Source organism: Sylvia atricapilla, chromosome 6, assembly GCF_009819655.1.
Source record: "Sylvia atricapilla isolate bSylAtr1 chromosome 6, bSylAtr1.pri, whole genome shotgun sequence".
NCBI classification, from domain to species: domain Eukaryota; kingdom Metazoa; phylum Chordata; class Aves; order Passeriformes; family Sylviidae; genus Sylvia; species Sylvia atricapilla.
Genome location: NC_089145.1, coordinates 3,188,324 through 3,440,058, shown reverse-complemented (window position 1 = coordinate 3,440,058; position 251,735 = coordinate 3,188,324). Strand labels below are relative to the sequence as shown.

Below are 251,735 nucleotides of genomic sequence, written 5' to 3'. Positions count from 1 at the left end.
TTATGTTCCCCTGTGTTCTTTCCCATCCTCTGGAAGGAGTGGCCGAGGACAGGCAGTTATGGAAGTCATCTTCCTCTTCAGCTGTCTTTAGGATGACAAACACTGGTTTAAAATCTGATATTTTCCCTGTCACTTAAGTGCAAAGGACAGGTTTGTACTGCAGTTAAAATGGCAAATGCATTCAAGGAAAAGCTTCCAGAGCCAGTGGGGCTGTCACATGCCACAGACCTGCAGCAGGACAAAGGGGTTAGGGTGGTGCTGTATTTTCCCAATGAGTTAGCTTGGGTTTTCAGCTGGAGAGATGATCAGTCTCTGGGAGGCAAAAGAGAAGCTTGGCACAACTCGCAGAGCAGTCCTGGTGATGGTGGTGGAGTCACAGTCATCAGTGCAGCTCCTGCACACTGTGAGTCCCGCTCCTGTGGTGGACTGAGGCAGCAGGAGTGGGAGTTTTGGGAGGCTTGTGAGTAGTGCTGCTGCCCACCAGAGAGCTGTAACTTCCCTCCAGGCCCACAGTGTGTCCGCAGGTGGTGTCTGGAGCAGTGCAGAGCTCCGGGGACACCAGGGGAAGGCTGCAGCCCCTCCTGCCTCTCCCCACACTGTGACTGAAGTGGCTGACACCACGTCCTGCTGTGCAGGAAGGCTTATTAAGCCATGGGTAAGGTTTGACGGTGATTAATGTTAATTGTTTCTTCCTGCGTTTCACCTGTAGGAAGGAAGTCGCATTTTCTCTCTCAGGAGGGGTGGGGTTGTGCTCTAAGTGGCTTCAGATAATTCTACCTGCCCTTGTCCTGGGGAACAGGACTTGTATTCGTTAGAATGATTAAAGCTTTATGCTGAAGGGCTGAAATAGCCATTTGAATGGATTCTTCTCCTTGGACCCTGAAATGGCAGGTTAGGAGCATCTACACCCTCTTGGCAGGGACGCCTGGAGGCTGGACTCCGTTGTGGTTGTATTTGGGGAGTGAGATTTTCATGGGAATGAAAATTGCCAACTGTTCTGTTGCAAAGAGAGACCATGGCCAGCCACCAGCTTCCCAGAGGAGTCACTGCCTGGCCACAGTCGCTTCTCATCCGTCGGTGGGATCCTTGTCTGATGGCTTCCCTCATCAAAAGAGGCAAGACTTGGAATGCTTGCAGTAGATCAAGCAAGGCAATTTTGGCTCTGGAAAGAAACCCAACCCAAACAGGATTAGAAAAGTTGAGTTTAGGACGTGGCTAGCTACAGTCGCTTGGTAAAACTCCAGTGATTTTTCACCAGCTTTAAAAGATTAATTCCTCATTCTGGAAAATACACGTTTTAAAAAATCCTTTGAAATAAGAACTCAATCTGCTGCTTGTATTTTATTCATGATACACGTGCAGACACACTGCAATGGAAAACTAAGAGAAAACCATAATGCTAGACTTAACAAAAGTGCTGTCAAAATTAGCTTATTGATGGCTCTGTTACAAAGCCGAGTTATGACAAAACGTAGAAAAATGTGAAAATGATGAAATGGGGTTTGTGCAGGGCTCCCTGAGGGTGCCAGCAGAGGGCCCTGCACTAAACGTGCTGGCCCTGGATTAAGCAGAGTGATGAGCAAGCTCCATTTCACTAGAATAATCATAAACTGCCATCTTTGCTCCGAATAATCGCTCGCACTCATCAAGGGGAAGCTAATTTTGCACGGAATGAACTAGTGATTTGGGGGAGAAGTAAAACGGCGGAAATGGGACAGCATAATTGTGTTAGTGACACCGGGAATGTGCTGGAGCAGTCAGATAAACAGCTAATTATGGGTTGTCGAGGCTTTGGATGCTGCCGGCGGCTGGGTACCAGGGTGTCAAGCTGCGGCTGGCCCGTGCCGAGGCTTGCTCCACCTCAAACCTGACTTCTAAGAATTTCTCAGCACGACAGCTTCCAGCAGAGCAGAATTGCTGGGAGGCTGGGACAGCTTTCCTGCACGTAAGCAACGCTGCAGCCTTTGAGGATCAGCTGTCGCCGTCCTGGAGCGTGTGGTGCCCCAAACCCACCTTTGCGCTGCTCCTCCTGCCACCATCACTGCCCGGTGCCCACAGGCATGGTCCGGAACGATTAGAATTCACGGACGCAGTTCAGCAAAGAGACGACACCAGAATAAAGAATTCACGCTGCCTCTGCTGCAAACGGGACTTGGAGAAAACACTCAATGGACTGTCCCAGTGCTGGGTGTGACCGTGACTGAGGCAGCAGCTGGGGCTCACCCCTCTGCTGTCCCTATCCCATTCCATGCCCTTCGGGTTGATGTCCCGGTGTACCTTAAAGCAAGACAGAGAGGAACCTCTGTCTCGGAGCTTCCCTTTGAGTCTGGATGTGTGAGCCCCGTCCCAGGCAGGGAGGGAGTGAAGGGGCGAGCAGAGAAGACCTCTCCTGTGTTTGCCCAGGGGGTGGCCGAGGACGTAGCTGCCGCTTCGCTCCCCTCCTGCGGTACGCTCGAGCCGCTCTATCTCAGAGCCGCTCCGGCACTCGCAGAAATGCTGCCAGCGGTGATCGGCGCTGTCGGCAGGGCTTGGGCTGCTTTGCCAAGGGGAGGTGCTGGCTGGCGCCTGGGATAACGAGGGACATCTTTGGAGATGTCCCGGCCCGGCGGCTCCCAGGTCGGGACATCATCTGCCGACGAACGGTTCCCGCAGCGGGCAGAGAGGGACTTTTAGCCTCGGCGGGTCGCGGCACCGCTGCACCTTCGTTTACACCCAAAGGCAGCGCCGGGCACAACCGCTTCAAAGCCCGAGGGGGTGGTGACGGATCGCACCCGGCCCGGCGGGCACGGCGGCCGGGCACCGAGCCCGCGGCCGCTCCCGGCGCTGGCTCGGCCCCGGCGGAGCGCGGGGGGCGGCGGAGGGGTCCCCGCGGCCCCGGCAGCGCCGCCCCCGCTCCCGCCTCCCCGCGCTCGGAGGGCGGGGAGCGGGGCCGGCGCTGGCGGCGCCCAGAGAGCCCTTTGTGGGTGAAGCTGCGTTCCGCGGCGCTCCCCGCGCCGGAGCCCGAGGGGCCGCGCCGCCGCCGAGCAGCCCCGGTCCCGCGGCGTGCGGGCAGAGCCGCGGGCGGCATGCGGGGCCCCCGCTCCGCCCCCTCCGCCGCCGCCCGCCCGCCGAGCCGCCGCTCCAGAGCCCGGCCGGCGATGGGCAGCGCCGCCTGCTGAGCGCGGCGGGGCCGTGCCAGGCGCGGGGATGCGGCGGGCGGGCGGCCGGAGCGGGGCGCGCCCCGCGGGGCTCCCGGCGGCGCCCGGCCCCGCGGCCCCGCGCAGCGCCCGGCCCGCGGGCGGCGGAACGGGCTCGGCCGCCGCCGTCCTGCTGCTCGCCGTCACCGCGGCCGTCCTGCCGAGCGCCCGCCCGGAGCCGGGTAAGCAGCAGCTTCGGCGGGCGCGGGAGGAGCGCGGGGCCGGCGCCGCCCTGGCCGCGGCTCCGCGGGGCTTGCCCTGCGCCCGGCGGCATCGCCTGCTGCGGGGACAGCGGGAGGGACACGGCCACAGCGGGCAGCGTGCCCCGTGCCCGGCACCGACGGGAGCGGGGGACGGCCGGGCGCTTCTCTTTGTCTGCCGCATCCTTTTTTTTTTTTTTTTTTTTTTTTTTTTTTACTGCTGGCGGAACAGAGGCTGCTCTGTGGGCAGGGGATGCTCGGGTTTTGTGCCTTTCCTCGAGACGGCCGGCGCTGCCATCACCCGCGGGCTGCCTGCCTGGCTCATTTCCTATGGGACGGGATAGCTGGATTAAAGAAAGGGACGGGCAGAGGCTTTTGTTAAACCAGAGGATCAATTCCAGTGATTCTGTGTGCATGTGTGTGTGTGTGATGGGGAGGAGGGGAAGATAAGGAGGGGTTAGGAGAGGGCAAGCTCTGCTGAGATCTGAGCACTACATCTCAAATGCAGCTGAAAGCTCCGACAATTTCTGGGTTATATTGTGCCCATTTCGCTGGACTTTCGGGTCGGGCAGTGTCCTGTGCTCTCCAGACTTCTCGCAGCAGTGGATATACTCGGTGACCTCAATGCAGAAATGGTTACTGTTGCTGGCAGTTATTGTATGTGCCAGATAGAGATGCCAAATATAATTCTGAGGCTATGCTAAAAGAGGGTAAAATGGATATAGGGCTAGATTATTCCTATGGATTTAAGAAAGGACTAGGGAGGTGAGTTTTGAAGCCGTAACGTGTATGTTCCGTAACTGTATACAATCGATGTCAGTTTTACAGCCATAACACAATAAGGTTTGTCATCTGCGGGTTGTAGGTTGGTGGAACAGTGCCTCTTACTGCATTACTTGTGCTGGGCAGGTAAATACCACAGTCTGATTTACCTCTGTAAGACAAACAGACCCATCATCACAGGAATGGCTTATTTTTTTACCTTTGCCTGTCAAGTCAGTCTGGGTGTCACAGGAACTCTCGCACCACGCCTGAGTTGAGATGTGTTCCTTCACTTGGAGGTAGCCAGGCTCTCAGAGCTCAGTTGCCAAAGCTGAGGTATTTCTGACAATGCAACAAGACACCTCTTCGTGCTCCAGGATGAGATTGAAGAGCAGGATGAAAAGTGTTAATATTCTGTTTCTTCCTTTGTGCTCTGCAGGTATTTATGGCACAGCCATGATCTCATTTGGAAATGAAGAAATCCAATAGAGTTAAAATAAACATATTTGTAGGTATCTCATAGCCTTGGAAAAGAGAAAAAGAGGTGAGAAGCCACAACAGCACCGAGCCAAAGTGCATAATCACAGTGTACACAGCCCACAGAGTGGAAAATACTGTCACTGCTAGGCTTTGCCTGGGAATTTTACATTATTGGGTAGTTATGTGGAGATACTAAACATAATTTGTTTTACTTGATAGCTTTGGGCTTTACAGCTGAAATTGCAAATAAAACTTTACTACTCCTGTGCCATGTTGATCACAAGATATGATTGCTGAGGTGCATAAATTGGATGTCAATTAACCTTAAAAGCTCTACCTTCCAGAGGCATAGAGCACATGCAATGCTGCCTCCCACTGAAGTCAGGAGCAAAACGAGGCAGAGCCAAATTTTCAATCAAGAACGTAGTTTGTGTCTAAAAATGTTCATAAGGAGCAGTCTAGGCCTGGATTTCTTTTAAGCAAGTGTGCTTTTACTCATTTTGGTGATTACTGCAGGAATGTGTATGATCAATAGAGCTGATCTACTGCCACGCAGTCCAAGTGGTGGTACAGGATGCAGTAAACACTGGAAACGGCACTTGTCATGCACCATTTTTACTACAGCTTCCTCCACTGGGCAATATTTGCCTCTCTGGGTAAATTATATCTGTACAGATGCACACACTCGTGGATAAATGCTCCAGTCTTCTTTTGGGTTTGTGTGCAGCACCTGGCATCGCAGTGTACAAAGACAAAGCAGGGAACCAGGAGCATTTAGTACTGGTGAGTGCCCTGGGACACTTTCACCATGGACTACAGAGTGATTAGGTTTCAAGCATCAGATAAGAAGTTTTATTTGTAGTTTTACAAGTATTTTATGCTCCTTTAGCTGGGTAGGTGCCATACTGCCCAGTGACATGCAGAGCTAATAATGAATTTCCACAGTATGTCGCCCCCAGGACCACTGCTGGGGTTCAGGTTGAAAACAAAATTTTACACTGTCCACCATCGTCGGGATTACAGAATGGCCAGTGCAAAAATTAAGTCAAATTGAACATATCTGTCAAGAAAGAAAAAAGTAAAGCACCAGGAATCAAAGGAGGGGATGTGAGAGTTTGGGTTGACTCCTACCGTGCTCCAGCCAGGCAAAACTCGCTTGCGACTCACAGTTGTGAACTGTGGGCAAGCATTTCCTCTGGGAGGAGAGACTCCGTTTTGAGAGGCAGCTGTTGAAAGCTGATCTGGTGTTGGTGGAGCATCTCTCAGCCAGTCAATGCCTCTGTCACTATGGTTTGAGTAAAACAGAGGGAAAGGCACATGGCTCACGGTTGTGCTGCTCATAACATTAATCAGCTAATCAGAGGAACTGCAGTGGGGGGCCAGCAGAAATCAAGTTTTCAGATACAATAAAATATACCTTTTACGTTCTGAACCATCCTTTATATTTGCTTGTGTAGCCTGTTTGAATGATAAACTTGTCAGGGAAAGGTCTATTTCTCCCTGTGCTTCCTGAACACCAGCACGGTGAGATCTCACCTTAATTAACAATGATTTCACAAACAATAAGGACACCTCCAGCGCCGTGGCTGCTCCTCACAGCTGGAGCTCTGATTCAACAACTCGGAGAGTGCTCCGTGCCAGCTGCTAAATTGCCAGTGCCACCTCCCACAGCCCCTGGCTCCTGATGGATGGCAGCTCCTGAGCACTGACTCGGTGCCTCTCAGCTCCTGACGCTCCCCAAAAAGCAGCAGAATTGGTGCACCTAGAAGTGCCCAGGATGGTGTTCTCACTGCCAGGGGAGCTGCTGAGCACACGGGGCAGGAGTCCTTCCCTAGAGCCAGCTCTGCATTATGGAAAGGGGTGAGGATGTAGAAAAAGGCACCCTCCTTCTCCTGTGGTTGCTCTCCACAATTACCAGTCCAGCATTTTGGAAGATCGATAGTGTCAGATGGGTCGTGCAGCTCTTTCAATGTTCTGATCACCCCAACAGAGCAAAATGCCTGCAGACATCTCTGGTACCCCGTGAAAGAACAGAGAAAAGTTCCAGTCCTGCCCCGTTTTAGTCAAATCAAAACAGGGATCTACATCAAGGGCTGAAAGAAGGGGCTACCAGGAGCCCGCCAGAAGGTGCTGCTCTGGCAGGATTTGAGGTTTTGATGGCTATCCTTGGCACAGATCCTCCAGCCACGAGTTACCTTCTCCCACTGCCTTCCTGCATCTGAGCTGATGATAAATCATTGTCTGACAGTAAACAACGTGGTTTTAGTATCCACATAAATAGAGAATGCTCAAAATTCGTACATACTGAAACCGTTTGGGCGAAGCTGTTCTCTGTAGATTAAGACAAGCAAGGAGCTCAGAGCAGGTGGAGGGGTATCCATGATTTTCCTGTAGGGAATGCTGACTGGCTGTTTAAGGCCTATGGTAAAAGAACTTGTAAATCTTACTTTCTGACATGTTCACTCACCCAGCAGTGTATTGCATCCTCCTAGTCTTCACTGGGCTGTGTTTTAAAATCTTTCTCACTTGCTTGAGGTCAGACCAGTGAACAAGAGGAAGGGGACTGTGAGTAATTTTCTGTTTATGGTATTTTCTTAGTCATGTGGGAAAGTGGTTTCTGCTGCAGTAAATACTGATAATGTTTGCAGATGGATTTAGGCTTCAATGTCCAAACATGTCAACATGTCATTAAAAAAGAAATGAGCATTTTGATGGTTAGTTACTGTTCTCACTCCCTGCTGCTGAGTCCAGTGGAGGAACTATTGCAATTCCTGAACTGACCAGCAAGGTGGGATAGCACTGAGGGCCTTTGGACAGGGCATTTCTCAGCTCAAGCAGCACACAGAAAAACTCCCAGTGAGGGTAATTAATTAGATGTTAATAGATGTTAATCTAGAATATGCAATTAATGATACACAATATATTGTTATATACTAATATGTAATACCATATAACGTATAAACAATATGAATAATATATTTTAAAAATTATTACTTTCAAGAGGTATATACAGCACATAGAACAAAATGTAACGCACCTATTTCTACTTGATCTGGAGGTTGAATTAGAAGAAATACCTTTCTGCATTCTGGGAGCAGGAGGAAAGAAGGAAAAATGAAAGAACATTCAAAGATGAAAACAATAAAAACCCAGACCTATAGGACAGTGTCCATTTCCATGTTTTCTCCACCGTGCATTGCTGTAGTTAAGAAACTGCCGACAACACCTCGTCTTCATTTTAACACCTGTTAGCAACCTTTTTAGGGAAATGCTCCAGCTGATTCCTCCTGACTTTGAATGGGAAGAATACGTGGGAGAAATTACAGCAAAATCTGTGTAAGACTGTAAACACGTAGCGTAAGTCTGGGCCTCCGATTTTCAGGTATTATCATCAGGTTTGGTGAGTCAGCAGGGGAGCAGCTGTAGCTCTTCTGAAATTTTTCCCAAATTGCTCTGGTGTGTCTGCCTTTTCCTCGTTGTGGCTGGAAAGCCTCTGTGTGGACTGCAGAGGTTCTGGTTGCTCTCTAGGAAAGCCTTTGTGCAGCAGATACCCACTGGGGTGTGCTCTCCTCAGTGCTCCTGCAGATGGGTGGTGATGAAACCTTCCTGGAGGGAGCTGCTATAAATTGCAATCCATCGGTATCCCAGGTAATAAAAAAGCAGCAGAACTACCCTGCACCACGCCGCTGCTTAGTGATGTGATGATCTCACTGCAGTGTCTGCAGCTGAAAAGATGGGAAAAGTCTTTAAACAAATTGGTGCCCTGCGTTTGAGAGGTATGGATTTTGTAAATTAAACCTGGTGTAATCCCTAGCTAGGCTTAACACTGGATTGAGACATAAATGCATGTCATTCACAAGGCTAAGAGACTGATTTTTAACTGTTCTAAGACAAGAAAAAGGCTAGGCATTTAAATGCATGGAAATTAAAATGTCAAAAAAAACCCCCAGATTCCAAAGGAATGGAAAACAAAGATGTATTAGTTTTCTGTGGTATTTCTTAAACAATTAAATAACTGACACCAGCAGAATATTTTGGCAACCAATGTAAAAATGGTAAGAAAAGAGTTGAAATGTGGAAGTTTATCTGAGGAAGCAGTTTCTTACCAGATAATTGTTCTTTGTTTTGAAAATAACGAAAATGATTTAGCTTATGTGATGTTCTTTGTCACTCAAGTTCTGAAAAACTGATTTAAAAGAAACCATTACAGACTTGACGAGTTCTTCCTTTGTGTAGTTTTCCTTTAATCTGACGAGAAGCTTTGGCAGATGAATGTGTCAGTAGTGAAAAATTTGATTTCTATAGGGGTCATGGCTAATCAGGACAGTTTTCTGTCATTGTCATGATGAGAGGCCTTGAAACTGAAATTTTTAGGGGTGGTTTTCAAAAATTCTTAAAACTGATAGTTTTGGGTTTATTTAGCATATTCTGGTCTGGCCTTCCATGATACTCTAACTTCAGAAGTACTTCTGTGATCCTGTGCTCCTGGCTGAATGTTTTTAAGGGCTGCTTTAGGCTTGTAAAGCATTGTTGTAGCTTGTTCAGTATTCCCTGACAGGTTTGCCTGAATTTCCTGGTTCTCACCAGTTCTGAAAGTCTCAAACCCTGATGTGTGGTTTTTTTTGGTTGGTTGGTTGGTTTTTTGCTGAGTGTAGCTGCTGAATTAGATACACGTAGCAGTAGACTTGGAAAAAAACCCTGTCCACTCTTGGCTGTCAGTCCATAACCAGACAAGAGCTCTCATAGTGGATACTACAGGAATGTTTTCAAAGCTACAGCCTCCTGAATTTATCAGTATCTTTCCCTACGCAAGGTTTGGTATCTAAAATGTGTTCCTGTTTAGAAACAAATGTTTGACTTTATTGGACTGTTAGAGCTTGACCTCTAAATTGTTTACAGGTAGTGATCTCTTGCTAAATAAATAAGTGGGAGTGTTGATTAGACATTTTATGAGGTGTTCTCTGTGGCTCTCCTGCTATTAAAAAAAAGCATTATTTTCTATGTGTAATTTCTTTAGGCCATTGAAACACTTATAAAAAGATTATGAACTACTATCACAAAATTTACATGAAATTATTGAGTTGTTTTCAAAAGGAATTTCACCAGAGTGTCGCCTACCAAGAGCTCTTTGTGTTGTCCTGAGTGAAGTAAAACCTTTATGTTTTACTGAGAGTCCATGTGCAAAAGTGTTGTTTCCCAGCTTTTCCCAGCTGGGGTTACTCCTGCACATGGAGCTTTTCCTCCAGTAATCCCATACCCAAAAGAATAAATAAGTGCAAGCTGGGGAAGGGTACTGGTTGGCCATATGAAGGAGTAGAGAACACGGTGAAACTTCTCCTGGTAAAACATTTCCAGGTATTTCGGTCACAAAGGCCCCACTGGTGTCAAATTTGCCTTCTGAATAACGTGAGCCATAAGTTTTCTCTTTGTTTCAGTGACTGATGCACACGGGGCACAGCTGCTTTTGCGCTGTGATTGAGTCATGCCTTTTGCTTTGAGTTCTCACAGGGTTCCATCAAAGGTGTATTTCCCACGTCTTTCATTGTTCTTGTGACTCCCCTTTGGAGTGTTTTCAGTCTGAGGTCTCTCTGAAGCTGCAGCCTCCAAGCTGCTCTGGTGTTCCTGGTTCGTCAGCAGTGGCCATCAGCAGCAGTGTCGGATGCAATATAAGTTTTTGTTGTACTGCTAGTCTTGCCAAATATAAAAGTTAAATTAAGGTTAATTCTTGTTGTGGTTTGAAAACAAACCAAGTGAGAGGTTCTAAGTCAGAAATAAAATTTAATGAGAAGAAAAGGAAAATAAAATAAAATAAAATAAATACAAAAAGAAAAACCACTGACAGAGTCATAATACAACCTGATCAGGGTGATGGAAGCAGTCCAGACAAGGTGATCTTCCTGAAGTAGTGATCTCATGGAAAGGTCTGGGAGCTCCAGTCCTCTGGGAATCCAGTGGGTGAGGACTGCTTCTACTATCCCAAATCCCATCTTATATCCAGGTGAGAATGCTTGGCTCCTCCCCATCTCACAATGGGATGATGAGTCATCCAGGAGGTCCTTGATGGCCCATTAGAGAGAGAGCTCCCGGAGGGAGTTATCTATGAGTCCTGCACAAGGCATTGATGGGCCATTAACTAAAGATGGTGATAGAATACATCCTAAACTTCAAGCCAGGACACTTCTGTCCATTGATCTGATTATTCATCTGTTTCCAAGACTTACTTTTTTTTTATAGAACAAGTCTACTCTGCAGACTTTGGTGTAATTGAGAGAAGCAAGATGAAGGACCCTGCAGCTCAAGTGCTTCTCTTGTGGAAGCTGCTCAGTAGCCACAACCCTCCATCACAGCTGCCCTCACAGACACTCTTACCCTGTAGAATTGCTCTTCAGTCCTTATTTCCAGATGTGTGTCTGATTGCATGTGTTGGGCTTCATTGTTCCTCACCTCCCCACTTGTCATCTGACAACTTTTATCAGATAGTTTTGACTTCCTCCTAACAAAAATGTTGGCTGCAAGGCTGCAAAGCTGTGCAAAAGATATGAGTCTTTTGAAAGCACTGCTGCTCAATTTAAGCATTTAAAGTCTACTGCATAGGCACCGTATCAATTTTATGCTTTATTAATCAAAATGTGAGATATAAAGTCAAATGCCTCGCTGAAATTTAAGAATACTGGATCAAAAATTCAGTCTGATAGAAATATAAAATGAATTTAAAGTGGCTCATTGTCTGTAAAAATTCAGTCCTGGGCATTAATTATTCCATCCTCTTTTTGTTCCATCATCAGTCAAATCCTTTCTCTGCTAATCCAGTCTATCATTGTCATCAATATCAAAATCTCTATTTGACAGTTCCCATTTACCCTGTTTAAATGTCACAATATTTTAGAACAAAGGTAAACGCTGTTCTTTGTTTGCTTTGTCTCCTAGCACTAGCAATAAGGAGACAATCAACAATTGAGGAAAAAAACCTCAACAAATCTTTGTTTCAAACCAGTCAAGGATGCTTCACTCTCCCTCTGACTGCTGGACTCTTCCTTTTGTGATAGTTTTGGCTTCCTCTGTTTTGCAGGGTGGGCCTTGGTGCCCTAGGTAGGAGAAGGGAATGGCATCTTCTTGATATTAATCTCCTTTTTGTCCTCTAAAAGGCCCCAAGTCAGCCGCTGCAATTAATGAAACCCTTGGAATGCTCCAAGGGAAGCACTTCCAATGCTTATCTGAAATTACACTCCATCTGAAAAAACACTCATCCCTGCTGGATGGGCTGCCTGGGCAGCGTGTGTTCTGTTGGAAAACCAACAGCTCCTTGGAAAAAATCAGTGGTGAATTAAGTGTCATAGATAATGGGAGCAGGACTGAGATAATAGAGTGTGGAATATTCAAGGTTTATCAGATAGTTCAGTATGGCAAATATTTTCAGTTTAATGCAGATAATTAAAATCACCCCAAAGAAATGATCTTACAGGAGGAGCGTGTTCTCAGAATGTGGTGCATTTTCAACAATATTAACTTTTAGGCTACAATAATGTAGCATGTTGTGCAGAGCCTGTGTAGGACAGATTTCTGCAGCTATTATTACAACTGTCCAATCAAAGAAATATCTCTGTATAATTTCTACAATTAACTGCTAATTTGATTCTAAAATTGTCTTTCTAGGCAATTATTGCTGAAATCAATGCCATGTACTTATGCACACAGAGCAAAATTCTTAAAATTGTATCCAGCCTAAATTCACTGAATTGATGTTGAATTGCTTAAAGGACTTGGGTGTTTCTGAGGCTTATTAAGTCTAACCAGGGGTATCTTGACTGTGAGATCTGGGCTGGTCAGAGAAGGGATAGGAGGAATCCTGGGGACATCAGTGAGTGGGGGACTGAGTCTCTGAGCAATGAGCTGCATCTGAAGCTCAGAGAAACTGGCTGTTTCTCCAGTAAGTTTGTGGGGATTCAGCTGGGAGAGGTTTTCAGATTTTTTTTAAGGATTTTTCTTGTTTGTTCTGCAATAACAATGAAGGAAAAAAGTGAAACTGGTATGGAGAGCATCAAGGATAGAAGATGACACTGATGCTCTCCTACAGTGCAGGCTTAAACAAACTGAAGTTGCCATTTTAAGGTGCCCAGCAAGTTGTACTGCTCATCTCTTGAGCCCTTCAGTGACTGGGACAATGTAAATAACTAGAGTAAAGATATATCTGGAAGATTAATAACTGCAGTGTGGTATTTGAGTTATCTGTGCCTTCTTAAAATTGGCTTTCCCCCTTAAATAAATGGCAGGTCTTTTCAGGAGATAAAACTGTTAGCCAGACAACAGAGTGTGAAAGTTACCTGCATTAGTTAAACTGGTGTGGTGCTGAGACATCTCTGCCTCTGCTCTGTGTGAGTGTGACATTTTCAGGAATGCCGTGAACTTTATTCGTGGTTCACACCAGTTCAGAGTGGTGCACAGTTGTTGCTTTGATATTTTTGATTTCTCTCTCCACAACGAAGAAAGGAATACAGTGATATGCTTCTAAGTCTTCTCACTATTTTTTGGGGGAGGGTGGGGGGTTTTTTTTGGTGTTGTTTTTAAATCCAAATACATTTTTGTTGAGAGTAAAGACAAGTAGAGTGATTCATCCTCACTCTTGTTTCCTTTGCTTTTGTAGAAATCTAGTTTGGGAGTAATTAACTTGAAAAGTGTGTAGATCTTACCTCACATCATCTACCAATAAACTACCAGCTAAAGAGTAAGTCAAATTGTGTGTGTGAAAGTTGCTGTGAGCAGCACATCTCCTCTTTTCAGTATCTTTGTGTGTATCTGGGTGTTTCAACACATGTTGATAGCAATAACATGGTTTTGCCTCTTAAACACTCGATGTGTGGCTCTCCAAACAAAGATTTATTATTAGTTACAGAGCACTTTCCTCTTTGTACAGACTTTTTAATATGAGAATAATGCCATTGTTTCTCTTCAATGCTAAACATGTGAAAAGTTAAATGAAAATGATAGCAATTACATAATGAAAAGTTATGTCTTTTATTTGTCTCTTTCTGTATGAAGTAAGACTTAGCCTCATCTGAGTAACACTTAAAATTTTTTTGCTGTATCAGTACTTTTCCCAGTCATAATATTGGGATTTGTTCTTGTAAATAACTGAAAGATTGCTATTTTAGCTGATGCCACAGTCTCCTTAGGAAAATGACTTTTATTACTATTAACACTGCACCTTTGATAATTTTCATGTCTAAAAGGGGAACAGAATCTCCATTTGGATCACAGATAGACTTTTTATTTAATACAAGTGGATTCCTATGACTGAGGTGGCAATATGATTTGGGAAACTTAGAATAAATGGAGTTTTATGCAAGAATTCATTTTTGATTCCTAAAATGTATACTGACAGTGTTGATAGCCTGGCATTTAGATGAGGTTTCTGGGGCATATTTTTGTCAGTGGGGTGCAGTAGGGATTGTTTTTAAATGCTTGCCAACCTGTACATATCCCGTTGTGTGCTAAAAATCGTTCTCAGGAGTATTTTTAGGCTCACTGGGCAAGCTGTCTTTGCTGGAGAAAACATGTATTCAAGTATTCAAGAGGGGACAGCTAGTGAAGTCACTTAAGGAGATGTCTCCTGTGGGTGCCCCGGCACTTGCAAGGAGTTTGTGCTCCTGTTTCGTATTCTCTCAGCTGGGAAACCAGGGGAAATTCTTCATCTCCTCGAGGAAACAGAGGGATCACATTCCACAGTCCACCCTGAGCCTGTATCCACCAGGCAGTGGCTGTGGTGTAGGGAGGGATCTTTTGGTTCATCTGGAGTTTTTCAGCTCTTCTGTGGGGTTTCCCACATGTCGGGAATTGTGCTGTGTTCACCAGGCTTTTAGTTTTGTGGGGCTTCTGGAGAGCAGGTGTTTCCTGTGTTGACTCCAAGCTTGCTGTTCCTCAAGTATAGCGTGGGCATATGTTTGTCTTGGGTTGCAGTACAAGATGTATTCTATTGCCATCTGTTGAAACCACCTGGGGAGGTGTTTTCTGTATCTCTTCCATGACCCATCCCTCATAATTCCAGAGGGGATCCTCTGTTAATGGGCCAGCTGTTAAAACCAGGTGGGGCAGTGTTCCTTATCTCTTCTATGACCCATCCTCCCTCCCGGGGATATCTGCTGTTAATGGGCCGTGCAGGCTCACTGCATGGCTGATACAATGACATCATCCCATTGGGAGATGCTCCACCCAGGGGGAGGAGCCAAGCATTCCTACCTGGATAAAACCTGAGATCCAGAACATCAGGGCAGCCTGTTTGCACTGGATTCCCAGAGGGAGACTGGACCCATCTCACCACCACTGGACCTTCAGAGGAAAACTACATCCTTCTACAGGATCATTCAACAGAACCACATCTGTCACTGCAGGAGGACTTGATTGGACTGACACCAACACCCTGACCAACAAGGTGTCAAGCTGTGTTCTGACTCTGTCAGGGTTTTTCTTTTTTGTGCCTTTATTTTTTGTACTACTACATTTTTAATATTTCTAGTAATGAACTGTTATTCTTATTCCTATATCTTTGCCTGAAAGCCCCTTAATTTCAAAATTATAATAATTCAGAGGGAGGGGGGTTACATTCTCCATTCCAAGGGAAGCTCCGGCTTTTCTCTGGCAGACACCTGTCTTTCCAAACTAAGATGGTGTCAAACACTTCTGGTCCTTCCTGGGGTGTGCAGGTGTCTGAAAGGCTTTAGTTAAACTCTGCCTGGGCCTCGCTGCACGGCTCCTGCTGGCAGAGCTGTACAGAGATGACATTATGCACATTTATTCATACCATCAGCTCTAGAGAATTAATGTACCCTAACGAGCGTCTGCGCTCGCCACGCCGACAGCAGTATTTACATTCAGTGAACTCAGGCTCTCACAATCCACGCTATTGCACATTTTGCTTCCAAAATGTCATGGATTGCAGGAGCATCACCAATGCACAGTCAGTAATAGGCTCACAGATCTCGCTGTATTAAACCCCGTTTCTTTACATATTTCTTGGGAAACAGTGCTCATGAGGTAGTTCCTGTCTCTAAATCCAGAGGAGAGAGAGAGCCCCAATCCGTTTTACTGTGACGTATTTCCTTAGCTGTGGTTGCTTTTGCTGAGTTAATCTCAGCCTAAAACGTAAATTTTCAGCTTCACTTTATGTTACCTTGGATTGACTCAGAGCAGACAATCTGTGTGATCCCAGTGCTATATCCCTGCTCCAAGTTTACAATGTTTGCCATTCCAGTGTGACTGCACTCTTTTGGGAGGATTTGCAGCAAACAGGCAATATAGATCTGAGAGTATTTCTCCTCAGGAGTGAATGTATCACTCCTCAGTGCCACCTGCCAGCCCTGATGCTCTCTGAAGGCAGCAGGCCACCAACCTGTCACCAGTGTGGTGATATCAAACACCTCCATAACACCCCGAGAGGCTGCTCCTTTCCTGGCATCACAGGTCTCCATTTTGTCTTTGTGTTCGTTCTTTGACTCAGGCAGAAACGCGTTGTGCATTTCTAAAGTGATGTTTTTTATCTAATTGTTTTTAATGGTTGTTTCTTTCAGGCCAGCTGATTCATACACTTTCCCGAGCATTTAATTTGGTTTCTACATTAATTCCATATCAAGGAGTAATTAGAATAGACAAAGAAAGAATAAGTAGGACTGAAGTTATGAAACAAAACTGCCATGTGAATTTATTGCCTGTGGTTCTCTGAGACCCAGTCATCTGCTACAACTTCTTTTAATAGCTCCTTCTGACTTTAATGTGATCAAAACAAATGTAGCATTTTGTTCTTGAGTTACATTTGGATTCTGCTGCTTAGTGGTTGGCACAGAACCCACAGAAAGGGTGGGAGCACTGACCCTGAAGCCTGGAATACACAAAGCAGGAGGGATGTAGTGCAGAGCCTGCCTGGAGCCCTGAGGTACACAGTTCTCTTTCCTCAGGCAGCTCCTTGCCTGATGGTGCTGGCAGAAGTCTTTTACAGAAACGATTCTGACTTTGGGATTTTGCAAATGCATTGATTTTTGATGCAATTTGATAGTGCAAGAAACACGAGGTAATGTTTTGAAATATTTTGGTTGCTTTCTTAGGGAAACAAAATTAAGCCATGGATTTTACCTTTCTCTTCCCAGTCCATTTGAAAGATTGACAAAGTACAACCTTTCTCAGTAACCTTTTAATCCTTTGGCCAGTTTCCATCAAGTTTGTCAGAGATAGAGTTGTCTGCTGTCTCAGGTTCTTCCTGCTTTCATAAAATTCCCTGCCTTCAGAGATGGAGAGGAGCTGATAACAAATGCCGGGCTGTTATCTGCCATTTCCTGATGCTCCCAACCAGCGCAGGCATGTGATGGAGCAGCTGTCTCAGGTGGCACACAGGGAGCCTGGGAATGGGGGTAGGGCTCAGAGCTCTGGGGTGCAGTGTGGGGGTGCTGGCATGGGGAGGGACAGGCAGGAAAAGGGGAAGGGCATAGACGAGTGGGTTCCTCTGCTAGGGGTGACTTGGCCATCAATTCTTGTTTTACTGTGGCAGAGGGGCACTGGCCCCTGTCCTGACCCTGGGAAACAAATTAATTTGGCCATGATGCTGGGTGGGGAGGTGTAGGAGAAGGGAATACAGGTGACCTCGCCCCTGATAAGTAACTGCTCTGTTAATTACCCAATTCTGCCTCACCCCTGATGAGTCACAGTCATATCCAATAAAGAGAAGTGTAATAAAAGGAGTGAGTGAGCTCGGGAGAGGATAGGATCATGGAGGAGGAACCTTGAGGAAGAAGGAATGAGAGGGTCATGGAGAATCAGCATCCTGGGGAGAGAGAATCACTGCTGAGAGGTCAGTCTGGAGCTGCAGTCACAGTCTGGCTGGGTCAAAGCCTGCAGTCAGAGGCTGCAAACTGATCCCTGCAGTCAGAGTTCAGCAGGGAATAACCAGCAGTCAGAGGCTGCAAGGGAAACCTCCAGCAGGAGCTTGCTGCAGGCAGAGTCAGGGGATGGCTGGAGTCAGGATGGCTGAGCTGTAAAGAGGAATAAACCAGGGCCCTTTTCATGCTGTGATGAACAAGGGGTCTGTGTCTGGGCTCATTTCTGCCCTCTGAAAAGAGGGCTGCTGTAACAGGGAGGGAGGAGCCACTTCTGGTTATAGGGAAATAGAGGGATGACAAGCATCTCCCAGGAACCAACCACCAAAAGTGCAGCTGGAAAGACTGGAGATTACTGGCACGGTTGTTGTTTCATTCCTCCAACACACAGTACCAAGAAATACAAATTATCTCTTAAAAGGTCTGACCTATTTCTCCAGGCTTTTCTCATTTGAAACAAAACTCTTGTCAGCACTTGGTCTTGTTTACACAAACACATGCACACATGCAATAGTCCTCTTTTATGTAATGAGCGTTATCCTGCTGAGTGCTCCCTTGCAGCTCTGGGCCCTGCATTTATCACTGTGGCAGTTATTTAAACTTTTCAGCAGTTTTCCACAGTGCAGTTGTCAAAAAACACCCCCCCCCCCCCAAACCAAACAATCACCCTTAACTCCCTCTGTACACATTTCAAAGATACAAAATTAGATTTTGTCTCCCAAGCTATCTTGCATTTAAGTTACCAAGTGGCAAACACTCAACAACTTTCTCAAAATAAGCTTTTTCATTTTTTTCCCCTCTGAGAGATTATTCAAAAACTGTTAACTAACTGGTTGCAAGTTTTTGGGTAATCCCATGAAGAGGTGATGCAAATCATTGGTGCTCAGCCATTTCTTTGGAGAGAGAGGAAAAAAAAGAGGACATGCTGCACTGGGGAGTTTTCAGATCAGTGATTTACATTATCACAAAGTGTGATTTAAGCTTTTATGGTAAAACAAGATGAAATTAACATAAACTTTGATGCAAAAATAGCAATATGTTCCACTTGGAGCTTTCAGAAACTGTTTAGAAGTAAACAGCAAGTCGGGGTCTTGGAAGCTTCTCTCTCCCTGCTCATCCTAGTTGCTGCCTCCTGGAATGAAGCTAAAACCTGCTCATCACTCTTTGGTAGCTGGCTCAGGGCTTGTGAAGGTGCTCCCATGGTTACGGGAGTGAAAAGGGAGGCTCCCACTAGGAAGTCATCCCTATTTTGAGTTTGCTGAACTCTGCCTGTGATTCTCTGGATGTGACATCCCAATGCAGCAACCTGGATGGTTCCTCCCCGTGTCCTGACATTTGGTGTTTTAGCTATTGGAGCGCCACTCCTCATTAGTGGCTGTAATATTGCAACTCAGATTTACATCAAGGCTTTCGTGAGCCACAAGCTGAGGTTTTACAATATCCTATTTTTTTTTCCATTTTTGCCCTTTTTCTCAAAGGGAAAAAACCCCAACATTCTACGTACCCTGGGGTTTCTGAAGGCTCAGTATTTTTCAGTGAGTCAGTGGTACCGGAGCTCTGGCTGCTGAGAGGTACAGAGGCGTTTTTAGGTGCCTGCCGTTGCAGATGGGAGCCTGCAAGATCACTGGAGGAATTTAGGCACAGGAATTGCACGGTCTCTTCAAGGTGCTGGTGGCTTCTCAAGTGAGTAGGTGTTAGCTGGCAGCTCCTGCAAAGTCTTACAAGGCACTTACATGCCTCATTTGTAAATCTGCCCCTGAGGCACTTGTGATGAATTGTTCCAAGCTCTGTATTAGTTTCGTGTTTGTTTTGTCATCCGTGCAGGCACTGCCTGCTCTGGTTTGTTTGCAAGGTTACGTATTGCAGGTCGTTCTTTGAGGAGCTTTCACTCAGCTCAAAGTCTCTTTACTTTGTGTTAGTCATAAAGCACCAGCCCTTCGTGTTGCTAACACTTAAAGAATTAAAAATAGCTGGCACACACCAGCGTTAATGTTGCAGTAGTCCAGCAGAGTTGATGCAAGGTTGCTTGGGCTATTCAGTGCTGCCTGTGAGCAAAGACTGCTGCCTACTTCTGCCTCTGACTTACGGTTCTCAGGAGGCACAAATGCACTTTTAAAAGCGAGAGAGTCTTTGCCCTGTGTGTGTGTGTTCACATGGCAAGGGATGCTTTGGTAGCTATACTAGACTGGAATATTAAGTAAATGTATTTGTATGTGAATGTATGGCTTGTATGCAGATGCATGTGCTTTTCTGAATCCCTACTTTCCCCTCAATGTTTCTGTAAGGCCAGCATCTGTTTATGTGAAGGTGATATCTTTAGAGTTGCTGTCTTCATGAATATTTGATCTGATTTAGGGTGCCCAGCTCTGTGATTTATGTTAATGAATTAACAATCACTGCAATTTCAGAATATATGAAAGAAATGGAAACTAGCTCTCTCCCTATATTTATTTCCTCCAATTTGTATTCACTCCTGATTTGCATTTGACTCGAGAGCCACCCACACTGCTTCACACAGGTTGGTGTAGCTGGGGAGGGCTCTGCAGCAGAGCAGTCTCCTCCTCACTCAGTGTGTGGGTGCACGTCTGCCTTCCCCTGCAGTGAGGAGCAGGGCTGCCTGCCCAGCTCGGCCAGGGGATGCCACAAGGGTTTCACCTCTGCCAGACACCAAGCTGGGATAGCACACTGAACAGTCTGCAGGGCTTCCTTCATGTTTTTTGCATGCTTAACCTCACACTCCTTCTTTGCCTTTGCAGACTTTGTCTTCCTTCCAAAAGTCGCCTTTAGCTCCTCTACACACAACTGCACCAGGCACCTGCCCAGTGAGAACTGGGCAGAATGCTGGAAACAATCCCACCAGAGAGCCTTTTCACAGAATTGTCACAAAAACTGGGAAGAATTGAGCAAGCCTTCCAGCCTCTGCTCCCTGCTGCACACATTGCAGACACCCAGAGCTGGTGGAATGAGCTGCAGCACTGCAGGTGCTGCAGCATTTCACACCAAAAGTGCCATGCACGCTCTGCACGTGTGCTTTGACCTGTGCATGGCCACAGGAGGGATGTGCACATTTTCAGGGTGGTTCCCTGTGCCTCCTGCCGCAGAGTGCTCTCCTTGGTGCTCAGCAGTGGAATTAATGTGGCAGGAACATGGGAGTGGTGACATGTTTGCTACAGGAGATGGATGGACACTACTGTTTATCCTGCCTGCCCAGCTCTCTGGATGTCTCCATCACTGCCATCCTTGGCCTTTGCTTCATGAGGGAGAGCATATTAAAATGCTTTAGCCTGAAAAAAGATTAATGGAGTTTTTTGCAATCCTGGATTGCCATTCGTGGAAGTGAACAAGGTGGTGAGTAGAGGCTCACTACTGGCTCTTTTCATTTATTTGTATTTCTTTGCTGCATATCTCTGTAAACCTGGGCTGCTTACCAGTAACTGCTGTACAAACACCAGGCTCAAACCTTTCCCCAGCAGCTCACAATGCTTCTGGGTCCTGTTCAGCCCACTGCTGATGGGCAAAGCCCTTTGTGTTGCTTTGAGCTTAATCTGGAGTGGTTTTCCTCTTCCATTCAATTTCCCAAATTACTCTGTGGGTGTTCTGTCCCTTACAGGCAACACAGTTCCTAGATCTGGCACTCAGGAATGAAATGTGAACATCTTCTGGCACCACAAAACTGGATTTTGCTCCCTTTCCCCAGACTTGCATTCTTTGCTGTTGAAAGCATTTGCAAGTGAGAAAGTGTCAGTCTTTCACTTTTCCTAGCTGAAAGTACAGCAAATTTACTTCAGGGAGGTACATGGGGCATTTTTTAATTAATCTCTCCCGTAAATGTTGACGTTGCATTACATGGTTGGCATAATGGGTGCTAAACTCAGTGGCTCAGGCTTGTTTTCCAATTATCATTTTGCAAACATAAAGGAGAGGGAGTACAGTGAGGTTCTCCAAAATTGCCTTCTGTTATGCCAAGGTGATATTTTTCAATCAAACCTCTTCCATAAACCTTCTTCCATTACCTTCTTTGCTGGCATTTCTAATTCTTGGGAAACGACTGAATTCTACATGGTTATTGCAAAACATGACATGAAGGTAGGCTGCTATTTCTCAGGAAGCATCCTCAAATCTGCTGGATTAGGCCTGGCAGGGTTTTCAAATTGTATGAACACAGTTTAAATCTTGAGAGTGAACAAGGTACACTGAGCAGAGTCTGTCAGTCAGCAGTGAAATGGAGACAGCATTTTACTACTTAGAGCACTGAAAGTAATTCAGTGAAATTAACAGAAAAAACCAATTATATCAAATTGCTATGGCAGATATTTGGACTGAAAGTGCAGTGTAATAAACTCATATTCATATCAAAATGGAAAATCATGTGTAGAGTAGGGGTAATCACTAATTTTCTTGCATTTTTATTGAGCTCATTTCTCAATGAATGCAGTGATTTTGTGGCTGCGTTGATCCTCCTCACCTGCAGAGCTCTCACTGTGTTATTAACGTCCTTTATGAACAGTATTACACTAATGCCTCAAGGTGTACATTGGCAGTGTTCCTATTATTAATGGTTTATTGCATCAGGAAGTCTGGTGTCGATTCACACCTGGTAATTTTTTGTCATAACACAGGATGCCTGTTTTTGTACTCTCTTCTTTGAACCTCTCAGTTCATTTCTCCTCTAAAGAGGCTCAGTGAGTGGAGGGAGAATGTGGAGAATGTGGAGGCACCTGAAGCATCTTCCATGCAACTTCTCTTCAGCTAAGATGTGCTCATTATGGAGAGTTTCTGCATTGCAAGCAGAATTCATTTGCTATGAATTTATTAAAAATGGCTGAATATTGCTGATCAGCATAGGAGAAGCCTCCAAGTGACTGTTTTAGTTGAATTGCTGTTGACAGCGCTCCAGTTTGGTCCTAGCACTCCAATGGTGCCTCAGGATTTACTAACCCTTACCTTTACATATTTAGCAGGATTCCCTGTTACAGCAATTAAACAAGAGAACTATTACTGAGCCATGTATATTGACAATCAAGTGATGAGGTAACTGGATTTCAAGTGGCAAGTGTAACCAGTACAATTTACAATTTACAGCTCGCACTAAACCTCACCAATTACAGCCAAGGTAAGGAGTTTTGAATAGTTGCTTGGATAAATCATCTCTATTTTCTTGCTTGGGCAGTCTTACCAGACAGCATTTCACTTAATGACCTGCCCCTTTATGGTCATATACTTGGAAAGAATCTTACCTTAATGAGCAATGCTCAGACCTGGGGACCATTTGGTGGTGAGGGGAAGCTGTTGTTGCTCTTGGTTTTTATTAGTGTATAACCAGAGTAAATGCACTGACACAGCAGTGATGCTGCAAGGAGGGCACAGAAGGCTGGAAACAGGGAAACTCTGCTTTTGAATATTTACAGAATAGTCTTTAATTTCACAGTCTCTTTGCTTACTTACTTTTTAAGCCCTTGAAAGTTTTTATCTATTTCAGTAAATAATGGATCAAAAAGTAGGAATGAGCAAGGCCTGTTATCAGTGAGAGCACTGTCTCAGCTGTAGGATTTGGAGGATGATTTTCCTGTGGAGAACAAATACAGAAAGGGAAAGGTCTCTTGGGATTAGGCAGCTGCCACGGGCTTGGTTCTTTGGAATGCAAAGAATGAGCACAAGCGGGTTTCTTCACGAAGCTAAGGCAAAATGTTTCAAATCAAAATTGAGTTTACCCTTTTGCTGAGTGTCTACTTTGAGAAATCTAGGGCCTGATTTAGAATATGTGTTGAGATGAGGGAGTTTTGACAATGCTGCCAAATTCTAACAGGTCTTTAGAATGAGTGAATTGTCATCTTTCAGAGGCTTGTAATGAGTAGATTTGGCTGGATAATCATAGGGACAGTAAATGACACATTTCTGTTTTTCATACTCCTGCTCAGAAGAATTTGTATGCCTGTATTTCTCAAAGAAAGAGCTGCAGGAATTTCTGAGGACAGAATAGCACATTCCATCCTGAATTTTCTTTCCTAAAAAATCCCCAACCCCATAATCTATTTTATTGAAAACCCACATCCCTTTATCTCCAGGTCTGATTTTAAGGATCGTCTCTGTATAAAACCTCCTCTTGAATAATCCAGTTTAGAAAACAGAAAGAAGTGAAAATAGGGCATTGTGGCAAGAACTCAGCAGGCTCAGCTACAGGAGTCCCTGGCAGGGATGACTCTGGTGCAGCTCTGCCTGTCACACCCAGAGTGCCACCATCAAAGCTGCACATGAGATCTGGGAACTCAACTCCATCAGCACTGGGGGAATTTCTTACCTTCCCTCCTTTTATGTCTTCAGTGGGTTGTGATTCGTGATGCTTTGTTAAAAGGGTGTTTGTGGCATTCTCTCTCCTTTCAGAGGGAAATGCTCATTCCCCTCTGAACGAGCTGCTAAGACAGGTACCTGGCAGGGTGCAGAGTGGCAGAAGTACTTCCGTCTTGGAATGGTAATAAATATTTACAGCTATTTCTCCAGAGCTCCTTAGTATTGATAAAATGAGCAGGTCTAATTAAGGAATGTTTGTTGAGGCTGTGATGACTCAGTTGCTAGTGCAGTAAACAGAGGAACAGAGACATTTTCCTTCCCAGCTTGGAAGGTGCTCCTCCTGTGGCTTTGTGGAATGAGTGACTGGTGTTGGCACCATTTGGGCTGCTCCTCACCTATGGAACTCCTGTTGCATCAAAAGCTTGCATCAGCCTTTATTATTTTTTTTAATTATTTTTTTGAATGTCCATTAATATACAGCCACAGTTAAGTGGCAATTACTTTTGTGACTATTCTAGCTCATAGTGAACAATTCTCCAGCGGCAGTTTGCTGTGCTCAGATTAGATCCTTTTGGTTCATTATTGAAAGAAAAATGTGAATATCACCTGCAGTGCTTGCAGGGGCAGCACTGATGCTGGTCAAGGCATCTGTCCAACTACAGAACGTGCTGTGCAGTCCCAGCCCCTCTTTGTCTGAATTTTGGAGTGAGTGGTAGCTGAACACAACTCTTGACCTGGATTTCTGGGATAACAAACCCCATGAGAATAGGCCTATAGAATTTTAGATGGGTGTAATTGGTGAGCTTTATAGAAATGAGACTTCCTTTAAAAATCTCTATAGCTCAGCAGAGAGCACTCTATGAGTTCCTACAGGTTCATTCAAGAGTTCCACAGAAACTGGTTGAATTTTGTAATATTTTACTGTAAAAATGTAGTTTATAACCTCTGCTTACTCATTGTGCCATTCTCATTGGCAGAAAAACCTCTTATACCCTGAGGGTGGTCATATATATACAACAATATATATCTCTGTGCTGCAACATTGCAGAGGCCAGGGTGATGATTTACAAGACCTTTGCAGGAAGGAGAAGTTTTATCATGCGAACGGGGGTGGTCTCAGCCATGAACACCCTGCATGGTGCCAGGACCTCAGCCACAGCAGTGTGGCTTCTGCTGCCTTGCTTGGAAGAAAGCAATAACGAAGAAACAGCTTCAAAATGGCTCAGGAAAACAGTAGATAGCAGAAGGCAGAGGTAGGTGAAGTAGTTAGCACTTTGGTAACACAAGCTTTTGTCTAAGATGGTGTCCCCTACAGAAGATCGCATCTGCCAGCAAGGAAGAATTGAACTAGCTGTTCAGAAATGTGGACCAGCTACTCATTTTTCCTTGCCCTGCCAGGAACTTCCCCCCGTGTGACAATGCTGTGCCTTCTCCAGCTGATGCTGTGGCCACCACAGATGCTGCTCTGCAGCAGAACCAAGTCCACCTTTTTGTGAAAACCTGAGATCACCAAATACATTTTTCCCCCAAAGCAAGGGGAGAGGCACTAAAGATTTTCCGGGAAGATATGAGTCAAATACACAAAGCAAGGTTTCCACTACATGGATACACCTGGGGGAAACAGCCTTTGAAGGTGTGACCAGATTGTGCAGAATTTTTTATAAACAGCATTATAAATGACAAATTGAGTTTAGATGTCTCAGTTGTAGCTGTGAGAAATCAGGAGCCTTTGGCACAAAAAACCTGAAGCACTAAATTGTTCCATTAAAGTCTATGGACATCCTAAATTAAGCAGGTCAGCTCATTTCAGACTTAAATTTATAACAACACATCTGAAAGCCTTTGCAGAATTGGAGGTCACCCACAAAACAAAATGACACAGAGTGTGTAAAAATCACAGAATCAGTACAGGAGCTAAGCTTGAAAACCAGGGTACCACGGTATTTTGAATGTGGAGCAGGTTGGAAGTGCCAGAGGGAAACAGAGATCTGAAACTGGGAATATCTGGTTTTATTATTATTATTGGCTCAGCTTTTGTCTGTGATTAGACCAAAGAAAGGCAGGGTTTTATACTACAGCTCCAAACATAATCAGTGTTTGCGTTCAAATTCATCCCTTCAACCCCCCTCCTAATGGTTTAGTTCAACTCACCTTTCATCCTATGCAGTTCCGTGAAGGTAAAATTTGGCCTTGCAGCTTCATTTTCACCATCCACACACATATAGGAATTATTCCACAGGGTTTCCAATTTACACTGGAAGTATCCCTGTGTGATTTGGCTAAGACCATTAGAAAGAAAGGTAGTGAAAAATTGTCTGAAATGAGCTGACCTGCTTAGCTCTGAAACGTTATGTTTATAAGCTCTGACAATGGAACAGTTAAATAAGACACAGTTTATTGTGTCAATCATTAATGAACTCTTTCCTAATGATTTCAGCATGGGTCACTGTGTAGAGTGATCCAGTAGCACACAAAAACTAGCATCAGCAAAACTGAGCTGGGAGGGATGTAGATGTTACTGCTGCCTTGCAGCAAAAGGCTTTGCAGCAAATTGGCTCTGCTCAGCACAGGCAGTTTGTGATGCTGCTCACAGGATTCTGCCCACATCTCCTTCCAGCCCGTTCTGAAAGGGCTCCAAAGGTTCAGTTTAGGGTACAGTGCAGAAATGTGGCAGGTTTTATTGGCAGGTATACACCTGTGTTTAGAGATTTTTTTTTGTTGTCATATTGAGATTTCCTGAAGCCACTATTTCCAGTGGCAGCAGCGAGCTGACTGACTCTGTCCTGAGCTGACAGACTCTGGGTGCTGTCCTCCACACAGCAGTGATCTGCTTAATCAAAATCTAATCTTTACTGGTACAGCACACTTGGCCTGATTGAAGGTCTGCATTTTCATTGTCCTTTTTCTTGGCTTCCATATCTCTTTCTGTCCCGATGTTGTCCTTCGGACGTCAAGTGGTATCAAAAGGGTTTTGCACCCTGCAGGGGCAGTGAAGGAACCTCCCTCTAGTATCTTGCTTCCTGGCTTGACTTTCCTCAAGAGGCAAATGCTTTTTGACAAGATAAAATACGTCAGCTGTAATTCTTAAATCAACTGAAACATTGAATCAGTTGGTATTCAGGAGCAAAATTACACGAATGGGCAGAAGAACTCCAGCAGATGACAGAGAAAACATGAGATAATGTTGAATGCCATCACAGGCAATCCTGCAGCCTAATCAGGATGTCCTTTTCATGCTGCACCAAGAACTTCTCCAGTTAGACTTATTTTGAAAAGGCCTCATAATCCAACCATAATTCATAGGTTTCCTTATCCACCTCATAAAAAGGTGGATAAGGCAACCTAACACCTAAGATTCCCCGGGGTTTTGGTTGGGCACATCTGAAGGGTTGCAATTTCACATTAGAGATAAAATGCAGCTCTTTGCCAGTGAGAGGTGATGGTGTTTTTCCTGGCCAGGACTGATTGCCCTGCAGCCAGGCACAGTGTGGATGTCTTGTCGTAGCCTTGTCATTCTCTATCTCTTGCAAACACATTCCTCTGCTGCCACAGCCCCACTGTGAGTTAGACCTGGCTGTAGGAGTCAATCTGCTGGCTGTGTAAATATCCTTTGGACTCCTAGGCTGAGACCATCACCATAACTCTCCCCTCTCCCATTTTTTTCCCCCTCAATCTGTCAATAGCTACTGTGCTGCTTCAGTTTCAGTTAGAGCTGGCTGAGTCACACCTGTCACTTGTTATTTACTTGTTCCAAACCCGAGTGTTCTCAGATGAACTGGGAGCAGCAGGAGAACTCCACTGGCAGGGCTGTGGGAAGAAGCATCGAAACTTTCAGTACACTCAACAAAATGTTCCCTGAAAAGACTGGTCTGACTTGTTAACTGTTTCATGCAGCCCAAAATTACATTTCCCCCAGGTGATTTGCAGTTATTTCTCAGTATTTGCTGGCTGAAGTGTGAGCGTGGGGACGAGGGGCAATCACTTTATAGTTCTGTAGAAGCTGAGAAATCATTGGCTGTACATGTCTGTGTTGGCCTAGCAGTGGAAAATCCTTTTTCACCACCGTTGCCTTTGGGTTGGTATCTTCTGGGAGAAAATCAGTACAGAACCTCAAATCTCCTTTCCCAGGGTATGGGAAAGTGGTGATTGTTCCTCACTTTGTTTTTGTGAGATGTCCTATAGACACTGTAGTCTGATTCAGTCTCCGTTACTCTGAGAGCTTTGTAGAGGATGTAGCAGTTACTCCTCACTGGCAAAGGAAATCCTAATTTAATAATTCAATAATACTCATAACATGCCTTCCCATTAGTAGATGCATTCACACACTGATGTCAACTATTTTTAGATTTTAGTATAAGTAAAAGAAATTGCAAGGAAATCTGATGCATTTAAATGGGGAATGGAAAAATATGGCACATAAATTACAGTGTTGTTGTGGAAGAGCAAGGAACTCCTAAGGAATTCTGTGCTACAAATGCTTTATGTGAAGCTCTAAAAATCCAAAGCTGGAAATTGAACAGGAAAAATGGATAAAACTTGGACCTGCAAGGTGAAGGGGAACTGTGTTTAGTAATCCCACAAAACCAGACTAAAAGAACAGGGTGTTATAATCTTAGCTTAGGTTATTGCTTCTATTTAAATACCTGTTGTACCACGGAATAGTTTATCTGTTAAGTTTCCTGGCCTTATTTTGTGTTTTATTTTATCCATGCATGCACTTGTTTTCAGTGTGGTCTAGCTGAGTGTGTCCCAGTCGTTGGAGACACTCAGTGCATCCATTCAAAGCACTTTCTGAGTCCTAAGCTTTGTCTAGGCAGGAAAAAACCATTGCTGTGTCCTGTATACTGCTTTTTTTGGGAGGGATTAGCTTTACTAAAAATCCTTTGCCATCAGAAGAACCATCTCCTACACTTGCTGTTCTCATACCTCACGAGCTGACAGGAGCAGTGCATCTTCTGGAGGTTAACTCAGAAGTTATCTGGAAACAACATCTGACTGGGATAGGCAGAGCCTGTTAAATCAGCCCTGTAGACACTCCACAGCATGAAAAAGATACAGATAGTATGTGTGGAGAAAAAGATATAAAATAAATTTGAATGTAATAGAGAGGGAGCCAACAGAACTGCTGTAAGATCTGGGCTTTGAAGAAAACCACAAAGCTGCAGATACATTTCTGTTGGGACAGCGTGACAAATTCTGAATTCTCTGGGCAAAAACCTCAGAGCTTCTCATGCTGCCAGCATATGATGAGAAAGATGCATTATTATTGTTATTATTGTTATATCTGAGAGGGTATTACCTAATGCTGCTTCTGCACTTGTTGCCTGTAATAGTAATATTGATAATGTAGAGAGGTTAGAAGAATGAATCAGTGTTTGGTAGCAGAAAAAGCAATTTATTTATTGCTCCTAACTCCTGAGCCCTCTCCCAGCTTACTTTCATCCTACAAGATGCATTTTCCGTGCTGTGACTAACGGGCTTCTCCATCCTACTGTGGATACATGCCAGTGCACCACAGAATGCAGATTTCTGACTGGGTGGTGATTATGTTCTAGCCTGGGGACAGAAACGGAGCTCTAAGTCCTTTGGGGAAGACTGACAAAATGTAACCAATATCTAATCTTTGCATTACACAGCTGCTGATGGAGCTCTAGTGACACATCTACCAACTCACTTGCTGTTGCCTGTTAGGCAACTTCCCACTCACCAGCTACCCTAGGTGTTAATCTGTGCTCCTGGGAAGCAGTAAAGTCTCTGTTAGCACAACTTTTTTGCCTTTAATGCCTTCTACTGCTGTAGATTTTTTTTTTCCTGCACAGATTAGATAAATACAAATTTGATGTGCTTATTACCATGGTATTGTTTCATCCTGTACGTGCAGTTGGTATTTTTCAGACAATATTTTCTCACAGGGAGGCCTTATGAGTAGAAGGGCAGCCAAAACCAGCTCAGTGGTGCCATAAAACTTCCATTAATCCATAGACTAGAATTCACTGGCTTTGCTTCCTAACTTACCACTTTGAAATAACGCCTTGTAAGTGTTGTGGCAGAATGGTTGAAAGTACAGGTGAATCATGGTTCCTTCTCTGTCTGAACAGGAGAATCCTGCTGCACAACTGATCTTAGAGTTGGTGGAGTCCAGACTCATTTCTTTTCACTGCCATCTGCAAGGCTGGCTTGTGCTGAAAGGGCTGAAAATTCAAATTCAAATTCTCTTCCCCCAGAATGGCTTACTCTATAAAAATATTTCCTTAGCCATGGGAAGAAGACATGAAGATCTGCATCTTCTTGACAGGGATGTTGACTCCATCTCTTGGTAGTAGCAACTCTCATTCAGTAAAAATTACATTACAGCAAGCCCCCTAAATAGCCATTTCAGAGTTGCTTTGAAAATGAAATCTAAAAAGAGTTTGTTTCTTATTCAATATTTATTTGTTTAAGGCCATAAAATAAATCATTGCAATGCTGGTTGGATCTTGCATGCTGCAAAATGAATCCTTTTGTGTCTTCCAATACTAAATTATTACTCTTTCATCCAGAGCATGGAATATTGTTGCCTCAGTCGCAGCATCAAGGGTTCCACTAAAAACTGATTTTTACAATTTCTGTGTGTTGCAGTTTCTATACCCTTTGGTTAAAAACCAGTGAGGTTCATTATAGGAGAACCACTTCAAAGACCAAATTTACATTTTTTGACAATAGAAACGTTCTGAGCACAGACCTAGGCTGTTAATCCCATCAGGACAGACCTCCTATAACCTCCTGCAAATTTTAGATGCTTTGGGCAGATCCTTTTTTGGCTGATGGGAGCTTTGACTGTTTGCAGTGGATTTATAACAGCAGCTCTAAAGCTGTGTGTGGTGAGAGTGAATTTCCTATAAGATATGTTTACTTTTTGCCTTATTCATTCCTGTGAGCTGTTTTCCAGGGAACTGCATGGAAGTGTTTGCTATACTAACTGATCATCTGGGTCACTCTGGTAAACAGAAACCTTCTGGAATAAACAGATCACAATCTCAGTTTTGTGCTGCTCAATTTTTATGCATCCGTGTTTCTACAGTAACTTTGCAAACAAATTATTTTACAGATTTAGGATGTTCTTTTCTTGCTTCTTTCTCATTTGGTGTCTCTCCCTATCACAGCCCTGGCTGGAGAGGTCTCTAACCCAGCAGAGGCCTCTCCTGATAACCCCCCACTCCTCTTCCTTAGGTACAGCTTTGCCATGAGGCTGTATGCCCCTTTATTCAGCCCTGTATTCACTAATTTAATTGAAGTTCTGTAAATATTAAAATAATTCAAATGAGACCACTGCCTCTCACATGGTCACTCTTTAGACCTGCTGCAAGTGAGGCACAAAACCATGAAGAGATTAAGTACTGTCCAGGGGCTTACACAGGGAATTATTGTTCAAAGCTGAGCCGTGGAGTCCAAAATCCAAAAAATTTCAGATGAGCAGGAATCTCTTACAAAATTCCCTTGGGTGCTGAGTATACATAATACACAAAAAGAAAATATCTTTGATCTCTTGATTTAACTCCTCCACGTTTATTAAAGCCTGTTTGTAGTGTGTAAAAAAGATATCAAAGTTTTGATTTATGAGTCTCAGATTGGTAGGAGCTGATGTAACAGGGCAAGGTTTTATATTTGCAGAGGCTGTTGCAGTACTGAAGCCTTCTGTGACTTTGATGCAGGAAAATGAATTGCTAAGGCATTTAAAAAACACTTTTTGAAGTGGAATATAATTGCAGCACGTGCACTTTTTGCTGGTAACATGCAGGTGAATATCTGCTTGCTCTGACTATCAAAATGCAAGCCAAGCTGCTGCCCTGTAAATCTTCATCTCACAGCCTGAGAGGAAAATCTGTGAGTCTCTTCACATTCTGATTGAGCTTGTATTTCTCTAACGAGTATTTTAATAGTTTTATTTCATTTTTTTAATGTCTGTGCATTTTGTGAAGATGTCTACTTCCCTCTGAGAAAGGCTAGGAATTTTTTTAAGACTTTCTCATGTGCTCTGTCACCTGCTTTTTAGAGGTGCTTCCAACTCAGTCCTTTCAGTTAATAGTAAATCTATCATCCAGTGTCAGGGAGCACTCTAGTTCTTTTTAATCTTGCCAGTTTAAGTCTAAATCTTTCTTTTTATTTCTCTGTTGTCCACCCAGTGAGGTTGGTTTTAGGGCTTTACTGTCACAGTGCATGCAGGAAGCGTTGCTTCAGCTTGTGCTGGGAAATGATTTGGATAAAATGTGTGGATGCATAATTTCATCACCAGTTCTTTTCTCACACTTTCCCTGCCTGCACACACCACCCACGTGCTCCCCATCTCCTTCTGGCCTGCCTGTCCCACCTGCTTTCCCCCTGCCCTGGCTCAGGAAAGCTCCCTTTGCCTGGACACAGCCTCCTTCCCCGGGAATAGAACAGGGACCACAACCTCACTGGCCATGCCATTGGTGCTGCTCAAGTACTACAGTCAGGACTGGCTCCAAAGGAATCCCTCTTTGCTCTTTTTAAAGCATTTAAATAAATTCCAAAGAGAAATCACAAATCCTTCTCTTAAAACTAATACTTTCCAAGCAAGGCTATCACAAGTAAGGGCATCATTGAAGTGCTAGATAATTGCAACAGAACACGATGCCCTTGCTACCATGAAGAGTGTGTACTTCTTTCAGTGGTTATGGAACAATATTGAAGCGGACAGGTCTTTTCTTGGCATGCTTTGACCATCAGTGGGTTTACACTGATTTATGACAGATGAAATCTGGCCAGTTTTCCCTAGTGGGAGTGACTAATATGGCAGCTTTGACCCTGCTTTGATCCTACCTCTCCTGCTCCCAGTGTGTGGAGCAGAGGTAGCACTACATTTAATTCAAAGGTTCCAAATATGCTCTTGGCTTGCATTGTGCTTGTTGACCTCATAAACACTTTGGGGTGATACTGAAAGGAAAGAGTTGCTTGGACATGTGGAAGTCTTTTGAAGAGAGGGATACCAGTCATGACTCCTGGTTTAGGGCTGAGAGGTGTGAGAAATGAAGCACACACATCAAGTCAGACTCCTCTAGGAAAGCACTGATTTCTGTGACTGTGGGCAAGCCAGAAATATGGCTATTCAGAGGCACATCAAAACCCACTCTGGAAATTAATAGCGTTTCCTAAAAATATGCCATTTGTCTCACTTTCTTCTGCAAAGAAATCATCTCTTAACCATGAATGTTTCTGCTAAATGAGAGATTTGTTGCATTCAACAGGAACAAAGGAAAATACAAACACTAATGATTTTTAATCACTTGACTTAGCTATTTTTAACCCCTTGCAATCAATAGCTGACTTTTCCCTAATTCAGCAGAAATGTTTACACCTTCCCATGTAGCACCAACTTCACTGGAAATAGCTGTGGAGCCTATTGCTCTCCATATTTACAATTTAAAGGCTTTTTTTTCAAAGAATGCAAATTGTAAGGTCATTTTTAATAAGACTTTGGTGTTTTCACAGACCAAGACCAAGCGTGAAAAATCTTTTCTTTGCTGTCTTTACAGATCTGGATAAGTGTGAGTTGGTATATCCCTTCCCTGTGCCTTTGGCTTGTTAGGGGTTAGGGTTTGCACATGTTCTGCTGATGCATTCGTCCAAAAAATGTATGCAAAACCTCCAATCAGGATGAAAGGATAGAGGGAAAAAGATCATCTTGCAGACTCTTCTTCTGTGTGGTGATCTTTGTGCTTTTTAAAGTTCCCTTGGTCGTGGCACTGCTTCAAGTGGGATGGTGTAGGGTTATAAGCAGGACAATGTTTATAGATGAGATGTTTTATTGGGAACAACTTGCAGAGCTGACAGAATTCCTGTTTTAGATGCACAAGCCTTTCTGCATCTTTTAGATCTGAGAGAAGAGCAGCAGCTTGCAAAACTAAATGCACGAATGCAGGTGCTCAGAGTATAGTTAGGGAGGTACAAATTTGAACATCTTTGAGGACCTTACGAGAGAGAGAAAGAGATGGATTGCTCTTTAAGACATGAAAAATGTCCTTTCAGTTTCCTGATATCATATACTTACAGATAATTCAGTACATTTCTATTTACATTTTCCTGTCTTGTTTTTCTTTAAAAGACAGTATAGAAAATGAATATTTAGTATCTACTTTGGGCTCTGACATCCCAAGAGCAAGAGGCTTGGAAAAATCAGGTTCTTGGGATTCCAATTTTATATCCAAAAGCAGTGAGGAGCGGATGAATTTTTGCGTTAATTTTCTTGTACCTCAGATTCTTGATGTGAAAACTCTTTTTTTTTTTTTTTCATTTCCTTCAGGGAATGCATGAGACAATTTTGTTAGGGAGAGCATCCTCAGTGATAAACAGGAAATAGGAACTCATGACTGAAACGTGGTGCACACAGCAAATATGGCAAATGTATGGTGTAAAGGGGATGATTAAAAAAAATCGTGAACTGACATCTTAATTCCTGATTGCTATCCAGTTCCTCTGCTGAATGAAGCAAGGATTTGGAGGAAAGGGTCTGCAATCAAAGGCTGTTGTAAGAGGAACATTTTCTAATTTTGGAACACTTGACTTTCCAATTTGAGTACCATTTATAACATCCGGTTTCAGTTTTTGATTAAATGGAATATTCAGCTCTGTTGTGCAAAATCTTTGTCATGTCAGTAGAAATACCAGAAAGGGAGAAGATGGCATTGAGCTGCTCAGACCCAGGGCTCTGAGTGAAGACAGCCTTTGGTGTTGCATGTGTTGTCCCCTGACTTGCTGTGAGACCCTGGAGAAGTCACCCTGCCAGCTGTGCCAGCTGCACCACCAAATCACAGAACTTTGTAATGGTACTTTCTATTCTGAAATATCACTTTATGAAAGGATCGGCTTGGTCTTGTATGCAGAGGAACACGTTACTGGATTAACCTCTGCTTCACTGTGCACACAACATGGTTGTTGAATTCACGATTCCATGATTTTCATTGTGAATTATCATTACGGGACGTGTAAAAAATGAAGGAACATGTATGTATGAATCACAGAACCATTTCTATTAGGATATTGAAGTTTCATTCATTTTTTAAACTTACCTTAAATGTCACAGGTTTTGTTTTTTATGAGGATAACAGTATATTTTTGTATTTTTGCTGTATTTATCAGGTTTTTTTTTTTTTTTTTTTTTTTTTTTTTTTTTTTTTTTAATGTTGAGACTAGATCTATTGCTTCTGTGTTCCACAGCTGGCATTACAAGTTTAGTGTTTGACTGGAGAGGTTGCTTTGCCACCGACTGGTTTCCTCTCCTTTGGGTTTCCTATATATTAAAATCATTGCCAGATAACATCAGATGTATCATTGTGAGAAGCTATTCAGACTTACTAATACTCCTTATTTTCATTCATTTAATTTTAATCAATGTACCCATTCTCTATGTTTATAATTGCCTTGAAGCCACCAGATGAGATTTAAACCCCTATTTTTATCAATGAGGAGAAGGCTGTTGTTAAGCAATCTGTTGTGTTTCAGTCTTGGGTTTTCCACAAAAAAACCCAGCCTTTGTGTGGCCTCTGATTTAATGGCAGGCCATTAAATAAGTGGTAATGGAGGAAAAATCTCTAAAGTTCATCTTGTTTTGACCTAATTGGCAGTCCATTTATTAGGTTATGATCAAGTCATACTTCCCTAATTAATTACTCACTTGAGTTGCTCACTCCCCATCAGTCTCCCTCCATGCTGATCTCACTGCCTGTTGTAGGTGGAGCACCCACTCGAAAGCCCCCACTTGTTTGGCATTCCCTTGCCTTTTCAGGATTTGTGTTGGAGGAACAAATGGGGGGAGCTGAAGCGAAATGTGCTCCGGGAATATCGTGTCCTGGATGTCACAGTGCAAAGTGTCACCCCGGAGAGCACGAGTTCATGGTTACAGGGAGCGCTGGTGAGCTTGGGGTCACACTGGGGCTGTCTGGGGCCAGGAGGGATGGCAGAAAAAAGGTGCCAGAATGCAAACACATCTCGGGACAGGCCAGCGAGAAGGGATTCACCCTGACTGAAACAAAGGCCATACTGTAAACAGGGAGTCACTCAGCTCTTCCTCAAAAGGCCTTCACCCCGCTGCTCTGGGCACGTGTAGGAGCGTGGGTTGGAGGATGTGAGCGAGTGAAGGAGTTTTGTTTTACAGGCTGCCCTGCAGCTCCCTGTGCAGCTGTGGCAGGTCTGTCAGCGTTTGTCACCCCTGGGGCTGTGTCCTGGAAAAAGCCCTCTTGGGAGTGAGATATTAATTTTGAAGAATTAAGGACTTTAGTTAAACTGGATATTGCTGATGTAGACTTCCCTTTGCTAACTAGATAATGTTGAGGTAAACTTCCCTTTTTTTTAACAGAAGCCGGATTTAAGGAACTGATAAATCAGGAGGCTTGTCAACTTAATCAATAAACTCCAAGAACACAATGTGATCATAAATCAGATAGTCTTGAGAAAACACGATCCAGGTGTCACCAACACTAAAAGGTAAAAAAGTCAAAGTGAGGAAGACCCATCTTACTTCATCATTTTGAGACCCCACCCCATAAGAAGGACCACCGACACATTTCAAAGAACAAACTACGCATGCTTAATTGCTTTTTGGCTAATTACCATACGAAGCGGGGAATGGGACGGACCAGAGTTATGAATATGCATTTGTGTTTTGGGTATTCAATACTCCTGTCCATAAAAAGACCCTGCGATCATCTGTAAATTGTGGTGTGTATTTGGGAGCTATCCCGCACGCTGCCCGGTGTCGTGATAAACACACACTTTGTAACTTCAAACTGTTAGAGACTCTTTGTCCGTCATAGTTGGATATCCGTATTATACCAATATCCATATTTTTTTAATAAATCAGGAGTGGGTCAGGTTTGGGATTATTCCAAAGGTTTGGCAGGGGTTCTGCTGTGGGTGTGAGTCACTGTTCCAGCGTGGGTAAGTATTTTTAGCACTTACTCCTTATCTTTTCTCATTCGACGATAAGGAAATGCACCTCGGTAGCACCAGCTGTCCCTTCTGCCTTCAGCAGAGATGTTGTGGAGACATTGGATCCTGGGAATGGGACCTGTCTGGTCTCTGCCTTTGGGAGAGGAGGGCAGTGACCACTCCTCAGCCCCACAGCTCTTCAGTTTCTCTGTCCTGCTCAGAAAAAGCTCTGAGATCTTTCCCGCCTGTCTCCAGCCATTCTGAGATGCAGCTGCTGAAGGACCAAGCTGTAGTTCCTCCAGAATTCCTGGCAGCCAGGCTGGAGGAAAGAGCTAGAGTGCCTGAAAAGAGCTGCTGTGGCCCATGTGTGGTTCTTTTGAAGGAAGGAGAATCAGGGCAAACTCCAGGATCCGAGAGGTTTTAAGAATTTTCTTCCTCTCCTCTCCAGATGGAGACCTGCTCTGTTGTTGTGTAGTCCAGGAATAAAAGGGTTATAAAAATAACCCTGGGTTATCCTGAAGTCAAATCACCATTCCACTCCACCTTACTTCTGAAGTTTTTACGTATTGCTGTTACTGCAAATTAAAAAGGCAAAGAAATAATAAAAAGACTGAGCCATATTTTTTTATATATTCAGCTCAATCAAGCATTAAACAGACCATCCCTGCAGCACAAGGTGTGTTTAATGCCATGACTGAGACCTTCAGGCTGTCTCCCTGAAATGCAGCAATTCCTGCTGCAAAGTGACATTTGAGCACTTCTGGGGTCATTGGTCTAAGCACAGGAAATATTTGAATTTCCCATTTTTGTTTGAATTAGTACAGTGAAAACTCTTCCTGGCATTGTAAAAAAACCCAAAAAAACCAAAAAAAACCAACCAAACACATGTGCCCTGCTGCAGAGTTCCTCTAGAGGCAAAAGACAAAGGGGGCTGCTCTTGTAATGCTGACAGTTCAGATTGGTATAACCCCTTCACCTCAGGGTTTTGTGGGTTAGTTTGGCCTTAAGTTGCTGAGAAAAATGTAAACCCTGGCCAAGATGCATTTGTGCATGAGAGAAGAATGTTCTTCGGCTTTGTGTGTGCATCACAGTCACTCCCTGTGTCCAAAATGAAATTACTTCTCTCCAGAAAGCAGTTTTCTGAAGTATTTCCTACATTCTTGTATTTTGCCAATACAACTGGCAGACGATTTTTTTTCCAAATTGCTTTTAATTTGCTAAGGAATCACAAAACTGTATTAATGATGGTGGAACAACAATCTTACTGCTGCCTCATGAATTGGTGTGCTTTATGCCAGGTAAAATAAAAAGAAAGAACCAAGTTTTAACAATTTTCTTTTTAATTTTTTCATAGGCTTTACTTATTTTCCTGATTTTTTTTTTTTTTTTCAGAAATTAGAGGTGTTTTTCTCAGGACCTATCAATGTGCAGTTGTCTCTGTATCCACAGTAAAATGTGCAAGAAATGTGTGAATGACATTTGCTTTTGAATAAGTTACAAAAAGTTGTACAGCCGTTTAGGAGAAAATATAGCATTGTAATCAGTATAACTTTGCTCTTTGACTGATACAATCAGCACCCAGCTTTTGATGAGCAAATAAGGAATGGGAGGTGATAAATAGAAATGTACTTTACCTTCTCAATCCCTAGAGGTTTGACCTGTGAATTTTCTTTGTCTTGAATCAGAGCAAAATTTGGCTTCTGACTCTCAGAGTTCCCTTTGCTGTCATTTTGGTGTGCTTGTGCTGTGGCACTCTGCTGTGGGGTCCTCTGTGGAGGCATGTGTGCGAGCAGAAATGAGTCATTTAATGCAGATTTTTATTGTCCTGTGGCTACTTAGGCAGTTTGAAAAAAATAAAATAATGCTTATTAACTAATTGGAAAAGTGTGGTTTTTTCCCGTGCCCTGGGACTGTGGATTACAAAGAAAATCCCTCACACAGAAAAACTTTTTAATAATCACCTGCTATACCTATTAGTGGGCTTCATGGAGGCAAGAAGGTGAGTTGCCCCCTGAGGTGGATTCACCTCCAGCTTATCCACTCCCATAATTAGCTGCTTTGTTGTAAATGTTTGCCAGGGAATTGCTGAGGCCAGGGCTGTAACTCAGGAAAGGCAGGAGCTGTGGCTGCTCTTCCGAGGTGACAGCAGCACTGCTCAGAGCTGCTGGGAATGCCTGGAAAGAAACTCCTCCCTGGGTCACAGTCTCCCCTTCTCTCCCCCCCACCCCAGAAAGAAATGACCTGGTTTTAGTAAAGGCTGAATTTTCTGCTGGGTTATAGACATCAGGTTGTGTGGACCAGACCTGAAGTAAAGGTGAGATTTTATTGGTGTGACCTGATTTTCCTCACTTTTTTCACCCCAGGCTTTTGGCTGATTTACTCCTGCTGAGGGTGTGGGACCCATAGGTTTTGCCCAATCTGACAGCTCACTGAAGGGCTCCTGCAGCTGCTTTAGGAACATATGTAGCATTTCAGGCTGGAAAAATGTCTGTCCTAGAGGAGAAATTTGTTTTGCAGCATGAACGAGCAGGGAAAGAAATGGTCATTGCAGGGTGAGGCAGATGCTGTGGCGAGGCTGGGCTGCACAGCCAGGGACAGGGGAAAAGAACTCCAAATCCCTTCTCTCCAGAGCCACAGGAATTGTCCAGCTGTGACTTCACTCATGACACAGCATTGGTTTTAATGGCAATCAAGACATCTGCACTGGAGAGCAGACAGAAGAGAGCACAGCACAGAAAACAAGCATGAACTCTCTCCGAGCTGGCAGAATTAACAGAGCTGATTGCTGCAGGGATGCAGTGGTGTGTAAAGCTGTGCTTGGGCTCCTCTGGGGCTTCCAGGGGAACATTCCAGACGACTGCATGTGCATGCAGGGCTCTCTTCTTGTCATTTAAAGAAGACAAAAAAAAAAAAAATCCCCATGTGGTTCTGGGTAAAATAATTATCATATGAAGTTAGGGGGGGAAAAAAAAAAGTTTGGATAGGTAGGGCAGGGAAATTGTCCCCTTCCTTTGCTGAATGGGTCAGCAAGCTTGGCCATGGCCACTGAAACCAGCTCAGGACTTGGGCTCCAAATTCAAACTCAGGATCCAGGATGATGCAAGGTCATACGGGGTCAGAAGAGTGAAAGAAAGCCTGTCCTGTTGTGCTCCAGCTGTGACTCTTTTTCTCTTGAGTGACATCCTGAGAGGCATTTCTTTGTCTTGCTGGCATTTGAGGAATTTAGGAAAAGGCGTATTTTATGCCCTCTCTCTTAGTGCTGTGATATTTTAATGAGCAGCCCCTGCGGATCGGTGCTGTGACATTAGTTCTGGGTGAATACTTCGTAACATCTTGCCCCTGTGTGTGTGGAAAAGGTTGTTCTTGGTCTCATTGGAAATGCAGCAAATTTGTTACATTAATGACAGAAGAAAATATTTGTTTTCTCTCAGCCTTTTTTTTTTTTTTTTTTTGAAGAATGATCTGCTTTTATTTCTGGGGTACAAACCCATCTGTTTTCATGGTTTGTGGTTTTTTAATAAATTGTGTCTGGAATGAGCATCCCAGTCAGAGAGTTTAGATACAGAAATAAGTGTTTGCCCTTCTGTGAAGGAAGGAGAGAAGGGTGAAGGGAAGGTGTTTTTAAGATTTACTTTACTTCTCATTATCCTGCTCTGCTTTTGTCAGTAATAAATTCAATTAATACCTCTAATTCAAGCCTGTTTTGCCTGTGATGATATTTTGTGTGTGGTCTCCCCCAGAGCTTATCTCAACCCTTTTTAATAGTTTCTCTCCCCTGTCCAGCTGTGGAGTAGTAGGAAGGCTTTAGTGGGTGCCTGGCCACATTCCGTGGTTGTTCCACAGCAGGAAGTTTTTCACCTCTCTGGGTGACATTCACACATTAAGATTACTTATTCTCTAAGCAGGTCTAAAAAAAGGAATGTTTCATTTGAAAATGAAAATCTGAAATACTCTTATTTCCAGGAATATTTCCTTGTAAGATTTTTTTTTAATCAAAATGCTTTAATGGCTTAGATAATTTACCTGCCTTTTATTTAATTTTAAATAGTTTCATTAAAAATTCTTTCCTATTCTCTTCATCTGGATTGGAATAATTCTCTGGTTTTTTTTTTTTTTTTTTTTTTTTTTTTTTTTTTTTTCCCTGCCCTTATTTTAATTCTAGTACCATTTAGACCAGCATATGCTTGGAAATCAAGTGTATTTATTTCCAAATACTGGCACTTGGTGTTAAATTTCACCTTTCTTAAAAATACTCAGTCATCTAAGCAAAGTAGCAAAGTACCCAAGACTCTTTTTTTTTTTTTTTTTTTTTTTTGGGTACAAAACTCGATAAAATCACCTTGAAAAGAAGAGGCCAATACATAAATTTTCATGCCTAAAATTTATTTTTAATTTTTGAGAGGGCAGAGCACAGAGGGCAGATGTCCAGACTCTGCATGAAAATGTTGATTGCCATGTGCCTGGCAGCTTGTAAATGCCAAGTGCTTATTAGATGTTTATGAAATTATTTTCAGGCACTTCAGCTGATGAGTAGCTTGCAAACTGAGCCTCTCTTTTGAGAAATATATATATATATACACATGTATGTGTGTGTGTGTGTGTGCATGTGCATAAAACCCAGGAAGAACATCCAAAGCTCCCAGAACTGTGACAAATCTCTGAGCATCCTTCATGTTGTGTTAAAGTGTTTATGTATTTCAGAAGCTGAAGACCGAGTACCACATAAATCTTTAATGCAGAGAATTTTAAATTACTGTTTAGTGAACTCATTGTAGAGGCATGGTGAGAAGAAGCCCAACGGGAATGCAATATTGTTAATTCCAGCTGCCTCTCCTTATATTTTAATTTTCTTAGAAATACTGTGTCTCTGCTCAGTAACAAATTTTAGGCCAAATTAGCTAATTTTAGGCCAAATAGCTGAAATGCATGCATTTGGGGAGGCTCTTAATCTGGGGTCAGGAATCACAAATTTACCTATCTTTTAAATCATTCTTGAAATTTTGGGTCACTGGGTAATGAGCAGGTATACAGCTCAGGAAAACAGGTTCCCTCTGTTTTGGTGACTATGGCTGGAATTTCGTCTGCCAAGTTTATAAATGTTGCTATGAATAAATAAAACTGCTGAAGGGGCAGGCTTTGGGCAGTTTCCCTCTGACACATCACACAACACCATCGCTGTTTCCCAGCTTGGTCCCTACACGTCTTGGGAACATGGAAGGAAGGGAGGGAGGCTGGTTGGGCACAGAATTCAGTGATGTTTCTGTATAACCTCCTCCTTCCCACGGAGAGAATAAATATCTCTCTGGAAAATATTGCACAGACCTACACATCCTTCCTGAGGGAATGTGTCCATGAGTCAGGAATTGTGGGTGAACATGGAGATGGGATTTGCCCCAGCAGGGAGATGATTTGCAGCAAGAGTGGGTTTAGTAGAAGTCTCCAAATCACCTCTCCAAACTTGTGCCTTGGTGAGGTTTGTGGTTCAGAACAGATTCCCTTGGATGCCTGGCGGGCAAAGCTGGGTCTGAAAGCCTTCTAGAGAGAGCAGAGAAGGTAAAAAGGGAAAAGCAGTGGCCACAGGAAAGTAATGTTTGGGTGCTCAGTTAAAGAAGATACTTAACATTTTGGATAGAAACTTCTTGATGGTGCTTAGACTCACCTGGATGTTGATGAGGCTGCATTGCAGTTTACCGAAGCAACTCTTTCTATATTATTCAATATATAATAAAAAGAAAATCAAAAGAAGCATTATTATCTACCTAAAAATGCATTTTTTTTTTTTTTTTTTTAAGGAGTGGCTTGTCTGCAGAGAAGCCTGCTTGTTAAATTGTGAGGTAGTTTGTAGCCAAGCAGCAGGTCATTGATCACTGAACACAGATTACTCCTCTGCCTGTTTTTCTAAGGGAATGGTGTTATCTTAAGGATTATTTTTGTTTTGGTTTTTTGGTGGGTTTTTTTTTGCAGTATATCTTGTAAGCAGAGAGAAACATTATTCTCAATATCGGTGCAAACCTTACCCCAAGATTTATTTGTCTGCTTAGGGAGACCACATTTTTCTGAAGAAACTGTGGGCCAGCAAGGACTAATTTTGTAGTTAAATCACTGGTGTCTCTTCCTCCAAACCCCTCAGTGAACAGGGCTTAGCTCAGGTCACCTCAGAGGCTGAATCAGTGCAGAACGCCTGAACTCTTACAGAAGACTAAATATACCAATCTATTTTTAACCTTGGAGCCCTTTGCCACACTGAGGGGAACCACTGGAAGAAATTTTTTGCCTCCTAAATGCTGTTTTCACTTAGCTGGCTGTGGGACTTCTTGGATAACTGGAAAGCAATACCTCGAGGCACATTGCGTGGTACCAAGTGCTGTGTGACAGTGTGACTAATGTGCATCCACAATTAAATAAAGTTCCTGAAGATTTATTTTTTTCATATGATAGTGCCAAGAGATTTCAAAGACTTTGAGGCTGACAGTTACAGTAATTGCACTGCATCCATTCTGGTGCTCCTGGTGAATTAGATTTCCTGAATTTGCCTTAGCAGAGGTGCAGTCTCCCATTTTAACCTCTTGTCTGTAATTTACTCAATTTTGATCTGCTGAGTATCAGATTTAAATTGGGGGTTGGTTCTTTTTTCTGACTAGATTACTTGCAGGAATATAGTACAGTACATGTATTTCATATGAGAGATGAGAATCACCTGAGAATGAAGGTGATTAACAGAATAGCTTACAAAAAAAAAAGGAGGGGGGGAAGCTACAGACAGGAATTGAAATGAAAATTAATTTATTTCTCATTGGAATTCAGAATGTAAGACTTGCCTGTAGGATTATCCATTTCCTTTGCTTTTACACCTGCTCTGGCTGGGTGTGCTGCTGGGTGATTTCCCAGAAATCTCATTTGTACTTTCCTTTTCTCATTAGCCTTGAGTCCCTGGGAAAGCTGAGGACAAAAACTAAGGAGGAAAAAAAAAAAAAGAAAAAGGGTAAAAAAAAATAAAATAGAAATAATTGATGATTTCTGGCATATTTTTATGGGGTTTTAAAAAGAATACCCAAAATTTTCCAGATCTCTCTGAATCTGAGTGCTGAAGCAGCAGGTGTGATTCATCCCTGCCCTGCTGCTCTTGCAGCTGTTTGCAGCTGTGAAATGCAAGATCAAAATGCTGCCAGATCAACAGATGAGCCTTTATTCTTAGAAGGGATAGGTTTTAAAAACAGGAGCCAAGATATTTTAGCACTTCCAGTCCCTTCCTTGGATGAGATGGCATTAAGTGACTGCAGTTAAGATGAGCTTTACTAAAACTCAAGTGGTTCAGTAAGTTCAGGGCAATGGGGATGTCCTGGGTTGTAGTTTAGGATGTATTCTATCACCATCCTCAGTTAATGGCCCATCAATGCCTTGTGCATGACTCAGAGATAACTCCCTCCGGGAGTTATCTCCCTTTAATGGGCCATTAAGGCTCTCTTCCATGACTCATCATCCCATTGTGAGATGCTCCGCCCACGGGGAGGAGCCAAGCATTCTCACCTGGATATAAGCTGGGATTTGGGACAGTAGAAGCAGCCCTCACCCACTGGATTCCCAGAGGACTGGAGCTACCAGACCTTTCTATGGGATCACTACTTCAGGAAGAGCACCTCACCTGGACTGCTTCCATCAAACTGCTCAGGTTGTATTATGACTCTGTCAGTGGTTTTTCTTTTTGTATTTATTTTATTTTATTCTATTTTATTTTCCTTTTCTTCTCATTAAATTTTATTTCTGACTTAGAGCCTCTCACTTGGTTTGTTTTCAAAGCCACAACATAGGATTAGATTTACCGTGTTTGCAGTAGGTTGGAATGTATTTATGTAAATAACTAAAAAAAAATATTGACTGAGAAGAAAGCTGGCTGTATTTCCGTTTAAAGAGTTCTCTCCTAAACAAATGGAACTGGTATTTGTGCAAATGCTGCTGTGCAGGGCCTGACTGAGAAGATGGGAGAATTGTGCTTTCACGGTAGAACACAGCAAGTCACACACAAGGAGACAGAGTTTAATCCCACCCTGCCTCACCCTCTGGTGTGGGCTCCCTTTCTAATCCACTGGTGTAGCATTGTTTCTTTGTGAAAGGGGGTAAAGGCGTGGTATTAATTTTTTAGCTTCTAGCTAAATTTTTCACTGCCAACGAACTGTCTTATTTCACAAGAGTGCAGCCTCACTGTGGTCCTGCAAACTGAGGTCCTGTGATTGATGCTATTAACTCATGTAATATGCTGCCTTCTGTTGTCAGAATGTGTTTTGGTTATTGTCAGCATTTTCATGTTTCTAGGCAGAGTTTTAAATAACTGATGCAGTGAAAGAAGCTTTTGGTCGAGAAATAGAGTGCCCCATGGTTTGCAGGAAGGGGATGTGACTGAAACATATGACTTTGAAATCACAGTTTCTGAGATGATGAATCTTTGTGGAAAATTGTTATTTAGTTTTTTAACTGGAATTCTGGGAACGTTCCTTGTACTCTTTTAAGCATCACCTGCTAATGAAAAAGCAGTAGCCAGTGAAGAATGAAATTAATTGTTAGTCTTTTCTAAAGATTCAGATAGCTTTTGGTAAAACCATGAGAAAGAAATTATTGGGAGTGCCAATAAGACAAATCTCTGGACTATGACCAGAATTCACAATCTCATTTCTGGCCTCGCCTGCAAATAAAGCATTTGTCTCCAGCTTAAGGTAATTCAGAACAGCGCCTGTCTGTGAGCCCAGACATCGAGGGTCTGGTGTGTCCCCTCTCCTTGTGGGCCAGAGGAGCCTCCAGTAGGGTGAGAGGCTGCTGGAAGAGGTGATGGTCACCACATTACAGAGGTGCAAAGGGGCATTTTGGGCTTTCCTTCTGCTGCTCTGGTCACAGAAAATTATGAAACCAGAAGCTGTCTTTGATTTTTTGGCTTTTTTTCTCCGCACCCCTCAGCTGCTTTGCTCTTCTCTTTCAAGGCAACCCCTTTGGCACCGTGCAAACAAGACTTTCTCTGTGCCTAACTTTGCCCCAAGGAACTCTAATTCTTTATAAACTCATGATCCCTGCTCCTGCCTGGGACCCTTGGAGAGTTACAGGAGGACAGGAAAGCAGACAGAGCTGCAATAGGCATGGTGTGAGACCTGCTGGGGAGCTCATGTTCCTCTTGGGGCTTGCAGGGAAGGAGATGACCCTGCAGGAAAAGGGGGCAAAGAAGCATCCTTCATTGAGAGAATTTTAAAAAATCATGAGGTAGATGGACCTGAGGCAAAAAAAAAAAAAAAAAAAAAAAAAAAAAAAAAAAAAAATTGAAAAATAACTGAGGTACTTTTTTTTTCTGCTTGTGAAATTGTCACGAGCATCTTCTGAACTTTTCCTGTTCTGCATCCACACTGTAACTCTGTACAGTACTCACAGCTTTAGTTCATGGTTCATCCATGAAGTCATCAGCTTTCTGTGGTGATGATGTCCTGACTGATGACAGAAAGGCAGCAACCTTTGGATGAAAATTTCTTTTCATGAGCGTGGTGTGTCACCTCTGTGTTGCACTCCCAGTTCCCGAGATGTTTTCCTGACATCCAGGGCAGTAAATCTCGACAGTGAGGAAGAGCATGTGTTGAAAGAGTACCTGAAGTGGCATAAATCTGACTTAAAAATTTGCTGATGTGCTGCCCAGTTTGTGCAATATGTCACATGGTCAGGAAGGTTATGGGAAGAAGCTTTCCCTTTCTGCATCTGATCTTCCTGGAGCAAAGCCTTGGATGGTCAGGGATGCTTTTTTTTTGTAGTGTCAGGTACTTGGATCTTAGTGCTGATCCTTTCACACCTGAGAAACTCTAAAGTGAGTAAAATGAGTGATAAATGACAGCATGACCTGAAAGTTTTAGCACCTTCCTCCTTCTTGCCTTTTCGTGTCATATATCTTTATTTAATTTTTAAGAAATATCCCCTAGTCATTAGTTTCCCCTGGTTATCCCTATCTCATTTGAATTAGCTCATTTAAATAACAATACCAGCATAGAGCAGATTAATGGAAAACCTTCTCAAATACTGTATAGTGCATGTGTTTGACGGTGTAGCAGTAAAGCTCCTAAAATCCTGGTTAGGCTGAGGGCTTTCAAATCCAGATATTCAGCTATACTGACATGAATGCAAAATGTTTCCACAGTGTGTGTACAAAGGAAAAGCCTGTCTGAGTATGGTATCATCTTTTTCTTTTTGTTAGAAGTGACTACGCATGTCTCTAAAGATTAACTGAGTGGCTGGAAAGAAATTAGGGTCTGTTTTTGTTTGAGGCTGTTCTTAGAAATAGCTGCCAGAAATTTTTGGGGAATGGAATCTTATGAAACTTTAGCAAAAAGAACAGCAATCAAGTCACAGAAATAGCGTGGCAGTACCCAAAGTGGGTCACAGACATGGGCTTTTTGGGGGTTTTGTTCAGAGTCAAGCTAGAAGTTAGAAAGATGGGGTTCAGCTGGGGATCCAGAGGGGAAGATTTTCAGTTTCTGTCCTACCAGACCCACGTTTGCCATTCTGTGAGGTGCAATGTGATGGAGCATGTGGGTTCCATGAGCAAGCACAGCAGAAGGCAGCCAAGAAAATCATGTTAGTGTGGAGGAAGAAATGCATCTTATTTGGCTTTCTTTTGAACTTTTCAGAGGGAATCTTTTACTTACTATTTATTCAAGAGCCCCAAATCTTTCTCCTGTACCTTGGAGATTTAAACGGGGAGATCCACCAATTTGTGCAGTGCTTTTCACCATCTGGAAATGGCATCATCTTTTCTTTCTATAATGCTGTTCCTTCCAGGCAGTGTCTTGTTTCTGAGAAACCAGCTGGTTCACATGGTAAATGTTCACCACTTACAATTAAAAGTGACCTTCAGCTATTAGCAGAATACTGTTGGCCCTGTAGCAGTGATCCTGCTTTTTAAAATGAATTTTTTTATGGCTCCTGTCATTTCACAGGGAAGGTGTTGTCTAATGATTTGACAGAAAATGCTAATGCCTTTATCTTCGGGAGAAGAATCAACATTTTCACCCACATCACTGATTCGTAGTGACATTTTTTGTGCTTAGGCAGCCAATGCAAGCACAAAAGCTACCACCTTTGGGTGCATCTACCTGCTTTATCCCTGTGTTTGGGTCTTCCTGAGCTTGGGGTTTGCTGCTTTGATACCTGGAAATGAAATTCCCAGATGATTCAGACAGATCCATCACTTTTGCAGGGAAATAGGTGAGGAGCAGGTGCAGGCGCCTTATCCTGGAGGTGATTTGAGGGTTCATTGCTCCCAGGGGTGCCTGGAGCTGGGTTGGGAGCTAAAGTAACTCTCCAGCATTTTAGGAACCCCACAGTTTGCCAATTGTTCCTATTGATTTTTTGGATTAGAAGCAATTGTCATATATTTGCACCTGTATGATGTTACTTCTGGCTTTTAATCATGGGACTGGGAAAGTGAGATTTGACTGGCAGTTTTTTAACCTTTTGCCACCAGTGACTGGGCTCCCCCTTGCTGCTTTTAGCCTCTTGTCCTCTCTCTGTGAGTGCGGCTGATTTTTTTTTTTTTTTGTGTTATGGACAGTGCAGATAAATATTTGCATTGACTTCCAAGAGGGGAGAAGGGGAAATGTTATAAACTTGAGCTACTGACACTTTATGCAGCAAAGACCCTGAAAACGAAGTCTAATGGCTGTGCACAGTGAAAGTCATAGGAAATGGAAATACCTTTTAAACAGCTTCATGATAGTTTCTAGCCTGAGCCAAGTCTTCATTTATTGTAGAGCAGACAAGGAGCTTAAGAATTAATTACTGGTTGATATGCATGGTTCATTAATAGGTAATGGATATTGCACTTCATGTTGAATACCCACAGCAGGTCATAGCAAAGTTGCAGGTTGATTTGTTGTTCAGAAGAATTTAATTGCTGCCTGTCATCATGACTTGACCTCAGGATGTTCTCTGACTGCTTCCTGGAAGCTGAAAATTTGCTCCACAGGAAAGTGGTTTTCCCTTTTTGAGACTGAGCCTTTGCTACATCTGTAAAAGGTAGAAAATCATTGGGCAATATTGAACTAAAAAAAAAGAAAAAAAAATCAGATGTTTTTTAAAAGAGATTGCCTTTAAATTGATAATTTCCAAAGAGCCTATATGTAAGAAAGAACAAGGTGTTGTGTGTAGGACTCTTTCCCTAGATTCTGTCCTTTTAAGTGGGGACAGAGGAAAATCCCAAAGCACTATAAAGCAGCTTTCTATGCTGTCACTTACCTTCAGTGCTGTCAATCCTGCTCCAGAATATAGTTTTCCTAATCTAAGAAAAAGCATGCAATTTATGTGGACTCTTTCCCAGCAGCATCTTATGTTTATAGTCCCATTCATGGTCTTAAGGAGGATTCCCCTCCAAAGAAGAATGTCCTAAAATTTCAGCTCAGTATTTGTCTGTTGGCTCATTCATATATTCAGTATTTAACTTCTCTGCATTTGGGGGCTGTGCATAGACTGCACTGTTTTGAGTTCAGAAATTACATGGTATATCAGGTTGGAGAAACACTGGTTATTTGGGCAAATCTTGAAGAGAAAATAGAATTTGGATTTGCTTATTTTGTTGCATTAAAAAAATAAAATTCATTTGTTCTTTCACACCCTCTCTTCAGTATGATCTGAAAGCTTTCTAATCTAAAAATTAATATTTTTTTTTAAGAGCAGAGACTTCTGTACTCTGAAAGCATTATCAGAGGGGCAATATTGAACACGTGAGCAGACAGAGAAAGCAGGATACTTCTGAGTATGACCTACATTTCTTCCCTGGTCTTCACCTCTTCATCCTTCACCACAGGCAGTGGAAAGAGTATGAAAGCAGTGAAAGACTTTGTGGAAACCTCGGTTCTTGTATTGATCCTGTGCACTTGGCACCTCTGAGATTGCATCTCTCCTCAGGGAGGATTAACTTCTGTCCTGGTTATCTTGCTGGAACAGATGCCAAATGGGATCTGCCTTCTTGGGCACAGGGGGGTCCAAGGCACAGCCTCCCTGTCTGTCCTTCATGTCTTGGCCTGAACTAATCACTGAAAAGCACACAGAGCTTGTCCTCTCCCAGCCTTGTGTGTGTGTGTGTTACCTCCACAAATGGAACCCCCAAAGCTCTGAAATAAGCTGAAGTTAACAAGTATGAGGCTGCCAACACTTGAGCTCAATCAGCAGCAGCAGTGGCTGAAGATGCCAGTGCTGCCAAGCTGATTTGTTTCCTCCTCTCGCTGAGGTGTGGCCCCTCTGCACCCCAGGCAGGTGAGGAGCACACCTGCATGGTCCTTGTTGGTGTCCTGGTTCAGCCTCCTGCTGCAGCTCCAGTTTGGGGCTCCCTTCTGGAGGGGCATGTGTTGGCTGAGCTACACGTGGTCCAGAGGGTCTCCTCTGCTCCTGGGCTGTGGCCTCAAATGTCCCTTGAAGATGTGCTGGGTTGGTGAGCAGAAAGGTTTTTGGCTCAAGGGAACAATCACAATTGCTCAACAAGCATGTCAGAATAGATTGTATTATGTAATTTGGCCCACAGTTCGACCTTTTGAAAGCACTATCGTTTCTTTAGGAAAGTTCTGCAAACAATACTTTTGAGGTTTTTTTTCCTTTGGAGAATAATCTAAATGGCTTTTTGCAGGAGCTCTCTGTGGTCTCCTCTTGTGTTGATTTTGCTGGAGAGTTTTAACACTGAAAGCTTTATTCAAGGAGTAGCTAGTTAAGGAAATACATATTTCTTGCATATACTAATACAGTTATTATTTTTATTATTATATATAACAAGATATTAATAATAGAATTATAAGTATAATAGAATTAATATAATACTATAATATATAAATATAAAATATTATATATTTTTATTAATTATTATTATTGACTGCTTAGTTACTGACAGTAGCAAAATTGCTACATGCTTCCTGTATTTTGCTTCCTAACTCCAAAGTCTAAGAAGATCAGATTGCAACCCAATTCTTCTCATGCTTTTTGAGAATTTGATGTCAGACTTACGGTCTCTCCTAGCTCTGGAAATTTAAAATAAGTAAATAACTTTAACCAGCCCTGTAAAATGTCATATGCTTCAAAATCATGTCATTTAAAAATAGTTTCGTTTTCTTTTTTTCCTCCCCACAACATCAAGAACTCAGAATTTTCATTTAAAGAATGAAAAATCAACTACCAATGCAGTGTGTTTTAGTAAAGATTTTTTGGAGTATTTCTTTTGTTTGCTCCATAAAAAGCCTCTCAAAAATATTGTGAAACTCAAGGTAAAAGCAGGAGAACTGGCAGCTTTGCTATCGTATGTTCCCAAATGACCTTGAATCTTTTTGCTACGTTGTTCATTAAACCATTTATGCCGATGCTAGCAGTGTCTACAGCAACCTTCCTGAATAACAATTCCTTTGCAAAGGTTTGAGCAAATGTCTATTACAAATAAATAGAGAAGCAGCATGCTAAAGCAGGCTGTCAGGCTCACAAAGGTATTGATCCTGAAAGTGTTGCTGAAAAAGCACCAAAAATTAATTTAAACAAATAAAACACATCAAATAATAACAAATACAAATATATACATATATAGATATGCCATGATTTCTGTGAAAAACCAGATCAGCTCATTCAGAAATGGTAACGGGGAGTTCAGCGAGCTCAAGGGCAGAGCCCCTGAGCAGGTCCTGGTTTCTGGGACAAAACAGGGGGAAAGTGCTTTTCACGGCATTTTAATTGATTATTATCATTTATTTTAATGAAGAGGTTGTCCCTGATGCAAGGCTCTGCTGCTGGAGCATCGGGACCCAAAGGGAGCTAACTCTGTGAGGGCAAGGAAAGTTCATCAGCATCCCAAACAGAAGATTGCTGCTTTGGTTTTCACCATGACAAACACAGTGCAATTGAAATGACCAAATATCATGTCCAAAAGTCTTTCTTTTATTTATTATAAAGTCCAACTTTTGTTTGTGAGAAGAATCCTTGTGCGGTGTTGTACCTCTTCCACAGAGATTTTCCTTTACAGTAATACTGTTTCATTTCAACTGAATTCTCATGGTATCGGGACAAAATATTTTTTCCTGGTTGTCAAAAATAAATTAGCAATAGCTTTACAGTTAAAATTTTCTAAGATCACGGAGAGAAAGGTTTTTTTTTTTTTTTTTTGATGTAATGGAGCTTTTTATTGTGTGGCTCTTATAGACATTGACAGATAAATAGAGGCTAGGATGTGAAAAAACCTCAGGTGTTGGTAAAATAATCCGAGTTTAATCCATCAGGACAGAATTTTGGATTTGGAAGGTCAAAACCTAATATGGGAAAATTACAGCTGAAACAAATGGGAGAAAGTGTCTGTGAAACACTTAACTTTTCCTACAATCTGCCCGAAAAAATGGATATTAATGAGCTACCTGTGAAAAACAGGATTTGGTTTTCTGATTTCTTACCTTCCCCCTTTTGCAGTTGTTCTCTGGCTCTCCACCATCCATTTCTGCTGTAGTAGCTATGGGTTTGGCAGCTGCCAAAACCACCTGTGTTCTCCCTTCCAGTATGATCCTGGGATCCCTCCAGGCAGATCCCTTGGAGGATGAGCACAAAGCACACTGTGCAGAAAAAGCAGGCATGGCTTGGCCTGTGTGAGCCAGGGCTCAGGACAGGGGTCTTGGTAGGCTGGCTTGTGTCAGGGCTAGAAAACACTGACATGTTATTGTTTATGCTTAATTAAGCTGCAAATGCCTGTGGAACCATGCCAAAAGGGAGCTGTATGGGATACATAGGTTGTGATGTAATGAGCTTATCAATGTATATTGGGATAACATATTACGAAGGCATAGTTTTTTTCTATTCTGCACAGTGAGCAAATTTTTGATATGCTACACAGGATATTTTATAAATGCTTTGCTGAGCATTTGTATTTTCATGGTAGTGCATTTCACATCCTTTGGCTCATGAAATCTGTATTTTTGTGCCATTTCTCCAAGTGTAACTCTTAGTGAATAATGAAAAAAAATGATTAGCATTAGGAAAACTCTGAAGTGGTGCCATCATCATACAGCACAGGCTTAATGCTCTTCAGTGGAAGTAAATTGAAGAACACTGATTATGTTGTGTATTTTTTCACTGGTGAAACAGAGATTACTGTTTAATTTCTGTTAATTTTGCTATCCTATTCCCTACCAGTCATATCGGACTGTGCTCACTCAATCTCTTGTGGGAAAACAATAATAAGCGGAAGCATCATACTTTTCAGAAGAAAAATAAATGCATTTTTTGATATGCTGGTGGCATTCTTTTAAAGAGGGATGCAAGCCTTAGGATAGCCCTATTTAGTACAGGAGAGAGTGGGTAAAGTGCTAAAGGCTCTCTCGACAATACTTGTAAGTGGGTCGTTGTAGAATTCCTCCTGATGTCCAGTCTGACCCTCTCTTGGCGCAGCTTGAGGCTGTGTTCTCTCATCCTGTTTGCTGGCTGACTGGAGAAGAGGCTGATCCCACCTGGCCTCCCCCTCCTGTCAGGCAGTTCTTAGAGAGTGATAAGGTCACCCCTCGCCTCCTTCTCTCCAGGCTAAACCCTCCCAGTTTCCTCAGCTGCTCCTCAAAGGACTCTTCAGACCCTCCCAGCTCCGTTTCCCTCCTCTGGACTCGCTCCAGCCCCTCCATGTCCTTCCTGAACTGAGGACCCGAACCGGACACAACAGCACTCGAGGTGTGGCCCCACCAGTGCCCAGGACAGGGGGGACAGGTCCCTGCCCTGACTCCTGCTGGCCACGCTCTTGCTGATCCACACAGGTGCCATTGGCATTCTTGGGCACCTGGGCATACCCTGGCTCATGTTCAGCTGCTGTTGACCAGCACCCCCAGGGCCTTTTCCCTGGCCACTTTTCAGCCCGTACCACTCCATGGGCTTGTTGTGACTCAATTGCAGGTCCTGGCACTTCACCTTTTTGAACCTCATCCTGTTGGCCTTGTCTCCTCCCTCAGCATGTCCAGATCCCTCTGCAGGGGCCTCCTACCCTCCAGCAGTTCAAAACTCCAGCCAACTTAACGTTGACTGTGAACTTCTCAAGGGATACCCTTGATCCCCTCTCCCAGATGATCAATAAAGATAATAAATAGGGTTGGCCCTAACACTGATCCCTAATGCCTGTCCCCAGATGGATGTGGTACCATCCCCACCACTCTCTGGGCCCAGCCATCCAGCCAGCTCTTAACCAGCTCCTGTCCAAGGCTAGGCTGTCAGCTTTTCCAGGAGAAACTTTGGGAGACGTTATCAAAGCCTTTTGCTGAAGTGTTTGTTTGCAAGCAATTGTATTTCTCACAATCTGATTTTTTATAAGGTATCTTTGGAGTTACTCCCCCTTAGGGCTGATTGATTTAGACCTGTATAAAATCCAGATTGCTTATGTAATATAATGTTTGGATTTCTGCTGTGCTTTACGTGGTTACAGTTACCCTTATAAGTATTAGTGTATTCCTAAAATTTAGCCTTTACACTACTTAACAGCAGTTGGAGTATTTTTTTTTTGTTTTTGTATCAAAAAAGAATAATTAAAGCAACTTGATTGGAAAATTGAAATACTGTCTTCAATATGCTGAAGGTTTTGAAAGATCCATGTTTGACATATTATGGGAAGATGTCTTTGTCAGTCACACAATAAAATTTCTAAACATCCGCTTTATCATGGTATTCACTTTTAAATGTTATTAATCCAGGTGATCTGTAAGTATCAGCCAAAGTTGAGACAACAACAAAATTTCTGTTTTTGAAAGATGCCTTTGAGTTGATATTTGTTATTGGCTCAGAAGTGGCAGAAGGACATTGTTAGAGGCGTGTCTAGAGTAGGGTGATGAAGGTGATGAAAGACCCCTGAGGCATCATGTGGAAGAAAGTGACTGAGGTCACTTGGCTGCTCAGCTTGGAGAAGGTGAGGGGTGCCCTCATGGCAAGCCTACACCTTCCTCAAGGGGACCCTCACTTTATTAAATGGGAGAGGTGAGGGTCCTTTAGGTGTGCACAAAAGTGCTCGGAAATGTAAACAACATGGTTTTCTCCAAAACTGGACTGATTTTTTAACTTCTTGCTCTGGCATATTGGAAATGTTTCTCATTATTTGCTAATGGAAAGGTCCCTCCTCAGTGATGGCTGGATTTTAGGAGTGGTTGGAGGTGGTGGTTCATCGATAGGCTGAAATATGAAAGAATGACAGGTAATCTAGAGGCAAGAGGAGCAGCTACTGGTGTGTGCAGTACACAGTGCATGCTGGGGGAGTTCTCATTCTGGCTTTCCTGTTGATTTGAATTGGTCGTCTCCTCCTTTCATCAAGTGTGGTTCAGCTGTTGATAGATGTAGAAGTGAAATGTTTTCCTGCCTGCCCTTTTTTTCCATGATGCAGTCTTGGTTTGCACAGTTTTTGACAGGGAGCTGTAGTGGTCGATGCCATCCTAACAATTCTCAAGCAAAGAGCATGTCTTCAGTTTAACTCCATGTCTTGTGTCTGTCTGGTTACTACCAGGATGTTGCATTTATGGCAGTTTAAAACAGACATTATAGTCAATATCTTTCCCTAGGCACAGAATAAAAGAAAGTCTGCTGCAGTGGAATGCCAGCATCATACATAGCTTGCAGAATATTATATTATTTTCTTAAAGCTTCAGTAACTCGGGAGCTTACTTCATTAATGACCATAACAGAGAAATTGGCAGTTGTAGGGAACGGAGGAACGAAAACTGAAGGACTGGAATTAAGCACTGGCCAGAGGATAGTTTTTATTTGGTGTTTTATCTTCTTTGCAATATTTGAACTTTTCTTCACTTCTTGTCAATATGCAGTGACATCAATGCTTTTTCCAGATTTATGTTGTCTCTTCTGCTTGTAATCATTCTCATTAAACCAATGTGTGAAGAAATGTATGAAGAGTGGTGCAGTCCTGTGAGAGGATTGATGTGACATGTTTTGCTGTTTTAGAAAAGAAGAAACATGGCTTGCTTAATTCCCCTTCGGACTCATGCTAGACTAGTTCTAGGACTAAATGCTAAAGAAATCCTGCACAAAGGGCTTTGCAGTCACTTTTCAGTTCTGATGTGAAACAAGATAGAGATGTAACAGGTTGGGTAACGATGACTTCACAGCAAGATATTTAAGCTGCAGGTTGCCTAAAACTTGTGTTTGCAAAGCACATCAGCTAGTTCTCTATTTCAAGCACATGTTTTGAATCCATTCTAGCTGAGCAAAATTCATCTCATCTTCGTTCGCTCCCTCTGTTAAAAATCGGCCAGACTCACAAGGAAGAAAAGCCACCAAAACAGTCTAGAACACAACGGGCCTTCCAACACACGGGTGGAGGACGTAGAGTATCAGAAACCAGGCCACACCAGTCTCCAGTCCCCTGGTGACACATCAGCAGCCATGGCCCAAATACAAAAGTGTCCCTTCAGTGTTGCAAACATCTCCTGGTGGGGTCAATTCCCTGGTGGACTCTGCAGCCTCCTGTCCAGCTTGCTGACCTTCTGGAGCAGCTCCATATGAAGGGATTGTGCTCCCTGTTCCCCTGCTTTTCTCACATTGCCAGAGGTAGCACTGTGTCTGCCTCCCTTTGCTTTTCTCCAGATCACTTGTGTGCAAGTTATTGTGTGTCGGGAAAGGTCTGGGGACATCTTTGGTTGCTAGCAGGGCAGATCTCTGTTCTGTTGCCCGTCCTGGAGCTGCTTGCCTAAACGAAATTGCTTCTGGAGACTATATTCATTCTTGCATCTCAGTGAAAGAGATAATAATGACTGTTTTCCCACCATGACTTAATAAAACCTCTAAATACAGGAATAAAATGGAAAATGTCTCATTGATTTGGGGTTTCTTTTTTGGTTTCTTGGTCTGTTCTTTTTTTTTTTTTTTTTTTTTTTTTTTTTTTTTTTTTTTTGTGGGGGTGGGGAGTATGTATTTATTTAATTTTTTTTTTTTCGAGAGAAAATGCTGAATGTAATTCCAGCACATTCCTGTGGGATGGACGTGGTAGCCTGAAGGAGCTGGTCTAATCACCTACTGTGGCCTGTGCATATGGATGATGAGTGGTGTAGAAACTTAGGAGGAAGGAAAACTGTAGGAAGAAAGAAACATAGCTTTGCATAGGTGCAACATGATCCATTTTCCTCCTTGTGCTCTAAGGTCTCCCACCCCTAGCTCCTGTCCATGTGGGCTGGTCCCAGTTGGTGCTGATGACCCTTGGGGTTCATGGGTGGCTGGAGCCAATGTCCAGACCCATTTTATGTGGTCTCAAGATCTGCTCTGCTTGCTCTTCCACACCACTATGAGTTATTCATGGGGCTCTGGAGGAGGTTGGCATACCCTGGTCTGATCCAGCTGTGCTGCAGCTGGAGGGCAGGATTTAGCTGCATGTTTTTCCGCGGCTTGCTATGCAAGGGGACATAGATAGCCATAGTACCAAGTGCCAGGACTAAGTTTTGATCTATTGTCTTGAAGTGAGGCAAGGGAAAAAAATCACCCCACCACCTTAAATTTACTCTTGAGTGAATCTTAATCTTTAAATTAGTACAAATGCGACCATTCCCATTCTATGATTTTAGAATAACTGTAATCATTTCAAGGAAACAAAGCCTAGGAACATTATGGTGTTGAATGCCGAGTAAACTGTTTGAAATGATGTGTTGTACATCTGCACATGTCAAAAAAGAGTTTAATGTCCTGATTTGTTTTGGATCTTGCCCCCCTCTCCTCTTGTTCCTCCCTGTTTTATTTTATTCCTTTATGCCTGTAATTGCAGGCATTATTAGAGCTGGCAGGAGGAGCACCTCCAGATGCATCCTACAGGAACGCAGCCAGTGCTGACTCTATTCCCATGTCAGACTGCATGCCAAGGCAAGTGAAGCTTGCTTGTCAAAACCCATACTCTTTCTGCACTGCTTCTAAACCCATCTTCTCACACGATATTTTGACACAGGGTGACTCGTGATAACCAGGATTTGTCCCAGGCTTAAGAATGTGTCTTTTGGTATGTTGAGACATGCCTGGTAAAAGTTGGATTTTGGACTAGCATGGTCTAGGCAGCTTTCCTCATTCTTCTGTCAGATGAAACGAGTTGAAGGCTTTAAAATCTGTTGTGTTGAACCTTTCACTGGGTTTTCACGTTTGGGATTTTTTTTTGGTAAACTTTCTCTGAATTTTATGCACTCAAAAACCAACAAAAAAAATCACTTGTATTACCAAACTAAATGCATTTTGCCTTGTGATTTGTAGCAACAAGATAACAACTCTTCATTTTTGGGAAGAATATACTCATTTTACTTATTATTTTACAGGTATCAGGCAACAGCATATCAATGATGCTCCTTCTACAGGATCCTTTCCTAACTGGAGATCTATACTGTCACCAACACGGCCTTCCACAGAAACTAAGGCCTCCCTCAGTAGCTGATATTTCTCTGGGACAGACTTTGGAGAACGCAGACTTGCTTCAGATGATAAAAACGACGCTGACTGGCGCACGCAGCAGGACTTTGGATCAGCTGCATCTGTCACCCTCCCTCTATCAAGGCAGTGGAAACAGTGCACCCCAGGAGCCCGCCGAGGTCTCAGCCGAGTCGCCACTCAGGCCGTCGTCTCAAGATGCAGATGACACAGCTGCTCTAACAGGTTTGCCTCAGCTTGGTATGTTTGCCACACCGTCCTCCACACCACCAGTGACACATTCGAGTACAGCTGTGCCATCCCAGCCAGTGCCATTAGAAACACCCTCCATTTCAAAAAGAAAGCACATCCAGGATCAGACATGCTTGCTGCTGTTCCATCACCATCATTCTCCTCATTGGTAATTCAGTCACCTCATGCCATTAATTTTCTAAACGAGCTGTACTGCCCATCCAAGTGCCTTTGTCTGCAGATCCTGAAGGTTTCTTCAGCACAGATTCAGCTAGCTCACAGGTTAGTGAAAGCAGGAATAGTGCTCTAAGCATGGTGCATTCCAGTGTGGTGAATCAACCAACTTGTTGAAGGGGTCCCACTTGTTTAGGGGGGCCATGCTTTTCATTGGATCAGCAACAGTGCATTTCACAGGGTTAGTGGGAAAAGGGTTTCCTTTGGAAAGGACCTCTTTGCCATTTGTATACTCTGACCCTCCTCGGTCAAAAATGCATCAGTCTCCCCTGACAGGAACTTCCAAAAGTTTGTCATGGTTCCTTAATGAGAGTATGGATAATGTCTCTTCTACTGAAGCCATTTAGGGCAGCACTGACTGACAGAATGAGTGGTATCACTCTTCTGTCATCATCAGTTTTTCAGGATAAAGCAGAGGTTCCTACATCAGTCTTCCATGCCGTGGGTACTCCACAGGCAATGCTGCCAATGAGTCACCCTCAGTCTTTCACAGCACTGACTAACTGCACTACAGGCTCCAACCCTGCACCTTTCATGTCATCAGCCCCCAAGAGGTGGCTGAGGTCTCCAGCTCCACACAGAGCACGCCCTCCCTTTCACTGCCAATATCCATCACTTATTCCACATGCAAAGCACGCTCGCAGTGCAGTGCTGCCAGTATGAGGATTCAGAAGCAAAACAGATTTTCTCTTTAGAAATGCAACACACTCCTCTCCAACAAGCCCAAGGTCTCCCTTGCTAACTGAGACAAACGAGGTGTTTACTGGGGCAGCATGCACAGCCAGTCCCAGGGCAGCAGCAGCCAACCATGACAGGCTGCAAATCCCTCCCACTGCTGTCTCAGAATCAGACTTTTGCAGAAGCCTGATGGATGGAACCTAGCAGGCAAACAGCATGAGACTCCCAGTTGCTTCTGCCCTGCTCTCCCAAATCCTGGTGGCTTTCCTGTGGCAAGGACAGCTCAACAGCCTTGCACAAGAGGAGTGACAGCAAAGACGTCCGTGAACTTCAATAATGTTATGCATTATGGAACTCAGCTTTCCAGAGTTTCTCCAGATATCCAGACCTGTACACTCCTCCTAGGATCAAGGGTACTAGACACTGTTTTGAAGATGGCCATGGTGACTCTTGATCTAGCTGCAGTGCCATTAATTATTTCCACTTTCAAAACCTGTGCCTGCTACCACAAATACTTCTGCCACTACTGTTTTTGTGACTGCACATCTTCCACTTGGCGATTCGGAGAGTTCAGATGTAACTGTAAATGAAAACAGAAGGATGAGAGTACCCACTCTTGTGACTCCACACACAGAATATTCATCTCCAAGAGCTTTAAATCATTTAACCTCTGGTCAGACTTTGCATTCAGTTGATAAAAAGCCACTCGCCTCTGTCATGCCTCCAGTGTGGGGTACGCTGCCATCACTTGTTTCCATGACAGCAGTGATGGACAGCCACAGTTCTGGCTCTTCCAGGATTTTGAATGCAGACTCTGAAAGCAATTTAGATCCTGTCAGCCTTCCTGAAGTTGTAGCTTCGGCTTTTGCGTGGACCAATAAAGCAGTGCTGTCTGCAGCTGGTATTAGTATTCCTTCGGTAAAAGCTTCAATCCAAACAGAATAAGGGAAGTTGCTCCAAGTACTTTTCCATTGGGAGATGAGTACCACGCACCATACTTGGTAGTGTCACGTCTGCAAAACAAAATTAATACCCATGAGCTGCCACTCTTCTCCACCCCTTTAGCAAGCTATACATATACATCCTATAGTCAAAACATTTCAACTTACCTTTTGCTGAAAAGAATAACTTTTCCAGAATTTGATGGATTTGCATTTGCACTGAAAACAATCCTGTTCAGTATTCATCCATTGCTACTACACTGACAATGCATGACTCTCTGCAAAAAAAAGCATGGAAACACGGCTGAAAACTTTGCTGATTTCTTCTGTGTTGGAGATGTTCCTATCAGTATACACGAGGAAGCACCTCTTCATTTATATGTGCCTCCTGTTAATGTTGCAAGTGTTCTCCCTCTAGAATCTAGCTCTCCAGAATCCCAAACAAGTGATGCTGGAAAGATTACTGACCAAAACATTAGGCACAGCACCAGTGTTGGCTTTTCAGCTCACTAACAGCTTGACTACTTCAGCCCCAAACAAAAGCAGTGTCACCACCCTCAGCATGCTGCCAGCCCAGTCCCCCTTCTCTGTAACCAAGCTTTCTGGCTCAAATCTCTTGAATAGTTTTATCTCAGAGGATACTGGTTCTGGCAGGTTTCCAGAACTTGCGGACAATCAGTTGGAGTGCCCTAGTTATTTGGTTATGGCTGATAAATATCCAGCCACATTCAGTGAGGAGGAGTGGGACACAAGTGCTACAAGTCATAGGCTAGCTCCCGGTAACATACCTAATAAAGCTACCGAGGGGAGCCCATTGCAAACCCCTACCACCAGTGGTCTGCAGTCAAGTCATCATAACTTCTGTCCATGCATCACCAACACAGATAGAGTCTCCTTTTTTGTCAACAACCAACTTTACCCATTCTGTTCTTACAGTGTTATCTGGAGTATCTTCTGGTGCAATACCTACAGTAGAAACTTCAGAAGCAAAACCACTAACAAGAAAACCATCTCCAGCTTCACCAGTGCCAGCTTCTTCCTTCTTTTCTCTAGGCACTGAACACACACCTTTGCCATCTGTGATGGCTCTAAGCACACCGATACTGACACTAACAAACAATAACACTGCCACAAAACTGACATCGGACCTAAGCCCGGTAGGAACACAGGCAGATTTTCCTTTTGCAACGGGAAACATGACTGCCTCACCTCTGGACATGCCAGCTCTGCTCACAACCCCCAAGAGCAGCACGGCCACAGCTTCCGCACTCGCACCCACAGCCCATGTACCAAGGCAGATAGAGACAACAGTAACTGGCACCCAGAAGCTCCCGAGCTCAGACATCACCCAAACGCCAACCCCATACCCACTGACAATGACAGCAGCTTTGACATCTATTACAGCATCAGCGAAAACAACTAGGCTGCCCCCTCCTGCCGTGGAACCCACCCCTGCTCCTCCCGACACCACGGCAGCAGCCGCTTTCGCTAACATGACGGCAGCTCCCTCCCTGGATTGCCGGCTCTCTGCCAACATGATGGTGAAAACAGGTACGTGCAGCCACGGGCTTTGCCAAAGGGCTCTCCTGTGCCCGCCAGGGGCAGCTAGTGAGGGGTGAGAGGCACACCCCAGTGTCAGGGAGCGTGGGGCAGCAGCGATGGGTGTGCTGCGCAGACCAGCCAGGTGGATACGAGCAGGGCTGTTGGATGGAAATGGCATTGTCCTTACTCGTGGCTTGGGTTTCAACACGAGAGTGTCAAATGAGGTGGTGAGATCAGGCGCTGTGGTGTTCAGGAGCCACTGCAGGACCATCTGTGTGGAGAGACAGCTCTATAAGCCAGGATGGCTTGGTGCCTGCTTTGCAGTAAGGAGTCTGTTGCTGAAGAGGACAGTGCAGTAACCTGCTTTGGTCCTCAGCCCTGTTTATGCACAAAAACCGAATCCTGTTCTAATATGAACACCTAACTCTATCATAACAGGTCCATTTGAAAATTATTTTTAGCATTTAGAGCTGCACACTTCAAAATGGGAGGATTTTGAGGTTTTTTCTATGTGAACAGTGCTACTTCTGGCTCTGGCTGTTTTTTCACAGACAGCTTCTCCTTAGCTGTAAGAGCTCTAACTAAAGGGGCCTGGAGAGGTATCTTGGCCAGGCTTCTCATGGACTCCTTGTGGCAGCACAGTGCCAGAAGCTGTGTGTGTTTTGGATACCTTAGCAAGAATAGGAAAGACTACAGACTACTACTACAGAAAAGACTTTGTCACCTTTCGTGATACAGGCTACAGTGAAATAAGCAGCTTTTGGACCTAATGTGTGCTTGTTAGCTGCTAAATATCCCTATCAGTAGTGTGAAGAGTACAACAGCTATTTCTAAAGATAGAAGTAGCTTGTGTACAGTTGAAAGCACTCAGGCACAGCTCTAAAACTTTCTGCAAATTATAAGAGAAAAAGAAGTAGATAGTGATAGGTTTATTAAAGAAAGCAATGCAGATGCTTCCTTAATAGAAAATAATTGTAACAGTGGAGCAGCAGATTTCTTTTATGTAACTATGGCCATGAAGATGTGAAGCCTGCCTGTGCAGCTCTGGCTCAGTCCCCTGGGAATGCTGTGCCAGTCTGTCCTCAGGCAGTGAGAGGCCTCCATGGAGAGGCAGCATGGCAAAGACTTCTTGTTGCTGCTAAAGAAATTGCATTTGTTAGACCTTGCTCTGGAAACATGAAAACAATGGGCTATTGCCATGGGATGAACAGGGAGCTCAGGAGCTGCCGAGCCCCTGCAGTTCTTTTCTTTGGAGCTGCTGCTAATCCAAGCTGCTCTGATGATCCCTGCACAGCCAGTCCAATGTAAAACAATTAAGGAAAGCGAATAGGAGCACGGTGATATCTCAAACCACCCTGTGGCTTTTGTTGCTCCACAGTTCTGTTCCTGAACACAAGAAGGATGATGATCAGCAATGCCTTCAGGGAGAGTGTGAGAAGAGGCCTCAACCAAGTGCTGAGACAAGCTTTCAACCAGAACGTCAGTGCTCAGGTAAGCTTGGCTTTCCATGCACGACTTCACCAAAACAGCTCTCCCACCGAAGAACCACCACTGGCTGCAGCTCCAGTGGTGTCTCTGGATGCAGGAAACCTCTTGGAGGAGAGCACTGAGATTTTCCTATGCAGGGCAGGCAGAGGCGGCACCCGCTCTGGTCTCTAAAAATATAAGGAATACTCCAAAGGTTTTAGAGGCTGATTTGATGAAGAAGAAGAGAGAAATGCAAACTTCTTTTTCGTGTGCTCTGGGAAATGACTACTGACAGCAGTTTCCTCTTCCCCCTGCAGCTCATGAGTGACTTCTGCTCAGGGGCAGCCGTGTGCTGCTGTGCTCAGCCTGGAACAATGGCAAGAGCACGGCTGGTAAATGGGATGTCACTGCTGTCAGTCCTCTCCCTGCTTTGAAAACCCAGTACCTGACAGGTGCAATTTCCCAGGGACAAGACACCGAGCAGGGAGGAAGCATGTTTTATTGGAAAAAAAAAAAAAAAGAAAAAAAGTGAGGTGATGTGTTCATCACTTTGCAGCTAAATTGCACGAACCTCTGCGCTGCTGTGTGTGAGAGCAGGCTCGGGTGGGCTGCCAGGGCTCTTCTCCTTGGAACACAGCTTCCTGTGCGCTGAGACTGGGGTTTGTGTGGGTCCAAAGCTGTTAGGAGTCACACTCACCAAGCATCTCCGAAGGAAAAATGTAATTTTTCTCAAAACAGAGGTCATCAAATCGACTTCAGTCCTCATGCTTTATTGCTGCAAGTGTGGAGGGTGTCATACTTGGTTTGGGAATTGTGCTTTATTTATTGCTCCTTGGCAGCAGCAATAAAAACTGCCAGGTTTGGTCCTCTACCTTTTTGCAAACTTAAGAGGAGTTGCCTTCTTCTAAGAGAAGAAACAAGCTAAAATTTAGTGAGGAGGACCAGTTCCAGGGATAAAACTTTTTGGAAAATACAGCTTTTTAAGGTAAAGCTCAGCTCATGTTTTGAGTCACAGTGTGTCCATTCCTGTGGTTTGTTATTTCCACTCATATGGGTCCACTCATAAAATTAACCATCTGGGACAGTACAGGAGAACGGGAGATAAGAGACAGCCCAAGCAAAGATTGGAAACTTTGGTCTTTGAAAAGTCTGTCTGCAAACCTGCAATGACAGAAACCTGCATAAAGTCAAGTATGAGCTTCAGGCATGGAGTAGGGGCTGGAAGCTCCCTGTGTTATTCCATGCGTATGTAAAATGTCCCAGTATCTGTGCATGAATGAAGGCCCATGTAATAAATGATCAGTCCAATTTCATCAATATGCCATTTTATTGGAAAATATTGCGAAATAGGAATTTTTGGAAAAAGCCACAATCAATGGACAGCATGGAGCTGGGTGAACCTCAGATCCGGCAGTGTGCCACATCCCTCCCATTGACACAGCCTGCCTTTGCAGGGCCAACTTTTATACAGTTCTTCTTGCCAGAGGAGAGATTGCCTCATTTCATTGTCCATTCCATTGGTGTTTCACATTCATATTTCTTTTCTCTTTGTTTGCTGGTCTGATGACTGGTTTTCTGGGCAGGGCTGAGGTTTCTGATTGCATTTATGGGAACCTGGCATTCGCATGCCCACCCAGGCTGATGTAGATAATATTCTGATCAGGTGTTGATTACTGGGTCGTTGACAATCTCATCTCCAGAGAGGACTTATCTCCTGGTGGGGACATCTTCCTTTGTGTTGCAGATGGGTGGCTCCCCTATTCCTGGAAGCGGCTTGTAGTTTAACCATCACTTTTATTTTTGTGGAAGTAGAATAATTTGATACAATATATTTCTATGAAACACGAATTAATTCCCCAATAAAAGCTCAACCTAACCTGGAGGTTTGCAGCTGTGGTAGCAGTTCTGCAGTCCTTCAATGAGGAGCCCACGCTGCATGAGCTTGATTTATTAAAAAAATATGGATATTGGTCTAATACCGATATCCAACTATGACGGACAAAGACTCTCTAACAGTTTGAAGTTACAAAGTGTGTGTTTATCACGACGCCGGGCAGCGTGGGGGATAGCTCCCAAATATACACCACAATTTACAGATGATCGCAGGGTCTTTTTATGGACAGGAGTATTGAATACCCAAAACACAAATGCATATTCATAACTCTGGTCCATCCCATTCCTCACTTCGTATGGTAATTAGCCAAAAAGCAATTAAGCATGCGTAGTTTGTTCTTTGAAATGGGTCGGTGGTCCTTCTTATGGGGTGGGGTCTCAAAATGATGAAGTAAGATGGGTCTTCCTCACTTTGACTTTTTAACCTTTTAGTGTTGGTGACACCTGGATCCTGTTTTCTCAAGATTATCTGATTTATGATCACATTGTATTCTTGGAGTCTATTGATTAAGTTGACAAGCCTCCTGATTTATCAGTTCCTTAAATCCAGCTTCTGTTAACAAAGGGAAGTTTACCTCAACAACATCCAGTTAGCAAAGGGAAGTCTACCTCAGCAATATCTAGTTTAACTAAAGTCCTTAATTCTTCAAAATTAATTTCTCAAGCTGAGCCTAGAACTCTCTGAGCAGTTCTGCTCATGGCGTGCCTGATGTGTCACTGCCCAATCCCACAGGGTTTACAGCATAAAAACCCTGCAAGGGACGCACATTCAGGGTGAGGAACCCCGTCAGCGGCTGAACTGCGAGCAAAATAATAAAACCCCACGCTTCCCCTGTGTGTTTTAGGTGGAAATCCTGGAGCAGTCGAGTAACCTGACGGTGGGTTACTACGTGACGAGGGGCAGGCTGGTGTTCACGCCGGCTGCCGTCGCCGAGAAGCTGCTGGCCTACGGCGTTGGCAACGCCACGGCGGACATGAGGCAGCACGTGCCCCATCTGCAGGCGGTGCTGGCCCTGGCCCTGCCCTGGCAGCCCCTGCCCGCCTACCACTTCCAGCTGAAGACGGGTGAGCGACGGCTGGCCTGCCTGGGGTGGCCCTTCCCCTTCCCCTTCTCCTTCCTCTTCCCCTTTTCCCTTCCCCTTTTCCCTTCCCCTTTTCCCTTCCCCTTTTCCCTTCCCCTTTTCCCTTCCCCTTTTCCCTTCCCCTTCCTCTTCCCCTTTCCCCTTTCCCCTTTCCCCTTTCCCCTTTCCCCTTTCCCCTTTCCCCTTTCCCCTTTCCCCTTTCCCCTTCCCTTTCCCCTTTCCCCTTTCCCCTTTCCCCTTTCCCCTTTCCCCTTCCCCTTCCCTTTCTCTTCCCGTTCCCCTTCCCTTTCCCTTCCCCTTCCCCTTCCCCTTCCCCTTCTCCCTTTCCCCCTTCCCCTTCCACTTCCCCTTCCCCTTCCCTTTCCCCTTCCCTTTCCCCTTCCCCTTCCCCTTCCCTTTCCCCTTCCCTTTCCCCTTCCCTTTCCCCTTCCCTTTCCCCTTCCCTTTCCCCTTCCCTTTCCCCTTCCCTTTCCCCTTCCCTTTCCCCTTCCCCTTCCCCTTCCCTCTGCTGCCAGGGCCGTGGGTGCTGCTGTGAGGGTGGTGCCTTAGGTTTTTAGCTCTTATATTTTTCATGTATTTGTGACCCTGCAACACTTTAGTGCGTAACTCCAAACTCCATATAGAGCGTCAGCTGCTGTTCTCCCATTTTGGTCAGACACAATTCCCCTCCAGGCCTGGGAATCAAGGACACCTCACTGCCTCAGGCCCCAAGAAATATCAACAAAATTGGGCTGGGGGATAGCAGACTTGGAGTAAATGACTTCATTACCTGAAGCTGTAATTGGAAGATTAACTCCTGATATGCAAATGGACCAAACTTACAAAAGTGTAAGAACCCCTGACCCATCGACCATTTTTTGGGGTGTAGCCCTTGGATGGGCTTTGTCTGCCTGAAATGTACCTGAAGGCCCTTCAATAAATGGAACTGCTTTTTATTCTCTTAATTTTGTCTGCCCTCTGTTTTTAGGTAATCCCAAAAAGGCATCAAGGGGAGGTGGCAGCAAGCATCAGTGCAGAGTAATTGCAGGCCACTATGAGTTAGGAGAGGATAGAGTGCCCTGAAACAACATATTAAATGATAAGAAACATTTTTCTGCATGTGTGCTTACAATGTTTGTATACACATTCTTATGGCAGTTAAAATTCAGTACATTTTTCCTAGAGTGAAAGTAAAACAGAATGAGAATCAGTGTTATGATTGAGCATATTTTGCAGGACCAAATGACCTGCAAGATTTAAGATCATAACTTGTCTTTTTAGAATGGCTTCACTTACTGCATGGCTCTGAGCAAGTCTGTGCACAGTGAACAAGCCCTACCATCTTATATATCATTGCAGAAGCAATCTCCATTTGTTTGTGGAGAGCACCAGCTCTAATAATGCAATTTAATTCTTACATTTTGTCTTAATTAAGGCTAATTTAGTGCAGTTCCTGAAGCGGCATTATTTTCACCTGCTTAATGTGTAAATTGATTGTTTTGTTCTTGGTGCTGCAACTGAGAATACTTTGTCCACGTGCTAATGCCTTCCTTTTTCCAGAGCTGCAGTTTGTGGGTCAAACAGACAACATTCAGTCGTGTAAATTTGTTCAGACCATGGAACAGCGGCTCCAGAGAGCATTTCAGGATGCTGAAAGAAAGGTCCTAAACACCAGCAACAACTTAACTGTTCAGGTACAGTGTTGGATGCTTGGCCAGGGCCTGTTGCCAAACCCTCCTGGTTATTCTTTGCCATGTATATGTTTTTATTCCAACACAGTGCTTTTGCTAGCCACCATGGAAGGAAGTTTATGTTTTCATCTGAAATAAGATTGTTTTATGCATTGCAGGAAAACTTATAAATGCATGATTTATAGAAGGCTGTTGCTTTTCATGAATTGGAGTTTTTCTGTTTGCAGTTCAGTCATATAAATGAAATTCTGAGTATAAAAACAGTCTTCCAAATTTATGTTTTTTACTGAGCATGCTATTCTGACACATTAGCTGCTTTCAGTGAAGCTGTTCAGGTATAAAGATGGTGCTAGGCACGGTTGTTTTTAAGATCTGAAATAATGGAATAGATTTCTTTCTCTTGGTATGCATTTCAGTTTCATGCTCACAGGTACAAATTCACCACAAAGGGCCTGATTTTTACATACCTTTATATGAACAGTGGGCCAACATTCTTTTGCTCTATGCCATACTTCAGGACTAAAGAAATGATCTTCTGGGCGATGTTAAAATAGGTTTCTGATTTATGATAAAACTCTGTGTATGGATTGTGCTCCTCAGAAGGACAAAATCTGCCGTCAGCACTCTGCTGAGTTACTTTGCTGCTGTTTTTTGTGAGCTTGTGTTCAAACTGGAGGAGCTCAGGCAGCAAAGCACGGGGCAAGAGAGGGACTACCACAGTAGGTAAAGTTGATTGTCAAGCTTTCCAATAGCTGGCCCTGTGGCATTGAGGGGAACTTCATGGTGCCTAATTTGCTTGTGGTGGAATTGGCAGATCTCACAAAGCACCTAAGCAATTTTGGAAAGGGCCCTAGAAGAAGGTAGTGGCTGCTCTTGTAGGCATTGCCAATTTAATGAGAAATAGGATGGAGGTCCTGGAGGCAACATATAAGCTGGGAAGTTAGAGGCTCAAGGGCGTGATCTTCATGATAAATTTTTCCAGTATCATGCAAAAGACTAAATCTGTGCAACAAAACACTGCATGAGGGCTTTAGATTAATTGAAAACTGGGGAACAGTTCTGGAGCAGACAGAGCCAGTCCAGAAAAGGCATTGCTGCCCTCGGAGAGTAGAGGGAAGGTGGGTAAAAGGCATGAAGTGTCTTCCATGCAAGGAGAAATGAAATTGGCCATGGCTCTCCAGCCATGAGTGCACTAGTGAATCAGAAGAGGTCACTTGGGGTTTCCCATAACAGAACTGCTCAAATTTAAATAAGAAAAAAGAAGTATCCTTTCCTAAACTGTGTGATAAAGATGTCCAGATATAACTGGAGAAAAAAACTCAGAAATTACAAAAAACTTTTGGCCAAAGATACAACATAAAAAGTTATCAACGCTTTTTAAACCCAGGCATATGATTTAGGGCTCTGACATAGCTGTGGGATAATCCAACACTGTTGAAAGCCATTTATTCCTCATCCTGTGCTAATTCTCCAGCCTTCTGCTCCAGCCATTTGTAAGTGGACATTGGCTAGGCAGACTTTTGGTCTGACCTTGGGCTCTTCTCATGTTTTTTTTTTTTTTTTTAATACCGTGGTTTTTCTTTTAACTTGGTGGTCCAAACCATAAAAATGAAGTATTTAAATGACATTCATGGATGCTGTTGGGCCTACCTATCAATAGCCAAACAACCCCATCCCTTTTCCCCTTGGGGATAAGTTTTCCAAGAAAACACGTGAGGTTTGTTCCTGGTGTTTGAGAATCTCATCCAGTACTTGCTGAATAGAATTGGTCCTCAAAATGTAGTAACCAAATTTGGGCTCAGGAAGAGACTGGCACTGAGCTAGAGTGGGGAGGAGAGCAGGCATTCACTGATGTTAGGAACAGAAAGACATGATATCCCTTAATTTCATAAGGAGAATGTGTAGGTCTAGAAAACAACAGTAGGAAGGCAGTAAAGAGAGCAAGATAAACAGGACAATTAACCTGTATCAAACACTGGATGATTTTTTCTGATAAGCATCCTCTCCCTCATGCGACATTTCTGGCAAAAACAGGGAAAAGCATTTTCAGTCCTGACTACACCTTTTCTGCCTGCTACTGTCCTCCAGGAACCCTGCAAGTGCTAAAGCAAGGATTAAAGTATCACACTTTAGTAAGTGAAAGTAAAGTAAAGTTGAATGAGATGGAGCTAATCCATTCTTCAGGGCAACATTTCCCCAGTTTCTTTGCACTGCCTTGGTGGGATTTCTTTTGTTTTCTTGGTTTGGTTTGGTTTTAGTTGGTTTTTTTAGGGAGGTGGTTTCTGTTGGTTTGTGGTTTATTGATTTTTTTTTTTTTTTTAATGAGCTGAACAACAGCAACACATTTTTTGCCTTTGTTTCAGATTTTGAACACCTCCAATGTCTCCCAAGCTGTCACTCTGTTTTACGTAGTGAAAAATCAAAGCACAACTCTAAATGGCACTATTTCCAGCAACCTTCTCAATCAGCTGTCAGCTGAGCTGGTGGGTTTCTACCTCACCTACCCACCTCTCACCATTGCTGAATGTAAGTATGTGCTTCCCAGCATCAAGATTAACCAGCACCAGAATTTGGCTTTGTTGTCAAGCTCAGGGATTGTAGGTAGTTTTTCTGGCTACTTTTTAAACTGTATCTTGTTAAAAAAAAAAAAAAAAAAAAAAAAAAAAAAAAAAAAAAAAAAAAAAAAAGAAGGAGGGGGGATGGAAATTAGATGATTATTTTTTTTCCTGGGTTCAGTGTTTATTTTGGCTGCTAGCAACACTGGCAAAAAACTAAGGAATAACATATATACTCTGTCATTAATGAAAAAAAAATTCATGTGCCAGGTTTCAAACAAAATGAAATTGTAATTTTGTGAAAAGCAAAGCACAGAAGTTCCCAAAGTCTTCATTTCAGGAACACTTAGCACAGCACTGAATGAACTTTAGCTTCAGCACAGTCCTTTGCTTCACTGGGATCATCAGCCCCAGTGGTTGCTCCAGGAGCTGGGCTGGGATCAGGCTGTTTGTTTGGGTAGTGGGCTGAGCTCCATCTGTGCTTCTGTTTTAAAAAGTTGTGGGTGTATTTGCTGAACTGCATCCTCAGTTTACACGTGGTCTGAGCACTTTGGCATCAATAGCTTTCTTTGCATTCCAGTTGCTGTGGAGGCTCTGAGGTACAGAGAGCTGGAGACAATTGTGTGGGCAGCCTGTGTGGTATATGTGCTCACTGACTCTGCGTGCTAATTTCTTTAAAATGATTAAAGGGCCAAGACACTTGATTATGGGATTTCTGTTTAATCTGCTTGTTATTGTGATGTGTGAAATTAAGCTCACTGCAGACTGGGGTTCTGTGTTTGCTGGAAGTGACAAGAGGCAGGGACATGCTGGGTACCTCAGTGCAGAAACAGACTGCTGGAAAGTGAGCACTGAGGGAAACACGAATCACCCTTTTTTTGTCAGTCCATTTTGTTAGCAAGCAGCCCAACAGCAGAGAAATTACATGGTGCAATCCTTCCTCAGTGACTTGCACGGTGAGCTTTCTGTGGGGTAAGTGGCTTCTCTGCTGTGAGGCAGTCAGGAATCACTGCTAGCTTAGGTGACTGTGCAAATTCTTGGGTAAGGAGGTTTCTGTGTTGTTCTTGAGGTGTTACCTATCAAATGATGGTATTTGGAAACAGATAGGTGATGCTGCCCTGTAAGTTCTTGCGTGGTGTTGGTGCACTTTTGAATCAGATTTTCCATCTCAGGGTAAGAGACACATATCAGGGTGAGCTTGTGTTTTCATAAAGTCTTTCCACAGGAAGGGGAGGCAGAGAGAGAGGCTGTTGATAAAAGGTGTGGTCATGGACCCATTCCTCATCAGACAGGCTCCTTCTTGAAGGCTGGTGGATGCCCTGTGTTCAGGGCATGTCTTCATGGGCCATCCAGGAGCACAAGGAGAAAGCTGGAGGAAGTTTTGATGCTGTCTCTGTTCAGTTCAAGTGTTCAGCCTCCAAAATAGGCGTATTGCATAGGAAGAGGATTGTGGTGCTCCTCACAAAGGCAGTACAGGCATATGCTTGGTATATGCAGGAGCTGTGCAAGCCATTTGTCACACAGCAAGTCTTGTGTGGTACTGCAGTTCTCTGCTGATCCCCACACATGATGAACACACCTGATAAAGTCTTTAGCTAGTGTTTCTTTACCAACTAATGGCTTATATTTCATTTTGGAGCTCTTGGTTTTATTCCCAGTGCAGCAGCTGTACTGCAAACTCATGAACTTAATGCACGCACAGTGTTTATGGCTCCAGACTGACAGCGTGTCTGGAAAATGTTTCCTTTGAAGAGTGTTTGATGCTTATTCATGTGGCAGTGTAGTTGTCTCAGTTTATCAAGCAAATATTGAGGTTGTTCTGCGAGCATGTTATTTCTCAGTAGGCTCCAGTGGCTCCTCCAGAGCCTTTGCAGTCTGTCGTGGAAATGCACAGCTCAGGGCACGCTGTGAAATCCTCCTCAAAAGCAGCTACTGTGCATAATCAAATCCTTCACAATGTTTACTATTCTGAGCCACTTTGGGCTTTAAAAATCAAGGTGACTCCGTAGCAGCCTATCAACGCGCAGAGCATGGATATTTCTGAATTAAGTTCCCAGCATTAATCTATTGAACAAACGCTGGGCTGTGTAATGAATTGGTAGCACATTGAGTTTTACAGCCTAGTGCACTTTGGAGATGGAGGAGCTAACAAAAGGCATCACAACAGCAAATATCAGTTTCTCACAGATGCAGACACATGTAGTAATGCCATAGACAGTGCACAGTGAGTGAGCAGTACACTCCAAGGTGGGCTCACAGCTTTCTTAGTCTCATTTGCAATCCACGTGGAGTCTGATCCTGGTATATTTTCATATTACTTTAGTCTAAAACTATGGTCTGGGCTATATAAGGATTAGTCACAGAATCATCATGGTTTCTCATCTGGTTTTCTGCAGGGGAGAAAGCACCAGAGATTAATACGACACCTATTACCTATCCTTCTTGGTTCTGGGCATTCCTGGGCTTCCTCCCAGACTCTGTCCCAGCCAGGATTTTGGCAACAGGAGATATATGTTCTATTTGGTGTGGCAGTGCTTCTCCTGTTTCCACTTAGTGTTCTTTTTCAGACAGAAGAGAAATTGTAACCCTGAAAATTATGCTCTAGATCTCTTCTTGGGCCATAGTTCAATTTTATTTATTGCTTTCAGGGTAGCCAGTTTTGGGATGCATACTGTGTAGGATGTTGGAATATTATGACATAATTTTAATCTTCTATTTTTAAAGCTTTGGAGTATCCAAACCTTGATGTCTCGGAATCAACTAGAGACTACTGGGTGATAACAGGTACTTTCTAATGTCCTTCCTTCCTCTGGGCACTCCAGGTAATAATTTTTTAGTACTCATTTATATGAACACAGTATTTTACCACAGAAATAAGTGGCTGCTCACTGAACCTGCCTTCACCTGGGCAAATATACTTACAGTCACTCTGGGACATAAGGGATTGATCACCTTGAACAGTGACATCTCCAGCAACCAACACCCACCTCAGAATTTATAGCCCTTTGGTTGGAACAATTCTGAGAGCAGCATTATCTTCCAAGAGGTTTGAGATGCAAATAGGCTTTTTTTTTTTTTTTTTTTTTTTTAAATACCCTGGGACATGGATTTGAATCTGAAATCAAAAGAGACATGTAGACATAACCCAGGAGCAAAGGTGAAGGTATTACACCAAGGAACTTTGTTGTGATTTGCTGACTATATGGGTGCAGGGATTTTTGCATCTTTCACTTGAAGGTCTCAGGCTTCAAAATACTTCTTTTATCAAATAATTTCACAGGTGCCACATTCTCATGCACAATCGTTTTGACTTCAGAAATGATAACTAGGCAAGAAAGAGACCCTGTACCTCAGACACCTTTAATGTGATACCAAAGCCCTTCTAGTTGTTGTGTCTGTACCTGGAATTGTTTAATGCTCAGCAGAGCAAGAGCAAAGGGCCGTGACATGAAATAGACTTGGTATCAGCTCCATCTTTTCATAAACTTGAAATAAAACATAAGATTATGCAGAGATTATGATCCTCTGAAGGGAGTGGTACATCTCCTCCCAGTATGGACACTGTGAACCTGGTACTCCATTTCTTGCCCCTGTGCACTTGCTGTGATGGATTATTGTTGATATTACAATGGAAACTCTTGTTTCAAAAAGATCCTGGTGGTCCCAGGAGACTTTTTTGAAATAATATGGAAAATCCATACATATGTATGAATTGAATCAGCATGTCATATCACTTTTTTTTTTGACTGTGGACCCCAGTGTCTTTTAGATCTTGCAATCCTTTATACTTCAGATGCCTTCATTTATAGTTCAGAAATACTTATTTGGGCTTCAGTGCTCTCAAACAGGATATTTTGCTTGAGACTGTACAAAATCCAAACTTCAGAGTTCAAATCCTTAGGATAGGAACAGGTTGACAGGAACATCTGGCAATAGGCATAAACCCAGCAGCTCTCAAATAGGTTTGAACCTAATTTTTACATCGAAGATCGTAGAGTAGATGCTCCCCTGAGCCATTTTGGTAAACTGAAGGCCTAGAAATGGTATTTTGAGATTTTTGCTCTCTGAAACATCATTGATATTATCTGAGATGAGCAGTGTAGGGATTGAAACAGAAGTGTGTTAAATCCCCACAGGGAATTATGGAGAGGGGATAACAATGTCCAGGTATTTTTCTTTCAAGTTAGTCTGCACCTGCCTGTCCCAAACTATCCCACAGACCACGTGTTACTTTACCTGTCCGTGCAGGAAGTGCTGACATGTGTTTTTTGTCCATTCCCACAGTCATCCAAGGGGTGGATATTGCTTTGCTGGGGCTGAACAACCAGAGCTTTGCCAGACTGATGGAGCAGCGCTTGGCCCCGCTGTTCATGATGTCCCACCAGCAGGGGAGGCGATTCAGACGTGCCACCACCGTGGGCAGCTACACTGTGCAGGTGCTCAATGGACCTGTGTTAAAAGAAGTGCTTTGCCTGTTTGTGTCCTGCTTCGGTTCCTGTAAAAGACCTGTCTAACTAGATTTCTAGGCTGAAATTTCCTGTGCTTCTTGTGGATATCAAAGCAGCGAGGGCAGAACGCCTGGCATTGCTAACCGTGCCTTTTTCTGCAGCCAGCCGTGTTGGCATGCCTGTCATCCTCCAGAAATCATCATTAGTTAATCAGTGTTCATAAATATTTTCTCTCTGGTTGCTATGAGGGTTGGTACAAAGCACATATTTTAGCGTATTCAGCATATGGAAGAGTTCCAAGTTTTTTCTCCATGATGAAAGTTTCCTAGGTAACTCAAAGCTAGAACTTCTTCTTTTTTTTCTTTTTTGTTGGAAAAAATAATGTAAGAAGCAGCCTTTATTTATACAGGGTTAGTCATCAAATCATGTGGCTCCACATCATGTTATGAAGTGGAGACTTCAGACCTGAGTAATTTATTAATCATTTATCTCTTATTTACAACATTTCACATTCAGTATTTTGAACTGGTGATATTTTGTTTTCTCACCAATTGAGCCAACTGATGCTATGGGCAGTTAAAAGATTTCTTCTTCAATCTTCAAAAATTAGTTATTTAAAAAAATTAAATGATGTTTTTCACAAATTGTTTGTTTTAAGGTATAAGCCCAAGGTATTACATCTCCCATCTGCCCACACAATTCTTCGTATTGTTCCGCTGAAAAAATTTAAAAGAAGGAACACATTTTACTTGCCAAAAGCGTGAACTTTTGTAAAAGTTTAGTCCATAACAGAATGGAGAGGAATCACAAAACTCCTTTTTCTTCTCATCATTTGAAATGTTTGACACTTTCTCCACTCTCAGGAAAGGTAGAGGTACAATGGAAAAAATTCTGCCAGTGTTCTGCAGAATAAAATGGGAAAAGCATGATCCTTTTGTTAAAAACCTGGGACAAAAAAGTAATGAGTATAGAAAGGAAATGTGAGGCTGTTTTTTATCTGCAATGTACCAGTAGAATTTTCAGTATTAGAACAAATTATAAGAATTCCCCCTCTACGGAGGACTGTAATGTCAAAAAATTTGATCTTTTTCTCTTTACTGCATGCTTTTCTTAGTGTGGGCTTTTACCTTACAATTATGTTAAAATGTTTTTTTAAGAAAAATTTTAGTCAATTCTCTGACTGACTGATTTAATAGCCTGGGCTCTGAAGGGGAGAAGCTCTGATCCTATGAAAATATTTGCATGGTGCTTATGCTTGTAGGAGGTCTTGAACGAGTTCCTGTGGGCACGGCCTCCAAATAGCTCCTGGCAAGTTTTGCAGTGGCATAACATGAACACGGATTATTTCTCTTTCTCTCCTTATTTATTTATTTATTCATTTATTTCCCTTAAAGATGGTAAAAATTCAACGTATTCCAGGACCCAAGGAGCCAGCTGAACTGACATATTACACCTTATACAACGGGAAGCCTTTGCTGGGCACTGCAGCTGCCAAAATTTTGAGTACGGTTGACTCCCAGAGGATGGCCTTGACGTTGGGCTATGTCATCCAAGTTCAAGCTGATCGTAAGAGTCCTTTGAAAAATTCCATACTTAATTGTTGTTTTATTCCATGAACTGAGCACTGTGGAAAGTCAGAATTAATTCTGATGCTGACAAAACCATGACACCACAGAGTAATGATGACTGGGACAAAGTCGCCATTCATATAATTTGGTTAAAAAAAGTAAGATGTGGTGGCTATTAAGATGTCCTTTATTTTAGACTTGATCAAAATAGTGTAGATTCTTTCCATCTCAGAGAGATTATAATATTTTTAATAATAGTTTTCACCAAGAAAACGACATGGTTGTTAAAGATATTGTCTAGACACAAACCAGAGAAGTTCAGTTGAAAAGAGCTACTTGTGCATATGGGCAGCTTTCAGATTCAAGATAGGATAATATCATTCAGAACAACGTGGCCAAAAACAATGCATTCTTGAAAAGTAAAGTGTTTTTAAATTTCTCTTTTAAGACCTTCATCAGTTACGGAGTGATTGTGGACACAGGTTTCTTTAAATGGGTTTTTTTTTTAGATTTTTCTATACACTTGGCCCATAGTCATAAACCTGTGGAGAAGCTTGGAGTGTTTTTTCACACAGTTAACAGCTCAGTGTACAAATCCATGCTTTTTGCTAACTGGATTTGTCCACTTCGCTGAAGTATTTCTTTAGAAGGAATCAAAATTATGTAGTGGACTTCTGCACTGGATCTCCTTACTGCTGAAACAGCACATAAAATGGGCATCCCTGGTGCAATTATATCTGCCTGGAGGAGTGGTGATACTGAAATAATTACATGAAATGGTGACAGGAAAAAAAGAGACCACTGTAATGAGTAATTTATATGTCATCCATAAACATAGGATTGAGTAAGAAGACTGAAATACGATACTATTTCCAGAGAATGAACCACGTACTGTATCTGATGCTTGATTTGATCACGGCCTGCAACTGATGCTCAGTTGAACCTGGGCATCTCCATTCCATAAATTCCAGCATTTAAATTCTAAGTAATTTTATTTTCCATGAGAATATTTCTTTAATGTATTTTTTAAGTAAAGAAGATATAGATATAGCAGTTTCCTAGCTCTTTGTGCAGTGATGTGATTTATATTTATGCAAGTATTTAGGCAATTTTGGAATCTACTGCTCATCATCTGACTTTGTATTTCCATGGTCTGATAAGGCAGCCTTATTCATCTGTTGATTTTCATACCAGCCATGTATGCATAGATCACTGTGAAAAGAGAATATACAGAAATTGAAATTGTGACCTGAGGTAACTGAGATTCTGAAGGTAAAGTACTTGAAATGCAGGAGGTAATTCCATCTTTATACTTTATTATGGGAAAAATCCCAGTTTCTTTCCTTTTGAACACAGTTATTCGTAGTCTGTCTTTGTTTTGCCACAGAAGATACTTTGTGTGGATTTCATTTTTGCTCATTATAATTTCTGTTCTAGCAGAATGAAAAGTTCTGTCCCAAAATACTGTAAGAAAAGACTCATACCCTCGGGAGCTCATAGCTGGGTTAGGTGAGACAGAGGAATAACAACACAAAAAATGGATGTTCCTGTGTTATGAGCCAGAGACTGAGTTACAACAGAATGAAAGGCTTGCTTCAAATTCCACTGAAGTCTTAGTGAGTTGAATGAAACATGGGTTGACTTTAGGTCACACTGGAGTCTGGTAACTGAATTAAAGATGTAAATTAGGACTCCTAAATGTCTGTCCTATTAGCCATAAGGTCATAATTTCCTCTCCATCCCTTAGGAGAAATAAATGTAATTTTTCAACCCTTGTTTGCTGCTTCCACAGCAGCAGTCTATAATGAAAGTTTTCGTTTTTTGTTAAAATTCAGATTCTGTTTCCTTCCCCACAGCCCTTTTATCCCCAAAGTAAATGTCAAAGTCAATAATTAAGAATTCTGTGAGTCTGTTGAAAAGTGAACCCTGAAAGTCTCCAACGTGGCCTTTTTGCAGTCTTGTGCTCAAGCTCTGAGCCAAATGGTGCTGTTGCTACATCACCCAGAAACTTCATTGGTTTTGCAAAAAATTGCAGATCTACCAAAAAAATCCAGGCTGAGGCTCCAGCCAGGCTTTCAGCTGGAGAACCGAAAAGTTCCTAATAACTGCTGCAGAACGAGCTGGTTTGCATTGGAAGTCTTATCCTGAGAGATGCTAAGTGCCTCTGACAGCTCATAAGCTCAATGACATTTGAAAGCGCTGGTCCCCCAGGAAATGGGGACGGCTGCTTTGTGCTGGTGTTCTCACAATGGCCTGCCCACACCAGCAACCAGTGCCACAGCAAAATAAACAGGGATATCATGGGAAAGTCCACCAAGTATTTCGCTGCAGCAAAGCTCAGCATTATAAGGAGGTTGTCTGACTGTTTTTCCAGAAAGAAACGGAATGAAATGAGAGAACTGGGAATGTGCCACAGGAGGACGTCCCATGTGTCAACAAGTTGAAGATTCATACTAAGAGAGATTATTCTGATGAAATGGAGTCTAAAATGTTTTTGCATCACTGCATTTCCAAAATGTACCCTTTTCCTGGTGCCATCATTAATATAGCTGCAAGTAGCTCTTCCCAGCCTCATTATTTCCACTCCTTCAGAAATTATGAATTTTTTTTGACCTTAACTATGATGAATTATTTCTAGAGCACAAGAGAAGAATCTTCCTGTTGCCTTATTGATATTGATAATAACTATTCTAGCTAGTTTCATTGTTTTTTAAAAAACTCTGCCAGTTTGCTCCTGCTGAGCCAGTTGGTCTTTGACACCATGTATGGACTTTGGACATGTATGGACCATGTTCTTTTCACACAGGTGCTTTGCTACTTTGCTCTAAGCTGAGTTTGTGTTTGAAAAATAGTTAAGGATGCATTCCTTGCACCTTTTATTTGTTTGTTTGTTGTGTAAATGAGCCGTTGAAGTGATATCTTATATGGCATCTATCTTGACTTTGGAGTGGATGTCTGCTTTTACATATAACCAAGGTAACATGAAACTAAGAGAAAAGAGCTCAGGGATTTGTGAATTCAACAGTGTTGCTGATCCCCCCCTTTTTTTTTCCTGGTAAAGCAATACATTTGTATTCCCTTGTTAGAAAGCTGAGTTACTTACAGTGCTCTTATACTAATTTCTACACAGAGGCAACTGAAGGCTGGAAGCAACAGGAACCTTGCCCAGTGAAGCTTAAAAGTGTTGGTTTGCCTTTTTCTGCAGCTGTGGTGAAGAACCCCCCAAACAACCTGTGGATCATTGCAGCTGTGCTGGCTCCCATCGCCGTGGTCACCGTCATCATCATCATCATCACCGCTGTGCTCTGCAGGAAGAACAAGAACGACTTCAAACCAGACACCATGATGAACCTGCCTCAGAGAGCCAAGGTCAGTGACCCAGCTCTAGACCCAAAAGTCCATTTGCCTGCTGAGGCTGTGACTCTTGGGTAGATGCAGTCTAGAGGATGTTTGGAGTTGGAAGGGTTGTTACTCATAGCTTGGATCTGCACATCTCCTCTAGGACCTCAAACCCAATGGCCTGAGCTGCTCCTGCCTACTAAAGGTGGGGATGTCTGAAGTTTGGCAACAGTTCAGACCTGGCCCTAACCAAAGTTCTCCTCCCAAACTGCTAATCCAGAATAGTCATTCTTTGAATTTTTTTTTTTCTGCTACTGCTATTTTTCTTTTATATGTTTTAGACTTTCTAATTTATTTATGTACATTGCTGGTTGGGTTCAAAGAATTACGTTTTTTCTTAAAGTCACTAATCCATATCAATTACAAGATTTTTTTTTTTCCCTCAATCAAATGCACTTTCAGTTTGATCCTCTGACAGGAAAATGTCACAGAATACTGTTTTATCTCCATAGTGAAAAAGTCTGCCATCTCAATGCTGCTATTCAATGCCTCTTGATCAAGTCCACCCAAAGATAGGAGTTTTTAGCCTATGGAGCCTGTGTGTAAGTCAGACTGTTCCTTTGCCCAAAATTTTAGTTGGCTTTGTTCTTCTCCACTGGCATAGGATTGAGATGATGAATTTTTTCTTTGGTTTCTTAATGCTACAGACAGCAGGATTATTGAGATTTCAGCTCGGTTGCTTCTGCTGAAAAATGTAGATTGGAAGAGGAGCTGAAGGAAAGCATGATGCATTTGACAGCTCTTTTCTCCTTATCTTAGGTTTGATGCAGATGGGTGCAGCTGGTGCCAGTTGGAAACCAGACATTTGTATCAAAAATGATGCAGAAAAGACATTTCCATTTCGGTTCCAGTGTGCTTGTCTATTTATCCACTATTATCCATCCAGTGTTAAGACTAGATCTGCTAAAGTGAAACACATTATCACAAACACAGACAAGAATTAATATCACTGCAGTGCTATTTGATGGTCCATTGAAGCCCCTAAAATGCAAATTATGCTTTATTAGGGGTTGTTGCAAATGCTGTGCACCATTTGATTATTTTTTATGTATAATCTTGGTCCAAGCTAAAGAAGAAAAATAAGACAAGACTTGTACATTGTTTTGAACTGCCCATCAATATGAGATGCTTACCAGCTGAAGAAAGATGCTGCGTAAAAAAACCCCAAAACAACCTACTGCTGGTTGAAACTGCAGCACAGAAAATACCTGAAAGTATTTTCATATTTTATTCCACTGTTTTCATTCCGAAAAGAAAGACAAAACTGGATTTTTACTCTTCCCGAGAAACCAGATTTAATCAGGCTATAAGATACACGCTCAGGTTAAAGCCTGTTCAGTCAGGTTACATTTGCATCAGCTGTCAATACATCAGATAGGAGCTGGACCTAAAACTGCTGGAACAGAACAATTGGTGCTGAGCTCACAGCAAGCAGAGTCCTTTCAGGAGCTTTTCCTGCAAGGTTGTTCTCCTTGCAGCTGGAGTGCGCAAGGTTCCCTTCCAGAGTGCATTTCCCCTTTCCGCTTTATTTCGAGACTCCATCAAATTTAATTTAATTCATTATCTGAAAAACGATGCATTTCCAAATGAAAGCTAAATTGCTTTCCATTTAGTTTTACGATGATGGCTCCATCAGGAAGGTTCTGCCAGGTCTAGTTTGGGGTTTACGCTGGTGTTTGGACTGTGGAAGATAAATCCTGCAGTGGAACCAGGAATGGACTGGTTTGGTCATTCCTGATTTCAGCATCTTTCATTAAGATAAGACTAAGAAACGTATTTTGAGAAGATAATTAAAGATGGTCATTTTGAAGAGTTTTATTTTTAATCCCAGTGTTAGAGACAGTGGTAAATTGCTTGAACCGCAATTGCCGTATTTCCTGCAGTTTGGGAGTACAAAGGAGCACGTATCCATGTCACATTTAAAATGAGTCTGCCGTACCTCATGGCTGAGGAAAGTGCCCGAGACTGCTGATTAATGCTGACTCTGCTGGAAGCGGAGTCACAGCGGGGTGATTTGTAGTTTAAGCAGCCGTTTTAGGACTTTGCCTCCGTGCGTCTGAGATTTGCTGGCGACCCACCGGAGCGATTTTTTGTGACACCTTTTGGACACGCAGCCACCTGCGCAGGGAGGAGAGGCGATACGTGCCAGGATCTCAGGTGTGTTTGCTGGCGCTCCAGAAGCCCCCAGGGCAGAGCTGCTCCGTGCTGCAGTCCTGCGGGAGGCTGCGGCTGCCGCCGGAGCGCAGCTCCGCATCCCGGGCACAGGGAATGGCACATCGGGCATCCACCGTCCGTGGATGCGGCAGAGCAGCAGGGCTGCTGTCTGAGCCCGGTCACTAAAGCGTCACTTTTGTGTCGTGGCGGACCGAAGGGTGAAGGGATGGAGCGTGCAAAATGACCTCTCGCACGCGGCGCAGTTTATAGGATCTCTCTTGGGAATCGTGGTGTTGTTCTGAAATGCCTCAGCAGTTAGGGACGTCTGAATGCAAGTGGCAGGGAAAAGGAAAATTGAAAAAGACCTTTTGTTCCCCAAATTTTTTTCTCTAGTTGTAAAATGAAATTGGTGAAATTGGTGAATTTCAAATAGGTGAAATTCTGATGGGATTTTATTTTAGTGTTATTTCAGCGCCTTTTTTTTTTTTTTTTTTTTTTTTTTTTTAAGCAACTGTTTTTGCTTTGAGGTTTTGGATGGATGCTAACTTTTGCCTGCCTTACTTTCTAATTTGCAGCATGCTTCTTTAAAGTCTAGAATCTCGTTTATCCCCTCACCGTTTTGTTTTTATTTTTTAGACCATGAAACAGTAAGTTTGCAGGTAAAGAGAGATAAGATCTGTAGTCTACAACCCACAAGCAAAAGCAAGTGCTGCAGGCCATGGGGGAAACAAACCTTATCAGTTTGATAAAGGGCACGCAGAACACAAGTCAGTTAAACTGTACCTGGGCATACAAATAGAGGGTAGGGCCTGATCTATCTCTCTTTTTCCCCTTCCCTTCCCTTCCCTTCCCTTCCCTTCCCTTCCCTTCCCTTCCCTTCCCTTCCCTTCCCTTCCCTTCCCTTCCCTTCCCTTCCCTTCCCTTCCCTTCCCTTCCCTTCCCTTCCCTTCCCTTCCCTTCCCTTCCCTTCCCTTCCCTTCCCTTCCCTTCCCTTCCCTTCCCTTCCCTTCCCTTCCCTTCCCTTCCCTTCCCTTCCCTTCCCTTCCCTTCCCTTCCCTTCCCTTCCCTTCCCTTCCCTTCCCTTCCCTTCCCTTCCCTTCCCTTCCCTTCCCTTCCCTTCCCTTCCCCCTCTCTTTAGTGTCTTTCCCATGGTCATTACAAGGAAAAAGAGTCCCAGAAAGAGCTCTCTGTGTTCAGTCTGCCCTTTGCCAGGCAGTGTAATCTTGAGGTGTCTCTCTGTCCATTTACCATTTCGAAAGCAATATTAAGAATGTCAGTCCTTCAGTATTTTGGATGTATTGGCATCTACGTTTGTGGTGCTTCAGCAGTGCCTGGTCGTGGATTAGCCTTGCCAGTTCCCTCCAGGGGCAGCAGAGCCATCTGCTCCTGTGGGCTTTTACAGAGCAAGAATCCAAGAGCAAATTTTATTTAATGCAATATGTCTGCTGATGAGGATGACTTTCTCAGCTCTCCTTTTATTGCAGTTTGTTACTGGACATGGTGGTAAGTAGAACTCTGATTAAAATAATCCTTCATTTTCTTCCTGTGGCAGATCTGAGCTGGGACACTGCAGAATTCTTTAGTAATTCTCATGTCCTGCTGTTTCTGGTTTGGTTTGTTTTTTGTTTGGAGAGGGTTTTTTTTTTTTTCTTTTTCTTTTTTTAATAAGAGATGAAGTTGAAACTTTTTTTACTCTTTTAAAGGCACGGAGAGAGAAATAACTGATTTAATCACCTCTTCTCTTGTTACCTCTTTTCAGAATATCTAGGGGTGTCTTAACTGACACTTAATATTTATAATGAGGTTGAAAAACATTATTTTAATTAACAATATTATTGTGTAGGATGTTGTGCAGTGTTTTTTCCTAGCTGTCCTTCACACAGCTTCTGCTTCCCTTCCTTCATTTGCTGCCTCTGTAGGTCATTTGGTGGCTGTTTTGTGATACCCTGCTTGCCATGGAGGGGTGAATTAGCATTTCTCTGACATATTGCAAGTTCCATCGGGGTGATTTGTGGAGTTGTCTGCTCCCCCTTATCAGCAGTAGCCTGCTCCTTAAGGCACTGAAGCTTTTTATCAGAGGAATGCTGGAGTATGGAAACACATTAGGAACCATTAGCCTCAGTCTGAACAGGAGTTTGGGAACACCATGCAGGTCCACATAAAGAAAAAGCATTTGTTATGTTTGAAAAAGTGAAAAACAGCCCCATTCTTTTCAGACTGTGATCACCTGTGAAATGTATCTGAATTTAGAGCTGCAGCCCAGATTTAGTAAGGGACACGACAAGTGAAAATGCTTTTCAGAGCTCATCCTTTTTCTGTGTCAACAGCAATTTTTTTTCTCTTGCTGATTTTCTTTTGGAACTAAAATATTTGGTGATGACATGGCAGGAACCTGGAGAGACTAATCAGTCATGGACTAATTCCAAAGTGTTTCCCAAACTATGTGTGAGGTTTAAACTCACCACTTTCTCAACTTGAAGTGTTTTACGGTCCTTTTTTAGCATTTTCTCAATAGTCTTTGTACTTCAGGAAGAGCAACCTTCCACTTTTTGGTAAGGTAATTTTATTTAGTGTAGCAAGAACACATTTTTCAGAGGTCGTCAGGAATTTCTTTGATTTATTTTTCTTTTTTTTTTTTTCCAATAGATAATACAGGTTGATTTTTTGTTTTGTTTTGGTTTGTTTTCCCCTTCCTTTCTCTTTTCCTTCCAATTGAAAATGTAGTTTGGAAAGTCAAGTTTTGTCTGAATGTTTAATTTTTCCATGGAGAGAATCTACCTTTCTTGGCTGCTTTGCCCAGAAGGCATGTGTTAGTTCTGCTGGGCAAGAACTGCCTTGCAGCAAGGCTTTGGTGAAATGCCACTTTCCAAGAGAAACAAGGGAAGTCAGCAATATCCTTCCCAGTAGGCAATTGGCAAGCCAGGGGAAATATAATTTCACTGAAAAAGATTCTTTTCTGGAAAGTGTTGCCCATGAAACTTTCTGATGTGTGCCTTTTTTACTTTGGCTTGACTGGGAATAAATTATTCCCACCCTCTTTAGAAACACAAGGGTTTTGTCAGAGAAAGTTTTCTTTTTTTTTTTTTTTTTTTTTTTTTTTTTTTTTTTTTTTTTTTTTTTTTGTGTATGGGTTTTTTTTTGGTTTTTTTTTACTCCTAATTTTTTCTTTCACATCCTTGTTCTCCCACTGTCTGTCAAAGTAATTTCTGGGGGTGTTACAGCATGGTAAGAAAGGTTAGCCAAGATCAATTTTGTACTAATCATGTTTAAAATGTATAGAATAGAGATCTTGTCAGAAAATTGATTTCCTGTTGGGCATTCACATGGTAATCTATGTATTTTTACCTGTCACTTATGTAATTAAAAAAAGTTAAGAAGTAGTGAAAAATTTACATTGAATTTGAAAATTTATATTACATCTAATACACGCTGGAAATTTCTGTTATTTCTCCTGTTTTTTTGCAGCCAGTACAAGGCTTTGACTATGCCAAGCAACACTTGGGTCAGCAGGGAGCAGAGGATGAGGTTCTACCTGTGACTCAGGAGACTGTCATCCTTCCACTTCCAGTCAGAGATGCTCCTGCCTCCCAGGAGAGAGAAACGACCCAGGATGGGAGCACCATCAAAACTGCCCAATCCAACGAAACAAGGAAAAGGTATGGGCTGGCAGCTGGTGCCTTTCCACAGAGGGCTTTAATAGGATGTGTGCTGCTGGGTGCTGTAAAGTTTGGCACCCAGCCTCTGTGAGTGGCAGATGGCTCCTCTCCAGGATGGATCCTTGGCATAGCACTGGCCTGTGCTGGATGTGTAAGGTTGCTGCAAAATATGGGATAAACCCAAGTGAAGTCTTCCTGAGGAGGTGAAGTGGCTTTTATGAGCATGTTGGTGCTGCATGAGAGATGAGCCCAAATGAAATGTGAGACCTGTAGCATGAACACTGGTACTTCCTCTCGGAACCAAAAGACAGTCCCTCAGTAAATTGCTGTCGCTCCACTGGCAGGCTCTGTCACTCCAGAATTGCACCCAATGCCTTCACTAGCAGATGGGGAAATCCTGAACACCCACTGAATTATGGAAGACCTCTAGATCCAAAGCATATACAGCAGGACAAAACTTCTGAAGTGTAAGAATGGACTAGATAATGTCAGTCTCTAGGGTAGAGTGTCCCACGTTTGCACTCTCTTCATAATGAAGTGTCTAGGCTTGTAGGGTCACGGATTCAAGATCTCCAGGAAGCTACATGGCTCCTCTTCTTTGCTGCAGGGTCCAACACCCCCCTAACTCAACTTTATCTACCTTATTTTAAAGCCTTCCACTGGTGGGATGATCACAACCTCCTCCAGCAATCTGTTCTCTCCTGCCTTTCCTGTTAGGAAGTTTTACCTCATGTCTGCCCTCAACCATCAACAGAGCAGCTGAATATTTCTTGTCTCAGTCCTTGCAGGCAAGGAAGGCAGATTATTCCCTTATCCCAGGTGTTTTGCTTGCTTTGAGGCCAGTTTTTCCTTGACCCGCTCTCCTTGGTATTAAGTGATAGTGGAGCTGAGGCCAGATACTGAAGGGAAGAGAGGAAAATGAACCTGTCAGGTAAACAGCCTGAATAGAGGGAACTCTTGTGTAGCTCACAGGCCTTACATGGGCCTGGCCTCTTGAAGGGATTTGATAACATACAAGAAAAACAGACAAGTTCTAGAGAAAACCAAGCCCTTTTAGCTGAGTCACCTCATCTTATCCAGTATTTCCCCCTTTGGAATAATGGGAAAGCTTGGGATACTCAGCACAGTGTTGCTGCACACTGTGACAGGGACATGCTGGAAGGGGAAGGTGTCAGCCAGCATGGTGCAGACCCACACTGCTGCTCTTCTGGATGGGTAGACATCCCCAGTGGTCACCAGCTGAAGTTTTCCCTTCAGAAAAACAGACAAAAGGATCCTGAGCTGGTGCCTGGTTTGTCATACTCCTTTGGCTGTGCAGTAAATCACCAGGAATGTGGAAAGAGCTGTCTGCAGGGCATGCCAGTAGAGAAAAGCAAGCCAGCTGCAATTGGATGTAAACTGTTAGTCTGCCATTTAATGCCACAGAGGTGCTGCTTATGCTGCAAATCACTGAAATGTGAGGGTGAGGTGCTACAGCCCACGTGAACCAAACAGCACCTGTCCCTTTCAAAGTCTTTCACCCTTTGAAGAAATGACAAATGGAAGATGACCGTGATGCCAGCAGTGGTTGCTGGTGCTGGGCAGGTTGAGTCTTTGCAGGAATTGTTCTTTAAATTGGTTTGAAGCCTCTCCAAAGCCATGTGTAAATACACATAAGAAACCAGCTCTGGTAATTAATCCTCTAACCAAAGTGATTAACCACTTCACTCAGCGCTTTGAGTGAGCACAGAAATCCCCCACTTAATCTGCACCATTTTAAACAAATGCTGAAAAGCAAACTTGATCCAAGAAAGTTATTCTCATTGTAAAATGTGCTGAACCTTGGTGCCCTTCTAAGCAAATAACTAAGAGTTAGTTTTCCCTCCTTCAGGGTGATTACTTGAGTGAGTGAGAACATGTACAATTTCAGTATTTTTCATTCCCAGGAGCTGTGTCTGGAAATGGAATTGAATGGTTGCTGAAGATGAAGAAATATTTCTTGACTTTTATGTGTTTGCTCTTTCATTCAGGCTACTTTACAGCCTGGAAAGGTCAATCCAAACCAGACAGCTATGAAGTGGCTGGTAACTGATCATACTATCTTCTCTGCTATCACCACTGAAAGAAACGTCTCAGTTAATAATATGAGGGCCACTTAAAAAAGAATGAATATTTGGATTAATGTCACCACAGAAATCATTGTGCAAGCTATCCATGCTCACTTCTTTTATGTGTTCCCAAGCTGAGCAGATTTTCTTCAGGTATCAGTCTGTCCATGGGAGGATTTTTTTTACTGGGCTGGGAATATTCATTTAGCAGCAGCAGACAGGTTTATAGGGAGGAATCCTGCTTCTCAAGAGTGCTTATTTTCAATAGAATTTCACAAGGAAACCCTCAGGCTGGACTGAACTGGGTTGCATGCTGAGTTCTCCTAGAGCGCTGTAGCTGGAAAGAGCCTGTCTCAAATTATACATATTACACCTAGGCTATCTTCAAAAGGGAATTCCCGAGAATTGCTTTCCTCATATTTGTCTCTTGCTGTTCTGACCACAGTAAATGCTTTCTACTTAAAACAGGCAGGCTGGCCAGACCTGGAGGTAAATGAATATTTCAAGCTGATGGTCGAGTATTGGCAATGATTTTCAGGATGGTTTTGACAGTTGTTTTGTTTTACTACCATTTTCTGGTTCTAAAATCACTGTGAGAGCGATAGAACTTGATTTGATTATTTTTCTCTGCAAGTGGAAGCCTCTGTGACCAGGCCCATTTTTTTTTTCTCTAATGTAACCTCTTTACATCACCCTGTCACTGCCCATGACAACTCAGTGGTAGATTGCAAATAGGTTTTTGAATAATCACACAGGTCTTGTGGAGAGTTTTCATTGCCTTTGTGCAAGTTGCCCATGTGAAAAAAGCGTGACTGTGTCTGGATGTGGACTAGCACCACGTGTACTATGTTCTACTGTGTTTCCTGCTTTTCCCAACTTGTGCATTAGGATTTGAGTAACTTGTCCACCCCAAAGAGCAGAGAAGCTGTGGTGGGATCTTGCTCCCAGTGCAGCCCCGAGCACTCTGCTCATTTCTGTTCCTGCTCCTTGCTGGGACCGAATGCACAGTGGTTCAGCCCTGCCCTCCCTCCTCACCCCGGGCAGGGACCAGTTTCAGGACAAGGATGTGCAATGGCTGATTGAAACAAGCATTTTCTTAGGGGTTTCAGCCAATGAGGGCACTGGTTAAACTGGGGTATATGCCCAAAGGAGAATTGTCTTATCACTTTGTGTGTGCATATGTGCAAAATGAGTGAGTGTATTTTGCATTGTGGCTGACAACAGTTGACTGTAAATGCAGGCTGAATACTAAAGGAATTGGTTTAGCCATGCATCCTGAAACAAAGGTCTACTTTAGTTTTTCTGGGTTGATGACACTGAATTGACAATGGGACCTTTTATCCTCAGTGGTGGCACTTTTATCATTGTGGGGCTTATGCATGAGGAGCAGTTGCATTCCAAGCCACCAAGATGCCCATCGGCCCTGAATTAATTGAGGAAAACCTGCTCACCTCCCATCACTCTGCTCCTACCTTCACTGTGTTGCTGTGTGCTGTTTCTATTCTGCCTCCTTTTGGTACCAAACCGAGCTTGTGAACTCAGTGATGCGAACCGTGCAAACGAAATAACCTTGAAATGAGGTTTAGGAGGAAGAACTCACGTCCTGCCTTGTTGCTATGGTTACTTGCAGCCAGTCCCCGAGTCAGAACGGCTCCATCCTCAGCAATGGGTCGGGAAAGCCCAGCTCGGGCCGGAGCTCCCTGCAGAAAGTGATGGCACCGCAGAAAGCAGCCAAGGACGAGGGCAGGAAAAGGAACGGTGAGAAGTGTTCGCTGTGCTCGCTCCCACTGCCGTGCCCACACAGCACCAGGGACCTTGGAACCCAGTTCTTCTACCCTCAGCATTCCCTGGGCATTTTGGGTGGCTCATCTGTGGGGTTTTCTCCTTGCCCTTTACTGCGTCGACTGTTTCTCCAGATCCCATGAAACGTCGTGGTGTTTGTTCTGGGGGCCTTTGCAAGTTTTCTTGCTCTTTTGATTCCCCCCTTTTGAATTTTTTCCTGGAATACCAGTAAAATCCTGAAGATGTGATGCTTCTTAGTAGGGTTTACAGCTTTTTTTTGTTGTGTAGATCCCCAAGATATTAATTTCCTCTGCTGTTGCTGCTGCCCAGATCTGATGAAGATGAATTAATTAGATAAAAATTAATTTGAGATAGTGTGAAACATTCAGTGCTTTGTCTTTCCTCACACATCCTCGGCACACCTGTTTGTCATTAACACTTACTTTCAGCTTTTCCTGATGCACCTGGGATGTCATGCTGGATGTTTCTTACAAGACCTTGGTTGATGATGGGGGTGACCTTGTGACTTGAAATGTATCAGGAACAGCTGATGAGAGAAGTACCCAATCTCCTTTCTTCCTTGCTTTTCTTCTCTCTGCTTATTTTTCCTGAGTTATAGCTTTGCTCCCATAGCTATGTTTTCCTTTTGAATAGAAAACTGGCTAACAGGTTCTAAGTTTCAAGGGGGTTAATTATTTTTTCACTGTATCAAATGTAGCTCATTTTACAAGACAACAATGTTTATGTTTTCCACAGTTAAGAGCTGTAATTTTTGATCTCTTTTCTTTTTTTACCTACTCAGGAAATCCAATATTCAAACCATTTCCAAGTGCTGTTTACACGGGTAGACAAAATAATTTAGTGAAGGTATTTTTTGTTTTGTTAGGTTTTACATCTTCAAAAAAAAACTTGGTAAGAACTCAGTTTTCTTTGGTTTTTTTTTAAAGAATTGACTAGCACTTAACATCCTTACTTCTGATCCAGTGCATTTCTAGAACATACACGTGCTACCTAAATAAACCTCTCAATGTAGCAGAAGGAAATAGCGACCCAATAGTGATCCTTTATTTTAAATCTAATTTCATTGGAATCTAGGAGGAACCTGTGCATGAGACACCTCATCTGCAGAGGCCTCCTGGAGGAACTATCTTCACTGGACTGCTGTGGTCCTAAAAAGGGTCACCTGATCATCTGGCACAGATATGAAAAGAAATAAATACCTTGTTCCCTGGTAAAGAGATGAGAAACTTTTAGCTGTAGGCATATTTTTAAGGTATGTTTAGGAGAGTTTCCTCAAACAACCCTTTCAGAACAGCTTCTGAGAAGGAGGATGTGGTCATGGCAGATGAAATGACCTCCCCTTGTCAGAATTAATGGAGTTTGGAGTTGTGTGATCACGAATGTCTATTGAAATTAAAATTAAAAGCCAAACCCTCAAGGCACTCATGACTTCTCATCACAGAGCCTGCGCTTTGTTCCCCCGTGCTGTGATTATGAACACCATTGTCGCCTCTGACTCTTTGTTCTTTCTGCAGGGTTTTACCTTTACCCAGAGTGTTTAGCAGCCACAGAAGGTGGTGTCTGTTTTTCCTTCCCGTTTCAGAAGGAAGCTGCTTTTCTCCCAGCTGTTTTCCTGAGCCTGCTCCAGCTCCCCAGCCTGGCTGTTGGCTGGTGGCTCTTGCACGCACATCGGCAAAAGCAGCAGCAGATTTTCTTCTCTGAGAAGCAGCATCTTCAAACTGGAATGAATCCCTTGATGATCACATGTTGGATTTGGGGACTCCAAGTCAGAGTGGCTCATTAGTTGCCATAGTTACAGACCAATTTTAGATTCTATTTCTTGCTGACATTTAGTTACAGGGAGAAATGACAGCACTGGATGTTGCCTCAGTACTTAAATTCTATATGGCTTGTATCAAACTTGACTCCACATGGAGTGTGTCAGGGCTGTGAGTGAACAATGTGAAACCAGCACAGACTGACAGCCTTGGCTTCAGGACCTGATGCTTTGGAGGACAAAGAGAACTCTTCAGCTGAGCATTATTTCTACAGAAAACAAAAAATATCGACTTGAATCAAAGAGTGATTGGCTTTTGTAAGATAATGGCAGGTTTTTTCTGGAAGAACATTTATTATTATATTAATAGAAACTTTTCTTTCTAAAAGCTGATGAGTTCTACATTAATTTACTTTAGGCACTCAAAAAAAAACCCAAACATTTTTTTCAAAGTTATGCATGTTAGAGGACTGTAATATGGATGAATCAGCCAACAGAGGTACTGGCAGTTTCTGAGATGGATTTATAAGAGAATGTGGCAGAAAAAACCAGGATATTAGCAGTTCTGCCTGTCATTTATCAGGCCAAACATCATCCAGGGAGAAAATTGGCTGAACCCACTCAGACCTGGAGAACTAAACCAGCTCACAGTGCAACATTTCCTTTCACTCCTCACTAAATGAAGCCAATGAAATTCATGTAGCTTGTATTTCAACCTTTAAGTGCTTGATCTTGCAACCTTCCCATTAACGTCTTTGGAAGAGTGTGAGTACTTGTTTCTTTTTTTAGAGAAAACCAAAAGTTTTGATTTGCTATCAATTTTTTAACGAAGCATATGACTCCCCAACTTTTGGGCTCAGAGCTTGTGTAGTTGAACTCAAGTTTAAACTTAGACCTCATCACCACAGGTGGAGATGTACAAGCAGCATTCTCAAAGAGTCAAACTTCTTTGTGTCAGGAAACTTCCCCAGCTGGATCAATTTCTCATTTGCCAGTCATTCGGACATTTGGTCTTTGAAAACAGGTGCAACTTTTCAGAAGTCATTCAGTTAAGGGCCTCACTCCTTTTAAAAATGCCTGTCTCTAAGACTACTATTTCCTTTTTCCAGGCAAGAGCTGTCTACAGGAGCAAAGTAGCAGGGGAAAAAAAACTTGTCTGCATTATTGGTTTAGCTAAAATCAAAGGGATTTTTTGATGTAACTCAGCCACGCTATGATATATTGCCTCCTTTATTCTACAGAAGCTTGGGCCACTAGTTTTCACTCTATCTGATGTGGCAGCTCAGCATCAGGGCCTGTTTTTCAGAATTTCTGAGCAGTTGTCTATGGTGACTCAAAAGAGAAGGTGAAATATGGCAAGTGCAACGTTGTCTGGTGGCAGTGATGTAGCACCTTGGACACAGAGTTGGCTGGGGGAGCCGGTGGATCCCAGCAAACATCCAGCACCCTTCTTCTGCCTTTTTTGTGCTGGGTGAAGTACAAGTCAGAATGGAAAGGGCTGCTTCCAGAGAGGGTCATGGCCAACTGGGACAGATCTCTGGAGGTAAGATCCAGTCAGAAAGGAGCCCTGACAACTGCATTGGAGCACCAGTGCAGATTTGGAGGGAGATGATTCCCCTTCATGGTGCCTATATCTTTAAAAGGCTAAGAAATCAGAATGCTGGCAAGAATTTGTGGTTTAGAGAAAAGAGCCTACTCTTTTCATCATCCATTCCTTCATCCTGAAGAAGTATTTTCATTTGCCCCCAAAAGAATGTTAATTAGGGATTTCATCTGACTTCTCCTCAGCAAACTCCTAGTCTTTTTGGAGTAATTTACTTCATTTAACCACAGGGGGGTAAAAATCCCAAAGAATAAACAAAATCCACCTGTTAGGCTGAAATCTTGTGCGTTGGCACCAGTTGGTATTGAACCTCCCAGAAGCTTTACATATTGATTCCCCTTTCTCCCAAGATTTCAGCTTATGTGACACAGAATAATTCTTCCCCTTACTGTTTCCATTTCTTCCATTGCCCCTCTTTTTGTTGTTTATTTGCTTTAAATAGTGAGAGCACTGTGACCCTGCTAGCATCCTGCTGGTGATTGTGAGCCCTTTTTTTTCCCTTCAGGCTTACTCAATATAATTTCTCTTTTCTTTGGCCCTTTTTGGTTGCTGTTCTCATGGCAAGAAAACACTGGATGCTGTGTTTCTAAGGTGCCTGTTCCAGCAGATCTCTAAGGGTCTGGGATCTGCAAGTGGTCACACAATTAAATATTTCTTCATTCACATTTGCCTTCCCCTCTGGATGACTTTTGCTCTGCCACTAATTGAGTCTGACAGGAGTTTTCATCCAAGCAGTAGTGTAAGGAGCGAGTAGGTGTTCATGCCATCATATCCAGTGGCAGTCTGGATGGCTGAGATTTTTCACTAATATGTCAGCACTGAAGAAGACGAATGTACTGTTTTATTGTGCAAACAGAAAACTATTTCTGCAAAGCTTTTTAGAATTCTTGAGGCACCACTGCCTTGAAGAAGCTTCCATTGTAGGCTCTCATGTCTTCTCTGTCTTTTGTGTGTCCATCATCCTTGTCAGTTAAATAATTTTCTTTTAATTAGTGAATGTACCTACTTATTACAGAAGTGTCAGCCAAGAAAAGGGGCTGGTGGATTCACTGGAAACATTATGAAATATGTGGTCTCTTTTTGAAAGGCTTTGGTGTTTAGAAAGATGAGGCAGATGTGGTTGGAGAAGAAGACATAACCACAGAGAGAGAGATCCTTGCTCCTGCTTATAAGGAAACCTTCACAGAAAGGGAACTAAATTAGCAGATAGGGAACAAGTACTCACACTGTGTACACAGTTTCATTGGAAACTTGCAAATGCCACTTTGGAGATCTCAAATGACCTATCCAGGTGGGACCTCAAATGATCCTGCTTCAGGATCCCAGGCAAACCCAGGACTGCAACAGCTCAGGCACATCACCAAGCATTTAGCAGACTTGGCACCTAAGGAAATACTGTCCAGAAGGAATCGTGAGCTGCCTCCATTAGTCTGTAAGCTGTCTGCTTCTGAAAATACAATATTTGTGCAGTTTGTGAGAGGTTTAGCATCACACTGAGCTGGGTGTGATTGTGGAAGGGTGTGTTTGCACACGAGTGTGATTTCTGTTACACTGCAATACCTTACAGAGAGGTACTCCTGGACAGGTTCAGATACTAATGTTGGGAAACTTGTATTTTACTTATAGGGCTAGAAACTCCTTCAGAAACAGATGGGTTTTTTATTGCTTGAAGCTTAAGTTTGTATCTTTCTGGAGATACTCATCTGACCAATGGATCGACTTGGATGGTACTGAAAAAAATCTTATTTTTTTTTCTCTATATAGAGATTTTCTCTAAAATGAAAATGAGTTCCCCATTATTAAATCATGTTCAGGAGTCAGGGTTTCTGTTTGAATTACTGATACCTAGGATTTTTTTCCTAAAAAGCTATTTTAGCAAGATGACATTGCTTGCTCTTTGTCCAACTGCAGGTATGTTCTGCAGGTATGGTTACAATGTTTGCCTTCCCTTCATGTAAAATAACTCTTCAAAAATACTTCATTGAGTGACGTAAGAAAAGGCAGAGCGTGTCCATCTGCTTGCAGGGGCTTCCCAAGTTTTGGCTTTATGTGTTTTTCTCTATTGATATTCTTTTTCTGAGGGCTTCCAACATCATTCAAATGGTTGCTTATGAGCAGGACAGCACAAATCTTTGTTTCAGGTGTTTGGCTGGAAGGTTACCTGATTTGCAGGCAATTTAAATGTCCTTAATTTTACTTATTTTTTTAGGTGCAAGTATTTCAGTCTTTTTTTCTTCATTCCAGTGTATTTTGATGAGGGAGTGGAGAGGAAAGACGAGATAGAGCAAAAGAGAGAGGAGATAAGGAATCTTTTGTGGCCCCCCTTGAAATCTTTAGCTGACAAAAGTATCACTTTTTTTTTATTATTATTTTTTCCTCTAAGTTATTAACTAGATAAAACCAAAATACTTCACCTGTCTAATTGTCTTTTAACCGTTCAGAGCTGCAGTCTCACATCCCCTTTTGCAGGGGACCAGCTTGTCACGAGTGGGTAGCACCATCTGCTGGCATTGCCGGCTGGAGCAGCGCAGAGCCGGGTGGAAACGGGAGAACAGCATCCCTGGGGCAGATCTCGTGTACTGAGGGCTGCAGTGGTGTGGAGACAGAGCTTCAGGGGTGCTCCTGCTCCTCAACGACCCTGTGCCATGCTGCTCTTCACTGCACCTGGCACTCGCCTGGAATAAATGACTGCTCTGGGCACATCTTCATGTGCTGCAGTCACAGAGAGATCAGGAGGGGTGATTGGATCTCAGTGGATCATGTGGCATGAGATATCTAGCACGAGATATTTCAGAGATGGGAAATTGCTGTTAAGTTGTGATTAAGTTGGGTTTTGCCCTTTTCTGCCACTGAGCTTTTGTGTCTCACTGTGCTCACACAGACAGTGCAGGCACGAGTAGAACCACTCCACTGTGGAGCTGGAATGCATCTTTTTGAAAACAGGAATTTAGAACATCACTTTTGAACCGTGTTGCTAACTATAATAAGTAAAGGTTGATTATTTTGAATGACTACAAAGAACGTGTGGGCAGTCTCCTGAAGTTTCTTGTGCTGGCCAGTTGCTTACCCAGCTGAAGTGCTGGGATGGGTGGACTGGGAAGGGATGCACAGCCACAGCAGAAACAAGCACTTCTCCAATGCTTCTCTGAATTTCCTTTGGTTTGTTTTTCAAGGTTTGCAGGTGGTTGTGGTTAAGTCATGTCATAAATTGTTGCTGTAAATTCTCTTGAGAGGAGATAGATAGGAGGAAATGATGGAATTTCCAGTGCTTGCTATGGTTCACTGCCAATGCAGATTATAGCAGTGTGCTGGTGGCTGCATATCACAGCTCTCTTTATCACCTGCCAGTGAAAAAGGGGCAATGGGGAAAAAAACCTTGCTTTTAGATTATAAATGAACAAATGCTAAGGTAAGGTGGAAGAAAATTCTGATTTCTAGTCCCATCTGGCTTTCATTTCCATGCTGGTAGTGCTGCAGTAGATGCAGGAGTTGTGTTCACCTTTGAGAGGGCTGATATTCAGGATGTTCTGTGGTGTTAGTGCTCTCCATCAGAATTAGCTGTCATCTGTGGTTTCTGATTCTTTTCACCCTTAATTTTTCTTCCCTTTAATGAGTTCTAGAGGAATTCTGTTTCATTAGCAAAAACTCTTGGTGTCTGCTCCTGAAACAAGGTCTGAGGGGACACACCATGCCTCTGCAGGCAGCTGAGCTCTCTGTGGCTACTGGATTTCAAAATCCCCTCAGGGAAGAGCATCCATACTTCACCTTGATAGTCACTGTGATGTGGGTGCCTTCCTGCTCTCGTGTGGCCAGTACCAGGCGAGGATCCCCTCGTTCTCTGGTGCTGCTGCTGTGGTGTCCTGGTGGCCCCTGGCAGCCTGGGTCACTGTCACCAAGCTGGGCTAGTGAGCTGCTCCTTCTGCTGAGCACACACGTCTGGAGTGTTTGAACAATCCACAACAACCAGGGGCATTCAAGACCCTCTAAAGCCTCTGTAGTGTTTGGACAGCTCTGTGGAGCTGCAGGGACAGTATTTAATGACACAGGGATTTAACCCATCTGTTGCTCAAAAGCTCAAGTGGTGCCAACTCCAGTCACACTGAGCACAGACAGAGATAATGAGCTTACTCAATGGGTTCATATTTTATATCACTGCTGTCAAATATTTTCTTACCAAAATCATTGGCTGTCTAAACTGCTGAGTTTATACAAGTCCATTGTAATTTGTGCCGTGATTAAATATTAAACCAGAGTGTATTTTCAGAGGAAATAAATTTAGAGCAGACCACTTTGTTCTTTAGCAGAGGATCTCTGTTCCTGTCAGTTAGGAGATGGAGCAAGCATTCTTCCCTTTAATAGCATAATTATTCAAAAATGTTTGCAAGGATCTCTTTGTAGAATTTGTGCTCATGCTTTAGTGTCATTCTTTCACTTCAAAATGTGGGTAAGAGTTTTTAGATTCAACAGCTGACATAGTAAGGCAGGTTTGCAAAGAAAATTCGGAGGAGAATGGGCCCCATCGCACATGGAAGAGTTATCCATTTATATAGAAATCTAAAACTAAAGATGCTTTGCCATGCCATTTAATTTTAAAGATTTATGGAAGCCTTTTCCTGGCTCTTAAGAAATTTTAAGTTTAACTTCACAGGGACTCAAGGTACTGCTTACAAAGCAAAAAGTTAACCTTTAACCATCAGTTTCTTAAGCAATTTTAACACACAGCAGAAAGTGCTTTTATTTTATTAAATGGCATTTTTAGCACAAATAAGTTTTGAAAGAGAAACCTACTTATTTTAGCAAATTTTGAGTCTGCCCTTGCTCTTGCAGCGTAAGACAGAAAAAAGCTGCACTTTTGGGTTTGATCAGGTGTAGCTCCTGATGCCTTGGCACGTGGGCACCTCTGTCTGTGTGTGTGTTTCCATGTGAAACCTAGGAAAACATTTACTGTAACTTTCCCTGTCATTTTCATACAATTTCCTGTGTCATTCTTCTCCTTTTTTCCATCTCATTAGCGGAGATCAACCTTCTTTGGGGAAGTGACAGATAACCCTTAGAATACACAGTGTTTCCTGTCATTTGATGGGATGTTTTTCCCAGCGTAAAGGTCTCCCAGGCCTGCACCTCGAGTGCACGTCATTAATCCAAAGAGTGTGCTTGCTGAATTTCCCCTTGAGCATGCAGCAGAAATGTCTGTCTCTTTGTGCTGAGTGAGTTTGATGTGCCCTAGTGGCTGTGAGTGATGAAGAGGAAGGAGGGATTCTCTTTGATAACATCGCCAAGTCTGCCGTCGACCCCTTCGACACCTCCTCCGGCTCGGTGCAGCTCATCGCCATCAAACCCGTGCCCCTCCCTGCTGTCCATGCTGCTTCAGAGAGGAGCCAGGAGTCTGCCATCATCAATGGGGAGGTAAGGACTGCCTAGTAAGTGTCTCCAGGTGTTTCCTTGGCTACAGCCACAAGTGGAATGCTCTTAAGCCTCTTAGAGTTGAGGGCTGCTGGGAGCATCTCACCTTTACGCTGCATACGTTCCATTAGCACTGTGGGCTCAGAGATCTGAGAATTTAAGATCTGCTCTTTCACAAGGCACCTGTGAATGCCTGCAGCCTTGGAAGAGGCAATTTTCTATACTCCTACCTTCCCAGTGTCCCTCTCTTCTATTTAAAAAAGTGAGTCATGAAAGCAGAAAGCAGAATAAGATCTTTTCCTACATGAATTCTGTGGCTGGGCATGCAAATATGTATAGATCATCTGGGTGCCAAGCTGAGCTTTCTGTACTGAGCAATATATCTCAGTCAGAATGAGAAGGGGTGTGGTGGGACCATGGCCTTGCTCTGCACTCCAGCCTGTGCACAGAGGGTGCAGTTGTTCTGAAGAAAAAAATGTGGGGTGGCACAAGTATCTGCTCCAGATGATGGCCAAAAAACATAATTGACTGCAATATTTATGCTCATGTTTTGATGTAGATTTAATCAAGACCACTCCATTTACAAAGGATTGAGGCTTTTAAGAAGTTGTTGAACATGATGGGAACAAGCCACAGAGGTGCCTTGTTCACAAACTCATACTGCAACAGTCGTTTAAACAGCTAAAAAGAGTTTAAAAGCAGCAGGGAGAGCTGCTGCCAGGGACAGTGTAGAAGGCAGTGTCATCAGAGGTCCCATGTGGGCCTGGATTATTGCAGCCTGTTGTGCTCCATTTCATACTTGTATTTTCAGTCCTGGTGTGTCATGCAGCTTCCAAACTCAGAGAAAGGCTTATTTAGCTTTCATCATGTCTTTTCTGTAAGGCAGCAGGATGACCCTGCTGGTGCTGTGTGCACCCTTACACACACACTTCCTGTAGTTTAAGAAGACTGTAGAATTTGACTCTGGAAGCACAAAGCTCAAGTAAATTCCTGATTTCCCAGTAACTTGCAGTTTGAAGCAGGAGGGAAATTTTCTCAGTACTTGGGAGAAACCATGGCACTAAGCTATACCAGGATAGACCAATCATCCCTTTTTTCAAGGTTCCTCTCTGACAGGAGACCATAAGAGATTTGTTAGAAAGCATATAAACAAAAGAAGCATTTGATGACGTTTCACTGGGGTTCCTCCCCAGCCATCAGTGGTGACTTTTTGTGCAGTCAGGGGTGATGTCTCTGCACCCCAGCAGAGTTTTCAGAGGCGAGCTGTGCCCGCGGTGCCCCGAAGCACACGCGGCGTTGGGTCACGGCAGTTGGCCGACACCAGCCGTGTTTTTCCTCAGTGGGTGTCTCTGAGTCACTGTTGTAATGGTACACGGGTTTTTTTAGGCTAAAATTATTTAACCATCTGCCAAGCCATAAAAATGCAGCGACTCTGTTCACTTGCAGTTCCTCGCTGCTTGCAGATGGCACGGTGTGGTACAGAGGGATGACACACGCGGCGCATCAAACACGCGCTGACAGGATCCTTTGGAGGTAGCCAGCCCACCAGCAGCCCTGAAACATCTTCTTGCCTTTTAGGTGAACAAGGCTTTGAAGCAGAAGTCTGATATAGAGCACTACCGCAACAAGCTGCGCCTGAAAGCCAAGAGGAAAGGGTACTATGATTTCCCACAGGTTGATAATAGCAAGGCGCTGACAGACAGAAAAAGAATGTATGAGAAAAACCAGAAAGAACTTGACCACATTTTGGATCCAGATGCAGATGTCTCATCTCCATTTGCTGAGCCAAAGAACAGGTGAGAGTTTTTATTTGCAGTTCTTCATCTGGGAGGAGACTTGCTGTCCTGGGAGTCAGAGGGGCCATTTTAATGAGCCAGGTGTTTGTTGTATGGTCACTGGTCCCTTCTGCTTTATGAAGAAAATTAATATAGCCCATGGAAATCATGTCCTCTGGTAAAGCTGCAGTGGGGTTAAAAACAAACAAACAAAGGGAAAGAAAAAAAAAAAAAGGAAAGGGACAAGTTCTTCTCAAAGGTAAACAGAAAAAGTGGTAGTAATGTTACTGGTGATACTCAGAACAGACTTTAGGCAGGAAGTTAGCATCTGAATTGGCTCTTTCTCAAAGTACAGTGGTGTTACTATCTTGTCATTATTTTAATCTGAATATAACTATTGCAGTGGGCATGAGCTAGCAGAACCAGTGCATTGTCCATGTAAGTCCTGCAGCGATAGTATCTGTAAGGTGTTGTGTGTGCCTGTTATCAGTGATCTTCCTGTGCCTTTAACAGAGAAATTCATAATGTGCTCATCTGTCACGTGAAGCTGGCATGTTGTATAACATTACCGATGTTTGATTAACACTTCACTGTCTCCTGAGGATGACATACCAGTAGCATTCAAAATCCCATTTTAGAAATGAGGGGGGAGTGCAGGTGCTGATTGTGCCTGAGCCACTGCCGTGGGTGGGTGCTCTGTTGCTGGCGCTCTCTGAAACACAAACTGGCACATTGGAAAGAGGAGATCACACCCAGGAATGGCACAGTGTGTAGATTCCTCTTCCTTGGAAGTTCTGAGGGTGTGAAGAATGATAAGAGAGCATGTTTGCCATTACACCTTGCACAGGAGGGCTCTGGTTCTTACTGTAATCAGGGACTGACATCAGTTGATCCATGAGAGAAAAAGGGATACTGAAGCACCTTTCCTCTGGAAATGGCCCTCACACCTGGAGGTGCAATCCCATCTCCTGGAAAGCTCAGACCAAGTCCTTGCTATGAGCCTAAACTGGCTGCAATCAAAGCATGTCAAGTGACACAGGCATTGCACACAGTGCCACTGCAGCAATTGCCCTCGGGGCACAGGGATGAAAAAGGCTGTAATGGGAATTACAAAGCAAAAGCTGAGATCAGAGAAATTTCTGTAGGTCTAGAGTTCAGTGGCTGAGGGATGCTACACTGGTCAATGAAGAGAAAAGATGCTGGCTCAAACATGTGTTATGTTCTTGCTGAATGTCCTGGGGCACCATTTCCTTGTACACTTTTCCAATTTATTTCCAATTTATTTATTTTATTATTTATTTTCCAATTTTTTTCCTCAACAAGGGTTTCCAGGGCTGCATTGGGAACCCTTGTTGAGGAATGCATTTAGTCCAGGGAGCTGGAAAATTCCCTCAACACACTGGTGTGGCTGTGGCTGATTGAGGCATTAATTGGGACGTTCATTGTGTGTCACAGGGCTCACAGGTGATGTTTAAAACATTAAACTGAAGCTTTACCACAATCACACTTTGTGGCTTTTTGTTAAATGATGCTTGTTTGTCCACGTGCCAGTGTGTGGGAAGATCCCATGCATTTTTTCCTGCATGTTTTCCAGTGTATTGTGTAAATCTGTCACAGTCTATTTGAGACAGTGGTCCCTGGCATGAGAGAAACTGCTGGGAGGCAGGTGAACTCCTGTGGAGGAACGATTCCAATGTGTGGCTGCAGCATAAAAGGCTGGCTGCTGGACTTGTTAAATATATTATCTGTATCCCTACATGAAGGGAGAGAACCGCCTCTGATGCGCTTTCTGTGAAGACACAGAACACTTAATGAACTTTACAGATGCTGCAGGTGTTTACAAACAAATCAGTTCTGAATTCTGTGCTAAAATTTCCATACTAACACCTGGAACTGAATCTGGTATGCTGCAACACACGTGACAATTATTGTCCTTATTTTTCAAACAAAAATAAGATGGCTAAAATGTTACACTGCTGGAGGAAAACCTTGAAAAACACTACAAGGTAATGTGGGATTTGGTTATTGACAAATGAATCAATACAATTGCATTTCTGTAATGAAAAGCAATCTGAGCAAGCATATAATTGAAAAAAAATCTTTTCCTGCTTTGAATCACTGTTACAGCAATTAAAACTTGAAAAATTGAATTTTTTAAATGACATCACTAAAAACTAAGTCAAAGATTTCAAAGTTTCTAGGGAAGAAGTCTGTTCTACTCTTTTCTAAATCACTAACCTAAGTCTCTAACTTAAGTCACATTTTTATAACACTTCCAAAGCATATCAGAAAATAGGGATGCAGTTGATTACTCAAGTCTACCTTCATATTTTTGATTAATTTTAAATTGTATTTTAAAGTGATTTACAAAGCGTTGCTGATAAATGATTTGATTTTTTTTTTCCAGAACAAAGAGCTTTGTGTTCTAGGTACCTTTCAGTCATCAGTGCTATAATCTTGTGGTTTAACACATTCCAAGTGTGCTCCCAGAAGACACTTCCTAACCCATTTGAATGGCAGTTGTTCCTATTCATACCTCCTTTCTCATTAGTAAAACTCTGTTAAATGAGGTAATTGGCAATCTCAAGGTAATTTTTAAGAGCCTACTGATGATATGCACTATTCTTGGATTTTCTTTAATAGTTTGTAATCAGGTCAAGAATCTGCATGTTTTACAGACCTGTATATTTGAATCCCTTAGAAAATACACCACAATTGCTTCAACTAAGTATTTATAGACCTATTGTAAAACATAGGAAATTTTAGAGACCTTACATGTGAGAAGATGAAGACTGTCAGATCTGATTACCCTGTGCACAACTCTGTTTTCTGGTAATATCAATGGTAGAGTCAGAGAAAGACTACATAGGAAGGAAAAATTTATTCAATATTATTTTTGTAAGGGAAACTTCTTCCAAAAGCTCTGCTTGTCTTCTGCTTTGGCAGTGCATTTGGGACTTCCAAACACGCGCATGGTGATTTGGTGATCAAAGGTCACACAGAAGTTTTTGAAAGTTGCCTTAAAACTAAGTACATGCCTGAGTGATTTATTTAATCAGAAGCATGAAACTGGCATTTTTTCCCCTTCCTTTTATCCTGTCTGATCATGTAAATGTCCTACTTTCTAGATTTCTGCAAACCAGTTGCTGCTGGTCTGATCTGTCACGGCAAAAAGTGCTGTTAACAAGATCTGGAATAACTGAAGAATTATTTATCAGTGAATTAATTTGGACTTTCTTGTCTGTTTATTTCATTGATGGTTCTTGAGATGTTAAACCATGAAGTGACTTGAAAGTGCGACTTCAGACATAGCAGTGCAATTTGTCTTTTTTCACTATGAGCATTGGCAGGTCCCCTGTGTGAAATAAACAGCACGGAGATGTGTTAGGTGACCTGATCTAATTTTAATATTCTGAATGGAGTAATTGCACAAGGCAGAAAAATAGCATGGCTAGGCAAAGATAACTTTGTATCAGGCTCTAGTAGTGTAATTACTGTGTTAATAAATGAAGCTGGCATGCCATTATTTCATCTGTTACTGATCTACTTCAGGAGCAGTGCCTCTCTGGATTGTGCAACAAAATGAGTAATGGCCAGATACAGTGTGAGAACAACTCATAAATTCTCCTGGTGTAGAAGTAGCCTTCTTAAAAGATGCAGCTTGATGAAGCATAAAGTTCCTGTACCACCATTTGGCAAACCCTCTGCAGATATGTACAGATATGCTCTGCATTTCTGTACATGCATACAGAGGGATGCTGCATTTGTTTTTGTGTAACCAGCAACAAGGGCAGAAATGGTTTTGCTGGAGACATTACCGGGTATTTTGGATATTCGGTTTTATTCTGCCTTTCTCTTGCATTTGCTTCCCCTTGGTTTGGGCACTCAGCAGGGGAAACTCAGTGCCCAGGGATGAGCAGCACTTTGTCCCAGTGAAGCAGCTGAATGCCAGGAAGCACAGCTCTCTAAGAAAGCTGTGGCCAATTACCAAACTGACTATTTAAAACCAGCATCTTGCAAGAAGTTTCCTCCCACTGCTGTGTCTCTTCCTGTTCCCTTTGCTGGGGGTTTGTTTCAGTGGAATGTTTTTCTGCTTCTCTCTCCTTGCTCAGGATCAGCAACCAAAATCTCCGCTCCCCATCTGTGTATGTGGGAGATCCTGTTATTTTTTTAAGTGGTCTTTCTTTCTTTCTTTCTTTCTTTCTTTCTTTCTTCTTTCTTTCTTTCTTTCTTTCTTTCTTCTTTCTTTCTTTCTTTCTTTCTTTCTTTCTTTCTTTCTTTCTTTCTTTCTTTCTTTCTTCTTTCTTTCTTTCTTTCTTTCTTTCTTTCTTTCTTTCTTTCTTTCTTTCTTTCTTTCTTTCTTTCTTTCTTTCTTTCTTTCTTTCTTTCTTTCTTTCTTTCTTTCTTTCTTTCTTTCTTTCTTTCTTTCTTTCTTTCTTTCTTTCTTTCTTTCTTTCTTTCTTTCTTTCTTTCTTTCTTTCTTTCTTTCTTTCTTCTTTCTTTCTTTCTTTCTTTCTTTCTTTCTTTCTTTCTTTCTTTCTTTCTTTCTTTCTTTCTTTCTTTCTTTCTTTCTTTCTTTCTTTCTTTCTTTCTTTCTTTCTTTCTTTCTTTCTTTCTTTCTTTCTTTCTTTCTTTCTTTCTTTCTTTCTTTCTTTCTTTCTTTCTTTCTTTCTTTCTTTCTTTCTTCCTTCCTTCCTTCCTTCCTTCCTTCCTTCCTTCCTTCCTTCCTTCCTTCCTTCCTTCCTTCCTTCCTTCCTTCCTTCCTTTCTTTCTTTCTTTCTTTCTTTCTTTCTTCCTTTCTTCCTTCCTTCCTTCCTTCCTTCCTTCCTTCCTTCCTTCCTTCCTTCCTTCCTTCCTTCCTTCCTTCCTTCCTTCCTTCCTTCCTTCCTTCCTTCCTTCCTTCCTTCCTTCCTTCCTTCCTTCCTTCCTTCCTTCCTTCCTTCCTTCCTTCCTTCCTTCCTTCCTTCCTTCCTTCCTTCCTTCCTTCCTTCCTTCCTTCCTTCCTTCCTTCCTTCCTTCCTTCCTTCCTTCCATCCATCCATCCATCCATCCATCCATCCATCCATCCATCCATCCATCCATCCATCCATCATACCAGCTGAAGTTAAAAGGGTCCTGATATCTTTTTGATACATATTTCATCTGATAAGCTCCCACATACAATGTCCATGCCCTTTACGTGACTTTTATTTCCCTTAAACTGTAAAAAAACAATTAATCATCCCTTAATAAGATTACTGGTTTCTAGCACTTCATATATGTAGAAAGAATACCCTGTAACAAAGTGGCATTTTTATGAACATCATGATTTTAGAACAAAGGTGAGTATTCACAACTACTGCCTGTCATTAATTCCTGTTTTCATTTTACTGTTTTCTCGTTTCATGTTGTCTAGGCAGCCATTGAAGAACTCAGTGTACAGAAGCAGGCAGTCCCTGAACAGTCCCAGCCCAGGGGAAACTGAGATGGATCTTCTGGTGACTCGGGAAAGGCCTAGACGTGGCATCAGGAACAGTGGATATGATGTGAGTTCATTGGCAGTGAAATCTGCTTGGCAAAGTCTTAACCTGCTCCTAAAGCCAGGGAAAACTATTGATAAGCCACAAGACAGATTGCCATGAGATATTTAGTGTTACAGGAGTTTGTGTGCACTCAGCAGCCTGAAAAAAGCTCTTTCATGTACTTTACCACTCTACATCATTTTACAGTCTGAAATGCAAACAAAATGTTTGCCCAAACCCCATTATTTGCCAAAGTATTAAATCTTGAATAATTCTTCTTCATTGCAATTAAAATTCTCTGTTTGTTTGGAGGAACAGCCTGGAGCTGCTCTCTTGGTTCAGAAGAATGAACAGCCAACTTCTGGGATTTTCACCTAAGTCCCAATGTCAGTGTTTTGTGGAAGTCCCCTAGGGACAGGTGCTGCCCTCTTGCTCCCATCATAACTGGGAGGCTTTTGTGTAGGTAAATGTCAAACCCAGCCAGAGGAGATGCTGCTTTATGGTCCAAGGAGCTCATGCAGCCAGCACAAGGCAGAGGAGTTTTCTTGTGCAGGCTGAACAAACACTGGGTGAAAGTTGACACTGTGTGAACCCAGAAAGAGGATTAAAAATAGCCCCCATGCCAGGGCAGTGTTGAGTTTTTCAGTCATTTGTCACTTGCACAAGCTACTGTAGGTCAGCCAGCCCTGAAGATCAGTCCCTAGAGAGGCTCTAATCCATTCTGGAAAATAAGGAAGTCCACCTGTGGTTGCCCATCCTCAAAACATTGTAGGTGAAAAACACTTTTTTGGGGAGTGGGGTGGGGAGTAGTGTTTCATTTTCAACCCTCTGTCTGCCAGAACTGTGTTTTCAGCAAAGTGAAAAAAAGTACCAAAGTTGGGGGGATGTGTTCAGGAAAGTTTAAACCTTTTACAAAATTCTGCAGGGATGTTGTAGTTGTCAGATTTCTGAAATGATTCCCTGCATTTGGACACTTCCCATCAGACTGCAGGAGTCATGTGGGGCTGTCTGAGTGGGCTGACTGCTGCACTGCTTTCTGAGGAATTAGGATGTCAACACCATGCTAATAAAAGCTAGTTTTTCACAAGGGATGTTTCCCTGGAAATCAATGTTGCAAACAGTCTGGGAGCAGGCACGGCAGCGCATTTTGGAAATGTATTTCACTATATTGTGCACGCTATATATGAAATATATTTGAAAGAAAATTTGTTAAAACCCTTGAAAGTAGATTAATGAGCTTATTCAGATTCTGAAGTGTCCTCAGAGTAATTATAAACTCTGAGATGTGTGCACACCACAGAAAAAATTGCTTTTGCCTTGCCTTTGGTGCTGCAGTTGGGCGACCTGTCCCTGGCACAGTGCTTTACTGATAAGTTACATAAAATCCCTCTGCCCGATGCACTGCAGATTCACTGCAGTGCACCTCTCCCAGCTCTGAATGCATTTGAAAGCACAGAAATGCTGCTGGGAAAATGGGCCAGGATATTGAAATGCAGCTGAGGCTGAGCCTGCAGAAGCGTGGGTTGGTCCCCTGCTCCTGCTTGGGGCTCCTCGGAGCTGTGTCTGACAGGATACCCACGGGCGGGCACTGGTGCCTGCATCCATGGAATTCATGGATCTCACCAACTAACCACCTCTGGAAATGGGTGAGAAAGGGCTGGTCTGAGTGACCAAGGCTGACTATTGGGCCCTTTCTGTCTCATACAGCAACACCTGGTACCCATTCTTGACATCCGATTTGTCGTATTAAATGTTCCAGCCTTCTCAGACTGTTGCTAACCTCTTCCTCCCAGCATGTTATTTAGCAGCAAGTCCTGCCAAGGAACAGTGAAATTTTGCATTTTATAAGCAGTGCCAAATAATTTAAATTATGAATCAAATAGTTTGTATTGCCTTCATGTCATGAGACTTTTTTTACAGCATAAAAAAATTGTGGGGGGAATTGGAGCTGTTACCAGTACACCCAGGTTATGTGTTGAGGTTTTTCTTCCCAAGAATAATAATGCTTTTATTTTTAAAGAAGAGAGCTTGAGATCTCCCAGAGTCTTTGTGAAAACTCCTTAAGAATTCTTCACTCGTGCACAACCACAAGGTTTCCTTTCAATAATGAACTTCTAAATGGTTTTCTAAAAGACTTCATTCATACTTTTCTAAAAATACTTCATTCTCTATACTTAATTTTTGTGATATTTCTCTGAATCATGGTTCTTTTTCTCAGAGCTAAAAACTAGTAAAGATATGAGGATAAAGATACAATATTTTACATTTTTACATATGGAATATGTACCTTTTAATATTATTTTGGAGTGTACATTCTACTATTTGATGTTCTCAGTATATTATTTGCCTTTGTAGTGTCTTTTATAAATGAATTATTATTTAACAGTACCTTGCTTTCCGTTTGAAAGAATCCCAACAGGTTTCACTATCATCACCTTCAACTAGGAATTAGATTAAGGAGACTTCCTTAACACATTTATTATTTTCAACAAGTTCATGAACAACTGTGTGTAGAATAAACGCCATAACGAAAGACTCTGGAACCTCAATGCTCTAATGAGATTCATACAGAGCGGAAAATATTTAGGCTGTTTTTTGGTATAAAAGGAAGAAAATGACCTTATTATACATGTCTAAGAGATCAGTATACAAAAGAATTCATGGGCATGACATTGTCGATACAGCTAAATTAATGCAATCCATCACAAACCTTATAGATTAACGTTCACATAAAGAATTTTACTGATACAGTTGCAGCAGCAGAATTATTCAAAAGGTACAGAAGGTCTGTCTCTCACTGCAGGGTTTTGTTTGCTTTCTTCATGTATGTCTAGTTCCTTCTATTATACAGTAACTGTGTATGATTTTATATAATGGTTGCATTAATGTATAGTGGCCTCTATGATAGCTACATGTTTCAGTTGATAGGATTGCAAATGGCATACCTCAGAAAGTGACTGGATGAATTGAAATAGATTTTAAAAAATGAGGAACAGAAATGATTATTACTCTCGTCCAAAATCTTCATGTCAGCTTTTGTATTGATAAATCAAAGCTCCCTTGGCTGCTAGTATGCATCTTTTATACACGTGATATATTTTAAACATTCCGTGGAGGTCTAATGGCTTCACCAGTGAGTTGTAGTAGAAAACCTGATTTATTTCAGCATTGGGTACTAATAGGTCTGTGTGGGATTCCACTCACATTTTTGCAGGCATGAGCAAATAGAAGAACCATGGTTATTAATCATCCAGTCAGGACATTATGATTTCAGAGGCTCTTTGGCTGCACTTACACAAACTATCATTGCATTTTATAGTCAGGCTAATAAAACATGTCTAACTTTTATATATTGTAGCAACACAAACAATAATGGAATCAAAATGCAGCAAGGAAATTAAGGGAAAGTGTATAGCTGAAGATGTCCTACAAAGTTCTTCCATTTAAGATAATTTGGTGCAGTTGCATTCTCCCTTTCCCAATCTGATGTGTGTACCACTTGGGAATTTGAGTTTGTGGTTTTGAATTTAGATAATATACTTCATAACCATGACTATATAAATTATGGTTAAATTCTAATGTGCAAATCATTAATTTTTATTACAGTTTTTCTCATGTTTTACTGCTATATTTCCATTAAATACAAAATATAGCTATACTTAAAACAGAGAAAGCAAATTAATATTTTACTTAGGTTTATTATCAGTTTTCACTAGCAACATACATCTTTTCTGAGTGGCTAACTACAGAAGAAGGAAACTAGTTTGATATTTCCCCCTGAAAAGGAAGAAATATGTATTATGATTGTCCTATAGCTTGTAAAAGCTTGGGAGCACAGTCACTTATCTATTCAGGTGTGGAAAAGCACTATTAGAGGGGAAAAAATATGCCACACTAGGAGCTAGAGAACACTGAAGTGATCAGGATAGCGCTGGAATTTTTAACAAGAACATCCTGTTGTATTCTTTTATTTATGGCTATTTTAAACGCTAGCTCAGTTTCTAACCACATGCTATATATAGAAGGAGGCACATATCCTATTGCTCATCCCAGTTATCCTGGCATAGTCCATGCATTTTACAGGTATTTAAAGCATTATAAGGAATCAGTTGCTGGTTTAAAACATATGTTTTTAAAACTCCAGAGTGTAAAACTTATCTCACAAAGTACAGATGAAGGGTGGTATTCCACTTTCAACTTCTTGCAATGTGATGATTGTTTTCTGTCATGGAGTATTAGCCAAAAAAAAGCAGGGAGGTGATTTCTGTTCGTACTTATCTGTACAGAAGGAATCAACCTAGGATGTAACCCTTCAAGCTAAGCTGCCCAGGCACTATGTGCTCATTGGGGAATGTGCTTCATTCCCTGTTCCCAGGTTAACTTTGTATAAATACCTCTAACTCGCGTTTGGGAACTGGGTAAGACCCCTGAGCTGGGCCAGGGTGTTCTTTGCAAGGGGCAGGACTGAAAATGTGGTGTCATTGTTAGGAAGTTCAGAGAAACTCCTAAGCTTTCATTGTTCAGAGATCTTAATGTGAGAGCGTGAACAAAGCAATTTCAATCTCTCTAGCTCTGTAGCTCACAGGGGTCCTTCCCAGTGATGGCACTATTTAGGGAACCATTCTCTTTCTGGCACAGTTGTACTGCCATTGATACCACAACTAAGACAAGAATTTAAACATGAATTCTAATTGTTTTTAAGTGAGTCGTTGACAGTTTAATCTGCCACAGAGTGTCCCTGCTACTTTTCCCAGCAAACAGTGCAGAATATAAAAGGCTGTTTATTATACTCCCCTGCAACATGTAATTTCTTTCCAATATTTGTCACACATCTACGTCGTCACAATTCCCGATTTGTCAGTCTGTGTTTGAGAGCGCTGAAGCGGCACAAATGCTGCCTTGTAAAAAAATGCTGTCTTGTAAAACCTTTGACACGCACGCTTTTCCTCCGCCCACCAGACCGAGCCTGAAATTATAGAGGAAACCAACGTTGACCGTGTCAACGAGCCGCGGAACTACGGCAGGGCCCGGCAGCCCAAGGGCCACTCGGAGACGTCGACGCTGAGCTCGCAGCCGTCCATCGACGAGGTGCGGCAGCAGATGCACATGCTGCTGGAGGAGGCCTTCAGCCTGGCCTCTGCTGGCCACGGGGGCCAGCCCCGGCAGGACGCCTACGGCTCGGCCCCACACCTGCCCTACTCCGAGGTGGTGACCAGCGCCCCGGGCACCATGACGCGGCCGCGGGCGGGCGTGCAGTGGGTGCCCACCTACAGGCCAGAGATGTACCAGTACAGCTTGCCCAGGCCCGTAAGTGGAGCTTCTCTTTGCTACGCTGTAATGTCAGAAAGGGGTTTCTCTTCTGAGACACTTTTTTTTTTTTTTTTTTTTTTTTTTTAAGTCTGTAGCGTTTTGTCTTTTTTTTTTGCCAGGGTTGGGATTAAATGCGCGAGACGGTGTTTCTTGTTTGGACCCAGATGTTTATTAATTCTTATCTGTATTACAGTCTAACAAACTGTGAGTTCTATGGCACTTCTAGCCAGCAAAGCAAAAATGGCCTCTCTCTCTCTCTACAAGGCCTTTTAAGGGTGTACTGTCCAATTAAGAAATGACACCTTAATTACTTTTAACCCAATAATCAACCACCCATGGCCCACAAGGTGAACTTTTCTATCCAATTACAAAATACCACCCAAACCCATGAAGAAGGTGAAAAAGAAGGACTGGCCTCCACTCTAAAACCTCCAACTTGCAATGTATATTAATGTATTCTGAAACCTTAAACTGTAAGTTTTCCACCATGTGATATTACACACTTCTATTCAAACTACACACCCATAATCACAGGTCTGTATGTGTGTATATATATATATATATATGTACATATGTTCATATGTGCTTGCCTATATACAAACCTGGATTATTTTTGCAGTTGGGAGGATGAGTGAGCCTCACACTGTGAAAGACTCAGTATCTGTTTTAGCAGCAAGGTTGTCCTGTCTAAGTTGTACTAAGAATTAAAACAATAGGCTGCAGGCTGTTCAATAGCTCCCAAACATGTTTGCACATCTCCTTCTACTCAGTGAATGCCTATTAGGAATCAACGTGGATTTATGGAATTTATATTTTCGGTGACATCTGGGTAGGGAACACCAACACTTCTGCATCACTGGAGAGGTTTATCCCCAAGTGCAACCTGAAATGTGGGCTGTTATTGGTAGTCTTGCACTTACAGCTATTGGCTTGGGTCTCTAGAGAAGAAATCTAGAGAAGATTTAATTCCACAGGTCTCCTAGCTGACCTCATAACTCATTTTCTCCTTCATTTTCTAGTCTCAAGCAGCAGCTAACATGTCCTCACCTCACAGAAGTTATACATGAGTTAGGAACTTAAACCCGAGGGTGGAAATTGTTAAGGGAATTTTGTAGGTGCCTAGGCAGCAGTGACACTAGCACTGTGCACACCCTCACGTGTGAAACTGCCCCTGAATTCCCACATATGGTAATGTGAAACTCAACAATATATTTTCTTGTATGTCAGATACAAATCTAAACCAGAGGTGATTGCTTTCAGATAAGGAATAGCCTATCTAACAATACCAGTGTGATAATTTTTTCATTCCAAGGCTTTTTTTTGGTCAGAAAACTTTTTTTTTAAAGAATGTATTTCAAATTGGGTCTCTAACTCTGGCTAGAATAAGAGGATAATGCCAAAAAATATCCTCAGTTCAAAATAACCATTACCACGACTTCCTTCCATGACTATAAAAAATACATTAAAAGATGCTGCTTCTGAACTATTCCGAAAGCCACTGCCACTGCCTGCAAAGCTTCAGGTTGGTGATATTTAAATCATGCTAAAGGTTTTTTCTGGCACTTTGAAATTGATCTGATGAAATTCGTACTGCATATAATCATATAATATGGTTAGAATTCGATTAAAAGCTTAAGAGACAGCTAATGGGGAGTCAAATTACCTCAACACTTCAAAGAATCTTTCTAAAACGAAATGAAAAATATTATAAGGTGAGAGGTTTTTAAAAAAATACAATAGCCACTCTTTTTATGAGTGATGATTCATTGATAAATGAATGATTCACTGTTGTCTTTCTAAGACTTATTGCTCTCCTAAATCATTGGCATATTTGGGACCTCTTGCTTATCTTTCCAGTATTCTGAGGACAGACTTAAATCCCCTGAAGATAGCTGATTGCCACAAATTAGGATAGGCACAGGCTTCTGGGCTCTGGATAAAGGCTGGTAATTCACAGTTTTCTGCATATCAGTTTCAGGAATATGCACTGTGCTCCAACCACCCCATTTTCTGGTTTGTTCTCATGGGGATGAAGGGCTGGAACTGAAAATATCCCCAGCTTTGGGGATGAGAGGTACCTGTGCACTGAGATGTTTTTACGTCTGTGAACCATGAACTAGCCATTTTTGCCCTTTCTTAAAATTCAGTTCTTAGTGGCAATTAAAAGTCAACATCAACAATACTGTTACAATTCAAACACTGAGCATTTTGAAAATGAAAATTTAATCTTTGAAAATTCAAGAGCGTTTTGTCTGCTTAGATGGAACAAGTGCAGAAGGATCCAGAGCCACTCTTTAGTTCTGTGTTTCTTCAAGGGTCCTCCAAACTGTGGATCTTTAATTTTTTTTGTAGTCAACTTCTTGGCTACCACCAAACATTTGTGTATCTCTCCAGAGTGTGCATGCATCCTTTTGTTCCTTTTCCATTTTCTTCTCCCTTTTGAGGCTTTCTGTGTGTTTTTTATTTGTTTGGTTGGGTTTTTTCTATACATGCTGCCATTAATACCAAAATTATCTGTAGCTCTTGTGAGGGAATGCCTGTTTGCCAGCCTGCCCGTTGGATGACGTGTGAAAAGAGGATTCCTCCACACAAAGCTCCTGCCTTCTGCTGGCAGAGGAAAGCCAGTGAAATGCAAACTCTCCCTGTTGTTCTGGAGCTTCCAAAAGCATGCTGAGTAACACTTGGCTGAGTCCTTGGCACCCATCTGGTGTGCTGTGACTGGAGGATGGAGTTAAAGGGTTGAATGTGTGATGCCAGCCCGATCACCAGCTCCATGCCTTGGTTGATCATGTTGCAACTTAGGAAATTTGCTCAGCTGGGTCAAGTGAGAGCTGAGGCTAGAGAAGAAAACCTTCTTCATCACAAGGCTGGACCAGTTTCCACATCTTCTCTTCAGTGCTCTGGAAAGAGGAGTGAGAGTAACAGAGCTCTGGGTCCCAATGTGAGACCCAGCACCACTAACAGGCACTGATGGCCAGCACTTACAGCCTGAGTGACTGGTAAAGTATCCCCGTCCTCAGAGCTCCCCTTCATTTAACAGAGGTAAAGTGGGAGTGTTTTACCAAAATTCAGCCACTTTCAGTAACAGCTGCTTACTATAAAACAGAGCAACTATAAAGGCAAAGTCAAATCAATAAATTTGCATTATTCCTGGATTGCAATTTAATAATCAAATAAGTTAATAATTCTACTAGTTAACAAGGACACTGACCTTTTAATTCCTATGGTGAGGTGTTAGGAGATGGCTATTTCTGTAATTAGAAGACAACACAGAATACTTTCACCCAAGACCAATCTGTAAGTGGAAGGTGGTAAAATATTTAAGTACTGCAACTAGGAATTCTGTAGCCTTAAAACTAAATGCAAAGGTTCTACTTTGGCCTGTAGTTGCTGTGTACTGGCCTATGAACATAGGCTGAGAGACTTGGGTTTGTTCAACTTGGACAAGAGATGGCTTCAGGGAGACCTTAGAGCACCTTCCACTACCTAAAGGAGCTACAAGAGAGCTGGTGAGGGGCTTTTTTGCACGGGCATGTAGTGATAGGACAAGTGGGAATGACTTTACACTGACAGAGGGCAGGGTTGGGTGAGGTGAGATACAGGCAAGGAATTCTGTGTTGTGAGGGTAGTGAGGCACTGGAGCAGGCTGCCCAAAAAGTTGTGCATGGTCCAGCTGTGGAAGTGTTCATGGCTGGGCTGGATGGGGCTCTGAGCAGCCTGGCCTAGTGGAAGGAATCCCTGCCTGTTGCAAGGGTCATGGGCTTAGATAATCTTTAAGGTCCCTTCCAAACCATGCTGGGATTTTTCTTTTCTGCATCCTGATGGGTGGTACCTTGGCTGTTGTGGGTTGTAGGGGACAATGGTGCAGGTGTCTGCTGGTGGCTGGACTTTGTCCTCCAGGGGATTTATTGTCCTCGGCCCAATGGCTGCTAAACTGCACTTCATCCTTTTGAACATTATTTATTGGTTTACTTTTTAAATTGTCAGTGTTCTAGCTGCAGCAGACTCCTTCATTGGCATTTCTCACTGGAAGGGTGGCACAGAGTCTGCACTCTGGTACCTGTGCAGTCTGTCCTGGATCTCAAGTGTGATTACTTCTGCCAGTGATTGTTATAGCCTTTGTACTATAGACGTTCTCATTTTTCAAAACATGGAGTTTGCAACCCATGCAGAATGTTTTGCTTCTTAAGACTTTTGTCTTTTGTTCTTTTTGGGCTTTTGATTTGTTTGTTAGTTTCTGTTTTGTTGTGGTGTTTTTTTTTTTTTTTTTTTTTTTTTTTTTTTTTTTTTTTTTTTTTTTTTTTTTTTTTGCTAATAACCAAGGGATTTGAAAAGGATAAATGCATTTTGAAGAGTAAAATCAGGCAAATCTGTGAAATTAGCTGGGTTGTGTTTTTGGTTTGTTGTTTTCCTCTCTGACTCATTTCACAATGGTGAAGTGACTTTAATTCTACAATCATGCTGGTTGGCCAAGAGCATAAAGGCTCATAAAAATCTTTAATGGGCCTCTGTGGTAAAACTTTGATTTCATTTAGGTTTTGAACACTTGTTTTTCCATATATATATTGCTTGCAGGAAAAAACTAATTCCCCAACCTGTTGGAGAAACTCTAGAAATTTCACTGGAGTTCCCTCCCACAACCCCGTTGGTGTGTGTGGCAGCTCAGGGCATTGAGGGCTGAGTCCTGTCCCCTCTGGACAGACTCCAGAGTTCCTCAGAGTGGTGTAGCAGATCTTTTTACAGGATTTTTCACTTTAACAGGATTTTTTTCTGCCCAGCCATTAGCAAAATATTGCCACTCACTCAAAATTGTTCATCTCCCATGTAAGCAGCATAATAAAGGCTTAGATTTTCTATTTTACTTTTCCCCCCGAAATTTCCAGTGCAAGTCGCAGCATATTTGTGAACTGTGATCCCTTAAAATACCTAATCCTTCTTTTGATGTCCATGTTCCAAAGCACAACAGAGAAGAGAAAACCCAGATCTACCTCTGAGTCTCTGCCTACCCTGCTAAACAGTGTCTGGAGTCACTTTCCACTCTGAAACATTCTCTTGTGTGCTGTTCCTTTAAAATAGGGGGAATAAAAAGGATTTCATACTTGGCACAAATGCATGCTGAGAGCAAGATGTGGGATGAAAGGCTTGTGCAGCCAGAAGGGAGTGTTCAGTCAGCCTGTGAGGGCACTGCCAGCTTTTGAGATGCAGGAGAGGCATTGCAGACCATTTCACATCCAGCACTACCAGGAGAAATAAAACTGAGGTTTTCTTTGATGCAAATAGCATTTGTTTTTTTCCCTACAGTTCTTTCATTAAAAATCAGTATTTCCAACCCCTGGCTAAGATATGTACCAGTGTCTTTTAAGATTTTTTTTTTCCCCACTTAAATATAGACATACTTTAAATATCATGATGGCATGGTAAAAGTAAATATTAGGAGACTTTGTAGGTGGCATGAAAGAAAAAATTATTTTCAGAGACATGCCTTTGAGGGTTTCTAACCTGCTTTAAAAGAGGTAGCAGTGAGAGGACAGAGAAAGAAGCTGGGTCTGTATTGCTTTTCCCTTGGAGACACATCAAAAATCAGTTTAATAAAGTTACCTTTCCTTTTTGTTGACCTAGTTTTGCAGGTGTTTGAGAATGAAGGTATTTGGAATACAGTCTAAATGTGTAATTTTAGAGGATGATTACTTAAAGGCAGTGTTTTCTGAAATATAATGTAAGATTTATATTTCCCAGTTCCAACCTAAATGTAGGTGGTAAGTCTGAAATAATCATGTAAATCCTGTAGGCTCTTTCTCTGGGCAGGAGATAGAGTGTGACTCATCCCATGTGTTTTAATGTGTTTTTAACTTTCACTGCTGTTTGTGGAGGAGCTTTTCTGGCTAAACCAGATTCTTCTTGTTTAGAGGGTCAAAGTCCCATCATTGCATTCCACTTTTTTTTTTTTTTTTTTTTTTTTTTTTTTTTTTTTTTTTGGTCAAAATGTCATTGTCTTGAGAGTGGTCAGCATTTCCAAAAATTTTGATTTTTTATTGCTCTGATTTTATCTTTAATCCTGTACATTGCTCTGAAGCATCGTCATGAAAACCACAACTGAAAAAAAAAAAATCCCAACCAAACAATAAACCAAAACCCCACAGGAAAATTAAACCCTCACCCATGACGTGTTAAAGAAAAGTTTAGTGATGCATCTAGTTGAGATATCATTCCTGTGTCTCTAAGTGATTTGGAAAAATTATGGCCTCTAATCTATGGCAGTAAAAAAGATTTAGGAGGAAAATTTTGTCCTTCATGTCATTTCTTGGGTGCTGTGGCTTTCATGCACGTAATTACTCCTCTTTCACATGTATTAATGATGAAATTCAGACTTATTGTGGGCAAGTTGTCTAATTTTGTGACTTTATGAGTCGGGCCTGGTGTTCCTCTGCCTTTTCAGAACTGTTTGAGGCCTTTGTTGCTGTGTTGGGAAGTTACAAAACTTGTGAGTTTTGTGGAAAATCTTCTTTTCATCTCTTGAAGGCTGAAAGGAAGAGGTTGAAATATGCATTGCTCACAGGGAGCTTCACCGTAGTACACACCGCTCTGAGGAGTCTTTCTGGATCTTTGAAATACTTTTTTCCTGAAGAAAGTGAAAATACTCAGGTCTTTTTCCCATGATCCAAAGCAGATGTTGAGTCCCCCATAATCACAACAGATCTGCTTTGTCAGCAAGTTACAAATGTCACAGAGACAGTGTTTCATATATTTTATTTTAATTAGACTTCTTCTTGTCTCTGAGCTCATTTTCAGGTTTTTCAGGTTTCCACATTCAAAAGTCACTAAAGCACTGTAAATTCTCAAACAAATGCAATTATTGTTGATGCCACAAAAAGTTAGCTTCCTGTTAGCTGGCACACAGAGCAAGTATTTAATTTCTGATTTTGTTTTGCTTTTCAATTTGACTGAGATCTACTGGTGTTTCACAAAATATTTATTTTCCTCTGTTACAGGCTTACAGATTTTCTCAGCTTCCTGAGATGGTAATGGGTTCTCCTCCCCCTCCTGTCCCTCCCAGAACGGGTCCTGTGGCTGTTGCCTCTCTCAGGAGGTATTTATCTGTTATTTTACTTTAGGCATGGTCTCTAAAACCCACAGTCAATAAGAACTGGGGCAAACCCTGAAGGGGCACTTACAAGGCACTTGAAAAGATACACCCACAAAATTAGAAACGTTTTGGTTTTATTTCATTTTAACACAAAACAAAATAACAATGAATTTTCGGTTAGCTAGTCTGTGTCTATAATATAAAAAAAAAAATTAGGAAATGCAGGCTCTTGTTTCTCTGAAGGCATCCTTTGCCTCAGTTCTCATAATGGTGTGCTGGATTGATGCAGATAATTCACACAATCATTCTCCTGCTTTCCTGTGTCGTAAGGAGTTGTGACGTTTCCAAAGACATCAGCACTCCCTGAGTGCAGTTAATGTTATTTACCACAGTGATCTCCTACTGTATGGTGCCATGTCAGGAACACTGCTGTGACTGTCTGTAGGCTGTGTTGGTGAATTATGGTAAAGCTCTGGTGAATTATGGTAAAGCTCTGGTTTTGGTGTTGTATTCACAGGCATTTGTTCGAAGCAGCAAGCGAAGCCTCTGCACGATAGCAATAACATGCTTTGATAAAATGGCAACCAGGCTAAAAGGCTTGTTTGCAAACTTCTCCAAACTTCTCCTGTTGTCCAGTTGTTTTTGAGACCTCTGTCATGCCAGAGCAGACTTGGACAGCTTGCTCCTCACTGGCTTTGTCCTGCTGTAGGTGACAGGCCTCTATGTGGCAACAAATCTCATCTGTGGGTCAGAGTGACACAAATGTCTATTTTTTTTTTTCTTTCTTAACGCACAGGTCTACATCAGATATTGGCAGCAAAGTGAGAATACCTGAGTCCAGTGGAGCAGATCAGGCCCAGCATCATGATCAGACACCTTTTGCACCAGGTTCGAGAGCTCCCATGTCTGTTGGTCCACTCGATCAATCAGCTTTTCACTCAGGTGAAAAAATAATGCAGATTCAACTTGGAGCTTTGAGAGCCTTATAAACTACTTTGGATATAAATGAGTGTATAGAGTATAGCAAATAAGGACGATTATTTGGAGGAAGACTGTATTAGGTGGGGTTTTTCCTGGTGGAGCTAAGGAGCCTTCCAGAGGGTGGACTGTCCCTTTATAAGTGTATCACCAGCTGCATCATAAAACACTCATCCTGCAGAAGCACCAGGAAATGGCCTTTTCTGAGGGTAGGACCCAGCAGTAATGTCCCAGATGTTTTGTGCTCAAGTATGGCATTATGCTGGTGTGCTAATCAGGATCCTGAATTGATAGAACCCAGTGAAACTGTTCATCTCGTATTGCAAAATGCAGTAGAATTTTTAGGCAGTGTTTAGAGGGTGTTGGTGGCAAAATAAGTTGCAGTATTGGGACTGCTGTGTGACTTGTTTGTCTTGCACTTTGTACCAACCAAGCAAAGTGGGAGAGACAGGTAATGGGGGAGAAATGAGGGGAGAAATGAGTTAGATCCTTCCAATACTTTGTCAATCAAGGTTATTGATCCAAGTGCCTGAAAACTTTTTTAAGGCACCCTGTTTCCTCCTGAGAAACTTTACGCCTACTCTTGTCACAACAGTGGGCTACAGAGGAAGGCAAATGGAAGTATGTGGCCTCTTCCCTTCAAAACACAAGGCAGTGGTGCTATTGCACAGTCAAAGGTAATCTGTCAGCTCTTCACCCCTCCCGTACTGGAGAAAACAGTTTCTGCCAACTGTTGGGTCCAAACAAGTTGGGTCTAAATGTCCAGGTTTTAAATGCCTAGTCAGTTCAGGGTCCTTTTGATATGAGTTGTATTTATAAAATTATTGATTTAATCATGAGATTAAGTTGTCTTTGACATCATCTACTGAGAATCATAATGTGGCTAAGCAAATGTGTTGTCAGTTAATTAAATGCAGTAGGTTTGAAGGATCCATTCAACTCTCACTTCTTGTCATATCTTCTGCAAATGGTGCAGGACCTGAAAGGAGCAGATGCTCACCCTCCCATTTCAAAACACATTTCAAGCTATAAAAGATGCCACACTGCCTAGACCTCTTCTTCATGTGTGCAGTAATGTGATCCGTGGGATACACTTTTTTATTGGACCCAGCGATGGGGAGATTTTATTGCTGTGTGTTGCTGAAGAGTGGCTGCAGTTCAGAAGAGACAAAATGACCTTCCTGTACATTGTGGAGTTCGCCAGAATAATTCTGGGAGTAGTTGAACGAAACTTTCATATATGAGAGGTGCTACAAAAGGCTATAACACAAGTAAAGACAAGGACAGTTGTGAGAAATGTGCATTCTGATATGAAAATAAGTTTTTATAGCCTCAATGCATGAAGAAACATTGCTGCAGGTACTGATTTGGAATGTTAATGCCCAATATCACTCTCATCCAGGCCAGCATCAGCTCTAAGAAAAGGATGTTGCAATAATAATTTAGGATAAGGAATTACATCAGCCAATTGAATATTGAATAATTGAGTAGTTGCTTCTTTGGCTGTGGTTAAATTAAAAGAGTATTTTGCTGTAGAAGGTGTGTGCCATGTACAGGAGCAGTACTTTCTTCTCTGTACATGTATGAAGAATGCTCATTTTTAGCTTTCCTAACTCATTTAAAATAGCAATCCTTGTGCTGTTTATGACCTGGAAGGACAAGTGATTGACCACACCTCTTCCCTTAGCCCACCCTCTTCCAAACCATGGGGCTGGAGGAATTGGGATAGAGGTGGCGTGTTTCTGCTCTGGAAAAAAATGTGCTACAAACCATATTTTACTCCTCTTCTCATGCCCTGATTGCATCCATAGCAATTCTGGCCTGGACTGCATGGGAGGTCATTGAGAAAGTGTAAATATCTGGGCTTATGGAGACTGCTTTGGGGATGGATGTCACTGGTGGAGTCTTTCTGTCTCTGTGCATGTGCCCATGCAACGTCCCAGCATCTCTCAGAGCAGGCAGCATAACCCCCTTGTAGATTGTTCAAGAGCAAAAAATGTGCCAGGGCTGTAAATGAGATTCTGGGGGATGGGTATTTGAAGCAGCCAGTAATTGATGCTAATTCAATTATACTCCATATGAATTTCAGGGAAAGGCCCATGTCTTTGTGATTTTGTCAGCATAGTGGTATCATAGCTACTGAGAGCAGTTAGTAGCAATATTCAAATAATGTGCAGTTGGAAGGGGGAGAAATTTTACTTTCTCTGCATTGATTCTAGTACAGAGAATCTGCCCAGCTGTGTAATGTTAATGTGCTTCCATTCCTCAGTGAAAACGTTGGAGTTGTACTTTGTGGTGTTTTTAAAGGATTTAGTGTCCTTCTGCTTTTCATGTAAATGATGTTAGTTTTGCTATATTCTGTGAATCTGAAAAGCAAAATACATGTCCATGTAGCGTAACTGAATAAACTAAAAACCTAATAACTGATAAAGATTATATGCAGCTGTCCCATCCAGGATTTAGGGAGGAGGATTTCATGCCCTCAGTGTGATGTTGGTGATTCACTGCTGGAGTCTGTCTTTGCCTGCAAATAGACACTAGAGGAAGGAAGACTTAACTGGGCAAGAAAGCTGTTTGTATTCTATTTTTAACTAGGCAGATACATGGAGCTATGATAGCAAATCTCAAGGGAAATATGCACATTAGGATGCTGGTCTTCCAGACAGCCCAGTTGTAGCCTGTGGATAATCTCTGTACAAAATTTTTCTCTGCATCTCTGTGGACCACAGGAATAAACCTTCCCTGAGAGCAGAGGTGACCATATCCAGAGATTTGGCTGAGATTTATGCCAGCGTGGCTGGCTCCTTCCACACAAATTGGAGTGTGATAGTGGGATTTTAATCCAAGAGGCTTCCTGGGTATTCTCATGCATGCATCTTAATCAAAAGGTGATAAACCAGATTTGGAATCAACAAATATTTATTGAAGTTGTAGCTGTGTAATTTATGGCAGCCATAGACTGGAAAGGAAACTGAGCAGGTAGAACCTTGGTATTTTTTGCAGAAGCATTGAAGTTTTATGATGGAATTGTTGAGAGTACAGCCTGTTAAACATATTGGTCACTTGTTTTTGTAGATTTTTGCCTAGAGATATTAAGAAGGACTGGGTAAACTGAAAAGAAAGGTGCACTGCACTGAAACCCATGGTAACAACAGCTGAACGCTGAATACAAGGAAGCAAACTTAAGGGGAAAAAAGCCTTTTCTCTAATGAGTCAAAGTTTTGGCAAATATCATTTGTTATAAGGATCAAGTTCTAGGGACTCTTTCCCTGAAGGCTGTATTGTGGTTATGAGGACAGCTGCAGATCTTGCCTTCTCCAGTATTTCCCAGCATTATGAAGATTCTCTAGTCAGAGGGTGGAATGAAAAAGCCTAACCCAAAGCCCCAAGCGAAAAGCTCCAACAAACAAACATGAAGTCCACATTTCATCAGCACTATCTTCTGATTTACATCTGAAAATCTCAGCCATTAATGATATCTACTCTATTTTTTTTTTTTTTTTTGACAGGAAACACGGTACCAGCAGTGTTTGCCATTCCAGCAAACCGACCTGGCTTCACGGGCTATTTTATCCCAACTCCTCCCACTGCCTACAGGAACCAAGCCTGGATGCCCTATGCTGGAGAGAATGAGTTGCCAGGGCAGTGGGCAGACTCTGTAAGCATCCTTGCTTTTTTAACCACCTAGGTTTGCTGTGTTTTGCACAAGAGGGGTTTTCAGCAATTCTTCACTGGTCTACAAAGAAGCTGAAAAAGGATATTTTTTCCTTGAATGGGAATAATCTCTAGTAGTGAAAAGCCGTAAGAGATGGCATAGAGACTTCAGCAGTTCATAACATGAACTGTAAGCAAGATCTTTAGAGGGTGGAATCATTCACTAGGTTAGGGGCTGGCACCTGTTTAAAGTGGGTTTAATGTTATTTTTCTTTCCCAAGAAAGGTTAAATTTTTGGATAGATATGTGTCAGAAGAAGGTGATGCTGCATCTCAGGGCAGCTTTGAGCTGTTTGAAAGCTGGGGAAGCATCTTACACTCCTGGAGGCTTCTCTCAAGACAGCCTGGCTCCCAAATCTTAGCTCCCAGCACTGCTGCAATCCTGCTGTGCAGTGTTTCAAATCCTCCCAAAGGCTGGAGTGACAGATCATAAATTAAATAATTAATTGCACAATCCCAGACTGGAACAGATGTAATTTTTAGCCCAAAGTAAACCTACATTTGAAAGAACTGAAGTTGAAACATCCTGAAATGAATTGCAGTAGTTTATCATGTTTGAAACAATTTCTCAAATATAGGGCTTTTTTTTTTGCACTAGGGGAAAAAAAGATCAGTTCTTCTGCTTCAGCTCACATCTGGTATTTATGCAGAACCACTCTGGTTAAAAAACCTGGGAGATAGATTCAATTTCCTTGTGCAAATTGTCAACAGAACATTTTAATGAATTGCAGTCGAAATCTAAGTTGGCTTTGAGCAGTTAAGCAAGAGACAACGTTCCAGGGGGCAGCTTTTTGTTGTTTCTTCTTCATTACTGCTCCCAATGCCTGTGAGGAAAAGAATTAGGTATGACTTTGAGATACAAGTCTGAATTTGAAGGCTGAAGTGTCAGAAAAAAAGCTGTTCATTTGTAAGCTGAGCACACCTGCTGACATGCCCCTGACACCTGAAGATTTGTGATGCTCTGGTATAAATTTTCTTCTCAGAGCTGCCTTTTAAAGCATGAAAAGCTTTATTTTCCTTTGTTGTTGTTTTGGTGTTTGGTTTTCTGTTTATTCATTTGTTTTATGTGTGTTTTTAACCCTTCTGACATCTTAAATCCAGGAGGCCTATTGTACATTAGCAATGATTTAAAACATTTTCTCTAAGAAGGAAAAAAAAAGCCACAAAACAAATAAGGAAATTTTATTTTTCCTCCATTCATCCTCCCTTTCGTATCCCTACTCTTGGCTGCAGTCCTGTGGAAAAAGAGTCAGGTATCATTTGTCAAAAGTGGAGACTGAAACAAACGGGCCAAAACTGCAAACCAAATCTCCAGCCCCCAGCTCCTTCCTCTGGAAGGAGAAGAGTATAACTTTGTTGTGGATTTCCTTGTCTTCAGGGAAAGAGAAATGGAGAGGGATGTAAGAATCTATCTGAAAAATAACCATGGCAATATAGAATTCAAAGGAAACAAATGTCTCTTCTGACTTCACTTACCTATGGCAGAGCTTTAACAACTCCTTGTTACTCAGATTTTGAGCCCTCTGGTGGCCTTGCAACAGAGGTAAAAATGCAGAAACTACTGCAGTTTCTACAATGAACTTGCAAATCTGTCAAGAAAATGTCTTTAATTGAAAATCATTACTAGGGGAGCTGATAATAGCACTAGCAACATAGCACAGTCAGAAAGCCTGGATAAAAATGAGTAGCATAAAGATCCGAAGTAATACTCAGGGTTTGAATTTCTGGACATGTCCTGGTTTCTGAACCTCTAGATTATAGCTTGATCACACTTCCAAGATTTTCTTACAAGTTTTGAGAACAGAGAGTTAATATCGTCTATAAGATTCTTTATTTTTCACACATTTCTGTTAGCCTAGACTGTAAATAAGACAGTAGAGGAAACAGGAGATTTGACAACAAGGAATTATTTTATAAGCTCAATTACTGTACTATATTATTCTCTGAGACAAATGGTAAGTACTGAAACACTAAGTTCTGTGGGACAAGGCAACTGTATCCACAAAGCACTTATTTTTCCAACTGCTGGATGCTGCTTAGTGAAAACAATACCTTGGTGGTCTCTGGTGGCATGTTCACGTGTTCTAGTAAAATCACCTTTTGAAGAGCCTGTTGTGAACTAAACAGAGGTGCCTACATCTAATGATCACTTTCATATCATACCTGCTTCCTGCATTTGTCTCATCACACTGTAGTGAACGTTTGACATTCTCTTCAGCACTTGATGGATACCCAAGGCTGTGTAGAGGATGTACAAATCCTAAGGGTCAGACATAAAGCCTTCAAAATTAAGGCCTGTATATTCCTGTTTTATGGACTTTTGGAAATCATAAATACTATTTTTTATTTGATGCATTAAAATCTTCTAAGTGCCAAAAAGACTGCTATCATGGTTCATTGATTTGAGAAAGAAATTTAATCTCTCACTGTGACTGAAGGGCCTATGTTACTGTTTCAGTTTTAGCTGTGAAGTTACAAAACCTATGAATCCCTCACGTAATTCTGTTAAACATGACCAGAAATCCTGACACTTCTGAGCAATCAGGTATCCCTTTGAGTCTTGAGTTTCCAAGCTGGTGCCCCTGAGCTTATCCCTGTTGTCTGGATCTGGTCAGGTTCTGTTAGGAGCAGTGACACCAGACACTTGGCTGGTTTGGATTACACAGTGGCTGCAAATCAGAAAACTCTGCTTTTCTGTCCTGGGCTTTTTGGTGTACTAAAATCACGCTTTTTGTTTAAAAATAAAGTGTTGGCTAAGCAGAGAACACACTTCCAGAAAAACCTTCTCCCTTGGATTTTGGAGGTGATGATAGATGAGGACAGGCAGATGTTTTTGCTGCTACAGCTGGGACATCAATGGCACATGCTGGGATAAGTGAGCAGAAGCTGGTAATTCTGAGGTTTGAATTTTTCTCTGAATTCCCTTCATCTGGTCCTCTCTGTCACATCTGGCAGTGCCCCGGGCAGGTTTATGGTCCCTGGCAGGCTGCGCCGCGGGTCAGTTGCTGTTGTGGTTTGAAAACAAACTGAGTGAGAAGCTCCAAGTCAGAAATACAATTTAATGAGAAGAAAAGGAAAAAAAAATAATATAAATGCAATAATACAAAAAGACCACTGACAGAGTCAGAATACAACGTGAGCAGGGTGATAGAAGCAGTCCAGGTGAGGTGGTCTTCCTGAAGCAGGGATCCCATAGAAAGGTCTGGGAGCTCTGGTCCTCTGGGAATCCAGTGGGTGAGGGCTGCCTGTACTGTCCCAAATCCCAGCTTATATCCAGGTGAGAATGCTTGGCTCCTCCCCGTGGGCGGAGCGTCTCGCAATGGGATGATGAGTCATCCAGGAGGTCCTTGATGGCCCATTAAAGAGAGATAGCTCCCGGAGGGAGTTATCTGTGAGTCATGCACAAGGCATTGATGGGCCATTAACTGAAGGCACCCCAGAGGGAGGGGGGTTTGGGAAGAGCCCTGCTCCAACAACTGGATTCATCAGTTCATGAAGATGGTGATAGGATACATCCTGTACTACAACCCAGGGACTCTGAATTCCCTCCATCTGGCCCTCTCTGTCACATCTGGCAGTGCCCCGGGCAGGTTTGCAGTCCCTGGCAGGCGGCACCGTGTGTCCATCGCCCCGTATAACTGTGTGCAATTCCCGTTCCCTGCAGGTCCCGCTTCCCGGCTACATCGAGGCTTACCCGCGGCCCCGCTACCAGCACAGCTCGCCGTCGCGGCTGCCGCGGCAGTACAGCCAGCAGGGCAGCCTGCACCCCAGCCTGGAGCAGGCCCCGCTGGCCTCCGCCGCCGCCTCCCAGCAGAGCCTGGCCGACAACGACCCCGCCGACGTGCCGCTGACCAACATCTCCACCGCTGCCCTCGTCAAGGCGATAAGGGAAGAAGTGGCTAAGCTGGCAAAGAAGCAAACAGATATGTTTGAGTTCCAAGTCTAATATATCTGCTGTGCATGGTGTTTGTGTATTGGGTAGCCAAGAAAGTGATCCTTTAATTTTCAGCTACGAGCTTTCTGTGAATTGTGCCAAAGCCATGGCATCCTAATCTGTCTGAAAAGTCAACGCTATGAAATGACTTAAAGCAGAGCAACGGGACTCTGAAGACATGAAATTCTGCTTTCCAGCTAAGGAAAAGCTGCCAGGAAACTGTTTCATACTGATGAAATCAACCATATGCAATTGTTTGTCACTTTGCTCTTGTATTATGACCCATCATCACTAAAGATGCTGCTGAACGTGTCTGCGCCACAAGAAGTTTCATTTGCAGGCCCAGAGGTGGAGCTGCTGAAAGTAACTTCTGCACGCCAAAACTTTGATTCGAGAAGAAAAAAAACTGCAGAACAGGGTTTGCTGGTGGCCACGGCTGGCGTGGCAGAGGCCATGTTAATTGTTTGCTGTGGGACATTGTGTAAGGGGTACTGATTTCAGCAATGCAGAGTCGTTTCAGCCTTTTCATCCCAGAGACTGTACTCAAACCAAAAGAATTCGACGTGAGTAAGTAATACAAATAAAAGCCCTGTAAATAGCTCAGTGTCTTCATCCTATTAACAGTACAAAGAAGTGAAAGAGGATAGGACTGTGAAGAAGGTGAATGACATTTTGATATTTGGTGGCTACCTTGTCCCTCGGTGCCACTGATGAGTTGTGGAGGAGTTTTTTGTTCAGCCTGAGAGAATACAGTGCATGAAGAGTCAGCAAAGGATATTGGTGCTAAAATCTTCCAAGAGAAATGAAGAAAGGTTATTTGCGTTTGCTCTATAATTGGTCTTTTCACTCTGAATGCATGTGAAGCTGGTAAACCTGACACCTTTAAATCCTTCCAACCTGGAAAAACGAATACACTTGCTTGGACAAGGAAACCTCTGTTCAACACAGTGCTTTTTTTCTCTTTCTTTAACAATGCTATCTACTAAAGTGATGCCAGAAAGTGCTACCTGAAGCTGCAGTTGATTTTGATTACGCTGGCACGGTGAATGCGCACCCAGGAAGTTCTGAATGTAGAGGACCTAATTACTATATTAACATGTAAATAAGTTAACAGTTACACGGATTAACAAAAATACTAATGTTCTGTGAAAAAGAGAACATTGCCAGAAATGATGTCGACTTTATATTGTGCAAGATAAAGGTCACTGATTGTTACACAGCGTTGTGGTAGGAGTCCAATCCCAACAGAAAATCAAACCACTTGGATGGGACAGTAGTTAATATTTTGCAGTTGTACAAACTAGCTGGAGATCTTGAACAATTGTTTTCAGTTCCTTCAGCAATTAGCTCCAGGAACTGAAGTTGTTGCGAAATTTGTTGTGTTGGGTGTGTTTGATGTCAGCTGGAGTTAAAGGTAATGTCCTTCATTTCAGTAGGTTATTTGGTTATCCTCAATTACTGTTTTGTCTGATCATTTAATTTCCCTGAGTTTCTTTGGTCTTAACTGATGTGGGAAAGGGAACTTGGTTTAGCTTTTTGGCCATCACTAAATTGAGAGAAGGAGAGAGAAGACTAGAATAGGGGATAGAAGAAGAAATTGATGAAGCACAAACTTTTAAAACAGAGCTATTTTTTCCCCCAGTAATTATATTATAAACCCTGACTGAGACTGTGATGCGTAATTATCCTAGACCATACAGGCACCTTCTGCTCCAATACCTTGAATATTGCAGAAGCATTTGGAATGCTAGTTAATATTTCAATAAATGTGAAATTTAATTTTTATTATTTAAAATCAGATATAAATAAAATGTATTTTTGTAATTTCTATGTATATATGTGCTGTATATTTATATAAGTGACTAGTCTGCTATAGTCAGAAAACTTCCATAAATGAAGTGGAAAAAGAAAAAAAAGGAAGAAAGAAAAAAAAAAAAACCCTGGTAATTTTACTGATCAATATAAAGATGCTACATCTGGAGTACACAAATATACAATTGGATGACTTAGATACTAAACAACCAAAGAAACTCAATGTTTCATATAAATACAAGTCTAGTAAAGGCTGGCTGCTGTCTCAGTTACCTGTCAGCAGATAATACTGATATTATCAGTGTAACACAGCCAAATTGGGTTGAATTAATACCTGGCTAAGAGCATCACACTTTAAAATAACAACTCAAAAATACAGGGCCAAACTCAGTGTGCCACTGAAAGACTGATTTTGGTTGGCTTCAGTGGAAATTTCACTCACTGAGAGCAAGTCTGAGTTTCTCTATTGGGCTTTGTCTATAAAAGCAAATTTCACTAGACCCCTTGAACAGAATTCTGTTTATTTTTCAGTCATTTGGATCACTGTAATGTAAGTGCAGACATAATGGAAGAGCAGCTGGCTTTTATTTAGCCTAAGCTGGTTCACAGCTGGCTTGACCTAACCTGGGAAGAGAAAGCTACACCAGGTCATGTCAGCCACATTTTGCATCTGCTTTATTATCTCAGTTTTTGAATGATCCCTCTATGTAGCCCAGTAAAATTTTGCAAGTAAACGGGCCCTTCTAAGCAATGGGGGTGAAATGTGCCGTGTAATAAATTTCTCTAGCTTAGAGTCCAGTTTTGCAGAGTTATACTGAGGCTGAAGTTATGGAAGCAGCCACGATCCTGTGGATGAGCATGCTGAAGCCATAGAGGTGCAAAGGGTAACGTGACAACGTATTCCCAAAAAAGTCACAGGAAGCAAGGCATTCCGGTTTTAAACGGCATCTTTTGAACACTTCACACTGTTTGTAAGTCTGTTCCCATTCTTAAATTTTAGCAATTTAATACTTCTACTGAAAAATGTGTGAGGGTAAAGTCTCATGTATCTTACATGATGAATCTTGTATCTTGCCATACTGGAAACAAAGAGTTTTGGAAAATACAAACATGTCCAGGGTTTGGATGTCTGTAGAAAATGGAAAACCCCCAAACAAAAGCATTTAAATAGCCTTCTAGAAAGAAAAACCATTTCAGGAAAGTTAAACAAAGTACTCTTCATACTTCTGAGGAAGACCTTTTAGAGTTTCAAAATTAATTTTGTTTAGTATTATTATGGATGATGTGCAGTCTATTGAATATTTCCTGAACCATCACTCTGAAACCATTTGTGGTGCACTTTATTCAGAAAACCATCTTACATTCTTCATTCATGATGCCTTTTTATCCTGTTTGTAATATGTTTCTGTATTTTTATTTTTTTTAAGTATAAAGTAAGATTATATCAAGACAGTTAGGACATTCCTGGGAAAGAAAAATCATGCTGTACTATTTATACTGTCTGAGCACAAAGGAATGATAAAGTGAAAATATAGTGTACAAATAATTTGTAATATAATAAACATTTTGTATGGCTACGATTGCAATATAGTTTTTCAATACTGATTTCAAAGAAGAAAGTATTTGTGTTTGAAGTTATAACCTCATCCAGATATATCCGTGCCATTTTTACTGAGAAAAAAGTAGTAATATAGCTTTTTCTACTCAATACCCTAGTTTTCTTTAAATATATTTTAAATGTTTAGGGGAAAGTACTGTTTATTGTGCACACAAAATGTTGTTTTTCTGACTAAAATCTGTCTTCACATTTGTAAATCATCAGTAGAAACAGTTGCAAATGAAACAACACAAAATTCCTTCTTGGTACTGAACCACTTTCAGCTGGAAAAAAGCTACATGTGACATTTATTAGCATCAGTAGAAGAGTAACTTTAAAAGGATAAAAGGGAACTTGTTGGCAGTCATTTCTTGACATATTATCTGTATTGGAGAAAAGCTCCAGCACTCAGCCTGGAAATATGAGTAATATTTGTATGTCATAATATTATGGGTAGAACTTGATAGAAGTGCATGCAAAACCTATATATAGAAATGAGGATATTATCTTAAGCAGTGATAATTTCTTTTTCAGACTCTCTTTGAAAGATGAGACACATAAGAAGTGTAAGATAAAAATGAGAGGCAGGTAGAAAATGCAACACTGGGTTGAGTGACAGAATTATTTTAAGGGCTGATACATACCAAGCTGACCACAGTTTCCATTACATTTCAAGATGTCTGACTGTTAAAGAATTAATCACATTTTCCTGTATGCTTTTTTAGCCCTGCATTGCCAATATAAGAGCTCACTGCCAGCTGCTAGAAGTCTGAGGGAGTTTGAAAGCAGCAAGTTTCAGAGCTGGCAGAAGTCACTCCATTTTGCTGCCCCTGCTCATGCTGTGCACATCCCAGCAGCCCCAAACACTGTGTCCAACCAGTTGTTGTCCTGGTCTTGCCTTTCTTATCCATTAATAAATCCCAGTGGATTCCCAGCCCTCACTGACACGAAATGACAGAGGGAGAGGGATCTTGCATGTTATTCCTACCTACTAGAAAATGCTTGTGTTTGGCAGCTTTGCCTTCATGGGTTAATTTTTAACTCCAGGAATAAGCTTCCTTTTTTGTTTATCAGAATAATTCAAAGTTGTGGTTTTTTTTTTTTTTTTTTTCCTTTCATTTTTAAGGATAAGAGTACTCCTTGAGAATGCCTTTTTAAAAAACTTTTGCCTTTCTCTCAGAAATCAGTAGTGCAAACCTCAGCTTGTGGAAGTGAGATTTATATATAGGTCAGTAAAGAAATTGCATCCTGACTTGCTCTTTAAAAATCCTTCAAGATGGACAAGTCATAAAGGCAAAGTTGGTCAATACTGCAGAATCTCTACTGAGAGTAACTGCGTTGCACAAGGTGGTTTGGGTCCTGATTTTAAAAATAGTTGAAATGCCCCCAAATCACATAATATCTCATGCTTTTAAATCACCTTAAGACCATATTCTTAGGAGTATTGTATCATATTCATGTATATATATGTGTGTGTGTGTGTGTGTAAAAAAACTGTTTTTCAAAACTGATTCTATTTGTCCCTCAATTTGTCCCCATTCATTTCAGGTCCCTTAAGGGGTACAGAGGCAGTAATGAAGAGATAAATCTCAGAGTTGTTGTGTTATAAAGCTCATGAAAGATGAGAAATGGGCATTAAATAGTTAGGTAGTCAAATATATAATAGATGTCTTGAAAATAATTACAAGTATCATGAAGAGGTGTTTCAGGGATTTGAGGGCTTTTTTCTTTTTCTTTTTTTTTTTTTTTTTTGCATTTGTTAAAAATAATTCTTGTTTTAAGAAGTCTGACTTCATGAGTTTTCCACATTCAATTCATACCCAAGGAGTAAGTTGTTACTATATTGCATTCTGTAAATAATTTTGCAACTTTATAAACATACGTTTATCTACTGAGCAATAATGGCTGTAAAAGGACTGTAAATCCCAAAGAAAGGTCATTCCACTGAATACAATGTTTAGAGAGCAGGTGAATTTCTCTTCCCAAGTATTCCTTCTTCACTGGAGCCCAGAAGATTTCTGTGCTGTGTAAACCAATCTAAACACCATAACAAACACAGTGGCATCAGTTAAGGTCTTGTGTATCTGGCAAGGAGATCTGGATGTAAGTAAACTAGAAGTTTATTCTTTATCCCTGTCTTTATCTGATACTCTCCACGCTGCAGTGAGGAAAAAAACCCAAACACTTTATCCCACACCAATCAAGTTTTAGTACTTCTTTCTATGACAAAGAGACTGGGAAGGCTTTTTCATTTCATCCTAGTGTTGACTTCTGCAAGCTGTATTCAACATCATGCTTGATAGGAAAAAAATGGGAGTGAAGCCAAGAATTTTGGAAAATATGATAGAACTCATCTTGCCAAGGCTTACAGTTTGTTACAGCACTTAGAAGCCAACAGAAACAGCTCAGGCCCAACAAAAGAGTCAATTCTGGGCAGTTCTTTGCATCTCATCAGAAAGCATGTCTGTCCAACACAGATATACCTAGGCTTTTTATTTTCATTTCCTGCCATCACTGTGCATTCTGAATTTGACTTTTACATGGTGTACACAAAGAAGTGCACTCTTTTCCTTGCTGACAGGCTGCTGGTGTGGCAGAAGCAACAACCAACATGAGACAGAATTTTCAAATAGCCATGGCATTGCATGGCTTCAGCCCATGTTGTGCTTTGTGTGTTCTCCTATTAGTGTCAAGGCAAAACAAGCTGTAAGTTGTTGGATGATCCCTTTTTTTGACTTAGAGATGGGCAACTGAGAGGCTCTTTAAAAACTTTTATTCCATTTTCAGTCTCATGTGAAGGGTGAGACAGTACAGATGTTAAAATTCACACCATCACAATCAGAAGCCAAACTGTTCCCTAATTACGATACATTATAAGCATTTCTGGGCCTATCAGCTTCTGCCACACAATGCTGCTAATGCTCTAAAACCAATCATCTAAAATTACCCCTCGTGGGGTCCTACTACAATGCATCTTTCATATTTCTCCAAAGTATCTAGTCTTATTTGCAAATCCATCATTTGAAACTTGTTTCCAGTTCCATTTCTCTCTCAGCCGTGTCTGTCCTATTCCATGGCCTTTCTAAGTCAGCATTTCTTATCTCAAAGTTTGCATACAGATGCACAGGACCATGTGAGCCTTCTGCCAGGCTTTGAGAATTCTCTGCAAATCCATTTCCCACATTAGGTAACATTTTCCACTGAAATTACTGGCAAAACACCTGTGCTCTTCAAGAACAGTAACCCCTCAGTAAATTAGCCATCACAAGTGTCTTAAAACTGTGCCAGGAGAGGGGGGATGCTCTCTGGTTATGGGTGGCTGGAAGTTGGGAGACAGAAGGTCGATTTGCTTTTCTTCAGGATTTTGGGTTGGTCCAAAATGTGTCTGTGCCTCAGTGTCCCATCTGTGGGGCAGGGTGAAGGGACTGCCTCTCCTCACTCCCCTGCTGAAACACCAACCCTGGACTGCAGTGCACGCTTCAGTAAGAAGCACTATTCATTGCTTCATGGAACTTAGGGAATTGTTCAGGGCTATAAATTGCCTGTTCCTATGGTAGCATTTTAATAGATGTGAATTTACAAGGAAAAAAAACCCAACATCTCTTGATAATATTTTGGTATGTTCTAGGAAGCCTTTCCAGTAACAGCCTCTAGACTCTTTTTCAGAGATTTACAGAATTTATATCAGTAAACCGCCTCACTTCCCAGGCAACAGATCTCACTTTCCAAGGAAATGAACTTTTGTTACGTCTTTGAATTATGGAAAGGACTAGCTCTGCATGATTACAAATATCCATGTTATCTTTGGTGTCCACAGCTTGATTCAACTGAATTGTAATGGCTGTGTCTGTGAAACTTGCTCAAAATTTATGAGTGTTTCAGCTGTAAATGGGAAAATTAATTTTCTGAAGCCGCAAAATTGAGAGCAAATTTAAAGCCTAGTCTAGGGATTAAACTGAGAGAATAATAATAATAAAAAAAAATTAAAATTTTACACTATGCAATCAGAAGGAAAATCTCCAAGATCTGTTATGTAAAACTACATGCTGATGGTAGAATTTTACATATGGCTGAAAAGGAGGATTTAAAATGTTCTGGATCATTACCAAATTACTATGTTTTTACCCTGAGCCATAGGGTGATTCTAGAAATAAAGCTTATGAGTACATAGAATAGTTCCTTTCATGTTAGCGGCTATAGCTTAGCTGAAGTTGTACACGTGTTTTCCTTGGCAATTTTGCACATGAAATAAAATATGTCCTAAAATCTGTGTTGCTACTTATTGGTTTTTCCTGCCGTGTCCTCCTCTTTAGATCCAGTTTTTGTGGTTTTTTAATATAATTTACTCAGGCCTAAGTTTTGTGCTGTCAGTCTGAGGTAAAAGGAAGAGGAAAATGCAGCTTTTGACATGGTTGCTTCTGTGTAATTCATGATGCAAGAAATTTGGAATAAAAAGTTCCTTTACTACTACTTTGTAGTTTCAGAGGAAAAAAGAGGCAGGGAAGGATTTTCCAAAAATAGTGCATAAATGAACTTCCTTCTGTAATTATCACTACTAAGGTTCTAGACAGATGGCCTAGTAAAGATATATATATATATTTAAATGCATGTATGTATTCATATATTTGATACACATACTGTGACTGTGGGTACTTAAACTGCCTCAAGGAGTTGTTCTGGCTTTCCTCAACATACACCTAAATCTGAGCCTATTTCACAAATGTATGTTTTTAGTGTGTAACAGAACTCAACTGGCTCAGGTTATTGATAATAATATGTTTCCTTGGAAAAGACAAACGCAACACTTACAGAATTGCTTCCTGACTGGCAACTGCTTGATTCAATATCTAGATGTCAGCGACCTTAAAAAACTCTACCTGCCAAACCAACAAAAGAGGACGAGTTTCCCAGAGTTAAGTGCTGCTCAATTTCCCTGCTTTATGCTGAGATATCAGCTCTGAATTTTCAAGGCAGGTGAGAATCTAAGATGCAGCATACACTGCTGAAAACAGAAAAAAATCATTTCATGACGGCTTACTGCTTTTGGATTTCCTTTCTAATCTGTCCCTGAACTAATTAAGGCAGCTTGACTTGAAGATTAATTTAAATTCTAATGATCCATTGTAATAAGGCTGAATATCTATTTGGAGAATTTTAATGTGGCAAACTCAAACACAGCAGTCTGAAATTTAATGGACCCAACTGTTTGGTGTAAAATAATTTACAGTTGAAATGCATTGTGGTTTTTGAATAACTTTGCATCTCATTTTTCCCATCATAGTGCAGCCAAGGCCATTTGAGGTTTCAGAAGTGAGACCTGAGGGCTCTCTTTGAGGAGCACCTGGGTGTCCCTGCAGGTGCAGACGTGGCTGTTTCATTGCTCAGCCCTCAGGCTGGCTGTGAAGGTGTGACACTCTGCTTTTTGAGAGGCTTGCTTTGTTTAGGATTGGAAATGGGAGCAACCTATTGATGTTTTGATGCTCATTCTGCCTATGAATCAAATTTGCAGCCTAAAATTTCTTTCTTGAATGCAATGGGGATAGATTTGTTGAATCACAAGGCAGCAAATTTGCAGCCTAAAATTTCTTTCTTGAATGCAATGGGGATAGATTTGTTGAATCACAAGGCAGCTACATGAAAGAGATCTGAACTGTGCCAGCATCTAAATGTCAGGTTTAGGCTCCCATGGGCAATCTAGGAGAACAGAAACAATTTAAAAAAATGAATGACACATTCTTTGTGAATAGAAGAAAATGCAGTAAGAATGCTGTTCAACTTTGTCTAATACATGGCTCAATTTTTACAAAAGAAACGATAAACAGATCAGCTTTGAGATGAAACCATGAGCCCTCAGAAGAGAGCAAATTACTGGGTTTAACAAGGCTGAGTGGAAACAGAGCAGAAAAGTAAAGGTAAGTAAAATGTTTAGGGGCAAATGAAAATCACCGTATGTGCCATTGTGTATCAATAGCCTGGTTTTTTCCTAGACGAAGGATTTTAACCTGATGGAGGAGTGCTGTGGGTGACACTGGCCAAGGGTAACCATTCTGCTAAATGCCATGATTCAAATGATTTTTTCAGGAGACGTGTGTCCCCAGGCAACTCCAACTGAGATTAATGGAGATTACAAATTAACTGACGTTATTCTTTGTGTTATCACCCAGTAATTAAACCCCAAGTGTTGTTTCAACATAAAGGCCATACGGAAAACAGAACAGATGGAAAATATTTAAACTCTGTGCCACGGAAAGCAGCTCTGTTTAAGCCAAGAAAACCTGAGTGAATATTGGCTGATGAGAGCAAGATGTAAAGGGAAAGACTTGGTAAAAGCTGAGATGTAATTGTTAGGAAGCAGCAATTCCATGTAATGGAAACCTTCATAGTGCATTGCAATAACCTTGGAAAATTTAGGATGGTTTGGGAATGAAATTGATCTGGAGATTGGGAAAATGAAGACAGTACCTAACTTGATTTCAAAGCTCTCACTTTGGCACAAAGCCTTTGAAGGCCTCTGTGCATTGGCTCTATTTGCCCAATCCAAATTTGTTTTCCGGTGTTTAGTTTGGGCACTAACACAATTCTCATTTTCACAGCAACCAGCAATTTCAGTTTAACCACTCATATTTTCACAACAATTAACCATTTCTGCTTAAACCTCAAAACCCTTTGAGAGACTTTTTTATCCTCTTTCTGCAGAGGGAGCAGTGAGACACTGCAGCCCAGATTTCCAGAGTGTTCTGGTGTTCATTTGTAATCACATGAAAATGTGATTGCTATAGTTTGATGATTGACAAATGGGAGTTATAAACTAGAAATTTTTTTTCAATATAAACTCTGTGTACAGTAGATCAAAGTCTGTCTGGAAAGACTGAGGCAGTATAAGGATGAATGCAGCAATAAGCAGTAAGAGGGAACAAAATTTTGATATCGTATTGTGTTAAAACATTTCACAGCTGAGCAATTTGAAGACAGTTTAGAAAAACAGAGATTAAAAAATTACTCTTAAAAATAAAGCTGTTTGCCAAAATATTGCAGCTTCAGGGTCGGTAACTTTGTTATTTCATGCTGCCACCTACTGCTCTGGAAATGGAATAGGAAAAAGTAATTGGTATTTTTTTATCAGTCTGATGAGCCTATCTACTACTTTGTGGTGTTTAATTAATGTGTGACATTATTTTTGAATAGTAAACGTTGTCCAGATCTTCAATCTGCCATCCCTGCCCCTGTCCATTTTTATTTGTGAAAGGACGTGCCTTCCAAACATAAGGATGTTGTCACTTCAAAAGCTGCCACGGGCTTTAGCCCAAGCACTGCTATTCCTAAAATTATAGTAAAATGTCAGCTGACAGTCCCTGTCATGTGACTGCTCTGCTAAAAACCAACTCAAGCCACAACTTCCGTAATTTTGTGGTACACTAATGGAATACACTGTGACTGTAACAAAAACTTTTATGCTAACATGAAAGTAGTTTTTTTAAGCTGGTTTAGAGGCTTAGGGCGCCTCTGGCCATACCTGTTTACTCAAAATTGCACTTAATGTGTTTAGAACTAAACCAAAACAAAACCCAACCATATTTTATGTTGCCATTTCTGTGTTCCCCAGCTACAGATATGGACTGCTGGGAATCCTGACAAAAACAGTGTTAATTTCTTAGTGTTTTTGAAGAAAATATTATATACTTCCTGCATAAAGTAAATGGAGGGGAAAAAAAAAAAGTTAAAATACACAGTAGTGTCATCAGTAACCAGTGCCAGAAAAATAATACTCAAAAGAAGTCAACAATATGCTACATTTTTAGTTTGTCAGAAGAACAGCACGTAGTGAGTAGAAACCCAATACTGAAGACCCATTAAAACACTCCACAGTGATAGTGGCAAAATATCCAGCTGAAAGAATCCTCAATATGTTGGTGGACATTACTTCAGGTTCTGCATTGCTTTCATGCTTTGTATCTTCTTTTCTTCCAGTGCCCTCAGAATTTTATCTAAACAGGAATGAAACATAATCTGCCATTAATGATGTAACTACTAATTTACAATACGTTTAAGCAAATCCAAAAATGTATTAAGCAAACGAATAATATTTACAATGCCTTGGCCAGCAAGTATCTGAAAACTAGAGCTCCTCAAACTAGTAAGTATTAAAAATGGAAATAGGTGTGTATTGCTACAGTGAAGGGAAAAATATATGCAAACTATCAATCGGAATTTCTTTCGAGATCTTCCTTTGAGCGCAAATATCTGATGGACGTTTTTCCTGTGTTCTTGTAGCCTTTACACTCCCGAACGTTTCCTGGCTGGCAGCCTGTGGCCTTGCAGGAAACTTTGAGCATTAAATCCTTACAGCCTCACCACTGGAACTCTCATCATCACCTGCTGAACTTTTTTTTTTTTCCCCGCATTTTTTTCGTGGCCAGCAGGTTGCAAAATTCAAATGTCAAGCTCACTTATCGTTTAACTGGAGGGTTTTTGTGCGCTTGGTTGTTTCTTTTGGTGTGGGTTGCTTGTTTGGTTGGGGGTTTTTTGGGTGGGGAGGGGGAGGCGCGTGTGTTTTGGTTTGGGAATTCTTTTCTTTTACGTCTCCAACTACCGGTGGCCTTTATTTTTTAGATGTACAACCGCAGGGTTTCATTACTGCTCGATACATTTTGCACGTACAAACTCCCTCCCGCTTGACCGGTGCCCGCCTGCTTGGTTTTTCTATTGTCACTTAATGACTTTGGGGGGGATTTGTTCCTTTGCGCCACGCCAGCGAGCCTGCTCTGCCCCGGGCCGGTGCGCGGTGCCCGACACGGCTCCGCTCCCGCACGCACCTGCGCTGCCCCCGCCGCGTCCCCGGGCTGGCTCGGCGGCGCTGCGGGGCGGCGACGCCCCAAACCCGCCCCACTCGCCCCCCGCCTCGGGGGTCCCCGCCTCGGGGGGCAGCGGCTGCGGGCGGGGCGGCGGCGGGGCCGTGAGCCCGCTCCGCCCGGCCCGGCCCGCCGGGACGCGCACGCACACTGCCTGGCGTCGAAGCCGTCGCCGATGAGCGCCGCCAGCTCCAGCTCCTTAAGGCGGATGCCCAGCTCGCACATCTCCTCCTGCAGCTGCAGCTGGGCCAGCTCCGGGGGCCGCCGCGCCACCTCCCCGGCCCGCGGCGCTCCGGGCGGGCAGCAGAGGCGCGGCGGCTCCGGCACCACGGCAGCGGGCAGCGCGGCGTAGCGGGGCGGCCCGGCCGCGGCCGGCAGCGGCTGCCACGGCCAGCACAGCGCGGCCAGCGGGGCCCAGGCGCCGCCGGCCGCCCGCGGCACCGGCTCGGCGCCGTGGAAGTGCGGGAAGTACAGCGGCGGCCACGACGGGCGTTGCACGGTCATGGCGTAACCTCAGCGCGGCCGCTGCCGGCCGTTGTCCCCGGGAGCGCCCGGCGAGACCGGCGGTTGTCCCCGAGGCTCCCCGGGACCGCCCCGCCGTTGTCCCCGAGGCGTCCCGGACAGTCCCCGCCGTTGTCCCCGCCGTTGTCACCGCCGTTGTCCCCGGGACAGCCCCCGCGGTTGTCCCCGAGGCTCCCCGGGACCGCCCCGCCGTTGTCCCCGAGGCGTCTCGGACAGTCCTCGCCGTTGTCCCCGCCGTTGTCCCCGCCGTTGTCCCCGCCGTTGTCCCCGCCGTTGTCACCGCCGTTGTCCCCGGGACAGCCCCCGCGGTTGTCCCCGAGGCTCCCCGGGACCGCCGTTGTCCCCGAGGCTCCCCGGGACAGTTCCCGCCGTTGTCCCCGAGGCGTCTCGGACAGTCCCCGCCGTTGTCCCCGCCGTTGTCCCCGGGACAGCCCCGCGGTTGGTTGTCCCCGCGGTTGTCCCCATGGCTGTCCCCGCCGTTGTCCCCGAGGCTGCGAGAGCCGCCCGGGCTGGGCTCGGCACGTTCCTCTCCGGCCGGAGGCTGCCCCGTTCCCTTCCCTTTGTTGTTCCTTCTCTCCCCAGCGTGTTCCCAGTTTTCCTGTGCAAGGGCAGGTCTTCCACCCCGCGGTTTTATTTCTGGCCCGGGAACGCGGGGTTTGAAAGGGAGCACCAAACTCTGGAAGTAGCGTTGGTTAAAAGAAGCCAGGAAGGCGCTGTCCTAAAAGTCTTAACTTTTAGAGGTTTGTCTTCAAGGCTATATGTGAAAATAAGCCAGATACCGACGATGGAAGGATGTTGGTGAGGAAATGAGGGGAGAAAAATCATCTTCAGCTTATGGATAGCTGGTGCTCTGCGTATCTGGTGTTCAGGATTATGAGGTTGTGGGGGTTTTGGTGGGTGGGGATAGGTGTTCCCCTACTCCCCAGAATTTTCCATTTTGTTCGTTTTTATTTGAGGATGAGACCTATCGTTGATACTGGTTGGTGACTATAGCTTTACTTCTTTCCATTAAATATGACACCCCTCCTCCAGCCCTAGGCAGCGAGCAAGGGCATTACTGATTGCTTCTGTGCACCTCGGAGCAGGCCAAAAATATCCTCTCAGGCTTCCAGCAGGAGGACTTTTGGGATGGATTTAAGCTGATTTGAGGTATTCTGGACAACCCTAGCAAGAGAGGTGCTGTAGCAGTGATAAAGTATTGATTGACTGCAGGGGCTGTGGAGGTTAGTCAGGATCAGTAAATTCACTTAAAACGAGGTGAAAATCCCCCTGCACTAACTAATGCAGCCTTGAGCAGACTTCAACAGCACACAGCCTCTAAGGGATTGCTGTATACTCTGGAGTAAATTCAATTTTCAAGCCTTCCCCTGAATAAAACAAAAAGATTTTCTAGAAGCAGAACTTTTGTGTACTTTTAAGTGCAGTGCTCTGATAAGTGCAGTGCTCTGAGCTGTGAGCCAATGCTGATGTGAATGTTTTGAAACTTGTCACATCTACAGATGCTAGCTGTCACCAGAGTGACAGTCAGTGCCCTGAAAGTGGTGGGGACAGAAAAACAGTGGCAGGAGCCACTCAGTATTTTATTTTAATGTGCAGTGTTAAGGAAGCATGCTCTGAGTTAATGCATGTTGTGTTACATGCAGTGTTGCTTACATAATTAAAATCCCAGTACCTGTGTAATCCCAGTACAGGTTGCATATTTTGTAAATGGAACACACATTTGAAATAAACACTGATCAGATGAGAAGTCTGATCACAAGATTCTCTCTGGGCAGCCTGTTCCAGCCCTCGGTCACCTGCACAGTGAAGAAGATTTTCCTCCCATTTGGGGGCAGGGTCACCTCCCTGACTTGCTGGCAATGTTTGGGGGTAGAGGGAAGGAAAATGCACCACAGGATACCATCTTGGCTTCCAGGACACACTGCTGGCTCATGGACAGTTTTTGGTCCACCAAGAGCCCCAGGCCCTTCTCCACAATGCTGCTTTCCAGCAGGCTGGCCCCCAGCCTGTGCTGGTGCATGGGGCTGTTCCTCCCCAGCTGCAGATCTTTGCTGAATTTCAGACAATCCTTTTCTGCCCGTCAAGACTGTCATGCCACGAGAGGTGAGGAAAATGGCTTTTAGCAAAGATACAAGTGCCTCATTTGTAGTGTCACACCTGGCTCACACACCTGCCTTCACCTTTGGCATTGAAAATTTGTCACCAAAACTGGGAGCATTTAATCCTGGGTTCTGCCTATAGACAGGCTGACCATAAACGGTACAAAGAGCAGAGTTTGGGGACAGAAGCAGTCTGTGTGTGTATTTTTGGCCAGCAGTTGCAGCGAGGCGAATTAGCTACACAGATGCGAACCGGCAGAGGGAGGCAGACACACACCTGTTGGTGCGTCCCCCTTGGTCACATTTTGCACCTTCATCTCTTTGTGTTCAAGTGCTGATATTTGAAGTGCTTTGTTGGATCTAGTTTTTCCAAACAACGGGGCGGGACTGCTGGGAGATGTTCCTCGGGCTTTTATTGCAACATCAGCCTCCTTACAGGGTGAGACAATCGAGAGATGGCAACAGCTCGCGTCTTGCTGACAGCAGCCAAAGTTCTCTTTGTTACAAGACCTTTAAAAAGTTTTCTAACCAACAGCAAATGTTTAAGAGCTTACAGACATCTGCATAAACGATCATTAAAACTCCATGTGTACCTTATATCTGACAATAGGTGCTTGCTTTATTTTTCTTGCTATTCAGAAGCTTTTTATACTCTTCTATAAACAAGGCACAGAGCCTCATTATTAAACTTTTCTATTCTCTTGCTTGACATATTTTTCTGCTTGCTAAGGCACAGAAACACAGTTTTATGAGTGCATGTCCTTGTTCCTGTATCTTTCTATCTCTAGGCCTGAGAGTTTTCTGTGTTTTCTGTTTCCCACAGTGCTTGTGAGAGTGTTTGTTTCGGAGAAGCAAATCTTTTACTTATCTAACCAGCAAAGTCTGTAGTGACAGTATTCCCTCCACTACTCCAAATACAAACATAACAGCTCTTTGGAAGTCTTTTATAAGGATAGTGAATTGAAATTAGTCTGAGGGCAGCTGAGATATTCTCGTATTATTGGCAGTAGTAGTTAGACTGCAGTGTTAATGGCAATAACTGCTGATAGCCAGAACTGTGTGTGTGTGTGTGTGTGTGTGTGAATTCATGTTTTCACACAGGTTGCTCCAAGAATCTGTAAAAGGCACAAAAGTTACAGCTCTTCCCCTTTTATGATAAATTTTGATGTCAGTTAAAACCCTCTAGATTTTCATCACTGATGTATCATGAAAGGTTATAGCAAAAAGTTGGATTTAACATCTAATGTGTTGCTTAAAATGTGTACTAATAAATCACATTGTTGCACAGAATTGTGCTAGTGTTCAAACATGAATATTCTGCCATCTTTCCTTTTTAGTTTAGCTTTTTTTTTAGTTGAGTTGTCTTTTTCCCTGCCCTTTATAGTCGATTTAATTGTATTGGAGTTCCTGGTTGGTCCAATCATATATTTTATACCAACTTCCTACTCTCAGCTCCCAAAATCCCTGTCATTTTTTGCCTGTCATTCAGATTCTCCATCCAAAAATTGCTGTATTTTCTCCTTTCCAGGGGAAAAGCTTCTAAAAATCTCTCCAGGAGCTGCTGTGCTGTACTCCCAAAGCCTGTCTGCAGGCAGTGAGCTGTGACCCTGCTGCTCCCCTCATTCCTTTCTGCTGCTTGTGCTTCTTGTCTCTCACATTTGTGACATTTTTGTGGTGCTGTTTCTTGATGAGAAGTGGAAGAGCCGCACCCTGTGTGTGATTGATTGTCCTGCCTCTTCATTTATCCCTTGTTTCTGTTTGAAAAGGTGTTGGTGCTGCTCCACCCGGTCCTGACTTAGACATGTGACCTCTACCGCGGTGCATAACAGCAGATTGTCATTAATTATGTCTTTAATTATTAATTATTTTTTACAAACAGAAATTTCGTTTGCTGTTAATAACATTGTTATTTTTTCTGAGATTGTCCTGGTTTCAGTTCATAACCTGCAGGATTTCTCATTGGAATTGAATCCAGAAGGATGCCACTCCCTTCCCTGATGTGTGTCTGGCCTGCCACATGTGTCACATCACAGTAATGCAAACCAAATACGAAGTGGGCTATTTATAAAGTCTCAGAGCACTTTGCCACCAAACTTAACAGAGGGCAACTAATTAACAATTATACAATTTGAAAGAAGTGCTAATTAAAAAAATTTTTTGGGAGATAAATTTTCAATTGAAATGCAAAATTAACCAGAGACTTAGTGCCTGAAATAGAAATTTGGACTGATTAACAGAAATGCAAAAAAAAAAAAAAAAAAAAAAAGCCTTAGCTGTGTAAGAAATGAATTTTAAATTTTCTCTTCAGGTAAGTCTGTGCCATGTTTAGGACTTGAAGAAGTTGTGATATTTTGGCTAGAAATAAAATATATACAATAAAATATAATAAAATATAAATCAAACTATTTTTGAAATGAATGAAATGTAAGAAATTCCCTTTTTTTGACACAGTCTGTCATTTGTTAAGAAAGTTATGCTGTTTAAAATGTTATGCCAGTTGTAACCTGTCTGTTAAGGAAGTTATGCTGTTTGTACCAAAATTTGTACCCTCAAAACCTTATTCCAAGTTGTATACCCCCTCTAAAACCCCGGGTTCCCTTCCCCTTCCGTCGGGCTAGGCTGTCACCGTTCCCCGCCGGCTCCTCGAACTGCCGGCCCCGCCTAATAGGAAAATCCAAGGACTTCCATGGTGCATCGCTCCAAACCGAAGTGCAGTTGCCGGCAAGCGGACCCAAAAGCCGGGACCCAGCACAAAATCCAGATAAAAAGGGAAACACTACAACAACGAGAAGACCCTCAGCTACCTAAGGACTGAATTCTGCTTCTGCCGCCTCGCCACGACCACAAAGAGACTGGGAAGAAGTGACCCCCCTAGACCACACGAGCCCAGTTGGGTTGCCGGGAATTCCCGCGAGATCGGAGCCTCCCGACTCTGCTGTGGCGAGAACAGAAGGTCCGACTGACACCTGATCCTCAGCGGCGACAGGAGCGAGGGCGGCGACAGGAGCAGCGGCGGCGCAGGCGACCCCTCGAGTTCCCCCTTTAAAGAGCTGACTAATAAAGGCTTTTCAAAGGAGCAGGTCTCCTGGCCCGTTTTTAACAATTTGGGGGCTCGTCCGGGATCTAAGCCACGCCCAGAAGAGGACCAGGACGGGAAGGCGCTGCCCGACCTCGGACCTCCTGGACAGCTGGACATCCCGGAGCAGAGGACTTCGCTCGCCAGCCTCGCGGGACGCCACTGAGGGAGCATCGGTAAGAATAACCGGTGGCGGGAGTGGAGACGAGCGGATGTGGAGTGAATGAGTGGGGGCCGGCAGCTCGGACCCCCCAAGCGAGTTTGGACTGCTGAGTACCCCCGCGAGGGGGCCGGCCGGGAAAAGCAGGAAGCGAGTGAACTGAGAGTGACTGAGGCGTCTCCAGGGGCATAGGCGCCCCCCTCTGGACGTGCGGAGGAATTTAGAGAGTAAGTGGCACGTCAAAGAAGTAAGTGAGGCACGCACCACACTGGCTGAGGCTATAACCCGGGTGTCACAGGAGACTAGCGCTGGCTGGGGTAGCGGCTGGAACCCTAAGGGCGGGTTGCCCAGGCTACTTTCGGGGCTTGTGAGTTGGCACTGGCTGGGGTAACTACCGGGGTGTAAGGAGAGAAAGGGAGCACTGGCTGAGGCTACGGCCCAGAGCGTCTGAGCACCGGCTGGGGTAGCAAAGATAGGCTGCTTTCGGGGTGCTTTGGAGACTGGCTGGGGTAGCTGTCGGGGTGCTGGGATAAAGAGTACTGGCTGAGGCTACGGCCCAGAGCGTCTGAGTACTGGCTGGGGTAGCAAAGAGGCTGCTTTCGGGGTGCTTTGGAGACTGGCTGGGGTAGCTGTCGGGGTGCTGAGATAAAAGTCTGCATTGGTCGGGGGTATCTTGGGTACGCTTTCCGGGTTCGAGAGGTAGAACTGGTCGGGGGTGCCCAGGGAAGAGGTACGCTGTCCGGGTGCAGGGGAGTAAAGGAGTGCTGGCCAAGGGGTAGTGGCTGAGGCCCTAAGGGCGGGTCACCAGGCTACCTGTGGGGCATTCCGAGCACTGGCAGGGGTAGTGCCCAAACCCTGAGAGGGTCCCTGGGGCTACTTACGAGTGCTCAAAGAGTGAGTGAGAGTTAAAATTTGGGCTGCACGCCTTTAAACTTGTGTAGGTATAGGGGCACCTTAAAGAAGTTTAATTAAAACAAAGACAAGTAATTTTGCTTTGGGTTGCCCTGAAGTAAAGTTTCTGTCAGAATAAGAACAGCGTAGTTTTATTTGAGACCCACTGAAAATGGGGGCATACATAAGTAGAGTGGAGCCAGTTGAAGAGAGAGAGAAAAAGATAAAACAAATTCCATCGGACAGTCCACTAGGACAAATGTTAGAGCTATGGGAGTTTGATGAAGCCACTAAAAGCTTGGACAGGATCAAGATGATCCATTATTGCATAGAGGCTTGGCCTAAGCTAGATTTACCTGAAAGATGGCCATGGTGTGGAACTAGAGACCCCTGGATGTGTTCACAATTAACTCAATACTTGAAATCTCGAGGAGATTCAAGTACTGAACAAATACTCTATGCTATCTGTTGGCAGAAACAAGTAGTCAAAAATGAAACAGCAAAAATATGTAAGTTACAGCAAGGGAAACAAAAGAATGAAAAGCAGGAGAACCAAGAAGAAGCTAGCCATAATTGGGACCCCTTAGAACATTTGCCTCCTCCTCCAGTTTATCCCGAAGTGCTACAAACTATCCCTACTAATCCTCCAACCTCATTTGAAAATCATATCCCACCTTCTCAAACTGTAATCCCTGTTCTTTCCCCAACTTGCCCCTCTCCAGCTTATAACCCCTCTTACCCTCTGCTGTTTCCTAACACTGGTCTAACCTCCTCTCCTTCACCATCCACAATCCCTGCACCCCCTCACAGCTGGGAGCTAGGTCTGGCAACTAACAATGCGTCCTGCCAGGCAATAAAAACCCCAGAAGGACCTTATAGTAACACCAGGTCAAAAACCAAACTCTTTCCCCTAAAGGAGGTCCCATTGGGTGGGGCAGTTGGAGGAATAGGGTTGTCAATACACCTTTAACAGCGTCAGAAGTCAGAAGTTTTAAGAAAGAGCTGGGGAATCTAGTTGAAAACCCAGTGAGAATTGCCAACCAGATTGACCAGTTTTTGGGCCCAAATATTTATACATGGGGAGAACTAAACTCCATCTTAAATATACTCTTCAATCCAGACGAGGTTCGGCTGGTTAGGGCAGCAGGGATGCGCATCTGGGAAAGAGAAAACCGAATGGGCCCTCCCGGTGACCAGAAGTTGCCAATAGCTGACCCAGGGTGGGACCCAAACAGAGGAGAAGGGAGGAGAAATATGGAAGATTATAGAAACCTAATGATAAGAGGTATTAAAGAATCAGTTTCTCGGAGTAGCAACACCAAATTAGCTTTTAACAGGACGCAAGAGAAAGATGAAACCCCAGCAGCCTGGCTGAGCAGGCTCAGATGGAATTTCCAGCAATATTCTAATTTGGATCCAGATAGCCCAGAGGGACAGATATTATTAAAGTTACAGTTTGTCACAAAATCCTGGCCAGATATCAAAAGAAAACTTGAAAAGATGAAAGACTGGCAAGACCGAGAAATAAATGAATTATTAAGGGAAGCCCTAAGAGTATACCTTAGGAGAGAAGAAGAAAAAACAAAGGCAAAAACCAGGATTATGGTAGCCGTGGCCAGGGAAAGTGTAAAGGATCTCAGAAAGGATACTAAGAGTGAAAGAAACACAAAATGTTTACCAGGAAAGGTAAGAGAAAGGAGCCCACCACCTTGGGATACTCTTCAGAGACCAGGAGAGACCCGAGCCTGTTTTTATTGTGGAGAAATAGGACACTTTAAGAAACATTGCAAAAAAATGTCATTTGATAAGACTGTCATGAGAGAACAAGAGGCATTAGAAAAATTATTGAGGAAGGAGGTCAAGGAGGATTGGGGGTGTCATGGGCTCTATGCATTAGGGGACCCCATGAAACATCAAGAAGGGCCCATAGTAAATTTTGAAATTGAAGTAGGTCCCCAACATGAAGAGTTTGAGTTTTTAGTGAATACTGGTGCAGATAAATCATGTATTAACCGACTTCCAGTTGAAATTGCGATTAGAAGAAAGACATGTGAAGTCCTAGGAGCAGAAGGGGAGCCTTTCAAGGCTTCAGTTATAAAAAATGTAGAAATTAAAGAAAATTCCAAAAGATGTGTCACTAATTCGATATATCTACCCAAAGTAGACAGTAACCTGCTGGAAAAGGACCTGCAAGTTCAGTTAGGAGTAAGGATTCTTCCTAGAGAAGGAAGAATGGTGCCACAAATCATGAGGCTGACTGTTAGAGACTTAGGGGAAGTCAGGCCAGAGGTCTGGGCTGAGGAGAGAAAATATGGATATTTAGATATCCCACCTATAGAAATAAAAATACAAGAAAAGACACCTCCTATAAGGATCAGGCAATATCCTATTTCTCTAGAAGGGAAAAAAGGACTAACCCAAATTATAACCCATCTACTCACAGAAGAAATATTAAAACCTTGTATGTCACCCCACAACACTCCTATTCTGGCTGTAAAAAAGGCAGTGCAAAACCTAAGAGAAGTGAACAAAAAGACAATTACCAGGCACCCGGTGGTACAAAACCCCTACCCGCTCCTGAGCAGGATTCCTGGAGACCAGTCCTGGTTTACTGTAATAGATCTAAGGGATGCTTTTTGGACCTGTCCTTTGGCAGGGGGGGGCCGAGATTGGTTTGCTTTTGAGTGGGAGTGCCCTGAAAGTAAGAGAGGGCAGCACCTGAGATGGACTCGTCTTCCTCGGGGGTCCACTGAAGGCCCAAACCTCTTCGGGCAAGCCCTAGAAGAGTTACTGAAACAGTTTATCCCTAAAAACGGTGTGCAGATCCTGCAGTATGTAGATGACCTCCTAATGTCGGGGAAAAAGCAGGATAAAATGAAGGGAACCAGTATTAATCTACTGAATTTTCTGGGGGAAAAAGGCCTCAAAGTGTCAAAGAACAGACTGCAGTTTATACAATCGTGGGTCACCTGCTTCAGACACCTCATTGGGGAAGGGTGTAAGAAATTAAGCCCTGAGAGAATCTCAGGTATGCTCTCAGTCCCAGCTCCAACCACAAAAAAAAATACAAGAAAATTATTAGGACTACTTGGTTATTGCAAGCTATGGATAGAAAAATATTCCCAAAGTGTTAAATTTCTCTATGAGAAGTTAGTCCAACCTGAACCTGTAAAATGGACAGATAAGGATGAAGAACAATTGAAAGACCTAAAGACAAAATTGTCTTCAGCCCCTGTCCTGAGTCTCCCAGACCTTAAGAAAAAGTTTGACCTATTCATTAACTCTGAAGGGGGATTAGCTTATGGAGTATTAACCCAAGAATGGGGAGGACACAAAAAGCCTGTCGCATATCTTTCCAAACCTTTGGATCCAGTTGCAAGAGGGTGGCCGGCTTGCCTCCAGGCTGTAGCAGCCACAGCTGTTCTTGTAAAGGAAGCACAAAAGCTGACACTGCAGGGAAAAATCATTGCACACACACCCCATGATCTCAGGACAGTGTTGAGCCAAAGGGCTCAACAATGGCTGACTGACTCTAGAATTTTAAAATATGAAGTGATTTTAACCGGCACCAGTGATTTGGAGCTAATCACATCAAAAAGTCTAAATCCTGCCCAGATCCTCTCAGGGGAACCCACACCAAACTTAGAGCACAATTGCCTGGAAATCATAGATTTACAAACAAAAGTAAGGGAAGATCTTGAAGATACACCTCTACCATGTGGGAGGGTGCTATTTATTGATGGATCATCTAGGATGACAGAGGAAAAGAGAATATCAGGCTATGCAATAGTCGAAGGTACAGAAAGGGACAATTTAAAAGTTATAGAAAAAGAAAAACTGTCCCCCCATTGGTCTGCCCAGTGTTGTGAAATCTATGCCCTCAAGAGGGGATTAGGTTTATTAGAACAAGATCAAGGTACAATCTACACAGACTCGAGATATGCATTTGGAATAGTACACACATTTGAAAAAATCTGGGAAGAAAAAGGCAACCTAAATTCAAAGGGGAAAAATCTGATACATAAAGAATTAATTAAATTGGTGTTAGAATCTCTTGTGAAGCCCCAAGAAATAGCAATTGTACATGTCAAAAGACATCAAAAAAAGGACACATTTGAAGGAAAGGGCAACCAAGTAGCTGATCAAGCAGCCAAACTAGCAGCTCAAAGGCTGGGAGAACCAATAAAAATTCTTACTTTAAATGATGTACCAGCTAACAAAGTTAGTGAACCCATATATGATGAAAATGAATTAAAAGAAATAAAAAAGTTAGGTTTACACCAAGGGAAGCAGGGGGAATGGCTGACCCCAGATAGAAGAACATTCCTAAATAAAGCAATAGCTCGAAAAATGCTGGCAAAAATCCACAACTTAACTCACTGGGGCACCCAAGAGTTGTGTAATGATTTTCTGAAAGAACGCCTATGTGTTGGAATCTATAACCTGACTAGAGCAGTTACTGAAGGATGCCTAATTTGTCAAAAAGTAACAAACTTCACAGAAATGCCTCCAGTACAAGGACATAAGCATCTTTTGGTTATAGTTGATCACTTAACGCATTGGGTAGAAGCCTTCCCTACAAAAAGGGAAACAGCACAAGTAGTAATAAAGATACTACTAGAACACATCATTCCCCGATATAGACTAATAAATAACATCGTTTCAGACAGAGGCCCCCACTTTGTAGCACAAGTCCTGCATGATGTTGTTAAAGCCTTAGAAATGAAATGGCAGTTACATACACCCTGGCATCCTCAAAGCTCAAGAAGAATTGAAAGAATAAATAAAACCTTCAAAGATGTATTAACTAAATTAATAACAAAAACTGGAATGAATTGGCTAAAATGTTTGCCCCTAGCACTCTTGAAAATCTGAGTTCGACCAAGGGGCTTCACCATACACAACTATCCCGAATAAAAAGACCATTGCCACTTCCCAGTGACTCTGATACCCCAGCAAAGACTCCCTCCAAATAGACCACCATTAGAGACCCAGACACACTTAAAAAAGACAACCAAAGCCCAATTAGAAACAAAAAAAAAAAACAAAAACAAAAAAACCCGTTGTTCAAAATCTTTCCAAGTTGTTATCAAAAGCTGTCATTTAAAAATGTTCTCTGTAAGTTGTTCTAAAATACCATGAAGTGTTAAGCTGTTTTAAAAAAGTTGTGATAATATCATTACAGATCTCTCATAGGGCACACCACAGAAGGGCTAATCAAAAACTGAAAAAGAAGTGGGAATACACTGAAAAGAACTCCTTAAGGCCAGCTAAATACCTTCCCCAACCCAAGAGGCAAGACCAGGTGAGATCGAGACAATGGTTCATACTGGACTCTTGAGAGGACTAAAACATAGTCCTATTGAGCAAACACATCGAAAGAGCATGCTCTAAGAGCTATTGTCCCACTTCCCCAACCCAAGAGGCAAGACCAGGTGAGATCGAGACAATGGTTCATACTGGACTCTTGGGAGAACTACACACCATCCCATCTATGACGGGGAGAACCTGCAGTCCCTTATAAGAGTTCACACTCATGTAAATCCCACGTGTTTTGATATAAAGCAGTATTAGATTGCATGAAATGCTGCAAATTTAAGCAGCGCCTAACTGGAAAGTGCCCTATAAGAGAATAGTTTTACTTTAGTTAGAACCTCAAACTGAAGAACTAAATAAAAGATATTCCCATGAATCAAAAACTGCCAATTGATGCGGGCAAAGGCCCGATCAAAGAAATAGAGGGGGGACTGAAATGAATGAAATGTAAGAAATTCCCTTTTTTTGACACAGTCTGTCATTTGTTAAGAAAGTTATGCTGTTTAAAATGTTATGCCAGTTGTAACCTGTCTGTTAAGGAAGTTATGCTGTTTGTACCAAAATTTGTACCCTCAAAACCTTATTCCAAGTTGTATACCCCCTCTAAAACCCCGGGTTCCCTTCCCCTTCCGTCGGGCTAGGCTGTCACCGTTCCCCGCCGGCTCCTCGAACTGCCGGCCCCGCCTAATAGGAAAATCCAAGGACTTCCATGGTGCATCGCTCCAAACCGAAGTGCAGTTGCCGGCAAGCGGACCCAAAAGCCGGGACCCAGCACAAAATCCAGATAAAAAGGGAAACACTACAACAACGAGAAGACCCTCAGCTACCTAAGGACTGAATTCTGCTTCTGCCGCCTCGCCACGACCACAAAGAGACTGGGAAGAAGTGACCCCCCTAGACCACACGAGCCCAGTTGGGTTGCCGGGAATTCCCGCGAGATCGGAGCCTCCCGACTCTGCTGTGGCGAGAACAGAAGGTCCGACTGACACCTGATCCTCAGCGGCGACAGGAGCGAGGGCGGCGACAGGAGCAGCGGCGGCGCAGGCGACCCCTCGAGTTCCCCCTTTAAAGAGCTGACTAATAAAGGCTTTTCAAAGGAGCAGGTCTCCTGGCCCGTTTTTAACAATTTTTCTGTAGTGTTGTTTTCGTCTTACAGTGTTTATGGTTGTGTTCAATCACAAAAATTGGAGATTTTGGCAGAGGAGCCATGACTGCCTCTCTCTGATGATTTCTGTGCCACTGAGTTCATAGTGCCTGCCTCGTTTGAAGAGCACAACAGGAGGTAAGAAACAAGAAGTTTTCTGAGGGACAGGAGTTGCTTGAAGGCATTTGAGTCTGGTAACTGGGGAGCTTTTTTATGTTTTGAGGTTTTTCTTCTCTTTGCCCTTCTGTTCTGTTCTATGCAGTGTTGGGAATGGGAATCTGGTGGCTTCAGGAGTGGTTTAGAAGTTACATTTTTACCAGACGAAGTGGAGCAGGGTAAATGGAATAAAAGCAGCATTAAAAACTGATCTACCTGCAGGTTTTCTAAAAATTTCTCTTGAAATTCCTTGGGTTTATGCATTTTATCTTCTGCATGAATACGTGTAGGGTGATGGAGAAGAAATGAGATTATTTTGATAGAGCAATTTCGGCATATTAATTGAACAGGTAAATACTTTGATTAGCTGTGCTTGTACCTGAGTTAACAATGAGTGCTTTTTCTATAAGCATGAATCTTGTGAATGCCTGATGGTTCTCTCCAAATTTATGTCTAGAATGACCTCCTTTCTGAAATGTAATTTTTCATAGCCTGTCTCTTTTCAGGAGACTACATTGTTTTAGGTGTGTACTTGGCAATTTAAAGGAAATAATGAGACCTCCTGTGAAATGAGAAAGCTGAATTCCACTGAGCTTTAGACAAGAGATCTGCATTCAGTGCTACTGAAATGAGTCATCACAGCAGGTGAGGTTGCTCAAAAAAGGCACAGCTCACCACATAAAAAATTAAAGAGATCCCAATCCATGCCAGCTTTGAAATAATAGAACTCATGAATAGTCCTGAAGGCAGACTGACATCTTGCTCCTGGCTGCTGTTATGCCACACTCCCAACACCTTCTGAAATTCCTATTGTAGAACCATTTAGTCTTGGCTCAATGAGCACTACTAGTGTTGACAATAATAAAGTTTACTTGGCAGTATTCAAATGGGTTGCATTTTTTTTTCCCTGTTTTGAACTGAGAGGTGTTATGAGAGAATCCACATGTCAGCCAGTATTTTTCTTTGTGTGTTGGGAATTGACACTGTCACAGATATGTGCTTTTCAGATGATGGTGTGATCTATAGGTCTCAAAATGTATTTGGGAGGCTTTATGCATCTAAATTAAAATGGATTTCACTGTGAATATGTAATTGTAATTTAATTCAAAGAGGCATTAACAAAAAAGCCTTTTCAGGGGTCTGTGAGATTTGTTCCTTAATACTTTACACTATAATTTGGCACTAAGCATTGTGCTAAAAGCTCACCACATATTTGAGGGTCAGCATTGTGTAAGTTTTTTTCAGAACTGTGTATTATTGGCATGTAAAACGAGGGTTTTTTTCCACACTTTGCAGTAGTTTCTGTAAAAGGACAGTTTATTCCTGGTTATCCTCAGGATTAGAAATGCTGCAGTTTGGAGATGTAGATGGTTTCTAATTATGGGATCAGAGGAATGTGAGTGGTCTCTGATTCACTGGTGAGTCTCTTCAGAGCTGCAGCCTGTCCCATCAAGGAATGTGAAATCCTATCAGCAAGTGCAATCTTTGCTACTACATAACTAAGGATACTGAGGACTGCCTCGTGCAAACATAAAAGCACTGTGATTGCAGTTGAAACTGTATTATAATGGTACAAGGGGTTTCATTAAGAGTCATTTTTATCACACCGTATAGCAGAATCAGAGCAGAAATGTCATTCCAGTATTTCAGAACAGAGGCCTCTTACTGGTGTCATGCATTGATGAAGAGAAATCATGAGAAAGTAACATTTTCTTTGAGGCCTATTAAGGCTGCTTTATAAAAGTGTCCAAACAAGATGTTGGTTCAGAAATTGGAATAGCAACTGGGTCTGTTGACTGATTGTTTAACCTTCCTCTGTTATTAGCTTAATTTTGCTTAAATAATTTTTTCCCTGAAGCACTAGTATTTCTTGGGCTTTTTACTATTCAGGCCAGTGTGTTACTGTAAATTTTCTGCTGCCTCTTGTAAAATTGTTTTCCTATCCCTGCAATTAACTCATTTGGACAACAATTCAATGTCCTGATCCAATGAAAGATGAGCTTTCAATTAATCCTGAGCCACCTCATGCAGTTCTCTTACTTTCAGTACTAAAGTATGGCAAAATGTGAACTGCTCATCTCATTTAGTCACATTTGGGGATAGAGGGAGGGAGAATACAGTGAATATTGCTACACACTCACAAAAATATTAAAGGAGGCAGTTGTCAATGAAAATTACCTGGAGGGAGAAGTAAGAGCAGGGAGGACACAAGGAGGACCTTGTGAATAGGTGTCCTGCCATGAGCATAAGGTGACCCTCCAGAGTGCTGCTTTCTCAAAACCAGCTATTATGGGTGTGTGATATATTTTGTGGAATTAATTTGTGTTTTATGGTGAAATGTGATATAAAATCATTCACGTGTAAGAAATAAAGATGTTCGGGAACCGTGCAGCCTCTGCTGGGAACAGGGGAAGCAGCAGATTTGCAATAGAAGAAGAGTGGCTCCACCAGGAGATGGGTCTCCTCCGAAGATGGAATTACCAACGACCCAGTGGACAACACTTGATGGAAATCTGTCCTAGGTTGTGGTATAGGATGTATTCTATCACATCTTCATTCATGGCCCATCAATGCCTTGTGCATGACTCATAGATAACTCCCCTCCGGGAGCTCTCTCTCTTAATGGGCCATCAAGGACCTCCTGGATGACTCATCATCCCATTGTGAGATGCTCCGCCCATCGGGAGGAGCCAAGTATTCTCACCTGGATATAAGCTGAGATTTGGGACAGTACAAACAGCACCTTCACCCACTGGATTCCAGAGGACCAGAGCTACCGGACCTTTCTATGAGATCACTGCTTCACGAAGACCACCTCACCTGGACTGCTTCTATCCCCTGCTCAGATTGTATTCTCACGTCTTTCAGTGGTCTTTTTGTATTATTGCATTTATTTTATTTATCCTTTTCCCCTTCTCATTAAATTGTATTTCTGAGTTTCTCACTCGGTTTGCTTTCAAACCACAACCCCAAAATCTTATCTACATGGCCTGGGTGTGCATCCCAATACCCAGATTCTCGAAAATGTAATCAGAGTCCAGCCGTGCCTGGAAAAACTGTTCATCAGACCAGCAGATGGGAAGAAATAAAATATGAATATGGAACAGCGACCAGGTGGACAAAGGGTGGAGGCAACCTTCCTTCTAGCTGAAAAAACTGTATAAAACCGACCCTGCAAGACTGACTTCATGACCAGGGGGGATTTGGTGCGATAGAGGGGACCGGGAGGGTCGTCGAGTACCAACCTCAGGCTTGGTGCTGACCTTTGCCTGTGGCTTTCTCAGACTTCATTTGGCAATTTTTCAATAACATTCTTTAGTGGTAAAATTAGCTGATCATTTATTACTATGGGTAATCTGATATATTCTAAAAGAAAATGGAAATGCCAAGAGTTTTCTTAAGACTTAAGGCAAGGTCCTGGAGAGGGAGCAGCAGGTGCTGCTTGCGGATGCCCTGTCCCACCTTGCTGGGGATGGTGGAAAATCGAGCTCCTCCCTGAGCTGGGCTGAGAAGTAGGAAGGCTGGCCGATTGAAAAAGTGGATGAAATGCCAGGCAGCTGCAGCAGGCAGCTTGGCACTGGGTGGGTTTTGTGCCTCGCTGGTTGCTTGAAATGTCCTGCTGGACACCCAGGGGACATTTTCCCTCCTTGGCTCTTGATAAAGTTCAAAAGATGACTATTGAGGTGCAAGCTAAACCAAGCTAAAAAGGCTGTGGCTAAGTGTCACTTTAAGGCACTGGCTAAGAAGGCTTTTTCCTTTGCAGCTCACATGAAAGTTGGCTAAAAATCATCTTTATCCCGATGATCGAGAAATAAGCTGCAGCACTGGAAGGCTGGCTGGATTCTCACACCCCTGGAGCTGTGCCAATGATCACACCTCCTTTGGTTCCAGTCCCCTATGCTGTGGGTGATGTTAGTTAAGGTTGTCATCAAAGCTGGACGTTTACAATTAATTGCTGTGCACTAATTGGTTAATGGATGGCATCCTCTCATTGTTTGCTAAAATATAGGACTTACATTTATCAAATACCTTGCACTCAGAGCATGTGCATTCAGCTTTGAACAGATGTGTGATCCTTTTGGGTAAAAAACCATCTCTTGTATTGAGCGCATCCATCCCACTGACCTAATTTGTGGAGTAAAGCAGCAAACCACATCCACCCAAACCAGAGGAAATACATCACAAATGAAACAGGATGCACCTGGGAGAGGGTGTGATGAAAGCGAATGTGTGGGTTTAGCAGATTGGGTATTTCTAATTATCCCGGAGTGGTTCATTTTCATGGGTGGGTGTATATCCACATAGGTAAATGTGGAGTGCTTTGGTGGTGGTGGTGGCTTTTTGTTGTTATTGCCGCAGATGTCTCTCTTGATTATTGCACGGCACTGAACTGAAATGTGATTTACTGTTCGTGGACAACAGGGAAGTGCCTGGTTCCAGCCCTCCCCAAAGACTGCAGTCCTGCTCTGTGCAGGAATGTATTGAGGTAAGAATATCCACAAATGTCACCCACGCCTGTGTCACTGCCACGAAAAAGAATAATGGAATGATGCTCCCAGGAAGGACAAATTGAGAAACACCCCGTTTGGTTTGCCTGCTGAAGATTGTGACAGAAAAAAGTGAGGGCTCAGACAAAGCTTGAATAATATAGCTGAAAGAAAACCTCTTACCTAAAGCTGAGAGAAAACATCTCTGGTACAATAATGAAATTACTCAAGTGCCATTTTAGATCATTTTCCCCAATTCATATTCTGAGCTGAAATAATAAAGTAAAGTAGGGGTGGCCAATGGGGATTATCCTTTTATATTTCTGACTTTTGCTAATACTGAAATAAGTTTTTGAAGGAGAAAGTGTAATTAGAGTTTGAACAAAGTGCAATTTGACTGAGGCTGTGTACAGGAAGGGAAAGCTTTTCAGGAGGCAGCTGCTGAGGTGCTGAAGATGAAGGCAAGGCTAAAGTTGTCTTTTTTTCAGTAGAGGGACAGGTCAAAGATGTAATGTGCTTGAAATTCCAGCTGCCCTGATGGGTGGCAGAAATTCTGACATGCTGGAAAGGATGTCAGAGAGAAAGGGGGAGAAGTCACAGCGGAGGTTCACTTGTTACAGAAGAGTTTGGCAAGCAAATGTGGAAAGTAATTAATTAGTATATGTTGCTGAAGAAGTGGGCTGAAAATAAGATTAAACCGGACAAGAATTCTGGGGACTTTCTCCTTGTTGGCAGAGCCTGGTGCTTCAGCCAGCTGCTGAGATAAAGGTTCACAGGAAGGATCAGGAACCTTGGAAATGGGAGGGATAATTGAGTGGGGAAACAGGGCAATGGAAAGGGTCCAGTTTTACCATGCCAATTGAAAAGGGGGTGGTGTACAAGCAAGCATGTACAGAATTAGCAGGCTCTTAAAAATGCATCTTACTGAGAGGCAAATGCATTTTACACCCAGCTCCCTCAATAATGGTCCAGTGGGTGTGGTGAGAGCAAAGATTTATTTTTCTAGAGGTGGAACAAGGGATTCTCCTGAGTGAATCCTCTTCAGGTGCAACATGAGTACAGTGCTGGAGTGGAGGATCTTATCTGCCACGTGACATCAGTGTTTAGTGCAGCAGAATTTTCTTTTCAGAAATACACTTCTGGGGAATCAGTTAGAAATGAAGCCTGATGGAAACCCTAAAAAAACCTTTTAGGTTTCTGCTGAGTGTTTTTATAGTGTATTTTAATACAAACCCTTTAGGAATCTGTGATACATCTCCAAAAGGATAGCTACTTCAGAAGAGCTCTGCTAGAAATAATTCTTTTATTATGTTTTGTATTACTTTTCAGGTTCTTTTCGTTTTCTTTATGAAAAGCTATTTTTCTCTCATTGTCAGAGTGTTTCTGAGGGAAATATGTATCTGATATCAACAGATTCCATGTAGGGTTGTTTCAGGGATGTTTGTAGTTTCTGAAGGCATAACTTCCATTATAGGGAAAATGAAAGCTCTCCTTTTTTAATGAACCACACAGTATAAGAACAAAGAGGCCCTTGATAACTTTGCAACAAAGAAGAGGAGGAGAGTCTTTTTCCAAGTCTGTAAGCAGAGATTTTTGTGAGTGTAAGAGCCCAGAAATGCAAATGGAAGAAGATTCTGGATTTTTTTTTAGGGAAATTACCTTGAAGATGAAGGCAAATGGGTGTCCATTTTCCCAGCTGGCTTTGAAAATGTCAGTCGTGGGGTTTTCCTTGCAAATCTAACCTTTAAGCTGCTGCATCCTGTTGCTCTGCATTCCCCAGGAAATGGTAGAACGCCTCTCTCCAAACAGAAACTGATTTGTTGGAAGCTGTATTTCTGCACAGCTGCTCAGACCTTACTCCACTTGTGTGCCTGATTGTGTAGAGGGAACACATTATAAAATGACGACTATGGGTTTGGTGATAGGAAAAGATAGATAATTGCTGATAAATAATTGGGTTAAATTGCTGATCATGACATTAACACTGGTTTACTGAATTGCCCTGCTTTGCTGGGAGAAACTTCTTGCTATCACCACATTATGTGGGAGTCCAAGTCATTTGGCTTTAAGCAGCAATCCACCCCTGGAATAAGAATAAGAGAATAAGGACACTGCAGTCATAACATTCCTGTTTTGTCAGCCTTGCCTGGATCTCATATCATTTTACCCTCTCTGAACAGCAGTAATATGGATCAGCACATGTTCGTTGCTGTTGTGGATTTTGATGACATGGGGTCTGGTGTCTGGGCTTTAAAAAATGGATGGTCAATTAATTTATGGCTGTTTAACAGCACTGCAGTTTGCAGAGATGGGGAAAGCATTTTGCCTCTAATTGGCAAAACAGAATTTTTTCTGCTTTTCTCTGGTGCTGCACAGCAGCTACCACACATAAATCTTCTCTTTCATTTTGTTGTTTCTTCAGTGCAAGGTTTGATCTGCACAGGTCACTCTGTGCACCCTGCTCTGAGCAGGCAGGAGGACCAAGTGGCCTCATCCCACCTAAATTATCCCACTAAATAGTTCTGTGAGCATTTTCTATGATAAGAACAACTTTCTGTCCCATTTCTGGTGATGACAACTGTGCAAACAAGTGTGCAACATTGGTGGTCCTTTGCTGCTTTGTTTGTTAGTAAATTGAACTTTGAAACCAATTTGGATAGCCTAAATATTATATTGCATTTGAAGTGAGTGGGGATATTTTTATTGGCAGCAAAAAGGTTGGGTCAGACTGTGCAAACTATTGTAAACACTGAATTTTTATGTAATTGCACTTAAAAAAAGATGTCCTTTACTAAAATTACCTTTTTCTAAGGGGGAAAATCCTGGTCTGAAAATAGTATAAACCCTACATTTCATGTGAAACTTTTAATAATATCAGCTGTAAAGCTACATAGATGGTTTAAGTAATTTATGCTGATTGATTAGAAATCAGTATGTTTTTCACCATTTCAGATTTTGCTTTATATTTAATTTATGAAGTTAAAGTAGATATACATCTGGATATAGACACTTTCATTTTATATTATTTTAAGACCTCTATCTATTTTTTTATTTCAGTGCTGTACAAAATATCAAGGTAAAATAAGCCTGATTTAGAAACCCTTGTAGTATTATTTGTACCTTGTCCTTAGAAAGATAATTCCTGTAATATCTTGTCAAATCTCTCATGTAGTATCTAAAATTTACTTTTGAATTATTTGATTATGTGATTCCTAAATGATACCAGAAGTGTGATACAAAGCAGGACACAAGAAATGCTAAACTAAGAATGCCATTATTCAAGGTTTCATTCACATTAAGATGTATCTAAGTAAATATTATTTCTTTGACTTTCATAATTCTGTGTTCTATGCTCATTTAATATTTATATGATTTTTGTCAGTGTATATGAGCTTCATGTTATACTACATTCAGTTAACTTTTGCCTGAATGGTTCTGCAAAATTTAATAAATATATGCTGCAGTCACAGTTTATCCTGATTTGTAATTATTCATCTGAACTTTCTTTATCATTTTAGGCTAACGTACCCAAAGCTCCTTGCTATAAAGCCTTTCTTTTAAAGTGACTATGAAAATCGGTTGGGTAATTGCAAATATTGAAGTACACACAATTGCACACAGTGTCTGCCTGTACAATTAATGCAGTATTTGGAATTTGCAGCTGTTATGAAGATCAAAGCAAACACGCTGGATATTTTTGTGGTTGTAATGAGATACACTACAGGGAAATGTATTTTAAGGTTACTGCTTCTCATAGGAAAGAACACAGCACTTGTAATGAACTCTTTCCAGGGAAAAAGGGAATCTGCAGAGTTAATGTGGTGTTTCCTTTCTGGGAATACCCAGTCCACAGCGAGTCAGGGACGTGTTTGAAAACATCCAAGGAAAGCTGAGGAGGCAATGGAAGCTGTGTGATTTAAAGGGATGAGGAGGGCAGAAGGCCCTGTCTGTTCCTCCAGGCAGGGGCTTGATGAGAGAGACCTGACCAGGATAAGAAAAGTCACCTTGGTTGTTAAGGTGGCTTGGCTTGGATCGCCTACTGTTCGTATCCAAGACTCTGAGCCCGGGGCTGGCCTTCCGATGGCTAGAATTCGAGACGGATCAGGAATTCTCCAGGAACCAAGGTACCACAAATGGGAATCCTGGCTGACCTGAGAGTGCCAAATGTCTCCTGCAAATGAGAATATAAGGAATCTGGGGGGGGAGTTCAGTCTCCCAGGGAAAGGGGCCACCGTTCGTATCAAAGAGCCCGTGCCCGGGACGAGCCTCCCGCCGGCCAGAATTCAAGCAAAGCTGCCAAAAGCCAGGCCCCGGCCCCTGGGCTTGGCAGGCCCGCAAGGGCTGGGGCCGCTTGGCTGGCCTTCTCTGCCTTGCAGAATGGTTTCCTGGCTTGGGCCGCTTGGCTGGGGGATGCGGGGTGGCCTCGGGGGAAGCTGTGGCCACGGGCGCAGCCCCTGCCTCTGGCAGGAGCTGGCTCCAGGCTCTGGAAGCCAGCGGCCTGCGGCTGGACAACGCTGCCCGTGTCCTCCCCTAGGAACACACGCCTACAGCCCGCCCGAGTGGATCGGCTTTGGCTACTACCACGGCGATTCGGCCACCGTCTGTCCCTGGGCGTGCTGCTGTACGGCATGGTGTGCGGGTGCCTCCCCTTTGGGGAGGACCGTGACATCGTGCTGGGGCAGCTCTGCTTCAGGCAGCAGGTCTCCCAGGTTGGTATGCGGCCTCCAGAAGGCAGGCTCGGGCAGAAGGCGGTGTGCGCAGCCCGGCGCGGCCCTGACGCGCCTCCGCGGGGCCTGCCCTCAAGGGCTGGCCGCAGGAGGCGGGCAGTGCCCACGGGGTCGGGGCGGCACGCGGTGGCTGAAGGAGGTGGCCGTGTCCGCCGTGCCGCTCTCCCGCACAGGGCAGAGCGGGTCGGGAGGCCGGCGCGGCTCTGAGCGCACGCGGCGCGGCCCGGGCCCTGCCGGCGCCGGGAGCCGCTGGGCAGGGCCTTCTGCGAGTGACCGGCGCTTTCTGCCTTCTCTCCCGTCCAGAGTGCCGACATCTGATCTGCTGGTGCCTGTCCAAACACCCCGCGGACAGGCCGCAGCTGGAGGAGATCTCGCTCCACCCTTGGGTGCGCGGCAGCCGGTTCTGAGGCCTCGCCGGAGCCTCTGCAGCGCCCAGCTCCCCAGTCCCACGCAGGACTCAAAAAGGGAAACCACCAGAAACCAAAACAATAAAACCACCACCGACCCATTCCGGGCTGTCAGGTCTGGTCCTTGTCAGCAAGCTCAGCTAAAGAAACCTCTTGGCAAAAGGGGTAGTCAGAGCGCTCCCTTCAGTGTTCTTCGGGAGCGACCACTTGCCCCTCACGGCTTGCCCGAAAATGGAGGCTCCTCCCTCACTCTGGCGGTCCATCCTGAGGGGACACTGAGCTCGGCTGGGAGCGGAAATGGTCCCAAGTGGCCTGGAACCCCTGTGGGAGCCATGGCAGTGCTGGGGAAGGAGGGAGGAAGGGGCCGTTGCTGGTGACCGAGACTTGGCTCCCGCTCTGTGCCAGGGGCTTTCTGCCTGCTGGCCTGGGGGATCACCCTCTCTGAGTTCAGCCCCACACCCACTCCTTCCCACAGCTCCTTCCGGACAGCATCCGCCGTGGTGGACACGTCCCCCGCTGCCATCCCTTGGCCAGGGGCCTCGTGGCTCATGCCAGACCCTTTCTTCCTCCCCAGGGAGCCTCCTCCTAGGCAAAGGGCTGATCCCCACAGCCCAGCACTCTCCAGCTCAGCCCTCTCGAGCCAGGCCGCCCTCTGAGCCCCACGTGCCCTGAGCCAAGCGGGCATTGGCGGCCGCCTTGGCCGCGGCCGCCGCAAATAAACTGAACTCCTCTGGCAAGAGGAAAAGGACCGGCAAAACCTGCGCTCGGGGCATAAGGAGAGTAGACTTCCGGCTGCTCGGGGAACTGGGAAGCAAGCTCCACAGGGAAAATGCTTTTGAAAGTGCTGGCCTCCATCAGTGCTGGTCACTTTCGAAACATCCCTCCTGAGGGCACCGGAGCAGGTGATTGCCAAATGGCGGAAGCCAAAGAGGTGAGGCAGAAGGCTGCCTGGCCTGAACGGGCATCTCTCTGGGAACGAGGACGGAAAGGAAGCCCTGGGCCCAGTGGAATCCAGGTCAGGAGAAAGATAACGCCAATGCTTCTTGCCACTGAAGGGAGAAATTTGGTGTGGTGAAAGCTCAGCTGGAGATGAAGGTGGCCAAAATGTGGGGTACAATGAAACCCGTGTTTTAAAATACATGAAAGGAAAAACAAGGTTGTAAAAATAACGTTGTCCCCTACCAGGATGTGGATGGTCACCTCAGCAACAGGGACAGAGACACGGTACAGGCGTTTCATGCAGCCTTTGCCTCTGTCTTCGACACTCAGCCCTCCCTTCCCAGTGGAAAACATTGCACTGCACCAAGGGATGCAGCAAAGCTTTTGAAGAGGGCGAGCCCTGCTCAGCAGCGACCAAACCACGCCAGTCTGACTGACGGCGTTCCCATCCAACCCCAACACGCACCAGCTTTTGGGAAGCAAGGGACCCTATCGCAGTCAAAACCAGAGCAGTGGGAGCACCGTGAGCGGTGCTTGGAAAAACCCTGATTTATTGAGAACAGAGGCAGCGCAGAAGTCAGGGAGCTGCTAACAAAAATCTCTTCCAGCCCTGGACAGGCGTTCCAGGGGAGCTCCCAGAGACAGAGGAACTTCAAGTCCCTTTGACTCTGGAGCATCTTCTCAGGCACAGAGCAGTGGGCGTTTGCAGTCGGTAACGCTGCGGCGTCCTGGCAGCTGCGCACTTGACACCGCTGGCAGCGGCGCTGCTCCTGACGGGTCACCACTCGCTCCTTGAAAGGAAGGATTCATTGCAACAGGGCAAGCTCCGGTTCCACTTCCAGCCTTTTCCTGGCCACGGCCATATTCAGGGATGAGCCAGCTCTGCTGATCCCTGAGGCGGGCGAGGCAGTGACGGCACAAAGGGGCCGCGCGCTGAGCGCCAGGCAGGGCTGTGATGTCCCCGGCCGTGCTGGCCACAGCACTGTGACATCACCGCGCCGGCCCTACAAAGCCGGGCCGTCACCCGCAGCTGCCAGTGCAGTCGCGATGGCGGTGCGTGCCGGAGCCATGAGCGACGGCGGTGTCCTGCTGGCTGCACTTGTCCTGCTGCTGGCCGCTGTGGCTGTCGGGTGGGCCCTTGGCCGCCGGCAAGCACAGAGGGCAGCAGGCACGGACTCCGAAGAGGAGGCCGCCCACGGTCCCCCAGAGGCTCACGGAGGAACCGGGAGCCCCTGCGGCTCCCAGGTCCTGCAGGCCTCGGGCGGCCCCTGGCAAGCGGCCACGCGCTCCCGCGAGCCCCTGCACAGCCCCTGCGGCTGCCGCCCCTGCGTGGCAGTGGCCCAGGAGGTGCAGGAACTGCTGCTGCTGCTCTGGGCTCGCGACGGGACGTGTGCGCCGCTCTACTCCGGGATGTGGCAGGCGTTGTGCAAAGAGCTGGGGAGCTGCTGAAGCGAGGCCACCTGCCTTGCTGCGGCTCCTCCAGCTCCTCCACAGGCCTCCATCCCTCCAAGGCTGCTCCCAGCAAGATTCTCCAACCCTGGGAGAGCCTCGACCCCTGCGAGGATGGCACAGCAGCGCACACCCGCCATCCATGCAGGGAGCTCAGGCTGTCAGAGACCCTCATCCTACCACGAGCCTCTGCTATCTCTGACAGCCTCCATCCCTCGCAGAGGCTCAGGGAGACCTGTCGGCCTGCAGAAGGTGCAGAGCCCACGGACAGGTCTCCCGGCTCCCTTGGACTCACGGACGTCGTTGGCGTGGGCACAACCCTGACCCTTGACGTGGCCAGGGAAGGCCCCGGAGTCCAAACGGGAGCCAGCCCGAGCCGGGGAGGCTCCTCAGGAGCAGCTGGCGGAGCAGCAAGCGTCCCGGGCCAGAGGGGTCATCCCACAGCTCCCAGGACGCCGTGCCGGCTGTGCCAGCTGGCAACAGCCCGAGCCTGGTGGAGACGATCCTCGAGACGCGAGGAGGTGCCTCCATCTCCAGGAAGCTGCTCCACCACGGCCCTCGACTACCTCGAGGGCGTCCCTAAGGGCAGGTGAGATCTCCTCAGGAGCTGTCTGAGGCTCCTGAGGGCCATCCCCAGGCCAGGCCAGGGCCCCTGAGAGCGGCCTAGTTCCTGGCCGTTTCCAGTGCCTCCGTGGCACGGCTGCAAAGTCCCCTCTCTGTTTTGCAGCTGCTCCTGGGACCCCCCCGTGCCAAGCCTCGGGCTGTAGCCCCGGCCGTCCTCAAGAGCTGAGTGCAGCCCAGGACGCCGGGGACAGCGACGGTGCCGCCCTGCCCCGCGGCGCCGCGGCTCCTGCAGCCGCCTGTGCGCGCTGCCCTGGCCCAGCACCGCCGCTGGCCGGCCCCGGGGCGGCGGGGCGGGGGCCGCTGCCCGCGCGCAGCAGGAAGCAGGTCAGAGCAAGGCGGCCCACGCCGGCCCAGCCCGATGGCCGGCGGGTTCCTTCACTCGAGGGGGGTTCCTGGGCGCAAGGCTGATGCCTCGCTCTTGGCCGCAGGGCAAAGGAGGAGGCAGGAGCTGTACCAGCTGGGCCCGCAGCTGGGGAGCGGCGGCTTCGGCACGTTTTCGGCGTCCGCCTCCGGACGGGAGGCCGTAAGTGGCCGGGAGGGGCGTCTGGCACTGTGAGGAGGGGCGGGGGCTGGAGCTCAGCCCCGCTGTCTCGATGCCTTTGCAGGTGGCCATCAAACGCGTGGCCAGGGAGAGCGTCCTGCAGTGGGTCGAGCTGGTGAGTGAGCGGGGCCAGTGGGGCAGAGCGGGTGTGGCGCCGAGCATCCCCCGGGCGTGAGGAATCCCCATCACCAGGGAGGCTGCCCAGGAGAGCGCGGGGGCATCCCAGACAGAGGGCAGCGTGGCCACAGGGCAGCATCAGGCCTGCTGGAGGCATTGTCTCCTCCTCACAGCCCGACGGCACCTGTGTTCCCATGGAGATCGTGCTGATGGAGAAGGTGGCTCTGGCTGCTACAACATCATCCAGCTCCTGGACTGGTTTGAGCTGCCTGACAGCTTCATGCTGGTGATGGAGCGTCCGGAGCAGTCGCGGGATCTCCTGCAGTTCCTGCTGGAGCAGGGGTTCCTGTGCGAGGAGATGGCGCGCTGGCTTTCTGCCAGGTGCTGGAGGCCGTGCGGCACTGCACCGCCTGCGGCGTCCTGCACCGGGACATCAAGCCGGAGAACCTCCTCGTGGACCGGAGAGCGGCGACCTGAAGCTCATCGACTTCGGTTGCGGCACCTTCCTCCAGGAGCAGGCTTTCACGCACTTTGCCGGTGGCCGCAGCCCGGGCCCTGCTCCCGGCCCGGGCAATGCGGGGCCCCGTTCCCTCCTGGGCCGCGGGGTGCGGCCTTCGGCCTGCTGCCCTGTGGCACGGCGGCAGCCGCCGTGGCCCAGGAGCCGGCTGCGGCCCTGCCCCAGAGGGGGGCTGCCAAAAAGCCAGGCCCCGGCCCTGGGCTGGCAGGCCCGCAAGGGCTGGGGCCGCTTGGCTGGCCTTCTCCACCTTGCAGATGGTTTCCTGGCTTGGGCCGCTTGGCTGGGGGATGCGGGGTGGCCTCGCGGGGAAGCTGTGGCCACGGGCGCAGCCCCTGCCTCTGGCAGGAGCCTGGCTCCAGGCTCTGGAAGCCAGCGGCCTGCGGCTGGACAACGCTGCCCGTGTCCTCCCCTAGGAACACACGCCTACAGCCCGCCCGAGTGGATCGGCTTTGGCTACTACCACGGCGATTCGGCCACCGTCTGGTCCTGGGCGTGCTGCTGTACGGCATGGTGTGCGGGTGCCTCCCCTTTGGGGAGGACCGTGACATCGTGCTGGGGCAGCTCTGCTTCAGGCAGCAGGTCTCCCCAGGTTGGTATGCGGCCTCCAGAAGCAGGCTCGGGCAGAAGGCGGTGTGCGCAGCCCGGCGCGGCCCTGACGCGCCTCCGCGGGGCCTGCCCTCAAGGCTGGCCGCAGGAGGCGGGCAGTGCCCACGGGGTCGGGGCGGCACGCGTGGCTGAAGGAGGCGGCCGTGTCCGGCCGTGCCGCTCTCCCGCACAGGGCAGAGCGGGTCGGGAGGCCGCGCGGCTCTGCCCGGCGCCGGGAGCCGCTGGGCAGCGGGCACTTCTGCGAGTGACCGGCGCTTTCTGCCTTCTCTCCCCGTCCAGAGTGCCGACATCTGATCTGCTGGTGCCTGTCCAAGCACCCCGCGGACAGGCCGCAGCTGGAGGAGATCTCGCTCCACCCTTGGGTGCGCGGCAGCCGGTTCTGGGCCTCGCCGAGCCTCTGCAGCGCCCAGCTCCCCAGTCCCACGCAGGACTCAAAAAGGGAAACCACCAGAAACCAAAACAATAAAACCACCACCGACCCATTCCGGGCTGTCAGGTCTGGTCCTTGTCAGCAAGCTCAGCTAAAGAAACCTCTTGGCAAAAGGGGTAGTCAGAGCGCTCCCTTCAGTGTTCTTCGGGGAGCGACCACTTGCCCCTCGCGCTTGCCCGAAAATGGAGGCTCCTCCCTCACCGGCGGTCCATCCTGAGGGGACACTTGAGCTCGGCTGGGAGCGGAAATGGTCCCAAGTGGCCTGGAACCCCTGTGGGAGCCATGGCAGCGCTGGGGAGGGAGGGAGGAAGGGGCTGTTGCTGGTGACCTAGACTTGGCTCCCGCTCTGTGCCAGGGCTTTCTGCCTGCTGGCCTGGGGGATCACCCTCTCTGAGTTCAGCCCCACACCCACCTTCCCACAGCTCCTTCCGGACAGCATCCGCCGTGGTGGACACGTCCCCCGCTGCCATCCCTTGGCCAGGGGCCTCGTGGCTCATGCCAGACCCTTTCTTCCTCCCCAGGGAGCCTCCTCCTAGGCAAGAGGGCTGCTCCCCACAGCCCAGCACTCTCCAGCTCAGCCCCTCTCGAGCCAGGCCGCCCTCTGAGCCCCACTGCCCTGAGCCAAGCGGCATTGGTGGCCGCTTGGCCGCGGCCGCCGCAAATAAACTGAACTCCTCTGGCAAGAGGAAAAGGACCGGCAAAACCTGCGCTCGGGGCATAGGAGAGTAGACTTCCGGCTGCTCGGGCTGGGAACAAGCTCCACAGGGAAAATGCTTTTGAAAGTGCTGGCCTCCATCAGTGCTGGTCACTTTCGAAACATCACCTCCTGAGGGCACCGGAGCAGGTGATTGCCAATGGCGGAAGCCAAAGAGGTGAGGCAGAAGGCTGCCTGGCCTGAACGGGCATCTTCTCTGGGAACGAGGACGGAAAAGGAAGCCCTGGGCCCAGTGGAATCCAGGTCAGGAGAAAGATAACGCCAATGCTTTGCCACTGAAGGGAAATTTGGTGTGGTGAAAGCTCAGCTGGAGATGAAGGTGGCCAAAAATGTGGGGTACAATGAAACCCGTGTTTTAAAATACTGAAGGAAAACAAGGTTGTAAAAATACGTTGTCCCCTACCAGGATGTGGATGGTCACCTCAGCAACAGGGACAGAGACACGGTACAGGCGTTTCATGCAGCCTTTGCCTCTGTCTCGACACTCAGCCCTCCCTTCCCAGTGGAAAACATTGCACTGCACCAAGGATGCAGCAAAGCTTTTGAAGGGCGAGCCCTGCTCAGCAGCGACCAAACCACGCCAGTCTGGCTGACGGCGTTCCCATCCACCCCAACACGCGCCAGCTTTTGGGAAGCAAGGGACCCTATCGCAGTCAAAACCGAGCAGTGGAGCACCGTGAGCGGTGCTTGGAAAAACCCTGATTTATTGAGAACAGAGGCAGCGCAGAAGTCAGGGAGCTGCTAACAAAAATCTCTTTCCAGCCTGGACAGGCGTTCCAGGGGAGCTCCCCAGAGACAGAGGAACTTCAAGTCCCTTTGACTCTGGAGCATCTTCTCAGGCACAGAGCAGTGGGCGTTTGCAGTCGGTAACGCTGCGGCATCCTGGCAGCTGCGCACTTGACACCGCTGGCAGCGGCGCTGCTCCTGACGGTCACCACTCGCTCCTTGAAAGGAGGGTTCATTGCAACAGGCAAGCTCCGGTTCCACTTCCAGCCTTTTCCTGGCCACGGCCATATTCAGGGATGAGCCAGCTCTGCTGATCCCTGAGGCGGCGAGGCAGTGACGGCACAAAGGGCCGCGCGCTGAGCGCCAGGCAGGGCTGTGATGTCCCCCGGCCGTGCTGGCCACAGCACTGTGACATCACCGCGCCGGCCCTACGAAAGCCGGGCTGTCACCCGCAGCTGCCAGTGCAGTCGCGATGGCGGTGCGTGCCGGAGCCATGAGCGACGGCGGTGTCCTGCTGCTGCACTGTCCTGCTGCTGGCCGCTGTTGCTGTCGGGTGGGCCCTTGGCCGCCGGCAAGCACAGAGGCGGCAGCAGGCACGGATCCGAAGAGGAGCCCGCCCCACGTCTGGCCCAGAGGCTCACGGAGGAACCCGGGAGCCCTGCGGCTCCCAGGTCCTGCAGGCCTCGGGCGGCCCCTGGCAAGCGGCCACGCGCTCTCCGCGAGCCCCCTGCACAGCCCCTGCGGCTGCCGCCCCTGCGTGGCAGTGGCCCCAGGAGGTGCAGGAACTGCTGCTGCTGCTCTGGGCTCGCGACGGGACGTGCGCCGCTCTACTCCGGGATGTGGCAGGCTTGTGCAAAGAGCTGGAGGAGCTGCTGAAGCGAGGCCACCTGCCTTGCTGCGGTCCTCCGCTCCTCCACAGGCCTCCATCCCCCAAGAGGCTGCTCCCAGCAAGATTCTCCACCCTGGAGAGCCTCGACCCCTGCAATATGGCACAGCAGCGCACACCCGCCATCCATGCAGGGAGCTCAGGCTGTCAGAGACCCTTCATCCTACCACGAGCCTCTGCTATCTCTGACAGCCTCCATCCCTCGCAGAGGCTCAGGGAGACCTGTCGGCCTGCAGAAGGTGCAGAGCCCACGGACAGGTCTCCCGCTCCCTTGGACTCACGGACGTCGTTGGCGTGGGCACAACCCTGACCCTTGACGTGGCCAGGGAAGGCCCCGAGTCCAAACGGGAGCCCAGCCCGAGCCGGGGGAGGCTCCTCAGGAGCAGCTGGCGGAGCAGCAAGCGTCCCGGGCCAGCAGGGTCATCCCACAGCTCCCAGGACGCTGTGCCGGCTGTCGCCAGCTGGCAACAGCCCGAGCCTGGTGGTGGAGACGATCCTCGAGACGCCGAGGAGGTGCCTCCATCTCCAGGAAGCTGCTCCACCACGGCCCTCGACTACCTCGAGGGCGTCCCTAAGGGCAGGTGAGATCTCCTCAGGAGCTGTCTGAGGCTCCTGAGGGCCATCCCCAGGCCAGGCCAGGGCCCCTGAGAGCGGCCTAGTTCCTGGCCGTTTCCAGTGCCTCCGGTGGCCACGGCTGCAAAGTCCCCTCTCTGTTTTGCAGCTGCTCCTGGGACCCCCCCGTGCCAAGCCTCGGCTGTAGCCCCGGCCGTCCTCAAGAGCTGAGTGCAGCCCAGGACGCCGGGGACAGCGACGGTGCCCCGCCCTGCCCGCGGCACCGCGGCTCCTGCAGCCGCCTGTGCGCTGCCCTGGCCAGCACCGCCGCTGGCCGCCCCGGGGCGGCGGGGCGGGGCCGCTGCCCGGCGCGCAGCAGGAAGCAGGTCAGAGCAAGGCGGCCCACGCCGGCCCAGCCCGATGGGCCGGCGGGTTCCTTCACTCGAGGGGGGTTCCTGGGCGCAAGGCTGATGCCTCGCTCTTGGCCGCAGGGCAAAAGGAGGAGCTGCAGGAGCTGTACCAGCTGGCCCGCAGCTGGGGCGGCGGCTTCGCACCGTTTTCTCCGGGCGTCCGCCTCTCGGACGGGAGGCCGGTAAGTGGCCGGGAGGGGCGGTCTGGCACTGTGAGGAGGGGCGGGGGCTGGAGCTCAGCCCCGCTGTCTCGATGCCTTTGCAGGTGGCCATCAAACGCGTGGCCAGGGAGAGCGTCCTGCATGGGTCGAGCTGGTGAGTGAGCGGGGCCAGTGGGGCAGAGCGAGGTGTGGCGCCCGAGCATCCCCCGGGCGTGAGGAATCCCCATCACCAGGGAGGCTGCCCAGGAGAGCGCGGGGCATCCCAGACAGAGGGCAGCGTGGCCACAGGGCAGCATCAGGCCTGCTGGAGGCATTGTCTCCTCCTCACAGCCCGACGGCACCTGTGTTCCCATGGAGATCGTGCTGATGGAGAAGGTGGGCTCTGGCTGCTACAACCATCCAGCTCCTGGACTGGTTTGAGCTGCCTGACAGCTTCATGCTGGTGATGGAGCGTCCGGAGCAGTCGCGGATCTCCTGCAGTTTCCTGCTGGAGCAGGGGTTCCTGTGCGAGGAGATGGCGCGCTGGCTTTTCTGCCAGGTGCTGGAGGCCGTGCGGCACGCACCGCCTGCGGCGTCCTGCACCGGGACATCAAGCCGGAGAACCTCCTCGTGGACCCGGAGAGCGGCGACCTGAAGCTCATCGACTTCGGTTGCGGCACCTTCCTCCGGAGCAGGCTTTCACGCACTTTGCCGGTGAGCCGCAGCCCGGGCCCTGCTCCCGGCCCCGGGCAATGCGGGGCCCCGTTCCCTCCTGGGCCGCGGGGTGCGGCCTTCGGCCTGCTGCCCTGTGGCACGGCGGCAGCCGCCGTGGCCCAGGAGCCGGCTGCGGCCCTGCCCCCAGAGGGGGGGCTGCCAAAAAGCCAGGCCCGGCCCCTGGGCTTGGCAGGCCCGCAAGGGCTGGGGCCGCTGGCTGGCCTTCTCCACCTTGCAGAATGGTTTCCTGGCTTGGGCCGCTTGGCTGGGGGATGCGGGTGGCCTCGCGGGGAAGCTATGGCCACGGGCGCAGCCCCTGCCTCTGGCAGAGCCTGGCTCCAGGCTCTGGAAGCCAGCGGCCTGCGGCTGGACAACGCTGCCCGTGTCCTCCCCTAGGAACACACGCCTACAGCCCGCCCGAGTGGATCGGCTTTGGCTACTACCACGGCGATTCGGCCACCGTCTGGTCCCTGGGCGTGCTGCTGTACGGCATGGTGTGCGGGTGCCTCCCCTTTGGGGAGGACCGTGACATCGTGCTGGGGGCAGCTCTGCTTCAGGCAGCAGGTCTCCCCAGGTTGGTATGCGGCTCCAGAAGGCAGGCTCGGGCAGAAGGCGGTGTGCGCAGCCCGGCGCGGCCCTGACGCGCCTCCGCGGGGCCTGCCCTCAAGGGCTGGCCGCAGGAGGCGGGCAGTGCCCACGGGGTCGGGCGGCACGCGTGGCTGAAGGAGGCGGCCGTGTCCGGCCGTGCCGCTCTCCCGCACAGGGCAGAGCGGGTCGGGAGGCCGGCGCGGCTCTGAGCGCACGCGGCGCGGCCCGGGCCCTGCCGGCGCCGGGAGCCGCTGGGCAGGGGCCTTCTGCGAGTGACCGGCGCTTTCTGCTTCTCTCCCCGTCCAGAGTGCCGACATCTGATCTGCTGGTGCCTGTCCACACCCCGCGGACAGGCCGCAGCTGGAGGAGATCTCGCTCCACCCTTGGGTGCGCGGCAGCCGGTTCTGAGGCCTCGCCGGAGCCTCTGCAGCGCCCAGCTCCCCAGTCCCACGCAGGACTCAAAAGGGAAACCACCAGAAACCAAAACAATAAAACCACCACCGACCATTCCGGGCTGTCAGGTCTGGTCCTTGTCAGCAAGCTCAGCTAAAGAAACCTCTTGGCAAAAGGGTAGTCAGAGCGCTCCCTTCAGTGTTCTTCGGGGAGCGACCACTTGCCCCTCGCGGCTTGCCCGAAAATGGAGGCTCCTCCCTCACTCTGGCGGTCCATCCTGAGGGGACACTTGAGCTCGGCTGGGAGCGGAAATGGTCCCAAGTGGCCTGGAACCCCTGTGGGAGCCATGGCAGCGCTGGGGAGGGAGGGAGGAAGGGGCTGTTGCTGGTGACCGAGACTTGGCTCCCGCTCTGTGCCAGGGGCTTTCTGCCTGCTGGCCTGGGGGATCACCCTCTCTGATTTCAGCCCCACACCCACTCCTTCCCACAGCTCCTTCCGGACAGCATCCGCCGTGGTGGACACGTCCCCGCTGCCATCCTTTGGCCAGGGCCTCGTGGCTCATGCCAGACCCTTTCTTCCTCCCCAGGGAGCCTCCTCCTAGGCAAGAGGGCTGCTCCCCACAGCCCAGCACTCTCCAGCTCAGCCCCTCTCGAGCCAGGCCGCCCTCTGAGCCCCACGTGCCCTGAGCCAAGCGGGCATTGGCGGCCGCCTTGGCCGCGGCCGCCGCAAATAAACTGATCCTCTGGCAAGAGGAAAGGACCGGCAAACCTGCGCTCGGGGCATAAGGAGAGTAGACTTCCGGCTGCTCGGGGAACTGGGAAGCAAGCTCCACAGGGAAAATGCTTTTGAAAGTGCTGGCCTCCATCAGTGCTGGTCACTTTCGAAACATCACCTCCTGAGGGCACCGGAGCAGGTGATTGCCAATGGCGGAAGCCAAAGAGGTGAGGCAGAAGGCTGCCTGGCCTGAACGGGCATCTTCTCTGGGAACGAGGACGGAAAAGGAAGCCCTGGGCCCAGTGGAATCCAGGTCAGGAGAAAGATAACGCCAATGCTTCTTGCCACTGAAGGGAGAAATTTGGTGTGGTGAAAGCTCAGCTGGAGATGAAGGTGGCCAAAAATGTGGGGTACAATGAACCCGTGTTTTAAATACATGAAAGGAAAACAAGGTTGTAAAAATAACGTTGTCCCCTACCAGGATGTGGATGGTCACCTCAGCAACAGGGACAGAGACACGGTACAGGCGTTTCATGCAGCCTTTGCCTCTGTCTTCGACACTCAGCCCTCCCTTCCCAGTGGAAAACATTGCACTGCACCAAGGGATGCAGCAAAGCTTTTGAAGAGGGCGAGCCCTGCTCAGCAGCGACCAAACCACGCCAGTCTGGCTGACGGCGTTCCCATCCAACCCAACACGCACCAGCTTTTGGGAAGCAAGGGACCCTATCGCAGTCAAAACCAGAGCAGTGGGAGCACCGTGAGCGGTGCTTGGAAAACCCTGATTTATTGAGAACAGAGGCAGCGCAGAAGTCAGGGAGCTGCTAACAAAATCTCTTCCAGCCCTGGACAGGCGTTCCGGGGAGCTCCCCAGAGACGAGGAACTTCAAGTCCCTTTGACTCTGGAGCATCTTCTCAGGCACAGAGCAGTGGGCGTTTGCAGTCGGTAACGCTGCGGCGTCCTGGCAGCTGCGCACTTGACACCGCTGGCAGCGGCGCTGCTCCTGACGGGTCACCACTCGCTCCTTGAAAGGAAGGGTTCATTGCACAGGGCAAGCTCCGGTTCCACTCCAGCCTTTTCCTGGCCACGGCCATATTCAGGGATGAGCCAGCTCTGCTGATCCCTGAGGCGGGCGAGGCAGTGACGGCACAAAGGGCCGCGCGCTGAGCGCCAGGCAGGGCTGTGATGTCCCCCGGCCGTGCTGGCCACAGCACTGTGACATCACGCGCCGGCCCTACGAAAGCCGGGCTGTCACCCGCAGCTGCCAGTGCAGTCGCGATGGCGGTGCGTGCCGAGCCATGAGCGACGGCGGTGTCCTGCTGGCTGCACTTGTCCTGCTGCTGGCCGCTGTGGCTGTCGGGTGGGCCCTTGGCCGCCGGCAAGCACAGAGGCGGCAGCAGGCACGGATTCCGAAGAGGAGCCCGCGCCCACGGGTCCGGCCCAGAGGCTCACGGAGGAAGCCGGGAGCCCCTGCGGCTCCCAGGTCCTGCAGGCCTCGGGCGGCCCCTGGCAAGCGGCCACGCGCTCCCGCAGCCCCCTGCACAGACCCGCGGCTGCCGCCCCTGCGTGGCAGTGGCCCAGGAGGTGCAGGAACTGCTGCTGCTGCTCTTGGGCTCGCGACGGGACGTGTGCGCCGCTCTACTCCGGGATGTGGCAGGCGTTGTGCAAAGAGCTGGAGGAGCTGCTGAAGCGAGGCCACCTGCCTTGCTGCGGCTCCTCCAGCTCCTCCACAGGCCTCCATCCCTCCAAGAGGCTGCTCCCAGCAAGATTCTCCAACCCTGGGAGAGCCTCGACCCCTGCAAGGATGGCACAGCAGCGCACACCCGCCATCCATGCAGGGAGCTCAGGCTGTCAGAGACCCTTCATCCTACCACGAGCCTCTGCTATCTCTGACAGCCTCCATCCCTCGCAGAGGCTCAGGGAGACCTGTCTCCTGCAGAAGGTGCAGAGCCCACGGACAGGTCTCCGGCTCCCTTGGACTCACGGACGTCGTTGGCGTGGGCACAACCCTGACCCTTGACGTGGCCAGGGAAGGCCCGGAGTCCAAACGGGAGCCCAGCCCGAGCCGGGGGAGGCTCCTCAGGAGCAGCTGGCGGAGCAGCAAGCGTCCCAGGGCCAGCAGGGGTCATCCCACAGCTCCCAGGACGCTGTGCCGGCTGCGCCAGCTGGCAACAGCCCGAGCCTGGTGGTGGAGACGATCCTCGAGACGCCGAGGAGGTGCCTCCATCTCCAGGAAGCTGCTCCACCACGGCCCTCGACTACCTCGAGGGCGTCCCTAAGGGCAGGTGAGATCTCCTCAGGAGCTGTCTGAGGCTCCTGAGGGCCATCCCCAGGCCAGGCCAGGGCCCTGAGAGCGGCCTAGTTCCTGGCCGTTTCCAGTGCCTCCGGTGGCACGGCTGCAAAGTCCCCTCTCTGTTTTGCAGCTGCTCCTGGGACCCCCCCGTGCCAAGCCTCGGGCTGTAGCCCCGGCCGTCCTCAAGAGCTGAGTGCAGCCCAGGACGCCGGGGACAGCGACGGTGGCCGCCCTGCCCCGCGGCGCCGCGGCTCCTGCAGCCGCCTGTGCGCGCTGCCCTGGCCCAGCACCGCCGCTGGCCGGCCCCGGGGCGGCGGGGCGGGGGCCGCTGCCCGGCGCGCAGCAGGAAGCAGGTCAGAGCAAGGCGGCCCACGCCGGCCCAGCCCGATGGGCCGGCGGGTTCCTTCACTCGAGGGGGGTTCCTGGGCGCAAGGCTGATGCCTCGCTCTGGCCGCAGGGCAAAAGGAGGAGCTGCAGGAGCTGTACCAGCTGGGCCCGCAGCTGGGGAGCGGCGGCTTCGGCACCGTTTTCTCGGGCGTCCGCCTCTCGACGGGAGGCCGGTAAGTGGCCGGGAGGGGCGGTCTGGCACTGTGAGGAGGGGCGGGGGCTGGAGCTCAGCCCCGCTGTCTCGATGCCTTTGCAGTGGCCATCAAACGCGTGGCCAGGGAGAGCGTCCTGCAGTGGGTCGAGCTGGTGAGTGAGCGGGGCCAGTGGGGCAGAGCGAGGTGTGGCGCCCGAGCATCCCCGGGCGTGAGGAATCCCCATCACCAGGGAGGCTGCCCAGGAGAGCGCGGGGGCATCCCAGACAGAGGGCAGCGTGGCCACAGGGCAGCATCAGGCCTGCTGGAGGCATTGTCTCCTCCTCACAGCCCGACGGCACCTGTGTTCCCGGAGATCGTGCTGATGGAGAAGGTGGGCTCTGGCTGCTACAACATCATCCAGCTCCTGGACTGGTTGAGCTGCCTGACAGCTTCATGCTGGTGATGGAGCGTCCGGAGCAGTCGCGGGATCTCCTGCAGTTCCTGCTGGAGCAGGGGTTCCTGTGCGAGGAGATGGCGCGCTGGCTTTTCTGCCAGGTGCTGGAGGCCGTGCGGCACTGCACCGCCTGCGGCGTCCTGCACCGGGACATCAAGCCGGAGAACCTCCTCGTGGACCCGGAGAGCGGCGACCTGAAGCTCATCGACTTCGGTTGCGGCACCTTCCTCCAGGAGCAGGCTTTCACTCACTTTGCCGGTGAGCCGCAGCCCGGGCCCTGCTCCCGGCCCCGGGCAATGCGGGGCCCCGTTCCCTCCTGGGCCGCGGGGTGCGGCCTTCGGCCTGCTGCCCTGTGGCACGGCGGCAGCCGCCGTGGCCCAGGAGCCGGCTGGCGGCCCTGCCCCCAGAGGGGGGGCTGCCAAAAAGCCAGGCCCCGGCCCCTGGGCTTGGCAGGCCCGCAAGGGCTGGGGCCGCTTGGCTGGCCTTCTCCACCTTGCAGAATGGTTTCCTGGCTTGGGCCGCTTGGCTGGGGGATGCAGGGTGGCCTCGCGGGGAAGCTATGGCCACGGGCGCAGCCCCTGCCTCTGGCAGGAGCCTGGCTCCAGGCTCTGGAAGCCAGCGGCCTGCGGCTGGACAACGCTGCCTGTCCTCCCCTAGGAACACACGCCTACAGCCCGCCCGAGTGGATCGGCTTTGGCTACTACCACGGCGATTCGGCCACCGTCTGGTCCCTGGGCGTGCTGCTGTACGGCATGGTGTGCGGGTGCCTCCCCTTTGGGGAGGACCGTGACATCGTGCTGGGGCAGCTCTGCTTCAGGCAGCAGGTCTCCCCAGGTTGGTATGCGGCCTCCAGAAGGCAGGCTCGGGCAGAAGGCGGTGTGGCAGCCCGGCGCGGCCCTGACGCGCCTCCGCGGGGCCTGCCCTCAAGGGCTGGCCGCAGGAGGCGGGCAGTGCCCACGGGTCGGGCGGCACGCGTGGCTGAAGGAGGCGGCCGTGTCCGGCCGTGCCGCTCTCCCGCACAGGGCAGAGCGGGTCGGGAGGCCGGCGCGGCTCTGAGCGCACGCGGCGCGGCCCGGGCCCTGCCGGCGCCGGGAGCCGCTGGGCAGGGGCCTTCTGCGAGTGACCGGCGCTTTCTGCCTTCTCTCCCCGTCCAGATGCCGACATCTGATCTGCTGGTGCCTGTCCAAGCACCCCCGCGGACGGCCGCAGCTGGAGGAGATCTCGCTCCACCCTTGGGTGCGCGGCAGCCGGTTCTGAGGCCTCGCCGGCCTCTGCAGCGCCCAGCTCCCCAGTCCCACGCAGGACTCAAAAAGGGAAACCACCAGAAACCAAAACAATAAAACCACCACCGACCCATTCCGGGCTGTCAGGTCTGGTCCTTGTCAGCAAGCTCAGCTAAAGAAACCTCTTGGCAAAAGGGGTAGTCAGAGCGCTCCCTTCAGTGTTCTTCGGGGAGCGACACTTGCCCCTCGCGGCTTGCCCGAAAATGGAGGCTCCTCCCTCACCTGGCGGTCCAATCCTGAGGGACACTGAGCTCGGCTGGGAGCGGAAATGGTCCCAAGTGGCCTGGAACCCTGTGGGAGCCATGGCAGCGCTGGGGAGGGAGGGAGGAAGGGGCTGTTGCTGGTGACCGAGACTTGGCTCCGCTCTGTGCCAGGGGCTTTCTGCCTGCTGGCCTGGGGGATCACCCTCTCTGAGTTCAGCCCCACACCCACTCCTTCCCACAGCTCCTTCCGGACAGCATCCGCCGTGGTGGACACGTCCCCCGCTGCCATCCCTTGGCCAGGGCCTCGTGGCTCATGCCAGACCCTTTCTTCCTCCCCAGGGAGCCTCCTCCTAGGCAAGAGGGCTGCTCCCCACAGCCCAGCACTCTCCAGCTCAGCCCCTCTCGAGCCAGGCCGCCCTCTGAGCCCCACGTGCCCTGAGCCAAGCGGGCATTGGCGGCCGCCTTGGCCGCGGCCGCCGCAAATACTGAGCTCCTCTGGCAAGAGGAAAAGGACCCAAAACCTGCGCTCGGGGCATAAGGAGAGTAGACTTCCGGCTGCTCGGGGAACTGGGAAGCAAGCTCCACAGGGAAATGCTTTTGAAAGTGCTGGCCTCCATCAGTGCTGGTCACTTTCGAAACATCACCTCCTGAGGGCACCGGAGCAGGTGATTGCCAAATGGCGGAAGCCAAAGAGGTGAGGCAGAAGGCTGCCTGGCCTGAACGGGCATCTTCTCTGGGAACGAGGACGGAAAAGGAAGCCCTGGGCCCAGTGGAATCCAGGTCAGGAGAAAGATAACGCCAATGCTTCTTGCCACTGAAGGGAGAAATTTGGTGTGGTGAAAGCTCAGCTGGAGATGAAGGTGGCCAAAAATGTGGGGTACAATGAAACCCGTGTTTTAAAATACATGAAAGGAAAACAAGGTTGTAAAAATAACGTTGTCCCCTACCAGGATGTGGATGGTCACCTCAGCAACAGGGACAGAGACACGGTACAGGCGTTTCATGCAGCCTTTGCCTCTGTCTTCGACACTCAGCCCTCCCTTCCCAGTGGAAAACATTGCACTGCACCAAGGGATGCAGCAAAGCTTTGAAGAGGGCGAGCCCTGCTCAGCAGCGACCAAACCACGCCAGTCTGGCTGACGGCGTTCCCATCCAACCCCAACACGCACCAGCTTTGGGAAGCAAGGGACCCTATCGCAGTCAAAACCAGAGCAGTGGAGCACCGTGAGCGGTGCTTGGAAAAACCCTGATTTATGAGACAGAGGCAGCGCAGAAGTCAGGGAGCTGCTAACAAAAATCTCTTCCAGCCCTGGACAGGCGTTCCAGGGGAGCTCCCAGAGACAGAGGAACTTCAAGTCCCTTTGACTCTGGAGCATCTTCTCAGGCACAGAGCAGTGGGCGTTTGCAGTCGGTAACGCTGCGGCGTCCTGGCAGCTGCGCACTTGACACCGCTGGCAGCGGCGCTGCTCCTGACGGGTCACCACTCGCTCCTTGAAAGGAAGGGTTCATTGCAACAGGGCAAGCTCCGGTTCCACTTCCAGCCTTTTCCTGGCCACGGCCATATTCAGGGATGAGCCAGCTCTGCTGATCCCTGAGGCGGGCGAGGCAGTGACGGCACAAGGGGCCGCGCGCTGAGCGCCAGGCAGGGCTGTGATGTCCCCCGGCCGTGCTGGCCACAGCACTGTGACATCACCGCGCCGGCCCTACGAAAGCCGGGCTGTCACCCGCAGCTGCCAGTGCAGTCGCGATGGCGGTGCGTGCCGGAGCCATGAGCGACGGCGGTGTCCTGCTGGCTGCACTTGTCCTGCTGCTGGCCGCTGTGGCTGTCGGGTGGGCCCTTGGCCGCCGGCAAGCACAGAGCGGGCAGCAGGCACGGATCCGAAGAGGAGCCCGCGCCCACGGTCCGGCCCAGAGGCTCACGGAGGAAGCCGGGAGCCCCTGCGGCTCCCAGGTCCTGCAGGCCTCGGGCGGCCCTGGCAAGCGGCCACGCGCTCCCGCAAGCCCCCTGCACAGACCCTGCGGCTGCCGCCCCTGCGTGGCAGTGGCCCAGGAGGTGCAGGAACTGCTGCTGCTCTGGGCTCGCGACGGGACGTGTGCGCCGCTCTACTCCGGGATGTGGCAGGCGTTGTGCAAAGAGCTGGAGGAGCTGCTGAAGCGAGGCCACCTGCCTTGCTGCGGCTCCTCCAGCTCCTCCACAGGCCTCCATCCCTCCAAGAGGCTGCTCCCAGCAAGATTCTCCATCCCTGGGAGAGCCTCGACCCCTGCAAGTGGCACAGCAGCGCACACCGCCATCCATGCAGGGCTCAGGCTGTCAGAGACCCTTCATCCTACCACGAGCCTCTGCTATCTCTGACAGCCTCCATCCCTCGCAGAGGCTCAGGGAGACCTGTCGGCCTGCAGAAGGTGCAGAGCCCACGGACAGGTCTCCCGGCTCCCTTGGACTCACGGACGTCGTTGGCGTGGGCACAACCCTGACCTTGACGTGGCCAGGGAAGGCCCCGGAGTCCAAACGGGAGCCCAGCCCGAGCCGGGGGAGGCTCCTCAGGAGCAGCTGGCGGAGCAGCAGCGTCCCGGGCCAGCAGGGGTCATCCCACAGCTCCCAGGACGCTGGGCTGCGCCAGCTGGCACCAGCCCGAGCCTGGTGGTGGAGACGATCCTCGAGACGCCGAGGAGGTGCCTCCATCTCCAGGAAGCTGCTCCACCACGGCCCTCGACTACCTCGAGGGCGTCCCTAAGGGCAGGTGAGATCTCCTCAGGAGCTGTCTGAGGCTCCTGAGGGCCATCCCCAGGCCAGGCAGGGCCCCTGAGAGCGGCCTAGTTCCTGGCCGTTTCCAGTGCCTCCGTGGCCACGGCTGCAAAGTCCCCTCTCTGTTTTGCAGCTGCTCCTGGGACCCCCCGTGCCAAGCCTCGGGCTGTAGCCCCGGCCGTCCTCAAGAGCTGAGTGCAGCCCAGGACGCCGGGGACAGCGACGGTGCCGCCCCCCCGCGGCGCCGCGGCTCCTGCAGCCTTGTGCGCGCTGCCCTGGCCCAGCACCGCCGCTGGCCGGCCCCGGGCGGCGGGGCGGGGGCCGCTGCCCGCGCGCAGCAGGAAGCAGGTCAGAGCAAGGCGGCCCACGCCGGCCCAGCCCGATGGGCCGGCGGGTTCCTTCACTCGAGGGGGGTTCCTGGGCGCAAGGCTGATGCCTCGCTCTTGGCCGCAGGGCAAAAGGAGGAGCTGCAGGAGCTGTACCAGCTGGGCCCGCAGCTGGGGAGCGGCGGCTTCGGCACCGTTTTCTCGGCGTCCGCCTCTCAGACGGGAGGCCGGTAAGTGGCCGGGAGGGGCGGTCTGGCACTGTGAGGAGGGGCGGGGGCTGGAGCTCAGCCCCGCTGTCTCGATGCCTTTGCAGGTGGCCATCAAACGTGGCCAGGGAGAGCGTCCTGCAGTGGGTCGAGCTGGTGAGTGAGCGGGGCCAGTGGGGCAGAGCGAGGTGTGGCGCCCGAGCATCCCCCGGGCGTGAGGAATCCCCATCACCAGGGAGGCTGCCCAGGAGAGCGCGGGGGCATCCCAGACAGAGGGCAGCGTGGCCACAGGGCAGCATCAGGCCTGCTGGAGGCATTGTCTCCTCCTCACACAGCCGACGGCACCTGTGTTCCCATGGAGATCGTGCTGATGGAGAAGGGGCTCTGGCTGCTACAACATCATCCAGCTCCTGGACTGGTTTGAGCTGCCTGACAGCTTCATGCTGGTGATGGAGCGTCCGGAGCAGTCGCGGGATCTCCTGCAGTTCCTGCTGGAGCAGGGGTTCCTGTGCGAGGAGATGGCGCGCTGGCTTTTCTGCCAGGTGCTGGAGGCCGTGCGGCACTGCAACGCCTGCGGCGTCCTGCACCGGGACATCAAGCCGGAGAACCTCCTCGTGGACCCGGAGAGCGGCGACCTGAAGCTCATCGACTTCGGTTGCGGCACCTTCCTCCAGGAGCAGGCTTTCACGCACTTTGCCGGTGAGCCGCAGCCCGGGCCCTGCTCCCGGCCCCGGGCAATGCGGGGCCCCGTTCCCTCCTGGCCGCGGGGTGCGGCCTTCGGCCTGCTGCCTGTGGCACGGCGGCAGCCGCCGTGGCCCAGGAGCCGGCTGGCCGGCCCTGCCCCCAGAGGGGGGGCTGCCAAAAAGCCAGGCCCCGGCCCCTGGGCTTGGCAGGCCCGCAAGGGCTGGGGCCGCTTGGCTGGCCTTCTCCGCCTTGCAGAATGGTTTCCTGGCTTGGGGCCGCTTGGCTGGGGGATGCGGGGTGGCCTCGCGGGGAAGCTGCGGCCACGGGCAGCCCCTTGCCTCTGGCTGGCGCCAGGCTCTGGAAGCCAGCGGCCTGCGGCTGGACAACGCTGCCCGTGTCTCCCCTAGGAACACACGCCTACAGCCCGCCCGAGTGGATCGGCTTTGGCTACTACCACGGCGATTCGGCCACCGTCTGGTCCTGGGCGTGCTGCTGTACGCATGGTGTGCGGGTGCCTCCCCTTTGGGGAGGACCGTGACATCGTGCTGGGGCAGCTCTGCTTCAGGCAGCAGGTCTCCCCAGGTTGGTATGCGGCCTCCAGAAGGCAGGCTCGGGCAGAAGGCGGTGTGCGCAGCCCGGCGCGGCCCTGAGGCGCCTCCGCGGGGCCTGCCCTCAAGGGCTGGCCGCAGGAGGCGGCCGTGCCCACGGGTCGGGGCGGCACGCGTGGCTGAAGGAGGCGGCCGTGTCCGACCGTGCCGCTCTCCCGCACAGGGCAGAGCGGGTCGGGAGGCCGGCGCGGCTCTGAGCGCACGCGGCGCGGCCCGGGCCTGCCGGCGCCGGGAGCCTGGGCAGGGCCTTCTGTGAGTGACCGGCGCTTTCTGCCTTCTCTCCCGTCCAGAGTGCCGACATCTGATCTGCTGGTGCCTCTCCAAGCACCCCGCGGACAGGCCGCAGCTGGAGGAGATCTCGCTCCACCTTGGGTGGCGGCAGCCGGTTCTGAGGCCTCGCCGGAGCCTCTGCAGCGCCCAGCTCCCCAGTCCCACGCAGGATCAAAAAGGGAAACCACCAGAAACAAAACAATAAAACCACCACCGACCCATTCCGGGCTGTCAGGTCTGGTCCTTGTCAGCAAGCTCAGCTAAAGAAACCTCTTGGCAAAAGGGGTAGTCAGAGCGCTCCCTTCAGTGTTCTTCAGGGGAGCGACCACTTGCCCCTCGCGGCTTGCCGAAAATGGAGGCTCCTCCCTCACCCTGGCGGTCCATCATGAGGGACACTGGAGCTCGGCTGGGAGCGGAAATGGTCCCAAGTGGCCTGGAACCCCTGTGGGAGCCATGGCAGCGCTGGGGAGGGAGGGAGGAAGGGGCTGTTGTGGTGACCTGAGACTTGGCTCCCGCTCTGTGCCAGGGGCTTTCTGCCTGCTGGCCTGGGGGATCACCCTCTCTGAGTTCAGCCACCACCCACTCCTTCCACAGCTCCTTCCGGACAGCATCCGCCGTGGTGGACACGTCCCCGCTGCCATCCTGGCCAGGGGCCTCGTGGCTCATGCAGACCCTTTCTTCCTCCCCAGGGAGCCTCCTCCTAGGCAAGAGGGCTGCTCCCCACAGCCAGCACTCTCCAGCTCAGCCCTCTCGAGCCAGGCCGCCCTCTGAGCCCCACGTGCCCTGAGCCAAGCGGGCATTGGCGGCCGCCTTGGCCGCGGCCACCGCAAATAAACTGAGCTCCTCTGGCAAGAGGAAAAGGACCGGCAAAACCTGCGCTCGGGGCATAAGGAGAGTAGACTTCCGGCTGCTCGGGGAACTGGGAAGCAAGCTCCCAGGGAAAATGCTTTTGAAAGTGCTAGCCTCCTCAGTGCTGGTCACTTTCGAACATCACCTCCTGAGGCACCGGAGCAGGTGATTTCCAAATGGCGGAAGCCGAAGAGGTGAGGCAGAGGCTGCCTGGCCTGAACGGGCATCTCTCTGGGAACGAGGACGGAAAAGGAAGCCCTGGGCCCAGTGGAATCCAGGTCAGGAGAAAGATAACGCCAATGCTTCTTGCCACTGAAGGGAGAAATTTGGTGTGGGAAAGCTCAGCTGGAGATGAAGGTGGCCAAAATGTGGGGCACAATGAAACCCTGTTTTAAAATACATGAAAGGAAAACAAGGTTGTAAAATAACGTTGTCCCCTACCAGGATGGATGGTCACCTCAGCAACAGGGACAGAGACACGGTACAGGCGTTCATGCAGCCTTTGCCTCTGTCTTCGACACTCAGCCCTCCCTTCCCAGTGGAAAACATTGCACGCACCAAGGGATGCAGCAAAGCTTTTGAAGAGGGCGAGCCCTGCTCAGCAGCGACCAAACCACGCCAGTCTGACTGACGGCGTTCCCATCCAACCCCAACACGCGCCAGCTTTTGGGGAGCAAGGGACCCTATCCCAGTCAAAACCAGAGCAGTGGGAGCACCGTGAGCGGTGCTTGTAAAAACCTGATTTATTGAGAACAGAGGCAGCGCAGAAGTCAGGGAGCTGCTAACAAAAATCTCTTCCAGCCCTGGACAGGCGTTCCAGGGGAGCTCCCCAGAGACAGAGGAACTTCAAGTCCCTTTGACTCTGGAGCATCTTCTCAGGCACAGAGCAGTGGGCGTTTGCAGTCGGTAACGCTGCGGCGTCCTGGCAGCTGCGCACTTGACACCGCTGGCAGCGGCGCTGCTCCTGACGGGTCACCACTCGCTCCTTGAAAGGAAGGATCATTGCAACAGGGCAAGCTCCGGTTCCACTTCCAGCCTTTTCCTGGCCACGGCCATATTCAGGGATGAGCCAGCTCTGCTGATCCGAGGCGGCGAGGCAGTGACGGCACAAAGGGGCCGCGCGCTGAGCGCCAGGCAGGGCTGTGATGTCCCCGGCCGTGCTGGCCACAGCACTGTGACATCACCGCGCGGCCCTACGAAAGCCGGGCCGTCACCCGCAGCTGCCAGTGCAGTCGCGATGGCGGTGCGTGCCGGAGCCATGAGCGACGGCGGTGTCCTGCTGGCTGCACTTGTCCTGCTGCTGGCCGCTGTGGCTGTCGGGTGGGCCCTTGGCCGCCAGCAAGCACAGAGGCGGCAGCAGGCACGGACTCCGAAGAGGAGGCGGCGCACAGGTCTGGCCCAGAGGCTCACGGAGGAACCTGGGAGCCCCTGCGGCTCCCAGGTCCTGCAGGCCTCGGGCGGCCCCTGGCAAGCGGCCACGCGCTCCCGCGAGCCCCCTGCACAGCCCCTGCGGCTGCCGCCCCTGCGTGGCAGTGGCCCAGGAGGTGCAGGAACTGCTGCTGCTGCTCTGGGCTCGCGACGGGACGTTGCGCCGCTCTACTCCGGGATGTGGCAGGCGTTGTGCAAAGAGCTGGAGGAGCTGCTGAAGCGAGGCCACCTGCCTTGCTGCGGCTCCTCCAACTCCTCCACAGGCCTCCATCCCTCCAAGAGGCTGCTCCCAGCAAGATTCTCCAACCCTGGGAGAGCCTCGACCCCAAGGATGGCACAGCAGCGCACACCGCCATCCATGCAGGGAGCTCAGGCTGTCAGAGACCCTCCATCCTACCACGAGCCTCTGCTATCTCTGACAGCCTCCATCCCTCGCAGAGGCTCAGGGAGACCTGTCGGCCTGCAGAAGGTGCAAGCCCAGGACAGGTCTCCCGGCTCCCTTGGACTCACGGACGTCGTTGGCGTGGGCAAACCCTGACCCTTGACGTGGCCAGGGAAGGCCCCGGAGTCCAAACGGGAGCCCAGCCCGAGCCGGGGGAGGCTCCTCAGGAGCAAGCTGGCGGAGCAAGCAAGCGTCCCGGGGCCAGCAGGGGTCATCCCACAGCTCCCAGGACGCTGTGCCGGCTGGGCCAGCTGGCAACAGCCCGAGCCTGGTGGTGGAGACGATCCTCGAGACGCCGAGGAGGTGCCTCCATCTCCAGGAAGCTGCTCCACCACGGCCCTCGACTACCTCGAGGGCGTCCCTAAGGGCAGGTGAGATCTCCCTCAGGAGCTGTCTGAGGCTCCTGAGGGCCATCCCCAGGCCAGGCCAGGGCCCCTGAGAGCGGCCTAGTTCCTGGCCATTTCCAGTGCCTCCGGTGCCACGGCTGCAAAGTCCCCTCTCTGTTTTGCAGCTGCTCCTGGGACCCCCCCGTGCCAAGCCTCGGGCTGTAGCCCCGGCCGTCCTCAAGAGCTGAGTGCAGCCCAGGACGCCGGGGACAGCGACGGTGCCGCCCTGCCCCCCCCCCCCCCGCGGGTGCCGCGGCTCCTGCAGCCGCCTGTGCGCGCTGCCCTGGCCCAGCACCGCCGCTGGCCGGCCCCGGGGCGGCGGGGCGGGGGCCGCTGCCCGGCGCGCAGCAGGAAGCAGGTCAGAGCAAGGCGGCCCACGCCGGCCCAGCCCGATGGGCCGGCGGGTTCCTTCACTCGAGGGGGGTTCCTGGGCGCAAGGCTTATGCCTCGCTCTTGGCCGCAGGGCGAAGGAGGAGCTGCAGGAGCTGTACCAGCTGGGCCCGCAGCTGGGGAAGTGGCGGCTTCGGCACCGTTTTCTCGGGCGTCCGCCTCTGGACGGGAGGCCGGTAAGTGGCCGGGAGGGGCGGTCTGGCACTGTGAGGAGGGCGGGGGCTGGAGCTCAGCCCCGCTGTCTCGATGCCTTTGCAGGTGGCCATCAAACGCGGTGGCCAGGGAGAGCGTCCTGCAGTGGCGAGCTGGTACGTGAGCGGGGCCAGTGGGGCAGAGCGGGGTTGTGGCGCCCGAGCATCCCCCGGGCGTGAGGAATCCCCATCACCAGGGAGGGCTGCCCAGGAGAGCGCGGGGGCATCCCAGACAGAGGGCAGCGTGGCCACAGGGCAGCATCAGGCCTGCTGGAGGCATTGTCTCCTCACGCCCGACGGCACCTGTGTTCCCATGGAGATCGTGCTGATGGAGAAGGTGGGCTCTGGCTGCTACAACATCATCCAGCTCCTGGACTGGTTTGAGCTGCCTGACAGCTTCATGCTGGTGATGGAGCTGTCCGGAGCAGTCGCGGGATCTCCTGCAGTTCCTGCTGGAGCAGGGGTTCCTGTGCGAGGAGATGGCGCGCTGGCTTTTCTGCCAGGTGCTGGAGGCCGTGCGGCACTGCACCGCCTGCGGCGTCCTGCACCGGGACATCAAGCCGGAGAACCTCCTCGTGGACCCGGAGAGCGGCGACCTGAAGCTCATCGACTTCGGTTGCGGCCCTTCCTCCAGGAGCAGGCTTTCACGCACTTTGCCGGTGAAGCCACAGCCCGGGGCCCTGCTCCCGGCCCCGGGCAATGCGGGGCCCCGTTCCCTCCTGGGCCGCGGGGTGCGGCCTTCGGCCTGTTGCCCTGTGGCACGGCGGCAGCCGCCGTGGCCCAGGAGCCGGCTGGCGGCCCTGCCCCCAGAGGGGGGGCTGCCAAAAAGCCAGGCCCGGCCCCTGGGCTTGGCAGGCCCGCAAGGGCTGGGGCCGCTTGGCTGGCCTTCTCCGCCTTGCAGAATGGTTTCCTGGCTTGGGCCGCTTGGCTGGGGGACGCGGGGTTGGCCTCGCGGGGAAGCTGCGGCCACGGGCGCCTAGCCCCTGCCTCTGGCTGGCGCCAGGCTCTGGAAGCCAGCGGCCTGCGGCTGGACAACGCTGCCCGTGTCCTCCCCTAGGAACACACGCCTACAGCCCGCCCGAGTGGATCGGCTTTGGCTACTACCACGGCGATTCGGCCACCGTCTGGTCCACTGGGCGTGCTGCTGTACGGCATGGTGTGCGGGTGCCTCCCCTTTGGGGAGGACCGGTGACATCGTGCTGGGGCAGCTCTGCTTCAGGCAGCAGGTCTCCCCAGGTTGGTATGCGGCTCCAGAAGGCAGGCTCGGGCAGAAGGCGGTGTGCGCAGCCCGGCGCGGCCCTGAGGCGCCTCCGCGGGGCCTGCCCTCAAGGGCTGGCCGCAGGAGGCGGGCAGTGCCACGGGGTCGGGGCGGCACGCGTGGCTGAAGGAGGCGGCCGTGTCCGGCCGTGCCGCTCTCCCGCACAGGGCAGAGCGGGTCGGGAGGCCGGCGCGGCTCTGAGCGCACGCGGCGCGGCCCGGGCCCTGCCGGCGCCGGGAGCCGCTGGGCAGGGGCCTTCTGCGAGTGACCGGCGCTTTCTGCCTTCTCTCCCCGTCCAGAGTGCCGACATCTGATCTGCTGGTGGCCCTGTCCAAGCACCCCGCGGACAGGCCGCAGCTGGAGGATGATCTCGCTCCACCCTTGGGTGCGCGGCAGCCGGTTCTGAGCCTCGCCGGAGCCTCTGCAGCGCCCAGCTCCCCAGTCCCACGCAGGACTCAAAAAGGGAAACCACCAGAAACCAAAACAATTAAAACCACCACCGACCCATTCCGGGCTGTCAGGTCTGGTCCTTGTCAGCAAGCTCAGCTAAAGAAACCTCTTGGCAAAAAGGGGTAGTCAGCGCGCTCCCTTCAGTGTTCTTCGGGGAGCGACCACTTGCCCCACGGCTTGCCCGAAAATGGAGGCTCCTCCCTCCCCTGGCGGTCCATCCTGAGGGGACACTGGAGCTCGGCTGGGAGCGGAAATGGTCCCAAAGTGGCCTGGAACCCCTGTGGGAGCCCATGGCAGCGCTGGGGAGGGAGGGAGGAAGGGGCCGTTGCTGGTGACCTGAGACTTGGCTCCCGCTCTGTGCCAGGGGCTTTCTGCCTGCTGGCCTGGGGATCACCCTCTCTGAGTTCAGCCCCACACCCACTCCTTCCCACAGCTCCTTCCGGACAGCATCCGCCGTGGTGGACACGTCCCCCGCTGCCATCCCTTGGCCAGGGGCCTCGTGGCTCATGCCAGACCCTTTCTTCCTCCCCAGGGAGCCTCCTCCTAGGCAAGAGGGCTGCTCCCCACAGCCCAGCACTCTCCAGCTCAGCCCCTCTCGAGCCAGGCCGCCCTCTGAGCCCCACGTGCCTGAGCCAAGCGGGCATTGGCGGCCGTCTTGGCCGCGGCCGCCGCAAATAAACTGAGCTCCTCTGGCAAGAGGAAAAGGACCGGCAAAACCTGCGCTCGGGGGCATAAGGAGAGTAGACTCCGGCTGCTCGGGGAACTGGGAAGCAAGCTCCACAGGGAAAAATGCTTTTGAAAGTGCTGGCCTCCATCACTGCTGGTCACTTTCGAAACATCACCTCCTGAGGGCACCGGAGCAGGTGATTGCCAAATGGCGGAAGCCAAAGAGGTGAGGCAGAAGGCTGCCTGGCCTGAACGGGCATCTTCTCTGGGAACGAGGACAGAAAAGGAAGCCCTGGGCCCAGTGGAATCCAGGTCAGGAGAAGATAACGCCAATGCTTCTTGCCACTGAAGGGAGAAATTTGGTGTGGTGAAAGCTCAGCTGGAGATGAAGGTGGCCAAAAATGTGGGGTACAATGAAACCCGTGTTTTAAAATACATGAAAGGAAAACAAGGTTGTAAAAATAACGTTGTCCCCTACCAGGATGCGGATGGTCACCTCAGCAACAGGGACAGAGACACGGTACAGGCGTTTCATGCAGCCTTTGCCTCTGTCTTCGACACTCAGCCCTCCCTTCCCAGTGGAAAACATTGCACTGCACCAAGGGATGCAGCATAGGTTTTGAAGAGGGCCGACTTGCTCTGGGAGTGTCAAATGTCTCCTTAAAATGACATCTGTTTACCGGGGGGGGCGGGGGGTGGGGGGTGAGTTTTTTTTTCCCAGGGAAAATGGCAACCATTCGTATCCAAGACACCGTGGCCATGACTGGCCTTGCGTTGGCTAGAATTCAAGGCGGATCAGGATTTCTCACAGACCTAAAGTACTACAAATGGGAATCCTGGCTGCCCTGGGAGTTCCAAATATCTCCTGCAAAATGACATTAGGAACCTGAGCGGGGTGTTCAGTTTTCCACGGAAAAGGCCACTGTTTTTTTCGAAGACCCTGTGCCCAGAACCGGCCCTCAAACCGCTAGAATTTGCGACAGATCAGGATTTTTCCCAGACCCAAGGTACCACAAATGGGAGTCCTGACTGGCCTGGAAGTGCCAATGTCTCTAGCAAAATGACATCAGGAAGCTGGCGGGGCTGAGTTTAGTTTCCCAGGGAAAAGGGCCACCCTTCGTATCCACGGCCCCGTGCCCAGGATCAGCCTTCCACCAGCTGGAATTCGGAACGATTCATTCATCAAGATTCTATATATGTCCCAGATCCTAGCTTGCACAAATGGGAATCCTGGTTGCCCTGGGCAGTGCCAAATGTCTCCTGCAAATGACATCAGGAACCTGCAGAGGTGATTTCAGTTTCCCACGGAATGGTCCACCATTCGTATCCAAGACCCTGGGCCTATGACTAGTCTCCTGCCAGCACAAATTCAAGATGGCCCTCCAATACCCTGCCTGCCAGCCCCACCCTGTGCCCCGAGGGCCACCGCCGAGGTACTGGAGGCCCTTGAGTTGGTGGTGGCTGAGCCACCACCGCCCGTCGGCACAGGCAGGGACCCCCTGGTGCCACCAGCGCCGGCGCCACTTCACAGGTGCAAATGGTACTGTCTGTCCTCCAGTGACAGCGACGACGACGATGGTGACAGCGATAGCGACAGCAGCAGCAGTAAGCGCCCCCAGTGCTGGCTGTGCCCCCACAGGGTCCCTGCGACCTCCCCGCCCGTGGAGTTCTCCCTGCACAGCAAGTTCGAGCAGATGACGATCCTGTACGACAACTGGAGCTTTGGGGTAGACGCCGAGGATGCGCAGTTTCCTGCGGCTCACCTACGAGAGTCTGCTGCAGCCGAGAGTCTGCTTGTCCTGGGTTGTAGTTCAGGATGTATTCTATCACCATCCTCAGTTAATGGCCCATCAATGCCTTGTGCATGACTCATAGATAACTCCCTCCGGGAGTTATCTCCCTTTAATGGGCCATTAAGGCTCTCTTCCATGACTCATCATCCCATTGTGAGATGCTCAGCCCATGGGGAAGAGCCAAGCATTCTCACCTGGATATAAGCTGGGATTTGGGACAGTAGAAGCAGCCCTCACCCACTGGATTCCCAGAGGACCGGAGCTACCAGACCTTTCTACAAGATTTCTGTTTCAGGAAGACCACCTTGTCTGGACTGTTTCCATCACCCTGATCAGGTTGTATTCTGACTCTGTCACTGGTTTTTCTTTTTGTATTATTTTATTCTATTTTATTCTATTTTATTTTCCTTTTCTTCTCATTAAATTTTATTTCTGACTTAGAGCCTCTTACTTGGTTTGTTTTCAAACCACAACACTGCTGCAGCTCACTGGCTGAATGACACCCGCTGGGTGCACCACACCGATATCCTTGGGGACAGTCTGGGGACATTGGGGACAGTCTGGGGACACGGGGACACTGGGACGGGTGTGGGGATTGGGGACACTGGGATGGGTGTGGGGATACGGGGATTGGGGCACAGGCCTGCGCACTGGCTGAAGGACACCCACTGGTGCACCACACCGATATCCTTGGGGACAGTCATGGGACATGGGGACACTGGGACGGGTGTGGGGATATGGGGATTGGGGACATGGGGCCGTGCACTGGCTGAACGACATGCACTGGGTGCACCACACCGATATTCTTGGGGACACTGGGGACAGTCTGGGTACAGTCTGGGGACACGGGGACATTGGGATGGACATTGGGGACTGGGGACACAGGGCTGTGCACTGGTTGAATGACACCCACTGGGTGCACCCCACCGATATCCTTGGGGACAGTCTGGGGACAGTCTGGGGACAGTCTGGGGACACTGGGACACTGGGACGGGTGTGGGGACACGGGGACGGGGGGACGGACATTGGGGATTGGGGACATGGGGCTGTGCATTGGTTGCATGAGACCCTCTGGGTGCACCACACCGATATCCTTGGGGACAGTCTAGGGACGCTGTGGGGACATGGGGCTGGGCACTGGGACATGGGGACAGGTGTTGGGGACACAGGGAGTGAACCAGGAACACAGGGAGGGCGTTGGGGACACAGGAGCAGATCCTGGAGACACAGGGAGGGCGTTGGGGACACAGGGATGGGCATTGGGGAAACAGGGAGTGGACCGGGGACACAGGGCACTGGGGACACAGGGATGAGTGTTGAGGACACAGGGATGGGTGCTGGGGACACAGGAGTGGATCCTGGTGATACAGGGATGGGTACTGGGGACACAGGAGCGAATCCTGGGGACACAGGGAGGGTGTTGGGGACACAGGGATGGGGGATCCTGGTGACACAGGGAGGACATTGTGGGCACAGGGATGGGTGTTGGGGACACAGGAGCGGATCCTGGTGACACAGGCAGGGCGTTGGGGCCAGGCCACAGATTTATCAGGGTCACATCACCAGGCAGTGCCAAGGCAAGGCCACCCCCATCCCCTGTCCATTCCTCAGTCCCTCTGTCCGTGCGTTCTGGCCTTGACCTGCGGCCACACTGACCAGGACAAGCAGTCCGCGGCGCCTGGAGCCCCGCGAGCACCGCACGGGCAGCGCCTGCAGTGAGGACTATTACCCCATCAGCCAGCAGGAGAAGGAGTGTTACCTGCAGCCCTGCCCGGTGCCCCACCCCGACCCCGACGGCCCTGACACGCAGGTGAGCGTCCAGAGGTGACCCCCTCCGTGTCCTGGCTGTCCGCACCACGGTGTCCCCAGGGTCCCAACCGCGTGCTGTCGGAGCGACACTCGGAGCAGCGGCGGCTGCTCAGCGCCATCGGCTTGGCCACGCTGCCCGACAGCGACCTGCTGAAGCTCAACCAGCTCAAGGTGGGCCGGGACACAGCGGCCGGGCTGGTCGGGGTCCCGCTGTAGTCACAGCGTTGTCACCCTGCTGTCCCCAGTGTCGCCTGTGCTGTGGCCGTGTGGTGTGCAGCGGATTTGTGTTCTCTGTGTCCTCGTGCCCTTTGTCCCCACCCTCGATGGCCCCTCCCACCCTGATGGCCCTGCTCTCATGTCCCCCATGGTGTCCCCACCCCCAGTGATGTGTCCCCATGTCCCCCATCCTGTCCCCACCCCAGTGATGTGTCTCTATGCCCCCCCATTGTGTCCTCACCCCCCATGACCCATGTCCCCTGGTGCTGTTCCCACCCCTGGTGACACATCCCTGTGTCCCCCCTTGCTGTCCCCACCCCAGTAACATGTCCCACCATGTCCCCCTGTCCTGTCCCCACCCTGGTGACATGTCCCTGGTCCTGTGCCCACCACGGTGACACGTCCCCCCTGCTGTCCCCATCTGGGTGATCTGTCCCTCCTGCTGTCCCCACCCTGGTGACATGTCCCCTGTCCCGTCCCCACTCTGGTGACGTGTCCCCAGTCCTGTCTTCACCCCAGTGACATGTCCCCGTGTCCCCAGCTCCGGAACAAATGCCTGCGGTTCAGGCACAGCTGCATCCACGAGTGGGGCCTGTTCGCCATGGAGCCCATCGCAGCCAACGAGATGGTCATCAAGCACGTGGGGCAGAACATCCGCCAGGTGCGTGTCCCCCTGGTGTCCCCAGAGCCCTTCAGTGTCCCCACGTACCCTTGGGGACAGCCCCACAGCCGCCATGGGGACCCCAGAGTGCCCCTCAGGCCACTCCTGGCTGCCCCCCCGGGGTCCCCTCCCAGCCCACCCTGGTGACCCCCAGGGCCTCTTTGCACCCCTGGGCTCTGGCCACTGTCATTGGTGGCCCCTCAGTGGCCTCACAGTGACCACCAGGGTTGAATTTTGGCCACTGGGGCTGGTGGCTGGCCACCTGTGCTGAGTTTGGCTTCCACACCAGACTTATGGCCACCGTAGCTGACTTTTGGCCTCCCCAGTTGCCCTTTGACCTCCAGAGTTGTCCTTTGGCCAGCACGATTAAGACAAGGGGCCTCAGCCCTGCCAGGTGGGCCCCGGGAGTGGCTCAGTGGCCATGGTGACCCTGGACTGGCTATAGTGACCCTGTGTGACAGAGGGTCACGTGTGGCTGCTGTTAGGAGCATGAAAGGATGAGGCAGGCCAGCAGAAGGTCAAGCAGGAAAGCTTCTACTTTATTTTTCTGACTCCATATTATATACAAATTTACAGACAGGCCAAGATTGGCTACACAGGTAGCCACCTCTTTGACCTTGTTGGTGAACATCACCATCAATCATCATTCTCCTCCTAGAGAGGAAGAATGTAAACAATTCTAATAATATACATAGTTTACTTGAAGCTGCGTGAGAACAAAATGCAAACAGTGAAAAGCAGGCAAACTTGATGCAACATCTCACCCTTTTGCCATTAAAAAAAGAAAAAAGGAAAAAAGAAAATGAACAATGTTCAATTTCTTGATGTGGAAGGGCCATCAGAGTGATTATCAACATCGGAGTCATCACTCAGTGGTTCCTCCACTCGTTGTCCTTCATTTTGGTCACGGTCTCCTGCTTTCAACATGACAGGGTTATTAGAACCCTGCAGCACCTTATGGTGCTTGATAGCATACAAAACCTTTGCTAATTGTTTGCGGGGTTTCACCCTGCATTCCCCGTTTTTGTTTTGAAGAACCCAGGCCCCAGAGGCACAACACAGGGTCTTCATCAAATGAAACAAAGCAACATTGCTGACTCCCTTCAAAATTGAATGACACAACTGTTGTGCTATGTTGGACACAGAAACGAAATCCGTGACTAAATTGAAAGGTTCCTGGGAAACTTTGGAAATGCCATGACGGCAGCCCTCAATACAACCAATTGGGCTGTCCCATCCTCATGACCTTCCAAAACTTGACCCTCAGATCCATCCTTCCAAGCAACAACGGCCCGTCATGTCCTTCCTGTCTGTGAAGACAGCAGGTCCTTGCACTGACTTCTGACCAGTTTTGTGCTGCAAAAATTTTGAAGAATTTTTGCCACTTGCAATAGCTCATGGCTGGGCAGATGACAAGCAACCTGCCCTAAAAATTTTTCAGAGCATTTGGCAGAGAAACACTGCTTGCAAAGCTCCAGTCAAATTTCTCCCATACTACTGAGAGTATAAAATTTGCAAAATCTGCATCCATCAATTTGCAAGCACTGTCTCCTGCATTTAATTATCAATTGAGCAATGAGCTCAAACAATGCAATTGCCGTCTTTTGCGGCTGATGGGGCAGAAAGACCCAGTCCAAAACGTGCAAGGGATCGGACTATTCAACATTCCATTGGCCACTGATACCTGTAGGGTACAAATGAATCACAAGAAAACAATCTTTCAGATTCACAATGAGGATCAACCAATCTGTGGGAAGCACGGTGGGCAACGGCACATCAGCCTGCACTATCTTCATGCCTTCCACCACAGCATTAACTTTTCAGAGGTCTTGTAACAACCGCCATGTCCCAGACTTCTTTCTGAGACAGGAAACAGAGACATTCCAGGGACTGGTAGAAAGTTCCAGATGATCCTGGACCAACTGCTCCTGAACCAAGTCACGAAGGGCAACGAAGTCGTCTAGAAGAAAGGGTCCATTCCAGATGCCAAGCAGCAAGGGAGAAATGTGCAATGTCCACTCCAAAGACAGACAGAGTAAAAGTCATTTCAGGACAGTCTCTGGCCAGAACAACAGTCCAGTGAACATCAGGCAGCCCAGTAGCTTCAGAGCAGCCTCCCTCTCGCCACCGGCACTCTGTCCTGTGAACAGAAGACTCAAAAAACACAAGTTGAGCAATTCTGGTCCCTTCAGGGACAGTGACAGGGGCGGGTGGGTGTGGAAACTCTGCTTGCTCAGCAGACCTCCATTGGCTCTGGGGATTGGGAAGACACTTGTGTCTGAGCACGCTTCCTTTTCGTGCTGCACTGCCCATTTCCTGAGCCTGATAGAGGCTAGCCATTCACATGAACTGTGGCCTTACAATCATTGGCTGTGTGATTTGGCCTTCCACACCATCCACAGAGAAACAAAGGAGTGGTCCCCTTTCGAAATCATTTCCCTTTTTTCCCTTTTGTGTTGCCGGCCTGAGCCTTTGCCTGTTTCGGCTTCCCACCCTTCCAGGGTGGCCACAGGGTGGTAGCCACAGCAGCCACCCTAGCACCTGTGGTGTCCAGCTTTGCACAGGCCTCGGCCATTTGCAAGAGTGAGGGATCGCCTGGAAGGGCCTCAATGATCCTCCTACACTCTGCATTGCAATTTCTCCTTGCCAGATGCTTGAGCAACATTATTCTGGTATTGAAATCATCCACCTGTCGCTCAACAGAAGCTGTCAGCCTCCCTGTGAATTGCAGAAAGGGTTCGTCAGTCCCCTGAAGAATCGTGGCAAATTACTGTTTTGGTGCAGGCATCTCCATTGTCTGTACCAATGCTGCCATGCCAACTTTCTGGCACTGCTCCAGTACCAAGGGCTCACAGGTGATCTGCCTATTAACATCAGCAAACTCACCTATACCCAGCAGCACGTCTGGCCCAACCCCATACCTAGGGTCGTCTTGATGAGCCAGCAAATTCTGTGCCGCAGTCTTTTCAGCCAATTGAGACCACTTGGACTCAAACAGGTCATATTCGACCGGCTGAAAGAGAACCTTGGCCAAGCACCGAATGTCATAAGGAGGTAACACGTCTGTGTCTATCAGCTGGAGTACCTGCATCATCTCTGGAGACCCCAGACCGTATTTACCAATCCTATCTCAGAGATCAACCAATGCCTGCCAAGACAAATGGGCATGCTTCCTGCGACCAGCTTCCCGAAGCACAGGGAAAGCTCGCAGACTGCCCGTCGAGGCATCATCCTCTGAATTCTGTCCCCTAGACTCCATGGCGACAGAGGCAAGTGCCTGTCTCGCAGCACCTGCAGAGCTGGGCAATTCATCCCTGCCCTTCAGGGGCCGCCGTGCCGAACCACGGCTACCCACGGCATCAGCCTTGGATCGGACATCCTCCCAAAAACGTGTGCGGTCCCGCGGCCGGACCGTCACCTGACACGGTGGCAGCGTCCAATGGCCACCCGAAGGCGATCCGTCATCCCGGGACCCCTTGCCATGGGTGAACACCGGTCTGTCGCCAGCTGCGCCGTCCCCCCTAAAAGTAAAAACTGCGGAGCCGCTCTGGCTCAGCGCGGGGGGGGGAACGCAGCGCTTTGCGGGGCTTGCCGCGCGGCACCGCTTCCAAGGACACGGGCCACTGGGGGGGAGAAGCCACGGGGGAAGGAGGGGGGCTCGAGGGGCGTGAAAGACTCGCTGGAGAGCCAGGCTGTACAGCCCGAAGGTCACCCGAGCGCCACCTCCTCCAAGCATCTCTCGGCGGAGCCGCAGCTGCGGGAGGGGGTGTGGGTACCGCTCCCAGCACGGTCCCCCCGGCCGCCCGAACTCCAATGGTGGGCGGCCCTCCCGCCCGCTGCGGGGCAGGCCTCACTCTCCGGGGCCGGCCTCTCACTCTCCGGGGCCGGCCTCTCACTCTCCGGGGCGGGCCCCTCACTCTCCGGGGCCGGCCTCTCACTCTCCGGGGCCGCCCTCTCACTCTCCGGGGCCGCCCTCTCACTCTCCGGGGCTGGCCTCTCACTCTCCGGGGCGGGTCTCTCACTCTCCGGGACGGACCTCTCACTCTCCGGGGCGGGCCTCTCACTCTCCGGGGCCGGCCTTTCACTCTCCGGGGCCGGCCTCTCACTCTCCGGGGCCGGCCTCTCACTCTCCGGGGCGGGCCTCTCACTCTCCGGGGCTGGCCTCTCACTCTCCGGAGCCGGTCTCTCACTCTCCGGGGCTGGCCTCTCACTCTCCCGAGCCGGTCTCTCACTCTCCGGGGCCTTGTCCCCCGGAAAGACTTGGCTGGCCGCCTGGAGCCGTGTGGGGACTGCGGGTCCCCGCCGCGCGGGTCCGGGGCCGCTTCGCTCGGCCCCTGGGGACGGCAGGAACCCACGGCGTCCTCCTCCACGAAATATCTCGTGGCAATCCCACAATGAGGGCAGTCCGCTGTGACCGCCCCCCCTCCCCGGTCCAAACGCGCTCTTGGCGCTTGCCGCGCCGGGAATGCACGGGGAGGGGAAGGGATCTTCCGCTGCCGCCTCCGCGGCCCGGGGGTCTGCGGCGCTGGTAGCGCTGGTCCCGCTGGGCTTCCGCAAGCCCTAAAATCCCCCGCACTCCATCGCCCGCGGGGTGCGGGTACGGGCGGGGTCCGGTCCGCGGGCCCCGCGCCCTCCTCAGCTGCTGCCCTGAGGGAGGACAGGCTTTCCTCACTCCTGCGCCTATGTGGGACAGGAATCGGTGTTCCCGCCGGCACCGGGATGGGGGCTAAATCCCCTCCGCTCCAGCGGCGCGTCCGTGGTGCAGGGACAGGAGAAAAGGCACCACCATCTCCCCTGGGGCCTAGCCCAGGAGACAGCATCTGGCTGGAGCCGTCCTCTGAAGCGCCAGAACTGGGAGGCTGCGTACAGAGCAGCACCTTTTTCCAGCCTTTTCCAGGTTGTTAACAACCGCAAAAAATCCACCCCAGCATCCTCCTTGAACACGTGCAGTAGGCGGGACCCTAAGATGCGGGTGGATTTTCTCCAGTGTGGAGAAAGCAGCCTGAACGGTGGAGAGAAAACCATGGCTTCTAGCATAATAGAAAAACTCTTGGGAGTCCTCTCTAGATACAGAGGATCCCTCCTTCTCTAGGACCTCAAACCAGAGGTCCATCACGAGGACATCTTCTGAGGAAGAGGTAGAGGTCATCATCTCTTACCACTTGTTACCTCAGATACACAGAAGGCTGAATTCTTGTCCAGCAGAGGGGTCACCACTTGTGACGGAGGGTCACATGTGTGGCTGCTGTTTGGAGCATGAAAGGACGAGGCAGGTCAGCAGGAGGTCAAGCAGGAAAGCTTCTACTTTATTTTTCTGACTCCATATATACAAATTTACAGACAGGCCAAGATTGGCTACACAGGTAGCCACCTCTTTGACCTCGTCGGTGAACATCACCATCAATCATCATTCTCCTCCTAGAGAGGAAGAATGTAAACAATTCTAATAATATACATAGTTTACTTGAAGCTGAATGAGAACAAAATGCAAACAGTGAAAAGCAGGCAAACTTGAGGCAACACCTGGGGGAGTGAGTTCAGTGTCCCAGCGAAAAGGGCCACTGTTCTTATCCAAGACACTGTGCCCAGGACCGGCCTTGCGCCAGCTAGAATTCAAGACAGATCAGGATTTCTCCCAGACCCAAGGTACCACAAATGGGAATCCTGGCTGGCCTGGGAGTGCCAAATGTCTCCTGCAAAATGACATCAGAACCTGTGGGCGGGAGTTCAGCTTCACAGTGCTTTTTAAATCAGCATTATGATTGGACTAGCCTTGGAATATGCAAAATTTGGTTCAGATTTGGAGCAATGTACTGAGCTTTCTTCTTCTAAGATGCTCCTGAAGATGTAGAGATGTGCAGGGCTCTTTTTTTTCACATGCTTTTGAGCTGTTTGATGTGTCTTGACACAATTGTGCTACAGTTCCCCTTTGGCATGGCAATCTTTTACTTCTGTTGTGCCCAGGAATGGGACACTTAGGAATGGCTTGGAACCTGCAGGTTTTATCAAGATTAGGTTCTGTGTTCTTATTGCTTCATACACATGCAGCTACTTTATAGTGCCTGTGCTGACTCCCAGGTTGTTGCTAGATGCATTTTAAGCAGTTATCCTTTTATTCTTCTGAGTATTTTTAAGTGAGAGGCTGATTGTCTTTTTTTTTTCTTTTTTTTTTTTTTTTTTTTTAATAACTGTAATTAGGATCAAATGAGGCAACTGAGTTCAGCAGCATCAATAATAGAGGAAACCCAATACTGCTCGGTTTTGATGTGACATAATCATGTTTCACTTGAAAATCAGTTGTTTAAAATGTATTAAAAATTTAAGAGCAGAGCCAAGGCCCATCCCTCTCACAATGCAGTTACCTTGGCTTCTTGCCTTGCTAGAACTGGGATTTATAGTCATTTCAGAGTACACCAAGTTACTAAATCAGAACTTAACCCAGGAGGGATTTACAAGAATCAAAAGCAAAGGGTGGGAAGGCGTCAGCTACCAGCTCCCATCTGAAAAACACAATCTGTAAAACTGCAGAAAAAGATGAGAAGTCAGAAAGAGACAAAATTCCTGCCCTGTGCTACATATTTCACTCTACTGCAGCCTTTGCACACACAGCCTTTGCTGTTGTTTCAGCTCAATGGGAATAGCGCATGGGAGAATAGAGAATGCAGCCATTGTCATCCTCCTTTCCTGCCAGCACTGGCCCCTTCTTCCTGAGGAGAACTGAGGTCCAATTGACATCCTGAGGAGCATTTTATCCACTGCCTTGTGAGCTACAGATGCCTTTTGTGAGTGCTCCTGGGCTGTGGCCTCCAAGGGTCACAGGGTCCCTGTGTGTCTGGTAGTGGCTCTGCCTGTGGCGCTGGGGATGAGCCACAGCCTGCATTGGTCTGGCTTCCCTCCCAAGCAATATTTCTAGACTCACTGGGGCCTGAGGACACTCTGTGTGAGCATCACCTTGGATTAAAGGAGGATGCATGAGATGGTTCTGGCTTCTTTTTCCCTGCCAAGGTCAGGATTAATACACAGGAGTTCATGTTCGGACTTGGATGTTTATTATTTCTTTTCTGTTTACAGACTCATGAGCTCTAACTAGCAAGTTAGAGAAATGAGGTAAAATGGAGAGCTTCTCTATCTCTACCAGGTCTTTCCAATGTGTCTAGTTATGAAATACCACCTAAATTATTTTTACTTTAAACCCAGTAACTAACTACTTGAAGTCTGCAATGCAGCCTCCATCAACCAATTACAGAAAACCACCCAAACCCAGAAGAAGGGGAAGAAGAAGGACCCAGACAATGCCCAAAGTCTTCCATCTTAACTCACATATATTACTATACACTAAAATCTTAAATCTTAGTTTTTCACCCTGTGAGATCATACAATTCTATTCAAACTACACACCCACAACCCCAGTGCTATCACTTAATCTCAGGAGCCTGTTCCAAGGCCTCAAGTCAAATGTGACGCCTGCTTGAGGGTTGGCACCTTTTAGCACAGAAAGCCTGAAATTTTCAGCCTCCAAGGTTCCAACAGATTTTTATTTTTATTTCCCAGTTAATTTTCAGGAGAGGGCTGCTGGGGTGTTGCTGGGATGGGAGACCATTTTTCCATTTCCAGCCTGCTCTGCAGCTGGCTTGGGCTCAGTGCAGTGAGGTTTATGAGCAGTGCTGGAACACATGGAATTATGCACCTTCCTTAATTTCTGTTCCAATTTTCCATTGTCCTGGTTTAGGGCAAATTTTGTGAGGAAACCTCTGAATGGGGTCCCTCTAGAAAGCAAATTCAAGCAGTCCCTCCCCCAACCAATTTGGGAACAAATTTCCTTAGAAAAAAAGTAGAAAAAGACTGTTTATTCAACAAGCAAAGTGTTCACAAGCAGAAAAAACTCGACATCCAGCATACACAGAACAAGGCAACTGGGGATACAAGCATCCCAAAGTCACCAAAGGACAATGTTGTACGACGGCAGTGTCCTGTGTGTTTTGGAACAAGCATCTCTGCACAGCCCAGCAGACAAACTGGTTCCCAACTGGGAGGGCCAGTGCCCCTGTCACGACCCAGTTTTCTGTGTAGATGCACCCCAAGTGGTGGAATTGCTTGTTCTAATGTTTAACTTTTCTCTGTTTTTGAGAAGGTTTTTTTCCCTGCTCGTTTTTTAGTCTGTGTTTCCTTGAATTGTTTCTAGATTACGGTCCCATACTGTAAGAGATTTCCCCAAGTTTGTGTGTTAATTTGTGAGCTGTCTCCTACTGAGAGTGTTTCCTGCAGAGTCAGAACTCTTTTTTTTAAGTACAAGAGAGACTGAAAACTTTAAATGAAGCCTTGATAAAAGGAGAGCCATAAAATAAGTATTATTTTTAGAAAGAAGAATTATTTCCCATCTCCTGCATTCAGAATGCTCAATGCCTCCTTTACAAAACACAGGGAGTTTGCAATCTCTAGCACTGGGTATCAACTGCAGGTCCCGAAAGATCAATAATGAACAGACATTTATAGTCAAATTTGACAGTTTCGTTTTAGAAGGAACTTTTTGTGTGTAGAGAATGAATCTCTGCTGTTCAATTTAATATTTATTGTCTGGCTGCCTGTCTCCCTTTGCTTTAGTGAGGCCAAGAGCAGTGAGGTTTACTGATATTCATGTCTTTTCCTCTGCTTCCTGGTGCTTAAAAAATAACTAAATAATAAACTAAATAAGGAAGGTGGGGCACTGGGATGTGTTGCAGACATGTTGCTTGTTACTGCCAGGTTTATTTTCAGTAGCCTCAACACAAATGACATCATATTCCACAAGATCAAGGAAGCCACAGCTAATAATAATAATAATAATAATAATAATAATAATAATAATAATAATAATAACAACAATAATAATATGAGGGAGAAATCACTCCACACATTTCCTTCTCTATGTGCTAATTTGGCTGTTCACATTGGCAATTCTTGTAGTCTCTGTGCAGTGTCTGGCACACCTTGACTTTGATATCTCAGTATTTATTATTGATAACTACAATACCATGTTCAAGAATGTGTAACATGGAACAAACAAAATCAATTTTTAACTCCTCTTTACGGATCCTGTTTTGTTTCCTCTCTGATCTGCAAACATTTCTAGGCACAGAATATTATGTGTTATTAAAAATTCCAGGGAACAGAGTCACTCTAGATTTATCTAAAAATAAGTGAATTCTGAGGAAAAGAAGGACATTTTTGAACCATAAATTGAGTTAAGAAAAAACTTTTATGATACTTATGATATAGCTCTAGTTGCACAATTGTTAGGACTTTATCAAAATGAACAATTTATGTGGATTCCTTCTGTTCAGTGGAGATAATAAATTAATAATTTTTTCAGCAGGTCTCTGCTGAATTAAAACATGAAACAGCAATTTTGTTTGGTGACAAAATTAGTTACTTAAACTGGTCCTTAACATGTTTCCATGACTTCAGCTGCTCCAAGCCATTGCTAGAAAAGTGCTCTTCATGTTAAAATCCCAAGAGATTAATGGTTCTCCTGGGTGGGTACTGTGCTCATGCATATTAAGAGCTACATTTGAATATTTTTGCATACTCTAAAGGATGTGTGACAAGTGTTGCCCTGTGTATAAATGACCCAGCGGAACAATGGTTGTCTGTGAAGACTTTCCATTTTAGAATCCAGCATCTTTACTGTTACTACGGTGAATGATGCTGTAGAAATGCTTAAAAATAGAGTCAAGTGCTAAAAATTGTTTTCTTTCCTGTTGTCTCCATGAAATGTGAGTCACCCTTGCTGTCCTGTGATTGCAGACACTGAGGCCCCAATCATCAGTAATTATTGCCCCTCTTCTAGCAGGTGCCACCCAGGAAATCCAGGGATGATGGGGTTTATACTCTTTGGTCACCTAGATTTTTCTTGCTTATATCTCAAGCACACTGAGGGAGCTGTACCAAAAAGTGGGATGAAATGCCTTGTTCTTTGATTTGCTTTACTGGGGGCAGGATTTGAACCTTTTAAGGGAGTCATTTTAAGTTATTTATATAAACTCTGGTTTTGTTCAGCTTCTGCCATCAACTCCTCTCTGGACTCCTCCATTTGTAATTCATACTTGTGTCTGATAACATTAAATACAGGAAGTATTAAGAGATATTTCCAAAGCAGAGGACAGTCAAACAATTAACAGAGAGTTGGTGATAGGAGCAATGCAGAAAGTGGAATAGTCACCCCAGGTATCTTTAATAAGATCAGAGAATCTTCTCATCCTTTTAGGCTGATATTTATAGACTTTGCCTCTTGACTTAGGACACAGGTTACTCTGGGGTTTTTCTTCCTTTTTTCAGTTCATCTGAATTTTTTTTTTTCCAGGAGAGAATAAAATTCAAGTAAAACATGACTTTGTACTTGGCCTTTTCACTACAGAAGATTGCCAGGTTTGGTGGATTCTTGGTATTCTCACTGGGAGATAAGCCTGGGTCATACAGAGAGGTTTTTTTTTGAGTGAGCTTTTGAACCTGCTGGACAAGAAGGTCCATGAAACTTTAGAAATTATAGAATGGCTAGGGTCAGGACAATACCTTCAAAACCTTTTTTTTTATTGTCCTACTCACATTCACTTTGATGTTTGCAATTAGTTTTTATAGGGGAGCATAAAAGTGGCTTGAACAAAAGGCCAAATCCAAAAATGCATTGCATGGAAAAGAGAATTAGTTTTTTATTGAATATTGATTCAGAAATATTTTTTGTGATTACTCAGTTTTTAATTTTTTTTTTTCTGTCAAGATGGTAAGATAAGAAGAGGTGTAGGTGTAGGAAACCTCTTCCCCTGCTGTATGAATACTGCTCACCTTTTTGTCTCTTTGCATTGGAGAAAAGGTTTTTATATGTCCCAGATTTTGTATTTATGTCTTCTTTTTATTCTTTTTTCTAAAATTTACTTGGACCATAATCATATGTAGCAGGCTGGTTTATGGATAGTGCTAAATCCTGTACAAACATTCATGAGAGAGCCAGTTCTTTCCTAAAACCCCCTTTGTTCATGTGATTATCACTTGTGTGACAATTATTACTTTACTACACGTCCTCTGCCAGAAGTTATTTTTTTCTGTTGTGTTAGAGCTCACTGCTCTGCACCAGAATAATTTTGTGTATTACACATAATTTATTCCTACCCCAGCACATTATTAATAATTAGCATAATCTGCATCACAGTAATGCCAAGAATTATCAGTTGTAGGCCAGAAAGCTGTTGTGCTCAGTGCTGTTGAAACACATCACGACAGCAGTCCCAGGCAAGACAAGGTTTTCATGGAAAATCTTCATGGCTGAATAGATAATAGGTAGGATTGGAAGCCAGTAATTTGTGTTTTCTAGTTCTGCTTCTGCCAGTGATTCACTGTGTGGTCGGTGCCATCAGAGCTACTGCAGATGTCTGGGTGTGCCTGTTTTCCTTGACATAAAATGGGATTAATTCCCTGCCACATTTGGATGGAGGAGAAGAGCAGATAATGCATTCTAGGTGTAAGAGAGCTTTGCTGTGAGCTTGTGTGAAGGGAGAACGATACAGAAATTCAGGCTAGGGGTTCAAGTGAGGGGCCAATACTCATCCATCAGGACCCTGGGGTTATTTTCTGTAGAGCTGCTGCCCAGCCAGTCAGTCCCTTCCCTGGAGGGATTCACGGGGTGGGTCCAGCCCACATTCTGGGCTTTACATCTGCTTTTTTTGGACTTCATGAGGTTTCTGATGGTTTTACCTCCAGCTTGTTGAGCTTCCCCTGAATGCTTGCCTTGCCTTCAAACTCCCTCTTTGGTGTCACCTGCAAGTTTGTCCACTCTGCTGATGAGCTGTGGGTGTGAAAGCCCAGCTCCTCTCCCAGCCTGGGCAAGGCTCTTTTCCAGCAGTCACACAAACGTGCTACTCCAAACCCTCAGAAATTATGCACACTGATAAAAACCCTCTGCACATTTGTCCACATTCCTCATGGGCAGTGTTTTTATTCCAGCATTTCGGAGCTGGCAGGTCTAATTGAAGGATGGGAGACAGCCCATGCTCACAGGTTTGGATTGGAGCTGGGCTGCAGCATTTGTGTTTGGGCATCCAGTCTGTTTAAAGCTGACAGAACTCTGAGAGCTCAGGTGACAGCAGAACCTGTGACAGCAGGTAACAGGAACTTGAGGGGTACAAAGCAGCCCCACAGGACAAATTTAATGTGAGAAATGCAGCTACCAGCCATAGCACTGGGGGATGCCCGTGGTGTGCATGGCCACAGGCTGGTGCAGTTTGTGTCTGCAAGAGGGGAAGGGTGATTTTAGAGAGGGGATGGGACAGCTTCCTTCAGCTTGCTGAAAGCCTGTCTACACCAGTCCAAAGGTGATTTATCCAGGGTTGTAGAGTGAGAAGCATCAGAACTCTCAGTGGTAGCACTTTGCTTTAAGTGTTAGCCATGCTAAAATGAAGTAAAACTTGATTATACCAACAAAAGCAAAGGAAATGCACAATCATATATAACAGGCCTGATCTTCCCTCCCTCCTTTGTGCTCAAATGTGATTTTTTTTTTTAAATATGTTTGAGGGGAAGAAGGGAAAGACAGACATTGTGAAGGCTCCTGTCTGCACACAATGGGGAGATTTAGAAATCAGGTTGCTGCCTTAACTCTGCCAGTTTAAGCCAAAGCCACAGGGATATTATTTTTGACACTGCACAGTGGATTATAACTTCAGCTCCCATTACCTCTAATGGGATCTTTGCTTGCAGTCTGCCACTGCTACAGCAATGAAAATTTGTCCCTTAATGCTATTTTGCTATTCCAGGTTTTTGTGTTTAATTATATTATATAATAATTTGTCGCAGCATCTACATGATTCCTTTAGGAGTGCACTCAAAATGCTTATGAATTTTTATAAACACAAGCTGTGTATCACTTTGGGTCTCTCACTGCTTTTGTGAACTATTCTGCCTTAATACAGCAACATTTTTTCTCCCTTGCTGGGTGAGCACCATCTTTTACAGTGTGGCCATTTTGAAAAGCACAAGGATACTGATGCTGAGAAGCCCAAACCTCTTGCTATTGCATTTATGACTTGTAAGAAAAAACTCAGTTGTTACAGCTGCCTCCCACTTGAGTCAAATGCAGGAAAAAAAAAAAAAAAAGGCAAGATATACAAGGTAGATTTATCTTTAGTGTTGAAATGCATTATGATTTTTACAAAACTGTTGCCATGAGAAAATAGATGTATATCACCACATTTGTTTTTTCATGGATGTCCATTCAAACTTTTCCATGAACTAGTTTACACTTTGCTGCTTTTTTTCTCAGACATGGAAGTACAGTTAACTGATCTGCACAATGTCAAAATTGTGAGATATATCTAAAAATTGCTGTGTCTGAATTCTTCTTCAAACTCTTTGCAGGCTGTCATCAGCTCTATAGCCCTTCAAAGCTAATTTCTCAGGGAGATAAAAAATGAACATGATGGCTGCTGCTCTTTTCCTCCTGCAGCTTTCATTTTTGCCTTCTCTCTCTCCCTACAAATGTATATATTGGGTGTAGAGAGAGGTTTTTATGACTGAAGGAAAAAAAGATAATCAAGATTTATTATTCTCTTTTCCATTTGCTTGGGAGGCATTTCTTTCTGGGGTCACAGTGTGTACTGAACAAAGCATTCTAATTAAGTAGCAGAAGGCAAATCAGCCCAGTTACTTGAGACTTTGCCACAGATGCATTAATTGTTTACACATCATCTTTTTTCCCCTCTTCCTTCTTCGTTTTTGAACCCTCTGCCCACTGGTGACCCCAGCTAAGAGCTTCAAAATAAGTGTGTGTGATGTGCTTAACTGTTCCCCCCAGGCCCAAGCAGAGCACACAGAGGTGTGTCTATACTAACATGGAGATGCCACAGCCCAGCCTATGTGACCTGGGACAAACCAAAGGATGCTTTTTTTCGTGATCTGAGTTGCTTTGCTTTTTTAACTCCCTCAGCTCAAGGTTTACATGCATGTTTTAGAAGAACTATTGAAATACTGGATGAAAAGGTCTTCTGGAAGCAGTGCCTCTGGTAAGCAGAAAGGAGCAAATTTCCCATGAAAGGGTCTATATTTGGTGTGATTTCTATCCCAGATTGACAGGATGGAGAAGTTTAGAGAGGATGGCTCTGTGTGATTTCACTTAGTCCATCCTTGCTTTGTTTTAAGTAGAAGTATTTCCAATCATTAGTGGAGCGCTACCTACAGTGAGCTGGGACTTGGACTGCTAAAGAGTGTCCTCAAAATGAATAAAAGGATTAACTCTGGTGCCAAGGAAAGAAACAAACAGCAAGAAACAAAATAGTGAACCACCATACCCTGTCAGTAAGTGTGGTATGATTTGTTAGATTTTAAAGTCTGATAGATTTATTTTCATATGTCTGCCTTCAAAAAAGAAGGTAATTGTATTTATATAACTGAGCTAGAAGTGGTCACAGCAGCTTTTGAGGGAAGTTAAGAAAGAACATATTGTTATTCTTGCTTTAAATTTATTACTTACAACTTAATAAAAACAACAGTATTTTTCTGTAGTTGATTTTATCTATCTGTGTGTGACAAAACCCACTGCATGCCCACATTTAAACACCCATTAAAGGAATTCTGTAAAATACTGTGGTAACACTTAATGAGAACTGGTTTCAACCATAGTCTCTAAAATGCTGATAACTAGAGTGCATTTACACAATGTCTATGTATTATTTAAAGGTAATATACTGCTGTTGCACAGGCAGATGTCTGCACTACGTCAAAGCCTCTTTATCTCTGCTTTGCTTTTTTTACTTTTCTCCTTTTTCAGAGCCCAAAATTTCTGTATATTACTTACATGTCTAATTTTTGAAGATTTACTTTAAAAGTTATATGTAGCATTAATCAATCTCTGTCTTCAGAGGGCTGATATTTTCTTAGTGGCATTCCTTTTAAATAGCTTCTCTTTTGGATATCAATCTTAAATTACAAATGAAAGATTAAAGATATTTCAGGAACTGGCGAGAATTCTGAGTCATATTTTATTGAGTGTGACATGATTTGACTTGATCACAGGCCCTGATATTTTCCATGTGCTAAGGAATACATCAATTATTGAAAGAAAACAAAGCACGAGGAAATTCTAGCCACTAAAACTCAGGAAGATAAGCAAATTCGTGTGTATCACAGCTCAAGGACAGTGTTTTTAATTCCCTTTACAGATGACTGAAGAATTGATTTTCTGGTCCTACTTCAGGACTGTGGCTGCAGTAATGACTAGGTCTGGGATAAACCACTCAGAGTGTCTGTTAAAACGATAATTTGTTATTCAGTGCTGGAATTTTTGAAGCTGCGGGGATCCAAAAGGCAAGATTTTTTTACTGAGTGAATCCACACATTTAGGATTCTGCCAGTCTCAAGAATAAAAGTAGTCATATTCAAGCACCAGAGAATAAAAAATTGTTACATGTAAATAACAGAGAAAAATACTGTTAATAATTTAAATAGTTGTTATTTAAAAGTGAAAAGATAGGAGTAAGCACTTTTCCAATAGAATTAAGTTTCTGGGCTGCAGGAGGTGAAATGTCAACCACAACTCCTGAGTTCCTCTTCAGCACTAAAAAAACCATGTTAGAAGATCTGCAAGAAGATGTTTATTTCATAAAAAGTGCAGTATGAGAAGAAGCATTGTGAAAAGACCCCCAAACCAACAGGTAAGGGAAGTATATCTCAATACAACTGTTTCTTGACAATTAAGGAACTGGACAGTGTAGTAGATAATTTATTACCTCTATTCCAGCTCACATGTCCCTGGCACTGTAGTTACACAGAGTGTTAGAACAAAACAACAAGTGGATGAATTCCTCTGAATTTGATTTTTAGTCTTTGGATGGTTTCTGTTCTGCCACTTTTCTCCAATTAAGACATCTAAAGGAAGAAAAAGAAACAAAATTTTAGGAATGGCCAACTTCTTTGAAGGAAACTTGGAACAATAATTCATGCAGTGTCATTGTAAAGGACTTCACGACTCAGTCTGTTGTCTGTGATCTTAATACATTTATGCCCTGCATCATAAGACATTCTTATTGGTAACAATGCATGATAATTACTTATTAATCACAGAGAAATATTTTATGTGGGAGCTTCTCCGATAAAAAACCAGCCATTCAACCAGATTAAAGACTTCTGTACTGGAGACCTTTCCTCTGTGGTTAATGGCTTTGATTTTCCTGTCAAAAAACTGAACTTAGAGAATCCCAGCAACTGACTTGGGTTTAACATTTGCAAATTTTCCTTTCTCAGATGTTTTTCAAATTTTGTGGTCTGCAGTTATTTGCCAACCACTTTATTCCTTTTTTAATTGATAGCTCTAAATCCCATGGGAGATGTAATTCCAAGGAATTAGAACAGGATGGTGTAATTTTCAGTGTCTGGATGGGAGACACAGATCACGCTGCCTTTGGGATTTCAGTCCCTGGTGCAGCCTCAATTATGCAAATAGCTGTGACTGACGTTAATGGCCATTGCACCAGACTCGTGGGGGCTGGCTGGCATCATTCCATGCAGCTGGAGCCCTGGGAGGGACTCCTGAGTGATGGGATTTGCTGGGTTGGCTTCGGAGCACAGCCAGGAGGGTGCCACGGATGAGAGATACTGAGGGGCAGTGCAGGTGGGGACAAAATGCACCCCATTTTTCAACACTAGGAACATATTTTGGCTTTTTCAGTGGAGAGAGTGTTGGGCCTGCGTGCCCTGTCTTCTGTGTAAAGGGGAGCCATGCCTGTTTTGGCTGCTGAGTGGGAGAAAATGAGATGTGGGGTAGCTGTGGCTCCCAGAGGCAGCAGTCCTGCCATGCTGGATGGGGAGCACGCACACAGCATCCTGCTGGAGCCAGGAGCAGGCAGAGCAGGCGTGCCCTCAGGTCCTCCCTGCCTGGTTATCACAAATTGATTCACAAGTGTCGAGCAGAACAGGCAATTTGAAAGCATATCCATCGTGTGATAAAGCAGCATTTCTGAAACGCCAGGCATTGTTTAAATTGCCGTTTCTGAGAAGGGTAGTGCTTTTTTTTTTTTTTTTTTTTTTTTCCTAGCAGTGAAAATGTGATTTAAACATTTTCTGTCCAGATAAGGAAACATCATTAATTGTGAATAAAACCAGGATGTGCAAGATATCCACTCCTGCTTTTTAGTGGGCTAATGACATCTTTGAATAAGGGCTTCTGCTGAAAATCTTTTTCTTAACAGTGTTTGTTCACATTATATGCCCAGGCTTAGCTGATATTTCTCCCCTCTTCCCAGATTTGCTGTATGTGTAGTTGTATTTGGTGTCATAAAATGAGAATTTAGGGACTATGGGGTTTTTTTCCCTATTTATTCCAATTCAAAATGTAGACAGCCTAAAAGGAGAAAGACTTTCTTTCATTCTTTAATGGGCAGAAACGCTGGTTGCAGTCAGAGTCTGAAAGTCAAGCTGAGTTTTTTGGCATCCCTAATAATAGAGATGTGGCAGGTCAGATTCTACCCTCATTTACACATCTGTTCAACTCAATTATCGTCAGATTTAACGTGATGGCAGGTACAGATAAATGGGGGGTGGGGCTTCTGGTTCTGCCATTGGAACTTGCTTGACAATTCTGTTTATTCAGTGGAGAGCTCTTCCAGTGTTTCCAAGAGCTGTTTGTGACTCTACGGAGCTGAGAACAGCAAAATTTGGGAGAAATGGTTTTCATTAGAGCACACTAGTCAGACCATGCTAGGACTCCGAGAGAGGAGTAGCCTGTACAGAAGAGAATTTCCTTCCTTCTGTTGGTGAGAAGTTTGCCTGGCCCTGAGCTCCCAAGGAATTTCTGTATCTGTTCAGAACTTCTGAATCAATCTCTGATTCCTAAGGGGGCTGTGACCTGTTTCTGCCAATCTATTGTAGGGCATTTTGTCTTTGTACCATGGGACTGGGTTAGTTTGGGTGGCAACTGCCTGTTATTTGTCCTGGAGGGTCATGCTGGCATCAAACTGTGAGAATCCGGGAGGTATGGAAGTTATTTTTCCTTATTTTTTGGGCCATCTTAAGTTTATCTCAAAGCTCTGGATTCATCCCACTGAAGCCTCACAAGCCTCACTGTCTATGCCTCTTAGTTTTTCAACAAGGATAAAAGGCGTCTGGCTGAAGCTTTTTGGCACCTGAAGTTAGAGAAAATGGATTTGGTGGTACATTATGACAATTGGACTTTTAATATTTGGTATTCTTCATGAACATGTACAGAAGCAGCTTTTGGCACACAAAGAAGAGGCAAAGTCATTGATTTTCAAAAGTAGAGAACACTAGCACTGCTGGGCAAACAGGATGCTGTAAAAACCTTGAAAACCAAAATCCCCATGATAGCACATGCAGGGGTCATCTCACCAAACCTTTTGTGTCCATTAGTCATAAAAACCAAGTTGGGAGTTTATGCTCCAAGTGGCTCATTCATTAAAGCCACATTGGATCCCAGAGTGTATTTTATCTGCTTGATTGGCTCAAAAAGGTGGGATCTGCTGTCCTTATTAACTGTGTCTCTATTACTGCTGCTGAGCCCACCCTGGTTCCAGCAAGCAGGGGAGTGTTCAGTACGCACCACAGGGTTCCAAGTCCAGGTGGAGGCTAAATTGCCAAAAAAATAACATTTTCAGACAGTAACGTGTTAGTATTGACCACCACTAGAGCCATTCCTTGTATCATTTTGTCTGAATTACTCACCTGTCTGGATTGTCAGGACATGAGGCTCTGAATGAGGTGAATGTGCTGTTTGAGTAACAAATACACTGAGTTTTCAAATTAGCACCGTGCTTTGTACAAGGGCATTTGGTTCCAGCAACTGTCATGTCTTGAAGTGAAAACAGCTATCACCAGAGCACACCACTGAATCTGCTGGAGGTTCAGAAGGAAGCTGAAATGGCAAATGAAAAGGCTGAATGGCTCCTTGTGCCACTGATGAAGAAGGGGGTGGCTAAGCAGGATCAAGTGTTCTCTCCTGCTGAGGTGCTGGGCTTGTTTTGATCTCTGTGATATTTGGAAGGGAATCAAGACCACTCCAGTTCATGCCTGGCTGCAGCACTTCTGCATATGCCATTCTTGTACTGTATAAATATATCTTTGCTCTATTGCAAAGATGAAGTTAAGTTCGTGCACTGTTTTCTGCACTCCAGAGAAGATCCTGTGTGCAAAAAAGAGGGGAAAAAAACAATAAAGAAATGCAGCAGAACTCTGCTTCTCCCTCCTGTCCTACAGAATGTTATGGTGTGGGAGAATCAGCAGTGCCTGATGGAGCTCACTGGACCTCCTGAGCTTCAGAGCTGGGGGTGGAATAATTCTGTGAGCAGAGATGTCCTGTGCTGATTTGTCACCCCTGCACTGCAGTGAACACAATATGATTTGGGTGTTTTAAAATTATCTGTTTATTATCTGTACAGACAAATGAGAGACAAAAATGGTTGGACTTGATCATTGTGAAGGTCTTTTCCAACCTAAATATTCTGTGATCCTATAAAAAGACTCCATTTGTGAAAATGGTGACACAGAGGCCTAAAAAAGAAATGCATAAGGTAGAAAGTGGGGTGTGGGAAGGCAAAGTGATGGGCTAGTATTCTTCCCCTGATCAAATTGGAAATTACATGAAAATTCCCATCCCATTGGAAAAAAAACCAAAACAAAACAACCAAACAAAACTTAAAACCCCCATAACCCTGCAAGTTCCAGAGCCTAAAAAGCAGGCATTGTTCAGAACAATCATCTCCAACTTTCAAATGGATAGAGCACCCGAAATCTAATAATTTCTGTAGCTTTTCTATGAAAGATGCTTTTTCAGGAAAACAAAGCTTTTTCCTCCATTTTCAGCTTTCTTTTATCAAATCCAGGTTATGTTAGATGAGCAGCTGAGTGGGAACAAAAGAAGATTAAAAGGGGCTATCAGTGAGGAACTTATTCCAAGCAAAAAAGGGCTTTATTTTTAAATTTGCTTCCCTGCCTGTGAAAGAGATGTAGCAAAAGGAAGCAATGGATAAAAGGGGAAAAGAATGTTGACAATAACGTGTCTATATTCACCTTCAGGCCTTGTGTGGGATAATCTGTCCACGTGGCAATTGTTTTGGTTATTTTTCTGAGGTTGAGGGGTTTATATCTGTGCCATGTAACTTCCAATGCCATGTTGATAATAATAAACTAAAGACGGCTAGAGGACAGGTTGGAGAAGTGGCACATGGTCAGCTATAACATTTAAATGCTTGTGTGCTGCATGGCTGGACTGGGACCCTGCAACTCCCAGCTGAGGTAAAGGGAGGATTTGGGGAATTGTGTGAACGCTGAGGGACAGCTCCCCACAGCAGGATGGAGAAGAACTAGCTAAGCCATGGAAAAGGAAAAGGCGTCTTTAATTCAGCGCCACAGGCATCATTTTTGCATTTGGCTCTGCATGGCATGATTTGAGTGAGAAAGGAAGATCCTGTTCCAGCACAGTCTGACCCAATGCCCCAGGCATTAGGAAATGCAGGCACCAGGTTAGCAGGAGTTTTCTGCAGCACAGAAATGGATCTGAGGGACACATCTGTGTCTTGGACTGACAAAGTGCTGTTCTGAGCTGCCTGTCACCCTGTCATCCTGCAAGCCACAGCTGGTGGCCAACTCCCTGTCCCCTGCCTTCTGCACAGCCTCCTCAGACCCCTCTGCCCCAGAACTGTCCTACAGCTGCCAGGATTTGCGTGCACACTTTTATGTCTTCAGGGGGAAATGTGAGGTGGCGGAAGGGGGAAGAATTTCACAGTTAGATTGTGTCTCTGTCTGTCCTGCTTTTTGTTTCAAAGACAAACCAGGATGAATTCAAATAAAGTTGCAAAATGCAGTGAGTGCTGTTTTCCAGCTGATCTCCTGGGGGGAGCCCAGTGCATCAGGATGACTGGCTTTCCCCTTACCTCATTAAGATTCTTCATTTCCCTCATCACACTGGCACATTCTCTAGCAGAGGTCAAGTTCCTTGTGGAGGTCATGATCGTTTTCTGTTACAGCGTTATTTTCTTTTCCATCATGGAATCTTCCAGCGTGGAAAAAGCAGGGTAAAAATAGACCTTTCTTGCCCTGCAAAAGCATGTTTGCATCCTTCTGTCCTTGTTCAAAATGTCTAATGCTTTATCTCATCTTTCTGTCAGTTCCTGAGCTGTCCCCTCTGCCTCCAGACCTTCCTATTGATAATCTGCTGTTATCCTGACTGCATTTTTTTGGTCTCTTTTCTTACCACCCTTCTCTTCCTAAAGACAAAAAATCTGTCCCCTTTAAATCCATCTCCTGTAGGGATTATTTAAACATTGAAAATGGTCATCCTTGGAATGGTCTGTTTAGGAACTCTGAATTATGGTTTATTGATAAGTGTGCTGCAAAATTTCAGCTGAAATAGCCACTTGCCTTGATAAAGGAGAATTTTAAATGTATAACAAGGATATACATTTTAATCTGCTAAAAATGTTATTTTGACCTGCTGTTCCAAGATAATAAACGAATTACTTCTGCAGAATCTGTTCCTTCGTTGTTTGGTTTTCTACCCACCAGTGCACTTTTGGTGCCTTGTAAAGAAGGTCTGTAATAAAATAAAATAAAATTCATTGCAATACTGACCTGAACAGGACCTTTTGTTCAATTGAATATGTTACACAGCTCCTTCACAGGTGATTTTTAGTGTTTCTGAGCTTACTTAAATGAAAAGTTGCGAAGAGCAATAGCAGCAAACAGCAAACCACAACCCTTAGTATGGGAGGTTTGGAAAATGTGTCATTGCTCTGTTTACACCGAGGGCTTCAGACCTGGAGCTCGCCAGAGCAGATGGGAGCACTGAGAGCAGAGGCCATCAGGAGGTTTGTTTCAAGTGCCTATTCTTCACCCAAATGAAATGCTAGTGCAGATCCACCCTCTCGTTCCACATTGTGCCATGCTCTTCTTTCTTTCTGAGGGGCTTTAGCCTGTGGAAAGTCAGTTCTGCAAGACACAAAGATTCACAAATCAATATCTCCACTGCTGTGGAAATGTGCTCTGCTCAGTTGTGTCCAGGCTGTAGATAGCACATCTTCAGACATATCTTTCGGCTTATCTTTCAGCTTCTGTGGAAAGTGATGAAATGGAGGCCTCTGTGTCACACACAGCATTTTTGAACAAGATTCTCACCAGAGATACAGAAAAAGAGCTTGATGCTGTTTATTGACGCCATGCAGCCAGGCTGGGCAGGCCCTTCCTTCAACAGACGGGATCTGGAGATCTCAGGGCTTTTGCTGAGGATTTGCTTTCCCTTCAGTTTACGCAAACATTCCTCAGGAGACAGTATTTTATCCTTGTCACGCCAACTTGGATGCAAAGTGACTTCCCACTTATTGTCCCCCCTGCTTCCCGAGCTCTGCGAGATACCAGCTGGGACAATGCCATTGTGGGCACCCTTGTGAGATCAATTTGGCTCACAGCTGTGCTCATTGTCAGCTGTAATTATTGGGGTTAATGTGATTAGTTTCACTGGTGGTGTTGGTAAGTCTCTCCTGTTGTTGCTGCTGGCGATAAATTCCGCTGTGTAAGTTCTTTGCTGGGCTGGTTTATGGCACCAATTGCAATCACGGCAGGTAAGGGAGCAGCTACGTGAGGAAAGTTGGAAATAAAGGCAGAGGGGAGCAGGGGGGTGAAACCTCTTTTGAACTGAGTAAAATGCAGACTGTCTGCTTGCTGCAAGAACCCCCACAGAGAAGAATTTTTGCCTTTCGGTATTTTTTCTATCTAAAGATTGTGGAAAAATAACGTTTATTTCACTCAAATTGACTGCTGACTAGTGGTGTCAGGTGGGTAATGCCAAAACTCAGATAAGAGTGGGTTTACTGTTGATACTTTCCATCTCGTGAAGGTGCTGGTGGCAAAAGCAAGCTCTTCTGTATGGTATTCCAAAATGCAATTAAGTCTGTTTCATTTGTCATTTTAAAAGAAATAAAAGGTGGTAGGTGAAATGTCTTTTTCCCTCTCGCTTTTATGAACTGAGCAGGAAAGTGGGATGAATTGCAGTCAAATGTGAGGAATCTTCTCACCCTTAATTTGCCATCTGAGAATCATAAGGTTTAAGCACAACAAGTAATGTGTGGGAATATGAGTCAGTGAAGGAGAGAATCAGCAATATAAATTAGGTTATTCATACAAAGTTAAAAGACTCAGTTTGACTCTGCTCTTGTAGTTTAATAGGGATGTATGGAGTCTCAGCTGCCCGAGACTTTAAGGATTAGCACTGCTCCTGGAAAAGGGATTTGTGCCATTGAATACCACTTACCATATTTCCATTTATCACGAAACAGCACAGGGCTTATTACATATAGCATGTTTTCTATCTCTACCTGAGCTGTGTGTGCAGTGTATGTGCACATCTACTCTTTTTCCTTTCTGCTTTTGGCCTCCTTCCTTTTCCTCCCTCTCTTCAGGTATTTAGCTGGCTCCAGCATGTTTTGTCAGCCTTTTGCCAATGCCTTCATCTTTGCACCAAGTATCCACATTTCTATCAAGCTGCTAAAATTGATTTAAAGCTGAAAAGATAAGAAAACAGACAAGAAAACTTTTCAAATTGTAATTGAAGATAAGAAGGGAAATCCCCTTCCTAAGATAATGGTGGTTTTGGAGCACGAGCCAACTGGAAATATGTACTTAGCCCTTGATATAGACATTCCACAGAAAGGGCCTCTATGAAAAATGGATTTTCTGCTTACTGGTACAAAGAAAAGAGACATCCAGTCTATAAAATTTAGTCTCTAGTCCATCTGAGTGCCTGTAATTGCCATTAAAGTGGCATTCAATCTGGTGTGGAAATGAGAAGCATGTTAGGCTTTTGGGCAGATTTTGAATTAAACTCATGCACAGCGATTTGGTTTTAATGCACATGTCCTCTTGCAGAAATTGCCACGGTGTCTTAGGCACTTTTAAATTCCCATCCCCAGTCAGAGACTTTATTGAAAAGCTTATAAAGAAAGACTTCATGAGAAGAGTGGGGAGAAGGACTTTGTCCTCTTGTCCTTTTACCCAATCTTGCTTTTCAGTTTTTGAGGTCACGTTCCCTTAAGCTGTCACAGAATTATCACTTGTAGTTCAGCGCTCCCAAGTTCCTCTCGCAGCCATCCTGGTGCACATAAATTGCCATCAGTGGCTTCTTTTTAATTTCCAAGCTAAGCAAGAGCTGGAGGGCAAAAGGTCTTGCAGGTGCTCCAGTGCCAGTCACGACTCTCTCAGGAGCCGAGGTGGTGGGATTGCGGCCAGATCCCTCCCTTACCCAGCAGCTGGACTCTGTGCTCATCCCTTGTTTTGGCAGCTGGAGGAGCTGCACTGGCAGGGCTGGGTCCAGCAGACAGGGACACCATGCTGCAGGTTTCTCTTGGCAGGATGGAGCTGGGTCATCTTTCAACTTCAGCTTGCTTTCCTGGGAGCCGTTGTGCTTCCCCAGGAGCCAGAGTGGGAAAGCAATGTTCTCAGTCCCAGCTTGGCTGTGTTTTAAGCATTCTGTAAGGGCAGGTTTTCCACAGCCTCGCAGGATGTGTCTCCCCTTCACCCCTCTTTTATTTTACTTTCAGGAAAATGCCCTATCTTTTCAAAGGAACCACCCCCTGCCTGTGTGTCTGCAGCCAAAGCTTTGTAGCAAGGAGAAGATGTAGCCCAGCCAGGAGTGTCGTGGGTTCCAGAAAGCATTTCAGTCACAGCCAAACAAAAGGAGAAAATAATTCCTTCCCAGTCTTCCTGCCCAGCAATAAGAAAAAGGTGCTTTCTGCACTTGGAGTGGCTGCAGGGGCACTCTGGGCCAGGGGCTTCAGGTCTTGCTCTGCAGGCCCAAACACAGGGTGTAGGTGCTACTCCCTCTAAAAAGTTTGTTGGAGCTCTAGGTTAAACTTCATGCTTCATCTTTTTATTTTTCTCCCTAAGTAAAGGTTGTTTCACAATGCACAGAATCTTTAAGAGTCTGTTTCCAACTCGGAGCTGTGCTGTTCTTTAGGAGAATGCTGAGTTCTGTAGCTTTGTGTACTTTTATTTAGAGCCTTCATTTTTGTGTTTGCATCAGGCAACATTTTTTTTCCTTAATGTTATTTACTTGGAATGTGTTTGACTGTATGCATGGAAATGGAAATTTAACTTAAATGTAGTTTAATAGTAGACTTAATTTAGTTAGAGAGAAGAATATATTTAATGACATTTATTTTTCACTAAACTTAGCAATCAAAGAAAGTTCACTAAAGCTAGTGGATGAAATGTTTCTTTAAAACTCCTTTTACAGGTATGTTCTCACTCAAGTTCTGAAAATTCTGTGCTTTGACAGATGGTTTTTATTTGAGATGTGTAATTATCTTAAAATCTGACTGAAACTCCAAAGGAAAGATTTGCCAAGAAAAGTAATTAGTTACCACCAATTGAAACAAAAGAGGTATCTTTACATTAGTTTTCATTGTAGAGAATAAATCCAGTACATAAAGATACTAATATATTATAGAACACTGAAAAAGTAGGGAGTGGTTGTGTTGACATAACCAGATTTTGCCTTGTAGTTTTGCCTGTAATTAGAAACCATCTTTATTACAAGCACATGTACCTCTAATTAGAAAGAACCTTTATTTTTTGTTAACTGTCTTGTTAACAAAACAAGAGAAACTGTTTTGTTAACAAGTATTTTAGTCTTCATACAATCAGGCCTTTCCATCAGTTGCCATTAAGTCAAGTTTAATTTTTAACAGGTTCTCTTTTTAATAAAGCTTGACTGCAAATATTTATGCTTCTATTGTTTTCTCTCCGTGCTTTTAATGAAAACAGAATAACAGAGGATCAAATAGAGCCAACTCAATGGTGTAAAGCTGCTACAGAGGCCTGGAATGGACATGAGTGTAAGAAATTAATAGTGTACATGCTATAGAGTTATTTGATTTATTGTGAATTGTGCTCAGGGGACTCCTGGCAGAGGAGCAACTTTTGCCATGGTTGCTATAGAATGAGCTCCACAGCCCTCCAGCATGGGAGTGGCTAAATATCAAGGAACATTTCAAGGATGCCTGATGCTATCAACATGACCATGGACTGATTAATGCAGCTTGTTGAAATCATTAAACTGAGAGATGCAGCAGGCTGAAGTTTACAGTATTGATCCAGTTTCAGTCCTGGGAAAAAGATATATGGAGGAAATATAATGGTATTATTACTGCTCATCATAAAGCCACGTGCAAAGTGAACAGAAGATCTCTTAAACTTTACTGTTGCATAAACTACATAAAGCACTCCAGAAGCAAAGGTATGTTCCTGCTGAAAAGCAGGGCAGATGTTTTATAATGGAAGCAAATTCTGCAGCACAAGTAACTACATTGTAAGTCACAGTTGTGATTGTTTCCTTTATGCCATACATAAAAGATTCCAAAGTTCCAGAGAAGACATAAACAGTTAAAAAAAAGGAACTGCTTTCAGTTGCAAGTTGCAGGTGCAATGAGACACAATGGAACTCCAGAAGAAGTATTGAATTAAAACCTTTTTCCCTTCCCATCTGGCCTACAAAGGGCCACATCAGCTGGCTGCCACCTGTAACGTTTCTTCTCATCCTTTTCCAGTGATGGCCTCACTAGAGCAGCTCTGGTGGCTGGAAAAGGTCAGTCCTTTTCTTTCCCTGGAACATTTTTCCTCTGCGCAGTGCCTCTGTGTCTGGGTTGCCTTGAGAAGCCCAGGTGGGGTGTGCACTCTGGGGAGGCTTGGCTCCCTTCTGTGCAGCCAGGCAGCACCACAGAAATACTCAAACTAATGAAACATGGAGGGATTTCAATATTTCCAGATGGCTGAGTCCCTTGCAGTTTATACTGTTGTAACTGTACTGTATTTCAATTATTTCTCAGCCATTAGTATGCACAGCTTAGCATTTCTGGTTAACATTTGATTTCCCAGTGATGGAAGCAAAGGAAGTGCCTGCTACAAGGAAATACTTGCAGTGGGGCCTAAAAACATTGCCCATGAAAATTTTCTTGCTCAAAATACAGTATGTTTTTCTGGCACTTTCCAGTGATTATGAAGCTAATGAAAATGGAAGCTGTTGCATCCATCTGTCCTGAATATTACATACTTTGGAAATAAGAGCATTGAGAACTCTGTATCACAGCTTCGGGGAGAATATAGGGTGGACTCACACCTTCACCTGTGCAAGGGCATGGGGTGCTAAGAGGGACAGCAGGAAAAAGGGGAAATCTGTTTTCCTCTGGATTTCATTGTTTCAAGCAGCAAGACACTAGAGTGGACACTGATGTGCTGGTTTATCATATAGATTTAGGCTGTTAACTCCTGTGTTTGCCACGATTTGCTGGCTGCTATCAGTGTTCACAAATTGGGAGCTGTAAAAGAGGACGTTCAGACTCACATATTCTGGATATTACCAGTGCCAGGGGCGAGTGGCGTGTTATATTGCTTCAATTTGCCTTTTGTCATAAAACTTCTCCTTCTCCCATGCCAGGGGAGAATTCTCTCTCTGTACCCAGTCCCTTCATGTTTCATGCCTTGACTTTGAGTGCTTTGTTGCCACGGCAACTCTGCACCATCCTTCTGTTGTATTATTGCTGTTCCCATAACTAAGAAGTACATCAAATAAATTAAACTTGTCAATCACATCTAAAACAAAAAGATATTGAAGATGCTTTCTGTCCGTTCCCAGTATCACAGCAGGTGCAAGCAGAGTGCTAGCTCTGGGCTGCAATCCCTGCCTTGTTTCCTGGGTCCTCATTACTTACAGATGCACTGAACCTAGTGGGAAATATTTGCTGGCTGAAAATAGTAACTTCCTCTGGATGCTAAAAATTCTGTCGCTGTTGCACTCTTTACTGGCAAAAATGTCCCTTCTTATTTTTTTGTTAATTTATTCCTGGTCGTGGAAGTAAATATATTAATAGGTTCTCAATCATCAGTGCTTAAACTGTCTTGTAAAAAGAGTTATTCCTTATGTTTTTGGCCCCTAAGTCGAAGACCAAATATAGAACAAGACTTCTCAGTCACTTGCAAGTTGGGCTCTATCTACTTCCTGCAAACATTGATTTTGTTTTGTAAAGTGTCTATCAAAACATATGAATGCTATTCCAACCTGGCAGTCCATAGAAAAGAAAAGGAAAGATTATTCTTCGAGGGAGCTGCCCAGAAAATACTTGGTCAGTGAATGCAGCTGACATGTCATGCTTAAATACTGAGGCATTTTGTTTACAGCTGGAAACACCAAAAATAGCAAATGTGTTATATGTCTGAGACACTGATGAAGATAATTACTTGTCACCATTTTACAGATTTGTGTTTTCCTCAGTGAAACATTTATTTGTGTTTTGTCAGGCTCTATAAAAGTAAGGAAAATGGAAAAAAACATTTTCCACGCATCACTCTTTAGGTAACAATAATACAACTTTAGAAACATGTAATCTGCTGCAAATTATATTTACCATTATATGCCTGATAGCTGGAGGCTTTTGCTGTATTGTTTGTAATTCCCAATCTGAGACTGTGCTGAACACGATGTAATTTGCTCGAAGGCTGTGTAACTCATGGGAGGGGATACAAGGAATTCCAATATTCCCATCAACAGTAAATTGGTCTGAAACTGTATTATTTGTTTCCATTTTCTTCTGAGAAAGAATAACAACCCTTACACAGATTTTTCCCTCGTGCAAGCTGTAAGTCTATCGGCTTTCAAAGTTAGATAAATGTGTTTCTGGTATGATTTCTAAAGAAAAAAAAATAAGAAAGTGATTTCATAATTCAATAAAAATAAAAGACCTTTTTTTTTTTTTTTCAGAGTAACATTGACTTTTGTTTGCAATGGTTATGAGGCATGGCTGCTTCTTGTGCATTTGAATCTTCAGGTGATGAAGCAGTGTGTTAATGATGCATTAAGTGAACAAAATAATGTATTATCACTTAAAAAAAAATAAAAGTACAAGTTTTATTTTTTTTTCTGTGAGAATTTTGCAAGTGACTATCTTTTTAAATTCAGCCAGTGGTTAAATTCATCCATCTCTTATCTTATAGGTCATAAAACTTTTCCCAGGTCTGAAAATCCTCTTGGTAAGGACTGGAGATGCCTGCACTGGTAATTATTCCAATTTCTATTTGTTAACTATTGCAAGAAAGGCAAGTGGGTAGAATACCTTTTCTGGACATTTAAACATCCTATATTCTCCACCAGGAGCAAATAAAACTATCAATATGCATCCCAAGAAATCTGTTTATATAAGAAAATGACTCTTTAATAGGTAATAAGGATTTCTCTTTTATAGGCTGGGCAGAGGAGGGAAGGCAGCTCTGGCAGTGATTAAAGCAGCAGGAGTGCAACAATCCTCACAGCTGTTAAATTTCTCCCCTGCAGAGAACTTTTTCTTCATTTTTTGCCTACCACTGGGGCTTGGCTTTGTACACAGGCTCAGTAAACCTTCCTGCAAGGACAAATCTCCATCAATGAGGAGACACCAACAAGGCTCCTCCATGCTTCAGGATGGGTTTGTAAGCGGAGGCCAGGCCCAAATCTGAACCAATATTTTGAGCTGGTGTGAATCCAGTGTTGCAGCAAAGGTTGTTCCTCTTGCACCACAAAAAGGTGGCTTCAAGGTTTTGGTGTGCTGGGTTTGCTGGCTCCTGTTCTGCACAGTCCCATGTGAACTGTGGAGTGCTAAGTGCAGAACAGACAGCAGTTTGCAGCCTTCCCCACCTCGGGGACCTGACAAGTGCCTTTTGCCTTTTGGGTGTTGAAATTCTCAAATAAAATGCCGCATAAATACCAACTTGTGAAAAAAATATTCCTGCTCCTCTTCAGAGCCTCTGATGCTCCTTGGAGGATGGATGGAGAAATCTTCTGCAGCAATCCCAGGACAAAGGTGAGGATGGCTGATCAAGGTGGGAGGATGCCCTCCAGAAGGAGAAAATGTTTAAACTGGGAGGAAAGAAGCAGCTTAGAGGAGGGATGATAGCCTAACCTCATGGCTGGGAGAGGAGGTGTGAAGACTTGCTGGGAAACACAGCACTAAGTGTAGGGAAATGGGGCAAGGAGAAGGTAAAGTGCAGTGAAACAGCAAGAAGGAGTGAGGGGACGTGGAGTGTGGCAGCCCAGTGTGCAGGAGGCTTAGTGGGGAAGGCTCCCTTAGGGGGCAGCGGGGCCAGGGCTTCGCAGTTCAGCAGTGCCCACCTTACACCACTAAAGGGTAGCTTCAAGATTTTGGTGTGCTGGGTTTGCTGGCTGTCTTGGGTTATGTAACCAAAAAAAAAATGTTTATTCTATTCCGTCTGTTGAAACTGGCTGGGGAGGTGTTTTCTTTATCTCTTGTAACTCCAGGGGGGAGGGAGTCTTCTGATGATGGACCGGCTGATAAAACCAGGTGGAACAATGCTCCTTGTCTCTTCCATGACCCATCCTCCCTCCGTGGGGATATCTTCTGTTAATGGGCCATCAAGGCTCACCAATGACATGACACATTACATCATCCCATGGTGAGATGCTCCACCCAGTGGCTGGAGCCAAACCATTCCCACCCAGATAAAAATGGAGACATAGAAACACCAGGTACTCTTATTTTCCACTGGATTCCCAGAGGAATACCAGACCCATCTTGCCATTACTGGCCCCTTTTCTACAGGACCGTCTCTACTCCAACAGAACCACATCTGTCACTCAAGGAGGACTTATTTTGGACAGCTTCCAACACCCTGACCAACAGGGTGTCAGGTTTCTGACTCTGTCAGGGTTTCTAGGATTTTGTTTGTTTGTTTTGTACTACTACATTTGTATTCTTAATATTCCTAGTAAAGAACTGTTATTCCTATTCCCAAATTTTTGCCTGAAGGCCCTTAATTGCAAAATTATAATAATTTGGAGGGAGGAGGTCTGCATTCCCCATTCCAAGGAAAATTCCAGTTTTCCCTGGCAGACACCTGTCTCCCCAAACCAAGACACTGGCTCCTGTTCTGCACAGTCCCATGTGAACTGTGGAGTGCTAAGTGCAGAACAGACACAGTCTGCAGCCTTCCGCTCCTCAGGGACCTGACAAAAGTGCCTTTTGTCTTTTGGGCGCTGAAATTCTCAAATAAAATGCCGCATTAATACCAGCTTGTGACAATGAAAAAATACTTCTGCTGGTCTCCAGGGCCTCTGCAAACCCTGAAGCAGAGATTCTGATTCTTTTCAATGCCACTGACAGTTTCTTCTAAAATAAGCCATTTTCTTTTATCAAAGAAGGTGATAAGAAGTACAATAAGCTGTGGTATAGCTACTGCTCTAATAAGAAATCATGCTGCTGGAACCCTTCTTTAAACCACTGTTATAAAAATCTTCTTTCCTCTAGACTAAACAAAAAATTAACGAATCCTGTGAAATAAGTGACAGCTCTGCAAGTTCTCTGCTTTCTCCTGGGAAAAATAATGTATGTTTCGTGTAGCTCAGAGCACATTTAAAAATAATTCAAGGCAAGGAATGGAAAAGGATTGAAAGAAGTTTCAGGAGGAGTTATATCAGAGCAACTCCTCTCCTGTCAGTGTAACCAGTACATCAACAACAGCAGAGGAGGGAAGTTTCCCAGTTTTGCATTGCCAGCATGGTCAAGTACATTGGGTGTAAACAAGAGTTTCTTCCGATTGTCTCTCATTTGTGTCTTCTTTATTGCAAAGGAGATACAATACAATGGCACAAAGATGTTGAAGATGACACCAGGGGATCTGTGAGACAGGACCAAGCAGTATTTAACTCCCAGACAAGTCAGGAGTACGTTGTGGAAGGTATTTGTCCTACTCTAGGAACCAATCTCTGATACAAGAAGTCATTTTAATATGTGTTGCTATTATTGCAACATATATTTTTCTCATTTATGTAAATCTGTGGTTTTGAAAAAATGCATAAATTTAAGTTTTACCTAGAAGTAAGGCTGAACCACAGTAATCAATCAAGCTCTAAAATGCACCATTCCTATATGTGTGTGACCCAGGAAGCTGTGAAACTGACTCATTCATGTGGCACTTCTAATAATTCAAAAAAATATGCAAAAGCTGCCTGTATGGCTTTAATCCAGCAAATTAAACAGTGGCAGTTTGCAGGCACACAAACATAGCTGTTGAAAGGTACTGTTAAGTGTTTTCTTGTTCCCTAACCTGTACTCCTGGAGAATTCCTCGGTATATTTTGAGAGTTACTCCCACAGGCAGGTGAGGCCAGCATAGTGCTGGAGATTTACTGATTTCTGTGTGGACAATTCCACGGGATATGGAACAGAGAGAATTGCTCTGAGTATTTTTAATTTATTGGTACAGATATAACCAAAGAGCAGCTGAGGCTGTTGTGGGAACTTTACATTGCCAAGTGTTTTTCTGGAAGAAGCATCTTCCTGAAAATCAAGGAGATCAGGGCTGCTCAGGTAACTCTCACACAGGCAAGTCCTGGAGGAAACCTTAGAGTCCAAAAAGGACTTCAGGGATTATTAAAAAGATGAGGTGATGAAAGCTGTGGTTTTACAACATTACTTTTACTGATGTTCAAATCCTGAGCCAGGTTGATGCACTCTTCACACCATAGATTAATCTGAATCTAATTATTTATCTACATCATTACCTAACAAACCCTCATGTTTCTGCATGGCTTTATTAATTTTTAGAAACAAGTTGAAATAGAACCTTTTTTAAGGCATAAGTGCTTGGGGTTTTTTGGGGGTTTTTGGTCCTATTTCATATGCTGTAATCATATCTTTAGCTATTGAGTGCTTGCAAACCCCAATCTACTACGGCAGGAATTCTCTCTACATTCCCTGGGTTTCACTGTTGTGACCCCTGCTCACTGGAATGAGGAAACCATTTTTCCCTGGAAAACGCTTTAATAAAAGTCTCAGCCTAAGTATTTCTTTTTAAATTACATATTGCCAGAACTGCTCAGCAATTATTTTGTTCTATGAAATTTATTTATTTTTCAGAAATGCTTGAATTATTGAAACGAGACATTTTCTTGGGAACGTTCTACTTATGGGGGGAAAGAAATTATCAAAAAAGGTATATTAGGACCAGATTTTGTGGGCAGAAGAAAAAAAATAAAGCCCTCACCATGCAATCTGACACCTAAGGCATGTCATGTAGGAAAATGGCATGGCAAGGACATAAATGAGGGTGCTCACACTCACTTGTAAATATCCTTCTGCTTGTAAAGGAATAATATATTTTTCCCCCGGTTTGGGGTTTGCTTTTTTTTTAGTGCAGGATAATTTTAGGATGTCTGTTTCATCTGAGTGATAATTGGAAAGTTTTTGTATTTTCAAGAGGTTTCTCAAAAGGGCAAAAATTTTTTTTGCTTTTCTAAATATTTTTTATTATTATTTTTAAAGCTTTACACAATCTGTTAAAGGCATTGAAGCTTAATGATCGATCTCTGCAGGAGCTGTAAAGTACTTTTAAAAATCAGATTTAGAATGGGAAATCGTTGCACTCTGTGCAGACTCACGCTTTCCACGGCCAAGAAAGCAGCCTAGCTATTGAAGTAACAACTAATTGCCACTTTTGTGTTACCTTGAGGTCCTTGTGAGGTGTCTGACATCTGTCTCAGCAGCTTTGTACTTATTCTCCCAACATCATTAGCCCTAATGGGTGCTGCAGAGGCCTTGGTGTTTGATCCAAAGAGGTGCAGGTGATAATTAGCTCCAGTAGCAGAGGGGAATATTTAAGCTGACATTTGGGATGCACAGGCTTCAGGAGTGCTGCTCGGGGTGCCTGCCTTCCCTTGGTGTGTGCTAAGCCAAAATATTGGGAGGATGCAGAAGAGATGGGACCCAGTGGAAGTAGATAATTACATGACCTTGAGAGCTTTCAAAGGGGCTGTAACCATGACTAAAATAACTGGCAGAAACTGAGAGGCAGCTGCTCATGCCTTTTACTCAAATATCCCCTTCAGGTAAATCTTAATCCCACATTGATAGTTATAGAGTTATATAAATTTATAACTTATATTCTTTATTTAAAGTGGCATGAGTGACCTTGTCTGAAAACACCGAGAACTGGCTGCATTAAGAAACAAGGTACAAAGATAAAATTCTTTTGTTTGGCTGATTGAAGAGATTATTTTGTGTTTGCTGAAGCTGGCTGTGCTCAGTGGCAGGCACTTTGTGTCTGCTGTGGTAAGGATTTGGTGTAAGGATTTGGGAGGATGGAGTTAGTAGGAAGAAAAGCCTGATGCTCTGGTGCAGGAGAAAATAACTAGGGTATAATCCAAAGCTAACCTGACAACTGCTGGGTCAAAGCAAACAGGCTGAAAAAAGCATTTGGGGAGTAAAGTGTGTGACCTTGTCCTTATCTGCAGCAAGGTAAACTGAGAGAACAGCTTCTTGTAGCAAGGGATTTAATAAATGCTGCTTTGAGCAATTCTCTAAAAGCTATTCTTACCTACAGGCAAAGAGTTTGCAAGGTACAATTCTGATTAAATCCTGCGTTTAACAGCTTTCTAGCAGGCCACAAAGGTGTGCCTATGCAAGTGCTGTCTTGTCCATTTTCCCAGTCTTGATCCAGAGTGTACGTATTGGAAGTGGAGCTGGCTCTGAGAGAAAATTGCCACAGGTTCAAAGTCACTTAGGAGTTGCCTTCCACTCAATTTTATGAGATTTAGGCACTCAAATTATGTCACAGGTATTCAGAATTGTTCCACTTTAATGAATAGTAGAATTTTAAATTAGTTTAGTTAAACCAGTGGAAAACTCTTAGATTTATCAAGAGTTAAGTGCACTCAGAACAAAAATAATTTTTAGGCAAACTAAAAAGGCGGCCACCAACTAGAACTGAAAATTTAGATATATGTGATGTTTTCAAATTTTTACTAAAAAAAATCCAAATGGTGTAATAATGGTAAGAGATTTTGGATCTTAGAATTGTTGGAAATTTTGTGACACATAGCTGTGCTTGAATAACTAGAGCTGTTCCTAGGTCAGAGCTTCCTTTTTCTAAAACTTTTATATCCCATTTAGTCTCTTTTTTCCTTTATTTTCATCTTCTCTTTTCTCTTTTTGGTGATTTTTTTTTTCCTTTTTCAAAGAGAATAGCAGAAAACCACTTTGTCCCCAGCCAAAGTACCTTCCAAAATGTACTGACTGGGCCATTAATGAAGATGTTAAGCATCATCCCCAGAACTGACCCCATGGAGGACCCCACTAATGACTGGCTTCACAGAAATAAAATATGGATTTTCTCCTTAGCTCACTAGATTTCAGATGTTTTTCGTTCATTGAAAGATCCTGCTATGACAATAAAGCAGTTCAGGGTTTTAAACATATGTTGTAACATTGTCTGTCTTAGGACTGCATAAAGTCAGATTATTGTCTGAATAATCTTAAACCTTGAGAGGACATGCAAGAATGGATGTAAAAATGAGAGTAAAAAGAGGGATTTTAGGTGTTTGCTCCACGGGGTTGCTTCCTACTCAGTAACTAACAGAAGCACTGAAAGAAATTAATAAATAGGATCCTGGAGCAGCCTGATAGCACGGCACAGGAGTTAGGGCTTCTTTAATGGATATATTTGCCCTCCTGCAATGGAGGAGGATTCTGTGCTGGTTTGGGCTGGGGTAGAGTTAATTTTCTTTTCTTCACAGGGGCTGCTGTGGGGCTGTCTTTGGATTTGTGCTGAACACTGGGCTGATAACACAGAGATGTTTTTGTTCTTGCTGAGCAGGGCTCACACGGAGCCAAGGCTGCCTCTGCTGTTTGGGAGCGACTGGTGAGGGAGCTGGAGGTGCCTGGGAGGGGACACAGCCAGGACAGGTGACCCAGCTGGCCAAAGGGACAGTCCACACCATGGGATGTCATAGAAAGTGGGGGAAGAAGGGGAGAAAGGGGGATATTTGGGGTGATGGTGCTCCTCTTCCCAAGTCACCGTTACCTATGATGGGGCCCTGCTCTCCTGGAGAGCTCCTGCCTGCCCTTGGGAAGCAATGAATTAATTCAATTTTTTCCTTTCCTTCTGTGTGTGTGGCTTTTTCTTGCACTATTAAACTGTCCTTATCTCAACCCACAAGTTTTGTAGCTTTTTCCCTTCGCGTCCTCCCCACTAACCCCACTGGAGGGGGATGAGGAGCAGCTGCCTGGGGCTGGGCTGCTGCCTGGGGTTAAACCTTGACAGATTCAGGAAATCATTTGGGACCTATCCACCAAACAAGGCAAAGGAAAACTATTGACAAAAGAAACTATTGAAACTTGGGAGAGAGATTTCAACTTTAAGTGAGCACTCTTCACTCACCTGCATGGCTGCAGGCTGGCATGGTTAGACGTTACAGATTAGAAGAGTTTAATTTTTGTTTACTGCAGTTCCTTGATTTTCTAAGGTTTCTTTCATCTTTTTTCCATGACAATATCCATTTAAATGAGCATTGCTGGTTTCAGTAGAAGTCTCTGTTCTGACAAGGGGTTCTACTTCATGCATATTATCTGTTGTATGTGCAGTTGTGTCAGGCTGTTTTTTTCAAAACCTATTGTCTTTTTTTGATGCTCATCAAAATACAATAATTTTAATGGATTTCAGGTTGAACTGAATGCTCTACTTTGAGCTTAAAGCCATTGTCAGTTGAGGAAATTGTTGCCAAACGTCAATTGCTAGGGCTGAGTTTTTCTTCAGCAGGTGTTTGTGTACTGAATAGATCATAATCTTTGGGGGGAAAATGACAGATTGTGTATTTATAGTCTGAATCACAATGGATGGCTGAAAGGAGGGAACAAGTGGCAGATAAAATGTATGCTGGCAATAATGTAATTTTTTTCCCCCTTCTAATGCATACCCAAAATCATGGTGTTTTCATTGTATAGGTCTTGAGTTTGGCTGTGCCAGCTTTATGTCTTACAGCTTGGTGTGTGTTATGCCTAAAGCACACTGAGGAGGGCCAGGGCTTCTGATACAGTACTGAAGGGTCAACCAGGGTGAGGCGATTTCCCACTAAATATATTGTGATGCAAATAATTCCCAGTTACTCTAATTTAGAGCTATTTTCTTCTAAATGCGACATCAAGGAATTGTTCCAAAATTTGGCTCTGTATGGGGCTGTGCGAAAGATGTTTTTTAAATTTAATTTCTATTTCTAATGACAGGAAATATGTTAGAATCCAAGGCAAGAGTTGTGGTACCATTCAGGGAACGTCTTCCATTCTTATGTTTACTTCCTGCTGTTCAGGTGTACTAAAATTCATTATTACTCAGTGCCTCAGAGTTGTGATTGCACTGCACTGGTGCTGTAATGCTTAGGTTCCTTCAGTTTCCAGATGTCAGATAACACAGAATTTATTTTTTTTTTAAAGTCCATGTAATTTGGAACTCCTGTGTTTTTGTCAGCCCCCCAGTTGCTTTATATATTAACCTTCTATTGTAGTTTCTGTTGAGCACTCGGGGTTTTGTTTTTTCTTTTCTTTGTTTTCTTGGCAGTGCCGTGTATTGCTGGAAATCTGTCGAATGCAAATGCAGTTGTTTTGGAAGCTGTCTTGGTTCTACAGAAGAGGAAGGCATTAAAATGCATTCTGGATCATTTGCTCCTCCTCATGAGGTAGGCAGGAGCAGTGGGACACTGAGCCAGGAGCTCAGGGATGGGGCATGGAACACAGGTTGCTTATATAGCTAATGACAGTGAGGTGGTACCTGGAACACTGGAAGATAAATCCCACAACATCCGTCAGAATGGTGAAGGAGAACAATTTTCTCCTTTGCTAGTCTGTCACATATGACCCAAAACATACTCAGAGACTTAACCACACATTAAAATCTGTTTTTTATAATCGTCTTGTCAGTGCTGGACAGTTAGACATTCAAGAATTCACATCATAATTGAAAATCAAAATAATAATTTTCTATACATTCAGCTGTACATTCAGAACCCTGTGAAGAGTCTCAGTGAGGTCCTGTGTTTGGTGTAACTCTGTGAATGTAATGTCTGAAATATGAAATAAAATCAGTGAGAATCAATGACCCTCAGTAGATTCAAACAAAGACATGACTGGGCAGGAGTGGCAGAATCGTGTCCTTGACTATGCTTTTAGGAATTTTAGTCTACACCACCAACCTGGTGGGATGGGACTGGTTGAAAACCCATGACATGAAGCCACCTCTTATTTTCAGTTTTTCTGCTGTCCGGTTGTAGCTGTGGAAATATTTTCACGGGATGTATCTGTGAGCCTGGAAAAAAACCTGTCCTGGACATACTGTGCTGACAGTGTCCTTGTACTGCCCAGGAAAAGTGAGCAAAGAAAACCTTCTGTGAGACTTCTACCCTACAGAGGAGCAGAACAAAAGGTGCAAAGAAATCATCATAAAGAGTTGCCATTTCCTCAGGCAGCCATTGTCATAGCACAGGGATTTTGGTACAGTCTCCAGGAGACCTCAGCATAAAGCACCAGGTCATACCCTGCACGTGCCATTTGATCAAATCTTCTGAAAATCAGTGGTTGTGTTTCTCGAACAGAACCAGGACCAGAGTGTGATTTGCTGCTGTGGACACAGCTGGGCACAAGTCAGGAGCTCCTGATGCTCTTTCCCTGTTGAGCCATTCAGTGCCAGCATGGCTGTGTCTCCATGGCCTCTGATATGTGGCTGGGCAAGGAGAGTTGCCCTTGGAGCTGGTGGATCAGAGTACTAAATCATGTTTTGTGCTTTGAAAACCTCTTTGAAAATCTTCCCCAGATGAGCTCTGTTGTGTGCTTTCTGAATTTTGGGATTTTATTTTCCATTGAAATATACCGAGAACCAGCTTAGGACTTTTCTGAAGTGCACTTTGACCTGATGAGTTCTTCAAGTTCTGAAATTTCCTGAATGAGCAAAGGCATAGACCCTCTATGATCAGCAAAGAGATCATCCCAAAACCTATGGGGCTCTCATTCTTTTCTAAATCTAAGGGGAGGCTTGCAAATATGAGGCAAAAACAGCAATAAGAGAAATTATTTTCCTGCTCTTTGGGGATTTTAAATTTTATTTTACATTTTAAATTTATGCCTATTCAACCTTTTTCCTTGCTGTAAATTTCTGATGTCTCACTAATTGCACAAAAGAGGCAGAACATTTTCCTTTGCAAGTTCATCTCCAGGAAATTGATTAGCATAACTGAAAATCAGTTCCTGATGTTCTCTTTCTATTTTACTGTTTGCTGTGAACTGAAAACACTGTACCTAAGGACACTAAAATCAGACCTGTCAACTGAGAGTCTGGCTCAGCAGAATCTCTGGTTAATGGCCTTAAGATTCCGGGTATTTTTTCCATAGGCTTTCCCAAATGGCTACCTGAAAACGAATGTGGTGGGTTTTAAAATACATTTAATTGAGAATAAGCTGCCCATTACATTAACACTGCTTAACTGTGTGTATTGGTTTCTAACCTGCATGTCATTGGTTGGCTGAGTGTACCCAGGTTGCAAGATGTGAAACCTTCTTCATTTTTTAATAAAAAAAGAGCATTACTTCTCAATGGCACAAAAAGACATAAAAGAATCACCTCTTATCCCCAATATTTAGAAGTTAAGGCCTTTAAAGTAAGATGTATGGTTATCAGAGGTTTAAACTCTTTGACTTTTTTTGCATAAGACTTCTAAAATATGCATTCTGTGCCAGATCCGCTATCCAGAGGAAACATCAAAGGGAGCTGTTCTCATTAGGAGAGCTCTCCTGAGTTTGACATATGCCTCCAACATGCTGAGGAACTTTCAGAGCAGTGGGAAGGGATTTATCACCCTGACTTCCAGGAATGGCAGTGCGAGCTCCGCAGTGAAATCACTGCTTTGAAATTCCTCTGCGTATTTAGGGAGGTTTAATTGGGATGAAAACGTGGTTGCAGCAAACGTGGGTATAAAGCTTTTCCTCCATCACCTTGTGAGGCTCTTGTGTGACAGGTTTCCTTCTTTTTATTGGATATCAAATATCTCTGATACCAGATATGTCAGATGCTGCCAGCAGGTGCCTCCATGGTAAGGGCAGATGTGCTGGCACACTTGGTGTTCGGGTGGATTAGAATTGCTGTGTGCTGTAAGAATTACAGCCCATTACTACTTCTGCCCTATTTTGAGCAGTTGCTCTAAAGAAGCAGTGAAAATTGGGTTCTGTTTGGGTAAATTAGTCCAAACCACATTGTCTTCTTGAGGTCTGTACTATGTTAAAGTTTAAGCACATCATTCTTTTTCATAATGCTCTTGTCAGGTAGGGGGAAGTGGTGGAGCCTCCATTTTAAAGAAAGGAATTAAAGGACTAAATATTATTTTTGGTTTTGCTTTGTTGGGTTTTGTGGGGTTTTTAAAATAATTTTTAAATTATTATTAGAGACACTCTTATTCACAGCTGCTTTAGTGGAGCTTGATGATTTATTCATTTGCCAAAATCCCTGATTCTAAGACTAATGAAAATGGCACTAGAGGCAGCTTACTCTAATTGTAGGAGAAGGGAATACAGGTCCTCATCAGGACCTTGCCCTGTGGCAGTGCATTTTCTGGTTATATATTTTTTCACTTTATGTTCTATGAAATGGTTTGTTCCATGTACACCCTTTGTTGATCCCCCGTTTGCTTCATCCCAGTTACTGTTACCCATCAATCATATGTTATATAATGCCTGGGCCCTGTCTGTCACTTCGGGGCCTCTCCCTGTGCCTGGAAAGTTCCAGGAAGGGCCTCGAGTGATTGGGCAGGATCCCGGCTTCCCCCTCCGACCCCCACCTGGTTTGTACCTCTGTTTGTCTGTTATATTCAGAGCCACTCCCATGTTATTATTGACTGGATCTTCACTGAACCCAACCCTTTGTACCACCTCCAAATAAAAGATACTGCACAAAGGGTGCTCATGGTCTCTGTTGAGGCTGACACCCTGGGCTGTAGTGGTCTCCCCTCTAGTACAATAAACCCAATTTGGTGAACCCTCAACAGTGTCCCCTCTTTCTTTCTCCTGCCATCGCTGTCTCCAGCTTAAGGGCCAGCCAAGTCCCACAGGGTCTTGAAGGTGATACATAATCACTGGAAAATACCTCACTTGCCGTGGTGTCAGGGCTAGCCAGGGTGAGAGAGGCAGCACACTGTGACATTGCCCCGATATGTAACTGCTCTGTTAATGACCCAATTAATGACCCAATTCAGCCTCACCCCTGATGAGTCACAGCTGTATCCAATAAAGAGAAGTGTGATAAAAGGGAGTGGGTTAGCTGGGGAGGATCATGAAGGTGGAGGGACATTGAGGCAGAAAGAATAAGAGGGTCATGAAGAAGCAGGTTCCTGGGGGGAGAGATGCTCTGCTGAGAGGTCAGTCTGGGGCTGCAGTCACAGTCTAGCTGGGTCAAAGCCTGCAGTCAGAGTTCAGCAGGGAATAACCAGCAGTCAGAGGCTGCAAGGGAAACCTCCAGCAGGAGCTTGCTGCAGGCAGAGTCAGGGAATGGTTGGAGTCAGGATGGCTGAGCTGTAAAGAGGAATAAACCAGGGCCCTTTTCATGCTGTGATGAACAAGGAGTCTGTGTCTGGGCTCATTCCTACCCTCTGACAAGAGGGCTGCTGCAGCAATTCTGAATGGGAAAACAGATCTTCCTTATGTTCTCTGTGTGCTCCATACCTACATGACTTTGTTTTGACTCTCTGCATTGAACTTGGAGGGGGGAACTCAGGGAAAGACATAGATCAAGCTGAACCTTCAGAGCTGTAGCTTGGACATGCAGAGGCAAAACAGACAGGAATCACTGAATTGTACGGGAATGGAAACTCTGTAGATACCTTCTTTTGACTTGCACTGTCATCCTCTGTGCATGTGTTTTGTTTTGGAGTTTTTTTCTGACTATACTCAGCAGTGACTGGTGACAGATTGAGAAGCAATGAGCACAAAAGGAAATGCTGGGAGTTCTGTTGAAACATAAGATAAAAAATAGCCACATTTTCCTGTAAGGGTGGGCAGACACTGACCCAGGTTGTCTAGAGAGGGTGGGGAGTCTTTCTCCTTGAAGATGAATTCAGAAGTCCTGGGCAACTGGTTATAGATGGCCCTACTTGAGCAGGGGTCGGACAAGGTGACCTCCGGAGGTCACTTCCAACCTCAACCATTCTGTGAATAAAGGTATGTGCACCCTGTGTTGAAGGTGCCACACTCTTTAACGACAGAAAAAAAAATTGTGTGAGGTTTGCTCCTGGCAAGGTAGCTCATTATCTTTAGGAGTGCCAAGGTTACTATAGGAACCTAAAGTTTTTACTGAGACTAAATGTGATAAATACACAGTATTTATCAATAGCAACATAAAGCTGCATGTTTTTATACATGCATCAATATCAAAATTTGGATATTTGATCTGTGTTGATGCTTCCTCAAATCCTACTGAATTACATCCTTTTAAATTAATTAGTCCTTTTCCTTTGCATATCCTATCAAGGAGAGGGATAGTCCAAAAAAATAATTGTCTGAAAGTAATAGTTGAAAATTATCCACTCACTCTTTTCCATGTGGTAGTGAAGCACTGTAGTGTAGCAGTTCCTGTGCTTTGGATATTCCACAAAACCATAAGTGTTCCTGCTTGAGTCTGCCAAAAATTTCTCAGAAATTTTCTCATCAGCCAGAAGTCTAGTCCTAGATTTCTGGTTTATGACACTTGAAATTGTATCTGCGTTAAATCTACGCAACCATGTTGTTAATTTGAGCTCTGTTGTTGGCGAAGGCTGCTATATATATGCAAAAGCATAATTGCTCTGAAAATTGGTTCTTTACCTGCTGGTTGTGGACTTCCTGTGGATTTTTCTATTTAAAACAGAAAACAACTGCTCTGCAAATTCTTGCAAGTGTCAGCAGTTTCCATGCATTTAACTTTTCTCACCTCCTGGGAAGATGATGGGATTCACTTTCTGGAAGCCAAAGAATGTAACCGTCTTCCTGTATCCCATGGCTGCTGCCAGGTCTCTCTTGATCATCCAACCATAGCTACTGGAGACTGTGAAAATTCACCTTTAGTGCAAGAGAGCTGTAAGACTTCCCTGAGTAAGTGATTTTTAGAAATTGATATTAACTTTCTACCAGCCCATGCACCACATATTAGCATCATATCGTTTACATGCATTTGGTAGAATACAGCAACTGCTTGGGATGAATGTCATGAATGTGCCCCATGAAATCCCGAATATTTCCAGGCCTGGGGAGGATTCTGTGGAGACTGGCAGCACTGGTCATTTTCAGCTGCAAAATGCTTTCTGCAGCTGGTTACTTTCAGGACACCTTGCAAGAGCCAGGATGACAGAAAATTTTCCTCGAAAACTGGGCATGCAAGTCCACACAGCTTTTGTGGCTTTTCAAGTGGTTGTTGTGAGCTGAGGTCTTGATGTTGTTACAGTGTTCTCTGGGGTTTAATGCTGCTCCAGGCTGGCACACATGGAAAATGCATCCAGAGTTTCACCCCTGGCACTATAACATCTCCTGCCGGTGTCATTAGGGAAATACTACAACACACCTTTATGTGTAAAATTTGCAACCTAGCACATCTCTTGAAAGGTTTTGAATTCTGGACAGCAGAACCAATTACAGTTTAGGGAAAATATTACAAGTGTTGGTTTTTTTTTTTTTTTTTAGTACAGAATTTTAGCTTCAAATTAAGTACATGCTATGTACTTACGTACACCCTTATGTACTGTCAAAAGAAAGGAGGTTTCTCTAGATTAATTCAAGTGTCTCTTAAGAAAAAGTTCAGTCCATCTTTTCTGGGATATTGCTTATAACCCAAAAGTTATTGAATATGGCCAGACTGTCTTCTGCACTTAAGGAGATGTAGTTTAATTCTTTTTTATTACAACTACCACCAGGATTCAAAAGCAGCCATTAGATCATACAAAGAGTCCAACATAAGCAGAAGGAAGCGAAGTATTTATTATCATTTTGATGAAGTTGCTGGGCTTTCTTCTCTTTTCAGTTGCTCATGCATAGTATGAATTAGTAATTTCTGAAATTTGTCTGTGTCTCATCACATGGCTGTTGCATCAGTTGGCAGTGCTGCAGAAAATATTGAAAAGAAGGCAAATATGAACAGTAGTAGAAAATTGTATTATCAGGGAAATGTATATGTAAAAATTCTGCATGTGCCAGTCTTATTGGTGCTTCTCATTTCATGTTTAGCTGGGTGAGGAAAAAACTACATCCAACAATCATAGCATGACTTGTGCATTTTATGAGGAAGGATTGTGCTCCTGAGTATGTTTTCCACATGGATTTACCACTCATGGTCACCTGGGAGCTCTGCAGAGTTATAAACCGAGGTATTGTCTCTTTCCAGTGACAGGAAAGGAAAAACAGTCAAACTACAAGCTGTTTTGAGCAAACTGTCTGTGCATAAATAAGACTGAAAATTCACCATCTTTTTAAGGGTATTTTAGCTTTTGTGTGATAAAGATTGCATCCATTTTTTAGACTGGCAGGAATATTGTTGTGGTTTTGGTATGCTGCTGTGTATGGCGAGCGTTCCTAATCATCTCTTCAGGTGGAGTTTCAAACTGATCTTTTTCAGCTGTTAAAATGGGAGATCAAACAGAGCTTTGAAGGCCAGGATCACTTAAAAAAAAATAAAAATCCTTGTCTATATTGCATGTTCAGATACTGTGGTAACGGCTGGCAGAGCAGATGTTCAAACTTCAGCACACTTAGCTAAAACTGTGTCTTTTGTTAAAAACATTCTTCCTCTAAAACTGACTTACATTGTGCATTCTACGATGGCACACTATTGTGTTTTACACACAAATTGTAGCTCATATTTTTCTGCAGTACTAAGTGGGTGACATAATTGTTGCATTAGGAAAAAGCCATGTTGTATTTCTAGAGAAAAGTTTTTAAAACCATCTAGAGCAGCTTGTATTGTGTATTGCAATTTTCTCAGCTACCTGATCGACTTTAAAAGCTGAAGAAAGGACGAAGTGTCATGGTAGAGGAAATTCTCCAAGTCGGTGATTACCAGATGCCTGAACACCCAGAGTATGAACCATACTTAGAGCTGCCACCTTCCAATTGTGAAGACACAGGAAAAAAACCACCTGGTATAGTCATGATCCAGTTCAAAGGGCACAGGAAGCCACATATCAAAACTGTGGATTTTTATATCAGTAATATTCTTACTATATCAATCTTTTCTGTTACCAGATGTGCTCATCTTTGCACAGTTGCATTATTTGTTGTTTATTGAAACTGTTTGTTGCCCTGCCATATCCCCATTGGGGTTTCTTTTTCTCTCTTTCCAAATCTTTCTTTACTATTGCAGTTCTGGTTTTTTTTTTTTTTTTTTTTTTTTTCTTATTAGGAAATACACACATTTAAATGCCCAAGTGTTTGTTGAATCTCATACTTTTTGGTTTTTCTGGTGTCTTGCTATACCATGGATAAATTAACATTTGCCACTTTATTGCTTTTCAGTACTGCTAAAATACTTTAGGATGCTCACATCAGTTGAGATAGTTTTTGGTGGCTGAGTAGAATTAAAGCCTTGTGCACCTATGAATTACAGTAGTCAGATATGTGGTTTCAACCTGGACAGATAGCTTCTTGAACAGTTGGCTTCTCCATCTATGTGGAGCAGCATAGGCTAATAGAATGCTAACAGTGTGAAAAGATGATCATAAATATTTGTATCAAAACCCCAGGCTTTTGGAGAGCTTTTTGAGCAAGAGACAGGAGGGAGAACACTAAAAAAAATTTAAGAATATCTGTAAAAAAACCCCAGATTACTAAGAAACAATAAACTCCTAAAAATACTAGAAGAACAACCATTGTCAATAGCAAAGTTTATTGAGAGGAAAAAAAGGAAGGGAATGGCTAAGGAAATGACCCAAAAGCATAAGCCTAAATTTTGGAAAAAACCCTATTTAATAGAAGATTAACCTGTTCCATGAAACAGTATTTGAAAATTATTAGTGAGTTGAGATAAATCTGAAATTTGAAGATTCTGTTAATAATACATGTGTCAAAGGATCATGTAGCATTCTACAAAAAGAATCATTAAGAATTCTAAATTTGGGTCTCAATTGCTCCTCAGATATAACTGGTGACAGTGAAAAATACATACATATAAATACACTTCTACTATTATGAGACAATATTCCAAATTTATTCTGTTTTTTGTGTTTCATACAATCACCACAGGATCTGAGGTCCTGATCACCCCTGGAAAAGGTGCTTTTGGCTTTTTTGGCATGTGTGCTTCAAACAAGCCAATCTGTTTTAGGGCTTTGCATCAAAACTCCATGCAAACACTTCCTTTTCCCATTATTGTAAAGTTACTTCAGTTACGATGATGACCAGAAACACCTTTGTGTGCCTCGATAAAATGCGTGGGAAGCTGTCAGGGCTGCAGTTTTTGTTGGCGCCTGCAGAAGATGATGCAGGGGTAGAAACAAAACAGATCTTCTGATTGAAACATGGATGGTTATGTGATTGTGGTAATGGCAGCTACTTGCACAGATGGGTAAAGCAGAAACATCACAAAATAAAGAGATTAAGCTGCAAATAGTGAGGGGGTTATGTATGAAATCCTAATGAATATTCATAAAATAACTAAAGCACTGCTGACACCAAGTGCTAATCCTTCTGCAAATAACAATTAGCAGAGAGGTTGTAAAATGGGTGCTGATTTGCATGTAGCATCAAGAGCTAAGAGATATCCTGGCTAAGCAGAGGCTTTTGAATCTCCAGAGAAATCCTGCACAGAGAATCAGAGGGTAAAAAGAAGAATACCATTGCAATATATAAACAGGTCATTTGGGTGCAAATGTGAACTGTCCTGCTAAGTATTATCTAAGAAATTATCCATTGTGGAAGTATTATCCTTTCCCTAAACACGATACAGAGACCATTAGTAAGAACACACTGCTACAGCATTCAACTAACCCATGCAGTTCAGAAACAGAAATCCAATTTTCGTGATTACCACAGGGGTGTTTGGGAAAGACTAATGTGGCCTTTTGTTGTGGTTTGAAAACAAACCAAGTGAGAGGCTCTAAGTCAGAAATAAAATTTAATGAGAAGAAAAGGAAAATAGAATAAAATAAAATAAATACAAAAAGAAAAACCAGTGACAGAGTCAGAATACAACCTGATCAGGGTGATGGAAACAGTCCAGACAAGGTGGTCTTCCTGAAACAGAAATCTTGTAGAAAGGTCTGGTAGCTCCGGTCCTCTGGGAATCCAGTGGGTGAGGGCTGCTTCTACTGTCCCAAATCCCAGCTTATATCCAGGTGAGAATGCTTGGCTCTTCCCCATAGGCGGAGCATCTCACAATGGGATGATGAGTCATGGAAGAGGGCCTTGATGGCCCATTAAAGAGAGAGATAACTCCTGGAGGGAGTTATCTATGAGTCATGCAAAAGGCATTGATGGGCCATTAACTGAAGATGGTGATAGAATACATCCTAAACTACAACCCAGGACACCTTTTTACACTAAATCTGGTGCATGAAAGACAATTATTAATGTGCAATGCATGGTTTGTGCTGTTGCTGTTGTATTGGAAGCAGACATGTGCTAGGGGCGATGAGCAGCTGTGGGGGGTGACCTCCGGCAAGCAGCTCCCACAGCTGACAGAGCACAGTGTTCCGCGTGTCTGACGAGTTCATTTGTGCGGGGCCAAAGCCCTGCCGAGTGTGTGGGATGAGAAGAATCTTCCTTGTCTCCCCAGTGAACGCAAGCAGGCACAGCAGCCATGCCTCTTGCTTGCTCCCTGCCCCGCCACAGCTGCCAGGCACTTTCCGAGCCCATGTGGAATGGCCAGCACGGCCTGAGAGTGCAAGGGGAACTCAGGCTGGAAACCACCTCTGTAGGCCCCGTGCTCTGCCGTGGCTGCTGCACCAGGGACACCTTGGAGAGGAGCACTGCAGAGTGACAACTGTGTGCCTTTGTTCCAAAAGGCTTTTTATACCACTCCCTCCCTACTCCCAGCCAGTCCCAAATTCAGCATTAGTGCAGCACACCCATCCTAGAGCTCTGATCCAGCTCAAGTTGACCTTGCACAAGCAAGATACAGTAACAAAGTAGTTTATTTAACAATAAAAAGAAAATTCAGGATTAATAAAGGCACTAACTAGAGGGTCCAAGTATCTATCCTAATAGCACTAGTTGGGGGGTTTAATAAATACAGTAAATGCACTATTTACAGTTTACTAAGGTGCACAAGAAGTGCAAAAACTACAGGAGGTTGATATCTACAGGAAATGCACTAACTACAGGAGGGAACTATATACAGTTCCTGTCAGCAGGCCTCACAAGCAACTGCTCTGGGCAGCAGCAGCTCTTTCAGCGGCCGTGGATCAGCTGCTGTTTGAGGCTGTGCAGCAGGCACATGTACTCCTGCACGGCCCTCAGGTGGGCCTCCTGATCGCTGGCCAGGTGCTGGAGCAGATTGGGCGCTTCAGCCAGCCGCAAGTCTGAGGGCAGGCTGATCTCCGGAGGAAACCTCTGGTTGCCAATGACAAAGTGCTTGAGGCGCCCTGTCTGCAGGCAGCAGTGCAGGAACTCCAAGATATCCAGCAGGCGCTGCCGGAAATGCCTCCTGCGCCAGCGTGTCAGGGGGACGGTGCTCAGCAGGTGCATCAGCACCGTCTTCAAGGTGTAGCTGGAGAGACCTACACCCAGCAGGGAGCGGCTGAGCAGCTGCAGGCACGTGCAGTGCCAGCTGTCCTGGGGGGCCTGCCTGGAAATGTGCTGGAAGAACTTGGCCTCCGCCACGGCACAGGTCTCCAGCCACGCGGTGCTGGGCGTGCCTCCTTGTGCCGGCTGGCTGCCCACAAAGATGTCCGAGTCTCCTCGGCGCACGCCAAAGACCACCTCGGCCGTGAAGCTTTCCTGGTCCTTGCTTAGCTGGAATTTACAGCCGCGCCTGGAGGGCTGCCACTTGAAACACCAGCGGCGGGACTCGGGCAAAAGCAGCCAGGCCACTCTGACAAAGCGACAGAACCAGTGGGCAGTTTTCTCCACATCCAGGTAGGAGCCGGTGCAGAGCGTGTGCAGGAGGCTGGGCTCCTGCTTCCTTCTCAGCTCCTCCTCAGGGTGGTGGAGGAAACACAGCACGTCCTGCCCCAGCTGCTCCCTCGTGCAGGTGCACAGCAGCTCCACACGGACACGGAAGGTCCTCTGGGGCATCCCCGCAGTGTCCAGCTCCAGCTGGAAGGTGTGTCCGCGAGGGGGACTCAGGGGGACAAGCACGCTGTAGACGGCGTCTTCTGCACGGGGACTCCAGCCTTCGAAGGCGCTGCCCACTCCGATGGCCTCTTGTGGCACCGGGTAGAAAGTGTCGGACAGGCCTTGGCCAAAGATGTGCGTCAGTTTGCCCACCAGGTGACTGACCAGCGAGCAACCTTTCTCCAGCTCCACCACAGGCAACTGGATGAGCTCCTCTGAAAGGCTTCCAAGACTCCTCTTCGCATTCTGCTCGTTGTCTTCCTCCTTTGCATCCTGTCTGTGTGCTTCGTGTCCAGCAGCAGCATTGACTTCCTCCCTGTTCTCGCCATTGCTCACTTCTTCTTCCTTTGCTGCAACACAGCTGCCTGCTTCACATCCATCGTTGCTCTCTTCTTCCACACTTGACTTCTGGCCTTCTACTTCTTTTGGAGCAACCGTGTCGTAGCTGCTGGAGCTCTCCTTCTGGCCGCTGCCGTTGTCAGGACGGCGTCCCATTTTCCAAAGTCCAAAGCCCAGTGCCAAGAGAACGACGAGGACTCCCAGAAGAGCCCAGAAGTGCCAGACGAGCAGGGCTCCCCAGGCACGGTGGCTCTGCTCCAGGCTCTTGTGCTCCAGCTCCTGAAGCAGCCGAGCCATCTCCTGGTGCAGGTACTGGGCCCGCTGCTGCATGCGCTCCCGGGTGGCCTCATCCAGCCCATCCCCGGCCTGCCGCGGGTACTGGATGAGGCCTTGCAGCAGCAGGAGAAGGAAGGTGATGGCCACCATGGCTTCAGCAGGTGAAGAGGGCTTTGGTGGGGATGGGCGGCAGTGCTGGGGGAAGTGGGGGCAGGAGCCCCGGGGATCTGAAGGCAGCGGAGGGCCCGGGCAGCTGGCAGGCTGCGGGGCCGGTGCCGCTGCCCCGGCAGGAGCAGTAGCTGCAGCAGCAGCAGCGTGCCCTGCCAAAGGCACTCCTGGCAGGACTGGCCTCTGGATGCCCGCTGAGAAGCGGCTCCCCGGGTACTCGCCTTTCTGCCCTCCTGCAGTGCTCAGCACGTTCTCCTGTCTGTGTGCACGCCGGCCGCCGGCCCGGGCTGCGCTGGGGCAGCCTTACCCGCTGCTTCTGTTCCTGGCTGCCCCCATTGTGACATCAGGGCTGTGATGTCCCAGGTGCCAGAGAGCAGCCCGGCCAGCCCAGCCCTGGCCTCCATCTCCACCTCAGCACTGGGCTCTCCGTGGCCCCGGGCAACCAAAGCCCTGACACACACCAAGTGCACAGCCACAGCTGGACGGGTGGCAATCCACCCCCAGGCCTTCCCTGGCCCCAACAGGCACAAGCCCCAAACTCTTTTCCAAGACGGAACTGGGGACACGGCCCATGAATGCTTTGTTCCTGGCAATCTGCTGCTGGGAGATGACTCCGGTTGCCTTGGTGTGGTGGTGCATTTTATTCATGTTAGTATTGTATTCATAATTTGCTTCGTGTAGTTCTGTGTAATGGTTCATTCTGTGTAACCCCTATATTCCTCCCTATATGGTTTTACCCCAGTTTTGGTTATATGTCAATCATCTGTTACAGAACCACCAGATCCTGTCTGTCACTCTGGGGCCTCTCCTTGCGTCCAGAAACTTCCAGGGAGGGTGTCGAGAGATTGGACAGGATCCAGGCTTCCCCCTCCCATTGTCCCCTGTATGGTTCTCTCACCTGTCTTCTGTGTTAAGAGCCACACCCTTACTGTACCCCATTGGCCCCTGGTTGAACCCTCCCCTGTGTACCACCCCCCTTAAAAAGCTGATGTAAAGAAGCCCTCAGGGTCCCTCTGAGGCTGGTGTCCCGAGGTGAGGACTCCACGTCTGGAGCACCAATAAACTCGTATTGGATTTACCCCTCGAGAGTCCCTGCATTCATTCCTCCTGCCCGGCTACGCTTCGCTCCTGGCAAGCCAAGACCAGCGTGTGACTGTGGTGCCAGGGCTGGCCGGAATTGGCGACACAGGCACCGCCGCACCCTGGTGCTGAGCTCTGTGCTTGTGGGGCTGCTCTTGGCACCTCAGTGACAGCCCTGGGTGCGTAGTGGTGAAGAACCTGGCGCTGGCTTGGCTCTTCTCCGTGGCAGGACCTCTGTTCCTGAAGTGCCACTGGCAGTGGAATGAATGGTGGTTTTACCCAAGCACCCCCCCGCCCCCCCCAAATCACTCCATCAATCTCCTCTTACCCTGGATGATATTAATAGATATTTGAGATCTAATTAGTTTAGTCTGCTCAAAAATATTTCTAAACAGCTCTGCAGGTCAGCTCTTCAATGCTGTTGATATGTTATTCTTATTAATTATCATCTCTTATTATTGTTTACTCTCGGAAGTGTTGTGGAAATTGAAGATAAGGGCCAATGCAATGAACACTATTTTACACTGACCGTTGTAGATGGAACATGCTCTTTGGAAGAGGTCTAAATCTGAAAGAGATTGACTCCAAATGGGACTTTGTGTGTCCTATGTTACCAAATAATGGACACAAAGAGTGTAGGAAGGATAGAAAATGTAAAGTGCTCTGCTTTCCTCTGAATAATACATCAGTGGCTCACCTGAATTATCATGCTTAATAGTCACGGAGGGATGAGATCTCTTCTCCAAAAGCTTATCTAATCAATGTTTGAGCCCCCTTCAATACTAAGAGTGCAGTCATATGGTGTCTTCTATGGATTTCTGGATGCGTACAGCCAATTATCAGTCCAGTGTTCCCAGCAGTGTCTGCAACTGGTATCTCAAGCACTTGAGTGTGTTTGGTTTTAGATGCTTTCTTTATTTTCTCCTGTTTTTCTCCTCTCCTCTCCTCTCCTCTCCTCTCCTCTCCTCTCCTCTCCTCTCCTCTCCTCTCCTCTCCTCTCCTCTCCTCTCCTCTCCTCTCCTCTCCTCTCCTCTCCTCTCCTCTCCTCTCCTCTCCTCTCCTCTCCTCTCCTCTCCTCTCCTCTCCTCTCCTCTCCTCTCCTCTCCTCTCCTCTCCTCTCCTCTCCTCTCCTCTCCTCTCCTCTCCTCTCCTCTCCTCTCCTCTCCTCTCCTCTCCTCTCCTCTCCTCTCCTCTCCTCTCCTCTCCTCTCCTCTCCTCTCCTCTCCTCTCCTCTCCTCTCCTCTCCTCTCCTCCCCTCCATTTTTTTTCCTGAGCGCACAAATGAGTTATGTCCATTGTGCATAAATTAGTTAAAACACTGAGGAATCAACATATTCATGTATTTGAGTGATTCACTTGAGTATATGGGTGCTGTAAGGAAAGAAAAGATACCTTGTTGTCTTTAGAAAGAAATCTTTTCAAACAGACATTAATTCTGTGATCTTCCCTTCATTCTGCTCCCTGCCAGCTCCTAATGCAGTTCTGGTACCTCTCTTGCCCCTGTGAAATTAGTCTAATTATCAGTAATAATTGAAACTGACAGTTCAATACATGTGTTCTGACGTGCTGCCGACTGCTAATTTTTAGCCGGGTGGAATCAGTGCACAAAGAAAATTTGGCAACAAAATAGAAATATTCTTAGAAATTACTGGTCTGTGAGAAGTGAAATTTTGAGGCAACTGGAACTTATTCCTTTGAAACTGGCCATGTTTCCCACAAAACCAGGGAAAGATAAAACTGAAACGGCTCCTTTTAGTTGGTTTGGTGTTTTGTTTTTTTTATTAACAGAATGTATCATGAGGTAATTGGATAGTACTTGCAAAAAAGCGATTTAATATCGTCATATATAGCATTGGGAAAGTTGCCTGATGTAAGAGAGCCAGGTTTGTACCTCCTACCCACAAAATTAGGGTCTCAGAGTGGCTTTTATACTCCCAGCTTGAGCTGCGATTTTGGAACTGTTGTCAGGCTATGAATCAATTTTAACTGCAACTTCTGGCATTAAATCAGCATAAAATGTGGATATTATGTGTTATTTTAGTTTGGACCATTAGTAGTCATACTACTTTATGTCCGGGATGAAAGAATTTTTGACAACTGATATGAAATTATGTTGCCTTCACCAATGAATTTTAAGGAAATAAAAAGGCAGTGAATATTTTAAAAATCAACACATGCCAAAGTAGCTGGAAATTTTCATGTTCAGTCTAAAAACATCTCTGTTGCAGGTGATTCCTTATAAAGAGGAATGCAAGGCCTTAATTAACTGGGTGCTACAGATGGATTTCTTGCAGCCACATCCTTTTAAATCTCAGATACCATGATTTCAGACCTGTGTTTGACAAATTTTATTGTAAATTTTATTATCATGTTTTTCTTAAATGTAAAGGTTGAGGGAGGAAAAGGGTGTAGAATCTCAGATTCTTCTTTTAAAAAATAAATTGATTCACTGCACTATAAGCAAGTTAAATGCAATATTCTTCCTCTGCAGATGCTGAAAAAACCTTGAGATTTCATTTTCTGATATGTGCAGGAAATTCTTTGGAATTTGGCACTTTGGAAATTCTTTAAAGAAATTCTCCAAGCAACGGAGGATTCAAAGTATGCCTCAAGTCTCACTTGCAAAGCCACCAGAAGGAACCTCAAGGGGACAGCCTGTTTGCCAATTTCATTTCTAGCTATTGTTAACATAACTGCTTCTCTAGTAGTGGCTTGTATTAAATTAGATGTCTTTGATTCAAATTAATTAAAATAGGAATCACCACTCGGTAATTTCTATGTGAGAAATAAAAAGCTGAAAACTTTTGGTATATCAGTAAAAAAAAAATAAATTAAATTACAAAAGTGACAAACTTTTGAATCCTTCTCTTAGCCCAGAGCTTAAGCCAAGTTCCTTGAAAAAAATCCTAAAAATGTGCTTGTCACAAATACAGTTCAGTGTTAAAGTGAATTTATACCAGGGAGTGGGTGTGGAGCTATCTTAGAGGAAATTCTATGCCTTAAATCTTGACTGGGGAAAACATGCTGTGTTCTAATGCCACCTGTATAAATCAGAGCTGGGGGGAAATGTTTTGACTGACCTTTTGAAACAGAAGCCACATTTCTACTGTCTTTATGACATGAATTTATGGCAATGGGTGTTGTAGGCCTCAAATCAGTAATGATACAAAGATCCTCATTTCAATTTATCCAGATGAAACCCAAAATTTCCTAGATGTATTTAATTGAAAAAAAGGCTGAAATTGTCTCGAGGAAGTTAATTTCAAGACAGAAGTAAAATGTTTCAGTCAAATTTGCTCTGTGCTATCAGTAGGGTTGAAGTAGTGTAGAGACATGAAGTAAAAGATGCAATATTTCAAGAACTAATATCATAAGGAAAACAAAGCAGATAAAGAAGTAATCTTTCAGTCAGGAATTTTATTTGCTGAGATGTATCACCTTATGCAGACACACAGGAAGAGATTGCTCTTGCTAAAATATGATGATGTTTACGAAGTACTTACTGGACATGACATAATATATCTGACAACTTCCAGGCAGAGTATAAATGTGAAATACGATGTTCAGGCAGGCACACACTCATGGAGAGGGCACTGCCCCTTTTCACTGCAGTGCCAAGAATGTGTTTAACTCAGATTTATGACAAAGCACAGGTAAAGCACTGTTACATTATTACTTAGAAGGGAATGGAGATTAATTAACAGAGTGAAAACGAAAAAAAAAAAGTAGATTTAAAAGATGATCAGTATGTGTTACTTTCTGCAGCAGTTTAAGGGTGTCTCGAAGCAGACCAGCATGATATTTTTTCTCGTGCCCCTTCAAGGAAATGCATATTCTTACTATGCTTTTCTCAACTGGCTGTTCTGTTCCTCTGACAAACATTGGAGTAAATATAGAGAGCAAATGAAAACAAGACCAAACAGCAATTATCTCCTTTGTTCAAACAGCTCTGTGTGATGTGCTGTTGGACAACACCAGCTAAAAAGATAGTGTGCAGCTCAAACTGAGCCTTGAGAGGGATGGCTGATAGTGCTCCACCTCTGTGTGCAAAGATCAGGGACATTTTCCCAGAAAATGCTGTGGATGAGGCTCAGACTGAGGCTTGGGAGGGATGGCTGATAGTGCTGCACCTCTGTGTGCAAAGATCGTTTTCTCAGGAAACGCCATGGATGAGGTACAGAGTGTGGCACTAAATGGCTGAACCTGCTGATGAAATGGATGGGACAAAGAGCTCCGGCCAGGCTGCTGTTGTGTCTGGCAGCCCCAGTGACTGCTGGGTTTATGTTTTATGTATGCTCCTGTTATAAACAGCCCCAGAACTTCCCTGGAACTCCCCAAGAGGAGCAGCTTGGTTTGCTTCCTGGAGCCCTGAAGGAGGTTGAGCGCAGGAGGGCTGAAGGAAGGGGATGCTCTGTAGATGGATGTTACTCACTTATGCTGGCTGCAGCACAAGCTTTTCAGATTCAGAGGGTGACATCTCATTTTTCAGCATGTTTATTATTTTAGTGGGAAAAATACATAAAATTCAGACATGTCTTGCCTGTTTTGCCCATGTTAGAGATCCACTTACCTCACAGTGGTGGGTGCTTGTGGCAAGATATCTGTTGCCAGACCTAGTCCATAAAATATTTCAGTTCTGGAACATCATGTGGATACCTAACTGTTCTTTTTGAAGACTTACACAATGTGAGAATCCTGTTCACCTTGCCAAGGCAAATTCTGGAACAAGATTTCTGAGTGTGTTTGCTCTCACCTCCCTTTAGGTGTCTGTGATGTCTGTGTCTGACATCTATGTCTGAGCCTGTCACCTCAAACTCCCTTCAAAGATAGGGAAAAGAAAAAAAAATTCTTAAGATATGGTTAATCTAAGTGTTCCACTTTTTTTCCTGCTGCTTACTAATGGAACTTAAAGGAAGAGCTGAGCTGGAGACTTTTTTTTAAAAGTAGAAGTTTTTCATTTACGTTTTAATTATCCACATTTAGCCAGATGAATCTCATAGTGCAAGGCACCAGCAATATCAATTCTTTTTTCTTGACTTTTTTTTATTTTTGAATTGGAAATTTTGCATGCAGTAATGATTACACACATTAACCCAGCTGTTTGATATTCTTAATATCTGATGAATTATTATTTCAGTGGATAAGTTCTTTCAGGGAATTCCATCACCACTGAATAAGCTATTTGAGAATTTCTTGTTGATGTTCCATCATAACAAATTAGTCAAAAGTATAGACTATGCAGTGCTTATAGTACCTCTGTTAATTTTTTGTTATACATTAACTTATGCACTAGAAATGCCTTGTTTAGAACTCCTATGCTAAACAAACAGACAAACAATATGAAACTCTCTAATTTAGTAGGTCCTAAACCACAGTATTCTCAAAGTTATGAAATGTAAGCATTGGTGTGTGAATATCTATGCTCAATAGCATGCCAAGTGATATAAATAAAGCTGATTCTGACACAGAAAATGAACTTATTGATATGTAGCACCTGTCTGATCTGGCCAATGCACAGCTTTGGGCCACACAGTTTGATAAGGATCTACGACAAAAAGGGTGTGTGGTAAAGGGGACTTAGAAAGGACATCTCTTGACCCAAAAATTAAACATGGCACACAGTTTCTTGAGTATATGAAACTACTGGCATTGTAGTAGGGCTGTTCTGTTTATACAAATAGCAATCCAAACCTGATATGACTTGGATTTATGCTTTACAAAATAGAAACATAAATTGAAATGCAGTTGGAGAATGTAATTAATTGAATTTATTCCTAGGAAGCAAGGAGCAAGTCACTCAGAGCAGGACGTTGAACAACTTAATAGTGACCATGAAATAGCAAGAGGAAAATGTAAATGCAAAGCTTTTGGCTGATGTCTCAGCCATACAGTTAGCTACAGGTGCAGTTTGTAAAAATGCTGGAGCACAAAGAATGACAGTGGAATGCAGATGTGGAGAGTGTTTCCAAATCCAGAGCATTTAATCAGTAATATATGTTAAAGATGCAAGACATTTCTTCTGAGCAAATACATGGAAATGTTCTGGTTTTATTTATTTATTTATTTTTCAAACCCCACTTTCCTACAGTTATAATGTAGCATGTGTGTCATTTGACATTTTCAAAGCACTTGCTCAGAATGACAGGTACAGGACTTAGGTCTACTAATTCTTAATTATGCTCGTGAATGAAGGTTTGATTTGTATATAAAGTATCTGTATCCTATGGATACAGAAATATCTGCACAAATCCAGGATGTAGGATATCCTTTTAAAAGAAAGCAGTTCTAGGCATGTCTTGCTTTTCCCAAAAGACGCTTGACTGCAATTTAACAGTTCCAGACTGCTGTCTTTTTTGATTGTAGGAATCTCTTTTATGGAGACCTTTGCATGCTTGCCTCTGGGCATGAAATAGCATCCATTTACATCCATTTAGGATCTTTTTCCCAGTTTTTTTCTTCTGTGTTCCTTGCTCTGGGAGGACTTTTCAGAACACCTGTAGCAACAGGTTTAGCATTTTCTTTTAGATTTATGATTGAATCATGGATCAGTTACCTGGAACAGCTACGTGTTTGCCATTGAGTCTAGAAACAAGCTTTCCCAGCCACTTTTTCCATCATACTGATGATTTCTTCCCATAGCATATTAGTTATTTTGTGTTTGGGACTGCCATGACTTGGCAAATTCTCCTTTTCAATCTATTTGTTCATTACAGGCATCAAAATTTCAGAGCTGTAAACTGGATTGAAAAAGGTTTTCTTGGACTGGGTCAAAAGTCAAAACAAAGACATTTGAATGGATATAGTATGATGATAATGGTCTTGAAAGGAAGTAATGATTTTTTTCCTGTTTATGAGATTTCCAAAAGAGCCTGGAGGTTTCACAGACATGTGCAGTTCAGCAGAGTGGATTGGGTGTGGCAGTGGAAAACTCCTTCACTGCACAAATTACTATGAGATAATTTATTGCTTGAATCCTTGGCTAAGACAGACAAAGAATTAAAAATTGCCACCCCTGAGTTAGTCCCTGCTTCTTCTGTCATGCTGCAATTTACTCAGAACCTCTCAGTGTCCTTCAAAGTCTTCCTTCAAAATTACTTCTTCAGGGATTTAAAATTATTTCTCTGGGGTTTCGCTCTAACCAGATCTGGTACTCTGCTTTTGGGGCTGTGTTGTGTGTCTTGCTATGCATGTTGGTTTTTATATTCAGACCTCCGAGCTGTATTGAATTTGAGTCTCTCCCTTCTAAAGCCATCACAGAGTAAGCTGAGGCTGGAAACTTCAGGCAGATCTAAGCCAGAGGAGCTTTTAGCACCACATTAAGGGTGGGAACTGATGGAGAATGCTCAGAGGAGACTTCAGTTAAGTTTTGAGTGAGTGAAAGTCACCTGCAAAAGAAAAAGTGAATGTTTCTTATCACATTCAAAATTACTGGGAAAAAACCCAATGATCTTTAAACTGTTAGAAAAGCAATTTAGAAAATTTAGACATGTAATCCCTCTTAAATGCAGCATTCTAAGGTCTTACATTTATTTTATTTTTAATAGATTTATTAGTAAAAAGCAACTGGAAACTGTTGGAAATGTGAAATACCTCCTGAAATGTGCTTTAGAATATTTCAACCATTTGAAGAGTAGAGTTTCATTTTTATCAGCTTGTGAATTGACAACAGAAAAATGTTGACATCTGTTATGCTGTTTCATCTTTTGGACATCTCTGCTAAACTTCAACCTAATGTTGAATTGGTTGCATACCAAAATTTGTTCTTTCAAAGTAAGGATGGA

The 251,735-nt window shown here is 45.6% G+C and overlaps 4 protein-coding genes, 1 long non-coding RNA gene and 2 pseudogenes across 6 annotated transcripts; 5 read left to right on the top strand and 2 right to left on the bottom strand.

Moving 5' to 3' along the window:
- Nucleotides 1-57,984: 57,984 nt before the first annotated feature.
- KIAA1549L (KIAA1549 like) lies at nucleotides 57,985-126,585 on the top strand. Of its 2 annotated transcripts, XM_066320482.1 has the most exons (20): nucleotides 57,985-58,314; nucleotides 61,578-61,724; nucleotides 63,094-63,206; nucleotides 65,921-66,140; nucleotides 67,697-67,830; nucleotides 70,191-70,353; nucleotides 73,107-73,166; nucleotides 74,667-74,818; nucleotides 76,225-76,396; nucleotides 79,604-79,767; nucleotides 85,417-85,607; nucleotides 89,325-89,452; nucleotides 98,084-98,262; nucleotides 99,838-100,055; nucleotides 105,430-105,559; nucleotides 110,495-110,842; nucleotides 117,835-117,932; nucleotides 118,726-118,871; nucleotides 122,417-122,565; nucleotides 126,285-126,585. In XM_066320482.1, exons 1-20 carry the CDS (start codon nucleotides 58,002-58,004, stop codon nucleotides 126,564-126,566), a joined length of 3,507 nt encoding a protein of 1,168 aa, XP_066176579.1. In that variant the 5' UTR covers nucleotides 57,985-58,001; the 3' UTR covers nucleotides 126,567-126,585. The 2 variants fall into 2 exon arrangements, with proteins under 2 accessions (XP_066176579.1, XP_066176578.1); XM_066320481.1 differs by lacking the exon at nucleotides 57,985-58,314 and having other exon boundaries at nucleotides 61,175-61,724.
- Nucleotides 126,586-137,864: 11,279 nt separating this feature from the next.
- Nucleotides 137,865-139,316, bottom strand: C6H11orf91 (chromosome 6 C11orf91 homolog). Its single transcript, XM_066322231.1, has 2 exons — nucleotides 138,962-139,316; nucleotides 137,865-137,948 (listed from the first exon to the last, which is right to left on the bottom strand). The coding sequence occupies exons 1-2, from the start codon at nucleotides 139,314-139,316 to the stop codon at nucleotides 137,881-137,883; spliced, it is 423 nt and encodes a 140-aa protein (XP_066178328.1). The 3' UTR covers nucleotides 137,865-137,880.
- A 25,851-nt stretch (nucleotides 139,317-165,167) lies between these two features.
- On the top strand, nucleotides 165,168-168,761 carry LOC136362025 (serine/threonine-protein kinase pim-1-like). Its single transcript, XM_066320284.1, is given in 11 exon segments — nucleotides 165,168-165,310; nucleotides 165,390-165,465; nucleotides 165,641-165,683; nucleotides 165,686-165,832; nucleotides 165,835-165,924; nucleotides 165,927-166,004; nucleotides 166,398-166,466; nucleotides 166,469-166,573; nucleotides 166,870-167,086; nucleotides 167,542-167,717; nucleotides 168,625-168,761. Coding segments are annotated over 11 exon segments (1,281 nt in total).
- Nucleotides 168,762-174,134: 5,373 nt separating this feature from the next.
- On the top strand, nucleotides 174,135-177,381 carry LOC136362024 (serine/threonine-protein kinase pim-1-like; annotated as a pseudogene).
- A 9,053-nt stretch (nucleotides 177,382-186,434) lies between these two features.
- On the top strand, nucleotides 186,435-187,800 carry LOC136362023 (serine/threonine-protein kinase pim-1-like; annotated as a pseudogene).
- Nucleotides 187,801-215,515: 27,715 nt separating this feature from the next.
- On the top strand, nucleotides 215,516-222,353 carry LOC136363143 (uncharacterized). Its single transcript, XR_010743903.1, has 3 exons — nucleotides 215,516-215,575; nucleotides 221,997-222,057; nucleotides 222,334-222,353. It is a non-coding gene; the product is annotated as an uncharacterized lncRNA (long non-coding RNA).
- An 18,853-nt stretch (nucleotides 222,354-241,206) lies between these two features.
- LOC136362022 (inositol 1,4,5-trisphosphate receptor-interacting protein-like 1) lies at nucleotides 241,207-242,856 on the bottom strand. The gene has a single exon (XM_066320282.1). The coding sequence runs from the start codon at nucleotides 242,854-242,856 to the stop codon at nucleotides 241,207-241,209; it is 1,650 nt and encodes a 549-aa protein (XP_066176379.1).
- Between the last annotated feature and the right edge of the window lie 8,879 nt (nucleotides 242,857-251,735).

Excerpts from the sequence above, each read along its gene's own strand:
- KIAA1549L (XM_066320481.1), top strand. The coding sequence starts at position 61,256 with ATGGCTCTAAGCACACCGATACTGACACTAACAAACAATAACACTGCC. Across the intron at positions 63,207-65,920 it reads ACCAGAACGTCAGTGCTCAG|GTGGAAATCCTGGAGCAGTC; the intron begins GTAAGCTTGGCT and ends TGTGTGTTTTAG. Across the intron at positions 117,933-118,725 it reads GCTGTTGCCTCTCTCAGGAG|GTCTACATCAGATATTGGCA; the intron begins GTATTTATCTGT and ends CTTAACGCACAG.
- C6H11orf91 (XM_066322231.1), bottom strand. The coding sequence starts at position 139,316 with ATGACCGTGCAACGCCCGTCGTGGCCGCCGCTGTACTTCCCGCACTTC. Across the intron at positions 137,949-138,961 it reads CGGCTTCGACGCCAGGCAGT|ATAAAATTCTGAGGGCACTG; the intron begins GTGCGTGCGCGT and ends ATTCCTGTTTAG.
- LOC136362022 (XM_066320282.1), bottom strand. The coding sequence starts at position 242,856 with ATGGTGGCCATCACCTTCCTTCTCCTGCTGCTGCAAGGCCTCATCCAG.